General features: G+C 55.4%; 67 protein-coding genes across 67 annotated transcripts; 36 read left to right on the forward strand and 31 right to left on the reverse strand.

Moving 5' to 3' along the window:
- Positions 1-9,872: 9,872 nt before the first annotated feature.
- Positions 9,873-11,475, reverse strand: SLS55_002887 (uncharacterized protein; the record flags this gene model as incomplete). Its single annotated transcript, XM_066774367.1, has 2 exons — positions 9,873-10,979; positions 11,035-11,475. 2 exons carry the CDS (start codon positions 11,473-11,475, stop codon positions 9,873-9,875), a joined length of 1,548 nt encoding a protein of 515 aa, XP_066634486.1.
- A 2,258-nt stretch (positions 11,476-13,733) lies between these two features.
- Positions 13,734-14,477, reverse strand: SLS55_002888 (uncharacterized protein; the record flags this gene model as incomplete). The annotated part of the gene is made up of 1 exon (XM_066774368.1): positions 13,734-14,477. One exon carries the CDS (start codon positions 14,475-14,477, stop codon positions 13,734-13,736), a length of 744 nt encoding a protein of 247 aa, XP_066634487.1.
- Positions 14,478-15,175: 698 nt separating this feature from the next.
- On the reverse strand, positions 15,176-17,208 carry SLS55_002889 (uncharacterized protein; the record flags this gene model as incomplete). Its single annotated transcript, XM_066774369.1, has 2 exons — positions 15,176-17,181; positions 17,205-17,208. The coding sequence occupies 2 exons, from the start codon at positions 17,206-17,208 to the stop codon at positions 15,176-15,178; spliced, it is 2,010 nt and encodes a 669-aa protein (XP_066634488.1).
- Positions 17,209-22,653: 5,445 nt separating this feature from the next.
- On the forward strand, positions 22,654-25,934 carry SLS55_002890 (uncharacterized protein; the record flags this gene model as incomplete). The annotated part of the gene is made up of 6 exons (XM_066774370.1): positions 22,654-23,499; positions 23,558-23,888; positions 24,513-24,531; positions 24,764-25,045; positions 25,106-25,698; positions 25,750-25,934. 6 exons carry the CDS (start codon positions 22,654-22,656, stop codon positions 25,932-25,934), a joined length of 2,256 nt encoding a protein of 751 aa, XP_066634489.1.
- Positions 25,935-26,049: 115 nt separating this feature from the next.
- SLS55_002891 (uncharacterized protein) lies at positions 26,050-26,931 on the forward strand (the record flags this gene model as incomplete). Its single annotated transcript, XM_066774371.1, has 2 exons — positions 26,050-26,054; positions 26,304-26,931. 2 exons carry the CDS (start codon positions 26,050-26,052, stop codon positions 26,929-26,931), a joined length of 633 nt encoding a protein of 210 aa, XP_066634490.1.
- Positions 26,932-26,959: 28 nt separating this feature from the next.
- Positions 26,960-27,816, forward strand: SLS55_002892 (uncharacterized protein; the record flags this gene model as incomplete). The annotated part of the gene is made up of 2 exons (XM_066774372.1): positions 26,960-26,964; positions 27,150-27,816. The coding sequence occupies 2 exons, from the start codon at positions 26,960-26,962 to the stop codon at positions 27,814-27,816; spliced, it is 672 nt and encodes a 223-aa protein (XP_066634491.1).
- A 481-nt stretch (positions 27,817-28,297) lies between these two features.
- On the reverse strand, positions 28,298-31,134 carry SLS55_002893 (uncharacterized protein; the record flags this gene model as incomplete). Its single annotated transcript, XM_066774373.1, has 3 exons — positions 28,298-28,972; positions 29,456-30,560; positions 30,758-31,134. The coding sequence occupies 3 exons, from the start codon at positions 31,132-31,134 to the stop codon at positions 28,298-28,300; spliced, it is 2,157 nt and encodes a 718-aa protein (XP_066634492.1).
- A 1,053-nt stretch (positions 31,135-32,187) lies between these two features.
- Positions 32,188-33,711, reverse strand: SLS55_002894 (uncharacterized protein; the record flags this gene model as incomplete). Its single annotated transcript, XM_066774374.1, has 2 exons — positions 32,188-33,643; positions 33,695-33,711. The coding sequence occupies 2 exons, from the start codon at positions 33,709-33,711 to the stop codon at positions 32,188-32,190; spliced, it is 1,473 nt and encodes a 490-aa protein (XP_066634493.1).
- Positions 33,712-36,307: 2,596 nt separating this feature from the next.
- On the reverse strand, positions 36,308-37,892 carry PRP21 (SF3a splicing factor complex subunit; the record flags this gene model as incomplete). Its single annotated transcript, XM_066774375.1, has 2 exons — positions 36,308-36,609; positions 36,665-37,892. 2 exons carry the CDS (start codon positions 37,890-37,892, stop codon positions 36,308-36,310), a joined length of 1,530 nt encoding a protein of 509 aa, XP_066634494.1.
- Positions 37,893-39,390: 1,498 nt separating this feature from the next.
- On the forward strand, positions 39,391-42,373 carry PMT1 (Dolichyl-phosphate-mannose--protein mannosyltransferase 1; the record flags this gene model as incomplete). Its single annotated transcript, XM_066774376.1, has 5 exons — positions 39,391-39,638; positions 39,701-39,990; positions 40,049-40,332; positions 40,382-41,845; positions 41,897-42,373. The coding sequence occupies 5 exons, from the start codon at positions 39,391-39,393 to the stop codon at positions 42,371-42,373; spliced, it is 2,763 nt and encodes a 920-aa protein (XP_066634495.1).
- An 824-nt stretch (positions 42,374-43,197) lies between these two features.
- SLS55_002897 (uncharacterized protein) lies at positions 43,198-44,614 on the forward strand (the record flags this gene model as incomplete). The annotated part of the gene is made up of 4 exons (XM_066774377.1): positions 43,198-43,530; positions 43,779-43,954; positions 44,041-44,339; positions 44,430-44,614. 4 exons carry the CDS (start codon positions 43,198-43,200, stop codon positions 44,612-44,614), a joined length of 993 nt encoding a protein of 330 aa, XP_066634496.1.
- A 685-nt stretch (positions 44,615-45,299) lies between these two features.
- Positions 45,300-46,765, reverse strand: SLS55_002898 (uncharacterized protein; the record flags this gene model as incomplete). The annotated part of the gene is made up of 4 exons (XM_066774378.1): positions 45,300-45,699; positions 45,749-45,789; positions 45,841-46,381; positions 46,458-46,765. The coding sequence occupies 4 exons, from the start codon at positions 46,763-46,765 to the stop codon at positions 45,300-45,302; spliced, it is 1,290 nt and encodes a 429-aa protein (XP_066634497.1).
- A 721-nt stretch (positions 46,766-47,486) lies between these two features.
- On the forward strand, positions 47,487-50,260 carry SLS55_002899 (uncharacterized protein; the record flags this gene model as incomplete). Its single annotated transcript, XM_066774379.1, has 12 exons — positions 47,487-47,722; positions 47,776-47,902; positions 47,958-48,360; positions 48,414-48,838; positions 48,891-49,055; positions 49,104-49,161; positions 49,266-49,387; positions 49,439-49,503; positions 49,570-49,657; positions 49,710-49,931; positions 49,990-50,172; positions 50,234-50,260. 12 exons carry the CDS (start codon positions 47,487-47,489, stop codon positions 50,258-50,260), a joined length of 2,121 nt encoding a protein of 706 aa, XP_066634498.1.
- Positions 50,261-51,615: 1,355 nt separating this feature from the next.
- SLS55_002900 (uncharacterized protein) lies at positions 51,616-52,983 on the forward strand (the record flags this gene model as incomplete). Its single annotated transcript, XM_066774380.1, has 1 exon — positions 51,616-52,983. One exon carries the CDS (start codon positions 51,616-51,618, stop codon positions 52,981-52,983), a length of 1,368 nt encoding a protein of 455 aa, XP_066634499.1.
- A 750-nt stretch (positions 52,984-53,733) lies between these two features.
- Positions 53,734-55,389, forward strand: SLS55_002901 (uncharacterized protein; the record flags this gene model as incomplete). The annotated part of the gene is made up of 1 exon (XM_066774381.1): positions 53,734-55,389. The coding sequence occupies one exon, from the start codon at positions 53,734-53,736 to the stop codon at positions 55,387-55,389; it is 1,656 nt and encodes a 551-aa protein (XP_066634500.1).
- Positions 55,390-56,057: 668 nt separating this feature from the next.
- Positions 56,058-57,815, forward strand: SLS55_002902 (uncharacterized protein; the record flags this gene model as incomplete). The annotated part of the gene is made up of 2 exons (XM_066774382.1): positions 56,058-56,065; positions 56,177-57,815. The coding sequence occupies 2 exons, from the start codon at positions 56,058-56,060 to the stop codon at positions 57,813-57,815; spliced, it is 1,647 nt and encodes a 548-aa protein (XP_066634501.1).
- Positions 57,816-58,063: 248 nt separating this feature from the next.
- On the reverse strand, positions 58,064-59,885 carry SLS55_002903 (uncharacterized protein; the record flags this gene model as incomplete). Its single annotated transcript, XM_066774383.1, has 3 exons — positions 58,064-58,802; positions 58,863-59,755; positions 59,844-59,885. The coding sequence occupies 3 exons, from the start codon at positions 59,883-59,885 to the stop codon at positions 58,064-58,066; spliced, it is 1,674 nt and encodes a 557-aa protein (XP_066634502.1).
- A 474-nt stretch (positions 59,886-60,359) lies between these two features.
- SLS55_002904 (uncharacterized protein) lies at positions 60,360-61,532 on the forward strand (the record flags this gene model as incomplete). Its single annotated transcript, XM_066774384.1, has 2 exons — positions 60,360-60,727; positions 61,034-61,532. The coding sequence occupies 2 exons, from the start codon at positions 60,360-60,362 to the stop codon at positions 61,530-61,532; spliced, it is 867 nt and encodes a 288-aa protein (XP_066634503.1).
- Positions 61,533-62,593: 1,061 nt separating this feature from the next.
- Positions 62,594-63,406, forward strand: SLS55_002905 (uncharacterized protein; the record flags this gene model as incomplete). Its single annotated transcript, XM_066774385.1, has 1 exon — positions 62,594-63,406. One exon carries the CDS (start codon positions 62,594-62,596, stop codon positions 63,404-63,406), a length of 813 nt encoding a protein of 270 aa, XP_066634504.1.
- A 527-nt stretch (positions 63,407-63,933) lies between these two features.
- On the reverse strand, positions 63,934-65,915 carry SLS55_002906 (uncharacterized protein; the record flags this gene model as incomplete). The annotated part of the gene is made up of 2 exons (XM_066774386.1): positions 63,934-65,697; positions 65,907-65,915. 2 exons carry the CDS (start codon positions 65,913-65,915, stop codon positions 63,934-63,936), a joined length of 1,773 nt encoding a protein of 590 aa, XP_066634505.1.
- Positions 65,916-66,661: 746 nt separating this feature from the next.
- Positions 66,662-67,351, reverse strand: MSRB5 (Peptide methionine sulfoxide reductase B5; the record flags this gene model as incomplete). The annotated part of the gene is made up of 2 exons (XM_066774387.1): positions 66,662-67,029; positions 67,117-67,351. The coding sequence occupies 2 exons, from the start codon at positions 67,349-67,351 to the stop codon at positions 66,662-66,664; spliced, it is 603 nt and encodes a 200-aa protein (XP_066634506.1).
- A 1,741-nt stretch (positions 67,352-69,092) lies between these two features.
- On the forward strand, positions 69,093-69,555 carry SLS55_002908 (uncharacterized protein; the record flags this gene model as incomplete). Its single annotated transcript, XM_066774388.1, has 2 exons — positions 69,093-69,260; positions 69,307-69,555. The coding sequence occupies 2 exons, from the start codon at positions 69,093-69,095 to the stop codon at positions 69,553-69,555; spliced, it is 417 nt and encodes a 138-aa protein (XP_066634507.1).
- A 14-nt stretch (positions 69,556-69,569) lies between these two features.
- Positions 69,570-71,373, reverse strand: SLS55_002909 (uncharacterized protein; the record flags this gene model as incomplete). Its single annotated transcript, XM_066774389.1, has 2 exons — positions 69,570-71,174; positions 71,368-71,373. 2 exons carry the CDS (start codon positions 71,371-71,373, stop codon positions 69,570-69,572), a joined length of 1,611 nt encoding a protein of 536 aa, XP_066634508.1.
- Positions 71,374-76,417: 5,044 nt separating this feature from the next.
- SLS55_002910 (uncharacterized protein) lies at positions 76,418-78,360 on the reverse strand (the record flags this gene model as incomplete). The annotated part of the gene is made up of 2 exons (XM_066774390.1): positions 76,418-78,329; positions 78,356-78,360. The coding sequence occupies 2 exons, from the start codon at positions 78,358-78,360 to the stop codon at positions 76,418-76,420; spliced, it is 1,917 nt and encodes a 638-aa protein (XP_066634509.1).
- A 3,120-nt stretch (positions 78,361-81,480) lies between these two features.
- On the forward strand, positions 81,481-83,155 carry SLS55_002911 (uncharacterized protein; the record flags this gene model as incomplete). Its single annotated transcript, XM_066774391.1, has 2 exons — positions 81,481-81,528; positions 81,734-83,155. The coding sequence occupies 2 exons, from the start codon at positions 81,481-81,483 to the stop codon at positions 83,153-83,155; spliced, it is 1,470 nt and encodes a 489-aa protein (XP_066634510.1).
- Positions 83,156-83,709: 554 nt separating this feature from the next.
- Positions 83,710-85,156, forward strand: OYE32_1 (NADH-dependent flavin oxidoreductase; the record flags this gene model as incomplete). The annotated part of the gene is made up of 3 exons (XM_066774392.1): positions 83,710-83,781; positions 83,870-84,304; positions 84,377-85,156. 3 exons carry the CDS (start codon positions 83,710-83,712, stop codon positions 85,154-85,156), a joined length of 1,287 nt encoding a protein of 428 aa, XP_066634511.1.
- Positions 85,157-85,593: 437 nt separating this feature from the next.
- Positions 85,594-86,390, reverse strand: FMP52 (Protein fmp52, mitochondrial; the record flags this gene model as incomplete). The annotated part of the gene is made up of 2 exons (XM_066774393.1): positions 85,594-86,280; positions 86,346-86,390. 2 exons carry the CDS (start codon positions 86,388-86,390, stop codon positions 85,594-85,596), a joined length of 732 nt encoding a protein of 243 aa, XP_066634512.1.
- Positions 86,391-86,916: 526 nt separating this feature from the next.
- On the forward strand, positions 86,917-88,302 carry SLS55_002914 (uncharacterized protein; the record flags this gene model as incomplete). The annotated part of the gene is made up of 2 exons (XM_066774394.1): positions 86,917-87,501; positions 87,589-88,302. The coding sequence occupies 2 exons, from the start codon at positions 86,917-86,919 to the stop codon at positions 88,300-88,302; spliced, it is 1,299 nt and encodes a 432-aa protein (XP_066634513.1).
- A 4,362-nt stretch (positions 88,303-92,664) lies between these two features.
- On the reverse strand, positions 92,665-94,532 carry SLS55_002915 (uncharacterized protein; the record flags this gene model as incomplete). The annotated part of the gene is made up of 2 exons (XM_066774395.1): positions 92,665-94,285; positions 94,528-94,532. 2 exons carry the CDS (start codon positions 94,530-94,532, stop codon positions 92,665-92,667), a joined length of 1,626 nt encoding a protein of 541 aa, XP_066634514.1.
- A 507-nt stretch (positions 94,533-95,039) lies between these two features.
- On the reverse strand, positions 95,040-96,616 carry SLS55_002916 (uncharacterized protein; the record flags this gene model as incomplete). The annotated part of the gene is made up of 6 exons (XM_066774396.1): positions 95,040-95,312; positions 95,362-95,892; positions 95,950-96,188; positions 96,239-96,298; positions 96,356-96,516; positions 96,588-96,616. The coding sequence occupies 6 exons, from the start codon at positions 96,614-96,616 to the stop codon at positions 95,040-95,042; spliced, it is 1,293 nt and encodes a 430-aa protein (XP_066634515.1).
- Positions 96,617-96,930: 314 nt separating this feature from the next.
- SLS55_002917 (uncharacterized protein) lies at positions 96,931-99,572 on the forward strand (the record flags this gene model as incomplete). Its single annotated transcript, XM_066774397.1, has 6 exons — positions 96,931-97,274; positions 97,348-97,537; positions 97,590-98,450; positions 98,502-98,723; positions 98,781-98,916; positions 98,989-99,572. The coding sequence occupies 6 exons, from the start codon at positions 96,931-96,933 to the stop codon at positions 99,570-99,572; spliced, it is 2,337 nt and encodes a 778-aa protein (XP_066634516.1).
- A 2,348-nt stretch (positions 99,573-101,920) lies between these two features.
- Positions 101,921-103,276, reverse strand: SLS55_002918 (uncharacterized protein; the record flags this gene model as incomplete). The annotated part of the gene is made up of 5 exons (XM_066774398.1): positions 101,921-102,418; positions 102,475-102,531; positions 102,582-102,803; positions 102,852-103,103; positions 103,232-103,276. The coding sequence occupies 5 exons, from the start codon at positions 103,274-103,276 to the stop codon at positions 101,921-101,923; spliced, it is 1,074 nt and encodes a 357-aa protein (XP_066634517.1).
- A 1,119-nt stretch (positions 103,277-104,395) lies between these two features.
- Positions 104,396-105,222, forward strand: MRPL6 (mitochondrial 54S ribosomal protein uL6m; the record flags this gene model as incomplete). The annotated part of the gene is made up of 3 exons (XM_066774399.1): positions 104,396-104,466; positions 104,521-104,789; positions 104,849-105,222. 3 exons carry the CDS (start codon positions 104,396-104,398, stop codon positions 105,220-105,222), a joined length of 714 nt encoding a protein of 237 aa, XP_066634518.1.
- Positions 105,223-105,361: 139 nt separating this feature from the next.
- On the reverse strand, positions 105,362-106,426 carry MET22 (3'(2'),5'-bisphosphate nucleotidase; the record flags this gene model as incomplete). The annotated part of the gene is made up of 1 exon (XM_066774400.1): positions 105,362-106,426. The coding sequence occupies one exon, from the start codon at positions 106,424-106,426 to the stop codon at positions 105,362-105,364; it is 1,065 nt and encodes a 354-aa protein (XP_066634519.1).
- A 504-nt stretch (positions 106,427-106,930) lies between these two features.
- On the forward strand, positions 106,931-108,321 carry SLS55_002921 (uncharacterized protein; the record flags this gene model as incomplete). The annotated part of the gene is made up of 2 exons (XM_066774401.1): positions 106,931-107,627; positions 107,681-108,321. The coding sequence occupies 2 exons, from the start codon at positions 106,931-106,933 to the stop codon at positions 108,319-108,321; spliced, it is 1,338 nt and encodes a 445-aa protein (XP_066634520.1).
- A 917-nt stretch (positions 108,322-109,238) lies between these two features.
- Positions 109,239-111,182, forward strand: SLS55_002922 (uncharacterized protein; the record flags this gene model as incomplete). Its single annotated transcript, XM_066774402.1, has 1 exon — positions 109,239-111,182. One exon carries the CDS (start codon positions 109,239-109,241, stop codon positions 111,180-111,182), a length of 1,944 nt encoding a protein of 647 aa, XP_066634521.1.
- Positions 111,183-119,912: 8,730 nt separating this feature from the next.
- SLS55_002923 (uncharacterized protein) lies at positions 119,913-120,257 on the forward strand (the record flags this gene model as incomplete). Its single annotated transcript, XM_066774403.1, has 1 exon — positions 119,913-120,257. One exon carries the CDS (start codon positions 119,913-119,915, stop codon positions 120,255-120,257), a length of 345 nt encoding a protein of 114 aa, XP_066634522.1.
- A 3,498-nt stretch (positions 120,258-123,755) lies between these two features.
- On the reverse strand, positions 123,756-130,451 carry SLS55_002924 (uncharacterized protein; the record flags this gene model as incomplete). The annotated part of the gene is made up of 4 exons (XM_066774404.1): positions 123,756-129,740; positions 129,791-130,109; positions 130,165-130,366; positions 130,445-130,451. 4 exons carry the CDS (start codon positions 130,449-130,451, stop codon positions 123,756-123,758), a joined length of 6,513 nt encoding a protein of 2,170 aa, XP_066634523.1.
- A 1,119-nt stretch (positions 130,452-131,570) lies between these two features.
- On the forward strand, positions 131,571-132,214 carry SLS55_002925 (uncharacterized protein; the record flags this gene model as incomplete). Its single annotated transcript, XM_066774405.1, has 3 exons — positions 131,571-131,624; positions 131,688-131,851; positions 131,911-132,214. The coding sequence occupies 3 exons, from the start codon at positions 131,571-131,573 to the stop codon at positions 132,212-132,214; spliced, it is 522 nt and encodes a 173-aa protein (XP_066634524.1).
- A 1,581-nt stretch (positions 132,215-133,795) lies between these two features.
- On the forward strand, positions 133,796-137,117 carry SLS55_002926 (uncharacterized protein; the record flags this gene model as incomplete). The annotated part of the gene is made up of 2 exons (XM_066774406.1): positions 133,796-135,819; positions 135,872-137,117. The coding sequence occupies 2 exons, from the start codon at positions 133,796-133,798 to the stop codon at positions 137,115-137,117; spliced, it is 3,270 nt and encodes a 1,089-aa protein (XP_066634525.1).
- A 1,543-nt stretch (positions 137,118-138,660) lies between these two features.
- On the forward strand, positions 138,661-138,866 carry SLS55_002927 (uncharacterized protein; the record flags this gene model as incomplete). Its single annotated transcript, XM_066774407.1, has 1 exon — positions 138,661-138,866. A coding segment is annotated over one exon (206 nt), but the record flags the coding sequence as incomplete, so codon positions are not given.
- A 3,473-nt stretch (positions 138,867-142,339) lies between these two features.
- RSC9 (Chromatin structure-remodeling complex protein rsc9) lies at positions 142,340-145,629 on the forward strand (the record flags this gene model as incomplete). The annotated part of the gene is made up of 6 exons (XM_066774408.1): positions 142,340-142,434; positions 142,487-142,702; positions 142,752-143,008; positions 143,143-143,451; positions 143,511-144,519; positions 144,567-145,629. The coding sequence occupies 6 exons, from the start codon at positions 142,340-142,342 to the stop codon at positions 145,627-145,629; spliced, it is 2,949 nt and encodes a 982-aa protein (XP_066634527.1).
- A 516-nt stretch (positions 145,630-146,145) lies between these two features.
- Positions 146,146-147,505, forward strand: SLS55_002929 (uncharacterized protein; the record flags this gene model as incomplete). Its single annotated transcript, XM_066774409.1, has 2 exons — positions 146,146-146,220; positions 146,276-147,505. The coding sequence occupies 2 exons, from the start codon at positions 146,146-146,148 to the stop codon at positions 147,503-147,505; spliced, it is 1,305 nt and encodes a 434-aa protein (XP_066634528.1).
- Positions 147,506-148,595: 1,090 nt separating this feature from the next.
- SLS55_002930 (uncharacterized protein) lies at positions 148,596-149,887 on the reverse strand (the record flags this gene model as incomplete). Its single annotated transcript, XM_066774410.1, has 2 exons — positions 148,596-149,438; positions 149,537-149,887. The coding sequence occupies 2 exons, from the start codon at positions 149,885-149,887 to the stop codon at positions 148,596-148,598; spliced, it is 1,194 nt and encodes a 397-aa protein (XP_066634529.1).
- Positions 149,888-151,776: 1,889 nt separating this feature from the next.
- Positions 151,777-153,697, reverse strand: SLS55_002931 (uncharacterized protein; the record flags this gene model as incomplete). The annotated part of the gene is made up of 2 exons (XM_066774411.1): positions 151,777-152,454; positions 153,404-153,697. 2 exons carry the CDS (start codon positions 153,695-153,697, stop codon positions 151,777-151,779), a joined length of 972 nt encoding a protein of 323 aa, XP_066634530.1.
- Positions 153,698-154,311: 614 nt separating this feature from the next.
- SLS55_002932 (uncharacterized protein) lies at positions 154,312-155,881 on the forward strand (the record flags this gene model as incomplete). Its single annotated transcript, XM_066774412.1, has 5 exons — positions 154,312-154,725; positions 154,794-155,347; positions 155,409-155,501; positions 155,559-155,615; positions 155,845-155,881. The coding sequence occupies 5 exons, from the start codon at positions 154,312-154,314 to the stop codon at positions 155,879-155,881; spliced, it is 1,155 nt and encodes a 384-aa protein (XP_066634531.1).
- A 1,343-nt stretch (positions 155,882-157,224) lies between these two features.
- Positions 157,225-159,068, reverse strand: SLS55_002933 (uncharacterized protein; the record flags this gene model as incomplete). Its single annotated transcript, XM_066774413.1, has 2 exons — positions 157,225-158,821; positions 158,875-159,068. The coding sequence occupies 2 exons, from the start codon at positions 159,066-159,068 to the stop codon at positions 157,225-157,227; spliced, it is 1,791 nt and encodes a 596-aa protein (XP_066634532.1).
- A 1,460-nt stretch (positions 159,069-160,528) lies between these two features.
- SLS55_002934 (uncharacterized protein) lies at positions 160,529-161,394 on the forward strand (the record flags this gene model as incomplete). The annotated part of the gene is made up of 2 exons (XM_066774414.1): positions 160,529-160,533; positions 160,686-161,394. 2 exons carry the CDS (start codon positions 160,529-160,531, stop codon positions 161,392-161,394), a joined length of 714 nt encoding a protein of 237 aa, XP_066634533.1.
- A 1,608-nt stretch (positions 161,395-163,002) lies between these two features.
- On the forward strand, positions 163,003-163,693 carry SLS55_002935 (uncharacterized protein; the record flags this gene model as incomplete). The annotated part of the gene is made up of 2 exons (XM_066774415.1): positions 163,003-163,414; positions 163,497-163,693. The coding sequence occupies 2 exons, from the start codon at positions 163,003-163,005 to the stop codon at positions 163,691-163,693; spliced, it is 609 nt and encodes a 202-aa protein (XP_066634534.1).
- A 2,341-nt stretch (positions 163,694-166,034) lies between these two features.
- On the reverse strand, positions 166,035-166,535 carry SLS55_002936 (uncharacterized protein; the record flags this gene model as incomplete). Its single annotated transcript, XM_066774416.1, has 1 exon — positions 166,035-166,535. One exon carries the CDS (start codon positions 166,533-166,535, stop codon positions 166,035-166,037), a length of 501 nt encoding a protein of 166 aa, XP_066634535.1.
- A 1,042-nt stretch (positions 166,536-167,577) lies between these two features.
- On the forward strand, positions 167,578-168,702 carry SLS55_002937 (uncharacterized protein; the record flags this gene model as incomplete). Its single annotated transcript, XM_066774417.1, has 5 exons — positions 167,578-167,749; positions 167,807-168,164; positions 168,217-168,263; positions 168,317-168,628; positions 168,683-168,702. The coding sequence occupies 5 exons, from the start codon at positions 167,578-167,580 to the stop codon at positions 168,700-168,702; spliced, it is 909 nt and encodes a 302-aa protein (XP_066634536.1).
- Positions 168,703-169,546: 844 nt separating this feature from the next.
- On the forward strand, positions 169,547-171,693 carry DBF4 (Cdc7p-Dbf4p kinase complex regulatory subunit; the record flags this gene model as incomplete). The annotated part of the gene is made up of 4 exons (XM_066774418.1): positions 169,547-169,987; positions 170,044-170,219; positions 170,354-171,533; positions 171,595-171,693. The coding sequence occupies 4 exons, from the start codon at positions 169,547-169,549 to the stop codon at positions 171,691-171,693; spliced, it is 1,896 nt and encodes a 631-aa protein (XP_066634537.1).
- A 2,364-nt stretch (positions 171,694-174,057) lies between these two features.
- Positions 174,058-175,017, reverse strand: ECM31 (cell wall biogenesis and architecture protein; the record flags this gene model as incomplete). The annotated part of the gene is made up of 2 exons (XM_066774419.1): positions 174,058-174,693; positions 174,751-175,017. 2 exons carry the CDS (start codon positions 175,015-175,017, stop codon positions 174,058-174,060), a joined length of 903 nt encoding a protein of 300 aa, XP_066634538.1.
- Positions 175,018-176,288: 1,271 nt separating this feature from the next.
- On the forward strand, positions 176,289-177,430 carry ubc8 (ubiquitin-conjugating enzyme E2 H; the record flags this gene model as incomplete). The annotated part of the gene is made up of 6 exons (XM_066774420.1): positions 176,289-176,321; positions 176,401-176,408; positions 176,689-176,726; positions 176,814-176,928; positions 177,028-177,209; positions 177,291-177,430. 6 exons carry the CDS (start codon positions 176,289-176,291, stop codon positions 177,428-177,430), a joined length of 516 nt encoding a protein of 171 aa, XP_066634539.1.
- A 2,791-nt stretch (positions 177,431-180,221) lies between these two features.
- Positions 180,222-180,482, reverse strand: SLS55_002941 (uncharacterized protein; the record flags this gene model as incomplete). Its single annotated transcript, XM_066774421.1, has 1 exon — positions 180,222-180,482. One exon carries the CDS (start codon positions 180,480-180,482, stop codon positions 180,222-180,224), a length of 261 nt encoding a protein of 86 aa, XP_066634540.1.
- A 3,168-nt stretch (positions 180,483-183,650) lies between these two features.
- On the forward strand, positions 183,651-185,638 carry PKC1_1 (Serine/threonine kinase; the record flags this gene model as incomplete). Its single annotated transcript, XM_066774422.1, has 6 exons — positions 183,651-183,693; positions 183,797-183,919; positions 183,983-184,094; positions 184,147-184,351; positions 184,407-184,562; positions 184,616-185,638. The coding sequence occupies 6 exons, from the start codon at positions 183,651-183,653 to the stop codon at positions 185,636-185,638; spliced, it is 1,662 nt and encodes a 553-aa protein (XP_066634541.1).
- A 5,790-nt stretch (positions 185,639-191,428) lies between these two features.
- SLS55_002943 (uncharacterized protein) lies at positions 191,429-193,897 on the reverse strand (the record flags this gene model as incomplete). The annotated part of the gene is made up of 1 exon (XM_066774423.1): positions 191,429-193,897. One exon carries the CDS (start codon positions 193,895-193,897, stop codon positions 191,429-191,431), a length of 2,469 nt encoding a protein of 822 aa, XP_066634542.1.
- Positions 193,898-195,670: 1,773 nt separating this feature from the next.
- SLS55_002944 (uncharacterized protein) lies at positions 195,671-199,105 on the forward strand (the record flags this gene model as incomplete). The annotated part of the gene is made up of 4 exons (XM_066774424.1): positions 195,671-196,153; positions 196,294-196,488; positions 196,538-196,753; positions 197,276-199,105. The coding sequence occupies 4 exons, from the start codon at positions 195,671-195,673 to the stop codon at positions 199,103-199,105; spliced, it is 2,724 nt and encodes a 907-aa protein (XP_066634543.1).
- A 1,212-nt stretch (positions 199,106-200,317) lies between these two features.
- PRE9 (Proteasome subunit alpha type-3) lies at positions 200,318-201,263 on the reverse strand (the record flags this gene model as incomplete). Its single annotated transcript, XM_066774425.1, has 4 exons — positions 200,318-200,460; positions 200,523-200,941; positions 200,995-201,197; positions 201,240-201,263. The coding sequence occupies 4 exons, from the start codon at positions 201,261-201,263 to the stop codon at positions 200,318-200,320; spliced, it is 789 nt and encodes a 262-aa protein (XP_066634544.1).
- A 240-nt stretch (positions 201,264-201,503) lies between these two features.
- Positions 201,504-203,276, forward strand: SLS55_002946 (uncharacterized protein; the record flags this gene model as incomplete). The annotated part of the gene is made up of 2 exons (XM_066774426.1): positions 201,504-201,591; positions 201,640-203,276. 2 exons carry the CDS (start codon positions 201,504-201,506, stop codon positions 203,274-203,276), a joined length of 1,725 nt encoding a protein of 574 aa, XP_066634545.1.
- Positions 203,277-203,747: 471 nt separating this feature from the next.
- SLS55_002947 (uncharacterized protein) lies at positions 203,748-205,211 on the forward strand (the record flags this gene model as incomplete). The annotated part of the gene is made up of 1 exon (XM_066774427.1): positions 203,748-205,211. One exon carries the CDS (start codon positions 203,748-203,750, stop codon positions 205,209-205,211), a length of 1,464 nt encoding a protein of 487 aa, XP_066634546.1.
- A 1,091-nt stretch (positions 205,212-206,302) lies between these two features.
- On the reverse strand, positions 206,303-207,980 carry SLS55_002948 (uncharacterized protein; the record flags this gene model as incomplete). The annotated part of the gene is made up of 4 exons (XM_066774428.1): positions 206,303-206,482; positions 206,550-207,701; positions 207,752-207,809; positions 207,862-207,980. The coding sequence occupies 4 exons, from the start codon at positions 207,978-207,980 to the stop codon at positions 206,303-206,305; spliced, it is 1,509 nt and encodes a 502-aa protein (XP_066634547.1).
- Positions 207,981-208,853: 873 nt separating this feature from the next.
- PAN2 (poly(A)-specific ribonuclease) lies at positions 208,854-212,770 on the reverse strand (the record flags this gene model as incomplete). The annotated part of the gene is made up of 5 exons (XM_066774429.1): positions 208,854-210,888; positions 210,939-212,072; positions 212,164-212,339; positions 212,491-212,598; positions 212,750-212,770. 5 exons carry the CDS (start codon positions 212,768-212,770, stop codon positions 208,854-208,856), a joined length of 3,474 nt encoding a protein of 1,157 aa, XP_066634548.1.
- A 1,045-nt stretch (positions 212,771-213,815) lies between these two features.
- On the reverse strand, positions 213,816-216,002 carry PCK1 (Protein kinase C-like 1; the record flags this gene model as incomplete). The annotated part of the gene is made up of 4 exons (XM_066774430.1): positions 213,816-215,156; positions 215,409-215,609; positions 215,670-215,745; positions 215,803-216,002. 4 exons carry the CDS (start codon positions 216,000-216,002, stop codon positions 213,816-213,818), a joined length of 1,818 nt encoding a protein of 605 aa, XP_066634549.1.
- Positions 216,003-217,388: 1,386 nt separating this feature from the next.
- On the reverse strand, positions 217,389-222,768 carry SNQ2_4 (ATP-binding cassette transporter snq2; the record flags this gene model as incomplete). Its single annotated transcript, XM_066774431.1, has 5 exons — positions 217,389-217,558; positions 217,622-217,676; positions 218,093-218,281; positions 218,334-219,760; positions 219,819-222,768. 5 exons carry the CDS (start codon positions 222,766-222,768, stop codon positions 217,389-217,391), a joined length of 4,791 nt encoding a protein of 1,596 aa, XP_066634550.1.
- Positions 222,769-226,209: 3,441 nt separating this feature from the next.
- On the reverse strand, positions 226,210-227,174 carry SLS55_002952 (uncharacterized protein; the record flags this gene model as incomplete). Its single annotated transcript, XM_066774432.1, has 3 exons — positions 226,210-226,295; positions 226,345-227,065; positions 227,121-227,174. The coding sequence occupies 3 exons, from the start codon at positions 227,172-227,174 to the stop codon at positions 226,210-226,212; spliced, it is 861 nt and encodes a 286-aa protein (XP_066634551.1).
- Positions 227,175-228,531: 1,357 nt separating this feature from the next.
- YAP1 (DNA-binding transcription factor yap1) lies at positions 228,532-230,497 on the forward strand (the record flags this gene model as incomplete). Its single annotated transcript, XM_066774433.1, has 3 exons — positions 228,532-229,056; positions 229,101-230,278; positions 230,338-230,497. 3 exons carry the CDS (start codon positions 228,532-228,534, stop codon positions 230,495-230,497), a joined length of 1,863 nt encoding a protein of 620 aa, XP_066634552.1.
- Between the last annotated feature and the right edge of the window lie 19,882 nt (positions 230,498-250,379).

Raw genomic sequence — 250,379 nt, forward strand, 5'->3', positions numbered from 1 at the left:
TTACTAGAATCGAGAGGTAAATAGCCGATCTCTATCTAATATAAGCTCTTCTAGTAACCCGTAATTGTCGAGAATTATTCTAAGAAACGTATAGGCGAGTTCTTTCGTATTTGCCGTTTTAAGATATAATAGATAGTACGCGTATTTAGTAAGCCTATCGACGATAACTAGAATCGAATTATATAGAACGCTAGTTAAAGGTTTCTTTAATTAGAGTAGATCCGTAATAAAGTCTAGCGAGATAGATTACTAGAGTCTTTTTAAGGCTAGTAATAGCTAAAGTAAGCCGTATAGAGCGTATCTAAAGGCCTTACTTCGAATATAGAGGTCGTACTACGAAACTACCCGTTAAACGATTCTTCGTAGGCCCGAAAAGTAGTAATTTCTAGTAATTCTCTCGATTATTTTATCTACTTCTTAGTAATCGTATGCTAGTACTTTGTAGATATTCTTAATAATTTCTTCTCGAAGCCTTACCGAGACGTAGACTAATCTTAAATATAAAATAGTACCGTCTACGTCTTTAGTTAGACGAGAATCGTCTTTTACGTTTTTAAGTTTCTAGGCTATTACGTTATATTCGTAGGCCTCTCGAATCTTCTTTATCTAGTTGTTACTTTCTAAGTAATACGCCGGAGCTAGTAGTCTAATCGAGATAAGCGAGATATTAGGTGCCTTCTTAAGCTATAATTAGATAACTCTAAAAATAGATACGTACGTTCTAGCGGGTATAAGACTATCGTCTTTCTACTTACTTAAAACTATTAGTTATAGTCTTAGCTTTTCTTCTATATAGTTAGCTCTTCTACTTAGCGCGTCTGCGCGAGCGTTCTCGAATTTCTTTCTATAGATAATCTTTATATTATAGAACGCTAGTTCTTTAGTCTATTTAACTTATCGTCGAGTTAGTTTCTTTATAGTAGTAAAGTACGTAAGGTTCTTATAATCGTAGTAAACTATTACTTAGTATTTAGCTTCTTCGAGGTAGTATCTCTATTCTTTAAAAGCCGTAATAATAGCTAATAGCTTCTTATCGTAAATATCGTAGTTAAGCTTCGAGGGCGTTATCTTTCTAAAATAGTACGTAATCGAGTAGAGCTTACCTTACTCGTCTAGTTAGCTAATATAAGCGCCGATAGCGTAGTCTAATACGTTCGTTTCTATAATAACGGGTAGCTCTAGATTATAAATATTTAGAATAGACGCTTCGTAGAATATTCGTTTAAGAGACTCGAATGCCCTCTACTATACTTCTTTCTATTAAAACTCGTACTTTTTACGAGTAAGTCTAGTAAGGGGCTCCGTAACCTTCGTATAGTTTAGAATAAACTTGCGGTAGAAGTTAGTAAACCTAAGAAAGAATTATACTTTCTTAATAATTTGTAGTTCGGGCTATTTTCTAATTACGTCTAGCTTTTTCTCGTCTATACTAATATATCTAGATGTAATAATAAATTCTAGAAATTCTATTTTCTACGTAATTTATTTATACTTCTCGGGTACTATCCGTAGGTCTTTTTCTCTAAGTACGAGTAGTATTTTTCGAATATATTTTTAGTATTCTTCTAAGGTATTCGAGTAGATAATAATATTATCTAGATACGCGGTATAAAATACGTCTAAATACGAGCGTAGAATATTATTTACTAGACTTTAGAATAACGTAGAGGCGTTAGTTAGTCTAAAGAGTATTATCGTATACTCGAAGTATTCTAGCCGCGTTCGAAAGATGGTCTTCTATTCTTCGCCTTCTTTAATACGGACTAAGTAGTATTCTTTACGAAGGTCGAACTTAATAAAGTACTTCGTAGTCTAAAACTTATCTTAGAGTTCGTCGATTCTCGATAATAGATAACGGTTCTTAACCGTAATATCGTTTAGTTAACGATAGTTAATATAGAGGCGAAGCTTACCGTTCTTTTTTAAAACGAATAGAATAGAATAGCCGGCCGATAAAGACGAAGGCCGTATATATCCGCGTTTTAAATTCTTTTTAATATATTTTCTTAAAGCCTCTAACTCGGTACGAGATAGCGAGTATATTAGCTTAAACGTAGACTATATTTCTAAAATAAGGGGTATCTCGTAATTCTAAGATTAGTATTTTAATAAGAATTCTTTTTCTCGTTTCTTATAAAGGTTCGTAAATTTCTAAAATTCTTTTAGTACGAACGCTATTTTAAGTAGTAATAGTCGTTTCTCTAAAGTTATTATCTTTTCTTTAGACCTTATTTTCCCGTCGAGTTTTCTATATATTTTCTCGCTTACTAGGTTATCTATAGGTATCGGCTTTTCTCTAGTTAGATAACCGTATAACGTTACGCTAAGACCGGTATTGTTCGAAAGCCCTCGATTTTCTTAGCTAGAATCTTAATTCTTAGCTTCGTAGACGTACGCGCTATAGCGTAGTGCGTAGAAGAAGAGGTGTTCTAAGTAGTACTAGGCTAGCTAGAACTTTATAGCCTCCTCTACTCTCGAAAACCACTCGAATCCGTATTAAACTTCGCATAGAGGACCGTAAGGCACTAAGAAATCCGTTTTTAAAGTTGCATTGCGATAGCTCTTCTCTACGCCCGGGAATTCTACTCTAAAGCTTACTAGAAGCCTCTTTTCTAGGCCTTACTAAAGAGTTTTGCGTGTATAGATACCTCGACCGGCCCGAGCTTAACGCTAAGGCTTCTCTCGGTCTCTCGAAACCCCCGACGCCCGTATCGGCCCTATCGGCCCCTTCGTTTACTTCTAAGAAGTAAGTAATTAAGAAAAACCCTCGCTTCGGCCTAGGTTTCTTTTGTTTACGGCTTAGTTTAGACGAAACTAAAGCCGGTAATTTATTTTCTAGTCTTTCCCTTCTATTTACACCCCCCTAGCACGTTTTTCTTTAAGAAAGAGCTTAGAAATCTCTATTCGAACCTAGAATAGCTTCTTCGGAGTAGAATTTACCCCCTTCGGACCCTACTATATTACTAGCAACGCAGGTAGAGGACTCCGAGGCTATAAATACGGCTATAGAAAACTTCGAGGAATCTTCGGCTACGCCTACCCCTCTTTCGGCGATAGATACGCTAGAACTTTTAGCCCTCGAACCTACGAAGAACCCGTTTACCCGCGAGAAAATACTTAAACGGCGCGCCTCGATAGTCGTTTCGACTCTTTCGGCTAAGAAGAATAGAGCCCCGCACCTACTATACTCTCGCTTTATCTACGAGGCCTCTATTAAGAAAACCCTCTTTCTCGAAGCCCTAAAGACTGCGTAGAAGGCTATCGACCGATCTCTTAGCCTTCTCGTTACGGCTACGAACCTCTTAAAGACCGGAGAAGAATAAAGATCTATCTTAGATCTAATCGAGATTATACGGAAATATATCGAAATTAGTAAAGCCGTAGATAAGGCCGGCTCGATTCTAGCTACGTAGGTACGGGCCCTCGAAAAGACCGCGGTAGACCTCGTGAAGACGACGAAGATTCTCTCGAAGCCTACTATTATCTCTCTCTCGAAGCAGCCCTTATAGGGGCCTATATACGAGAATACGTAGTCGACCCGCCCTACGTAAAGGCCTACCGTAGTATCGAATTAACCTACGCCTACGTACGCCTCTGCGGCGGCAAGAGCCCCGATAAACGCGGAAGAGTTTACCCTCGTTTTAGAAAAAAAGTAGAAGAACCCCGTATAGAAGAACCCCGCGCCTAAAAAGACTACCCGCTAGGTAGTTCTTTTCCCGACTACGGAAATCGAAGACCTCTCGCCCTACGGCCTACGAAATGCCTTTAATAAGGCGTTTTCGAACTAGCGAAATAAGAACGAGCTCGTAGTTACTACGGTCTCTATTTTCTTAAAAAAGAACCTCGTACTTACCGCGTGCGAGCCCTTCTCGGCCGAATTTCTTCTAAAGAATACGGCTATAATTAATCGGGTTATTTCTACTCGGTTAATTATAGAGAACCGTACGTAGTTTAAAGTAGTAGTATACGGCGTGTTTACGCGGCCCTTCTCTACTCTCTTCCGCGAGAAGTTTAGAGAGACTATTCGATTCGAAGTTACGACCTTTAATCCCGGGTTTAAGGCTATCGGTACCTCTTACTAGCTTACGCCCGAGGCGGTAAGAGAAGAACGATAGAGATTCTCGCTCGTTCTAGCCTTCGAAACCGAAGACGAGGCCTATCGGGCTATTTTAAGGCGCTTCTATCTCGCTAGCGTCTTTTATAAGGTAGAAAAGCTTAAGGGGCCGAGAAATAGCCTAAAGAACTCTATTTAAATTCGTTTTAAATAAGTTCTTTACGAGTTCTGTAAGCTAACTTAAATAGAAGTATTCCGGCAACGGAATCTATTCTAGACATCGCAGTAGAGTTAAAGATAGACCTAGTTCTATACTAAGAATCGTATATCTTACTCTACGAGAACTCGGGCTTTCGGTCGATTAATTATTTCTCGTTCGTCTAAATTCTACCGGTCTATTCTTCCGATCTAAGGCCTCGAATATTAACCTACGTTTCCCGCTTTCTTAGAGAAACGGAGGTAAATTTAGAGGCCGGATTCCGGTAAAGTTCCGATCTAATGGTTTTAAGTATAGAGCAGCGAAAGTCTAAGTTTAAGCTACTTAACTTATATAATTAAAAGGATTAAACGGGCAACGATCCTCGATATACTCTAGAACGCGTTCTATAATGGCAACCCCTTAGAACGTAGGCTATAGTTACCGAGGACTTTAATATTTATTATTTCTAGTAGAATTCGAAATCTCCCTTCTCGTCTAGCGCTAACCGGCTAGTTAAATAGTTCGAAGAAAACGACCTATCTCTCTTAAACGAAGAAGAAGAGGGTATCTTTTACCGCTCTTATCTAGAGAGAGAAACGGTTATCGACCTTACGCTAGCCACACCGATCTTAGCTAATAGAATTACCGACTAGTAAACGATTACGGACTTCGGTTTCGATTATAAGGTAATTCTATTTAGCCTAGAACCGATAGGCTATTCGAGACCTTCTACGGTAGCTACTACCGCTAGATTTAATACGGGAAAGGCCGACTGGCCTAAGTTTTAAGAAATCTTTAAATAGTAGGTAGGGACGGTGGTATTCGAGGCCCTAAAAAGCTTAGAATTAAACCCCCTGCCCGAAGATATCTCTAGAAACTTAATAGAAGATTCGATTCGCTAAATACCCGAGCTAGATGCCCTAGAGGTAAGTCTTAACTAGGCTATATCTACCGCGGCGGACCTTTCTATTTCCTAATTAAAACTAGAAGCTCGATCTAAACCCTAGTAGTCGAACGAGCTTTTAGAAGAACGAAGAAGATTACGAAAAGAGATCGACGCTTTTAAATCTCTACGCACGGAAGAGAATAAGCGGCGGTACTTAAATAGCCGAAATATCTACTTCGAAGCGGTAAAAAGAGCTAAACGCGAGCACTAGAATTCTTTTTTAGAAAAAGAGACCCTCGAGACTATCTTTAAGGCTATAACTTATACTAAGCCTAGAACGCATGCTAGAATCCTCGAGATTAGCCACGAGACGTATGCGGGAAAACGTCTAGAAGATAGTTTTAAGGGAAAGTATTTAGCTCTTAAAAAGAAACTCTTTCCGCCGCCCCCTTCTACCGCCCCTTTTAACTAGCAAAGCTACGTCTCTAAACGCTAGAACTAGCTAGAGCTAAGTTTAAGAGAAGTCGAGAACGCGTACTCTACGCAAATTAAAGAAAAAACGCCGGGACTAGACGCTATTACGCAGAAAATTATTTTCTTCGCGTTTAGAGCGGAGCCCGGCGCCTTTAATAAGATCTTCTCTACGCTATTCGCCTACGGGTATTACCCTATAGGCTGGCGTACGGCTACCGAAGCAATTCTAAGTAAAGAAAAAAAAGATACCGCGGACCCGAAGTTCTATCGAATTATCTCTTTACTTAACTATCTCGAAAAAGTACTAGAACGGATTACGGCTAAAAGGCTAGACTATTTAGCGAAGACCTCCGACCTTCTATACTATATCTAAATCGAGAAAAGGTTAAAGAAATCCGTAATCGATGCCGTAATACTATTATCGAGTAAAGTAGAGAAGAACCGCCGTCTTAAACGTAAGACCTCCGTACTCTTTCTTAATATTAAAAGCGCCTTTAACCACGTAGTTAAAGAATAACTTCTAGCTATAATAGCTCGAATTAGCATGCCGATTAACCTACTCGCGTAGGTAAAGTCGTTTATATCTATACGAACATTAAGCCTCGCGTTTAACGAAGAAGAAGAAGAGTTTAGCCCGATCGAGACGGGTATTTCGTAAGAAAGCCTAGTCTTATCTATTCTCTTCTTAATCTACCTTCGAGAGATATTTCCCGCCTCTAAGGCTTCTTTTCTCTCTTATATCGACGACATTGCGGTTATAGCTAGCTCCGGTAGCTAGAAACGTAATAAGACGATTTTAGAGAAGAAGACGAGTAAACTTTATACGCGAGGTAAGAAAAACCATATCGAATTCGATCTAAAGAAGACGAAGCTTATACACTTTACCCGTTCTTTTAAAAAAGACTCGAAACCCCGTTCTATTTCTATTACGCTTTCTATAGAAGACGTAGTAGAACCGGAAGAATAGATTAAATAGCTAGAAATTTACTTCGACTACGGGTTTACCTTTAAGATATACGTGTTTAAAAGAGTTAGCTAGGCCCGTTCGACCTTCTATCGCCTCTCTAGGCTAGCTAACGTTAAGAGAAGACTCTCTCCCCACGTAGTCCGCTAGTTATACCTAGCCTACGTTACTACGGTTGTAGACTACGGCTCCAAAATCTACTAGAAAAATTAGGGGCAGTTTACACGCTAATTAAAAGTCCTTTAGAATCTTACCCTACGGAAGATTCTAGAGGTTTTTAAGACTACCCCTATAATCCCTCTAGAAATAGAGAGTAGAATCCCACTAGCGGACATTCGTTTAAACGAGCGGTTACGAAAATACGCTCTTAAAACGAATTTACTCGAAGAATTCCACTTTCTTCGAATCGAACTAGAGAAAATTAATCTAGACCGACGGAAAATAGAGAAGCCTACGTAGTTAGAGAAGATTAAACTTCTTCTTAGAGAGTAATCCGCTCTCTTAGAAAAGGTTAAATCCTTCTACTTTTCGCCGTAGTCTATCGACCTTTCCTACTCGGCCACGGTTAGCCCCCTAAATAAAGAGAAATAGGCTAAGGCCTACGTACTCGATATTAAGAGGGCACCCTCTAGTTAAATAGCTATCTACTCCGACGCCTCCGTTCTATCCCCGGGTAGAAACGTAGAGGTCGGTATAGTAGTTTTCGACTTTAGCTAATCTAAAGAGGACCCGGCGCGCTAGATTTATAAGAACCTCGGTTCGAAGAATCTAGTATATAACGGCGAAGTAGAAGGGCTAGTAATAGCCCTAAACTACGCCGTTAGAAATCGGGTCCGCGATAGAGATATAAGAATCTACGCGGATAATTAGGCCGCGATTCTTAGGCTAAAAAAACCCTCTAATACGCCCGAATAAGTACAATAAATTCGGGCTATTAGCCTAGCGAGAACGCTAAGGGTTAGAGAAAATACCGTCTCTCTAGAATAGTACTCTAGCTATAAGAACGTTTTAGGCAACGAGTACGCCGACCGACTAGTAAAAAGAGCTACGAAGTACCTCTTAAGTAGGGCTTCTACTTCTCTTAGCTTCTATCGAAGTAAAGTTAAGCAGAAGACCTACGAAGAGTAAGAAACGAAGCTTAAATCGGCGGTAGACTCGTTCTATAAACGTACCTTCGGTTTAGAGGTAAGGCGGCGGCTTAAATCTTCTATAAAAGTAAGAGAAATAGCCTCCGCCTTTTACTAGTTAAAGATAGAATACGGCTACTTTAAGTCTTATCTTTACCGCCTCGACCACGCCGAAAACGACTAGTATAAGTATAGCCGTACGGCTAGATAAATACCGCGCCATCTACTTTTAGACTACTACTTATATAGAGGCCCTCGGGTCTCTATTAAAAACGGCCTAAAGAAGTATCGACTCGAACTTTCGGATCTCTTCTCGTTAACTCTAGAAGCTAGCCTAACGGCTAGATTCTTAAAATAAATAAAGATTACTACGAGGCGGTAGCAATTAAACGAATTGCCTAACGAGGTTTAAATATATATCGCCGAACGCTTCTTTTACTTTCTTTTATTACTCTTTTCCTACTACACCCGCTTTTAAGCACGCTATTTCTAGTATTCTTCTAGAAAAACCCTCCGACACGCATATATATAAGATATATAGATAGAAGCGGACCCCCTAAAGGGGTCTCGTCTCTAATAGTCTTAGACTCTAGAGGGACGTTAAACTAAATAAATAAATAAATAAATTATAGAGTATTCGTTCTTAATAAACTATAGCCTTATACGTAGATAAAGCGCTCTATCTTATACTATTTATAAAATATTAGATGCGGGCATTTATTATAGACGAAGTAATTAATTAGTATATTTATAATATAGATAATAACTTCGGCCTTAATAAATAATTATTATATATAATATTTATAAATAAGTTATAGCTACTAGTAGCTACTAGCCGCTACTAGTAGTAAGATATATACGTATATTAATATCTTTTCTTCTATTATTCTCTTACTATTTTCGTTTATAATAATTCTTTTTACTTATTATTTATAACGAATACTTCTATTATAGCTTTAGCTATTTCTTTCTTTTAACTTTTAATTTATCTAGCTCTTTTTAGTTTTAAAGTCTAGAATAATACTATTCGCTACTTCGATATAAATTAGTATAGATAAATAAACTTTAACTAGAATAACGTCTTTTAGTAGAAATAGACGTAAGTAAACTTTATTTTTAATAAAAATAATAAACTCGTTACTAACGAAGAATATAGTAATATTATAGCGTATATTACTTACTAGAGCTCTAAGGCCTAGCCTTAGAATTTTACTACTAATATTAAGAACTTCTTAAAATATATCTTCGTATTAAATAAAGTAATAGTATTATTTATTACTAACGAAATTTAAATAGTTTATATTTTAAAGTACTAGCTTCGCTAAGTATTATACTTACTAGGCTAGTAATATTAGTATATCTTCTAGTAATAAAATTACTATCTTTAACTCTTTTAGTAGTTTTAACTTTATACCTTATAATTATAATTAAAAAAAGACCTTTATAAAGGTCTAGTATATTACTATTAATATATAAAGTATACGCTAGAATAGTAATAATTATATTAAGATAAGTTCGCTATATTTAAAGCTTTATTTAATTATTACTAATAAAACTTTAGACTATAGATTATACTAAACGTAGCGCGATATAAGATATTTTTATTTTAGTAATAGATTAGACTTCTATACTAGTAGCTCTTATTATTTATACTACTTCTACTACTTACTATTTTTAATTCGTTACTAACGAACCTTTACTACTTAAAATTAGACTTAAGATTAGTATATAGCCTTTAATATTACTAAATAAATTAATCTACTTAATACTTTCGATACGAACGAATATAATATAATATATATATAGAGCGTAATATAATACTAAGATAGTAGCCGTATAACTCTAGAATATTACGTAAGAACGTATTTTATTATAAGCGAAGCTATATTAATACTCGGCGAAACTATATAACATCGGCGGTACCGCCTAGGGGGGGTAGACTAGAAATGTAGGGGGGGCAAATTAACAACTCCTCTTCCCCCCTTATTCTCCAACCATCCAAGCTTTCTTTCTCCACCGAACCCCACCCTCCCCCGCACGCGAAAGAACAGTCTTTACGGCTTTCCCGCTTCGGCACCCTCGTTACACTTTCAACGGTTTTACATCCTCAAACCTGCCCCGCATTCTTCCTGGCACCCCCGTTACACTTCCAACGGTCTACCACAACCTCAAACCTGGCCCGCATTCTTCCTGACATACGCCTCCACGGCGGCGGGATCGGCGCCAAACGCGTCCACCGGCACCTCCTGCGCGGCCAAGCCGTCGCAGCCCGTCACGAAGCCGCCGTCGACGAACTCGCCGTCGTCGTCCTCCCGTCGGACGTAGGCCCACGTGTTCTCGGCATTGCGGGCCAGGTCGACGGGGGCGCCGTTGAAGGTGCTCTTGATCCTCAGGCCGTCCAGGGTGGAGGAGGAGTTGGCGGCGCCGTTGTCGGCGGGCGAGCAGAGCGTCGCGGGCAGCTGCGGGGTGGACAGGTCGGAGAAGGAGAAGATGCGGGACGAGTCGTCGGCGTGGGCGCCGGACTGGACGAAGGCGTTGGCGGCGACGAGGACGGTCGAGGCGTTGTACACGCCGAGGTTGTACTGGAAGTTGGGCTTGTACGCCGTCGTCGTCGAGTTTGCTGCTGCGGCGGCGGCGGACTTGGCCGTGGTGTTGGAGGAGGAGGAGGACACGCTGTCGTCGTCGAAGAGCGGCGCCTGCTCGGCGTAGTTCTCGAACAGGTTGGCGACGATGTAGAAGGTGCCGAAGCGCATGAGCGGGTTGCGGCTCATGCTGTTGCTGAAGTGGTTGGCGAAGACGGTGAAGCGCATCTTGCCCAGGTCGCGCGAGCCTTCCTTCTCGCCGCCGCCCCACAGCAGCGACTTGTGGTGGTTGGCGACGACGTTGTGGGAGAAGGTCACGCTGTCGGTGCCGTCCTCGGCGTCGAACAGGCCGTCATATCGGTCCACCTTCCATCCCCACAGGAAGTCGTCGGGCGCGACGGCCGTCGGCCCGTCCTCGAAGACGTTGCCGTCGAACCACACCGTGTTCGACGCCACCATGGACACGGCGTCGTAGCGGGCGTTCCAGCTGCTCGGGTACGTCTCGGGCGACGGGAAGCAGTCGCGCGGCGACGAGATGCGGATGTTGCGCATGATGATGTTGGAGCGCGTGTTGAAGTTGAGGTTGACGCCGTGCAGGTAGGCCGACGAGTCCCAGCCGATCAGCGTGAGGTTGCCCGCCGCGTCGATGGACTCCCACGACTTTTGCACGTTTTGCACTTGGCTGCGCCAGCCCTGCGAAAGGAGTCAATTACACGGGCAGAGCAAGAAAGGTGGGTGCTCTACTGACATTCTGGCGCGTGATCAGGTCGAGCAACTCGGTCGCGTTCTGCCCTTCGAACTGGTGGCCGGCGTCGGCGGCGTCCTGGATTAAGCCGGTGTAGGTCTCGTTCATGCCCTGGATGTAGAGAGTGAAGTTGAACTTGGGGTTGTTGCTGCTGTCAATGTAGAACTGGCAGTCGCCGGTCGTGGTCTCGTTGATCTCGCTGCCCTTGATCTCGCCCTTGACGTAGACGGTGCGCGGGGATTCCATTTTCAGGACGGTGCGCAGGTCGGGCATGTTGTCGACCACGTACGTGTTGTTCGCCGTGGGCGTGCCGCCACCAGTAGCGGCCGCGCCGAAGCCGAAAGGCTTGCGGTCGGGGAGAGCAGGCGCCGGGCCATTGTAGGGCTGCAAAGCGTAGGAAAGAGAGGAAAAGGCCGCGAGGGCGAGGGAAAGACTGGACACCATCGCTGCGGCGTGGTGGAGGAAAAGAGCGAGAGACAAGAAAGTAGTGGCCGGCAAACGGAGGGTCGCGCCGGGTGATGGGCCACTCAGCCATGTTATATGAATGTATCCGACAGGAGAAAGATGGAAACACGGGTGGGGATTCAGGCGACCGGGGTAATCAATCTGCGGAGCGGACGCAGGCGAACAGGCGATCATCACCCGCTCTCCAGAATTCATCAAAGCCCGGAGAAACTGCTGGGTGCCTGCATCCGGCGCTGGGCCTTCCTATCTTGACTGCGGCTGGCCTGGCCGACGAGCCTCCATTGCCGGCAGGTGAACAGGCGAAGTGTGGTGCTGGATGGAGCTGATTGAGCGGTGGTGTTGAGCAGAGCGAGAGATCGGCAGAAACGTGTGTTTCATCATCGTTTTTCCGTCCACTGACGCCCTTTCTCCACTGCTCTCGCTTCGCACAACCGCTCAACCCAATCCTACTCTGCTGTCGGTGGCTTTCTGTCAGTGCCGACGCCTTAGCCGCACAGAGCTAATTCCAGCCACAGCACCCTGCTGCTTATCTGCACGTCATTTGTTTCTTGATCTCAGGCCTTCCACCTCTCTTCGCCATCCAACACGCAGATACAAGGCAGCCACTGATCTCTCGAAAAAGTCCAGATGCTAGGTCAGCCGGCTCCGTCAAGACATTGCGCAATATCTTGGTGAAGAGAGCAGTTTCTCGCTAGTCTTCTTTGCGCGTCAAACGCCATCCGAGCGCCACATCCACATTTCCCGCTCATGCTCACTCACACACTATATAGTGCTAGGCTCAAACTTTTCCAATTGTCCAAGCAAAGTAAAGGTCCATTACTATATAAACAGCCCAGCCCGCGCTTTCCTTCGCCACCACTGGCTCGATGGCAGGACACCCTGCTACTTCTGATTCGCTTAGCTCACTCATTCATGCGGCTCTTTAGGCCAGGTGTGGATCCAGGTTTAGCCTACGATTCTAATCACTGGCTTCGCAAACCTTCTAGAAGGCGGACCCTTCGATTTCCATCAACGGCGTTGAGTGGGACTTCATCGCCGGCACGAAGGGATAATCTACTCCAAAAATGGCAAGTACATACAAGAAGCGATGAGGCTGAGCATCCATCTCCCGAGGAAAGGGATGGACACGCTCCAAAACTCCACACCGGGGTTCGGGCAGACGAGGCGGAGCAAAGCGCTAGAAACCTATTTGACATTTCTAGCGCCTTTGACGGTCCCAAGAAAGTACCAGACACCAGCGCCAGAGACACCCAAAGACCTGGTCTTACGGCCCAGAATACTGGAATCCGTACCACTTCTAAAGCGTCGTCCCTTTCCAAGAGCGTCTTTTCGCTCGTGCGAACCCCGGATCTACGCATCGCGGACATTTTCCCGTCCTCGTCCCTATCTTTGCGGCTATTATACACCCTCTTGGCCCTCGACGTAGGGCATGGTAGGCATCGGCTAAACAAACCTTTCGCCGCTAATGCCCGCACTGGCTAGTTACTGGGGATGCCACGATGAACGCCACACTATCGTTTCGATGCGAATTGGAGGCAGGCCTTCTACAATATCCTTTCCATTGACGGTGGACGTATATCTGCGGGATAGAAGACAGTGTCTAACGAGCTTCTGTAGCTGCTCGCCTTGTAGCAGAGCGTTTGGCTCATTTTCTGATCCAATCAAAAATTGCATCAACGCAGCATTGCAGTAGAGCGTCAGGATGACCTTGTGAAGTTTCATAGCGGTTTGACTGCGCCTGGCGATCAATTCTTTCCAATGCATTCATGTACGGTGAGACTATCAAAAGACCAGATCAAATCAGCCAACTTTTTGGTCACCTGGCAACACGCCGGTCATTTCGTAGACCTAGTAGGCATGAAGCAGCACCAGCTCCTATGCAAAGCGTACTTTGACCAGGACGCGAAATTCCCCGCAACTCTCTATCCGTGTGCTCAGACCGGCATCTACCGGGATGGCTGAAACCGCCCCACAATCAGATTCGGTCGCGGCGTCCATCCTCAAGGAGACAAAAAGGAAATAAGAAGCGGGCGTTGACAAGTGAAACCAAGCCGAATATTGAGCCAAGCTTCTGTGAATCTGCGAGGTGATGCGCTAGCTTGCCAGGTGCCGATTTGAGGTAGGCCTGGTACGTGTTGTTGTACATGATGGCCTCCCCAGTCTCGTGGCGGTTGTAGTGCCTCTCGAAGCGCAAGCGTCCAGGTGTCGAATGTCGATGCCGAGAAACCGCGTGTGCATCAATCCTCCCTCATGACCGAATCCTCCCTCGTTCGCTGCTCCTCCGCCTCATCAACAGCCATAGCCTCACCCCCATCCCCATCCACCCTAGCCCGCGACATACCCTCCTCCCTCGCCCGCCGCTGCGACCTCAACTCCTCAATCCACCGCCGTAGGTCCGACCTGCTCAGCCTGTCCTCCTCCTCCCTCTTCTTCTTCTTGGTCACGCCCGCCGCGGCCGTCGTCTTCTTCTTCTGCGTCGTCGAATGCTTAGTGACCTTGGCTCTGTTGGCCTTGGGTCTTGTACTGGAGCGGAGAGTGAGGTAGATGTCCGATGGGTCCAGTGAGGGCAGTGAGGGTATCGGGGGCAACATGGCCTGTGAGCGGGGCCGGAGCTGGGGTGACGGAGGGACGATGGGGTGAACAGCGCTTTGGGCGGTGCTGTTGTCGATGATCATGTTGTCGATGCTCATGTTGTCGATGCTCATGTTCTCGATGCTCATGTTCTCGATGCTCATGTTCTCGATGCTCATGTTGTTGTTGTCGTTGTCTTTGTCGTTGTCGATGTTGAGGGAGCGCGAGAGCTGGACGGAAAGTTTGGAGCGGTCGCAAGAGTGAGGCGACCATGGCTGTGGTGAGCGGTCGAGGCTCAAGTCGTTGAAGCGGTCCTCGAGCGCGGAGAGGTAGGCGGAGGGGGCCGCGTCTGCAGGCGGCCAGGACGCGGACCCGATGGTAGTGGTGTTGGCGTTGCGGATGGTCGACATATTTGCTGGTTCAAAGAGCTGGAATCGCCGTCTGTGTGTGGTGTTTGGATTTGGTTCGAAGTGTGTGTGCCGTTGTGCAGTCAAGACTGCAGGCGACCACGGCACCGGCAACACTACGTCACCGCAGAACCACAGCCTCACCTTTTTTAGAATGGAAAGTATCAGATGGCAGAACAGAGGATATTTTGCTCTGAGATATTGCTAATTTGTTAAAGCGCTGTTTCTCTACACGCTCCGCTCGGCGAATTTTAGGGATGGAAGAGCTCGCTGCCTACTGTCTTACATAGTCCCCATCGGGAGATGCTAAACCTCTCACCTAAACTTTCTTGATCCGCCATTGGGTGAGAGAGGAGTTCCCGAGACTTCTGAACTTCACAGTGCCAAGAAACACTCACGAAGTCATCATCACATGCAGCGCATAGCCTCGTGGTTAACATTATAATACAGTATTGATTTTTTTTCTACGTTTTCTGTTGTCTTTATCTGATACCCATTCCCGTGTCGCCTCTCCCATCTCGAGAGGCGAAGATCTTCAACTATTGCTCAGCATTAGTGTAAGGAGAAAAGTTTGCAAAGGCCTGTTGAAAAGCAAATGACAAGAATGACCACAACAAGAAGCAATTGTGCACCTAAGCTTCCAGCAAGTCAGAGTATCCTCTGGAAAAGTGCCATCGTCAAGACTCGTACCAGCGATATCATCAGAACTTCCGCGTGTAGAAAGGAGACTGCGGATACGCCGAAGAAGGCTGACTACCGCGCATTCCCTGTGGGAAACGCATGGGGGAGTCATCGCGCTGCTCCTCGAACACGGTGAACTTGGGTAGACCAAAGCTGGGCTGGAACCTGGGGTCACGGCCAATGCGACGGGGCGTCTCTCCCCAATCCTCACCAAAGAAGCTCTTGTCTCCATCGCGGCTACGATCAATGGCCCACTCAGGCGGAGGTGCAAACCGTGAGAAGTGGTCCCGACCCTTGGGAGGTTCACCAGGTACACGAACGTACGATGCAAGCGTCTCGTACAGCGGAACCAACAGACGATCGGTGACCTGATAGTCATCCTTGTTGGAGCCTGAGATTGCAGGTCGAGTCAACGTCTTCATGAAGTCATCGTGACGCTGAGTGCGCAAGCCTGACTTCCACCACTCATCCAGCTCATCCTCGCGTGACTTATGAGTGAAGCGGTGTGCCCCAGGATTGTTCTGAGTAGGCATGTCGTCCTGGAAGAAGGGTCCATTCAACTTCTGTGGTGTAGGGCCCCCGAGCCCAAGTGAATTGCAGACATTCAAATTGCGGTTCTCGTAGTTTGCGGGCTCCGGGTCACTTGTACGCAAAGCGCTATGCGAGACCTGCGACCCTGAGGATGTAGGCTTTTCATACGGCACCAGCTGGCCGGCAGTCGTCAGGCTCTTCTTTTCCGAATCAGTGTACGGAAGTACACGAAGATCCTGGGCCGGAGGCAGTGTCAAGAGCTGTTCGTCACCAACTCGGTTGAGGTAATCAAGCATGCGGGCGCGGCTCTCGTTCGGCTGTTCCAATTGCTGAACATGACGCATGCTCAGCGAGCCACTCGGGATATTCGTAGCCGGAGCTACGGAGGTGGCCGGTCTAGAAGACGAAGCGACATTGGTACCGTGGCCGAGACCGGGGAAAGAGGGGCCACGCTCTGAAGAGGGGATCCTGGGTGCGAATTGTGCCATTCCCAACAAAGAAGTCTTGTTTGTCTTAGGCTGAAGCGCATCTGTACTGTTAGAGCGGTCGATGGGCGCGAGGTTCTGACGCATCTTCTCGGCTCGGCTACGCTCCTGCTCGGCGAAGAAAGCCTTACGGTCACTGTCATCAACGTTCGAGGCAGTTTCTCCACGCTGCAGGCCATTAATGCCGGAAGGGAAGCGGAAAGCAAAGTCCATCTTTCCTGGATCGCGTTCCGTAATTGGCTTGCGAAGATTGATAGGCCATAAGGCAGAGGGTACCTCACTCTTGGGTGAGATCTGTGCATCGGCGGCGAAGGGATCATCAGCTGGAGTGCCAAGGCCTTGAGGAGCAGAAGGACCACGAGTGGCAACAGGTCGGGGCACTGCGGCAGGACGATCGCGCAAAGTGAGCGAAGCCAGCGTCGGGAATCGGTTGTCATTGAGAGAGTCAGGGACGGTTGACGGGGAGTCGTAACGAGCCACTTCGGATGCTGGGGCCTGGTGGCCGAAGGTGGGGCGCTGTTGGACAGTATGTGTCGGTTCCATGGATGACAGCGGAGGCACGGTGACTGCTGGGTGGGTTGCATGGAAGCGAGGATAGCCTTTGGAAAGCTCAGTGAAGTAAGCCAGCGAGGTGGCACGTCGACTCTTCATGCCCAGGAACTCGTGGAATTTGTCAGTCGCAATGAGTCCCTCAACAAACTTCCGGGCGTTTGAGTAGAGGCCAATCTGGACCCATTCAAACTGTTCGTCCGACCAGATATGGGCAGTGACATCACGATTGGGGTGCTGGATGAATCGGAGCTCGCCGTCTTGCTTTCCCGTGTTGGCACGTAACCAGACAGGTTCTGCAAGCTTGTGACCGAATTCTTCCATGATCTCATCCTTGCCCTCTTTGGCATTTGAGCCCGCCATATCCATTGGAGGTCCGAGTGGAGCGCGAATGGGCGCCATGACATGAGAGCCGCTCGCGGCCGAACAGGTATCTTCTTCATCTTGGGAAGTCTCCGTCTCTGCCGGGGCCGGGCTTGCGGACGCATCTGATGCTGTGTCAAGTTAGCAAAGAGTGGCCGCGAGCAAGATGAAGTGATGCTCGGCACGCGTCGCAGTGGAGGGGTGGAATAAGCGGAGTCGTACTCTCTGCCTCATTCAAGTCGAAAGGCTTCCAGGTGGATTTGTTCTTTGCCTTTGGCTTGAGCTTCATGAGACCAGCGGCGGCAGCACTGGGTCGCACAGCGAAAGGGTCGTTCTTCTTGGAGCCACCGGTGCGCGCCATGTCTGCGAAGGTGTGACCAGGCGCAACGGCGGAGCTTGAAGACGTGTCTCGCGTGAGGGTAGAGCGGAGGCTGGTGATGTCGGTCTCTGAGCCTGCGCGGCGAAAAGAGGGAGAAGAAACGTCTGTGGTGGGCGCGTCGCTGTGGTCGTCGCGGGGTTGGCGGCGTTCGTCCTCGCGGCGGACGACCTGGATGTGGGCGAAGGACTGTGCGGGATTCTGCCTGCGGTTGCGACCACCGCGACCTAGCGAGGAAGCTGGGTTAACTCAGGGCGCGGCGTCGTCCGGTGAGCAAGAAGATCTACTCACGGCGACGACGATTGCCGCCGGTCCCCGACTGCTGACCTTGCGACGCCAGGTTGAAACAGAGAAGACAGCTGCTGGGCTTGCAATATATGAAATTGAGGCTTTCGGGAGGGCGGTTCGCTGCGCGTAGCCTTGAAGGTGCGGATGTTGCGGGAAGGAGAGACACAGACGCGGCGACATGCGCCGTGAGCCCGCCTGATACTGCCCACGCATGAGGAAGGCGCGCCCTGCTGCCTCCCGCAGCGCACCTGCCTTGCGTGTCAGTACCGCACCAGAGCCGTACAAGTCGCAAAGTACCTGCCAGACACCGCGCTTTTCGCGATGTTGATCCAATGCACCAGCGGGTGCCTGCAGCCGGGATGCACCGCGGCATGCACGAGACAGAGAATTGTATTCACCGTCACCATGCCCCGGACATTGGGAGCAAACGCTAACAGTCTGATAAAGAAAAGGACAAGCGAACCTGGAAACAAAACCAACTTCATTGTCTGTTGGCAGTTTGTTGAACCCGCTTAGGCAATGCTCCTTCTTGCAATCTGAAAAGTGGGCAAAATATTAATCCTGCGGCATAGCGATACTTACTTCCTCTCTTTCCAGGGCGATGTACAGAAGAGAACAACCGTCTGTCTGACATCAATTGGCATGTTATCAGCCGTGGATGCGCCGTTTGATGTTTTCAGGCGGTAAAGGCGCCAAACGGGCGGTGACCGCCGTGCAACCATCGTTTTATCGCAGGGAATAGGGATCAGCCCATTTTCGGCATTAGGTCATTGCCGTGGGATGCGTAGGGCCTAGGGATTAGGGATGCCATAGGGTATGTTATGTCCGGTTCAAGATGATGTTGTTCGATGACGTTGAGTCAAAGTTCGCGCCCGCCTGTCGCCGGTGCAACCTTTTGTTTGTGTTCCGACAAAGCGCTACCCAAGAAAGGCAATGTTCTGGAAGCATGCCTCTCCAAATGCTCCAGCCCGACGTGTTACAGACATTTGAGCCCGTTGCTCCCCGTAGAGGATTCCGCAAGCTTCGTACGTGGATATTCGAATCAGCGTATGAATGAGACAGACGACAGTTCACTCCTCACAATAGATCCATGATGTCTTCAAGCAGTACATTGAGCATTCAAATACTGTGATACCTTTTACCTATGTCGAACTGCAGTCTGCCCTCGGCTCCCATTTATCAGCCAGCTCTCGTTCATATGTCCTGAACGCCTCTTTATTGTCCGCAAAGCCATTGGAATTTGGAATGTAGATCAAGATGGAAAAAAACGCACCTCATGTTCTGGTGCTATGTTGTCAAAGATTTTGTAGGGATCCAATCTCCAAGCCTTCCCCACCGTTGTCCGTCATTTTACTGTTCACTGTAGCGGGTCAAGAAGGGGTCTGCGCTTGGTCAGAAGAAAAAGTTGCAGGTTTCCCTTGGGTGTCGAGGAAAACATGTCTGGTATGGAATGTAGTCTGACAGCCAAGCAAAATGGTCGTACTCAGTAACGCCATTTGGTGAGGCGGGTGATGGAGTCTCAGAGCCTTGGAACTGCTCAAGGCTATGTCTACTCAGCGATGCCTGGAATTAGGCGCAGCTTTGTCTGCCTGAAGCCTTAGAGCTTGTCGATGAGATGGAAACCCACGTGATGGTTTCGGGATCAAAGAGTAGGTTAGCTTGTGAAGGAGTCATGTTCTACTTTCGAAGTCGATCCTCTGTTGCTTTAGCCTTCTATTCTTGTCTTTACCGAAGGCTTTCTCATTCTTTCGGCGACGGTTTCTTGCGCTCATCCATCTGGCCGTCTCTGTGGTTGGCCTGAGGTTCGTGAACTTAAAACCATGTGCCGACTCGAGCTTCTGCTGATGGTACCTTTTTGGCGGTCCATTCTGGGACTTGAGATGCTTAATCTCCTTTGGTCTGCCATCTTTGTGGTGGAAAAGACAGCCGGGCGAGTGCGCACATGTGTGGGGAGGCCGACTGCCGCTGTGGCAGTTCTTCCGATCCTGGTTGATCGAAGCTGGCTCCATGGTGTGATGAGCTGGGTTCACACACCTCCAATTACCGCAAAGATGCGATAAATGCCAGCTCTCATACAGCCAACCGTACTCCTGCTCTGGCGTCATGGCATTCCTGATTATCATCCACCATGCGCCGACTTGTTGTCGGAGTTTGAGATGCCTTCCTCCTTCCCACCCAAGAGAGGTTTCGTCTTCCCACCTGAAGTCTGCTCTGACCGTATATGAATTAATGTTTGCTCCCGCACCTTCGTACAGCCAACAGTGTTCCTTCTGCTCATTCTCCGGAAGTGCTTGGGCGAACATTTTTTCCAGAATGTCCTGCAGCCTTTCCTTGTCTTTACTAGGCATTTGTTGAGCGCTCTGTTTCAGCAAACAGAGTGGAATCTTACTTGGCAAGCCGCCAGTATCGTCAAGTGCATCAGAAGAATCCTGAGAACTAGGAGGAGCTGAATGCTCCATCTCGAGAACGAATTTCTTGAGCTCCTCAATGGAGTTTGTGAGACCGGAATTCTGTCCTGGAAGGATCGGAGTTCCTTTTTCCCGATCAAGACTGTTGAGTGGGATTAAGCGTCTTGCAGCTTGAGTTGGAAATTCCGTATCCTGTGAGCTGAAGATCCCTGCGGATGAAGTTGAGCCTTGCGATGAGGAGGGCATCGGACTGCTGTCCGGTTCGTCTTGACTTGATCCGAAAGGTGCTATGGCGAACTGAGACCGTCGTGCGTGGTGACGGGAGAACTCGTCTCTTCTCTTTTCCTTCAAGCGTTCAATTTCTTCCTCTAATTTGACATGGTCTCTGCTCCATATATCCTGCGGACTCTCTTCAAGAGCACGTAACTGCTTCTCGAGCAGCTTCACCTCAGTGTCAATCTTGTAGGTGCTGAGAGACCAAGGCATTTGCTCCAGAGAGCCAAAAGTAGTATCTTTCGCGGCCATCCTGTTTGTAGTACTTTCACTTCATGCAAGACATGAAAGGCTGTGTGAGCAGAGATGACGGTAGTGAGGTGAGCCCGGAATACTCGTTCAAGTGGCGACGGCAAATGTGTCGAGCGATATGAACACCGAGCCGGTGGTAGCACCTGCTGGTTGTTGGTAACTGCTGTTGCGTGGTACCAGTGTTGAAGACGTCTTGAGTGTTGCGGCGCTCTTGTCAGGTAAGTAGCAGCTGCGAAGAACGTGTTGAAGAAGAGCGTGGGTTTGGTCATGACCGAGGGTTCAGTGAAGCTGTAGAATATGACACCTTGAAGGAATGGTCTCAAAAGGAAGGGGCTGGTCGAATCGAGTAAGAGAGCGACTTTGAGCATCTGCAGCAGGAAGCTGTGGACCAATGTCCGAAAATATCATCTTGTTATTTTCGAAAGTCAAAAATACGAGAAAACGATTGCATCAGTATAGAACTAGAATTTCGGAGCTTTCCGGACGATAAGCCCAGGCGATCTTGTCCAGTTTGCTTCTGATACTCACACCGTAATCCAGTAGTACATGTTGAGCGGCCATGGATTCGTCTAGATATGCCTGAGTCTATGTCCGGGGTCTGCTCGCTTAGTATCGAAATAAGGTGAGTTGAATGCACAACATATCTGCTTCATGATGCTCCAACTGCCCGCCCTTTCGCTTGCAATACTTTGCGAACCACCTTGCCCATGCGCTGAGCACTTCCGATGCCAATCGTGATCACGAAGCAAGTGGTGGCAGGAAGTGCCGCGGGCGGAGTTGCGCTGGTACTTGCCGAGGAAATGCCTGCACGGAGTTCCGTCGGGCTGCAAGGAAGCGAGGCCGCTTAGGGAGATGTAATCGCAACGACCACCGCAAAATCGGTTTGGCGGGAAACATGACTTGCAGGACTTACAGCTGATGCCCATTGGATTGGGCGACCTTTCAGAGCCAGGCGTATCCAGCATCTGAGAGACGGGCTGTCTGGCCGACGGAGGCATCTCCCGCGTCACGCGAGGAAGGAACCACGATCACGACTGCCGGAAGTCGTGGGGGAGGGGAAAGCTTTGGGCACCGGGCCAGATATACGTTTGGAGAAAAGGCGGAGACGGCGGGACTGCGGTCCGAATTCTCGTCGTCGGATGGAGAGTCTCCAGGTCTGGTTCGGTTACAGCGTGGAAGAAGTGAGTGTGCTCATACCACAATGCGTCTGTGTGCCGGTAGAAACCGATGAGTGCTGCTCAGGCTGAGGTGGCAGAGCTCTTTGCACCATGGATGACGGGCTGCGCGCCGACGCGCGGCAGTAGCAGCATCGCGGCAGCTGATGAGGTTGGTCGTGCGGGTGGAGAGACAGCAACGACGAAGATGTAGGAGGCTGCGTTGGCGGGCGCCAAACCAGTCGCTCTCGCGCACGCTTGGCGAAACGGCCGGGGAAGGTTTGGGTGAAACAACGGCGACTGACGCCCAGCCCTCCACAATCCAGCCCATGCCACCCCGCGCCATCACCCCTCATCGTTTCGTTTTGACACCCACGCCCTTGTCCCGTCAAGCCAGCGGTGCCGCCTGTGTGACCTGCAGGTGAGCCGCCTGGAGCCTTGCTGCAATTGGTTCAGCGCTTACCACCGCCTGCTGTGGCCGGCTAAAGACGTGTCATGCGCACCCCGATGCCCTGGCGATCCTTTCTCGGCGCGGCAGCCTGCGCCCGCCAGGTAGCCAACCTTGATGAGTCGCGCCCAAGCGTTCCCGGATGCTGCCATGATAAGTCTTAAGACCGCCCCATTTGACGTCGGTCCTTGCCGTCATTTTCCAAGCCCGTTGCGACGTCGGTCCCTCTTTTCACGCTCAAATCGCGCTCTACGCCGGCCCGTGGAGTACGCTTATTGAGCCTCTGGTCACTCACTGCTATAAATCCCTAGCCCGCCGTTGCTGGCTCTCGTTACTGTAGAGCGCAGGAAAACTTCCCTTCAATTGCCATCATGGTCAACATTCCCTTCCTTCTCTCCGCATCCGCGGCCAGCTGCTCCGCCTCGAACTTGTTCGTGACTTCCTACGGCGGCACTCTCAGTACTGTCACCCTTGACAGCGCCGACGAAGGCTCTTACTCGCTTGATGTGGCTTACTCCAGCACCGGTTGCGGTGCCAGTCCGTCCTGGCTGACTTTGGATTCGGAGCGCGGCATTCTCTACTGCTTGGACGAGGGCCTGACAAGCACCAATGGCACCATCAACTCCCTGCGCGTCGACGACCATGGTGGGCTCACCATGGTGACCTCCCAGCAGTCCATCTCCGGCCCCGTCAGCAGTGTCCTTTACGGCAGCCCCGGCGCACGTCACCTCGCGGTAGCTCACTACTCCGGCAGTGCTGTCTCCACTTGGGGCGCTCCGAAGAACGGCTCTCTTATTGCCGAAGAAAGGTTTCCTTACACTCTGGCCGAGCCTGGCGCGGTTCCTGACCGCCAAGATGCGCCGCACGAGCATGAGGCCATTCTGGACCCGACTGGACAGTTCATCATTGTTCCGGATCTCGGCGCCGATTTGGTGCGCGTCTTCAGCTACGACAGTGCTGGCGCGCTGACCGAGGAGAAGTCTCTTGAGACGGAAGCTGGCACTGGTCCGCGTCACGCTGCCTTCTGGACGGGTCATTCATACTACGGCAACTCTACTTTCTTCTACCTGGTGGGCGAGCTCGACAACTCGGTGACCACCTATGCTGTCACATACCCTGCCGCAGGCGGCATCTCTTTTACGGAAGTTTCCAAGACGACCTCCTTTGGCGATGCTCCGGAACCGGAGGGAGCAGCTGCTGCTGAGATCGAGGTGTCGGTAAGTTTGAGAACGTTCCAATAGAGACGATCAAGACAGTAATGCTAACGCCAATCAGCCCGACAACAGATTCTTGGTCGTCTCGAACCGCAACGATTCGTCATTTGAAATTTCCAGCGCTTACAACGGCACCAAGCAGTACTCAGACTCACTGACGACGTTCTCGATCCAGCCCAACGGCTCGCTTGCGTTCGAGCACCTTGCGCCGGCTGGCGGCTCGTTCCCACGTCACTTCTCGCTCAACGGAGACGGAGATTTGATTGCGGTAGCGCTGCAGTACGACAGCAAGCTGGTGATCAAGAAGCGTGACATTCAGACCGGCGTTATCGGAGACGAGATCGCCAACATCTCAATCCCTGGCAACTTGACCTCGGTCATCTGGGACGAGTGTTAGACTGTTGTCGTTTCTGGTAGTCGGAGTCTGGGAATGCTTTCGAGTAGACGTATTGGAGGACTGCAAAGTGGATCTATAGGCCGAGCGGTTTAGCTCTGAAAATTGAGATGATCTTCAAGACAATCGAGTGAGCTCAGATGCACTATCCAAGAATGTTGAACATTGACGAGGCAACGATCCCTCGGCAATTGCATAAGTAAGGGCCCACAGCTCACGGCTGCCAGCAGGGTGCTTGATCGGAGATTTCTAGGTCCCACGGTTCCCATGCAAAAAATCAGTCATCAACAATGGCCCAGATGAATTGAGGCGATATCGGCGGAGTTAGGAACATCGTCATGGCAGCAGCGTGCACACGCCTCTTGGCGCGCATCAGTGGGGCGCGTCCGTCGGCTGCGTCACAGCAGAGCCTCAGCCAGCACTCCAGCAGCCCACTCCACCCCGAACGCCGTCGACGATATGCAGATGTTCGCCCCGCCCGCACCCGTCCTTGCGAGATGTCTGCGCAGCTCAGCGCCACGTTGGCCCGCCTCTGCTCATCCGCTCGTCTTTGCCCGGCGACGTGAGTGCGTGGGGCAACGCCGGCGTCTCCAGACAACCGCCGCGCCGTCGCGGATACCAGACTTTGCCTTCGCATTCGAGTACGTCAAACATATACAGTTGGGTTGGGAGGAGCGAATCCGGGCAAGACATGCGGTTGTGGAAGTGCTTCGGGAGACAGCTCTCAGGAACGAGGCGCTTTCAGCACCCAGATGCGGAGCTGCCCCGCTTCCCCGACCGACACCTTGACGTCCTGCCGCCTTTTCCTTCAACCCCACGCAAAGCCTCCCCCCTTGAAAAGCGAGAACTTCCATGATAGCTAACAGGTAACAGCATTGATGGCGTTCTCCTCCGCAGCGCCGACCCGATTCCTGGCGCGTCCAAAGCGCTCACCTACCTCCAGAATCAACACATCCCGTTCATCCTCCTCACCAATGGCGGCGGCAAGCATGAGTCGGAGCGCGTGGCCGAGATAAGCGAGAAGCTGTCGCTGCCACTCTCCACTTCCAACTTCTTGCAGAGCCACACACCGTTCGCCGGGATGGACCACTACAAGGACAAGACAGTCTTGGTGTGCGGAGGAGACGGCGCCAAGTGTCGGGACGTCGCTGAGAAGTAAGCCAACGCGTCTCCGACCCAGCGCTACACTTTGCAGACAAGCTAAGCGGGGAACAGGTACGGCTACAAGACCGTCGTCACGCCCGGCGACATCTACGCCGCCTACCCGGAGATCTGGCCCTTCTCCAAGAACTTCCTCGACTACTACCGCTCCTTTGCGCGCCCGCTCCCCCGCCCCATTGACGCCGCGAACCCGTCCGCCTCGCTCAAGATCGACGCGGTCTTCGTGTACAATGATCCCCGCGACTGGGGCCTGGATGCTGCAATCATCCTGGATGTGCTGCTCTCGCATCAAGGCATCATGGGAACAATATCGCCGAAGAATGGCGACAGGAGCCTACCGAACAGGGGGTACTTGCAGGATGGCCAGCCGCCGCTGTACTACAGCAACCCGGACCTGTGGTGGGCGGCCAAGTACCACCTGTCGCGTCTAGGCCAGGGCGGGTTTAGAGAGGCGATGGAGGGTATCTGGGCGGCTGTGACGGGAGGCGATAGGCAGGGCGTGGAGCTGAAGAAGGAGGTGTTTGGAAAGCCGTTCCGTCCGACGTACGAGTATGCGGAGAACCTGCTGAACAGCTACCGGAGTGAGATGTTTGCGGGGGCGAAGCTGGAGCCATTGAAGCGGGTATACATGGTCGGGGACAACCCGGGTATGTACTATGCGATCCGAGTACCCATGGAGTTGGCTAACGTCGTCGCAGAGTCGGATATCCGTGGCGCAAACATGTACGAGAGCCCCCTCGGGACGGACTGGAAGTCGGTCCTTGTCCAGACGGGCGTCTACCAAGCAGGATCAGAACCCGCGTGGAAGCCGACGACCATCGTCAAGGATGTGTATGAGGCGGTCAGGTATGCTGTAGAGGACTCCAAGTGGGGACGATCCTAAATACATTTTTCCTGAGGAGCAGCAATTACAAAGACCTGGAGCCTCAGGGCTCAATTGATCATGCGGTCAGCTCAAGCACGCAGAAAGACAAACCAGGAAGAAGGATCCTGTTGCTATGGGGTGACTCTTTGGTCACAACGAGTGACTTACCGTGAACAGGTGGGACCCTGGAGTGGATCCTTGCCCGTCGGCATTAGACCCCGCAATCCTCCGCCCCCACTTACGTCAAACAGTCATTCTCACGACATCCACTGAGGAGTCATTCACATGGCATTTCTTCTCTTTTCAAGCACCTTTTATTTCCCTTGCTGAACCCAATAATCTCACCCATCCTCTACAGTCTATACTTTTCTTCAATTGACCTAACAGAACATTTTCCGCACCGCCGACAATGTCCAAAATCAGCCAAATAATCACCGCCCACCGGCCCGCCCTCGCGCCGTACGAAGAGCTCTACAAGCACCTGCACCAAACGCCCGAGCTCTCGTTCCAAGAGCGCGAGACGGCCGGCAAGATGCGCGACCACCTCTCGGCCCTCTTCGCGCGCTTCCCGCACCTCAGCACCGCCATCCACACGGACATTGGCGGGCACGGCCTCGCGGCCACGATCCGCAACGCGGCGGACACCCCCATCGTACTACTGCGCGCCGACATGGACGGGCTGCCGGTGAAGGAGGCCACGGAGCTGCCGTACGCGAGCACCAAGACGATGCGGGCGCTGGACACGGGGGCGGAGAAGCCGGTGATGCACGCGTGCGGCCACGACATGCACATGGCGGCGCTGCTGGCGGCGGCGGAGCTGCTGTGCGCGGCCGCCGCCGAGTGGACGGGCACCGTCGTCCTGTGCTTCCAGCCCGCCGAGGAGCTGGGCAAGGGCGCCCAGGCCATGGTCGAGGGCGGGCTGTACGATCGCGTGCCCGTGCCGGATGTGGTTGTGGGTGGGCATATCATGTTTCAGAAGGCTGGTGAGTTCTTGTGTGAGGTTTGTGTGGATTAAGAGGGACGGGGGAGAAGGATGGTTGGTGATGGTGTAGTAGTGGACATGGTGGTGGTTGTTGAGTGGAGAGAAAGCTGACCATCGTACAGGGACGATTGGCACAAGGCGCGGGCTGGTGGCTTCGGCCGCAGACTCATACAAGTACGTACGATGGCCCCCCACTCTCCCTCCTTTCCTTTGACCTACCTTACTGACAATTGCCCCCTCCCCTCCAACAGCCTCACCATCCACGGCCGCGGCGGCCACGCCTCGCAACCGCACCGCACCTGCGACCCCATCGTCACAGCCGCGCACACCATCACGAGGCTTCAGACGATCGCGGCGCGCGAGGTCGACCCGCAAGACGCGGCAGTCGTCTCAGTGGGCTACGTCCGCGCGGGCGATGCCGTCAACATCATCCCCGCCTCGGCCGACCTGGGAATCGACGTGCGCACCTTCCTGCCCGCCACGCGCGCCCGCGTGCTCGCTGCTGTGCGCCGTGTTGTCGATGCTGAGAGCCTGGCCGCCGGCGCCCCGCGCGTCCCCGCCCTCGTCGAGACGCGCACCTTCCCGTTCCTCGTCAACGACGAGATCGCGACGGCCGCCGTCGAGGACGCGTTCGCCGCGCATTTCGGCGCCGATTACGATCCCGACGCCCCGAGGCTGGGCGGCAGCGAGGATTGCGGCATCTTGGCGACGAGCGTGGGGAAGCCCGGCGTGTTCTTCACGTGGGGCGGGACGGATCCGGAGCTGTGGGATCGGTTGGAGAGGGAGGGCGGCGAGGATGCGGTTAGGGAGGGCGTGCCGATTAATCATTCGCCGTTCTTTGCGCCGAAGCTGGAGGCGTTGAGGTATGGGATCGATGGGTATGCGGGTGGTGCGTTGGCGTTTTTGGCGAAGGCGTGATTGGCAGTTCAGTCATCACCGCGTCGTACAAGGAATGAATCCATCATACTTATGTGGGCAGCTGGAGTCTATGTCTGCACGCTTATGAAGAGCCTCGACACTTACATCTGCGTCCGGATACTTGCTCCAACTGGCCATACAGGGGGCTTGGAAAATTACATACGTTCGAATATCTACTTCTACCGCCTACGTTCGTGGACTTCGAATTTTTTGTAATCATTGACACAATTATCTGATCGAGGCCAATGAGAATTAAATCCGTATATAGTATGCACTTATCCGCTTGAGTCATTGTAGAGGTTGCGCCTCGAAATGGTGGTACATATGTCAAGTCACTATTTACCAAAGTCAAAACACACGGCACCCATAGTCTTTCTGTCCATACTGACAGTTCCCTTTCGGAGCCGACGAAGGTTTCAGTTTTGCCTCTGCTTCGGTCGAGGATACTCTTTTTTTTTTTTTTTTTCGTTACGTATAACCTTCATACCAGCCGCACCGACTTGTCCGGCAACGCCAGGAAGTTCCGATACAGCTCCTCCGCGCTCCCCTTCCCGACATCCTCCTCCTTCGAAACAGCGGCAACAGCACCACCACCTCCAGACTGCACCACCCCGCCAATCCCTCCCCACCCCGCCGGCGCCCCAAACGGATCCGCCACCACCCCAGCATACTCGCACGCAAACACGCCGACCCGCTGCCACGAATCCCGCACCCTCGACGTATACGCGCGCTCCACGACCAACCCCTCAACAACCCTCGCATCCCTGCGCATCGGCGAGCACGCGTCGTCCCTCACCCTGTACGCGACCAGCGCCAGGAACATCTTGTCCCCGAACCCGCCGCCACCACCACCGCCACCACCGGCATCGTCGTCGTCGTCGTCGCTGCCGGACCCGTACCCGCTTCCCCCGCCGCCGGAAGCCTCCACGTCGGCGTCCATGTCGACCCGGAGCTCCGTGCGCCGCTGCCGCTTAATACCGCCACCCTGCTCGACGTGCACGAAGTCCCAGCGCCGCCGCCGCCCGCTGGTTGAGGCGCCGGAGCTGGAGGAGGCCCGGCGGTGGCCGGCAAGGTGGTGGGGCCGCTCCATGCCGGCTGTGTGGCGCCAGAAGGAGCGCTCGAGCTTGCCGTGGACGTGGAGGACGGCGTTCGTCGTCTGGGGGGAGGCGGTTTTTTGCGGTGGTTTGGAGACGGCGGCGGCGGTGGTGGTGGCAGCAAGGAAAGTCGCCGCCGCCGCCGCCGGCGCTGTTGTTGTTATTGCTGGTGTGGTTTTGGCGGGGACGGCAGAAGGAGAGGGGGCTGCTTCTGCTGCTATTGCGGCGCGGTAGGTTCCGTTTCTGCTTAATGGCGGCCATGCTGCTGCGCTGTTGCTGCCGCCGATACTGCTGCCGGGATGGACGATCGGCGTGTTTTCTAGACTCGCCCATGACCAGGTGGGCGCGATGGTGGCGTCGGTGTCGCGGAGGGGGTTGGTGGGGGCGGAGCGGGCGCGGCGCCAGAGGAGTTGGTGGTGGGTTGATAGGGGGGTGGGTGGTGGTGTCGTTGCTGCTGCTGCAGAGGAGGAGGGTTGGGAGGGCGGGGTGAAGAAGATGCCGGCGAGGTAGGAGGGTGACGGTGATGGTGGTGGTGCAGAGGAGACGGAGGAAGGCGAGGACGAAAGGGGCGAGGAGGAGGAAGACGGAGACGGAGACGGAGCAGAAGAAGCGTCGAGCAAAGACTGGAAAAGCTGCGCCAAACCAGTCATCGCGTGCAGCTTGTCCGTCCGTTTGGCCAGAGAGAGCGTTGTGTAGTGCGCCACAATGGCTGTCCACTGCGCATGGATCATGGCGACCATGCTGGCGTTCGGTCCGTCGTCGTTCGAGCCAGCCGGCGATATCACCTTGCCATCATCGTGCGGCGGCTGCACCGCCAACGCAGTGTGCTGCCGGCTCTGGTAGAGCAACGACGCGAGCGACATCTTTGCGTCCGTGAGCGGCGTCACCCACGACGGACGGTAGGAGGAGCTGGACAGCTGATCCGCGGTCCGGGGCGCACTCGAACCTTCCCACGTGAAGCAGTGGCCGCAGTCCCAGTAGATACGCTGCCGCCCGAAGTGCAGAGTGCGCGGGGCGAGGAGCCGCTCCTGCAGCGCCCAGGCGCGCGAGGTCAGCGCCGCGGCCGCAAACTCGTCGCCGATGGGGGCGGACGGCGCCGAGAGCTCCATCAACTTCGCGGCCTGCGAGTGGGCGTCGCGCAAGTAGAGCCGCCAGGGCGGCTGGAGCCGCGGGTTCTGCTCGAGGTAGAGCCCGGCGGCGGTGTTGCGGGAGCCGGCCGCGGCGATGTTGCAGTGCGAGGCGCCGTATATCTGGCCCATCCGGGAGACTTCGGTCTGCCAGTCGTGCGGCGAGTCTTGGATGATGCACAGGCTGTCGATCCAGAGGTAGCGCACTTGCAGATGCCGTGCGACCTGGACGGCTTCGAGGAATGTTCTGGGGAGATTGGCGATGCCGGCACGCATGGTAGCGTAGTTTGCTTGCAGTAGTCGGAGCGGGCCATCCATTCTGGTGGCACCCCAGCAATGGCTCAGGGTGACATAGCGGCAAGGAGCGAGGCACTCATGGGACTCTACCAGGCGCACGTAAGGGTCATCGGGCGAGCCCAGGTCCAGTAACCGCGTCGGAATGTACCCGGGAGAGCGGTTGAGGGAACGACATGTCGAGTGCTGGCCATCACATTCATCCAGCCAGGACTTTATCTGCGGTATCCTTTCCGCAAGCCCAATGGCGGAGGGTATTGCCTGCCGTTCAATGCTTGAGCGTTTGCCTGCGAGTTCGTTAATGAGGGTTCGGGCGGCAGAGCCGGGAGAGGCCTACAGTCGGAAGCCCGGAAATCTAGGTTGTATGTCGGCCTATCCGAGACAAACGACGGAGGTGCATTCCGGTTCAGCGGATAGGGAAGGGACCATATCAAGCCTTTGCCCGGATCGTACGACTCGCCCACCCACTCCAGGCGAATCTCCAGCCGGGTCCGATGCACCGAGTAGGTTGAGAAGGGAGCGCCGGGGACGACGGCCTCCAGGATCTCGTCCGGGAAGAACTCGGCTTTCCATGGGATCTTGGCGCAGAGATAGCTACAGATCAGACAAGATGCGTCGGCGGCCTTGAAGAAGCTCCCGGCACATCGGTGATGGACGGAGGCCTTGCAGGTCGAGTCGGACGCAGCGCGGGCGAGCACCTCCTCGCACCTATCACAGAGGTCCTTGGAACCGGCCGGCGTCTGCTCCAAATACCACGAGCTGGCGTCGTCGTCAAAGGCCAGCGGGGAGTCCTGCCGATACATGGCGATGGAGCAGAAAAAGCAAGAACAAGGAGGAGAATGAACCAGAGGGGAAGCGCGCGTCTGCATGTATGCAGTCAATAGTCTCGGCCTTTCTCTCGTCAGCTGAGTTCCACTTTAGTGTTGGCCGCCGTCCCCACTGGCCCAGCAGCCACTCCCCACTTGCGCTGGCAGCGATCCCTGTAGCGGGCGAACAGGTGCAGCCTCGGGTAAAGAGCGCGCGGGAGGGCGGGATCTCCCAACGATCATGCTGCACGACATCCTGCCTGCCATTTACATCCAAGCCCGGCAAGTGACACGACATGCATTGCTTCAGGCGCCCTCACCACCACCCTTATCTGATTCCAGGCCGCCCACGTGATGGCTGCTCAAACACCTCCCGTCAGGGTGGGGGCGGCCATGGCGGGGTTGTCGGCGGCAAACGCGTTAGTCGCCACCTCACTGCTAGACTGCGCTAACACTGCACGCATTAATCACGCTATTCTTAGCATGTTATTCGCTCCGGCTTGTATGCATCACAGCCAAGCATCCCACCTATAGACCTGTTCTTTCCTCAACCGCTGCGTGCGATTGGCTGTGCAGCTTTAAGCTTATAACCGAGGTAGATAGCCGCAAGGCATCATTGGTCAATGACTCTGAGATGGGGGGCTTGACGTGGTCGTGTCTGCTGGCGGGAATGAACAGCATCAATATTAGTAGGGCTGACGTGTTTGAACTCGACTTCCACCATTAGCCTATCTCGGCAATCTAAAGGGCTGCCCATGCTCCGTGCCAATAATGCCAATAAAACTTACCATGGCTGTGGGAGACCATACCGACTCGTCGGCAGGTGGATGCGGGAGAAACCGGGAAATAAGATTGGCTCATTGACAACGTCCTGTACAGAAACCACGAGCCCTTATCTCATCAAAAAGATACGATTAAAACAACATCTGTTTTACACACGGAAACACCTCTTACTTCTACTATAGGAAACCGTACTCAATAGCCCATCCGCATCTCAAAACAATACAATCCACAGGTTACTCGAATTCCACAGGAGTCTCAGAGAGCACCTCAGCTCTTCCCCTCGTTCTCCAACTGTTGCTCCAAACTCCCAAAAATGTCCACCTCGCTCTCGGCCGCTTGATTCTCAGCTGGTGCCGCCGGCTGAGCCTCTGATTGTGTCTCAAGTTGCATCTCAGATTGAGCCTCACGTTGCGCCTCAGGCTGCCCCTCAAGCTTGGTCTCGGGCTGCTCAGCCGTGGTATCGATGTCCATCTGTTCCGGCTCCGGTTGCTGCTCGGTGGATTGCGGCTCGGTAGGCCCCGGCCCTGCCGGTTGTGGAGGTTGTTGTTCCAGTTGCACCTCTTCTTTCTGTTCAGGCGTCTTTTCTTTTGGAGGTTCTTGGGGCTGTTCGGACTTTTCTTCTGGTGCGGCGGCCTCTGGAGCTGAAATCGGCTGATCTGCCTGTTCGGGTTCTTCTTTGGTCTCGGTGGTCTGAGTTGGAGTTGCTGATTTCTTCGCTGGAGGCGTCGGCGTCTTCGTCTTGCGCTGCTCTGAGATCGGACGGCTGTTGTTGCTGTCAGTGGCTCCTGCGAGCGGGAGGTCTGGTGAGGTCGACGCATCCCGCTCATCGGACTCGGCACGTCGTTTCTTGGGAATGACCTGCTCGGGAGCAGCGGGAGGAGCTTCGGTAGTGGCGACCGGTGCCTGCGCTTCCTCAGGCGGGGCAGACGCAGAGGCTGACTTGGTGGGTCCTGTTGCCGGAGCTGGAGTGGCCGATTCTTCGGTCTTTGGCAACGGCGTGTTTACCCCAGGGGTTGGCGACCCTTCACGATTCTCCTCGTTATCGTCCTCGCCTTCAGAGCTATCCGAACCTTCCTCGTCGTCATCTCCTGCCTCCGCCATTGGTGTGTCACCTGGGGCAGGGGTGCCCTCTGTCTTGATGTTCGGATCCCCGCCTTGGGCGCTACCATCGGCTCCGGTTGTTGCGCCGTTGGCACCCTCGCCGGGAGTGAACATGACCTTCTTCCGACCCCTACCGGGCCCCTTCTTGGGCTTTCTACGTGGCGGAGGCGGCCTACGCCTTGGAGGCGTTGGTTGATTTGCTACTACAACACCCTCGGCGTTGACGACACCGACGCCTTCGACCACCGTTCCAGGCTGAGCCTCTTCTGGGGCGGCTTCTTTCATCTCCACATCTTCTTCGGCAACCTCTCCCTCCACCGTTTGCCCTTCAGGAACCAGAACCTTGTAAATGTGCACGTTCCCGTCTGCATCGGTTTTCTTGACTTTGGTTTCTCGCATTGGTCCGCTGGGCACGGAATGCCCGTTGGTGCTCTGCCCCGAAAATGCAGATGGCAAGCCTTTTCTCCTCTTAGCAAGGAACTCCTGCTCCGGTTCTTCCATATGGCGGGGAACCTGGGCCCATTTCTTGGTAGTGTAGCCAGTTTGAGGCTCCTTGGCTTCCTCCTCCTCTTCACCCTTCTCTTTTTCCTCTTCTTCTGGTGGAGTTGGCAGTTTGTAGAGCCTTCCAGCTCGTGCGTGTCGTAGTAATATTTGGCTGTGGTCTGGTAATAACTGCGAGTCGCGTGGCATTGGAGGTTCAGGCCATTCATCCTTCGACAACGGCTGCTGGTGCTGATTGACCGCGGGGCCAATCGTAGTCTCTGCTTGTCGCCACTGGCGGATGGGCAGACCTTCAAAAACATCATGGTCAACTTGGCCACGGCCGGACCGGTTGCTTCGGCCACTAGGACGGAACTGTGAAGCGCATCAGTGTATTTGGGTGATGATGAACGTGGGAAATGAAGAGAACGTGGTGTAGTGTAAGAGGGACGTGTGCTTTCGAGAGATAAGATAGATGTGGTGCAGAAGGGCGGGCTGATCAGCTCCAATATCCAGAATCCTGGGTGTGGTAGATGGGATCGCTCAAGTGGACCAAAAAAAAAATAATGAGGACAAGAGGCAAGAGGACAGCCCTCGTTCATCCAGGGAGTGCAATCCGCAGAACAAGCAAGGCTGGTGTATGGCTGAAGAGGGCAAAGAAAAATGTGATTCGCGGCATGGCTTGTCGCTGGAAATTGGAGAGACGAAGATGAAGCTTTTAGAAAAGGTGACTGTCGACATGTCTGCGATGGGTCTGGCGCGCATGGAGGTCGAATAACCCGGTTCCCCAGGCAGATGCGCCAGCAATCTCTATATGCAAGGCAAATGATGCACAACAGGCCATCTCCGTGAACCAAGAATTGATGGAAAGAAACGGTTGAGCAGATGCCGAAATTGCGCAGCAGACGCGAGGTTATAGGGTGCCCTTCGCACGCATGGGGCGCTGCGCTTAATTGGGGACTATAAAGAGAGACTCGACATGGTGCATCGTGCCCGCAAAATGCATTGAGGTTCCGGTTCGGGGATGTTGCAGGTCCAGATCGCGTCGGGCCAGATCGGGGGTTACGGGGCGGCGCGCGTGCACTTGGGGATGGGTGGAAAGAAGGGAAAGTGAGCGTGAACTTACCGGCGCCATGGTGATCAGGATCGCGCAGGGGCACGAGCGAATGCAGTGTGGAGCAGCGATGGGCGAGTCACCGGCAGTAAGCGCGGCGCGCGTGGATGGGTGAGAGAGCAACAGGCGTCGCGAGTCTTGCGGCGACCAGCACGTGTTGTTTCCCTTCGAGTCCGTGCGCCGGTGAGCTGACTAAGCCAAATCGCGCTGCACGCCTTTGCCGCCTCGAGGCTGCAGTTGGGGGCTTGGGAGAAATAACAAGTGCTTCTGTAATAACGCTGATTTACACACATGACGCCTCCCATCACGATCCTCTAGTTACAGTTCCAGTGGAGATTGATATCGTAAATGCCCCAAGCCCTGGCGAGTGCCCTCCGCGCCCGTGAATTACTGAAATGCCTTTTCCATCATAATCCAACGCAGCTCTAGTCCCAGCTGCATTCACCGCGTTAGCTATGGGCGGTGATGGCTGATGGAAGCAATGTTCGGGTGGAATGTGAACCTACCCTGTGTCCTTCTGCCTGACAATTCCGCCAGCTCCGCCAGTCTGCTTGCCAGTCTTTCCGCCTTCTACTACTAACTTGTCCAGTTGGTAGAATTGGCTGACGACCGTTTGTCTCTGTAATTTCCATTGTCAGCAACGGTAGGTGTTGATATTTGCAGAGCCCGGCCCGACGGCGAGCTCCGCATACTCCGCGTGCTCCGCGGACGAGCAACACCGATACGTGGGTAAAAGCTTTGCAGGTTTACTGGAGCAAACCGTCCAGCTAACATGCCGCTGCATCTTGTCATCGCCTGGTGCACCAATGCGACAAATGCAATCCACGCATTTGTCGGGTATACCAGGCGCGCAAGTGTTGAAGCGTGGCTGACCGCAGAGGCGAAAACACGCACCTTCAGGACCTGCAACTCTTTCAAGCCCTTCTGTATGGCATCTTGTATCTCCCGCGAATCGGTCAGGCGCCTCTGGTCGCGGAAAGCATCTTTCGTCCGGCGTAACGCATACTCGCGGAAGTTGTAGGCGGCGAACTGACGGGCCTGGCGGAGGAGCGAGCGATACTAGGGGGTGGAGAGGATCAGCAAGTGACCAAGACAAAGCAGCGCCTTAGACGCAAGCATGCGCAAGCGATACTCGACCTCGAGGACGAATGCGATTTTGCGGAGGCGCGGAGCTTGAAAAAGAGGCGACGGGGAAACACTGCAACGCGGGCAGTGGCGAGCGACTCACCAATGAACGCGCCTGGTATGCGGAGTCTGCTGCGACCGCGGACATGTTGGCTGAGAGGTGCACGAGTTGATCCGAAGTGGTGGAGAGGGACAGGCGGGCGATGGCGGAGAGGTGTAGCTGGGCGTTTATGTCATGGAAAAGAAGCTCGCTCGCTGGCCGTTCCTCGGTGCGGGAATATCTGCGGGGATAAGGACCCAGCACCTCATCATTTCCAGAAATCGCAACACTACCCGGTGCACCCAAGTGCTCATGGAATTTATCAACTTTTTGCTACACCAGGTGAACTTGTACCGCGCATTGCACCTTTGCGCCAAACTACCAAAATTGGCTCTGTCAGCCTGATATCCTGAAAAGCAAGCCTGAGAAGTCCTTAGCCCCACCAACGCCCAGTGATGCTCCCGTTACTTTGGCCGCCCGCAAACCCATAGCTTCGTGTTTCTGTACAATTCTAGATCCGTGTTGCCTCACTGCTTGAACTTCTGATGGATCTGGCGGATCTGTTCCTGAATGTTCATACCCTGCATCTGAGCCATCTGAGCCGCATCTGCGTTCGTAGGCTGTCCATCGTATCCAGTCGCTGCCCTCTTCCTCCTGGCTTCCTCTTCGGCAGTGATGCGGGCTCCTGTCGTCGGATCGAAGATATCGTCGCGCTGGCTGGCAAGACGCTTGAGATTGTTTGCGACATCTTGCGTCGACAGGTTGCTGGTGGAGAAGCGAGCATCGGCCTTCGCCTTCTGTTCCTTCCACTGAGGATCGAGGAGCTCGACTGTGACATGTATTAGTACTCGGATCGGCTTGCAGAAATATAGATACAAACTTACTCTTCATGTGCTGCTCGAGTTCGTCGACGTCGATCAACTGGCTGCAGTTCGGGCAGGGAACCTGTGTAGTAGCCTTGCGCTTGGCCTGGGCTCTCGGCACGTAGTCGCTCCTGATCTTCATCTGCGGCGGTCCTGCCTTGGCAGCGGCCTGGGCCTGCTGCGCCCTCTCCATGTGTTCCCTCCTCTCGCGAATGATACGTTCCTCCTCTTCCTCTTGTGCCGTGCGCTGGGGGCCGTGACCTGCCGCGTACGTTGCCTGAGGTTGAGGTTGATACGGCAAAACTTGCGGCTGAGGCATCTGGACGGCGGGCGAAGGTTGGGCCCACTGAGCGAGGTCCTCGTCGGGCATTGCTTCCTCAATGCGCATGTTGTGAGGACGAAGGGACATGGCAGCCTTCTGCTCCAGCGAGGCGCTCTGCAGGTCGTTAAGTGAGGTTGGGGGTGGGAGCTCCGTCTGCTCGTCGGCATCGGTGAAGAGCACTGTCTCAACAACCACGAAATCGTGCCAGTCGATCTCAGCGTAGGCGACGCGCTCGTCCTCATCTTTCTGCTCCTTCTCTTGACGTTGTTTCTCTTGGTATTTCGTCCACTCCGCACGCGCCTTGGCCTTCTCCAGCATGTTGAACTTGTTCCTCACATTCTCCTCCAGTTGTGCCTTGCGTTCACTCTCGAATTCGCCCGTCAAAAGTTCCTTGTACTGCTCAACCAGGCGGTTGAAGAACTGGTTCAAGCTGTGCTGCGGGCGAAGGAAGTCAAACTGCGAGTTGCTGGCCTCGCGCTGGGCGAGCTGAGTAGTGAATGCACGTCCGTTCTTCGCAGCGAAGCGAGCGGTTAGTTTGATGACGTCGAGATCCTGCGCGTTGATGTTTGGCATACGTGCAGAGTAGTGGAACTCAGGTGGCTCAGTGGGGCCTGAAGGTTTGGCTTGCTGAATAACGCCATCGGCTCCCACCACTTGTCCCGCGCCGGGTTGAACTCCGCGTCCGCTCCTGTGCTCCTCAATGCGCCACTGGAAATAAGGATGGAATGCGTCTTCCTCGAACACGAACGAGAACTTCGGGTTTGTCCGGTGGTTTGCGCGAAGGCGCTCGATGAAAACCTTGCCGTTGCGGGAAACGTAGCCTGCGGTCTTCTCGATTGTATCGTGGAGCTCCTTAGGAGGGCGGATCATGCCCGTTGGCACCTGGCCGACTGATTCCAGCCCGTTCGTAGGGGTAGGTGTTGCCATCGCGGCAGACTCGGCGCGTTTTCAGTAGCGAACGCGAGCACCGGGGTCGACGTGCGAAGGTTCGGCGTGCGAAGACGATCGGGTGCGGAAGACGTGTGGTTGGTGCAGGATGCTTCGCGTTTGCATGGGCGCGACGAGGAAGCTCGAAGGACGGGCAGAACCAAAAGGCCGCTACCTTGATCCGTTCCGGGCGGAGGGCGGATCGGAAAGCTTGGCGCCTGCTTTTGCGACGCTCTGCCCGCTCCTTCCTGAAGAAGTCCGCCACGCACGCCGGAGTGCTGCCGTGCCTGCTCTACATATAGAAATCTACTCGCAAGCATCAGTTTCAACTTTTAATTTCACTGCTTCAACCTCCGTTATCACTTGCCCTAGGCCCTCTTCTGCCCGCTCGCCGGCATGCAACCGTCATGGGCAACCGGACGCACGGAAGCGGAGCGTAGAGCGGAAAGCTTGGCGCCAGATTTAAGCTCTCTGGATTCCACCGAGAACGCTACGCTCCTCCTACATGCGTGACTGAGTCCAACATATAAACGGATATTTGTACGTTCAAGAGTCACATCTACTTCAACTCCCTACATAAGTATGGTGCAATATCTCCATGAGACAGACGCGGATGGGCTCAATTGTCTTGGAACCTGCTATGCGGCGCCAGCTAAGGCGCACCGGCATATGTGGTATCATTCTCGGTCTAACACACAAATACACCGTGAGAAGTCGGCTACGTGGCGCATTGATGCATTCTTTCGTGTAATCTCCACTACAGCAGTGGCCTACAATGCGATTAGCGGTACGCAATCAAGCGGTTGAATATTCCTTGTCTTGGCCGCCAACTGCCTGATTCCTGTCTTTTGAATGACAAGATGAATCACAAGAGATTGATTGTCCAATCGTAGACAGTCCGGAGACCTTGGACGGATGTGATGTGCGGCGCAGCAAGACTGGAACTCAACGGCGCGCAAACCACTAAGGGGCGACCGCGCGACGCACCGAGCCCGGCCCCAACGAGGTACAGAAACGCGGAGAGGCATGTGGCGGATACGTCCAGAAGTCGGACAGGCGCAGATCATCAGGCAGCTCATATCATTTCACATGCCTCAAGGTGGTTCATGTTGCCGGCACCCCCGCTGCGTTGGACCCTCAGCGGCATTTTCGAGCTATTTCGGGAGCGCAAGCTTGCGCAGGGGCCACAAAGGGCCACATCGACAGTACTACGCGGCAAGGGCGATCTTCCAATCCCCTGTGGCCTTCCAGAACCTCATCATCACCCGTGTCCCACCGCGCGGCCAGGTGTTCTCTTCCGCTCTTCCTGTCGCTCCTTCGCGCATTTCTGACACCTCCACCCCCAACTCCGCCTCGCATCCCATCAATTGCCTCTCGCCGCTCGTACGCGACGCTGCGCCCACCGCCCGCCGTCTTTCTTCAGCCCACGCCAAGCCGTAGCATGCCGGCCGCGAATCAGGCTCAACTCTAAGTCACCGCATATTCCGGCACAACCGCCATGGGCTCGGAAAAGACGCTGCTCGAGCAGCAACCCCCGCCGCGCGGCGGCCGGGGCAAGTCTCCTGCGCGATCCAAAAACCAGAAATCTGTCGTTCGCAGCTACGCCTCCGAGGGCGTAAAGGACAATGACATTTCCAAGCTGCCCGGCTCCGACTGGCAGCTGCTCGGTCTGCTCACGCTGGTCGCTGCTGGTGTGCGCTTGTTCCGCATCTACCAGCCTGGCAGCGTTGTCTTCGATGAGGTCCAGTAAGTTCAGCCGCACCTCCACGAAACACTTTTTTTCCATGCTGACGGCGCGCTTCACGTAGCTTCGGTGGTTTCGCCTCCAAGTACATCAAGGGCAAGTTCTTCATGGACGTCCACCCGCCGCTTGCGAAGCTTCTCATCACGTTGGCTGGATGGCTCGCCGGATTCGATGGCAATTTCGATTTCAAGGATATTGGCAAAGACTACATCGAGCCGAAGGTCCCATACGTGGCTATGCGTCTGCTCCCCGCAATTCTGGGAGTCATGACCATTCCCACCATGTTCCTGACTCTCAAGGCTTATGGCACCCAGACCAACATTGCCGCTCTCGGCGCTGGTCTGCTCATTTTTGGTATGGACTTCAATGGAGCCAATGGACGCTGTGAATACCGTAACTAACAAGAGTATAGAGAACGGTTTTGTCACTCAGTCCCGCCTCATCCTCTTGGACTCTCCTCTGGTCATCTTCACCGCTTTCACCGCGCTCAGCTGGACTCTCTTCACGAATCAGCACGAACAAGGGCCTTCGAAGGCTTTCAAGCCCTCCTGGTGGACCTACCTTGCCCTCACCGGTCTGGGATTGGGAGCTACTGCCAGCGTGAAGTGGGTTGGCTTGTTCACAATTGCTTGGGTGGGAAGCTTGACCATTCTTCAGCTGTGGGTTCTTCTCGGCGACTCGAAGAATGTTACGCCGGTATGTTTTGGCCTTTCTTGTGAGCCATCGGTGTGCTAATACTTTGCAGCGCCTCTGGTTCAAGCACTTCTTCGCCCGCTTCTTCTGCCTCGTGATCATTCCCATCGGCTTCTACGTTGGAATGTTCGCCATCCACTTCCTCTGCTTGGTCAACCCCGGTGAAGGCGATGGTTTCATGTCTTCGGAATTCCAGGCTACTCTGAACAACAAGGGTATGGCTGATGTCGCCGCCGATGTCGCATTTGGCAGCAGAATCACCCTCCGCCACCACGCCACTCAAGGCGGTTACCTGCACTCCCACGCGCACATGTACCCCACCGGCAGCAACCAGCAGCAGATTACTCTGTACCCGCACAAGGATGAGAACAACATCTGGCTGCTTGAGAACCAGACCCAGCCTGTGCTTCCTGACAACACTACCATTCCTGGACCCGCTGCCTGGGATGCTCTGGACCCCAGTTGGATTGAGGATGGCGCTGTCCTCAAGCTTTACCACATTACCACCGACCGCCGTCTCCACTCTCACGATGTTCGTCCCCCGGTCAGCGAGGCGGACTGGCAGAACGAGGTTTCCGCGTATGGTTACGAAGGCTTCGAGGGTGATGCCAACGACTTGTTCAAGGTTGAAATTGTTCCTTGGTTGTCCGAAGGCGAGAAGGCCAAGAAGCGGGTTCGCACGATCCAGACCAAGTTCAAGCTTGTCCACATCATGACCGGCTGTACTCTTTTCTCGCACAAGGTCAAGCTTCCGGACTGGGGCTACGAGCAGCAGGAGGTTACATGTGCCCGCGGCGGCACTCTTCCCAACAGCATCTGGTACATCGAGTCGAACGACCACCCCAAGCTCGGACCCGATGCCGAGAAGGTCAACTACAGGAACCCCGGTTTCTTCGGCAAGTTCTGGGAGCTTCAGAAAGTCATGTGGAGGACGAATGCCGGCCTCACTGAGTCCCACGCGTGGGACTCTCGTCCTCCGTCCTGGCCCATCCTTAAGCGTGGTATCAACTTCTGGGGCCAAAACCACCGCCAGATCTACCTCATCGGCAACCCTCTTGTGTGGTGGTCTTCCACAGTGGCCGTCCTGGCCTACGTGGTGGTCAAGGCTCTCGCAGTTGTTCGCTGGCAGCGTGGATTCAAGGACTACAGCAACGTCACTTTCAAGCGCTTTGACTATGAAGTCGGCATGACCCTTCTCGGATGGTTCTTCCACTACTTCCCCTTCTACCTCATGCAGCGCCAGTTGTTCCTTCACCACTACTTCCCTGCTCTGTATTTTGCCATCATGGGTCTCTGCCAGATCTACGACTTTGCTGTGAACCGCTTCTCTGGCCTTGGCCTGAAGCAGCGTCCCGTTATTGGACAAACTGGCGCCGTTCTTTTCCTCGCCGCGTCCATCACCGTGTTTACCCTCTACGCTCCGCTCACCTACGGCAATGCCTGGACGCAGGATCAGTGCAAGGCTGTCAAGCTGTTCGACAAGTGGGATTGGGACTGCAACACCTTCCATACTTCGGTAAGTCTTCCTTCTGCAGCGCGCAACGAAGTCAACTAACGCCTCCAATAGTATGACCAGTATGGACCGTTGTGGGTGCCGAAGCCCTCCAGCACTCCTGTTGCTGAGGTTCCGGCGGCTCAGCAGGAACAGCCAAAGGAGCAGAAGGTCACGCCGCAGGCTGATGAAGGCAACGTTCTCGCACGCGAGGAGAAGGTCGAGTACCGCGACGAGGCTGGCAACATCCTCGACGAGGAACAAGTCAAGGCGCTCGAGGGCAAGGTCAGCTTCAAGACGCGCTACGAGACGAGGACGCGGGTAGTTGACGCGGCGGGCAACCCGATGGAGGGCGAGGGTGTTGCCCCTCCTCACCCTGATTACGAGGGCCAGAACCCCGAGACGGCGGAGAAGGGCGAAGACGAGGCCAGCGCGCAGCCGCCGGTGGTTTCTGCCAGCGATGACGAGGCAAAGGAGGCAAGTGCCGAGGGCAAGGAGAAGAAGAGTGCACCCAAGCCTGCAAGCGAAGCGAAGGAGGCGACCACGCAGTAACAAGCTCTAATGACACGTGGGGGAAGGAGGCGATAAGCTTTTCTCTTGTTTTCCGGCGCATCGGGTCGCTCCGGCGCGCGTTTCGACGACGAACACGGTCTTCCGTCTTCTTTGGCCCTTGCGGGTTTTTCTTGTGTTGTAAGATTAGTCTGAGTTGGGAGCGGCAGCCAAGGCGTCTATGATTGGGTGGGTCTTCTTGCCCAATGGTCAGTACACTCTCGTCTCCGACGAAAAAGAAAAAATACCGAATAAAACGCAGGGTTGAGCAAGAAGTGCCAGGCCAGCTTCCCCGCGCAGCGAGCTGGCTTTTGCGCGCGGAAGCCGTGAAACATGGGGCTAGATTAGCCGTACCTTTGTCATTTGTGCCTCGCCAACCATGGTCACCGAACCCTATGGTGGCCTCTGCGGCCGAGAAGCGACAGTTGATGCGGCTGCCTCTTTGGGAAAGGTCTCCCCGCCGAGCGCTAGGCGGGACCTGGCATGTCGTCAGGCCCGCAGCGCCTGATTCGCCTCCTCCGATTCGCATCTTTCCCTTTGCCGCCGGCATTTTTTGATTATCCCCGGGTTTTAGTAGGTAATCGCCAACCACCTCCACATGCGCCGGACCTCACCGACGCTGTAGAACCGGGTGCTATCTCTCTATTGCTCCGTGCGCGCCACCCATATCTGCTATCATGCATCTTATGTATATAGGGAGCGCCCCCGATGTCGCCTTCTTTTTGTTTCGTAGCAGCAGCACCACATCTCTCACTTCCCTCCCTCCTCCCTCCCTCCCTCCATCCATACAATCCATCAATTGATCCTCCCTTGCGCCAAAAACAACCATGCCCCGTCTCCGCACCGCCGCCGCCGCCGTCGCGGCAACCCTGCCCTTGCTGCCCACCAGCGTCGGCGCGTGGGGCACGCTCGGGCACGAGACGGTGGCGTTCATCGCGCAGAACTTCGTGACGGCCGAGACGGCGTCGTGGGCGCAGGGCATCCTGGACGTGTCGTCGACGTCGAGCTACCTGGCGTCGGTGGCGACGTGGGCGGACAGCTACCGGTACACGGACGAGGGCGCCTTCTCGGCCGAGTACCACTACATCGACGCCAACGACAGCCCGCCCGACAGCTGCGGCGTGGAGCTGGAGAGGGACTGTCCCGATAGTGGGTGCATCGTTAGCGCGATTGCGAATTATGTGCGTGGTGGTCTCTTTTTTCTCTCTCCCTTCTTTTCTGTGTCTCTGGGAAAAGGTGGTGTGGTGGTTGTAAGGCCGATTGGCGCGATTTTGGAGGCATCGTGGTGGTGGTGGTGGTGTTGGCGTGCGCTGAAGAGTCGAAAACGGGGGTGATACAGCAACACTTTGACGGCGAGAGTGCACGATTTTCTGAAAGAAAATGACTGACATGGCTATTTCCCTTCTAGACTTCCCGCGTCCAGTCCTCCAGCGTCTCCAGCACGGAGAAGCAGAAGGCTCTGAAGTGGATCATCCACTTCCTCGGCGATATCCACCAGCCGCTGCATGACGAGGCCCTCGAGGTCGGCGGCAACGGCATCGACGTGACGTACGACGGCGAGAGCACCAACCTGCACCACATTTGGTAAGTTGTTCAAACAACGCCCTCGCCTCCACACGTCCTCTATATATCCGAGGTGTATGGATATACACTAACCGCAGACATGGCAGGGACTCCAACATGGCCGAGCAGCTCATCGGCGGCTACGCCCTGTCTGACGCCAAGTCGTGGGCGACGACGCTAACTACGGCGATCAAGTCGGGCGCGTACGCGAGCGAGGCCGCAGGCTGGCTCGACGGCATGGACGTCGACGACGCCGAGGCCAGCGCGCTCGTGTGGGCGCAGGACACGAACAAGTACGTGTGCTCGGTCGTGCTGCCCGACGGCGTGAGCGCGGTCGAGAGCGGGGATCTGAGCGGCACGTACTATGACGATTCGATCGATACGATCAAGCTGCAGGTTGCGAAGGGTGAGTGGTTTTTATTTTACTTTCTCCTTCTTTTTTTTTTGGAGGGAAAGAGAGAGAGGGGAAAGAAATGCTGACGTTGTGGGCGCATAGCTGGCTACCGCCTCGCGGCTTGGCTTGATCTCATCGCCACGGGCGAGACTGGTCTCGCGAAGCTGAAGAGGGACGTGTCTGTTAAGCGTGAGGACTATGTCTTCCCGCCGGAGGGCTGGGCGCGTAGGGATAACAGCGCCGAGCGCCAGAAGCATAAGAGACACGCTATTGGCTGCTCTTGCTAAATTACCCGACAAAAGAGCTTGGGATTGAATGGCGGTGTTGGTACCGCTGCGTTGTTGGAAGGGCTCGAATTGTGTTGAAAGAAAAGCGTTGTGGATGACGATAGTGATGATGATGAGGATAATGAGCAACATTTGACTAAAGTCTGTTTTCACGAGGATCACATGGTTCAACCGTGGGAAAACGGGGGCATTCACCCACGCTTTGAGTATCAGATTGCAACGCCGTTTTTACTTTGCCTCGTGCGGTATGTTATCCAATGCGCGGCTGATAGCAGATTGTACTATCCTTATATTCGACAACTACGCCATTCTCTTCCTGGAAAACTCAGCCCTGTCAACTTCCAATTCATGTTCGACTTCCGGTACCCTTGAAGAGACACACTGCAGTCTGCCAGGCTATTATTTCCCTAATTGGACACTTCCGGTGCTTCCGGTCCAATACCGGGTCCGAAAGGTAGCAGCTCTGGAGTCTCACTTAGGCTGAAGCGAGTTACGCAGACCGACTCAAAGCAACCTCACAAAGTTCGTGATCGTGGATAGTAGGTTTGCGATAGCAGTGGTGGTGCGGCTGTTCGCACAAAGGGTGCGAAGCGTGGGTCTCTTATTCTCCTCTGGTTGCCAACCGTTGTTTGGAAAGCGTACGCTTGCTTTAAATCTTGACTCTTATCTCAGATATTCCTGCTGCTCAGAGTTCCAGCAGACGTTGCAGTTTGTGGCGTTCAGAAAGCTCCGATTTGAGCCGCAAGGCGTTGTTCAGGATGTCCCTTCCTTCCTCCAGGGTCTGGCTGTACTGGAAAGCCGTTACGGCGCTGGTCTCGGCTCGTCTGAGGGTCAAAGAGAAGGCCGTCAAGCTCTGTTTGAGCTCGTGGATCCCAACCTCGAAGAGTTTGAGGTCTTCGGTAAGTTTTTCTGTTTGTTGGCGAAGAGAAAAGCACCGTTCCTTGCTCTTCTTGGCTAGATCAATGCCTTCCTCCAAACGTTGCAAGAGTTGTCGTTGTGAATCTTGGGCAATTTTTGCCCGGTTGATTTTGGTTTGGAATCCGTCTCTTCGTCTGCCCCAATCTTCCCTCTCTCCTGCGGCGGTACTGTTTTTTAGTCAGTCAAGGGATTTGACGCAACTAACAGGACACTTACACTGCGAGCGGGATGAATATGAAAGGGAGTATCACGGAGGCCTGGACCTGTCAGCTTTGAGCAAATGGGAAGCAAAGTGTGGATATACCCACAATTGAAAATCCGATTGTCCGGCCGTTCGCTGCCTCGACCTGCTCTCCGGCCTTCTTTTGGGCTTCTTCGTTCAGATCTATCTGCTTTTGCAGCGATTCAATCTGCTCTTCGGTCCGTGCTCTTCTCCTTTGGGTTTCCTGAATCTGGGCTGAAATGCCGTCTTCTGTTTGCTCGACCTCTGTTGTTGCGTCGTGCAGCTGAGTGTGCTGGAACTCCTTGACTCTTTGACTGCTCGAGGCCACGGCATCTTCGACCTTGGTCCATTCGTTGAGGCTCTTGATGAACAGGGTATTTATGAAGATGGCTTGGTGTTGAATTGTATGAGTGATGTCCACACGAGCATCTCTCAAGGCATGCTGGGTATCTTCGATTCCTTGGAAGGCATAAGAAATGGAGGAAAAGGCCGAAGCTGTTCCCTCGGTGATGCTGTTTCGGATGCTTGATTGGAGGTCTCTGGCAGAGGCCTCGCATTTGGCGACCAGCGCTTGCAGCTCTTCAGTGACTCCCTCGGCAAGCGAGGGAAGAAAGACGTCAATCTCGCTGGTGGCGTCAGTGAAGGGTTGCAAAAACAGACACCAGAGGAGCACCTGTGCAGCACGTGACCGGAAAATCTTACAGGCATAATTCGCCGTCTTGGTTGGAGATGAAGGCATCGAGCTCCACGGAGGCTTCTTGCCAGCTGCCATCCCTCTTTCTCAAACATGCTTTCAGGACGCAGCAATCTTCAGTTTGCTCAATCACGGCATCTTTGGCGGTCAAGGAAAAATCGCGGTCTCCGAGCTGAAAGGCGCCATCTTCATTTCCCAAGAAGTCGTTGAGCCTGACGGAAGAGTCCTGCCACTCGCCGCCACAGGTCCGGCATTTTGCAGAGAGGAAGGAATCAGATGACAATGCTATCGTGTGAGACGACTTGGAAAAAGACATGTCGGCGGGCGAGCTTTGCGGCACAAAGCGGGCAGGCGATCGACAATGGGGAAGCGCGGGAAAAGGACTACGGTAGCGAGGAAGTCAGGACGGTGGCAAACACCCGGGCAGTGAGCTGTACATCAGGCCCTGCCAAAACCCCTTTGTACACGTAGGTTATCATGTGGCATGATCGACGACTATTGAAACAGGGGCCCCACAGCCACTGAGGCTCGCACAAGCCCGAATCCAGCCATCAGAGCCTGCCCGGCGTGGCTCAGCCGCAGCGTCCGCCGTGCGATAGAGGTACAGCGCATGTGCTCTGCGCCCTGCCATTGGGCGGGCTCGGCATTTTATTTCCAATCTCTCCGCAAACCGGAGCAAACGTGTTCACTCCGGCTCACCGCCTTTTTTGGAAACTGTGGCTTTGCTCCTGCAAGCAGCCGTGGCGGCGGGCTGCATGGCAAAGCGGAGTGAAGTCACCGCATGGACGCTTTCTAATCGTCCCTCCTGGCAATTGTTTCGGAATTTTTGCAACGACCGCATCATTGGCCGAGAGCCAGGCCAACCCCTCTCCTGCCGAACCTATGACCCGCATGACGTGAAACCGTCACAATCTATTTGAAGAGGCCCTCCAGCCGTCGCGGCAGTGGCCATCTGATTGCTCCTTCCGGCCCCCGTCACGAGGTCGCCCGCCCAGATCAGCACACTCCCGACGAGACACGCCGCAATCTGAAGCAGAATGGCCACGGACGTGGAGAAGTATGAGCAGCTGCGGAACCGGGAGGCCACCCGCACCGCCGCCCAGTTCTCGCAGGAGATATCCGACAGTCTGATCCGCAACCACCATTGGGGGACCTTGCTCAGCGCCGCGCCTCTGGCCCTGAGCTTTGTGGGAGCCTGCCAGGTCGTCGCGTCGTCTCCTGCCGCCTCGGGCCTCAAGCTGAGAAAGCCGCACAATGGCTTTACTCATCTGCAGTGAGCCGAGCACCAGTTGCGTGACGCTGCACGGGAGCTAAAACCAGGCCCAGATACGAATCTTTGCAGGCCAATCTGGTCTACCTGGTCGACATTGGCCGCAAGACCTTCCTCGAGACTGAAACCCGCATGGACAAGCTGGTCATGCATTCCCGCTATCTGTTCTCGGAGACCGGGACTGTGATACGCCCCCTCTCAACGCCTGCGTCATAGGAGTTGACGTGTATTGCAACAGGTCAACAGGATCATCGATGCCCTGAATGATGAGCAAGGTGCTCAGAAGACGCTGCCCGCGTGCATGGTCACATTGAAAAGCACGGTTGGCGAGTGCGAGGGGCACCTGCAGGCCATTGAAGCCAGGTTCGAAACCTGGCTGGACGTGGCCCAGGAACTGAGCCAGGTCGCCACCGAATCCGAGCGTAGGCCGAAACACCTTTCCGTGTCGAATACAGCTGACTTCTTAGACGACACTATCGATAAGCGCCACGAAAACCGAGACCAAGTCCATTCCCAGAAGATCCACAGGGAGTTTGCCGAGAAAGAGATGAAGAGGAAAGATGATGCCGTGAACGAAGCCCAGCGGAGGATGCTCCTTGCCGAAGACGCCTTTAAGCAGGCCTCGAAAAACATACCTTCCGGTGAATCATCCCCATATTGCCAGTCTGGCTGTGGTACTGACCGCTGGATCCAGGCTGGGATGTCGTTGGTATGAGCGTGGTGGACGTGCTCAGCCAGAGTGTCTTCAGTATTGGCGGCGCTCTGGTCACGGCGCTCACACCCCACAAATACGTGGCACTGGGCCATTCTGTCTTTGATACTCTAAAGTCAACTCTAATGAAAGAGCACCACGATGATCACGATCATCCGGAGGCTGCCGAGCCGGGCGTTGGCAGGCACGATGATCCAGCGTGCATGCACTTGGACAATCTACTGACCTACTTGTCACTTCTCTCATCTGTTGTCAACAATGAACTTCCCTCCACACCGCAAAAAGATGCCAACAGCCCTGGTACTATCCGTACTTTCTTGGAGATCATGGATTACGATCTTCCCGATAACGCTGCCCCGGGATCGTATTCGTACGACGCCAAGTATATTGTACACGAGGCGCTTGAGGTACTGACGCTGTTGAGAGTCATCGGAACGGACGTTGCGCTAATTCTTTCAGATAATATACGACACCCAGGCCGCCGCAAAATTGCAACGAGAGATCTCCAGCTCAAGCGTCCCCATACCCCGGGAGGCGTGGCAGAAGAAGGTTGCAGATCTGCAGGCTCGAGCCACTTCGTTGAAAGCACGGAAAGATAACCTGGACGGCATGGCAGCCGGTGCTGTGAGTTGGACACCTTCTGTTGATTCCGCTCAACTGACAGTGAGACAGGCGCCTCCACGCCTCAAAACAAAGTCGAAGAAGCGCTACGAAGCCAGCCAATCAATCGGTATGAACATGATCCTCTTCGCGAGCGAGGTGGTTAGTATCTTACGTCTGCGACAGTTCGAGCGCAGCTTGAAAGGGCCTCGGCAGCCTTCGAATCCACTACAGCAAGTCTCGAGGTCCAAAGAGAGGCGTACGATGCAAGCGTCACAAGACTCAATCAGAATTTGGAGAGAATCTCCGACATCCAGCTCGCAATTGGCAAGCTTAAAGCCGAGAACATAACACTCGTAAGTCCTGGAACTCAATTCTCGCAAGGCTTTGAGACTGACTCGTTGCAGGAAGAGATTGTTCGCATTTTACGAGCTTCGATCAGCGCTTTGTCGGGGCTGAAAGAACAAATCACGTCACTGCTACGCTTTTTTCAGGGAATATCGGCGATGGTGGAGTTTGCTGCTCGCGGCCCGTGTAGAGATCTGCTGGAAACGCTGGAGACAGGCATCGACCGGGACGAGACAGGTGCAATCGCCGGCATTACCTATCGGGACTTCCAGAAACAGGTAAGCGCAACGGACGAAGGAAGCAGAAACGGTCGCATACTCACGGGTACAGGTCCTTCTCAACACGACTCTGATGATCCGGGGCTACTTCAGTGTTGTTTTCGAAGTCTCACGCCTTTACAGTCAAATCTCGCGGGAGTACATCATTCCCGGCATCAACTTGATAGATTCGCTGGGTCTCTCCCAAAACCGAGACATCACAAACCAGCGGAACAAAGAGTTGGAGCACTACAAGAAAAGTGCCGTTCAAGCAATACGCGAACTTGCCGAGAAGGTAATGCTATCCGTCCGACTCCTCTACGTGCCCATGCTGAACATTTTGGTGTGCGCAGAAACAACAAGCGCTGCTTTCCAGAATGGATCAACGCATCGGCTATCTTCAGGAATCTGTCCCTTCCCTACCAAAGTGTCCGGAAAAGAAGGCAATCGAGAAAGTTGCAGAAGAAGAGGCGGCCAGGGCTAGATTCGAGGCCGAACAAGAAGGTGAATTTGTCGATGTGGCAGCCCACATATCCGTATGTCGGCCCTCCCAAGAGATGTGACATTGAGGTTACCTACTGACGATATATTTAGCAGACTGGGCACTACAACGAAGACTTTTGATGATTGTAACGTTCCATCTGTACTACCAAAATTGGAGTAACATTTACTCGAGCGGAAGATTTATCGATGTCCCAAAGATACAAAAGATAGAATTTGTAGTGTGTATTCGACATGTATGCTAGGCTCATAAGGCTTGACTCTCTGAAAAATTATATTTCCCCGGCATCCCAAGCAAAGCCCTTTCGACATCAGGACTTCCGATGCTTAATAAATCTTGAGACGCGGTTGAGAACAGAGTCCGATGTGAACCCGCAACTCTAAAATTATATCCATCGGTTATGTCGCACGATCTTGATCTCAACATGCCGTATTACCGTGTATCACGCGACAAAGTGTAGCTTGGCCCCCAACTTGAAGCCCCACAGGAGACATTGATGTGCAACGCGGGTGCCTGATTTAGAAACAAGGATTCGCAAAATTCTTTAAATAGTGGTCTCTGCGCCCAAGACAAAGCTGACGCCTACTCCCGCAGTTTTCGAGGAAATGGAAAGACCATCAATAGCACTCCAGGACACCTCGTCCAACCGAGGACAGAGCCAACCCCGCAAACAGCCAGACCATGATGAAATAATCCTCGAAAACCCAAAAAGAACCGGTACAATGGCATCTCAGTCCCACGTTCTGCGGTCTTGGTGGATGGAGACCTTCAGCTGCGTATTGGCACTCGTTGCTTTGGCCGCCATCATAGTCACAGTTGGCGTCTACAACGGTCGCCCACTTCCGGAATGGCCACGCCCGATATCCATCAACTCCATGATCTCCATATTCACAGCCATCTTCAAGGCCGCTTTGGTCTTGCCCGTGGCTGAGGGTACTTGGACCCATTCCATAATTCGATTGTCACTTTCTCACAGCCTGACAGGTATAAGCCAGCTCAAATGGTATTGGTTCGGTGGGCCTCGACCACTGATTGATCTCGAACGTTTCGACGCTGCGAGTAGAGGACCTTGGGGTTCTCTGTTTCTCCTTCTGGACCCCCGCAAACAGTACATACCATCCTTGCTCCGTTGCGGGCGGTCGCACTGACAGATAGCAGCTACCTCGCCAGCCTCGGGGCTTTTATCATCGTGGCTGCTCTTGCAGTTGATCCGTTCTCGCAGCAAGTCATCCAATATTATAATTGCATGCAACCTGAATCTGGACTCATCGCAAGCATACCGAGGACAAACAATTACTCGACCGCCGGCATGCATACTGGTGCGCTCTCGGCGACACTCGATGGGCCGGCACAAGTGGCAATCACCATAGGTCTCCTTAGTCCACCCGACAACTCTTCCGCGAGTATATTAGTGGATTGTCCTACCGGAAACTGCACCTTTCCCGCTGATAATGGCGCAACGTTTTCAACCCTGGCAATGTGTTACTCCTGCAGCGACATCTCAGACACCGTTTCCGTGAACGACACCGAGACCCCAACAAACTACACTCTGCCGTCTGGAATCTGGGCCGGCCAGACCGTACTCACCGCCACCGGTACTGGCGCCGACACGAACTACAACGACACTCTCTTTGACTTCGAGGCTCTGATGCTAAACTACGCCAGCAACTGCCATGCGACCGGGGACCAGGCGAGCCCGACAGACGATTGCTCCTACCCACAAACCCCCTTCGCGGTCCGATGCTCCCTCCACCCCTGCCTCCGGACCTACGGCGCCAACGTGACCGGATCGGTATACACCGAAACGCTCGTATCGTCGACCAACCTGCCCCACAGCCGCAGCGAGACCAACGGCTACATGTGGTCCCTCGCAACGGAGCCGGTGCTGCAAGCCGGCGTCTGGCGCAGCTGCAACGCGACCACCTCCCCCACGTCCTCCAACGTCTTCGCGGTCGAGCCAACCAACAACACGCTCGTGCCCAGCCAAAGCAGAGCGTCGACCGACAACCTGACGTACTACCCGGAAGCCTGCATCTGGGCGTACAACTTCGGCGCCGCGCTCTCGCTGCAGGAATACCTGAGCAACATGTTCTCCGGCAACACTTTGCAGTTCTACGCGACGCCGACCGCGCTCGTCGGCGACCTGTGGCTGGAGAACCTGTACCGCAACGGGACCGCCGACGCGGCGTCGGTGCGCGCGTACATGGACGGGCTCACGGCGTCCATGTCCGCCAACATGCGCGCGCGCGGCGACACGCCCCCCGCGGACTACGCCGCCGGCACGCCGCTCGTCGCCAAGACGTGCGTGCGCGTGCGCTGGGCCTGGCTCGCGCTCCCCGCGGCCCTGGCCGCGCTCGCCCTGGGCTTCCTGGCCGCGCTGGTGGCCGCCGTGCGCGCGTGGGAGGTGGACCGCGGCAACCCGCGCGTCGCCGGCTGGAAGTCGTCGGCGCTGGTGCCGCTGTTTCACGGGTTGGACGGCGGGCGGATGCCGATGGTCGAGAGGCATCGCCGCCGCGGTACCGATGATGATGTCGACGCCGGGGGGCTCTCGTCGGCCGTCTCCCGGAGCGAGATGCAGGAGATTGCGCGGCGGACGCGGGTGCGGTTGGATCACGAGGGGCGGGGTTTGAGGTTCGTGGAGACGTCGGTGCCGGCGGCCGACGAGTCCGAAGTCAAGCCTGTTGGAGAGCCGGGGCAATATTCGAGTGCTGGCGACGAGCAGAGATATTCGCTGTTGACGTCGGATGGCGGTGCGCCGGAAGTGAACCCTCGTCCGCGGCCTGTGTCTTGGATGTCACAGAGGTCTGTCTCGCCCATGAGCCATCAGGCAAGAGATGGAGATTAGTTTGATTTCATGGGTCGAATGGATTTGCTCATCTGCCATGTTGGGAGAAAGAATTGACGCTAAGCAAAGGTATCCATTTTTGTCGTCGCTTTTCTCGTGACCAAGACGGATAATTGCAGACGGGAAGTTGTTGCACAGCTGGAGGAGAGAATGTTGTGTGTTGAGGGAGGCTCTCGAACACTGCTGTGTTGGTGGTTGGGGGCCGTGCGCTGAAGGTCACGTGAAATCCGGACTAAGCTTGATCCGCCGACCGGCGCGCTCCGGTCAAGAGATCGCGCCAGCCTCCCCAACTCCGACCGTCGTCATCCACCACCACCAGCATCTCGACATCTCGACAGCCAGGTCGCTTCGACCCATCATCAGCTATCGACACGTCACGGCACGCTTGAGGCTTCCCGTGCGCTGCTTGGCCCGACTGCGTAACAGCGCCCCGTTTTGTGTGGTGGCCAGCGCGAGCTATTCCGGACGCGTAGCAGCACCTCGTGTCTTTCGAGACGCGCTCGCTGCTCCGTCCGCGTAGTAGTGCACCGTGAAGCCACCCGACGCCAGCTGTTCCGGTCGCGTGCCAACGCTTGCCTCGAATCACCTCAAGCCACGGGTGCGGACGTTCGACCATACCGAGTCAGGGCTGCTCCAGTGCATCGCCGCGCGAAAAGCCCGGGCGGGCGGGCATCCCACATATTAGTGGGGGCTCGTTGTCTTCTCTTGACTACTAACTGAAATCTAGTTGTCGACGAGCGCCCGTACGCGATGGAGTCTGGGGAGATCAACAAGATGCTGGGGGTGGACTTGAAGTGGGTTGTCGCCGACAGAGTTGTTGCAGCATGGGAGGACGACACGCCGGATCATGTTCATTCTCTTGGTCGCTTGTCATCTCACAATAAAAAGGCTGATTTCTCACTTTTGCTTGGACACTCGCCAGAGGACCGGAATGCTTGCGTATTGCTCTTTCACCTACCCCTTCGTGTTCGCCCTGGAAGCGCCTCGAAGCCTACCGATTTATTCCTTGTTCTCCCGCCCGACACTTTTAGTTCTCCAACCCCACTTGAAATCACCACGGCCACCACGTCCGAAATCCCCAACCCGCATCTTGATGTTCTCAAGTCCACTGGCCTAAGCGATGCTGTGGGCGCCGTTCGACTCGCATTCAACCTCACGAAGCCGGGCTACGTGTTGATGCCAAGGATCAAACTGAAGCATGAACTGCTTGGAACTCCGCGAGAGCTGCTTCTCAACTTGCGCTCTTTGTCCCAGACCACGAGTTTCGATGTCTATCTCAAGCGCAACACCTATTCACAGGTCGCCCTCGGCGACTTCCGCGCAGCTTTGCTCGAGGGTTCCGCGAGCACGCCCCAACTTCGTCTTAAATTCATGTACCAAGGACGTGGCGCGAAGCAGGATGCCTGGGAGCTTTTTGGCGGCCTGCATGCAAACAACACCGAGCCTGGGAGGGAAAAATCTTTGGTGGCGAGACAGGATGGAAGTGATGGAGAAGGAATTGCTCCGCCTTCGTATAAGGAGGTTGTGAAGGCTTCGCCCCCGCCATCAGAGAAGCCGAGTAAAGGCCCCGATACAGCGGAAAAAGCATCAGGTGTACGTAAAACACCCGATGCGCCTGGCCAGGGTAGCATATCTGTTGTGGAGGAAACGCCACCCGCCCCCACACAACCACTATCACGGAAACGTACATTCGCCGAGGCCGAGAGTCCCACTGCATCAGACAATGAGGTTGAAGCGGAGCTGAGAAAGAAAGGTTCGATGAGTTTGGTGCAACTTCCCTTGTTTGGTTCTCCAATCCCAGGATCGCCTCCTCTGATAGAGAGGCCACACAGCTCGCCTCCAGCATCCAGAAGATTGAGCCTACCACCTTTCATTGCTTCTGCACGATCGATCGGTCTGTCCCAGGATGATTTGACTACTCAGGATCTGCTCCGCGAGATTGCCACCTGGATGCAAGACGGATGGGCCGTCGACACGAACGTCCACCAGAAGCTCCTTGTCCCACTTCTCGCTTTGGGGTATCATGCGCATCAGCGCAACTTGGCTGACTTCGATCTCACGAAAGGCCGTTGCACGTCCCTGCTCTACATCCGCCTCGCTACTCCAAGCACTCAAGGTGTGATCTCTCTTCCGTGTTCTCCAGCTCGAGCGGTCATCGATGTAGAGGAGGACATGGCTCACTTGGTAGCCTGGGCGAATGGTTCCGTCTTTCGCGGCACTGAGAGCGTGCTTCGCGAAGAAACAGCTCTGCTTGGAGCAGCAGCTGCTCGTGCCTATAACGGTGGTCTCAAGGCAATGGAGGAATACGTGCGTCAGAAGGCTCTGTGGGTGGCTAATGTGTTCGTATGTTTTGGCACCATGAAGGATGTCGAAGTGCTTACCAAAGGGAGTTTCGGAGTGCTCTAAGAGCACTGGGACGGTATACCATTCTTACCCTTTTCAATCGATGATTATGAGCTCAATCATTCTGCGCTGTCTGCGTTGCGATCCACGCTGACGCCGTTTCCTGTCGAAAAGCACACTTGTTCCAGATTCGGTTTCATGTGACTGACCGAACACGAAGCTGCTCACATGCCAAGCCTGACCCGAATTACGAGTCCTATTCGCATTTAGGACCAAACCTAAAACAAGCATGTCTGGGCTAACTAAAGGTGCTGTCCTATTAGCTTAGTGCTCCTATTCGATCAGAGCCCAACGATCGACGGCCCCCGGATCTCTACGGGTTGTGGAGTCGGAGGACAACGCACCACCAGCCTACTTCTCCCTCACCTCCTCCACTTACCAACGCAAGGACAGGCACTTGCGTCTCCCTACCGAATCAGTCTCTTAGCATCTTTGCTGGAACGATGAAGCCTGAATGGCCGGAAAAGCCAAGGTGTGCCCGAAGAATCGCTAATACACCGTGCGGGAGCTTAACACGGATGCCAAGCTCTCCTAAGGCCAAGTGCTCAGCCATAGGGCCCATGCTCCTTGCATTGGCTACGCCTACCTACATGATATAACGCAGAGCCCAAGGGACTAGTTTCTACCAGGACTGCCTTCACCTTCGCTCTCTTGCATTTTCTACAAAAGCGATGTATGAGTTTACGTTTGCGGATCCCGGCCATGACCGGGATTACGAGTCGTAAGAAGCCTCTCTCATTCAGACACTGACTTCCACCTCCTAATCCTGTCTTGTCTGATCCAACAGTAGAATATCGTCCCACCAACAAGACCACGAACCAGCGCTGCTGCCGATCATTGAGTCGCCCTTGAAATACGCCCAAGGAGATGACCCGCGTTTCGGGTTGCGCGGGGAGTCGAACAACATCGAGCTGTTCTTCGACCTCTTCCTCATCGCCAACCTCACGACCTTCACCTCCACACACTCGATAACGGACACCAGCACGCTGGTAGCGTACATCGGTCTCTTCGCAATAATATGGTTCACATGGCTTCAAATAACGCTGCACGATGTGCGCTTCGCCATGGACTCCGGCTACGAGCGGGTATGCAAGGTGATCCAGTTCGTCATCTTCGTAGGCTTCGCCCTCGTGGGGTCGTCGTTCAACCCAGGCGGGAAAGAGCACAACAACACCAACTTCCGCATCCTGTGCATCATGCTCTTCATCAGCCGGCTGCTGCTGGGCATCCAGTACTCGGTCGCGCTCTTCTTCATCCGGCGCAAGGTGCGGGGGCTCGCGTGGCCGCTCGGCCTCACCATCGCGTGCTTCATCCTCTGCGGCGGGGCCTTCTACTCGATGGTGCCGGCCTTCTCCGAGACGTCGGGCAACGGGCTGGGCATCTACTACGTGTGGTACATCATCCTCGCCGTCGAGGTGGCCGTCGTCGTCGGCACGGCGTGCGTGTGGCGGCGGCTCAGCTTCAAGAAGACGCACCTGATGGAGCGCATGGGCCTGCTGACGCTCATCATCGTCGGCGAGGGCGCCATCGGCGTGACCAAGACCGTCGCCAAGCTGATGAGCAAGTCCGGCCTGACCTTCGAGGGCTGCTTCCTCGTCGTCTGCATCGTCCTCATCCTGACCTTCCTCTTCCTCCTCTACTTCGACCCCGCCCCCACCCACCACATCGGCTCCATCCGGCAACTCGCCTGGGCGGCCCTGCACTTCCCCTTGCACCTCTCCCTCATCGGCATCGTCGAAGGCTCGCAGCAGATCGCGCTAGCCCGCTACGTCTTCGCCGCGCTGCACCGCTTCCAGCACGCCGCGACCCGCGCCTGCCTGACACAACATCTCTCCGGCGCCTCCCTCGCCGCCGCGCTCGCCGCCGCCGTCGCGCCGTTCAAGCTGGACGAGAAGCTCGAGAGCCGGGACCAGGTGCCCGTGATCATGGCGGGGATCGCGGCGGCGGGGAACGCGACGGGGGTGTGTTCGGCCGAGAACGTTGCGGGGGGTGGCGGGATGCCTGATGTGCTGCGCGCCGTGACGACGGACGTCCTGGGCGGGCTGTTTGAGAGTATCGGCGTGACGCCGCCGAAGGGCGTGGGCGCGTACGAGAGCGCGCGGTCGGCGTACTTTACGCTGTACGTGTACTACTGGGCGAGCTTGCTGATCGCCATGCTGTGCCTCGGCGCCATCCTCTGGGTCGTGGCGACGTCGGCGGCGTCGGCGTCAAAGGGCAAGGGGAGGATGGATGTGTTCGAGAAGCTGGCGTTGGGGTCGAGGGCCGTCGTTGTGGTCGTGGCGGCGGGGCTGGGGGCGGGCGCCGCGAATCGGTTGTTCATTTATAATTTTCTGGGGAGTTTGGCCGTGCTGCCTGTTGTCGCGGGGCTGTTGGGCGCGGTGGTGCTTATTGATAGGCTGGGAAGGTGGCTTGTTCTGCGGAAGTCGTGATGGACGTCCGAGATTGGACACTGGATTGTTTGACAAATTAGTAGACTATCCCTCGATTCAGTCATGCTGATGTTCTGAGAAATAGTGAACTGGCTCAGTGACCTCAAAGGCTATTGTGCTATATACTCTTTGAACATGTCTACGCTCCTTACTTCCAGGAAATTCCTGGCAGTTAAGACCCTTGAGTATATCCAGCACGCTCCATGCACGGCTATAGAAGGGCAAGTACACCAAATTTGAATGGTCTCTCATCTCCTGCTGTTCATCTCGGCGACCACTTCCCTGACTGCCTCCACCACAAGCCTGCCCTCCAACTCATGCGTACCCATCAATCCATCCCAAGCCTCCAACCCCTCCACAGTGACCTTCACGTACTCATCTCTATATCCCAGCTGCACTGATTCCCGCAACTGCCTGACCAAGTCCAGCATCTTGTTCTCCTTCTTCTCCACATCCATCTTCTCATCATCGCCCACCACGATTCGATACTCCACCATGACGTTCCCGAAGAGCTCTTCACAGTAATCCGAGCATATTGCGGTGACAATCAGGCCAATATCGTAGCTCCACACACGATGCCACGACTCCTTCACGACAATGTCCCACGGCATGCCGGCGCGCATGCTTGCAGCCACGCTCTCCATCCACAACTTGCTCTCGATAGCCGGGCGCGAGAGCTGTGACAGCATTTCCATCAGCTGATGGCGGCCACAGGCTTTTGGGGGCACGAAGCAAGTGGCGGGACGTGGAAGCGACGGAGGGGGCGGCGCAGCACAGGCGTCGATGTTGATGGTATTTGCTGGTAAGTAGTAGCCAAGAGAGCGTGCGACAGACCAGATGCGGTGGAAGTCAATGTTCGGGGTTTCGAGGCGGAGAACACGGCGGAGCGGCATCCAGGAAAACTGCGTTGTGGACGTGAGAGCGAGGTGGAAGATGTGGGCGCGAACGCCTGGAGGGAGGCTGAAGAAGTTGAGTGGCTTGCGGGGTCTAAGAAAGACTGTCAGTTGCGAGAGTGGTTTGGTAGGTGGGACTGTATGGGTAGCATACCTGTGCATTTGTAGTGTGCTGCTGAAGTTGTGAATCCGGGGCCACTGTTTGAACTTGGCGAAGTCGTAGACGTAGCTGCCAGGTAAAGTATTACGAAGGACCACCTCCAAGTGCATGTGTTCAAGTTGGCTCATTGGAGCAGTGAAATCGTGATAGACTAGAACAATCAAGGTAAAGAGCATCCGAGGAAAGTGGAGTGGCTCGCGAATGCGCTGTCGGGCGTGGATGAGGTGGACGACGATGTAGATCAACGGTAGACAGTACAGGTAGCGATGGCCGAAAGCCCTCCAATGGTGCAAAAGAGCTTCGCTATAGTTAAAGAGCCGGCTGTCCAGAAACACGATGGTGTTTCGAAGCCGTCCAAGACTAGCAACCAGCCAAGCGCCTGCATTGTTTCCGACGAAGCGTTGGGCGGTCCAGGCTTTGATGGCCAGTACTTTGGCTGCTTTCGTAGACACTACCGCCAGCCGTTCAAGATGGTAGAATGTTCCAATGAGTTGCGTCTGGCTGTAGTACAAGAGTGTACGCAGAGAAAGCCAGAGGCACCAAAGCTTGTTGGTAGCCCATGTCACGTTGTCTACCAAGGCTGTCGTCATCTGGCGTGCAAGAGCCAAAGCTGCGACGGAGAGTTGCGCCAACACGACCGTAGCCTTGGCCGAGCAATCGTCCAAAAAGAGCTTCGATGTAGCGCCCAAAGCTCGGTAATGGCGCGCAAGGCCTTGTGCCGATGATGTGGCCACACGGCTGTAGGTTGTGACAGCCAGGTACTGTTGTGCAGCATACCAGTCTTGGGCGTGGTCGCACCAGGAGACCAGAGTTGTTCGGAGATTGTAAAAGGCCAAGCTTAGCGCGAGAGTGACGAGGGTGACGTAGTGCTTCAGAGTGTCGCCAGCCTATCACGGGTGGTTAGCAGCGGGGCATGAATGCGCAGTGCGCCCGGCCAGGTGCAGGAGGAAAAAGGGCCATGGTCCTCGAGCTTACCGCTGTCACAAAAGGCGTGACTGAGCTGGCAATACCCTCCATGGCGAGGAAGTGAGCGCGGAGGTTGGAGCCAGGCGAACAAAGAAACGTCAGGGTCAAAGGCGTCTGACGGCAGGGCCTGCGCCAAGTCAAGGCAGCATTGTTCTCCGGTGACGGCAAAGTAAAGGTGACGGGGCACGTCGTCGCAAGCGAGTGTGGCGAACCGGTGGTTGCCCTGGGAGCATCGGCGGTCCAGCTTGGGAAGGCGCAACTCAACAACCCGACGTGGCAGGCACACAGCTGCCCCGAACTGGGCCGCGTCGCCGTCAAAGACGTGAGAGAGAAGTCCATTTCTGTGGCGTCGTGCCTGGCCCAAACTCTAAGAACACGTTGCCTCGACTTCGCCGCCTTTGTTCTGCGAAAGTCTCTTTTCCCGCCCGATCTGCCCACCTTTTCTCCAGTTCAAGCCCGACTTCTTCTTCTGCTACACTCCTTGGCCAATTCTACCGCCACTTTTCTGCTTGACATTCTGCAACCATGAAGTCCTTCCTGTTTCCCATCGTCATCACGACATTGCTCTTCCTACTCCACAAGCCCATAAGTATCCACGCGGCTGAAACCTACATGCCTCCAGGCTCATCCTCAGGCCCTGTCAAGAGCCACGTTGCCTCACTGTACAACAAAACACGATCAGAAATACTCTACCTTCTCCCCAGGAAAATCAATTACAACCTGCTCGATAGGATCTACTACCTCCACGTTGACATGATTGAAGAGCTGGACCCTAAGAAGCAGACCCTGATTTGGATCTTCAGCAACATGTACTTCGTCTTCCTCTCCGTATACTTTGCGCTGCTGGCCGCTTTGGTTACTTGGGAAGGGTTTAGCAAGCTGGTAGTGGTCAAGTGCCTTCAAAGGCGAATCCATCGGATTGCGGAGGGTACTCGAAGTTGGAGACGCCATATCGAAGTCGAACCAGGAACAATAAGAGCATTCACGCGGGGAGCTTGGTCGTGGCTTCAAAACCTTTCCGTCTGGCTCTGGAATTCGCCCGTTTCCGACATATTTCGCCGGTACGCAGCTGAATTCGTCTCTGAATCCTCCTATTCCATAACAGACCATACGATACTGCGGTTCTGTCTCTGGATACTGCGGTCCACTCGACAAGTTCTAACATGTACAATGGAACTGTTTTTCTTTCTCAACCCCAGGATAAACAAAACACGTACCTTCATCGTTGCTGCCACTATCTTGTACTTCTGTGTGGCTTGCTCCATCGATCTCTGGAAGATGGCTGAGGCAATCCTTGCCTTGGTGGTCCTTGCCCTGTACGTATTCACGTTGTACGGCCCATACCGGCTCTTGGGAATAACGCCGATGGAAGTGCGAGTCCGACAGCACGCTCTGGTGTTTGAGGACCTGATCCGGCGCTACGGCCTGCACATGGTTGTGCGCATCCTCGGCAGTATGGATACCCGGGCGGAGAGCATCCTGTTGGCGGAGCTATCAGACGTGAATAGAATCCCAAGCCGCCCGTGGCATCTGTATGTCGTTGAGTGGGAGGAGACAGTTGCGTACAGGCTCGGACTGTTGGCTGCTAGGGAGTACGATTCTGCCCATCCAATCATGCTGAACGATCCGTGGACCAGAGATGACAACAAGCTTCTTCCACTGAAGAAGCTGGAAGAGGATTACAGTGGTCACAGGTAACCACACCCAGAGGAGGCGTAGATGGTTATGGAAATGGGTCATGAATCAGCCTATTCCCAATGAATGCAAGACACTGAAGCAAGTGACAATGTGCTGTGATGTCTTGAAGAAATGGTGTGCTCTGCCAGCCGGACAGCGAAGCCGTTGATATTGCTGATGCCTAACGCTGACTCACTGGAGCCTGGTAAGTGTAAGAGTTTTTACAATGCCGTCCGGCGGAGAAGGTCAGTGAATGCTGGTGGCCAATCGGACGTGATAGCCGGTGAGTCAAAGGTTGAACCATGGCAGATGCTGAGCACGTATCATGCTACCAAAAATGATGCACTCGGATAAACTTCGAACGATTTCTCCGCCTGGCGATTGGAGCAGAATCTGCGCGCTGGTCTTTCAGGGGTCGGGAGTACCGGTCAGCGGGGCTTGGGCACCGTTCACACTTCGGGGCCGAGTTAATTCCATGCCAGCAGTCGAGGTGCGATAGCGGCGTCGAGTGGAAGGAAAAGTGCTGTCCCGATTAGGAATATCGCGAGAGCTGGCTGGCGGATGTAGGGGTGCAGTCTTGATCGACAAGTCTGGGGAGGATTTTCCTGGGGTTCTCGGGACGAAGCGCGTCATATGGCGCATGGACACGGGTGGCTTCTGAAGCGTGTTTGAGATCCGGGGGCTGAATCGTCCAAGTGGATCCGGTGACGTCCGCCGCATGATCTAGTACCGGGGGAAAGGCCGAGCGAGACCGTGGGACGACAACTCCATCTCCAGACCTCACACTTCTCCAACTTTCCACCGCCGCTGCCTGCTAACACAGTCCGTGGTACTGGAGCAGCAGAGTTTTTTTTCCGTCTTCGCGCCGCCCACCTACAAAAGCCTACCTCCCCCGCCCCTCGGCCCTTCACCAACGAACCGTCTTCACATCGACTTTCTGCCTCCACCAGCATCAAGTCCACCACCCACAAACACAAGACTTTCTGCCTCCACCAACATCAACTCTACTCTCGGCTTCAACCACACATATCTTCCACCTCAATTCAACCTCCACCTCAATCCAACTTCCACCAACAAACAACATGTCGACCACCACTTCCACCAAGCCTGCCTTCGCCGGCCTTCTCGCCTCCAAGTGGGCTACCAAGCCTTCTGAAAGCGATGCCCGCAAGAGCACTGCTGCTCCCAAGGTCCCTTCCAACACTGGGCTGCACAAGTCCAGATGGTCACCCGAGCCGACCACAGCCTCTCAGCCCACCTCACCAACCGGTCCGGAACCAGCCAAGCCGGAGCAGATTGAAGAGCCAGCCGCGGAGCTGGAAGCCTCTCAACCCACCTCACCAACCGGTCCGGAATCAGCCAAGCCGGAGCAGATTGAAGAGCCAGCCGCGGAGCTGGAAGATGCTCGCGAGCCTCTGCTCGAACTGCTGCCCGCCACCACTCCTCAGCCCTACCAGAAGAAGAGCTGGGCAGACCTCGTCGACGAGGACGACAACGACGTCAGTTTCGACCTGGCCGAGCTCAACAAGGAGAACTTCGCTCCACAACCGGCCACCACCATTGAGGCGACCATCACCAAGCCAAAGGACAGCAAGGAGAACACTCCTCCTCAACTGGAGTCCGACGAGCAGACCATCACCACTGTCGCCACCACTGCCGCCACTGCCACCACCACCAACAACAACAACAACAACAACAACAACAACAACAACACCACCACCACCACCACCACCAAGCATGCGCCAGCCAGCATGCTCTCCTCCCGCTGGTCAGATGCCAGCTACGAAATCCAAGGCGCCCAAACACGCGCCGAGTACCGCGCGACCCACGAGTCCACCAACAACGCGCGACGAACCACCAGGACCTCGGGCAACAGGCGCCGCCGCGCCAACTGAAGAGTCGAGTCTTTCCTCCTCTTCCACTTCTTCCTCCAACAACCGGACAGGTGCAAACCGGCCAGTGATTCGTTCCGCGGTTAAGGATGAATGGTCAACCCTCATGAAGGCATTCAACATCAAGGCCAGGTGCATCCGGTGCTCTTTCCCCCGTTTTTCGAACATCATCACACCCACTTGGGTTTTTATCGGGTTTTAGCGAGGCCGGGGGATCGTGGGTGGGGCCCACTGGGAGTTTTGGATTTTGTACTTTTGTGTGTGTGTACCGATTTTCCAGATCGAGCGGAGGGAAGAGGGTATATGGACCCTTTGACTTGAGATTACCAAATGATACCCCATTGCGTTTGGCTCACACAACTTCCTGACATTGATTGAACGGTGATGATGGTTGATGCTGCCACTGACTCTCGTGATGGTGATGCCACTCCTTTGTGATGACCATGTCTACAGTACGTATCCAACACGACCTCCCAAGCTTCCAACACCCTCCTTCCCCAATACAAACACACACAAGCCCATCACCACCATCACTCTCTCCCCCTCCTCCCCACCACCTCCCTCACCCCTTCCTCTCCCTCCTCCTCCTCCTCCTTCTCCTCCCCCTCCTCCCCCTCCCCCACCACCACACCCCCCACCCCAGCACCCTCCCTCACAAACGCCCCAACCACAGCCCCCCCCACCGCAACCCCCGCCAACCCCCACCACGCCAACCCGACGACCCCCACCCTCAACCCCCACCCAAACACCCACCCGCCCACCACCGGCCCCACCGTCCGCGCCCCACTACTAACACTCTGCGCGACGCCATGCACGGTCCCCAGCACACTCGGATGGGGACACGAATTATTCACCAGGATCGCCGCGGCAGGGAGAGCAAACGTGCGGCCAGCGACGACGAGCAGCAGGGCGGCGGCGATGGCGGGCCACAAGAGGGACGGCGTGGATGGCGGGATGAGGGCGAGGAAGGGGATGGCGGCGTACGCGATGGGGAAGAGGAGGAGGGAGAGGCGGAAGGAGCGGGCGGTGCCGAGGCGCCCGCTGATGCGCGGGTACGCGAGGAGTTGGAGGGTGATGCCGATGGAGCCGAGGATGGCGAGGGCGGCGCCGATGCGGGAGGGGGGCAGGCCGAGGCCGCCGGTGAAGTGGAGGGGGTGGTGGGAGGAGGAATGGGAGGGGGAAGAAGAAGAACGCGGGGTCGAGAGGAAGGTGAACCAGAGGCTGTTGAGGGTCCCGACGTGCAGGGCGAGGATGCCGTGGGCGAGGAAGGTGAGGACGACGTTGCGGGTCCAGATGCGGCGGAAGGGGAGCTTGCGTTTGCGAGGGGGCGCGGGCGCGGGCTTGGCCTTGATGGTGCTGCTGCTGCTGGCGGGCGGCGTGCTCGGGGTGAGGGGCGTGGTGGCCATCTCGATGTCCGTGGGCTGCTGGTCCGGGGTGCGTGGGCGGTCGTCTGTGGGTACGGGTAGGTAGTCGCCCCGCGGACGGCGGTGGCGATGCAGCACGTTGTGTGAAAGCCAGCGCCGCAGGCGGATGCCGAAATCCGGCTTGTCTTGGAGGGCTTCGTGCGTCTCTTCGAGCCCGAACAGGATGGCCATGGACGAGCAGAAGAGGAAGACGGCGCTGACGAGGTTGGGCAGCGCGTATGGCCATTTTGTCATCCAGCCCACGCCGTTTTTGCCGCCGACGAGCGAGCCGGGGCCGAATAGGTACGGATAGTTACCTACTGGGTCGGCGAGGAGGCCGCCGAGAATCGGGCCAATGATGACGCCAATGTTGAATGTCATGGGCAGGAGGAGAAAGGCGCGCGATTGGTATCTTTTCTCCTTGATGATCTCGGCAATCATTGTCCGCATCACTCCAATGTTCCCGTTAAGCACTCCTCCAAGGCACCTGAAGACGACGGCCGTGACGAAGCTTTTCGAAAACCCAAAGCCGAGAGCCGAGATGGTGGTGCCCAAGAGGCCTATGAGGATGACCTTCTTTCGACCAGCCCACTCGGCATCAGCAATCCGGCCCCAGAGGACTGCAGTCACAAACTGGGTGGCGGTGAAAGCGCCTTGTAGGATGCCGGCTTGAGAAGCAATGGTTGAATCGGGCAGCGAGGGGTCGAACGACTTTAGTTGGTAGAACATGTAGGCCTGGAGCGAGGTCTGTGTCAGAGGCTCCGATAACCTCGCCAAAGTCAGGATGACGAGCTGGTCTTTCCGGGGGAGCGAGCTCCATGTCACGGGCTGATCCTTCGTTCTTTCTGCCTGCTCGTCCTCGTCGATGAGAGGCAGCTGGGACACGCCAGGCTGTGTGATGATCCTAGGTGGGAGCGGACGTGAGCTTTGCGTGGGACTTCCTGAAGCTGATGCGGTCTCGAAAGCTTGGCCATCGAGGCTGTCTTGTGGAGAAGAAATCTGGTCTGGAGCATGGATTTGGTCTTTACGCGTGCTCTTGAACGCGGGAAGAAGGTTATCGATGGTCACATCTGTGCCCCCAGAGAGCGGCGTCGAGGCACGTGATTCATTGCTGGATGGCATCTATAAGATAAAGGATAGATAACAGACGCGTCCTGGGTCGTAATGAGGTTGAGGGAGTGAAAGAGAAGAAGGCCGGGAAGCGGAACAGAAGCGGATAAGACAGCTGCCAGTCCATGATGACTAGTGCTATAAACGGCCGATTTTCCCGTAGTGGCTGCAAGTGCAGCGGGAGTGTCGGCGGTTGTTGGAATTCGCGGGTTGTGGTTGGCTGCGGCGGGTGCGGGAATAAAAGTCGAGCCGTGCCCGTTGGTGGCGGCCCGCTCCCACTCGGTCTGTTACTCATCCCACTCTTCACCGGAACCCCAGCCAACTCCGAGGTGATGGTTGCTAAGTCCGAGCGTGTCATTGGTGTGGGTGCCGCCTCCTTCCGCGTCGAAAAACGCAGCTTCCTCCTCACGTTAGCAAGATTGAGACCCTAAAAAACAACCAACAACGCAGGAATGCAGCTGACTCCTTCGCCTGTCTTTTCCGTTACACCGATCATGTCAAAGTAAGTGAAAAGGTCTTGCTACTCTTCCATCATCGTGAAAAGACATTGAACGAGAGCGGACGAACTGGGTACGTGAAGAAATCACCACCATTTGCCGGCGTTTCTCACGCCCTTCCGTTGCTCTCGAAAACACTGAGTTATTCAGTCACTCTTGAATATTCTCCCCTCCAGATTTCACCACTCGTATCAACTCCCTCAAACACCTTGCTCACATCAATTATCTTCCACAACATCTCCCCCACCTCACGCCTTACTCTCCTTCTCCCCCTCGTTCTTGAACTTCAAACTCACACTATTGACACAATGCCTCTCATCCGTCGGGGTCGGGTACCCCTCCCCCTTGAACACATGTCCCAGATGGCCTCCGCAGTTGGCGCACACAATCTCGGTGCGCTCCATGCCGAACGTCTTGTCCGTGTGGCGCACGACGGCGCCGGGGACGGTGTCGAAGAACGCGGGCCAGCCGCAGCCCGACTTGAACTTCTGCTGGGCCGTGTACAGCGGCGCGTCGCAGCCGGCGCAGTTGTAGGTGCCGGTCGACGGCAGGTGCTTGTCGTACTCGCCGCTGTAGGGCGCTTCGGTGCCTTGGGTGCGGAGGACGCGGAATTGTTCTGGGGGAAAGGCGTGTTAGCAGGGGGTTTTCCTCTCCTTCGTTGCGGAGGAGAGAGGGGGAGAGGAGGATGAGATGGTCGACGTACCAGGCGAGAGCACCGCCCGCCATTCCTCGTCGCTCTTCTGCAGGGGGTAGCTCATGTTGTTCCTGGAGCTCGTCGAGAATAGGCTTCCCAAGAATGGGATCGTGGGCATCGACTTGATCGAGTATGGGATGCGCGGGGTGTTGGCGAGACCGTGGACGGACGGGAAGCGGCGCGCTGTGGTGTTGCTGAGGGTGTAAAAGGCGCGGACGACGGTGGGGAAGGATGGGAAACGCATGAGCTAGGGAAGTCGAGCGGCGGAGATGCGAGGTGGATGAGGTCAGATTATATTGCTGAGAGAGCCGTGAGCGATTTGGAATGTGATTTGGAATGGAGAGAGGTCGACGAAAGCTCTCGGGGCGCAGTAAGAAAGTGGCGGCGCCCCGGCTTGTCAAAGATGTCATCATCGCGTGCGCAATCGATAAGCAATGTGGCCCGAGCTCCTGCCCCGCGGTGGCATTGCACGTGAGAGGGCGTGGTCGTGGAGGTTGGCGCAATTGTCACATCACATCTGTCTGAAGGTGTTGTTTCGAACATGAATTTTTTCGCGTGCCCAGCCCGTTAATTATGGTGTTTCCGAAGCTCGTGTCTCTCATATATGTCCGTATCCCGGGTATCAATAGGATCCGCTCGATGTCCCACTGAGATGCCAAATGCAACCAAATGTCCCAAGCCCAAACGCCGTCGCCTGTCTTCTGGCGGGAGTACAAGAAAAGGTATTATGCAAAGTCGTAATATCGTGAAATCCTAAGCCGCCGTGTTGAAGTCGAAGAAAAGAAACCGTGGTGCCGCATGGAATGAATCACGCGCCCTCGGACATTTCGCTTTCGCTCGGCGGGTTGCGTGCGAAACCCATGCGATTTTGTAGGAAGTAGATGAGGTAGGCGACGAGGGCGATGACGATGAAGAGGATCAGGATGATCAGGAAGATGACGATGTTGCGCTTCATGATTGCGGGTGCGGCGAGGAATTGGCCTTGGAATGAAGATCCGGAGTGCGGTGGTGGTGGAAAGGAGTAATGGTGGAGTGGAGTGAGCGACGCCGGGTGTGCTGGCAGTGCGTTGGCAGCAACGATCAAGCGATCAGGCGATCAGCGAGAGTGTGGTTGGCTGGATATTGAGAGATTAGATTTCATCTTCTCTCAGGCTGAATGAAGAAAGGAGAAAACTCACGAGTTGCACTGATTGTTCGACTCGGTGGTATGGAGGCCGACTGGGGAAGCAAACGCGCGGGGTCGATCTGGGCGGCTATCTGCTTGGCTGCACCACCAAAGCAAGCTGCGTTTGTGCGAGTATGGAGGTCGAGTGGAGTAGTAGGTTCTGGAATGCACAATCCGGCCACTTGCAGCGGGAACCGACGTTTTGTAGAATTGCTGTCTGCCACGTCCTTTTCCACAATGTCGCGAGGCTGGAAGCGCGGGGTGGCTGGGGAGATGGCGGGTCGGCTGCGCTAGTTCGCGCCCGCAACACCTCACTGGTCAATCGCCCCGTTCCTGCGCCCCAGCCGGTTTGTCGCCTTTGCTGTGTATGATGCGAGATGGGATCTGCCTGCATCCCCCCGATAACTTGCTGCGCCGGTCTTGACGGGTTGGCGGGTGCCTTGCAGCTGCCCGGCTGATCCAGGCACTGACTCGCGTTACGCAAGAATCAATCATCATCCCGGTTCAACTACCCTGATTCCATTTCGAGTCGAGATGTTAGTATCGCAGTAAGTCGAGCGGACGTGTTGCAAGGGAAAGGAAGAAGGTCGAAAGGTTCGCAACTCACGATTAGTGCGTAGGAAACATTGTCTATAGTGATTCCGCGCTACTCAGTAGCAGGCACCGCGTTACCCGATACGGCATCTGACATCAGCCCGCAACTCCGCTCGTTAACTCCGAGGCCATCTTAACACCACCAATATCCGTAAAGAAGTGGCAAGCCTTCTTTTAAATATCCTCTACGCCAGCTCGAAATCTGGACTTGGGCAACAAGGCAATCATGGCGTCGCAATCTATCCAAACTACGGAGAAGGTCCTCAAGGTGCAGATTCTCCACTACAGAAACCCACTCATGAGCGAAGAAGAATACTACGACTATTGGAGCAAGCACCATGCCAGAATGGCCGCGCCGTGGCTCGCCAGAAACGGTGTGCTGAAGTATGCTATTGTAAGTGTATCCCCATCCACTTCTGGCCGTAACCCACAAACTTCAGTACCACACACCAAAAGAATACCGCGACATGCTTGCTCCCATGGCACAGCAAGCCGGCTGGAAGATCCACGAACATGATGGCTCCGTCGAGCTTTGGGTCCGCAGTCTGGATGACCTGACCCGCGCCACCAAAGACCCAGACTACATCGCCAATATTCACCCCGATGAGCCCAACTTCTTGGACAAGACCAGGACCGAGATCATCATTGGCTGGGAGGAAGTGAGGGTCGAGGATGGAAAAGTTGTTTGATTCGGGAGGCAGCCTCACACCAACTCCCAACTGGAGTCGTCCGCAAACAACGTAGAGAAATCAAACGCATCCATCTGCGGCCAATTACTCCAATCAGCAAACAAATCCCCTCCCAGCAAACCGTCCAGCTCCGCACCCGCCTTCCCCATCCCATCCCCAGCACCATCACCATCACCACCACCTTCCCCACCAGCCCCTACCTCCCCCACCGCCTCAACCGCCGCCGTCGCCTCCCCCTCCTCCCTCCCCCTCCCCCTCCGCCGCCCCTCAACAACAAGCCCCCTCCTCCACCCCCTAACAATCCTCCCCAAACTCCTCACCAGCCTCGCACTCGCCTTACACACGCTGACCCCCTGGGCATCCCCCTCCCCATCCACCTCCATCCCCTCCAACCTCCTCGCGCACTCCTCCAACAGCACCAACTGCGTATCTACCCGCTCGTGCAGCCCGCCATCCCACCCGGCCTTCAGCCTTACTGCGTTGTTCTCGACGACGTTTTTGCAGCGGTGCAGCACCTCGGCGGCGGCGGCGCGGAGCGGGGGGATGAAGGGAACGATGATGTCGTTGTCGTTGTCGTCGTCGTCGTCGTTGGTGTCTGGACCGGTGGAGGCGATGGCGATGAAGTCGGCGAGGGTGCGCTCGAGGTCGTGCATGCGGTGCGAGCCGAAGCGGGTGAGGAAGAGGCGGATATCAATGGGGGTTGGTCGGGGTGGTTGCTGGGGCTGCTGGTGGTGGTAGTGGTGGTGGTCGGTGGATCGGGAGGCGGCCGGGCGGAGGTCTTTGAGGCGAGTTATGATGTGTTCGCCGATGTGGATGGCTTCGGCGGGGTCGAGGCTTTGGTGGTGGGCGTCTTCTTGTTTTTGTTGCTGTTCCTGCTGCTGCTGGGTGGAGGCCGCCATGATGGCGTAGAACATGCAGATGCCGACGAGGTCGGTGTGGCGGGCGTGGATGGCGGCGGTGCAGAGCTGGGAGATGGCAAAGGCGCGCTCGTCCGCGTCTGTCGAGGTGGAAGAGGAGGGGAAGAGCGTTTGGAGGGCCGTGGCGACTTCTTCTCTTTCTTGGACGCAGCGGGCTTCGTGGTCGAGGATGATGTCGGCGAGTTTGTCGAGGCGCTTCCAGTTTTTGGTGCAGGCGCCGACGCCTTGCATCAGTTGCATCGAGGAGGCGAGGCGGTGGTAGAGGAAGTAGGCGCTGCCTGGCATGTATCCGCGGTCGAGGGCGAGTTTGAGCGTTTCCAGCGCGAAGTCGACCGAGGGGCTTGGTTTGTATGAATTCGGGGGGGAGCGGATGGAGGCTTCCTGCTTGGCCTCCAGAATTACAATGTTGCACCATTGGAGCGTGGTCATTAGCATTTGATCGATGTTGGTGTTGTCCCGCGTGTCCACGAGCTCTCTGAGAGACGAGGCTGCGGTGTCCATGTTCAGCTGTAGGGCGATGCGTTTGGCTAATGCGATGTACAGGTTGCCCTTGATTGCAAGTGCAGCGGTATCCCGAGAAGACACCAATGCTAATGGCTGATATCCCGCAATGAGTTCCAAAGCGACAAGAGCATATGAATCCTTGGGGACTTCAAAGAGGATTTCCTGACCGTAGTGGAAGATGGCATTCTTCAACGCAGGCTGCAGGTGCCTGTACGATGCCAAACGTCGAGTGGGAACATGCAGTGCTGCCGAACAAAGGACAGCAAACAGGAGAAAGCTTGATTTGTTGTCATAATGGTCTGCAGACGTACACTGGCTGCGAAGAAGTGGTATGTCAGGGATGTAAGGATAGTAAAGCCTGTGCCAGACAAGACTAGAGTAGTCAGCATACGCTCATGTAGTATTGGTAGTGGGTGAACTCACTGTCGGTCAAGTAGACTGGCAAGATTTGGACTGACCAGCTCCACGATTGATTTTCGCGTCGGCACGGGTGAAAAGCCGGGTAGAGTAGTGGCAAACACCTTGTCCCGCGAGAGTAAGGAGGCAAGTTGTTGATACTGATTCGATAACGCATCCATCATCTCAGAATTGCTCGGTTTCTGACTTTGGCAGCCGGGAACATGGCCATGTGGCGGAGTCGACAGGAGAAAGTCCTCCACATCGCCTGTAACTTGTTGCTGAGAGTCGAACTCATTGGCGGTGGGGACGAGGTTTACTCTAGCACGTTTATATGCTGGGCGCCCGAGAGTGGTATGGTCCACGACACACTCAAGTGCCCTTTGCCGGCAGCGCTCGCACCTTTTGTTGGCTGGCTGCGGCGCACCGGAAGGCTGGATTGTGGCTCCATCTGGAAGGTTGCACTTGATCTTCCTCGATCTGCAGTGCAGGCAAATCAGCTTTGCATAGCTTCCCCTAGCTCTCTTGGATGCTTGCTCGGGCATTTCGTGGAGGCGTGCAATTTCTGGCGGCATGGTTGGGTCGTTGCGCGTTCTTGTAGGAAGCGCGCGCAACGGCGTTCCGAGCGTGGCGCTGCGGCGGAGCGACAACACCATTCGCTTTTAGGCAATCTCAGCATCCTTCAGCTCTGGATCGGAGATCAGCAAGCGTGGACGGAGTACCTTGAAGTTTTCTTCTCATCTTCCTCCTCCTCCAACGACAACAACAGCAACAACACATGGAGCATCCTCTTCGAAGCTCCAGTCCTCAGCCCAGACATCGATCCGGTGTACCGCGTGCAGCATGGCTCTGATCTGGCATACTACTTCCCGGACTTGCCGGGTGCGGTGCACGACCCGTGGCTGAACGCGGGAGGTGCGGTCGTGGATGAGCTGCAGACGTCGCTGGTGAATTTCGTGACGTGGATGGATCCGAATGGAGCAATGGATGAGTCGTCCAACGACGGTGCTGCTGCGTACCGCTGGCCGGTGCTTGCGGATCGGGAGGGTGGGAGGTTGGTGACGCGGTTGAGTGCGCCGGGTGGAACGGGGGCGGTGGAGGTGCCGTGGCGGCTGGGGTTCGATGTCGTGAGGGGGACGCTGAGGCCGGAGAGTTTTGAAAACGCAGAATGGCGTGGTCGTTTTTTGCTGCGATCCATCGATGTTCGGCTGAGACTGGAACCTTTCATACAAGTCAGACGATGGAAGATAAGTAAACAATCATTCCGCGATCTAATTCAGGTGTCTCTTCATGGAGCCAGTTTCGACAAGAGGACTGTTCTGCCACCGCCGATTACATATTACAATACGAGCGATAACCGAGCTTCATTGATGGGTTGAAGTGGGGAACCGACAGGCCATTGTTACACACGCTTAATCTGACAAATGAAGTGATGGTTCCCCGCGCGTCAACGTTGCTGCCTGCTGCGCCAACTTCAGTCAGAACTACCCTTCCGTCGTCGAGCGGAACTCAGCGCCTGGTCCTCCATTTTTTTCTCCGCTTGAAGATCACCAGGAGCCGCGACTGCACCATGTCCTGGCACGATCGTTCCTGCGACGGGATTCAGTTGACCTGGAGTAAAGGCATACCGAGTTGCCTTCGTTGCAAATCTTCAGCGTCGGACTTCGTGTCCGAAGGGACTGAAGCGCCCCCGCCTCCGGCCCCTCCGCTCGCTGTACGACGGTCCGAATTGAAGTGCACTTGGCCGCCCTGTGTTTCATATGATGCCCCGTACTCCGATGAGAAAGACTTTGATGTCACTTCTTTCGTAAATGACAACATCGACCGCTGGACAGGGAACTCCAATGACACTAGCATCCATGAAGCCACCTCCACCTCTTCAGCCATGGCGTCGAAGGCAATCAACTTGTCGAGCGGAAACAATACGGGTCCCAACCTTCCACTCAGACCTTCTGGGGTCCCTGCACCGATAACGCCGAAGGAAGCGGTTCCACAACAGCCACTACAAACAGCGCATCTCTCCAAAGTCTCCCATCAGGACCTTACAGCCTCTACTTTACCCGGAATGTACACGGATCTTCCAAAGCCCGATGGTTTTCGTCTTCTCCGCTTAAACGGTGCCGAATCTACGGATGAACCAATCCAATGCTCGTTCGAGCTCGAGCATCTGGATGATCCCTTGCTTGCGCTTTACGAAGCAGTGTCCTATACCTGGTCAGACTTTGAGGGGGACAACAAGTGCTGCGAGCCGATCTTTATTGGCGTCCACTTTGATGTACTTTTGGTAACGAAGAACTGCATGTCAGCGTTGCAACAGTTCCGGGGCCGGCGCGCAAGGCTTCTCTGGATCGATGCCATTTGCATCAATCAGAGCAATCCCATTGAACGCCAGTCTCAAGTCGAATTAATGCGCAAGATCTATTCCACAGCATCAAGGGTTTTAATATATCTTGGAGAAGCCCGTGACAATTCAGACAAAGCTATGGCTCTGATCAACTCCAATCGAGAGGAAGTCAATGGGGAGAGGGAAGCTCTACTGGTACTTTCGAACAGGCCATACTTCAGGCGAACATGGATCGTTCAAGAGGTTGCGCTAGCATCCAAAGCCAGTGTCACCTGCGGTGGGACGACAGTCCACTGGGCAGATATGTGCTCTGCATTCCGGTCATACAGGATAGATCTCCCTTGGACTCTTCTGTTCTCATCTCTGCAACAAGGCGAGCCTCGTTCCCATAAGCTATTCGACTTGCTTTGGGCTACCAGAGCCTCTTTGTGTTCCGACGCTCGCGACAAATTTTTTGGAATCATCGGCTTGGTCCAGGACGTTGAAGCAGACAAGCTTCCTGCTGATTACTTACTATCAGTCCAGCAACTCTACATTGGCTTAGCAGCATACTGGATGCAACAAACCTCCGATTTCCGCTTCATCAGCCTCGCGTGCAATCAAAAGAAGAGCCTTGCCTATTTACCCTCATGGGTACCGGACTGGAGCAGCCAAGCACTTAACGTCGACTACGTCTCGGCATCGACAATGACGATAAAAGCACTTTGCCACTTCCCGCTCATGTCATTTTTGTACTTGGATCACAGCAGGGACTCCGATGGGAGCTGGGATCCGTGTTCCTATCCGTTCTCGGTACCCTCTCCCGAAAAAGATGAGCAAATATCCTTTTCGGGTCGATCGTTACTGTCCCGTACCGGCACCTTGGTTCTTTTTGGATTCCCCCTCTTTTTGTGCTCACAGGGAATCCTTCGGTCCACTACGACTACCAATCCCACTGGCTTTGGGCATTTTACGGCCTCAGGAAGCGTTCTCTCGCTCACTGACGCAGATGAACTTCTGATATTCCTGGTGCCAGCTTGGAAACGGGCCATCGTGTTGAAGAAGCATGACACCATCGTCTATTCCCTGCGAGGAACTTTTTCCATGCGTCTGGGCTTGCCCTCTTCAATTTCCTCCATCTTATGGTCCAAGACTCCCAAAGAGAGCTGGGACTCCATAAAGCGAAGAATCTTCTCTGAGGAAAATGACTACATCGAGCGATGGCTTGGCATGAGATATTTTCTCATGATTTCTATTGAAGGTTATACCGCTCTTGGAAACCATTCGGGATCTGGTGGAAGATTTACAAGACTGAGGGGTCGTCGATACGTGAAAGAAGCTGTTGAAGCAAAGCAGGAAAGATACAAGACAGGCTCTTCCCACATAACCGAGGCTCAGTTCAAGTCGATACAGAAAATACGGGATAAGATGGAACAAATCATCAGCCGTGAAGATTTTGGCGAGAGGAGGAAGCAACCCCGCCACTTCCACGTCGGGCGTGCCGGACACGCACCTATAAGGTCAGATCCTTATCTCTCGATCCCAGAAACGAACATTTTGAGTTCGGCAGTGTTCGTAGCTTCCCAGCTGTGGGCAGATGATGCAGAAACTCCCGAAAATTGGATTAGAGTCTGGACTCGGAACGTGGCAAACCTGAAGTCATCACTGTTGGAAGTTGGGACCTTCACGGATGCATATTCGGATCTACACCAGGATATGTTCGACCCGAACTGGACAGATGACAGTGCGCGCCAGCCTTCGGCTGGAGGTGTAGCTATCATGGAAGCGTTGCACTGGAAAATGCGACCATTAGAGTCAGAGGACGACATGCATGAGATGACATTGTTATTCGACGCCAGCTGCGCCATCAGAGAGCAAGAACTATCCAAAGACCGCTCATGGGAATGGAACCGAGACAGCTTATTGGTTTGTATCATAACGCTCGAGTTACTTGTCCAGCTACGGAAGCTATTGGTATATCGGGAAATTTGTTCACGTGTCCGTAAGTCAACGGCGAAAATGGAGAGAATTGTGGTCATATAGTTACAGTCATTTTCACATCTTTGTAATTTCATTTGACTCTGTTTCGGAAGTAGCAAAACTATGGTATAGCGAAAGAACAAGTGAATATTCTCTATCTATGGTGCATTGTCACTCAGCAAAAATTGTGCTCCTGATTGTGGTGGCAGATAACATTTGAACTTGAACAGGGACATTCGATGTGGTATTCAAGTACCTGCGTACGAGAGAGGCAGTGGGATATGGGGAGATTATACTTCTTTACGTGGGAACGACAATGTGCCTGTGTTATTGCATACTAACTTGGTACCTAATTTGAATCAATTGCAATCTTCCGAACGGGGGTATCGGCAGTAGGCCATCCACGCCGTGAAAACACGCAGACAGATCCAAAAAGCCAAAATGGGGTATCATCCCACCATTCGCCCCGAGGACACCGCTGATGCAAACAACTAACAAGCAAGCAAGAGTAAGCTTCCCTCCGTGTCCAAATTTCAACAGACCCCGACCACCTCCGCCAGGTGGAGGCAACCAGCAAATAGAGAAGAAAAATTCGCAACAGGAATGAAAGGAATAAGCACACCGACCAACCCATCGTCCTTCAACCATATACACAATCTCAATCCAACTAGAATTCAGAAAGCCCAACCTTGCAACCGCGCAAGGCCCCAGAGCCCCCATCACTTCCAACACATCACGCCTCTCAGTCCTCGTGCTGGCCTTTCCGTCCTCCACTTTCATCATCAAGATCCCCAATGAGGCCTTTCCGCATCCCACGTCCTCCCGACGGCTGCTGCTGCTGCTGGTTGTGGTGGCGGTGGTGGTGATGGTGGTGATGGTGGTGGTTATACAATCTCTCATGCCGTGCCATCAAGCCCTGCTCAAGCTCGAGATGAGCTCTCTGTTCAGCACCATGCTGAGCGCCACCGCTTCTGCCGCCGCCGCCACCATACTGGTCATGTCCACCATTCGAAATATCAAGCAGGCGAGAAAAATTATGGGCATTGTTCCAATGATCCACCGTCGTCATCGTCGGCGTCGTCGTCTGCAGCTGGGCGCCGGCAGACTGCGCGCGACCACGACCGAGAGCGCGACCACGGGGGCGACCAACAGGCGACTGCTCCGGGTAAGGATAATCTTGCGGCGGCTGGTAGGGATGGCGATAGGGGTATTGGTGGGCCGGCAGGTATTGTGGTTGATTGGCATGATGATTATAGGGGACCTGGTAAGCCCGTGTCGCTATCATCGAAGAAGGGTAATTGAAGTTGTTGGGAGAGGTTCCGATGCTACTGCGCTGCAGCTGTGCGTCCGGCGGGCGGTGGAAGGAGGATGGATGGGGTGTAGTGCCTCCGATGCCGCGGCCATGTCCGGCTGGCCTGAGGGGATGGTGGGGAGAGGGGAAGGGGCCGACTGCTTCGATGTTGGAGCTTTGAAGGGAAGGGAAGGTCGTCGCGGCGGGCATGGCCCGGCTGACTTGGGACTGCTGAGATGTCGTGTTGGTAGCATTGTATGCGTTCTGCTGACAATGCTGATCATCGCTCCGTCCGGCAGTCTGACGGCGCTTCGGTCGAGGTAAAGAGCTCTCCGTAGTGTTAGCACCACGACGGCGGCGTTTCTTTGCCTTTGGGATGTCGGCATCTTCCATTTCAATATCGTTGTTGCCCGGGAGCTCGCTGTTGTCCGGCAACTCGTTGAAGTTTTCGGCGAAATATTGAGACAGACGGGCAATGCCTCGTTTTTCCTGAGAACCATCATTGCAAGTGAAAGGTAGCGTGCGGTCGCCACCGCCATGGACACCGGATTGCATCCCAGAACCCAGCGGACTACCAACGTAAGTCGAACGTCCTGGTGCAGTCTTTTTCTTCATGCGAGCAAGCAATGCTGGACTCATGGGAGTAGCTTGAGGCGGAAGTCCATGAAACTCGTATGTGGCACGGCTTTCGGGGTATGGACTGGTGGGAGCGCGTGGAGGAGCAGCGCTTTTGAACCCAGCTTCCTCGTCCACAAGCTCTTCCACACTCACATCCCGGTCGGACATCTCACCTTCATCGTCCTCCTTCCACCGCTGCTCATGCGGGAAGTTACTTTGTGACTCGGGGCTGGAATCGCTTCTTGCCTCGGTCGGAGAACGGTCCAGTCTGCTGAATACTCGTTTAGGATATTCCTTCTGTCTGGTGTAGAAGTGCTTCGGGAGTGGGATAGAACTCAAGTACTTGTTGAAATCGCGCGTCTGCTGGCCGACGCCATTGTATTCGTCCTTGTCCTTTTCCTTTCGCGGTTTCTTGGGAGCATCAGACTGTTTGGCATAGACGGGGGCAGGAAGTGATCTCCTTGGCCTGAGCCGATTAATGCGATCGCTGCGGTCAGCTAAGGAACTGTCAGTCGCCGGGTTCTCTGCCTCCATGTCATGATCCTTACCGGCTTCGATTGCAGCTCTCATCTCCTCATCAAGAGGTACTTCAGGCTTCTCAGTAAAATCATCGTGATAATCTTCATCTTCTTCTTTAGGCATGTTGTGGACATCGCTGGGTTGGCCAACGAACGCGGAATTGGTCAAGTAAGCACCTGGGTTGGCTCCTTCCCGTGAAGCAGTGTCGACCTTCGTGGGCATCGCACTGTCCGTTCCCGGGATGGTGGCTACCCCATCTCCGATTACTGGGCGACTTCTTTGGAAATCCTCTGAAATGACCTGACGAGTCCCGGGCGAAGACTCTTGTTTGATCTGACGCGCATTTGTAATGCTATCCGAACGGTTATCATTCAAGGAAGATTGTACAACAAGACGTTCCAAAGCGACTGAAAGGGCAGGCGTTATCTTCGTTGTCTGCGGGCCAGACGTTGCATCGGGATCTGTTGCTGGAGTGCCGTGAGGTGCACGGTGTCCCACAAGCCTTGGGTATTTGGAGGGGCGAGCTTCTTCTTCAGAATCATCAGAATCGTGGATGGAGACGACTGGAGTAGTAGACGGCTGCTGAGTGGTTGGCGCACGAGCAGAAGCGGCGACCGGAGCCTGGGCAGGTGCAGTAGTCGGCCCTTGGACAAGTCTCGCGGCTTCAATTTCCCTCATCACCTCTCTCGGGGGCATCATAGCAGCGAGATCTCTCTCCGCCTCGGCTGCGGTGAGGCCTTTGGGTCCAGGAGCCCTCCCGGTCAGGCGGCGTTTGGGCCCTTGGATGAGGACAGCGCTTGCAGCAAAATTTGTTGGCGGGGTACGCAGACCGAACAGGTTGGACGTGCGTCTCGGGGACGGCGTGGCTACAGCGCGATTCGCACCGGGAGGGGACGATTCTTCAAGCAGAAACGGGGAGCTTGCAGTGATTTCGGTTTCAGAAGCAGACTCTGCTGCGGCGCCGTCAGCAGTTGTATCCTGAGCATCATCATAGATAACGGAAACGGCAAAAAAACTTACGAGGACTGTCTAGCTCGTTGTAACTTGGGACGGGCGCGCGATTTCTCACGCTACGCCGGGGAATCGACGGAGGAGTGCGTGGGGTGGATGCAGCTGCACGCTCCGCGGACCTGTTGCGCGCGGCGCGTGGAGGCGAATGGTTGAGTGCAATCGGCAAAGCGGCGGTCCCTCGAACGGGTGGTGCGCCGGGGCGCTGAGTAGTAGCCGAAGATGGTGGACGAGGGGGAAATGTCGGGGTGCCGCGGCGGGCAGCTGAGCCACGATGACGAATGGGCGCGATGGGGTTGCGGGTGGGCGTGTTCTGCCGTGTCAACATCGAGGCACGTACGGGTGCCGACATGACGGGTCCCGTGTTGTTGACTCCCGGCGCTGTAGGAGGCGAGCCATGGTTCTCTCTGTCCAAGGCATCGAACATGTCCCGCCGACCGTGAACACCCTCAACACCATTCAATTCCAGCGCGCTATAGCAGCGAGTGCAGAATTGTTCGCCGCATTCCTGGCACTTTTGGAGGGATGTGCGGTTACGCTGGTCGCATACACTGCACTTGGCTGTGTGAACAAGGACCGGTACGAACGGGCCGGTGCACGCGTCCATGGTGGAGAAGCGGAAAGACACACAGGGAATGTGGGGATTTGAATACCGAGAGTGGAACGACGTTCAGATCAGTCGGTGCAGAGGATGCGTCGGTGGAAAGAAGACGGAGAGTAGAAGAGGCGCGGCGAGCAGTCGGATATTATATAATGGCACTTCTCGGTGGTCAACAGCAGACGCACCCCGGATGACTTGACAACCGCCGCGAACAAAGGGTCATTCGACGCACAGCACCCAGCGCTGGCACCTCTTGACCAACTGGATCCCAGCTCTTTCCGACAAGTGCAATCACGCTTGCTGATGATGAGCGAAGGTCAGAGCTTCCAATACCCGATTCGGGAGCCTTCCATCCACGCGGACTTTTGCTCCGCTTAGACTTGTATGTCACTTGAGCTCAAAGGAAATACTTGCCTTCCTGGCGGAGCTGACTGCAGTCAGGTGCCCACTGCACCGAGCACAGCCTGTCGGACCATGACATGTGTTCCAATGGAGCCTTTCTCAGAGGGAGAGGGAGAGAAAGAAATACATCCTTCGCGACGCAGCGCAAAGGAACGAGATGAAAAATATAAGGCCGTCGACCGCTAGATGTCACCTGTGGTATGCTTCGTAGCTTGTGCGATGGCGTGGCACGGCATATTTCGCAACCTGACTTGGTGTTTCTCGGCCTTCCAAAGGAAATATATGAAGAATGAAACACGATAGGTGAGAAAAAAAAGGACCGTATATCTTGACGTCGAGATGTGCTCGTTGTGGAAATTCTTCCACTTTTGTTGGGATGTGCTGAAAGTCCAAGGTTTTTGATGCGCAACGGGTGAGGCTGGTGGTTTGCCCATAGGCCTGAAGAAGTGCTGTAAGAATGGGCAAGAATCGTGTCAAGCAGAGCAAGCAGCTTCATGTTGTTTCCAGGCGGTCGCGTTGAATTGAAAGGGTGCAAGAATTGAAGGAAACCTAGGTGAGGAGGTAGTGACGTTGGGATACGCCAGGAAGGAAGGTGCCGTGGCAAAAGTCGTTGCCGACCATGAGCGTCGTAGCCCGCACGGTGTGTTTCGTTCCAACGTCAGTCGCACACATGCCGGACTGCAGAGTGGGGGACGAGAATACTATGCCCCGTAGTCGCGCCGCGGAATGCAACAACAGCAACGATGCCTATCGAGGATGGAGGGCCCCTCTCGCACTACATGCCGTTTGTGGATGTTGTTGCTGAGTCATCTGCTTTCGTCGACTTGTGAGAGGCGCGCTGCTGGGCCTTGGGCTGGTTGCCGTTTCGGAATCTGGCCTTGATGACAGCCTCGCATGCTGCGCCCCAGGAGGTCGTCACCATGGACCGCACGGCACGGCGAGTAGGAGTAAGAAGCACAGGTGGCGCGACAGGCCTCGCAGGATTCGTCCATCGGGAAGCGGCGCAATTGAACCAGCCGACTCTCGCCGCCTCTCGCACTGTCCACGCCGCTTCGGGAGCGACGCTGCCGCCAAACCGCCTCCCGTTCAAACGCCAGCCAAACAGCTCTCTTACGTCGTCCGTGCACACTGCCTTCTGCGGCAAGCTTTGCGAGACGGCGCCTGTGACGCCGTGACGCTGCACCAGGCTCCAGCCTTACGTCGACACGGAGCGGCCACATATTCGCCCGCTTTCTTCCTGAAACTGCGTATATAGCCCTGTGTTCCCGTCTTAGCCAACGGACTCCGACTCCGAGTCCGTCCATTCGCCTCCGCCCACAATCACCCTTATCTACTCTTCTGCTGCCCTTTCTCCCCACCACCTGAAATGGCGCCAACATCGGCACTGGCGCTGGCCTCTGTCGCTGAGAGCGTGGTATTGGCCCGCTACGCTCCAGCCTACAGCATCACGACCTCCCCCTCTCTCAGAGTCCTGGCCTTGTTCTGGATACAGTTGCTGCTGTGGTATTCATGGTCTGCCGTCATCTATCCGCATTTCTTCAGTCCTCTGAGGCATTTGCCTCAACCGAAGGTATATCACCAGAGCACTGCTGTGTCCGCTAGTACTAAATCCTCGCAAGGGCGGCCACTGGTTGATGGGACATTTCAACAAAATCCGGAAAGAGAACACCGGCCAACCTGCCCGGGAGTGGTCGCAATCCGTCCCTAATGAAGGACTGATCTACTATCGCTTCGCTTTCAACTCCGAGCGAGTGCTCGTGACATCGCCCAAGGGCCTTGCCGAGGTTCTCGTCCACAAGAACTACGAATTCGTCAAGCCTTCGACCATCCGCGATGGTATCGGTAGAATCCTCGGCATTGGCATCCTTCTTGCAGAAGGTGATGAGCACAGGAGACAGAGAAAGCTCCTTATGCCCGCCTTCCATTTCCGCCATGTCAAGGACCTCTACCGTGTTTTCTGGGCCAAAGCTCAAGAAGCTGCTCAAGCAATGGCTGCTGAGGTTCAGCAACCTACGCCCTCTGGAGAGAAGCCGTCTTCTGTGGTAGAAATAGCCAACTGGGCTTCAAGAGCAACCCTGGACATTATCGGCATTGCGGGTATGGGCAAAGACTTCGGGGCCGTTGCGAATCCCAACAGCGAGCTTAATGCTACGTACAGGAGCATCTTCTCGCCCAATGCTGTAGCGCGCTTCCTGCAACTTCTCGGTCTCATCATCCCGTTCTCAGTTCTTCGGAGGCTCCCCATCAAGAGAAATCTCGAGGTTGATGAAGCGGCGCAGACGATCAAGAGGATATCTCGGGACATCATTCAAAGCAAGCGACAGTATTTGGAAAAGAACGAGCGGACGGAAGTCGACATTGTCTCCGTTGCTCTCGAGTCCGGTGGTTTCAGTGATGAGGACCTCGTCAACCAGATGATGACTTTCCTTGCTGCTGGCCACGAAACCACGGCGACGTCGATGACCTGGGCAGCCTACCTCCTCGCAAAGCATCCGGATGCACAGAGGCGCCTTCGTGAGGAGATCCGCGCAAACCTGCCGTCTCCCGACTCTGGCGCGCAGATCACGGCCACGGACATCGATCGCCTGCCGTATCTCAACGCGGTGTGCAACGAGATCCTTCGCTTCTACGCCCCCGTTCCAATGACACTCCGCAATGCGGATAGAGACACAACTATCCTTGGCAAATTCATCCCCAAAGGCACGACCATCGTGCTGGCGCCGTGGGCAATCAACACGAGCAAAGAACTGTGGGGAGACGATGCTCTTGAATTCAACCCTGACCGGTGGATGGGAACTGGTCGTGCCAACACAGGAGGTGCAGACAGCAACTACAGCTTCCTGACTTTCCTGCATGGGCCGAGGAGCTGCATAGGCCAGGCTTTCGCAAAGGCTGAGTTTGCATGCCTAGTGGCAGTATGGATAGGCAAGTTTGAAATGGAGCTGCCAGACCCTGATGTGGAGCTGGAAATTCAGAGTGGCATCACTGCTAGGCCAAAGGGCGGGCTTCCCGTGAAGCTCACGATTGTTGATGGATGGTAGATGCAAAGCGATGCATAAGGGCTGCTTTGTCAGAGCTTACAATGCTCACAAATTCTTGGCAGCCGGGTGTTTCTTGCGTACGTGGTTGAGAAGAATGGCGTCACCTGCAAATCATCCCAGCTTCACACACTTGCACCTCGCAGATACCTGTGCCACGAAGAAATGTCTCAAGATTATTCCATGTTACCCACGACAGTTTCCTGAATGAACCTACGACGCGATAAGTGAGGTTCTACAGTCACGGAGCGTAACCCACCACTTTCTCCGCCCTGTTACTCAGTCCCCGCATATCTAGATTCCGAACGATTGTCGGATTGGTGCGAGCGGTACCTATGGGTTGCGACGCGCCCGGCAGGACTAATGGTGTACCCCTCCTCGCCTGACGCAAAGTGAGAAGTAACGCTTTATCAGCACCACATGCAGCAGCTTGAACCTGTGGTACCTACGTAACTACCCCGAACAATACCTTTATAAAGCCTGCCACTTTCCATTGCAGTCAATTCCGACTTCCACATCCAAAATTACTTCCCGCCCGCCTGATCGACGCCGCCACCATGTCTTCGCACCACGCAATTACGGAGCCGATTTACTGCTACCATGGCCTTCTTAACAAGGCAGCTCCGGGAGTACGTGCATGAACTACCCCGCGCCCATTCCCCGCATAAATCCCACCACCAAAAGCCCGCAGAATAACTCACACATTCCCGTGCACAGATCTCCTACTACACGCCACTGCAGCACCCACCCGCCGGCACGGCACTCGCCCACGATGACAAGCCCATCCCGAAGCTCTTCAAGCCGCTCCAGATCCGGGGCCTCACGCTGCAGAACCGCATCATGCTGTCGCCCATGTGCCAGTACAGCGCGCCGGACGGGCACATGACGGACTGGCACTTTGCGCACCTGGGCGGCATCGTCAAGCGCGGGCCGGGCCTGTCCTTCTGCGAGGCGACGGCGGTGACGCCCGAGGGCCGCATCACGCCCGAGGACGTCGGCCTGTGGCAGGACAGCCAGATCGAGCCGATGCGGCGCATCGTCGAGTTCGTGCACTCGCAGGGCCAGCACATTGGCGTGCAGCTGGGGCATGCGGGCAGGAAGGCGAGCACGGTGGCGCCGTGGTTGAGCAGTGGTGATATCGCGACGGAGGAGGTGCGTTCGATCTTGGCTCTTGAGTGTACCGCAGGAAATACGTTTTGGAACTAACTGGGAGGAAAACTGTAGGTGCATGGCTGGCCCGACAACGTATTTGCGCCCTCGGCCATCGCCTACAACGACCGCCACGCCTCGCCCAAGGAGATGACGAAGACCGACATCCAGAACCTGAAGGACGCTTTCGTCGCGGCCGTCAAGCGCGGCCTCGCCGCCGGCTTCGACGCCGTTGAGATCCACGGCGCGCACGGCTACCTGCTGCACTCATTCGCCTCGCCTGTTAGCAACAAGCGCACCGACGAGTACGGCGGCTCCTTCGAGAATCGCATTAGACTCACGCTCGAGATCGTCGACCTGGTCCGCGCCAACATCCCGGACACGATGCCGCTCTTCCTGCGCGTCAGCTCGACCGACTGGCTCGAACAGGTCGACGAGTTCGGCCCGGAGAAGAGCTGGACCGTCGACGACACGGCCCGCCTGGCTGAGATTGTTGCCGACCGTGGCGTCGACCTGCTGGACGTCTCCTCGGGCGGTATTCATCCGAAGCAGAAGATCATTGGCGGCCCTGCGTACCAGAGCCCCGCTGCGAAGAAGATCAAGGCCAAAATCGGTGACAAGATGCTCATCGGCACCGTCGGCGCCATTCCTGATGCCCAGACGGCCAACAGCCTCCTCGAAGAAGGTGCTCTTGACCTGGCGATTGTGGGACGCGGCTTTCTGAAGGACCCCTTCTTGGTCTGGACGTGGGCGCAGGAATTGGGCGTTGAGGTCAACAATCCGAACCAAATTCGTTGGGGCTTTCACGGCAGAGGACGGCGTACGACGCGGCATCCGAAGGAGGGCGGTGCGTAGTGACTGCCAAGGAGATCACGGAATAGAGTTCAGATGGACGAGGCGGACTGGTCATCTGCTGCAGGTCGAGGCAGGAAATAACCATCGTGCCTTGATGGCACTAAAGCAGCAAAGTTAGTAACAAGCAACTAGCTTCATACATGCCTTGGATGAGATAACTACATCAGTGATGAGTGATTACTCGAACGTGGAAGGAAGAAACAGATAAGCAAAGAGTGAGCACCATCACCCGTATGATACAATCAGATCTCGATCTCGGGTATTACCTTCCTTGCTTGGCGCGGCTGCTTACCTCCATAGGGCTGACATCAGTTGCACGCAGATCAACTACAGTTTAGAACATTCGTTGATTACCGGTTAAATAAGGGAGGGTATATACACACGCATCTTCCTCTCCACATTCCGCACTTCCACCCCACACCCACTCACTCGCCCACTCATTTCTGCTCCTCCTCAACACCCCACTCCGTCCTCCCCAACCTCACAATATCCTTCTGCGCCACCTCCCAAACCCCCTTCTCCCTCTTCCCCTCGGCACACTGCACGCCCGCCGCCACCGCCGCCCGCGCAATCACCTCTGCATCCTGCGCCCAGAAGTCCTTGAGGCCATTACCCACGCACCCCGCGAAACCCGCGACCTTCCGTAGGACGAACTCGGCGGGGCGCGCGTCGGCGCGCTCGCCGACGATCAGGCCCGGGCGCAGGATGACCGTGTGGTCGAAGCCCAGCGCGCGCACCGCCTCCTCCAGCTCGCCCTTCATCTTCGGGTACGCAAACGACGAGCCGCTGCTGGCGCCGGCCGTCGAGACCAGCACGTACGTCGACACGCCGGCATCCTTGGCCGCCCGCGCCAGCGCCAGGTTGAGGTCGTAGTCGATGAGGCGCTGGGCGGCGGCGTTGCCGGCTTGCGCGAGGGTGGTGCCCAAAGCCGAGAGGTACAGCGAAGGCGCGGGCGTGGCGCTGGCGATGAGCGTGGGCCAGAGCGCGGCGGCGTCTTGGTCCGGCGAGGGCGAGGCTGGGAGCGGGGAGAGTTTGTTGGAGGTGTGCGGGAGGGCGCGGCGGGTGAAGGCGGAGGTGTGGGCGATGGAGGGGTGGGAGAGGAGGGTGGTGAGGATGTTGGAGCCCTGTTGGAGGGTTGGGTTAGTGGTGGTTGCGGTGGTGTTGGGGAGGGGATCTGCGGAGGACGTACTACGAGGCCGGTGCTTCCGGCGAGCAAGGTGTTGATGTTGGACATGGTGGCGGTGTCGGTGGTGGAGAGAGGCTGTTGATTGTTTGGTAGGGCGGTGATCAAGTGGAGTGGTGTTTGGAGAGCTTGGGTTGGGTTTTCTGGCGGCTGCTGAAAGAGATAAATGTTCGCCGAGGTCCAGGCATCCCGCCGGTGACGAAAGACTTTCAGCAGATCGCGGACGAATTGTGGCGGAACGTCATTATTGCCGCTTTGGAAAAGCAATGGCGCAATTCCATCCGGTCAAAGGGTCCGCCTGGCCCGGGTTTAGCGCGGACTTTGGGGACAACGCATATCGCTGCCCCTCGATACAAAGGAATTCTCCTCGCAATTGTCGTCCTGCCTTTCTACGTGACGCTCAGGCTCGAAGCGTCTCACTTGCAGCGGCCGGGCTGAGCTGGTCCCTGCATGCGGGAGCTTAGGCCCAGGAGCTTGAACGCTGGCGGCCGCGTCAACGAGGACAACCACACGGCGATGAATACGACATCCTAAACCACCGCGGCGATGGACTGCCTCGTCCCGTCACTACAACACAATGTTACCACGCCGCTACACGCGCATCTCACGCCTGCCACGCACCCTGCTCTTCGACCTGCTCCCGGTCCTCCTGCTCTTCTACTCCCTAGTTGAAGTGCTCTCCGTGCGCCGCGCCCTCCAGGCCGTCGACCAAACCGCCGAACACGAGGCCGAAACCTACGAGAAAGGGGAAAAAATATTCATATCAAGCATACACCTGCATGACGAGCAACTGCTCCGCACACACTGGAACGACGCGCTGCTCTCGCTGGTCGAGGCGCTCGGTCCGTCCAACGTCTACGTGAGCATATACGAGAGCAACAGCCGCGACGACACCAAGGGGGCGCTGCGCGACCTCGACGCCGAGCTGGAACATGCCGGCGTCCGCACGACTGTCGTCCTGGACCCGTCGACCCGCGAGCAGGAACTCGAAGGCGACAAGCATGCCGAAGGCTGGATCACAACGCCGGCGGGCGAGAAGGAGAAGCGGCGCATCCCTTACTTGGCCCGGCTGCGCAACCGCACGCTGAAGCCGCTCGAGGAGCTCGAGAGCAAAGGCGAGCGCTTCGACCGCGTGCTCTTCCTCAATGACGTCGTATTTAACGTACGTCAAAAAAAAAAAAGAAAGCCTGCAAAAAAAGACAAACGAACCCGTATCCCTTAGACTAACCCCCGCAATTCTCCCCCGCAGGCCCGCGACATCCTCGCCCTCCTCCGCACCAACGCCGGCCACTACGCCGCGGCGTGCGCGCTCGACTTCCGGCACGCGCCCGCCTTCTACGACACGTTCGCGACGCGCGACCTCGACGGGCACGCGCCGCTGTCGACGCGGTTCCCGTACTTCCGCGCCGCGTCGTCGCGGCACGCGCTGACGCACCGCGGCCACGACCACAGCACGCACAGCAGCAGCAGCGACGCCGAGGGCACCGGCGTCCTCGCCGACGGCGCCGTGCCCGTCGCCAGCTGCTGGAACGGCGCGCTGGCCATGGACGCCGCGCCCTTCTACACCAAGCTGCGCCGCCTCGCCTTCCGCGCCCTGCCCGACGGCCTCGCCGCCGCCCACCTCGAGGCCAGCGAGTGCTGCCTCGTCCACGCCGACAACCCCTACTCGCCCGGCCGCGGCGTCTTCGTCAACCCCGGCGTGCGCGTCGGTTACACCGCCGAGGCGTACGCGGCCGTGAATCCCGGCGACGGCCGCCTGTGGCTGTCGGCTTGGGACATCTTCTACGGCATGTGGGAGAACCGTGCGCTGCGGTTGATGGCGTGGGGGCTGGACAGGGAGGAGGTGGTGGTCGGGACACGCGTCGGGTTGTGGGAGAAGGATTTCAGGAGGACCGAGCCTGGCGCGTTCTGCGCCGTCGACGAGATGCAGGTTCTGAGGAACGATGGGTGGGCGCATGTCTGATGGGGCTCTCGGACGTGCTGGTTTCTTGTTCAAGTGGTACATATTTCGGAGATTCTGGGCGATGGTTTTGGGGTGCTGAGGGCTGCCGCTGGGTTTGTTGTTCCCGCTCTACACAGTTTGAAGGCTTCCTGCTTGCGTGCGTGTTAGATATTCGGAGTATGCGGAGCTGCTAGTTCGGCTCCTTGAATTACCTACGTGAGAGCGAATAAGGCAATAGCGTATCATTATGACGACCATACTGGAACGCTTGCAATGTTTTGGCCACACACATGATATACAAGCAGTGGAAATCAATGTCTGGATGCATTTGTACAATTTTAAACCTCGCATCCAAGCAATGTCTTCTCGTGGGAACTATCAGTCGCAATTCTTTGCAAAAGATGGCTTGAGTCTCTAACAGGAAGATTTGGAGCTCGACTTTTGTCCGGCACCCCGTCCCAGGGTACCTCCGTCACCAAGCGAGAGCGCCGCCCACTATAAGTAGACTCGACTGCAATTGCCCACCAGACTCTTCAACTCGCAGCTGCCCATCAACGATGGAAACCTCCAGTCAAGTTCGCCGTCCAGGCTCACCTGAGCTAGGCCAGACAACACCACCCCCGCCATCGTATGCACTTGCAACACCGCCCCCGCCGTCATACTCTTTCGGTATGGCGCCCCCACCAAGACGAAACGCTACTCCGCTCAGCATCCTAGACGCACATGGAAAAAATCAAGAAGAGCTACAGCCCAACCGCGATCCCGAGATCCAACGACGTGCGTTACTCTTCTCTAACTTCATCCATTTCTAAGTACTAACTTACTATAGCCCTCGCTCGTTCGCGTCCAACGATCCTTCAAAAAATCACAGTCGCGGCCTGGATGATTGCTCTCTTCACCACCGGTATAGTTTTTATCTCATTCGCCTTCATTAAAATTCCAGGACAACCCCTGTCCAGAGGTGGTCGAATCGCCTATGCCATCCTCGTCGGATGGTCTCACACAGCCCTAACGAATTACATCTATTACATCCTCGAAAGCCACGGTCTCCAGGACTGGTCGCACTTGGTCTACCTTTTTACCGGGCCATGTCTCGCTATATTCTTTTCGAACATGGAAATAGACTATGCCCTCGCCAACGCCTAATCACAGCAAGAGTTCGGGCGTGCTGGTTTCTCATTCAAGGGATACATGTTTAGAGATTCTAGAAAGCAATGTCTTCTCGTGCGAACTATCAGTCGCAACTCTTACCCATTTAAAACTAGTATTTACGTCCAGACCTTGGATTCAACTACCCATGAAAAAATGCACTGATGGATGCGGGCGGCCAATTTATTTTGTCACCCGCTGTGGCATGGCGGGTGATAGAAGATTTGAGCCTACGCATCTATCTTGAAAGATATTCCACACTTTCTACGGAGGTAGTCGAATACAAGATCCAGACGTAAACAAATTTTAATGCGTATATTTACGTCCGGATCTTGTCTTTGACTATCCAAGTAGATGGAACTGCGCTGACATGGCCTCCCTCGGCGGCGTAGTGCAGCAGCGTGGGCTCAAGGTTGCGCTGCAAGACGGACTTCAGCCTCCTCTCCCTCTCCCTCTCCGGCCCGTCGTCCCGCGGCTGCAGCCCACATCTGCCCCGTTCGAAATCTCGGCGCTCAGCCTGGTCCTGACTTTTTGGAGGGACGACATCCCGGTGTTGGTCGTTGAAAGTCCATTTTTAGAGGGATGTGCGCAAAGTGGATTTCACAAGGCGTCCGGCCAAGCTTTTGAACTTTCCCCTCACGATGCATCAACGGAGCAAATTGCCCTTCTGCTGCATCACATGTGACGCTTAGGTAGTGCCTTGTCTACGGTCTCGGATCATCATCAGCCCATCTTGACTCGTTGCTGTGTTTTGATGCGTTGGCGCGTTGAACGACGGCTCCCCCACATGATGGACACTGGAGAGGGCGACTATGGGATAGTTTCAAACTACTAGTGCCCCTTTCCGATACTTCATCCTTGAGCCCCTCTTAGTAATTTGATCTCTCGGAGTAAGATCACCTTGTTGGTCTGGGGAGAGTTCGCAAACCCACAAGGCTTTGCTCGAAATGGCAACAAACGGGCGAACCGGGAAGTTATGAAGCGAACGCAATAGATGGGTATAACATTTGCCTCGGTAAGTTCGTCAGAGGTGTGCTCAGCAATTAATCCCTCCTCCCAGAATTGGTAGTAGCAGTCAAACTTCCCCCCCGCTCGCCGGAGTTAGTGAGCGTCCCTAATGACCGTTCGCCTCCGCAGATAGCCGGCAATCATATAAAAGCAAACCCCAGACCCCCCACAAAAACAACAACAACAACCGCACTCAATCGCTTGCACCCATTCTCCAGTTTTCCAACTTCCATCGTTGGCAGATCCATCGATTTTTGGACCATTGGCGCCGTCTTCCACCTCCTCTCCCTCTCCCTCTCCCTCTCTCTTTCTCTCTTCCTCTACCTTGGCTGCCCCGGCTGCTGTACACCACCCCCGGACGCTGACGAGGCGCCGGTGCTGTAGGCACCGGACCATTTGCCCGCCATGGCCGTCTTCTTCGCCTTGTCGATGTTGTACGCCCGGTAGAACCAGAAGCCGGCGCCGCACAGCGCGACGATGATGACGGCGATGACCACACCGGCAATGATTGCTACGCCCATGGTTTGAAAGTGCAAAGGGTGATCCTTTTTGTTCTTGGTTGTTCGCCTGTTCCCGCGTCAATAAGGGGGGAAGGGCCGTGCTGCAAGGGCACGTTTCGTTCTCTCACCTCTTATTCTCGCGTGGAGTGGAAAAGGAAGAAAATCAACGGAAGGAGGGAGGAACTTCGTCACGAGGATCTTTCGGGACGGTCAAGAGCGTGGGTATCTTTGAGTGTGTTTTGTGGAGAAGGCGGGAATGGTTGCAACTCTCCCTTTTCTTTTTTCTCGCCGACGGCGGAGAGCGCGATTCACATTGGGCGGCAGGTCCCTCGTTTTTGTCCTCTTCACTTGATTGCGTTTGCCGCTTGACTCTCGTGCCGCGTCGGCTTCCCGCCCGTCCACACGTCGCTCCACGAGCACAGCACGCCTTACATGGGCCCGGCCTGGGTAAACAACGGAATGAACGGCAGGGGGGGCCACCATCCCGTCGGCAATCGTGCTCGACGGTTTTCCGCGCGCGCGCCGCGAGTCAGGAGAACGCAATTGGGCGAATGAACGTCGGGCGTTTTTGCGTGCGTGCAGAAGCTTATCAGAAAAGCAGTCAATCCGCACAATATTTCCGACGAGCAGCCTCCCGAAATGAGCAATGAGCCCCGGCCCGCGAGAGCCTGTGCGTCGGGGAAAGGATGGAATCTCGGGGCGAGCCTTTTCATTCGATGATGAGTGAACGTTGGCCCGGAGCATGCCACGAGGCAGACGCGTGCCAACGGGCGCTCCACTGCCACTTTCGTGGGGATCGTCAGGGCCGTGCGGGTGGTTTGGGTTGCAGGGCCAGAAGGCAGCCCTACCCACCGCCTCTCTCCGTCTGGCCGGAGTCGGCACCGGGTCGAAGAGGTATGGCTTGGCGGCATTCCATGCGCGAAAGGGGCGCTATCGGAGGAAAAGTATGAGGAGCTGACCGGTGCAGAGTCGTAGGGGCCCGTCTCCCTCATACGAGGAGCAAGGGGCTGATGACGCTGGTATTTGAGATACTGTAGGAGATGACTCGTGCGAGCCTGGAAATGAGGAGCGGGCCGGCAAAGGAATCAAGCGTACGCGAAAGCATCACGGCAGGAGTGGATGGGTTTGCTGCGAAGGAGGGAGCAGAGGCGCCGATCTGGATGTCACGGTCAAGGGAGGAAAGAATTGCCGGTGTTGATCGAGGACCCTGAAAGAGGCAGTGAGTGGTAAAATGAGGCTGCAACGTTCGCGCCCAAGCCTCGAGCGCCAGCTGAGTTTGCGAGGAGGTGTGGAGATGGAGAGAGGTCGTCGACGAGAAAGAGCCGATGTGCCACTAGTTAGCGCCAGCGACGGCTCCGGCCCGGCCAGCAAACGGCGCGCTGCTGTCGACCCCACCGTGCTGAGATCCGATCCTCCCCGCATTCTTGTGCTGCTGATCAAAGAACCAGACAACCGAGCAAGCTACACGCCATGAGCCGTCTTGGAAGCCGATAAGTTCCTACAGACTTCGGTGTGCTTTCTGGTTTAAAATAAGGACATAATCGTTGCCATTATTCGCTTCATCGCTTCACTTACGAAACCCACCATTAAACAAGATCAATATAGGTAGATAGGATGGAATCTGATTCAGCACGCAGTCGTCTCGGCCACACGAGCACTTACCAAGCCCAGATCTAATCCCCTGAACCTATTTTCAGCAACCCTCAGCCACAAACCCAGCCAACCCTCACGGCCCGGGCTTCAACCCATCCTCATCCGCAAACACCGCCACCCTCTCCCTACCTTCCCCATCCACCCATGCCCTAAACATCCCTCCGCAATTCAAATCATACCCAACCCAACTCCTCACCAACCTCCCCTCTCCACCACCCTCACTAGCCTCCCCCAGTGATCCTTCCGGCCCATCGTCCACCACTAACTCAATCCCAATAATCCCCCCCTGTCCCTCCCCAGTTACACCCCACCGATCCCCCGCACTCCGCTGCAACTCTCCACCGGGTCCCGCTACCCACGCCAAACCGTCGCGTAGAGATTTGGATGATGATGATGATGAGAAACGCGGTATTGCGGCGGCGGTACGCGCTGCACAGACTTGAAGGAAGGAGTCGCCGTTGCCAGTGCCAGACATGCCGACGGCGTGGCGAAGGCGGCGGGGAGGGCGGGGTTTCTCGTCTGTGGGGGAAGGAACATCGCTCATGCTAGATAGGGAAGGAAGGCAATCGGAAAGTAGGCTGGTGACTTCGCCGCGGGAGAGCTTGTCGATGGGCGAGCGTGCAGCGGCAGCGGCGACAGAGGGGTGATAGGACATTCTGGGGGTGATGGCGGAAGACGACTCCTCCACGTCGTCCTCGATCCATTCCTCAGCCCAGTAACCCGCGCCAAATGTCGGCGTGTCGCCGATGCGGCCGGGCAGCTTGTTGGTGAGGCCGCCGGTGGAAGTAGCAGCGCAAATGGTGCCAAAGCGGTCGAGCACGACGGCGCCGACGGTGCCCTGCGGGAGGTACTCTTTGCCGTCCCAGGATGGATCGTTCCCGTCGCCCAAATCCTCATCCGACGCCTCGACGCCGTCCCTCCCCGCCGCCCTCTTCTCGCGTTTCAGTCCCTTGACGTGCTCATCCCACCTCTTCTGCGTAAAGAAGTACTCGGGCTCCACAATCTCCAGACCCCATCCCCGCGCCAACCCCTCCACATACTCCCCGCTCAACTGCACATGCCCCTGCGCCCCACCACCACCACCACGACCAACCCCTCCCTCTCCCCCCTCCCCCGACCGCACCAAAATCTCCTTCGCCAACTTAATCGGATTCTTCACATGACTCAACAACATGCATCCGGCGCCCCTCTTCCGATAAGGACCTCCACCTCTCGACGACGAAGACACCATGACGGACGCCTCCAGCTCGTTCGTGCCGGCGCGGGTGAAGACGGCGCCGCGGCCGGCGTTGAACAGCGGGTCGTCCTCGAACAGCGAGACGGCGTGCACGGCGACGTCGAGGGCGGTGGCGTCGGGCGCGGCCAGCCGCGCGCGGGCGAGCGTCAGGATGCGGCGCAGCGAGGCGCGGTAGCCGGCGTACGAGTCCGCCGGCATGTTGGCCCGCGAGATGTTGCCGGCGCCGCCGTGGATGATGATGCGGGGTGTGATGCCTGACGTGGTGGGTTTTGAGGGTGCCATTTTGGTGGGGAGGGTGGTGGTTTGATGGATGTCTTTGAGAGAGAGAGAGAGAGGGACGGAGGGCTGGAGAAGCGGACGGGATGGATGGGAGGTGTTGAGGAATTTGATGATGTGATGGGGTGGATGGAAGCACTTGACTTCGTAAAGTGGGGGGTGAGCAGTGAACAGCTGTGATCTATTCAAAGACCTTGCCGGCGGAAGAATGTCTTGTTGAAATAGGAGGATGCGGTTAAAGAGAAAAAAAATGGATAAGGCGGTTGTCTGAAGACAGTAGTCAATGGTCGGGTATGTATAGCGATACGCCTATCTCTACCCGGAGTTGTGCGTGAGACGGGCAGACGTGTCGCGGGGCAGGCACGGCACGGGAAAGCGCTCGTCTTTCGCGTCGCACCTTCTCTTCTAACCGCGACAGCAGACGTCATTCCATCCCTCATCATCATCGCATGTCACCAAGGATTACTTACACACCGCGCTGAGGTTTGTATGTCCGCATTAACGCGATACCCAAACAGGCTCGAAATGAACGCAATTGCCGCCAATCGTCGCTTGTTGGCATCTCCGCCTCCCGGGATACACAGCTGCGCATCCACTCGGCAACGAAGAACGACTTGAAGTCACTCATGAGGAGGGAAAGGGAGTGGCAAGCCAGGTGCCGATAACATCCTCTAGCGGAAAGGCCGCAGCTCGCCGTCGGCCAAATTCCTACGCGAGGTGCGGCTACACGAATAATGCGCTGACGCGTTTCATTCTGTCAACACTCGCAGTACGTTCGCCTGTCTCCGCCCCATGCTTCCCCGGCGTTTCGAAGAGTTGAGGGGAAGGATGACCTGGAGCAGGGATTCTCTCTTTCAATTTGTCGTTTTTTATTTTTATCTGGACGATCGAAGAGATACCTTAACACAAAGAACACGCTGACTACTGGGGAACGCTCAAAGCTTAGGCGCAGATCCCTCCCCCAAACCCACTTCTCTCAGGTCCTTAACACGCTCACCAGGCCGGGAATCATCATGACCCCATGGCCGGTTGTGCCATCTCCATTCCGGCTTGAGGCCCCTCTCTTTTCCTTCCAATGCATCAGCAATGTAGCTTCCAATGATTGGGAGGAACTTGAATCCGTGGCCCGAGTCTCCGGTAGCAAGCAAGAATTCCTTGGCTGGGTATTTCGGGTGGTAGTCGAACAGGAAGTGGCGGTCGGCCGTGTCCTGCAAGCCTGTCAGGCGACACACCCGAGTCATGAACAAAGCTACTTACCGTGCACCAGCAGATGGATGCGCCATGGATCTTCCTGCCGGAAAATTGAGGAATCACTGCATCTATCAACTTCTTGATCCCATCCATGGCTTCCTGCGGAATGCCTTCGCCCGGATGCTCGCTGGCATAGTATGGTATCGAGTACTTGATGGTCTTCTTGCCATCATTATACTCGCCAGCACGGTACTGGTATCCCTGGAATTCGTTACAGATCTTGATCCAACGCGTCTCCGGGTCAGGCTCGAAGAAGAAACCAAGCTCTCGATTGTCGACCACCGGGCAGTTCTTGAACTGGGCGAGCTCCTCGTCCGTCACTTCGATGTGGCCAAGCGTCCAGCACTTGGACCAGAGATGCGGTGCCAGTTCGGGAAGTACGCCTGGGGAGGCGGCTCCGGTACAGAGTATGTACTTGGACGCCGTGTGAACCTTGCCGGATGCAACTCTCACGCCCTTTACCTTTCCGTTTTCTTCTTCGATACCGACCATTTGTCCGTCGGGCCCACCAATGAATTTCACACCCATCTTCGTGGCCTTTTAGGAGCGTCAATCAATACGAATCTCGGATGCGGGGTAAGTTGCACGGCTCACCTCACCGCCGACCTTCTCCAGTGCTTTTCTTGCATGGGCCCATCCGGCCTGCGGATTCCAGAAGCCTTTCCACTCATCAATGCCTTTGGCAGCTGCGAGTTGCGGCACGTGCTTCACAATGTCTTTCTTGGTCTCGACGAACTCGACGCCTTTTGCCTGGCCTCGGTCGACGAGATTCTGGTAGGCTTGGCGGAGGCGTTTGGCGGCCTCGGGGTCTCCGCTTGTGGTGACAAGCCAGCCTTGGCGCAAAGCTTAGCAAGACTGCGGATGCTTGGACAGCTGCACTCACCCGTCTCGTGGAAGATGTCGTCGAACAAGGGCTGCCTCCAGGCCTGGATGGCCTCAATGGCTGCCGAACAGGTTAGCGGCGAAGTGCCGGCTGGGGAAGGGTCCGAGCTTGACGCACCCATGTCCGAGTACAGCGGCTCGTCATACTCGGTGCGGATGATCTTGTTCAGATCGTAGGCGGCGCTGTCGACGGAGGGGAAGGGATTCTTGTCGATGCAGGTGACGTTGGAGTAGCCCCTCTTGGCCAAGTGGTAGGCGGTCGAGGCGCCAAAGGTGCCGCTATCAAGCGCAGGTCAGCGCTCAGGGCTCAGGCACGTGCCGGCCGGGGGATTTCTGTGTCACGGATTTACCTGCCGATGATAAGAATGGGAGCGTCCATTATTCGTTGCGGCTGAAAGCGCGCTCGACCGGCGAGGCTGGACTTGCGGACTTCTTATGTGGCGACGAGCGGCGGGCGATGGCACGACATTTGGCGGCTCGCTTGGACCTTCTTCGCGTGGACCTGCACCTGGCCAACCCCACGCGACTCGGCTTCCTCAACTCCAACCCCCGCAATCAATTTAGCCTTTGAGATAACCAGATAGGACTACGAATCCGACGCTCCCCGAATCCTGTCAAGCCGTATATATAAGAGAAGCCCATGGAGCTGCTCCCCTTCCCCCTCATGCAGTTCAAGCCAACCACTGCTGCACCATGACTTCCCACGAGCCAAAGGCCGCCGTGGCTAAGGATATCGAGACCACCAACACCAGTCCGCCGTCTGACGACTACGTCTCCGACACGAAGGAGCCTGAGGTCGGCACCACCACCGTTCTCTCTGGTTCCAACCCCATGACCGACGCCGAATTCGCCACCGCTGGCGCCATAGAAAACATCGACAAGGAGTACACCATCGACTCGGACAACTCGCCCTGCGCCGAGGTTCGCGCAAATGTTCCCAATACCGACGACCACCATTTGCCCATCAACACCCTGCGCATGTGGGTGTTGGGTCTCGTCTTCACCATTGCGAGTCATACCCTTGGTCCCGCCATGACGTGAGTAATGCGCTGACTGTAAGATGCAGGTTGGCTCTGGCATCAACCAATTCTTCTCTATGCGCTACCCGAGTGTGACCATCACCTCTCTCGTCGCCCAACTGGTCTCATACCCGCTGGGCTGCGCCGTGGCCAAGGCTCTCCCCATCAAGACAGTGCGCGTTTTCGGCTACCCGCTTGTCATCAACCCGGATCATCACTTCAACATTAAGGAGCACGCGGTCATTACCATCATGTCCAATCTGAGCTTTGGAACCTCCTGGGTATGTGTACTGCTGAACTGTGTTGATCTGAACTGACCATTTATTGTTACAGGCGACCGACATCATTCAGGCACAGAAGGCCTTCTACCACACCGACGCTGCCGTTGGCTATCAGTTCCTGCTGGGCTTGTCCATGCAGCTGTTTGGTCTCGGTTTGGCTGGTCTTTGCTACCGTTTCATCGTCGAGCCGCCGCAGATGATCTGGCCGTCCACCCTTGCCAACGCCGCGCTCTTCGAGACGTTGCACAGCCGTGCCAACCCCCTCGCTGATGGTTGGACTATCTCCCGGTATCGCTTCTTCCTATATGTCTTTGTCGGAGGATTCTGCTGGTACTGGTTCCCCGGTTTTATCTTTACCGGCCTCAGCACCTTCGCCTTCATCTGTTGGGCCGCACCGAACAACAAGGTCCTGAACAACCTGTTCGGCATGTCCACCGGCCTCGGCTATCTGCCGACTACTTTCGACTGGAGTCAAGTCGCCTACAACGGCTCGCCCTTGGTCGTCCCCTTCTGGGCTCAGGCGAACGTGTTCAGCGGTTGGCTATTCCACTTCGCCCTCGTGGCCCCCATCCTTTACTACACGAACACCTGGTGGACCAGCTATCTGCCACTGTCTGGGTCTGACTCGTACGACAACACTGGCCAGGTCTACAATGTGACCAAGATTGTGGACGCACGGGGCAACTTCCTGCAAGAGCAGTATGAAGCCTATTCGCCCATTTTCATGCCTGCAACTTTCGCCCTGAGCTACGGGCTCTCCTTTGCGGTCATGGCTTGTCTGCCCGTCCACATCTTCCTGTACTTCTGGCGCGACATGTGGAACGCGGTCAGAGGTGACAGAAAGAAAGATGTTCATGCACGGCTGCTCATGAGATACAAGGACGTGCCATGGTGGTGGTTTGGAATCATCACGGTAAGCCCCGGGAGTGTTCAATATATCATGGCATAGACTAATCTGTCCCAGCTTATCGTTCTCGCCGTCAGCATCATTTGCATGGAAGTCTACCACACGGAGATGCCTGTCTGGGGCGTCCTCGTCGCTTTTGGCATGGCCATGGTGTACATCATCCCCGTTGGCACTGTCTACGCCGTTGCAAACCTCAACGCCAACGTCTTGACCGTGCTTGGCGAGATCATCTCGGGCTACTTGCTTCCCGGCAAGCCCATCGTTATGCTTATTTTCAAGGTACATCATCCGAGCTCACCTGGCCGCCCTCACGCACTGACACCCCGTGACCAATAGTTTTACGCCTACACTGCCCTCAGCCAAGCCATGAACTATTGTTCCGACATGAAACTCGGGCTCTACATGAAGATTCCCAAGCGGACTCTCTTCGTCGCGCAGCTAACGGCCTGCATCATGGGCTCTCTCACCCAAAGTTCGTCACCTCCCTCCTTGACTCTCCGCAGCACGAAAAAAAAAAAAAAAAAAAAACTAACAGCCAACGCAGACGCCGTCCTCCTCTGGATGCTCGGCAACATCAAAGGCATCTGCGACTCGGACCAACCCAACGGCTACACCTGCCCGCAAGGCCGCGTCAACTTCACCTCGTCCATCATCTGGGGCGCCATCGGCCCCGCGCGGCTGTACAGCATCGGCAAGATCTACTCGGGGCTCCTGCACTACTTCTGGATCGGCGCCCTCCTCCCCGTCCTGACGTACCTCCTTAAGAAGAAGTTTCCGACCCGCCGCTGGCTCGCCGCCATCCACTGGCCGCTGTTCTTCGCCGGCACCGGCAACCTGCCGCCCGCCACGGGCATCAACTACACCACGGCGTTCGCCGTCAGCTTCGTCTTCAACAAGTGGATCAGGGGCCGCTGGCCGCACTGGTGGGCCAAGTACAATTACGTGCTCAGCGCGGCGCTGGATAGCGGCGTCGCGGTCAGCGCCATCATCATCTTTTTCACCGTCATCTTCCCCGGCGCCGCGTTCGAGTGGTGGGGCAACACGGTGAGTGGGACGACGGTCGATGGCAAGGGGACGCCGTGGAAGGATGTGCCCGCGAGTGGGACGTTCGGGCCGAGTAAGTGGTAGTGATGGGAAGAAGGACGAGGTTGGTGGGAATTTCTGGTGAGGTGGACGTGGCTGCGGTTTTATGTGTATCATGTTTAGCTTATATGCAGGGTGAAGATACCCAGTGTTGATACTTGATGATGGCTTGTGTCTTTGTTCGTTCCTGATGATGCGCGGCTTGCCATATGCGTGTATTGATGAGTGATTTCTGAGGATCCGGCTCACGTATGACAAGGAGCCCCGCAGCGCACGGAGAAAGAGTAAATATTCATGTCGTTGCGTGAACTTTCTCAGGCAAGTGAGCGCCCATCAGCTTCAATTGGCCTCAGACTGGGTGTCGAAGCCCGGAATCACACCGGCGAGCTTTTTATACCGCACCAGTATCTGCCACAAGCACATCTACCCGTGCCCAGCAAAAGGAGTCACACGAACGTAGCACCGACGTCATCATTTGACTTCTTCTTCTCACCCTCCTGCTTCCCTCCGGCGACGCCTATAAACGGACCCCGCCACCACCCTCTTGTCTTCCAACACCAACTCCTCGAGTGAGTGGGAATCAAGCTACGGGATACTTCAAGACCCACTGGCAGCCTTTCCAGCGCTGGAGCGACTATACTTTTCTCTCCTGGGGATTTGCTTCCGATTTGTTACCACCCCCACGACATCTCTTGCGATGGCTTGGGGTTCTTCACTAATACGGACTCGCGGTAGACTGCAGCATTTTTGCACGGTCGTGATTCTCAGCATTCTCGGTCCATGATGAAAGTATCTCTTGTTCCGGGAAAGTCGAGAGACGCCTCGGGAAGTGAGACGCTCGAATGGGCTCGTGACACCCCATACGAAGGGAACTTCCAAAGCCAAATCTCCTCCGCGAGTGTTTCTCATGTAGTCGTCACTAATTCTTATGTGCGAATCCAAACTCAATCACTCATGGTGCTTGAGGAGTTGGAGATGGAACTAAGCGGGCCATGTCGTTGGATTATATATCTTCTGATGACCCGTTCAGTGGCGAAAAGCTGCAGCTGTGTCTGTTGGACCCTTCCACGCTACAGCTGACAAAGGCAGGATTGGTGAGCGTGCTCCTCCACGCCTGACATATTGCACACGCGATAGTGTGTGCAGGCTCACGCATGTGACTGGTGTCTTCTGCCACAGGTAACTGTGACGACAGGGCTTGGGATTATAAAAGGGACACGGTGCACTGAAAACATAGTGAAATGTCTCTATGGCACACTCGAAAATATCTCAGTGTATCATTAGAGAATACCATAAAGGATCACACTTTGTGTGTGAGAGTCTCTCGGAGATAGCACAGGTAATATAGACTCAGCAGGTCACAACCAATGGATACAGTGACAAATGGTGATGATGATCAGCATCATCAAGGCTACAGGATGAAGTCCAATGCTTCGCCCACTTGATACTCTCCAACGCTAACAACAAAAGGTAGTCGAATAGCGAATCCAGAGAATCAAGTCCACGCCATAGATTAGCATACTGCTATCTGTGTTTTCCGAGTATTCCAAGAAGACCGCGCGGCTCAGCTCTCCGGGCTGCTTCGCGGGACTACAAGAAACGAGAGGTCGGCGTGGAATAAGTGGAAGGCTTTTGTATCAACCCGGAAGAGAGGGCCCGTGTTGAACAGAGCCTTTGCGAGACATTTCATGCTATGTTGGCACCACAGCGAGTAGCATCCCACCTGTTCCTGTCATACGGAGATGTTACACCCTATCCATCTTAGTGTCCTATCTGGGAGTGTTCATAAAGATCAAAGGCGCTCTTTCGGATATTTCTTTTGTATCAACGTAAGAAGTGTAGCATCCTCCGTGGGACACCAAAAAAAAAAAAACCTGTTTGGGCAATCAGCCGCACCGCCACTTGCATTCGGAATCATGAAGCTGCTCTCCATAAAGTCTGATCTTTTCACAAACGTGGATTCGTGTGGTCTGATATCCACGACGCAAGCAGACGGGGTCAACGAAATAAGACGCCTTTTGACTTGAAAGATTGACTTGTTGACTAGCAATATCCCCTTCCGATAAATCTTCTGTGCTTTGAAAAGTGCGAATCTTGACCATCATAAACCCCCGCCCTGAGAGAGTTGCAGTCCGTCAAGCTATATGTGTACATGCAAATCTACCTGATTGAACGCCATGCCCGTTGCCAACTCCGTAGAAAATTTTGTCTAGCCTGCCCCGGATATGCCCCGCGCATTGGCGCAGACGCGACTGCGGATCATGAAGAATGAAGCTCAAGGATATTAGTAACCGAGTAACGCCGCGAATGTCGAGCCAGTTGTGACGCTCAGACTGTCGAAATAAAGCAAGTGTGTCAATAAATAGTGAGTTGCGAGGTCGTAAATCGTCTCGTTATACGTTGCAACGCATCGTATTTCCGTAAAGCGCATCATCGGCGTAAGGCGTTGGCTCCCTCTTTACCTCGATCTCGAGCATGGTGCTCGAACCGATGCGGGAGATCATGAAGCTGCGGAGAAGGGAACCGCTGATGATGATGATGTATATGAGAGCAACGGCAGTGGCAATGCCTGTAGCGTAGGTAACCAGATGTAGGGCCCACGGTGTGATGACCAAATGTGTTGAGCTTAGGAAGCTGAAGAGGCTGGTAATAGGCGCAAAGCCTATCATACTAACAACGCCGATGCCCGATGCTGCAGCCGCCGCGAGGATCAAGCTGGCGCGACTGAGAAGAATGACGAAGATTGCGAGACCCACGTAAGTCGCAATGGTATTCCCGAGACCACCAAACGTCATTTCGGCGATCTTGTGGGACTGCTCTTCGATGAGGTCATGCTGACTTGCAAGGTTTGTCTCAATGGTCAGTTGGTTCTTCATAATGCGGCTTTGGGTCTTTCGCAGATTGTCAGTAATACGTCCAAACGTGTAGCACGGGCCGAACAACATACCTCTTGGAATGTCTGCTGGTCTTCTAAAGCCTGCTGTTGTGTGTTCAAGTAATGAACCTAAGCACGTTAGTGTCACTTCTTTGCCCCAACTTCTGTACTAAACGTACCACTGCTGCCTCCACGCCTTGGAGACGCTGCGCAAGAGCGTGGACTGTGACATCTCGGACATTTTCAAGTGAAGCCTGGACGTCCGAGGCAAGAATTTGGTTATCCTTCAACGCAAGGTCCTGCGTTGCGCTTCGTTCTTTATCGCGAAGAACAGTATCCTGATGGAGCTTCTCTAGTGTCGTCAGAGCTCGTTCCAGCTCATCATTGGCGACTTTGATGTTCTGTTTCAAGTTAGTAGCATTCATATGTGGGTAGAGTGAAGGACTTACGCCACTCAGATTTTGAGTTTCCTCGGTCGCGGTCTTCAGTGAACGACTGAAAACAGCAAGCAGTGTTCCAGTAGCGGAGTCAACTTTGCCCACCAACCGGGCAACAAAGCTGTCTGCTTGAGCCAATGCAGCTTCGTTGCGTGCAAATATGTCGCGTTGGAATTGCTGGACTATTTCGGTAAACCTCTGATGCTGTGCAAGACGGTCTTCTGTTTCCTGTACGGCGCGCGAGAGCACTTCGGAGACCTTGGCCTGGGATTGAAAAGCCTGCTGTAGTTTCTGGAGGTGCTCCTCTATTTTCAAATTAGGTACAGATGGGAATCACACAACAAAAGGCAAACCAAAAATAGAATAAAAAATCGACCGTATGCAATACTTACCATTCTCCACGGCTCCACGGCTTGCTTGGCAGATGACAATGGCATTAGTTTGGGCATTGCTGAAGCTCGTCCAACGTTGTGCTTGGTCAAAAAGTGTATCAACGCATTGTCTCAGTTGACGAGGCGTGAACTCCGGGTAACAGGCACGCTTGGGTTCGTCCTGGCTAGGAATGTTCTTCCGGAAGAAACCTTTGGTGTTGATTCTGGGACAGGCCTTACGGGATGGAGCGAATGGTGTGCATTCCCTGGGAATGCCAGACTTGATACCCTGGAGCTCACAAACGGCCAGTCTGGCAGCATACTCCTGCCTCACCTGGTCGAGGGGGTTTTCCAGTGGCCGGGTAGTGTCCTGGTCTGGAACGGAGTTGAACGTGTGGCACGAGTCGAGCAGAGTTGAAGTAGCTAGTTGATGGCAAGCAGGTGCAGATTCCATCTCTCGAATATGTCGCCTGGCCATTTCAAAGACACGAGCCTCATGAAATGGAGCACGGCGGAGCATGGAGCTCAAATCATTGTGAGGGCGGGTGTCCAAGGGCTCATGAAGAGACGCTACTTCAACCTGATACGATGCACCTCCGCGAACGGGGTACGGGAAGATGCCGGAGACCAGGAGGGCATGGGTTAAAATGTTGACCAAGAGATTGCGGAGCATGTTACGTTCCAGTAGGCGGTGATGTCTGAGAGCGACTGCAGTGAGGTGCTGCGAGTAGGTGTGAGGTGAGGCGTCAGATGCAGATTCAACTGGAGTAAGTGGATGAGTAGGACCGCAGCCTTCAATTCGCAAGATGTTGGATCCGGCGTCGAAGCGTGCGAGGCGGTCAATGCCAAAAGAACGCCGCGTCGAGAGCAGCGACGGCGTGTTGTAGCTGTCGTTGGAGCTCGAGCGCGTTGAAGTGCGGTCAATGGTCTTCCATACGTCAATTGGCCTGATGTGAGAGGTGGTCACCTTCACGATCTCGGGCGCGTGCAGCTGCTGGAGTTTTGAGGTCAGATGGACAGAAGTCGCGTACGGAGAAGGAAGGTGCAGACTCGACGCGTCATGGGGTGAACGCGATTGTGGCACGGTGCACGTGATGTCGGCAAAGTGTCGGCCGATCCTCCGATGAGTGGCAGGCAAGAACCAAAGCATCGCAGCGGCGTACGACTACGCGGCAGACACCCGACATGTTCTCCACCGCAAGACGGCGCTGCCTGCAGGGCGCAAGCGCAACCTTCAAGCCCTCCGCCTCAAAACTGTCACTCGTTCACGCCGCCGCACCCTCGCCGTCCCACGCTTGCCGCGCTTTCAGCACCTCGAACGTACGCCAGTCGAAAATCGGTCGCGCACCATTGTCGGTACCTCCGGAAGTCCAATTCGAAATCATTCAGCCACCCAAGACAAGGAGCGGCAAGATATCAAGCCGAAATGTGCAGGGTGCTACTGTTCGTGTGAAGGGTCCGCTGGGGGAGATGTCGTACACCGTCCCGCCATTTGTGGAAATCGTGCGCGAGACGCCTACTGCGCAGCCCATAGTGAAGGTTCTGGATCAGGAGGAAAAACAGCAGCGCGAGATGTGGGGTACGTGCTTCAATGGCATTGCTTGAAGATCGAGTACGGGACTAACAACGCTGACTTAGGCACGGTCCGCGCGTACCTTCAAAATCACATTCTCGGCGTGTCCGAAGGCCACAATGCAATTCTGCGCCTTGTTGGTGTTGGTTACCGTGCCACAATCGAGACGACTGCAACCACTGTTGAGTCCGAATACGAGGGCCAACAATTCGTCAACCTCAAGGTCGGCTTCTCACATCCAGTCGAATTGGGGATTCCGAAGGGCTTGAAGGCAAGCACACCGCAGCCGACCCGCTTATTATTAGAGGGCGTAGACAGAGAGGCCGTTATGTCATTTGCGGCTAAGATCAGGGCATGGAGGGTTCCTGAGCCGTACAAAGGCAAGGGCATCTTCGTCAACGATGAAGACATCAAACTCAAGTCGAAGAAGATCAAATAGACTATGGCGTGGGTGGCACGATTTGTTGGGAGCTGTACAGCAATTGTACTTTTATTTTTACACAGGGCATCTTTGGCACTTCTAGTTTAGCCAAAAAAGCCGGGCTCTATCCTAGCACATATACAAGACTTAAACTTGCTTAAGCAGCCTTCGCCGCAAGAACCTCCTTCACAACGTTCAAAACCTTCTCGTGAACGGCCTTCGGTGCGGCGACGACACCCGAGTTGTCCCTAAGAGTCCTGCCAATGCTGAAGTCGAGTCTCTTGCCATTGGCGTCAGTGACCGAACCGCCGGCCTCCCGAACAATGAGATCACCCGCCGCGTGATCCCAGATCTTCTCCTCGTAACCCTTCTTCACCGGCAGACGGAGGTAGATGTCACCAGCACCGCGGGCAATAGAAGCGTACTTCGCCTGAGAGTCCATGCGGACACTGTCCTTGGTGATGCCAAGCTTCTGAGCAATCTGGGCCTGGTCGCCGTGCGAGGAGTGGCCTGCTTCGACACTTTCGCAGAAAGTGGCCTGAGTGATGTCCGTGATCGGCTTCATGGAGATGGGACGGCTGTGCTGGAGAGAGCCCTCGCTCAGAGGGCGGGAGACTGCGCCCTGGCCCTCAATGGCGCTGAAGAGGACGCCACGACCCTCGCCCTTCTGGTCCTCGCCGATGCCAGCATCAAGGGGGGCCGCGTCATCAACGGGCAGGTTCGGGCAGCCAAGGACACCAACCTTGACCTGGCCGTCGACCATCAGGGCAAGGCAGACAGCGTACTGGCCGCCTCTCAGGAAGCCCTTGGTGCCGTCAATGGGGTCCAATGCCCAGATCCTGCCCTTGGCACCACCGGCGCTCCGACCGAGGTCAATGGAATCGCACATGGCAGTGTCGCTGGTCAGAGGACCGCCCAGCAGCTTCTCGGAAGCGTCGTCACCGAGCTTCGACTTCTGAACCAATTCCCAGATCTGCGAGCGAAGCTCGTTGTTCTCCCTGAGCTCGGTGGCCTCCTCCTCGCCGACAATCTCGTCGTCCGGGAAGTTCGCGTGGATGGCGGAGATGATGAGCGCCTGGGCACCGAAGTCGCCAATGGTGACGGGGGACTTGTCGTCCTTGGAGACGGTGCCCTTGGCCTTCTCCTGGAAGACGCGCTTGGTGAGGAGGACAGCGCGCTGAACGGCGAGCTCAGCGACCTGGAGCTCTTTGGCGTAAGACATGGTGGCGTTGGTGAATGGTGCAGGTTTGAGGATTTGGGTGGTCAGATGGCGGGAGAAAAGAGTGAGGCGTGAAGAGAAGACGGCAAGAGTACTCAGCGCCAGGATGAAAGCAGAGAAGAGGAAAAGGTACGGGTGGTGCAGTCCCCTCATTTACTGGCCGGTTTCTTAGTGGGGCAGATGCTGGAGCTGACGCGGGCAGGCACGCCGCCCCGACCGTGGCCGCCCGCCTTGAAACCGCCGATTCGCCGATCGACGCCGTCAACAAGCCTGCCAGGCACCGTCAGTTGCTGTCATCTTTGCGACAGTAAAACGCTCGAATTCTCTCTGGCAGCCGGTGGTTCTCGCCAAGCCAGCGTCCGGTCGAAGGCGCACGTCCTTTCCCGCCGATATCGACAAAGCGGCGCCTGCGCCCAGTGTCGGCCAGCGTACGGGTCGCCTAGCAACCCGCAACCCTAAGAGGTGCTGCGTAGATCAGCTTCCACCAGCATCCCCCCAGCTCCAGCCATGACCGCGCTCACCACGTCAAAGCGGAAGTTCAACAAAATCTTGGAGAACATCAGCGCCAGCTCCTCCACTACCAGCCTGGCCTCCCTTTCGAAGAAGAATGCTTCAGCCATGTCCGTCGCCGCAGTCCAGAACGAGCCTCCCTCAAAGCGCAACCGCAAGTCCCTGAGCGGCGACTCGCTCACCTCCGTCGAAGGCGACCGGCCCGACACCGCTGCCAGCGCATCCTCTCAATTCAACCCGTCGGCGAGCAGCCTGTCTTTGGCCCAACGCGCGAGGAGCATACGTATGATCAAGAAGGACAAAGAGAAGGAGAGCACCGAGCCCAAGAAGGCCCCCAACTACACACCATGGAGTCACGAGCACTTCGTTGAGCGCATGAAGAGTTTTTCCGATGTGATGCGCTGGGGACCGAAGCCGGACAAACTGAACGAGGTCGAGTGGGCTAAGAGGGGTTGGGTCTGCGAGAACCTCAATACTGTTGCATGCAAGGGAGGCTGCGAAAAGAGGCTTGTCATCAAGTTGGAGCCTAAGGAGAAGGACAATGAGAAGAAAGACACCGAAGGGGGCGGCTTGGAGGACAGGCTGGAAGAGCTGCTGGCCGGAGACTTGGATGAAGCTCTCGTTGACCGGTACGCCAAGCTCATGGTCGAGGGCCACGATGAAGGCTGTTTGTGGCGGAAGGCCGGATGCAAAGGTATGTTGCCCACTAAAATGATGGAAGCTATACTAATTGCCAAACTCCAACAGAGGACATCTACCATGTGCCCATGGCCAGCTACGAGGACCACGTCAAGCCCGGGCTGATCGAGCGTCACAAATCTCTGCTGAACATTCGATACAAATTGCCACCCCTTGAGAATCTCAAGTACCCTGGCACGAACCCTGAGAGGCTCGAGAAGGCGTTGCCGGAAGAGCTCACTCAGCCTCTCTCATCCGAGAACTTCGAGGCTGCAGCACCATCCGACAGCACCGATCAGAAGGACATCGAAAAACGCACCCAGCTTTTTGCTCTCTATGGTTGGTACGGTGAAGACCGTGGAAAGTACTCAATAGCCTTCTGTCATGAGTGTCACCAGCGCGTTGGGCTTTGGATGTATTTGGGTGAAGACCTCAAGCTCGATCTTGTCGAGACCCATCGTGTCCATTGCCCATGGCTCAATCCAGACTCTCAAGGCGGCCGGCCGATTTGGGAACAGCTGCAAAAGCGCTTGCTTAACCGTATCCGGGAGACGGCCAGCTCCATCTACACCACCCAATCGTCCGAACCGCACGATATTGGAGATATTAGACCACCCAGCTCTGCTGCTGATTCCGAGAAAACAGACAAGACGAGGATGAATAGGCTGAAGAAAGCGATGAAATCGTTTGGTGGAAGGAGAAAGAAGTAAGGGTTTGAAGGGTGCCGCCTTACTTCACGTTATCCACACATTTCTGGTTCATCAAAGGTACTTCTTACTCGGGTCTTGTAGTGCCTTCAACCAAGCCGGCAGGGCGAGCATGGCCTCAGAAAGCAATCAATCCGTGTGGAATACTGGGGTTTGACCTTCATGTAATTTATCAAGCGTATGAGATACCCGGGGGGCGCTTAATGAAAATTGTATCGATGCAACGAACAGCCCCGTATCCTTGTGAGTTTCAAAATCCACATGCATCTTGTCGACCTATAGACTGCACCCTTGTGCTGTATGCAGTACGCAGATCACTCGGTATATATGTCACCCGTTTGAAAGGACAGGACCAGTCTAGTAGGAGTTCAAGTGAGTAATCTACCCGGGGAATGAATTTGCGGAAAGTGTTGCTCTGGCTAGAATGATCTACAGGATCCGAGCAGGAACGAACCGCCGGACCGATCTTTACATTTCACAATCGCCCTTACCGTTCCACTGGCCCCTCGTTCGACCCAGCCTACGGAAGATCGTTCAATAATGCCCATACCCGCATGGATCCGACTTGACGGATGGGCCCACTGTCCTGCTTTTCCAATACAGACGATCGTCCTAAATTAAACCGTCCGAGCTCCTTCCTTCAGACCGCGATATCACGTGTTTTAGGCTGCGGGTCATCGAAAGCCCGGACGCGAGCCGCTACTGATTACAACCTTGTTCCCTGCTGCGTCCACGTGCCGGTACAGGGGCCGGTCTGCGGTTGGTTCGGGGGGAAAGAACGTGACACTTCACTGGAACGAAGTGCAGGCTAAACATCACTCGCAGCGTGGGCGGCCTATACTTCGAGAACAACAGCCACTTTGATCGTAGGGCAAGATGATGCGTGCGAAGACCGAAGCGAACTCGACATCATCGCCGAAATGCCGCAGACGCAAGCTCCCTACCGCTACAAACGTTTGACTTCGACGGCCACGACGCGGCTGGTCCAGATCCAGCCGTCCACCGCGTCCGGGGCCGGCCTCGTCGTAGACATCGTCGAGGCGTTCCCGTCCGGCCGCGTCGAGTACGACGCCCTGTCGTACACCTGGGGCACGGCGGCGCCGGACAAGCCCGTCGTCGTGGCCAACAACGTCGACCGGCGGCTGCTGGTCACGGACAACCTGGCCAGGGCGATGCGCCGCTTCCGGCACCCGACGGAGACGGTGTCGCTCTGGATCGACCAGCTCTGCATCGACCAGAGCAACGACCGGGAGCGCAGCCGCCAGGTGGCCATGATGGGCACGATCTACCGGGCCGCGCGCAAGGTCATCGTCTGGCTCGGCGGCGACGACGACGGGTCCCAGTCCCAGCCCGTCAACCTCAGGCCCGGCCTGCGCCTCGCGGGGCAGATCCTCGAGAAGCTGCGCGAGGACCCCGGCCTCAAGTTCGACTGGAGCACGTCGTGCGGCGGGAGCGGCGGCGGCGGCGGCGCTGCCCTGCCACGGGCTGGCAACAAGCCCTGGCAGGCGCTCGCCGCCATCCTCCGGCGTCCGTGGTTCGGCCGCATGTGGGTCATCCAAGAGGTGGTCCTGTCGTCCTGCATAGAGGTCTACTGCGGGAGGGAGATGTTCACGTGGGAAGAGGTGGGGAAGATTGTGGACTATCTGGACTGCGACGAGTACCGGGCGTACAACGTCCGCAACTCGGAGCTGGTGACGGAGCTGCCGTTCTCACGCATCAACCGCATCAAGAAGCAGCACGAGCAGGGCGTCCGGCCTGATCTGTTCGAGCTGATGCTGGCATGTCGGCACTTCGGCGCGACGGATGAGCGGGACAAGATATACGCGTTGCTGGAGCTTGGCGAGCATGATATCACTCCGGACTACAGCATGACTCCGAGAGACGTGTTCGTGGACTTCGCGGCCCGTACGATCCAGATGGCTCAACAGCGGCGACATTGCTGCGAATACGGCGCAGCGAACCCGCACCACTTCAATTGTTGCATTGAGGGCTTGAAAGACCGGGACAAGTACCTCCGCATCATGACCATGTTGTGCTGTGCCGGCGCCACCAATCAGAGGCAGACGCTCCGATGCAGCGAGAGGCTCCCATCATGGGTTCCAGACTGGACGCAGCCCTTGAAAGTGCGGCCGTTTTGCTTCTGGGGCTCAAAGACCTTCGCAGCCGGCGGCAACGAGTACGGCGAGATACGCGTACAGGATGGCGGCTCGCGGCTGTCCGTCCCGGGGAAGCTCTTCGACACAGTGCGAGCCGCGGGCAGCGTGAACCTAAACCTCACCACCATCACCGACGCGAAGGCGGAACGGGAGCTGATCGCGCAGTGGTACGCCGAATGCGACCGAATCGTCGCCCAAAACCACTTCCCGTATCCGGTGACGGGCAAGGCGGCGAGGGTGGTGCTGAAGAAGATACTGGAACGCAACGGCATCAGCCTGACGCCGCCGCCTTCGACGCCGGCGGCAGCGCCAGCACATCAACACCGCCCGCAGCACCAGACAAGGCGCTCGTCGGGCAACCTGATCGACGATCTCGCCAGCCCTCTGTGGGTCCTGCCGGACCAGCACTACGAGTCGACAATGGGGGTCGCCGTCGGCCGCGTGCTCTTCCTGACGACTGCGGGCTACATGGGTCTGGCGCCGCACGGCACCCGCGACGGCGACGTGGTCTTCGTCGTGCTGGGATGCGACATCCCATTCGTCCTGCGGCCGGCCGGCGTCACCGACAGCGATGGTAGTGGCGGCGTCGGCGGCGGCGGCGGCGGGCATGGCTACGTGCTGCTCGGCGAGTGCTTCGTGTACAAGGCCATGGATGGCGAGACGATGCGCGACGACAGCAAAGCGGTCCAGGATGTTACTATCATATGACCCCAAGACCAATGCGGCGTTAGCTTACGGGCGAGAGACCTCAGTTCAACTGCTGCGCCGCATCATCACAACGGGAAGATGGAGAAAACGAAAAAAGGGCAGTAGCGCCATCACTCGGCGGCATGAAGAAAGGGCTCCACTCTCGGGCATCGAATGCCTTTTTCTTTTTTTTTTCTGGCTCCCACGATGCAGGGATTAGTAGGGTTCGACGGTCAGGGTCGCGCTTTCGGAAATGCGCGGCGGCGTGTGCATGTCAAGGATGTGTGATGAGAAATGCCGTATGTCGCGCATGGCCCACGAGGCACATGAGCATTCCCGCATGCTGGGGAGGCAAGACGGAGAAAAAAAGCGTTGAGAAGATCCACAATTGCGGCTCTTGCGCAAACAATTACACACACGCCCTCCGGTCATTTGTCTATCACGATCAGCGGGCGAAATCCCGACAGTGGGATGATATTGGACACCTAGAAAACCTAGAAACCCGTTCATCACTCTGCCTTTTTGATTCGTTCCTCCATCATATCACGCTGCGCAGCCTCAAACGGCTGGACAATTGGGAGCGTGTCAGAGTAGAGCAAGGCTAGACACAGCCGCTCGCTACCGGGGTTGTGCTCATGCCTAGCGGCGCGGCGATGTGACGTGCGAGGTTAGCATCACAGAAAGAACGAGAAGGAGACAGATCCACCCTCCCTTCAATGCTGCCGCGCTCGCGACACGAAACGGCTCGCGAAACCTACGTATACCTGATCCAACACAGATTGGACAAGTCAAAGCAGAAGCGCGATGGTGAAGGACGCCAATTGGTTAGCCAGGGAAAGTGCCGCATATGACAGCAAGATTTACGGATAAGCAGGCGCGCGCCACGGTTAGGATCGCTGGAACGGCTTGTTTGGCGGCTCCGAGATAAGTGTTGTCGCGCAGCTACTAGCTGCTACTGATGACTTTTGCCGTGGCTGGGACAAACGCGCAGGGCGCAGAACCAGCGGTGCTTTGACCCGCTTTCTGCTAGATATCTCCACACAGCGCGCCGGAGGCAATCAGGCAGCAATTGCTCGGGTTTTTTCTGCTACGGGCTTTGATCCTGGAAGGGCGGGATTGACGAGGGGCAATGCAAGGACGAGTCGCGGCGGGCGAGGCAATGAGCACCACTCTATCGCAACAATCACGCCGAGCTCTGGGGATTTTCTGACTGTCCCCCACTACGAGAGAGCTAAGCTGCCACCGTCGGGTAAGAAGGCGGTGGGGGGTTGGTCCTGATCTGTGCTCGGCATCTGCTGGCTCTGCCGTGCGGGTGGAGGGCGAAACTCGTCACACAGCTGGCAATGCTCGCAGCCTTGCTTGCGCTGCGAACAATAGGCTTGCACGACAAGCTGTGGGTTGAGAGGACAGAGAGACTGAGCGGCGTGTCTTGCTCGCCTGCGGCCGTTGATTGCTCAAAGGGCGGCGCCGGAGTCAGCACCGCGTCTGACCGTTCGAACGGCTCACGGCTGCGGCGCGCTCCCAAGCGTTTCGTTGCCGGGCCTGCAAAAGCGGAGATTCTGTCTGAGGAACAGTCCGTTTTAGCCTCGCACGTGACCGTGCCGCGTCTCGCTTGCCGCCGCTCATCGACATGGATCCTGAGTCAGGCCCGTGCAGCGCACTTCTCCATCACGTCGTAGCACCCTAAGCCGCCGCCGCGAACCAGCTCTGCGCTCCGAGATGCCTCCTACTTTGCTCTTTTTAGCCGCGCCTCCTTTCTCGCCTTGGCTCTACCGCAACGGCCAGCGCAGAGCCACGCCGTGCCCGCTGCAGCTCGCGGAGCCGTCTCGCCTTCGCCCGCGCCCTTCAGACGTCCGCCGTGCTCTCTCCTTCTTACACTCGGCGGCTCGATCAATCGACGTCTTGCCACCGACATATGCTGCTGCTGCAGGGTGCCCGACACACCCAGACTTCCCAATGCTTCACCGCCTCGCAATTGCCGCAGCAACGAGGACGAGCGGCGCCATTGTGCGACGAAGCCGGCAACCTTAAAACAGGAAAGCTGCCCACACGACGCATCCGTAAGCTATGGGGACCCTGTGTAAGGGCCCTGACCGGCGGCACTCAAGTGGCGCCGCAGATGCGTGAGTAATGTATGCCGTCAGGCATTCGATCGACGAGAGTGGAGGCAAGTGGAGGGGGAAGGGAAGGGAAGGCGGACGAGCAGATGTGCGGGCAGCGAAGGAACTGAGGCGCGGCACCGGCGGACCATCGAGCCATCGAGCCACGCGCATGAGCCGCCGTCTCACGCTTCCGCCCATGGCAAAGATTCGTGTGTCCTGCCTCGTCGCGTCTCATGCACGGCCGGGCGCTTCGTCCTGCGCTCGCCTGGTGGTGAGACAGTAGACGCCGTCGTTGAGAGTGGGGCTTGCACGCCTCGAAAAGCCGACAAGTCCAGATGCCGGGCCGGGGGCGCGGAGGTGCTCTGGCGCGAGGCAGAGCTCACCCTCGTGGCTGTCACTCACTCGTCGTCGCGAAGCACACGCCAGTCGGAGGGTGGAGGAGCGTGTGCTGGAGCGCTGTGTGTGGTCCATCAATGATCCTCACGATGTGACGAGGCAGCGCACATCCGCCGCTGTGGCGAAGCGCGGGCACCGAACGCTTCGAGGCAGGCACGAGCATAAGCAACCGGCGGGCACGAGCTTCTGGGCCAGGGAGCAAGCGCGGAGCAAGGCGCGGCGCAACAACGCGTTATCCCAAGTGGAGCTCAGTGCTGGGATGAACAAGGCCTAAGCAGACGAGAAAACGCGAGACATGGGCCGGCGCTGCGTCAGAGAGAGCCGATGACGACGGATGGGTCGCCAGCTTGTGCGTTTGTTGGTTGGGGCGGCGCCGCGGCCCAGGCGGATGCTCGATGGGGATCAACGCTGAGTGGTGACGGTGGCAGCTGGCACGGCCGGCGACCTGCTCCTTCGGCTTTTCCGCGTGCGCAAAGGCACTCGCCGGCGCGACGGGGCGCGGACGACGAGCAAAAATCATGTATGTATGGCGAGAACGGACGGCGGACGGGCGTGGTGCGGCGGCGGTGAACACGCGCGCTTCTTGCTGCTCACGGCCAGACACGTGGATGACGAGGAGAATGGGCCGACGGGCGAAGACTGTGCTTTGTGCTGGACTGCTCCCCGGCGAGTCTGCAGGCGGGATCTGCACAGCGCCAATGGTCAATGGCCAGGCACTGTCTCGCCTTACACGATGATCGGGACATGCAGCCCAAGACGAGATGCTGCACCGCTGCTATTTCTCTCTGATACTGTGTACGCTTGCATATAACACCCACCGTTCACGTCACGCAACGCGGTCCGTCCGCCGGCTGCCCCGAGCACCCCAGCGCTCAAGCCAGATGCTGATGACGATGGCCGTAACCCCTCCCCCGCCAAGAGCAGGAGCCACACAGGCGCGCTACGAGAACTGCACGACACCGAGGCCGCTGGACGAAGCTTCAGCGCTCAAGCCGGCCCAGAACCTGACGATCCGCGGCGGACGCGAGTACGCGCCGGGGCAGGCGGCAACAATTTACGCACCGGCGCTGCGAACCGCTCTGCGCCGCTCCGATTGGCTGTGCGACGCGCCTTCCTGCCTTCGACCTGCGACATCAGCGTGAGAGCCGCAGCCAAGCCCCGACCTCGACACGAGCAGACAACGCCCGGGAGGATAACGTGCTTGCAGCGACCGCCCTCTCGTCCATCGCGGCTGCCCTTACGCTCACGCTCCTCAGCGCCGGCGCTCTGGGCACCTACGCGTGCGCGCAACGGCATGCCCGGCCAATCGCACCGGCACCGCCGACTCGCCCAATCCTAGCTGCAGCTGCTCTTGCATGCGAAGCCTGCATTAGACCATGCATGACAAGCGCAGCCACTCAAAGACGACGCCGGCCAGGCCAGCAAGACAGGCCCGAAGAGCCCAGCCCAGAAGCCAGCAAGCAGCAGTGAGCGGGCAAGCCGGGCCCAGCAGCCCAGCGCCAGCTGCCCGCCTGCCACGACCTGATCCCCTCGTCCACCCCTCAGGTCTCTGTCCGCGCCGCCCGATGCGCTGCTGTCATCGCCGCACCCGCGCCCACTCCCGCCTGCCGGTCTCCGTCTGCAACGGCTATCTGCCTGCGTCTTGCCCTCCCTCGCTCCACCGACGCCCGCCGCTCTCCCATGTCCATCAATTTCCCCAGACACCGCTCGCTGCGGGCAATTGGCGCAGCAAGCCGCAATTGATGGCGTCAGCGCCCTTTTTGGGTCCCCGGTAGACGGACACAAGAATCACATTACACAACAGCCACGCAGGCAAGGCTGGCTAGCTCGTCCAGCTAGCCAACAGCACGGAAACGAACGAACAGCACCCCTGCCCCGCTTCCGGGTCCGACCACGATCAGCCCAATCCAAGAAGCCTATCAGCGGCCAGGACACGGGCAGCATAAGGGAATGTCGTGGGCGTGTTTTGCCATCAACTTCGTTTGGGGAAAGGGCGGATCCGCGCCGCTTCTGGAACTCCCGCGTTGGCACATACCCCGGTAAAGGGCCAGCAAGCTGTAGAAGGAGTGAACACGCAACCCGGGCCGCCCCCGATTTTCATCTCAAATTCTGCCTTTTCCACCAGCCCATTTGCCTCAAGCCCTCAACATGTCTTGTACCACCACGGAAAACCTCACATGCCCGGCAAACAGAGACGAAAGACGAGCTGCGGATCCGCGGGCTCCAGAACACGGGTCCCACTTCACCACCATGATCACTCGCCGCGCCGCTTCGCCCGCTGCTCCGCCCGCTGTTCCTGCTGCCTTCTCTTTCCCCACAATCCATCCAATGACCTTCCCGGACAACCCGGTTACTTAGCACAGCAGCATTTCGTCAAGCAAGCAATCTCGCGGGCGATGACCAACAGCATCAGGCAGCAGATGCTGCAGTGGAGCTTCCCGTTTGATCTCGAATGCGAAGCTCGGTTGCTGACCGGCTGCACGCTGTCCATAACGCCACGCATCACAGCAGCCAGAAGAACCAATGTACGTTAAGTATCAGCTACAGCCTAAGCGCGAGGCGACGTGCGAAGAGTGAGGTAAGCAACGCAAGAGAGGCATCAAAAACGGCCAACCGCCCAGCTCATCGGCGGGAGCAATTGAGTGAGGATGTGAAGCTGAGCAGCAACTTCTCGACTCACGAGCAGCAAGCAGCACCACCAGCAGCCGCAGCAGCACAGCCTACAGCTGGTCCGGTAAGTGGAGTACGGGCACTCAACTCACAGAACAGGGATACCAGCAAGGCTGCCGGGCATGGTAAGCCAGCTCCCAGCCCCCCATGCTTCATGCCCGGCTCCTCTCCGCGCGAGCCCGTGCGCTGGGATTTTTTTTCCTCTACCCTCATTCAGTTTTTGGACCGCTTCCCACCGGCATCGCCAGCCTAGTACCCGCTCTATCGGGCTCTCTCGTCTCTCTAGGTTGAGTGGGACTTGGGCTTGGTGGCCGGTGCGCGAGGCGTAGTGGGCACGGCAAAGCAAGCAGCAGCACTTCGGGGCGGCCTTGGTGCGTGCGCAACGACGCCCCGGCCGGCCGGGGTCGAGGGGGACTAAGTGGGCTCGGGCGCGTCGCGGCGGAACCCACCGCGCCTTGTCACTCGCGCAAGGTGACAATCCCGTGCTCACCTCCCACCTGCGGCCCTTGTGGGCGTGTGCGCAATCCAAAGCTCGCTGCAAGCAACCCAGCAGACGATGCCATTCACATGACGGCCGCCGGCACCAGCGAAAACTTCGCCTGCATGTAGTAAATTTCAACGTCGCCCGATCGCCGGCCCCCGTCGCTCGTCACCCGGCGGGCGTTTTGCGACCGTCGATGCCACGACTTTTGCGCGCACTACTCTTTTTCCTTGTCAAACCTCTCGTTCGCTTCACGATGCACGGTTTTTTTTCTTTCTTTCTCGTCTCTCGCGGGTTATTGTTTCTCATTTTCTATTATACTGCGTTCCCGTCGAGCCGATTGGCATGCAGCTACCTGGTAGCTCTGCCTCTTACTTACTCGCTGCACGCTCAGCCACCTCTCACCACGAATACGCAAACTACTTGTTTTTTTTTTTTTCGCGCGCGCATGTGCAAGCCCTTCCTCGGCTGCTCTTGGGTTGGTGGAAAACTAAAGAGGTCGGGGGGGAGGGGAGAGGGAGGGAGAAAAAAAAATCGCCAAGCGAGGCTGAGTGAGCAACGCGAACAACGCATCCCGACCTCATCACTTGCCGATATCTGCCCCCGAATCCGCGCAATTCCCCTTCAATTGCCAGCGTCAGATAGAAGGAAGGGGCGAGGAAGCGGTGAGCACACGCATGTAACCAATTGGGGACGGGAAGAAAAAAGTCAGGCGAGCCGGGCGATTGAGGAGGAGAGCAAAGGCGTGATGATGATGCAGCACGCCGACGAGCTCGCCACCTCAGACGTCAATGCTTTGCGGAAAGACAGCTGCCGTGGTCCATACATGAGACGAGGATGACCATCTGCGGGGTAACGCGGTGCAGCAACTGCTGGTGTCAGGCAAGGAGGAGGGAAAAGGGCCTGATCATCCTTGTTGTGTCGGGGGGGACGGGGAGACGGGGAGGGAAGGGAGAGACGTGATAACGGCATGGAATAGAGAGAGACAGGGCAAAAGCGCGGGTCGGTGACGAGGTAGGGCAGGTTTATCCTAGTCCAGCTCGGACGAGATGCTGCAAGCTCCTCCCAGTGCGTGGTGAAGCCGTGTGTGCAAGGACGGGGGGAAGGCCGTGTGTGAGTTAGGGTAGTATAGCCGTGACCCCTCCCCTCCCATCGCCTCCCCCTCCCATCCAAGGGCAAGGGCTGGGAAAAGGAAAGCGGAGAAAAGCACAAACCAGGCTGAAGCTTTTCCTGGTGCGAGCGTGTGGTGGGCGCGCGGCCGGGCCCTGCAAGAGCTGATTGATTATTTTCCTGCCCTCCCTTCTCTTGCTTTCTCCGATGGCAAAAGAGAATGGATACCCCGGGAAAGGGAAGCCACCTCAAGAGATCAACCAAACCGCGTTCGCCACGTCAGAGGATCTCCGATGGGGCATACTTCGGTCGAGCCTAGCGTTCCTTTCAAACCCAAATGATTTGCTTCCATATGCGATGACGGCCGAGTTGCCGCATAAGTCCCGCGCCAGCTCCGTTACCTAACACCAAAATGCCTGTCAGCATGCATGTACTAACCAGCCCAACAATGCGTGCCCGCACGGTCAGTGCATGGCCGAGCGAAGCGGGAAGACGGTCAGCTGAGGAAAATGGCACCGGCGGCCGGGCTATGCATGATGCACGGGCTTCTGTGTCAATTGGACCGCATTGGCGGTTGCCCATGGTATGACCGCTGGCGCCGTGTCCATGAAAGGCTCCTGCAGGAAGGCGAGATAAGGTGACTGGCTGACGATGCCTGCACCCAGGGTTGCGGTGGGTATGAGACGGCCGGGCGCCGCCAAGCCAGACTGCCGTCCTCGCATAGATGGAAGCACGAGAGATTGATCGGGGGCACCGTGCATGGTCGCTGACTCTGTACGCTGATTAGTTGGTGTGACGTCGAGAAAATCCGGATGCTGGCTGGATCCGTTCAACCCCTTCGTAATGTGTCCGCCCCAGGCGCGGAGTCGACGAGGGCACGAGATTGGACCAGAGGGGGCCAGTCGAGCCGAGCCCATCCGGAGCGTCTGCGAAGGGGCGCCGGGCAAAAGTCTCGGTGGCTCATTCTCCTTTCCCCGTGCTGGGCTCACGGGAAACTAGCCGTTGGACACCCGCCAGGCCCGTAATCCGGTATTCCGCACTAAGCAGGAGACAGCGGACGTCAAGGAGAGCAGTGGCCAATCGTTTACGAGCAGTGGGCGGGCGACGGAAGCCAGCGAATGGCTCGGCATGGAGCGTCAGCCACGTGACGAACGCTCGGCGCAATAATCTCAACCTTCGTCCGGCATCAAATGTGATAGACTTCGACCGCGGGCGTCAATGCCACCTCAACGCGCGCCAACAAACAGCATCGGACCAGGAGCATGAGGCATTTTGTCCGGAGAAGGAGATATTACGCGGAAGAAAAGCCACCTCGGCGAAGATCCTAAGCAAATGTGATATGGGTTTGCATGTCTGGAACGCCCGGCGCGGGCCTAGGGTATCATTGCAGCCGGCCCTCATGGATCCTCTAGCGGCATTAGGGGTGATCCGTGGGATCGTGGCAATATCGTTGGCCGTTGCGAGTGGGGTACGATAATGGAGCGGCGACGGACTGACGGCGGGAGCGGGAGGTTCCTTCGACCAGGAGGGCTGCTGGCCATGGTCTGTCGAGTCGGTGTAGTCGTCCTCCTTGTCCTCGTCCAGCATAAATAGCCCTTCTTGCGACGGCCAGAGTCTCATCTCCAGCATCCTCAGCGCCTGCCTCCTCCTCTATCCCAATTGTCTTTCAAAGATCCCAAGCGCCCTCCTCTTCCGCGACACACAGCTCCACCAAGGAGTGCCTCTATCCCCAAGCCGACCCTCTCGCCCGGGACATTGTTCGAGACTCTCAGGGTCCAGCAAGCCATCCGGACAGGTGAGCTCCGGCGCGTCGAGCGACATCGAGGGTGGTGGTGGTTGACGGATCTCAGGTTCGAGTCAGCCCTGTCCAATCAGTCAGACGCCATATCAACTTTTTGATATCAAAAGGTAAGGGTGGCCCATGCTCTTGCGACGTTGTGGCCCGAGGCTAACGACGACGATCAACCTTAAGTTCCACCAAGCTCTTGAAACATGTGCTTCTTCGACCAGCACCGCTTTGCCTGTGGCGACTGGAAGTGGGGACACTTCCGCCAGCACTGCAACCGCGAGTACCGCATTGGTGAAACGTGCGGCATGAAGCTGATCATGACGACGGTGCCGGTGAGCCAGAAGTGCAAGCTGTGCGAGAAGATCGACACCAAGATGCGCCGGCGCGCAGCCGAGGTGGAACGGATCAACCGGTGGCAGCGCGAGGGCGGCAAGTTCAAGGCGTCAATTGAGAAGTCAATGGACATCATCGGGTCCCTGGACAGGGAGATCTACGACCTCAGCTGCGAGCGCAACAAGCGCCTCCAGGGCATCGGCAGCGGCCACTGAGGCGAGTGACTTTGGCGCCGGGCGGGCGAGCAGTGAGCGTTCATCTCTAGCGTTTCGTTTGTTAGGCGTCTGGATTGTTTCTTCTTGTCTCTGGGATCACACGGGATCCACTCGTTTGTCGGCAGCAGCAAAATTGTCTGGAAGCGCGCGGAGGGTTCGGCTGGCGGGTAGCTCATGAGGCCTCTCAGGGTAGCCGCCTCCCTTCATGTATTACGAGTAGCGGATAGTGGACGAATGCATTCTTTCCTTCAAATGATAGGCAGGGTGTAGCCGCTGAGTGATCAGTTGGGGCTGAGGCGCCGTCCAATCCAGGCGAGTCGCGTAGCCAAAATAGAAGCAGCCGGGAAGCCGTAGACGCCGCGCGCACGGCCGAGGCGGCGCGCCGCACGCGTGGATTGAGGCCGGGAGAGCCCGGCGGCGATGGAATCTGATGAGCCTTCAGACGCCCGCCGAGGGGGGGCGGAGTGTGGGAGGAAGAGGTCGGTCAGAAGGTCGAGGTCGAGTGATGTGGAGAAAAGCGCTCCACGTGACCGGGCGCTAGCCCGCATCGGGCGGCCCCCACCTCGCCCGCGACTTCCGCCGCCGACCTCGACGCCGCCGTCACCATCGCCAGCGCGCTCTCCACGCCCGCGCCCTCGCCCGCACCGCTCTGCGCCGCGCTGCGCCGCCGAAGCCGCCTGTCGCTGTGTACCTGCGCCTCGCGCCGGCCCGCCGCACCGTGCGGCTGCCCGCGCCCACGCACTGGCCGGCGGTGAGCCCGGATCGATCTGGCCTGGCCGTGTGCCGCTGCTGCGGCGGCGGCGGCGTGTCGCGTCCGGGTGGCTCGTTCGGGGCGCCGCTGGGTTCCTGGATGCGAAGTCAGCCGTCAATCTCTCAGTCGGGGCGCGCCAGCTCGCACCTGCCTAGAACCGCATGCCGGGAGGCCGCACTCGAAAGTGGGAGCCCAGCACTGCTCTTTTCAGTCTCGCAGAGTCTCTCCGTCGCAGAGCATCGTTAGTTCAGGTCGAGCCTGCGCCGATGTCGAGCAGCCGTTTAGTGCGCCGTCTACGTGGCGGCCGCTGAGTGGCCCTCGTCCGCCGTTGATCCCCTCGACCCCAGTGCTGCGCCCAATCTGCGTGAATGGGCTGGCAGGATCCCGATCCCTCCCAGGCTCTTTTCGGGGCGTCGATTATCTCGTGTTTTCGTGGTCGTGATGAAAGCGCTGGGCCGTCGTTCCTGCGCGCCTGTCCGGCGGCCGCCTCTCTCTTTATGTGCCCAGCATGTGCAGCAAGACTGTGCCTGCTCCCCGACGTGTCTCTCAGCGCTTAGCACTGCCCCAATCCAGTTGACAGGAGCGCCGCGGCCAGCCATTCATCTGCGTGGGAGGTGCAGGGAAGCTGCCTGAAAAGTACGCGCCGCAGCCAATGAACGCCCGCCGCCGGGGTCCATTCGAGCTCTCGACACCAGACCAGACCATAGACCACGCATAGCACGAGATGACACACACCAGCGTGCGGATGGATATGTGTCAAGTCTCGTGTAACCATCATGCGCGTTCTGCAGTCGTCTACCTCATCCCAGCGGCAAGCCGTTCCATGGGCCCTTCGTAGCCAATACTTCGTGAGTTGACGCTTGACCTCACACTGCTTCTCATTAAACATCTCAAACCACCTCCATCCAATGCTTTTCGAACTGACGTCCCATAGCCAATGCTGGCCCTGTCGGTGGCCGTGCCTCTTGTCCGTGCCACATGCACGTCCGCCTTTCCACCAGACCCCCAACCGACACTTGCCCGCCATACCGTAGCACTTGGGACAATTTTCCACCAGTCTATGGCCTTGAGTCAGTATCGTGCCCACTCTTGTGTGGGGCTATCCAGCTTTGCTGAAGTGACGACTAACAACGGGCCCCTACCTCTATGGAAGACTGAACGTAAACATGGCATCTTGTTGGGCAGGGTTTCCCCGGTAAAAAGCAAACCCGTATACCACTTCCGTGCATTATACGCTATCGAATCTACATCAACTTACCAACCACACTTGCGTCATAACCACACTAGCATTTCACTTGTCCACGTTCACAACATCCCGCCCCCAGCCAATCAATCCCCGGCAGACCCGCTCTCACGTCCCTTACCGGGTGGCCATCGCAAGGGCAAAGTGGACGCTTAGGCGCTCTGCAGCCCTCCACCCACATATGAGATCGCCCAATCGAGCGCGTGCAGGCCCAAAGCGGCACCCACCCCTCTACCTCATTCGCCGATCTGTCGCGCCAGCCGCAGCCACCATCACCTTCCCTCACTTCTCAGCCGCGTGATCGACCCGATCAACACCTAAACCGGAGCGCAGCCTATGGGCTCCTCCCGCCGCTCCCCGACTTTTTCGTCCAACAAGCCGATCCGACCCGTGGCCCCCCCGCCTTTGCGTCCCGCTCCGCCCCCGCCCGTCCTACATTAGTAAGGTACCCGCCGCCGTTGAGCTAACGCAGGCCTCGAGCAGGGGAGAGAGATGAAGAGAAGGAACCCGAGGGAAAGGGCGTGATCGAAGGCCGATCAGATCAGCCCTACCACCTACTTCTTCCCCTGCATAACCCTATCTGGACGTGGGCTGCTCTCCCTTGTGATCGTTTATCGATTACCAACCCAACTTCCCGGGTTTCGGCAAGGGCCGCACGCACACCCTTGATCCCCTCTCTCGGAAGATGCCTTGGAATGTGGTCATGTGCTCGGGACCAGAGACAGCTGCTCTGTACCCCTCACGTTACAGTAGATCCTTGAATGCCAGTGTTTCAGCTCCTTTCCCTCGTGGTCTGCGCGCGTGCACTCGCGCCGGAAGTGGATTTGGAATGACGCGACCCCGACGCCGGAGAGACGCGTTATGCAAGGCACGGGTGTGTTGCTTAGATTAGATCAAGTGGAAATGAGGGTTTGGAGAAAGGCGAGCATTGGTGTAACTTCACGCCTACAACGTACATTCAACTTCCATTGGTTCAGGTTACTCGGGATCGGATGAAGAGAATGATGGACTCCTATTATGCTACCCAGACAAGAGACTAAATTGGCGTTTGAGAAGATTCTGTTTTTTGTAGGTCATTTTCCATCTCGCGTGGACCGTCCAACGCGAAGTAAAAGAAAAGAATAAAAACAAACAAGAGTATTTCTCCAATGTCTGTTTCTCGGATCCTCCTCTTCTGCAACAAAGACAGCAGAAGGCGTTTTCATTTGCTGTTGCCGTTACTGTATGAATGAGCGTTACGAAATACGAACCAAAAGAGCAAATGATGCAAGCGTGTCATGATGATGATGGAGATGTCCGGAATAAAGAGGACAGGAAGAAAAAAAGAAAAAAGAAAAAAGCAAAAGAAAACGAGCGAGGTCAGCCAACAGTAACAACAACAACAACAACAACAACAACAACAACAACAACAACAACAACAACAACATTGCACTCGGGGATCCATCCGTCCCGCATCAAGCAAAGACCATCGCGGGCCCCCCCAAGCAAAAGCATCTCCACCCACTCACACCTTCTTCAACTCCTCCGCCGCCTGCTTGCCACGCTTCCTCTCAAACCTCAACCCCTTGATACTCACCACGCCATCAACGCCCCTGCACGGCCCCACCCTCACCGTCAACGGCGTACCCTCGTGCGCCACGTCCTCCATGACGCCGGGCGTCCAGCCGCCACTAAAAGTGGCCTCCTTCTCGCCGGGCACGGCCTCGACGACGGCGCGGGAGCCGACAAACACCTTGATCTCGCACGCCGCGCGGCCCGAGTCCGCCTGGCTCGCCGACACGTGCGCCGCGTACTCGGCGCCCTGCTGGATCGCGGCGGCTGCGATCGTCTGGCTCAGCTCGAGCACCGCGCCCGGCTCCTGGCTGATGACGTTGACGCCGCCACTGCTGCTACCGCTGTTGCTGCTGCCCGACGCAGGCTGCGGCACCGCGAAGATTAGCGAGTCGTTCTCCGTGCGAGTCTTCCATGCCGTTGGGTCCAAGAGGGCGTTGAAGGCGGTGAATTGGGCGTTGTGCAGGAGGTTCTGTTGTTGTTGTTGTTGCTGGACGTCGCGCTTGGCGTACGGGGGCGGCGGCGGCGCCTCGTAGGTGGGTTGCGCCTCGGCGCTGGTCGAGGTGGTCGTGGTGGCGACGACTACCGAGGTCGATGTCGATGTTGTGGACGGCGGCGGCGCGGCGGTGCTGGACGACTCCTCTGAGAAGCTGCCGAAGCGGTTGGCGTTGCTGGCTGTGCCGGGGGCTTCGGTGCTCTCGGTGTTTGTGGTTGCTGGCAAGACGGCCGTCGCGGTCGAGGACTCGGACGGGGAGGGTACCGTGATGGTGGATGTCTCGGTGGCTGTCTCGGACGAAGTTGATGTCGACGTTAAGGTAGATGTGCTGGAGATGGTTCCTGTCGAGAAGGTAGAGGGTGAGTCGGATGGAGAGACGCAGTCACTGGCACAGACAGATACGGTTGATGCATATTGGGTAACTGTGGCAGTCACTGTGACGGCCGGCAGGGTAACCGTTGTGTCAACGCACGAGGAGCTTGGGGCCGTCGGGAATGCGGACAGGGTGCCGTTGAGAGAAGGGACTGGACTGCCACTGCTCGGTAAAGCTGTTGTGGCTTCACCATTGCGGGCACCTTCTGTACTTGAAGGCGACGTAGTAGCGTTGGCTGATGACGACGGGAAGCCAGTCGATGCACTGGCACCAAGGAGAGCAGTGCCATTGGCTGTGTTCGAAGGAACATTGCTCGGGCCAGTGCCCACGAGGGTGGAAGTAGGGAAGCTTCCCGTGTTCAGACCGGTGTTCGGAATCGGCACCGTGGCGTTGGCAGATGGCGCGGGGAAACCGCTCGTTGCCCCTGTGGCAACCGGGACAGTAGTTGAATTAGCCGAGTTCACAGGCGCACCGCTGCTCGGAGCCGTGCCAAGGAGCGTGGTTGAGAAGTCTCCATTGCGGTCACCCTGCGTGTTCGAGAAAGATTCGGTGGAGTTCGCCGACTGTGTTGGAACGCTTGAAGCACCTGTGCCCACAGGTGCGGTGTAGTTGGCTGAATTAACGGGGGATCCACTGCTGGGGCCAGTGGTTAGGGGGGCAGTAGTAGAGAAAGCTCCATTACGGTCACCCTGGGTATTTGAGAAAGACTCGGTAGAGTTTGCCGACTGTGTTGGAATGCTTGAAGCACCTGTGCCCACAGGTGCAGTGTAGTTAGCCGAGTTAACAGGAGATCCACTGCTGGGACCAGTAGCCAGGGGTGCAGTAGTGGAGAAGGCTCCGTTACGATCGCCCTGGGTATTTGAGAAAGACTCGGTGGCGTTCGCAGACGGTGTAGCAATGCTATTCGAAGGGCCGGTGCCTGCAGGGGCAGTCGAGTTGGCTGAATTGACAGGCGTTCCACTGCTGGGGCCAGTGACCGAGGTCACAGTAGAAGTTTCAGTCGAGTTCGCTGAGGAGCTAGGGATCGATCCGCTAGAAGGTCCAGTGCCAGTGGGCAAGGTGGAGTTTGCAGAGGCATACGTGGCAGCAGTGCCCAGAGACGAGGGTCGCAGACGCGTGTTGGGAATTGGCGCAGTACCTCTCCCGGTTGGCTGAGTTGAGTTTGCTCCAGGGGAGGCCGTGGGAGCAGTTCCAGAGAGAGAGGTTGTGGAGAAGGCTCCGTTGCGGTCACCCTGGGTGCTCGACAAGGAGTCAGTTGCGTTAGCAGGTAAGCTCGACCCTGTTCCCAGAGCAGACGTTCCGTTTGCACTAGCATAGGTAGGAGCAGTTCCTGAAGGAGCCGTGCCAGAGGCAGAAGCAGTCACGTTGGCAGGGGAACCGGGCCCAGTGCCTGAAATTGAGGTAGAGTTTGCGGCGGGCGCAGTTGACGTGACGGATGTGGTGGTGGTTGTGACGTTACCAGTGCGTTGACCCTCAGATGCTGTCCCGGCTGGGATGGTTGAGTTCCCAGGCGCGGACGTGGTTGAAGGGCCGGTACCCAACGGAGCTGTAGTGGTCGCGTTTGCGGATGGCGCTGGGAAGCCGCTGCTTCCGGTTCCAAGCGGAATCGACTCGGAGGCAGTCCCAACTCGCGCGCCTGAGGTACTTGAGAGTGACTCTTCTGGAACACCATACGACGGACCAGCAATAGTTGAGTTGTATGAAGGAGCCGGAGCACCGCTGCTAGCTCCGCTCGTCTCCGTTGTCGTAGTCGTGGTAGAAGCGGCACCGGTTCGAGGGCCTTGAGAGGTAGAGAGAGACGCCGTCGAGTTGAGTCCAGTGGCGTGCGGCAGCAGCGCAGTGGCGCCAGTGCCGACCAAGGTGCCATTCGACGGGCTCGAGGGAAAGCCACTCGAGGGTCCTCCCGTAGTAGCAGCACCCGAACGCGGGCCTGCAGATGTGCTCAAATTCTCAGTGGCTGTCACGGTGCCATTGGACGAGCTCGAGGGGAAGCCACTGGAGGGACCTCCTGTAGTAGCAGCAGCGCCGGAGCGAGGGCCTGCAGATGTACTCAGAGACTCCGATGCTGGAATAGTTCCATTCGCCGAGCCTGTAGGGACCCCACTCGAAGGACCTCCCGTAGTAGCAGCGCCGGAGCGAGGACCTGCAGATGTGCTTAAGGACTCCGATGCTGGAATAGTACCGTTCGAGGAGCCTGTAGGAACCCCACTTGAAGGACCTCCCGTAGTAGCGGCGCCGGAGCGAGGGCCTGCAGAAGTGCTCAGAGACTCCGATGCTGGAACAGTTCCGTTCAACGAGCCTGTGGGAACTCCACTCGAGGGAGGCGGCGCATAGGTTGCCTCGCCAGTAGGTCCACCAGTGGTGCTGCTAAGAGATCCGGTAGCAGTCGTCGCATTGGACGAAGGCCCGGGAAGGCTGCTTGAAGGAGCCGAGAGAGAAGAACCTGCAGTCCCGGTGCGCGGGCCCTCCGTACCACTCAGGGTCTCGGTTGAAGTGGTGGTTCCGTTGGAGGAAAGAACAGGAAGTCCACTGGACGGAGCTGTCAAGCTGGATCCGCCGCTTGTTGTTGCACTGCCAATCCGCGGGCCCTCCGTACTGCTGAGGGACTCACCCGTAGTAGTGCCATTGGAAGACTGCGTAGGGAACCCGCTAGAAGCGGCTGGTGAGCTCACTTCACCGCCTGTTGTGGCAGTGCTGGTCAAAGTCTCAGTCGAGGTGGTGGTCACGTTGGAGGAGAGAGTAAGAAGTCCGCTTGATGCACCGCTTGCTGTAGCAGTGCCGGTCTCTTCACCTCCAGTGCTGGTCACAGTCTCGGTTGAAGTGGTAGTTCCGTTCGAGGACAGAGTTGGGAGGCCACTTGAAGGAGCTGATACGCTTGATTCACCGCTTGTCATTGCCGTGCCCGTCCGAGCGCCTTCAGTGCTGCTCAGCGAGTCCGAACCTGCCGTGGACGTTACATTAGACGACGCTGTTGTGGAAACGGTCGTGGTCGTTGCGTTGGTATCAGGGACAACGCTCGTGTACGTAATGACGGTCGTAAGGGAGCCACTGGTGGAGGTCGTCACGAAGGTTCCAGTCCGAGCCCCAGAGTCTCCGCTGAAAGTAAAGGATCCCGACGCTGAGGCCGGCGCGGATCCCGTGCCGCTGCCAGCCGCGGTCGAGTTAGCGGACACCGCTGTCGTCTCTGAGGCAGGTCCACTGGCAGTGCTACCGCCTGTTGCCGTCGAATTCGAAGGCGACGCGCTGCCAGGAGCCGATTCAGTTGAGCCACCCGTTGCCGTTGCGCTCGATTCGCCGACTCGGCTGGAGACGACAATAAAGGAAGACGAAGTCACGACAGTCTCGCTGGGAACCTCAACAGTCTCTCCGCCAGCGCCAGTAGACGTGGAAGTTGACACATTGGACGTCCCTACGGTGATCGAGGTGCTCACAGTGAGTTGAGTTGCAGAAGCTGGGCCCGACTCGGATGAGCCACCTGTGGCGGTTGAATTGCTCGTAGCACTAGACTCAATCGCACCCGTGCCGGTTCGGTCACCTTGAGTGTTGCTCAGCGATTCCGTAGTGGTTGTAGTCGCTGACTCATTCGGCGCAGATTCGCCAGATCCGCCAGTTGCGGTTGAAGTGATAGTGGAGGACAGCACCGTCGTTACGCCAGAAACAACTGTAGTATCAACGGTCGTTGATGTGATTGTCGAATTGCTCGGCGCAGATTCGCTGGAACCACCAGTCGCGGTAGTCGACCCGCTGGCAGCCAGGTCCGAAGACTCGCCCGTGGCAACTGAAGTGAGCGTAGAGACCACCTCCGTAGTTGAACCGGAGACGACCGTAGTGCCAGTAGTCGTCGTTGTAACCGTCGAGTTGCTTGGCGCAGACGCCTCGGCGCCGCCCGTTGCAGTCGAAGTGAGCGTGGACACCACCTGGGTCGTCTCTCCGGAAATAACCGAAGTGCCGGTCGAAGTCGTTGTGAGCGTGGTCTCAGGGGCAGAGACGCCCGAACCCCCCGTTGCGTTGAAAGTCGAGGTAGCTTCAATGATGGTCACAAGGCTGACTGAGGTAGAACTGTACGTGTACTCCTCAACACGAGTCGTGCCACCCGAAACAATAGTCGAGTTGAACGTTCCTCTAAGGGCCGTGGCGGCCGGGGGGACAAGGATCGTGCGGGAGCGAGTAGAGGTTGCTAGGCCACTTGCGGTAGCCGTTGCGCCGGGAGCGTACACTGTTCCCCCAGAGGCCTCAATGATAACTGATCCAGCCGAGGTAAAGGTTTTGATGTTGGTCACGGTTCCAGTCGTGGTCACGGTGCTCACAATCGTGGTTGCAGGGACGGTAATGAGGTTGGTGTTGGTGTACACTTCAGTGTTGTTGTACGTGCACACTCGCTGGTTTGTCGCGGCGTAAGCATATTGGGACGTCCAAGACATGTGTACAGTACCGCCGGCATCCGTGAACACGGTGGAGGAATACGTCGATGACGCACTTTCGGTGGAGTCACCAGGGCCGCACTGGGGGATTGCAGACGTTGTCGAGAGCGAGACGGACGTGGTCTTAAGCGTTACGTCGGATGGGGCAGACGTGAATGACACACTTTCCGAGTTAGGGAACGCGCCTATGCGGAGCAGTTCGCCGGAAACAGTGCCAGGGGATTCGACGCGTGTGGAGTTGGTGATACTCCTCTTCAAGTAGCAACGATTGTCCCTGAAAACGAATCCCTCGCAAACGGGCGCGTTGGCTCCCTGGCTGTACGTTGAGCAAAGAGCTGCACATTCAGCCGCGTCATCAGCGGGCTGATCAATGACATTGTTATCGGTGAAGTCCAGGCCGCAGTGGATCCGGTAAGCGTAAGTCTGGCTGCCAAGCTTATAGTTTTTAACTGCTTCGGCATCCGCCGGGCAGCTAACACCCTCTCCGATGGGAGCAGAAACGGACCCGGTGGGGGTGGCAGTGGCGGAAGCGCTAGCACCCTCTGAACTGGGCTCTTGGCCAGCTGTGACTGTCACGACCTCCCTGAAGACGATACTGCTGTTTGAAGTCTTCGTTGTCCTTGCAAAAGCAGCGACCGTAACTGTTGACTGCTTTACAATTAGCCTCGCACACGTTTTGAGATGTTCGGGGAACGCACGTTGGGAGGACCAGACAGAGTCTGGGTGGTGGTTCCTGGCGTCGGCAGGCCAAGGCAGTCACAAGCGCTCGACAACCCAGAGCTGATTAGCTGCAAAGCGGTGGCAGTGGAGTCAAACGAGGAGCTCTCCTCGATCTGTCTTATGAACTTGCTGATGGCCTCAGCATTGGCTAGTCGCTTCGCAAGTTCAGGGCCTGGTGTAGGCTCCGGCGCTCTTGCGGCAAGCGAATCTGGCGTAACTGTGCTGGTACTGGTAACAGTGACGCTGACAATGTTATTCACGGTGGCGACACGAGTAGAGGTGGCGTGGGTAACAGTGCTGCCTTGTGGATCAGTCAAGAGGAACACGGCACTGAATTGATTGATTGACGTACGTAACAGGGGTGACAACGACATGGCTGGTCTCGGTGGGCCGTCCAAGCAAAGTTGCACACAGTTCAGGAGCGGATGTGTGGGTGGAGAGAATCTGATAGTAGTCGTTCGACGGTACGCAGAAGTCGTCCTGACGCTTTCCGAAGAGGTTGAGGTAGTCCAGGAAGCCCTTTCTCAGGCCCGCAGGCGCCGGACTCCGCCGGTCTGCAACGGCAGCATCGGTCACAGCAAATGAAAGGCTGACGGCCAAAGCCGCGAGAGGGGAGCGAGCGAACAGCATACTGAGCATTCAAAACGAATGGCGAATGCTCAAGTACGATCAAGGAGCGTCAGTGTCGACGTCGGTGCAGAGGCAACTGGGAGCGGCACCCAAAACGCTTTATACAGACGGCAAGACTAAGACAGCACCAGCTTCAACAGTCGGGAGGCCCTTCATGGTGGAGAAGACTGTGCCTTGCAGAGCCAATGGCCCTGCTCGCCATTTCGTGACTCGCCGCGGTGGTACTCGCGACGCGTGCGCGAGGTATCTACGTAGGGGCGGGATGAGAGCCAGCTGAGACTAGCTCTCAGAAATGGTCATGGTGGTTCAAAGAAAGAGGTGTCGAGCAGGCGTAACGGAGGGTGATCTCCCCATTCTTGGTAACCAGGAGGCGTGTCTGGGAGCAGCGCCCTTGCTTGGTCGACTCCTTCGACCTGCCGCGACCTGGAGAGAACAAGGAGAGGTTGCACTCTGGACCTAGTTTCTCGTATCCTCCACAAAGGGATACGCGACTGCTGCGCGCAAGACGCGTCGAAGGGGAGCCCGGAGGCATGGACATATGCAGGAACAGGAACCGCGCGGAGCAAACGGCGGCGGCGGAACAACGTGAACGCAGCACCGAGCAGCAGTAGACACCACGGCAGAAACACCGGCACCAAGCTTCGGAGCGTTGCGCCGCGGGCTGAGGCGGCGCAGGCAGGCCCGGAGTAGCGCTGTTGGAGGCGCATACCGGAGGCGTTTTCTGCACCACGGGGCGTGCGCCCGGCTGACCCGCAGAGAACCAGGCCGGCGGGGACGGGCGACGGCGGGCGTCTGGGCGGCGAGGAATGCAGCCGTGGTGTAGACGGTGATGGTGGTGGCTGGCGCAGCGGTGCGTCGGCTGGCAGCGGCACGGCCGCCGACGGGCTCCTGCGCGCCCGAAATGTCAAGCGAAACCTCATAATCAAACATTCTGTTCCAACCTCACCTCGCCGTCCAAGCTCCCCCAGCAAGCTCCCTGAACAAGAGCGCGCCCGCAAGCCCGCTGCGATCCTGCGCTCTGCTCCCCGCGGCCGCCGGCCCATGCAAGCCACCCTCACACCAGCTCGCTGAGGCCGCGCTCCCCTTCCACGTCCTCGCAGCCACGCCCCGTCACAGCCCTCATTCCAGATGGGCATCTGCGCTTCGTGCCTAGGCCTTGGCCGCAGGCCTCAACACGATGAGGTAAGAGCGACCCCGTCATCAACCACACCCGCCTGTGCGACTGACCGCCGCCCTTACGCACAGCGCTCCGAAGCCTCGCACCTCCTCGGTCCCGACCAATACCAGCACCAGTACGGCGCCGTTGCCCAACAAGGCCCGCACATGGGCATGAGTGCTCCTCAGCCCGACCCTGAGGAAATCAGGCGCCAGCGGGACGCCCTCGAGCGCATCTGCGCCCAGACATCCGAGTAGGTCCCGCCACCAACTGCTGTCCGCCGCCGCCGCTAACGTTCCTCTCCCTTGGTAGCAAGTTGATTGATGTCTCGCAATCCGCCCATCCCGACGAAGGCCACAAGATGCACAGCGAATACCATCGTCTCTTCATGGAGCGTTTCCCCGCCGTGTCCCACCCTGAAGACAGCCGGCCGTCGTCCTCTGGAACCGCCGTTGACAACGACGAAACTGCCTGGTTGGCCGAGGTCACAAAGGCGCAGGGCGACGAGGGCGACTGGGAGCACGTCAAGGTCATTGACAGCGGCTCCCTCACCATCCAATTCGACGAAGTCCTGGGTCTGGATCGTAGATCTGCTCCCTCGCCTGTCAGGCTGTAAACTCATCCCCCGGATCCGTCAACTCTCCCGAGATCTACGTGCACGCCCGTCCCCTTGCGGACCCTTCGCCCCGCACACTTCGATCAAGACTCTCCTTGGTTAAATCGTTGAATTCGTTCAGAGGCTTCGGATAGATTCCTGTGCTAAAGTTTCCTTTGTGGCATTGTATGGCGCTACGGCGCTTCCTAGGATGATACCTCTGGTAGTTTGGCGCTCCTTGTTCCTTTTCATTTTTGTTTTTCAGCCCTTGCGAAAAGATATACCCAGAGTCCTTGGTTTTATCGCAAACATCCTAATGCATTTCGTTGGTCAGCTCACCGATTTCATAACATCTGCCAAAAGACCGAATTATATTGCTCAGTGCTTGTGCAACGGCCGCCAGGGTTGTCTGATATCCGTAACCTGAAACATACAACATTCTTCGGACAAAGTGCCAAGATTGAGATCGACGCTCGCCTAGTGCACATGGGCATCCGGCGTAAGGGTCTCCCTGTAGTATTACTCTGGTGGTCAAACACCCAATCAAATCAAGCAAGCTCTAACCGCAATGCTCTTCCTTTGCAGCACCATTTTCCCTTTTGGATCCTAGGGTTCCAAGCTCAAGCTGTCGTGGCACGCAGCCTCGAACAGATGAGGTGCAAATTATACCCTACCGTGTTCTCCGCAAAAGGTGGTGCACTTTCTTTTTGTTGTTGCGTCATCTAAACTGCAGTTGATTCTTTCACATGCCTGGCACGAGGTCCAGAAGCATCACCGTTCCATGAGCACACCAAGCGTCCAAAACATTCTCATGAGTCCGCACCGAGCAGACTACGCTTATTTGACTTACATTGTCTGATCAATTGTTCTCCTGTCACCCAACAGGTAAGCAGCAGGAATCTGTTGGTGCGCTTGGTGGCGGTTCAGATAGCAGCAACGTCGACGCCGTTACTGTCTTTCCTTGCCGCCAATCAATTGTTTATTACAGAGTCATGAGGGTCAGCATCAGCCACAGAAACACCGGTATCCTTTTGAATGGGTAAATCCTAATTCAACCCGCCCCCAATGGTTTCTCGGTGGAGTAAAACGAGCCGTAGAATGCTGATTTGGACGTTTCGGTCCTCAAAATAGTAAGGGCTGTCTTTCTCAACTATCTTTATGTTGTCTGAGATAGAGCTATGAGGGGTCGGCAGAAGTGTTAAAAGCTTCTATACCAACGATTCACCTTGAGAAGGGAAAAGCAAATACGGAGAGCTGAGAGGAGTATGGGCTTGGACCATGGACACAGTTTTCTGCCCAGAATATGAGGAAATAAACGAAACAAAGTCAATGACGAATGTATAGTAGCTCCTGTCACCAGAACGCTGAATACTGCCGTATAAGCAGATTTGGACCCCTTGCTCGACGTCAAAAAGAGAAAGGGGCTAGGAAGCTGTGACCAGGGTGGGTGTTGCCTTAGGCAGAAAACGGACTAGCGTTTCCGAGTTAGCGTTTCCGAGATCGAGTGCGTCACAACTGAGATCGACAGCGGCGGGGAGCGCGGAGGCTTTCGAAAAAGTCAGCTCAAGCAGCCACGCACCAGTACCACAAGCTCTCTTCACAATGTCCGCGTCTGCAGGCGCGAGCATGGATTCCGATGCGCCTGCTCGCGGCTCGGACGACCCGGCGACCCCGGAAACCATCGAACAGCGAACGCCCTCACCTTCGCGCGACGGCCCAGCCGACCCGTACACCACGCAATTGCGCCTTCTTCTCCAGCCATGGATCATCCACTTCAAATCCCCCGGTTACATCAAGCACGACATGATGGCGATGCTACAAGATATCTGCAAGAAGACGTTGCGCCGCACCGTCAGAGAACCCGAGGTGCGGCGGGCAATTGGCTCCAACGCAAACTTCTGGCGCGACCTCTCCGACCTGCTCGAGAACGCCGTGCCCTCGCTCGAGCATCGCTCATTTGCGCCCGCCGACCCGCAAGCGCCAGAGTTCGAGGGCGCTTCTGGCACCTTGATCGCCGCCAACTACTCGAACCTCATGAGAGACCTCGAGCGCCTCAACGACCTCGTCTCAATTGCGCGTAATGTTCTCACAATCGGCGAGGCCGCTCAGGACCTAGCGGCCAAAGCGCAGTTCGACCAGGAAATATTCAAGCTCATCAGCGTCTGTGTGAAGGTCACCGCGCGTGGGTTTGACGGTGATGCCGGAACAACGGACGAGCACAAGTGGCAAGAGGTTGTCAACATGTATAAAAAACTCCTCATCACTTGTCTCCAGTTCCTCAACAATCTCGTTGCTCGGAACGAACGCCGAAAGCTCATGCTCTGGGTCGAACTGTTCGACAGCTCCCGCGACACCACCCTGCCACCGACTGAAGAGCTTGCTTCCCTCTCACTGGCCACCGCTCCCAAGTCAGCGGGCGCCTATGGTGGAGAGGTCACATCGTTCAACCCCGGAGCCCACCAGCCCGCATCGTCGCCGTTTCTGCTATACATTGGAAAGGTTGGCATGGAGGTTAAGCGAGAGCTGGTGGCCCGGGGAGACAAGTCCGGCGCAACGGAAATTGCGGCCGAGTGCAAGAAACGATGGCAGGAGATGCCGCAGGAAGCTCGTGACGTATGTGCCCTCCCTCATTTAGCAGAGTCTCGATTGACTGCTATGGTCTCACAGGCAATAACCTTGGTGCAGGAATGGCATACTCTGTACAATGATCTGATTGCAAAGTACCGCCACGACGTTGACTTGCTCAAATCGGTGAAGATGCCGCCTGAACCAAAGGCTATCGACCCCAATGCCACCCAGGAGGAGAACGTAGCTGCTCTTGCTGCCAGCATCAACCAGCTGCAAATGGAAGTGGAGCGCATGAAGAAAGCCATGCTTACACCAGCTTCAAAGACTCCTACTGCTCCGCAAATTCAGCCCCAAGCGTCTGCAAGCGAAATCTTGAAGAATTACCCCCACGTGGCGTCGCGGGCCGACCTACAAGACCTCAAGATGCCCCTTGGCGCTGAGCCTCAAGATCACCCGCCTGCCACCGAGGCTGATTTCCGCATGACCTACAACGCTGCTTATGGCGCCGATATCCTGCAGAACGGCAAGGACGATCTCATGAAACGCCTCGAGACGTTTCCTGAGCGGGTGCCACCTCAAAATGTTTCCGAGGTCTCTCCGTCCTCTCCAGTCATGTCACCTGCATCTCCGAACGCCACTGAGCCTGCCGAGGATATTGGAGACGAAGTCAGCGAGGAGGAAGACAGCGAAGACGAGGACTACGTGGTCCCTGGCGATGATGGGCGGGGCTTGCTGACTGATGTGCCGCTAATCCTGGGTCCTTCGGAAATCGAGGTTCTACCAATGATCATAATGTCCGGTATCGTTCCGCCAGCCGAAGGCGCTCCCGGCTACGGGACAACAGCGGAGGAGATTGCGGCTATCAAGAACATGCATACGGTCCGCTGTCATCTTCTGCTTGCCCAAGACAACGGCAGGAATTTGCTGCGCGAGCTCCTCATTTTCGTTGCCGCATGGGATTTGCGCGAAGAAGAGCTGTACTTCAAGTTCATGGTCAAGATCATGGAAGCTATTCTGACCAATGGGCTGATGCCCTTCTCCTACCATGCCTTTAGAGAGTAAGTGTTCATTCCACACCATTCTTAGGCACTAGCGGCTAACACATTACAGATCCAAAGACATCATCTCTCCCGCACAGGCAGTAATCATGAAGCTGCTCACAAACATCTTCAAGGCCCGCCAAACTCAAGCTCAGAGCGGCGTCGGGAAAGAGGGTGCAGCAGCTTATCCTCTACGTGTGGATGTGCACATGGTTAACTTTTTGTTTACCGAGTTCCGGCGACACATCATTCCTCAGACGTGCGCGCTCATCTTCCTGCAGGGAAAGATCAGGGCGGGGCATGCACACCCGGAGGACTTCCCTCTCAATCTGTGGGACATGGAACGGATGTATGAGGGCGTCTACCAGTATCTGGAGTTTTTTGCCATTCTCACGGAACACGATGTGTGGAAGAAGATGATGGCCGACTGGGAAATTACCAGCGAGCTTGTCACTCTGCTCAAGGAACTCGACGCCGCCATACCCAAAGGGACGCTCTTGGCGCGGAAGCCCCCGGCGATCCCGGATGTTCGCACACCACAAGGCCAGCAGGTTCCGCCGCCAGAATCGGCAAGCGCTGGTCCTGCGCCAGTTGCAGTTGAGCGCCCTTACGACGTCAACGCTCCTTCGATCAGCTCCACTGCAGCAGCCATACCATCGGAGCCGTACGCGCCAGCATCCAACAGCCAGTACGTGGACGAGCCTGGCGAGGAACCGTCTGATTTCGAATGGCGCAACCTTAAGAAACTTACCGTTTTGGTGCTTACGTCGCTTGTATGGAAGTCACGGAAAGTGCAGGACCAAGTCCGGACCCACAAGGGCATCGAGGCCATCCTCTCATGCTGCCAGTACGATGAACACAACCCCTACATCAAGGAACACGCCATCATGTGCCTGAGGTTCCTTCTAGAGGGGAACAAGGAAAACCAGGACCTGATTCGTGAGCTTGAGCCCAAAGGCGCGGTCCCCAACGAGGTTCTCGACCAGCACGGATACGAGACATTCTGGGACCAAAGGGGCCAGGTAGGGCTGCGACGCAAGGACGGCGGAGCAGCTGCAAGCGCAAAGGCCGCAGCGGCGGCTGTGCAGGCGGCTGCTGACGCCGCAGGGATTGGAAACAGCGGCAGCCAGGATGGAGGAGAGAAGAGGAAGCCGCCACAGATCGGGTCGGGCCGCCTTGGTGAGCCGCCAAATCTGGACCTCCTGATGCAGCAGGTGATGCGTGATCTCCCGGCGCAGGTGACGGGAGCGCGCCAGGATGCGGAGAAGGCGGCGGCGCTGGCGAAGCTCGACAAGACGCTCAAGGATGGCAAGTGAGGCTTCCATCTCAGGCATCTTTGCATGTTTGCTTTGCTGGCTCTGGCACCGATTGGCTGGTATGTGTGGAGTTACGGTTTTATCATAAAAGGTTATATGGGACTGGTGGTTCGGGCTGGCGTCATGGTGGAACTGACTGATCTGATGCATGAACGAGATAGAGAGACGAGGGTGGCGAGTGTTGTCTCAGGCGCTCCGTCCGACTGGTACCCTCGTCTGGGAGCCATATAAAGGGCAGAGGCGCGCTCTTCTCTGGCTCGATAGCAGAGTGGTGCCGTCCTCACGGTCCCAAAGGCATGGAACATAATATACAGGTACTTACTTGTAAGTAGCACAAAAAATCAATCCAGGTTTTCTGCAATCTATTTTCCCTGCCGTGCTACACGGCAGATGTTCAGGGCATACCGCTACAGAAGCATGCAGGGACGCGGCCGATGTTGCGGTACACGACGATGCTGGAGCATTCCCGAAAGGGGCAAGGGGCAGGCGGGATGACTCAGCAGCCAGCGAATCGAATCTGCCGTCGGTCGCACCCGTCCCTCCGCTCGCACGAAAACAGCTGCCATCATCATCGCCTGATTGTCGCGCGAACGAAAACGGCCAGGCCGCCGATCATCGCAACCCGCGTTCTCGTCAGACGGTCGGGGGCTGCCGAAAAATGGCGTGTGTGCGCTGTTGGCAGGGCTGAGGAGAGAAGCGCGCGATGGTGGTGTGACTGACGACGCGAGCGCCGCGCCCCGTGTCACCCCATCTGCTCGCCACCGGCCGCCGGCCTGAGCGCCGCGCCCGCCCGCCCGCCACCGCCAATCAGGGATGGAAAAAATGACGGCCTGACGCGAAGGAGCCAGGCGTTCCCGCAAGAAGGAAAAGAGGGTCCGTTCCGCACGCCGTTTTGGGAACCACGGCCTCGGACTCCCCCCAACGTGCAGAACCCGGGTTGGCTCGAGCGGCCATGCTGCGCCTTCCCTGCCTTCCCCGGACTTTGCTTTCCGCGGCTCTGGTTGGCCCCGTTGGGCTGCTGAGCCGCACGCTCGCACGCCGCCTGGACCACCCCCGGGAAGGATTTCGCTTCGTCGGCCGTCAGCTTTGGCCTGGCTGCGGGAGCGAACGGAGCGGAGGGACGCGATGGGGGCCATAGGGCCTCGTTGGGCTCAGGTGATGTTTCCCTTCGCCTTGTGGTGATCTCCGGGGTGTCGTGATGCTTGGGAGTTGGTAGGAGTCAGGATTTTTCGAGAGATGCGCTCGCAGGGCTTTCGTATATATTGAGCGCTGCTGCGCGACGGTAGGTGAAGCTCCATCACACAACAGGTGAACACAGCAGCAAACACCCCAGCTTCTTCTTCCGCTCGGAAACCAAAGCAACCAACCAACCAACCAACCAAATCAACAACCACCTCTCCACTTTTCTCCGTTTTCGGAAATCGAGACTCGAACTCCACAAACACAAACACAAACACAAACACCAAGAGACTACAGTTCCTAGTCTCCAACCAAACAAACCACAACACCTTTTTTTCGCAAACAAACAAACAAACAAACAAAAATGAGCTTCCGCGCCTCGCCCATCCGCGCCTTCCTGCGCAGCGCCCGCAACCTCGTCGCCGAGCCGCACCCGCACGGGCGGTACCCGGTCAACCGGGCGCAGATGCACGCCATCAACTACGGCTTCTACGCCAACAAGTTCATGCGCACCGCCTCGTGGTACGTGCCCGTCGGCACCGCGCTGCTGGGCTGGCCGTTCATGGCCATGTACGTGCTCAAGCGCACCGGCATCTGACTTCTCGTCCCGCTGGTCATCGCCTGCGACGGCATGGGGAGGAGCACGAAGGGCATCAGCGCCGCCTGGGAGGTTGGGGACTGGCAGGACGACGTCGCCAGGCAGAGGAGGATGAAGAGGGTGAATGATGATGCGCTTGAGGTGGTGGAGTTGATGGGGAGGATTGAGGCTTGGGCATGAGGGGGATCTTGCATGGATTTGGCGTTCTTGCTTTCTTTTGTTTTTTTGTGCTTTTGGGTGGCTTAATGTGCCTTGATGAGATATCCCGATAGGGTGTCCCCCTTTTCTGCATTTTTTCTTTGTATATATGACTTGAGAAGTAGTCAGTTTATACCAAACAGTTCAAAACATCCTCGCTTCCAGATGACTCGGTGATTGGCATTGTTTGGCGAGCATATGGAAATGTCTACAAGAAATACTTCAACACTTTGTGGCCTCGCTCCCAAAAGCCAGCCGCATTCGCACCTCACCGAGTAACTTCACAACTTTTGTTCAGCATCTCTTATTTCGTCCTGTCTCTTTCTTCAAATATTTAGGAAGGACAGCATTTGTTAGAGATGATGAACGTCTCCATGATTAGCGATCAAGTCTGAGCTCTTCCAATGGATGTGACCATTACCGTTCTTACCAGCAAAGAAAGGAAGCCCAACCACAACCAGTAGCGACTTCGGCTCTCTCCCGATTCGGTAAGCGCCAACCTTGGCTACTCAGAATCTGGCGGAAATAATCTGCTCTCTAAAGCCTGACAATCTCTCTTTTATCTGTTTCGAAGACCTCCGATCATAGCGTGATGCAGCTGACATGAGCATCCCTCACGTGCACTAATGCATCGTGCCGGCGAAATGCGATTGGACATTTGACAGGGCCGGCTTCATGCAGTCATGCGGCTGCCTCGCACGGGAACAAAGCACTCAACCTACGATCCCAAGTATTCGGTCACCATCAAGCCTACCAAAGGACTCAATCTGAAGAACACTGGCTGCCATAAGACTTGCGTTGATGTAGCTGCGTCTTTGACTCTTTGGCAGCGTGACCGGGAGGGTTGTCGATGTATCGCTTCGCCGGCAGAAGCCTGAAAGGTAGCCAATTCACGACTCAAAAAGATCATCATTGGAACTGCACCGATATTGGAGCATCTGGAGAGAGAAGCGTGTTTGTAACTTCTTTTGCAAGGTTTTGAGAATACAAAGGGTACGTATAAAGCCAAATTGAACAGCACGTCGCGGAGAAGAGTGGAAATTACTGTAATTAAGCTCTACTATTGATCCAGGCCTTTTAACAACGCTCACTGTCAGTACAGCAAAAATGGCGACTGATTATCAACCCTCCGAAAAGAAAATAATGCGATACGGAGACAGACTGAAATTTTGATCTTCATACTTCTGAATCCAGCTTGTTGGAAAGATTGGAATCATCAGCACCTGAGATCTTTGTGATGATGGACGAGCTTCGGTCAATATGCGCAGTCAGTCGTTTGTCTCTTTCAGTGTTCTTCTCAAAACACAACATATCTCTTCCGCCTGAACGCAGTGACACATCAGAAGCACTCTCAGAACCACACATGAAGAGCGACGAATTACTGCAACCCTAGGCCGATGCGGCGCCAGTTGGCGGCCATATCCTCACAGAGTGTGAGAAAAGCATCATCTTCAATGCAACCCACGAAGAATTCATTGAGCATGTCTTCTCTGACATTCTGAGGTTGCGCTGCATACAACTGAAGGCGTCTGGAGGCATCTTGTTGGGTGACATTTCTGACCAGATCAGTTAGTTCTTCATTATCCGCGCAGCCCGATGGCCTGATCCGATCAGCTGCTGCTTCGTCGTTTCCATAGAACAGCCTCTGCCGGTGTGACGGCTCGTTGCTATCAGCGAAGTCAACTAATGGTCTTTTCAGTGGCGACGACCCCGGACGTAGGCCTAGCAAGGTTCCTGAGCTAGGTGTATGAGGTGCTGGAGCCGGTGGTTTGCTAAAGTACTGGCTCGTGGAGGAATGAGAAGAAGGCGGGGGCGGCATGTCAGTGGCAGACTGTTCGTTATGTCTGGTTGTAGTGGAGCGCCCGACATATGTCGGGGCTTTAAGTGGAGGCAAATCAGCAGTAGAGGGACGGCTGCTTGAAGATGGCCGTCTGTCGTTAGCAGCTTGAGGTCTTACAAAGTAATCCCCTGATTTACTGGGGTTGCCGGAGTCTCGGGAGCCTGGCCGCGAGAAGGGGAGTTCGCGCCGGGGAGGTAGCATGTCCAGGAGACCCGAGCTGAAACTAGCAGCTGGCGCTGTTGAGGGTCGCAGATCGCCTTCATCGGATCTGTTGTGTTGACCAAAAATGATCTGGTCGCCCGTATAGTCTCGTAAGGAGTTGTGTAGTGCAAGGCGCCGCATACCAGGCGGAGATGAAGACAAGTCAGAAGCTCCCATGGTAGCAGATTGTGAAGGTGTAATGTTCATCATAGCGCTGCTTGGTCGAGTCTCTGCTGTAACCTGCGAAGACGGTCGAGCTTGAGCGTCTGAAGTTGGCGGTCCAAATGAAGCTTTACTGGTGAACATCTTGACGCCTGAGCGCACAATGAGATCGTAGGCAGCCTTGGCGTCACTCGTAGAGTTGAAAGTGAGCTGCATGCGCCGAATCTGGAAAGTCGGATTAATTCAATAGATGTGGAAGATTGTCGAGGCTCACTTTTCTCGAAGATTTCTTGTACAAAATCCCAAGAGCTGGCTGGTTAGGGCGGGTCATGGCTGAGATAGGCAGATCGTCGTTGCGAAGGGGTGTACCATCTGCCTGCATGGTTGCGAGCTGGGCCTTCGTCTGTTGCACTTTTTGGTGCACGTCCATTGAATCCTGGGAGAAGGGATCGTGTCAGTCAGGTCGCTCAGAAGGGGTCGGACTGACTCGCGAGAGTCAGCCGTACCAACACTTTTTTGCCGATGGTGATTTTCAGATGCGGCGGAGCGAACGTGAGAGTGAGCCCAGGACTCATCTCATGCTCCCACTCGAAAGGCTTCTCAGCCGTGTCAGTGAACGAGTACTTCCTCAGGTTGAAAGATATGTCCATCTCGACAGTCCCTGGCGGACTTGTGGATATCTGCAGCCCAGACGTGAGCAGGATGGCGGGGGGATTTGAACGCTGAAGGCTCCGCTGCGGTGATGATGCGGGCTGTGGTGTTGAGCGAGGCAACAGGAAGGCGGCTGCATGCGATTGGCGCTAGTGCCGGTTTGGGAATCGCTGGCGAACGCGGGCCCTGCGGTTTTTGGGCCGGGCGGACATGGGCGTCGCGAAGCAGCGAGCGAGCTCAGGCGTCTCAGTCGCATCGCCGCGCATCTCCTCCACCGAGCCTTGACGAGCGCGCGCGTCTCGCCCGGTGCCCATCTCCTCCCCACGCGCTACCCTCTCCGCCCCGCGCGCCGGCCGCTCCAATCGCACGAATCAGCTCAGCCCGCCAGTCACCATGGCGCCAGAGAGGCCGCGCGAATCCTCGATCGAGCGCACGCCTGAGTATGACGACTTCATGAACAAGCTTGAAGATTACCACGCAAAAAGAGGGTACACGCTCCGCCCCTCCCTTGCTTGCCGCCTGCCTCTAACCTTGGCCTAGCACCACGCTCGACCGCGAACCGAAAGTCGGTCAGCGGCACCTGAACCTGTTTCAACTGTACCAACGCGTCTGCGAGGAAGGTGGATACGACAAGGTCTCCGATACCAAGAACAACAAACTCGCCTGGCGCCGCATCGCCGCCGACTTCATTCCCCCCGACCAGAATCCTACAACCCAGGCTTTCATCGTCAAGAAGGCCTACTACAAGAACCTTGCGTACGTGCCGTCAGAGCGCCGCATCAACTTCGTTGCTAACGCAACCCAGAGCATACGAGATCAAGCATTTCCACGGCAAGGAGCCTCCGCCAAAGGAGATCCTCGAGCACGTCTCTGCAAAGGGCGGCGACCTTCTTAGGCGCACCAGGGAGAACTTCTCCGCGTCAAACAATCGCGAGCTCGAGAGCCTGACGAACGGCCAAGATAAAGACAGCGACGAATCGGAGGACGAACCCCAGAAAACACCGAAGGAGGACAAGATGGATCTCGATGGCCCCCCCGGTAGTACCGGACGCGTGACTCGAGGTGAGTGGTGTCAAACGCGTGCGCCTTGTTTGGTCACCCATCATTCCTACCCCTCGACCCCAAGTCACCAACTCTGACCCTCAATCTCGCTATGGGCAATCCATCTCCAGAAACGACTAACCCACTCTCTGCAGCTCTTCGACAGGCCCCGCCCCAGCGCGTTCTCTTCCAGCCAGAGGTCTCGTCAAGACAAACGCGCTCTTCAGGCCAGCACAACTCCCCTACCCCAGGATCATACCCGCAGCCCAATGGCTCTTTCAGCGGAGGCGGTAACAGCATGAGCATCATCGCGAACTATGAGCCGAAGCCGGTGGTCCCTTCGAACGTCAAGCCTGTTATGACGCCCAGCAACAACCCAGAGCACTTCCGCAGCCTCCGCAGCAGGATGACGAGCAGGTACGCGAGGCCGCCTCCGCAGAACAAGGGGATGATGCTACCAGGAAGTAAGTAGTCGTGCGCATTTTACTTTGGGTTCAGCGCTAATTGCGCACTCGCTCTGCAGCTGGCTTTACCGGACCAAACATATACATCAGGGCCCTACTTTCCCTCCAATCGGGCAGCGTTGAAGAACAAGCTTACGCTCTGCATCATCTCGTGAAGATTTCACACGAGCGAGGAGACAAATATCGGTTCGACGGCTTCCCCGGCCTCGCTGAAGCTCTAATTGGCCGGCTTCTCGACGTCAGCACGCTCTTTTACGGTTTCCATTGGGAGATTTGCTACACCGAGGACGAGTCTCTGGAAAGAAATGATACGCTCAATGCGATCAGCGGAACGGCGAAGTTGCTCCAGAAAATCCGATCGCACCCGCTGCTGGACTTTACAGACGATGTGCAGACCAGAGAATTCAGCGAGTCGCTTGGCCGCGTCAATGAGGCCGGGCTGGTCATTCGTAACCTTGTGATGCTTGAGGCGAACGCTCACTACGTTGCTCAGTTGCCATTGATTCAGGATTTCATCACCATTGCTCTCAACCTTCCTCCCCGGTCTTCTGTCATTGAGCTGAAGCACTACGCGCTCGAAATCGCCGAGCAGTTGTCCAGATATTGGATCCTTAACTCGGAACATCACCTGTATCAGACGCTGCTTGCCCAGCTGGATTCTAGCGATCGTGGAACCATTATTACTGCGCTACGGGCCTTGTCTCGGATAGCAATGAACGCGAATCCGAGATACGAACTGATCAACGTACCAACCCAGGTCATTCAGCACGTGTGCGAGTGGCTGCTAGTGGAAGATGAGCAGCTACGTGAAGCATGCCTGGACTTCCTTTACCTTTACACCGCCACCACCGAAAATGTGGAGACGTTGGCGCAGCACACTGACGTCGAAGGGCTTGTGAAGCAACTGGTCAGGCTACTGCTCTACAATGCACAGACAATCAGGCTACCAGTCCCGACGAAGGCACCAGGCAAGCCAACCAACACTGCGGCTGAGACGGCACCGAAGCTTGCCACTTCGATCATCGATCAGCTACTATCTCTCGACGAACCTGATCGTAGCTCGCAATGGTTTGTTTCTAACCTCACTGTACCTATATTATCTAACTTTTCTGCAGGCTCAAGACGTGCTTCGAGGAGGATTCCTCGGGAGAAATCACGCAGATCGCCCTCTGGACAGCCTACAACGCGGCTTTCCAGGCACCTATCCAAAAGCTCACAACTCAGCAACAGTCCTCGTCATTGCCTTCGACTCCTGGAAGCACGGCACCACCTGCGACTCCGGCAAAGGCGCCGAAGCCCATGATGGCCGCTAAAGATTTCATCACCAATGTTTCTAACACGTTCCCGTCAGCAGCAGCGCAAGTCATTACTGCCGGAGGCGTGCAAAAATACACCATCAAGGGTATCCGGCCCCGGACTATCCCAGTGGACCTGAGGAACCGACCGTACATCAAGTGCCGATGGGTGTCGCCACCTTCATTTCCCTCAGGTTCGCAAGCTGGCGGAGAGGAGTGTGGTGAGTTTGTAAAAGAGCCGAAGCAAATATGGGAGCATGTCTTGCAGACGCATCTTGGGCTCAGCAAAGATTCGAATGGGAAATGGCAGGTTGAGGAGCCGGCTACCAACGGGATTAGCGAAGGTAGCGACGCAAACGAGAAGCCGAAGAAGCTGGACTGCCGGTGGGCAGGCTGCTTGCACTTTGGCAGGGCAGGCGAGGAGCCCACAGTCTTTGAGGTTGGAAAGCATGTGCAGACGCATCTGCCGGACAGCTCGGAGAAATCGCAAATACGGAACCAACACAACCAGACTGGTAGTTCTGCGCCGGAAGCTCAACAGTATCACGGAGCGTTTGGGTCTCTGCGTGGAAACGTCAGAGGAGATCAGAGCAGCGAGATCAGGTGGCTCAATACAGCTATGGACGAGCGCAGTGTTGCGCAGAGCCTGTCTGGGGCATCCGCAATGGTATTACGGAATCTTGCCAGGCGGCTGAACACGGTGGCGGCGCAAGCGAGCAAGGGGCCGAGCGAGGACACGGACATGGAGGCTGGAGAGGGGGGCTGGGTGAGAAAGGTGTTCGCGCCGGTAAAGGACGATTTGTTCTTCGTCATGGCGCACAACCAATCGCTGAAGGAGGGGATCTTTGATCTCCTGCGGGACATTAGCAGTGCCGGGGCTTGATTCCAGCACTGGCTGTACAATAGATGCACTGGCGTTCTGGATGGCTGGATCATGGGCAAGACGGCGGAACGCAGGCACGGGCGTTTCGATTGGAGCAGCACGCGAGCGGCAGGATTCTGAGTTTACGCACCGGCTCGAGCCAAGCGGCCGGGCGGTGCCTAGCATTAGCAGGCTGGACGCATAGATGGATTTTAGCAGCTAAACATAGGTTCTAAGCAAATGAGCCAAGACTCGGAAGATGGCGGGCGAGGGCGGAGCGTGATAGGGCTGTGCTCGGATCAGCCGGATCCCAGACTTCCGCGCCATTTCAGCGGCCCGTGATTGGTGTGTCGCTTTGACGCGTCGTGAGGCTTAACTTGAGGGGCATCTTAGCTGCGTCGAATAGCGCCTAATTTTAGCTTTGCTGTCTGGAGCCAGGCACCTGCCACTACACGGCGTCCTTGCTGCAACACCTTGATAAACAGAGGCGCGCCCGTCTGCTCCACGGCCGGCCCGACAAGCCTCAACAAACCGACGATGCCTCCCCGGCCGCGCAAGGGTCACCGCAAGTCCAGGACCGGCTGCACCAACTGCAAGCGGCGCAAGGTCAAGGTGAGTGCAAAGCCGCCTCGATCGCACCCCTGCCTGCCCGCTCACGTCCCCGCAGTGCGATGAGGTCAAGCCCGAGTGCGGGAACTGTGTCAAGCACCGCATAAGATGCGATTACCTGGACTCGACGCCGGCGACGACGCCACAGTCGCCCGCAACAAACACCCAAGCATGCGGCTCGACATCGCCGCAGGACACCAGCATGGGCGACGGCGACGGCGACATGCCGCCCATTGACCCGCGCTTCATGATGGGCAGCCCGACGCCGCTGTACCACGACCAGGACCCCGGCTTGGCGCTCAATGTCGTCGACCTGGAGCTGATGTACAACTTCATCACCTCGACGTCGCACACCATGTCGTCCATCCCCGAGATCCGCAACCTGTGGCGGCTCGAGGTGCCGCGCATCGCCTTCCGCCACGACTTCGTGCTGCGCGCGCTGCTGGCCGTGTCGGCGCTGCACATGGCCCAGTTCAAGCAGGAGCCCGAGGCGCGCGACTTCTACGTCGAGCGCGCCTTGGCACAACACCGCCTCAGCCTGCGCGAGCCCATGGAGATGCTGCAGAACCTGACGCCCGAGAACGGGTCGGCCGTGTTCGTCTTCGCGGTGCTGACGGCGGTGCTGTCTCTGGCGACGCCGCGGCGGCCCAACGACTTCCTGATTGTGGGCGGCGACGGCAGCGGCGGCATCACGAACTGGCTGTTCCTGCTGCGGGGAGTCAGCTCCGTGGCCGACACGTCGCGCGAGTGGATCCTCTCCGACAACATCGCCGGCATGGTGCACCGCGCCAACGTGCCGGTGCTGGACTCGGAGCTGGCCGAGGAGGACGGCCCGCCGCCCGAGGACCAGGAGCAGGAGCATCTCAAGACGCTGCGCCGCTTCCTGCAGCGCGATTTCAACGCCGACCCGGATGCCACCGACGCCGACGGCAACGCCGACATTCCCGACGAGCTGCGCGTCTACCTCGAGGCGACGGACAAGCTGTCGCGCGCATACGCCTACTTCTCGCGCCGCTCCGGCTCGCGCGCCACGGACAGCGAGGTCCGGTCCATCTTCATCTGGATCTACCGTGTCTCGGACGAATACCTCGCGCTGCTGACTCAGTTCCGGCCGCACGCCTTGCTCATCTTCGGCTACTACAGCGCGCTGCTGCACCGCCTTGACTCGCTGTGGTGGGTTAAAGGGTGGGGCACCCACCTCATCTCGCTCATCTACGGCCAGCTGGATCCCTATTACCGCGCCTTGCTCAGATGGCCCATCGAGGAGATCGGTTGGGTGCCGTCGTAGTGGCTGAGCGTCAGCTTCGTCTCTTCAAGGACGAGAACGGAGGACGCCGGGTGTTTCGGTTGAATGATGTTGCGAGCGGGTGGTGCGGATCTTCGGCTGTTCTTCATGCTCGCTGCACGTATCCAGCACCCGTGTTGCTTCGTCAGGATTTCTGGATGAGCGTCAGCAATACGGTTCCAAGCCAGCGTGGCCAAGAGCAATCTACCCCAGAGCCAAGGACAACAAACTATGCTGGAAGACATCTGTCTCCAGCCATCTCCGAACGCCGCACCGGGACTCAGTCTTTGCATGTGGGGTTCGTCAAAGATGCAGCGGTAACGGTGGCTGGGGAGGGTTGAATGAATGTTACCAACGTACCCGAATGTACGATCAGATCTACGAAAAAGCATCGGAGGATGAGCTACTACTTCTTGGGCCTTGAGGCCGCTCAGCAAGTGCTGTTATGGCCCCAAACAGAAAGAGAACTGAGGTAAGAGATAGGAACATTGGTGGTTTGATGAATCCGAGCAAGCCGCAGCGGCGCGGCGGTTCCAGGATGGAACAGCTCAGCAGTACAGTTTCGATCTTCAACACGCATTTGCTCTTTGTACAGGAGCTGAGCCTTTCTAAACTTCGGCATAAATACTTTACGGATCAGACAGGATGCGCGCTTTGAAGCGCAGTCTGTAGAAGCCGCACAGTCGGTAACAACTGTGGGCTGGGCCCTTTGTTGGCTCTTAAACTTCAATAACCCACAACTCACCAATGGAATCCAAGCGAAACCATTACCAAACGAATCTGATATTGTCCGCTCATGAGAACGCAATCTATCGAATACTATAAACCTCTCTCTTCTCTGTGTCCAATGCACCAATGGCATCTCTAAACTGCAACTATTCCTTACTCGGTACACCAGTCTATGCTCTTGAACAACAAAATCGAAGGAAAAAAGAATGAGACAAAAGACCAAAGCAAACCGTGCAGTCTTTCACCGACCCCAACCAACCTATGTAGTGGAAGCTCAAACTGTCGCCACCTCATCCCTATTTCCATTTCTCTTTTCAAGCTGCTTCAGATACCAAGTCCTCGCCATATTAAGAGCCCCCTTCTTTCAACTCCCACTGAGCTTCAGCTCGGCAATCTCCTCCTTCTCCTCCACCTGGACATCATCCAGGACCCAAGACAGGAACCTCCCCAGGCCCTTGATGTTCCTCTCGACATGCATTTCCCGCAGGTAGTCCCAGCCCTGCTCGAGCCTACCTCGACAGCAGGCCCGTCGCAAGAAGGCCTCCACGACTCTCTCCTCATGCTCATCTCTAGCCGGAGCCTGCTCCCTCCTCCTCGGCCCGCCCTCAAAGTTCTCCGCCTTCGTCTTCAGCCAGAAGCCGGGCGCGTTCGGCACGTCGAGCTCCCGGTCCCCCCGCGTCGGAGGACCCGCGGGCGTCCACACGATGCCCTCGCCCGGGCCCGAGGCGCCCAGCGAGGCGCCGAACGGGCAGCGCGCGTGCACCGCGGAGGTCAGGCGCCGGGCTGCGGCGAGGAAGGAGGCGACGTCGGCGTCGTCAAGGTCGTAGCCGTGGGTCGTCGTCGTCGTACTCACCTCGAGTTCGAGGTGGAAGAAGCCGCCGCGGCTGATGTTGTAGAGGCGCGCGGGCTCGTCGAAGATGTCGGCGTAGCGCTCGATGGGCTCCCACACGGCGGCGGCCTTGACGCGGCGGTGATGTTCTTCGTCTCCTTCTTCTTCCGGCGGGGCTGCTCCGGCGCCGTTGACGACGACGACGCGGATGCCGCAGAGGACGAAGAGGCGCGGGGAGAGGTTGCGGATGGCCGTGTGCGGCCGCGCTTGGATCCCGTTCCCGATCCACTCGCCGGCGAGGATGACGGTGATGTTTCGGTCGTCGTCGTCGTCGTCGTTCTTTTTCTCCTCCTCCTCCTCCTCCTCCTCCTCCTCGTCCTCCTTCTCGCAGGCGCGACGAGCAGGCCTTTTCCTCCCCCCCCCCCCCCCCCCCCCCGCTCCCGCTCCCGCTCCAACTCACGCCACCGCCCGCGCACCCGCCCCGCCAGCTTCACGATGGCGGGCCGCCGCTCGGCGCAGAACGCGGCGAAGTCGAAGTTGTCCCTGGCCGGCGTGAGGGCCGCGTTGTTGCGCGACTGCGCGACGACGGCGCCGCCGCCCGCGAGGTCGACCCGGATGTCGGCGTGCGTGCCGTGCAGCTTGACCGTGCCCGTCATGCGGATCAGCGGTTTGGCGCCGCTTCTGCGGCCGGTGGCATCGATGCTGCAGATGTGGTGGTCCCTTAGGCTGCGGATGAGGGGGCGGATGTCGTTGGAGATTTTGGGGTAGAGGGTTGCTTTGCTGGGGGCGGCGGTGACGGTGGTGGTGGTGGTGTTGGTGGTGTCCATGGTTGCAGAGGTTGTTGTTGCTGGTCCGGCCATCGGTTGGTTGTGGTGGGTTGGGTTGTGGATGGATGGCGGAAGTGGATGCGTCGTTCCTTCTTGTGGGAAGTTTGGCTTGGTGGCGGGAGACGTTGTCGATGCAGCAAGGACCTGGACTGGTACTTGGGCATAAGAGAAGATTATATAGATGCTGGTTGTTGTATGTACTTCTGACCGCCGCACGGTGGCTGAGTCAGGCGGTGTTAGTCACCGCTGGGCAGAACTACACTCCCCGTGACAGATTTGTCCCTTCGGTGAGTGTCGAATCCACCGAGAAGGTGTACCGTTCAACTGTTCGGGCTCTAGTCAGCAGAGCTTGGTCATCCCTGAACTGGCTGTCTGAATTTGTGGAAGTGTACCAAGGGTCACACCCTTCCGGACTTCCACACTGTTTGACTGTGAAATTTCAACCGTGCAGACAACGAGCACCGCAATAGTGGTGCGCTTAGCGTCAGTGATGGTCATAAGGCCGCAGAGTGTTCTTTCTTGGTTTCTTCAACCATTCCGGAAGATCTTGGATCTATCAATACCAGAACGTTCTTATCTTGTGTACATTGTATTAACTACACTATCGACGCAACTGAACTCAGAATAGTATCACGATCGGTCTTTGCTTTCGCAGTCAGCCCACAACTCAGACTTGTCGGAAGACGTGTGGGCGCATGACAGAGCTCACCAGTAGATATGAGTGACGCCGGTCTTTCGTACTGAGACATAGCAAAAATCCAGAACAGGTAGCCTTCAACAAGTTCCTTAGGCTGAGACTACTCATTTTCAGAAATTCAAAGTCCCTTGTCCCCAAGCTTGGGGCCACATATCATTCCCACACGTACTGGTATGAGTAAGGCATTGATATCACCTATTAGTCATCCTTTCAACGTGATTGAATTATCTCCCGAACATATAAATGCCATCGCATCTTTGATGTAAGCATAAGCTTCACTGCGTTGAGGATGCATTCTGCTTCTGGAATTATGCAGAAGCAGATAACTTTTTTTCTGGAGCCGCGCAGCTGTAGATATGCTTTTCGAAATGAACCAGAAAAGCGAAGGCAAATTCTAAGTCCTATGCTTAACGGTGCTTATGCACTATCCGACTTAACGTTTTCTTTCGAACGATATATCTTTCACGCAGTAAAAAATTCTAAAAGTAATATCCGAGCCGTATAGCATCTGCAAATACTTAACTCCGGCCGCGCATAGCAAAGATGTATGATTATTAAGTTAGTGTAGGCAGTTGAATCCAAGATCCGGACGTAAATGTATACATTTAAAACGTACATTTACGTCCGGATCTTGGATTCAACTGCCTACCCGGTGAGAGATTCCACCAGAAACCCTGCCGCGCGAATCACGTTGAAAGGAAGCACTGGCAGCGTATCACCCGAAACAAAGCACGGCCGAGTCGGCTGCTGGACTAGGGTGTAGCTCTGCTAAACAATCGTGTTCGTTGAATCCAACTTCCTGGAAAGGTGGAAGGTTGTATAAGTAGGTCTTCCGCGACTCGTTCCGCTCGTGACAGCCTCCAGCTAAGGACCGACAATTGAGTATCGTAATTGCCAACAGAGCCTAAGATCATGTGATTAACGCTATAAAGATGCTCCATAACAAAGAAAACTACAGTTTCGCTTCCCCGGTGCTTGACGAAACGGGGTATGGTTTCCTTGCATACAGCAGTGGGCAATCTCTTGAACACTTCCATCCAGCACACATCCGCAACCATCCCCAAAAGCATTTTAAGCAGAAGCCGCCACCTGCCCCGGCCACGTCCCGATTGTAAATTGCGAGTTAGCCCTGCGCGAAAGAAAACAAGTCAGCATGTCCAACAGGAGAAAGAAGAAAAAAGGGGGAAAACACTCACATATTCGTCAACTCCCACGTCTCAGCCATCAACCGGCCATACTGCCCCCTATCCTCCTCATCCCCGGCGGCGCCCGCCACGAACATCAGCGCCATGAAATGGTCATCGGTGCCCTGCGCATCGCGATACTGCGGATGCTTCATCAGGCGGGTCAGCGCGCGCCGCAGCTGGGGCCCGCTGTTGTTCCGGAAGACGTCCTCGACGCTCTGGCGGAAGTCGAGGGCCCAGCTCTCGGGCGGGGTGGGCTGGGCGAAGTTGTCGGAATACTTGACCATGGGCGCCCACTCGTTGCGGTACAGGTTGTGCACGGCGCCGCCGCTGCCGACCAGCAGGTAACCTTCCTTCCGCAGCGGGCGCAGCGCCGCGCCGATCTTGACGTGGTAGTGCGGGTCGAAGCGCGCGTTCATCGAGATGAGCGTCGTCGGCGGGCAGCCGCCCGGGAACATGCGGATCAGGATCAGGTACGTGTCGTGGATCCAGTCGAAGGCCGGGTTGCCTTGGGCTTGGAAGCCCGCGGCGCGCAGCAGCTCGATGCATCGGTTGCCCGTCGCGAGGTCCGGGTTCAGCGCGTAGTGCTGGTATTTGTCCGGGTGCACGTAGGCCACGGGCGATTTGGTGGGCGCCGGGTTCATGGCCACTTCGACCCGGTCGCCGTCGGCGTCCCAGTGCGCGCCCTGGGGGGAGGTGAGTGAGCTTTGTCTGTCTGATTTCTCTCTTTTTTTTTTCTTCTCACCATCATGATGATGCCTTTAATGCCGTGTGCGAGGGCATCGTCGCCGCACTTCTTCCAGTACGTCGCCGCGTCCGACTCCTCGCCCAGCATCATGGTCGAGCCATGGGAGAAGAAGTGCACGGGCGTGATATCGGCAGACATGGTGTATTTCGTCCACAGTCAGCAAGAAAATTAGAAAAGGGTATCACAACTTTGAAGTCTGAGTCGGGAACTTTTCTTATTACAAGGAGTCGTGGCGAGCCGAGCTGTCAGGGCAGAGGAGCTGACGTTTGGGCCGGTAAGCAGCAGCCGCCGCGGGGCAGCCACAAAGCATTGGTGCGATGGTGGTGGTGGCATTGCGTGGGGCCGAAACTCTTGTCCCGCCACTGCCCTTGGCCGTGCCGAGAGCGTCGTTCCCGTAGCGTGCTCCCTTGCTTCCCGCCCCGAGCATGGCTGATTCGTCCGAGCGCGAGTTTGGAGTTATTGACTCGCTTTCAGGATAAAGCCATGTTTACACTGTGCTCGTATCTCAAACGAAAGGACCGCTGAGTTCTCACTGGATCGGGAATGAACATGTCTGTCCTTTAGAAGGGCCCCAACTAAAACTCCGACACCTAGAGTCGGTCCCCAACGGAAATACCCAGTCAAATTGAAATCTAAAGCAAACAATCGCGTTGCATTACGCCTCAAACCCCCCGGTCCTCTTTCTCCCGGCAACGGAACTACTTCTGACAAGCCTTTCTCTCCATCCTCATCCTCAAAACTCACCCCCGATACGATACTGAATATTCCACAACCTCCCGCCCGTCTTTCTCCAAAGTTGCGCTGCGCTCTGTCCGGTTGTAGAATATTAGCACCTTTCCTTCCCTTCTTCCAAAAAGAAATGGTAAAAAGGAACTATGTCCACTCACCCCATTCGCCCACACGCCCACGAACATGACCGTCACAAAGACGCGCTCTGCCGGGTTCAGATAGACCCTCCTCGTGCTCAGGTCCAGGTCGGGCTGGACGGGCCGGTAGTGTGGGATGCGGCGGCGGTCGGTGGGCCAGTTTTCTGGGTTTTGGTCCGCTGCCGCCGGATTCGGGTTGGGGTTGGGTGGAGGCGCGACGTTCGAGGCGGTGGATCGAGAGTGGTGGAGTTCGTAGTCGGCGAGCACGTTGACCGTGTTGTAGTAGGTTTGGTTCGACGTCGTGGTGACAGACATGGTGGTGAGTACGTCTCTTCGGCCGGTGGGGATGTTGCTGGAAGAAGTAAAGAGAAACCCCGGGGTGAGGGTGGCTGTTTTCGCGCTTTGCTTTTGAGTCTTCTTGGTGGTGGAGGTCTGGAAGGTGGGTAGGCGGGTATGCTGCAGCGCGCTGCAAGTGATTGCTCGGGCGGGGAGCTGACGGCAGCTGAGGGCGACCGACAGCAAGATGAAGCCGGAACTCGGCCTCGGCCCTGCACGGAAACGCCAGCAGAAGCCACCAAGAAGCCGGAGTTAGGGAGCCAAGAATGTGTTGGGTGCGTGTCACCCATACCCCACAGTGTCGGGATGTGGGGGGAGCACCGCATACGCGCTGATCCACTCTCCGTCCGGGGCACCCGTTGTGGCGCCCTTGGTGCGGGCCCCCTCCTCTTAGCCCGTACAACATAGTACCCTGCATGTGAGACCAGCAACTCGAAAAATAAGCAGCCATTCCATCTTTCTTTTGAGCCCATTTGCATGCTTACTCGCCGATGATCTGCTCTGCCTCCACATAGCTCTTTTCCATTTCCACTCACTCGCAGCAATCAAGAAAACTGTTGGCACAGAAAGAGCAGGGAAAACAAGAAGTAACAATGACCGACGACACAAACCGGGCCCTCGCCAACGTCCGCTCCACCGCAATCGACGGCCGCCTACACAACGTCTACTGGCGGCAAGACCAGCTGCGCAATCTGCACAGCACCCTGGTATCGCACGAGGCCGCCGTCCTGGAAGCCACGACCAAGGATGCGCGCAACATCACGCTGGCCGAGGCAAAGGCCGAGTTCTACCTGGCCCTCGCCGCCGTCAAGCAGCACTTCCTCTCGCTGAACCCGGAGCGCGAGCTCGAGCACGAATACCGCGTCGCCCACGGCCAGGACGCGGCCGACAGGCGCGACCCCGCGGGCATCGTGTACATCGAGCCGCAGTCGACGCACACGCCCTTCTACTCGACCATGGTGCCCCTGGCCTCGGCCATCACGGCCGGCAACTGCGTTGTTGTGCAGGTAAGAGAACAACAGAGAGCCCGTCCTCTTCTTCTGTTGCGGCTGACCAACCCGACCCCCTGCACCAGCTCGAAACAACACTCCAATCCCTCCCGCCCGTGCTCCGCCAGATCCTCACCGCAGCCCTCGACCCGGACGTCTTCGCCCTCGTCCCCACCCGGCCGCCCCCGTCCTTCTTCGCCGCGCCGCCGACCGTCGTCTCCGTGCTCCAGAACGGCGGCGGTGGCGAGGAGACGACGCCGACCGGCGGCGCTCCCTCTTCTTCCCTGATCTTGTCGCCTGCCTCGTCTCTCGCCGTCGCCGTCGTCGAGCGCAACGCCGACCTGGGCGCCGCGGCCAAGGCGCTCGTGACGGCGCGGTTTGGCTTCGGCGGCCGCTCGCCGTACGCGCCGGATGTGGTTTTGGTGAATGAGTTCGCCAAGGAGGCCTTCCTGAATGCCGTTGTGCAGGAGAGCATTAGGTACATGGCGGCGGGGGAGAAGAGCAACGGGGTGGCGAACGGGAAGCTGGGCGGCGGCGGGAGAAAGGGCGGTCCGAGCGCGGTGGAGGAGCTGAAGAACGAGGCGGGCGTGAGGGTGGTGACTGCGGGGTCGAACGGGGCGATTTTGGACGTGGAGAAGAGGTGAGTAGTAGTAGCCCGAGAGTGAAAGAAGGAGGTGTGGCTGACGAATTCGGGCCACCAGGGACTCGGCCGCATTAGGCAGGAAGATCGGCGAGCGCTGCCTGGTCGTGCATGCTACCACCAGCCTGGACGACGGCATCGACCTGACGAACCGGTAAGCACTAAGCCGCATCAATTCCCCGATGATGCATCTACTAACTCGCAGGACCAGGATTGCCGGCCCCTCGCCCCTCGCGACCTACTTCTTCGCCGACCCGGCCTCCTGCAAGTACATGAGCCAATTCACCGCCGCCCATCTCTCCTTCGCCAACCACTTTCCCCTCGACCTCCTCGGTAGGCAACCCCCCCTCCTTTCACCTACCCCCAGCTGCATCACTAACCTCCCGCAGTCGGTCCCGCCGCACCCACCACCGCACCGCTCGATACAACAGACCGCTTCCCCCCATCCCTCTTTACCGTCGCCCGCCCCCAATACGCCAAACCCTCACCCTTATCAGCGCGTCTCTCCGGAATCTTGCAGGCAGCAGCCTCTAGCAGCGGCAGCGGCAGCGGCAACAGCGAGGCGCTCAAGTCCCTGAAGACGGAAGCGACGAGCGCGCTGCCGCCGAATCGCCCGTACAAGAAGAACATCGGGTTCTTCGAGCAGGGAATCATGCTCGGCCTAGGCATAACGGCCGTGCCGCTGCTGTCTGGGCTGGGTTTGCTGACGTGGTATGGGAGTAGGACATTGTTGACCTATTGGAGGGGTTGAGTTTCGAAACGGGCGTGTGCTTAAACCGTGTTTAGCGAGCCGTGTGTAGTTGGGTTTGGTGTATTGAAATTTCTAGTGGCAGTGGAATCTAATATCTGCATGAACTTGTCCGCGTCCGAGACTAGACTCACATTCGCATCCCGACGTTGGATTCGACTACCTCGTCTCGGGGCTACTATCCTCCTCTGCGGGCGGCAAGCGTGGCCCACGCAGACTGGTGTGAGATGCCTAGTACGTAGTACGAGCAGTAGGGGTAGTTGTAATGAGTGTCGTATTCTATAAGTGGGGTGTTGGTGAATAATCTTGAAGAACCGATCCGGGACATTCTCATGATATTCCAAGGTGAAGTCGAGAAGACTGTTGTATTGCGCTGTCATAAGTCGGAACGACCTCTTATAGAACTCTAATATGTTCTTATCGTCCTTGTCCTTCTTCGCTTGAATTTGTCGCTGCTCATCCACAGATCGCAAGATGTCGGCCTGCCATTCCAGTGTTGAAGTTACAGACCCCAGCAGTTTCTTCCATTGCGGTCCCAACCGAACCATGCCCAGTTGCTCTGGGGTCATCAGATCGTTGGAAAGTGTGTGCAGGATACCCGCCTTCATAGGTAGCTCGCTGAGCTTGGACAAATCGATGTTACCGAAGGCATCCTTAGTTGCTTGCTCCATGGTTGGGGTCTCCTTAAGCTTGCCATCGCGAATGCGCTTTTGTTGCACAAGTCGGGGTACCTTCAGACACTGGGACGTCGTCATAGTGCCTCTCGTCACCCACATAGTCGGGATCATCATTCATTACTCTATCGCGCAATGGACTGCAATGTCCCAACAGAGATTCTATCATGGATCGTGGTGAAGAGCGATGTACCAACACGAAGGGAACTTCATTGCTGCTCCAAAGCACTTCAGGGAGAAGCTTCAAATACATGTTCACCGAACTTCGGTGACGGGAGCACCATCCAGGAGCACCCGCCAATCCCAGCCCCGGAACCTGACACGAGAACATCAGAAGGGAGATCAGCCTGTCCTCTCTTCCAAAACATTCAATTCTCCGACGGTAGCAAAACCCCCTAGTCATCTAACCTCTAATCCCACCACTCACCCAACCAACCCCCTACCACACTCCCTCCTCACGCGCCAAACTTCGGCGGAATGACGGGCAGCGTGACATAATTGCTATACTTCGGGCCGAACACGACATGATTGACGCCCCTCAGCTTCTCCTCGCTGCGATCGACGGGATGCACGTGTTGGAAGATGCCGCAGCCCTGGGTGTCGCCGCTGGCGACCTCGAACACGAGGCGGCCGCCCCTCTCGACGACGACGTTGGTCGGCCACACCTCGACGTCGACGGCGTACACCTCGCCGGGGATGACGGGCCGGCGGTCGGTGCTGAGGTACTCGCGCCACGGCAGGTGCGCGCGGTGCTTGGGGTGCGCCGGGTTGGTCTTGCGCAGCGACACGCGCAGCCACCCTTTGGTGAGCGGGACCGGGTCGCCCGCGGTCCCCGTGTAGAAGACCTCCTTGCCTTCCGGCGAGAGGTGGCGCAGCGTGACGAACAGGTCGATGTCGCTGGGCGTCGGCCCCGACGCGTCGGCGCTGACGGCGACGTGGAGGTGCGCGACAACGTTGCCCGTTATCTCCGTCTCCGCGTCGAACGGCGGCGTCGTGAATTGCACGAGCGCCGGGTTGTCGAGGGTGCCGAGGGCGCGGTAGGACAGCTTCTTGGGCGGCGTGTGCAGCGGCTCCACGCGCGTGAGTTGTTGGTCCGGCGTCAGGTAGAAGTTCGTCCACTTGGTGCGGGCGATGGGCCACTCGTTCTCCGTGCGGCGCGGGTAGGTTTGCTCGGCTTTGGCGTCGTTGAAGCCGACGTCGCCCTTGCGCAGGACGATGTCGACGGGTGGCACTTTGCCCTTGACGGACCAGCCGACGCGGTCGTCGCCCTTGAGGAAAGCATCCAGGAAGCTGCGTTGCACCTCGACCTCCTCGTCGTAGTAGAATGGCAGGTCGTGGCGGCCGGTGATCATGCGGAGGTACTTGAACTCGGAGCCGGCGTGCACGAAGCCTTCGACGTTGCCGCGGAGGTGAAGCAGGATGCCTCCCCAGTTCCCGACGGAGAGGAGTGGCACCTCGATGTCTGCCATGTCGTACTCCTTGGAAGCGTAATATGCATCATCGCGATAAGTGTTCTCCGCATTGTCGATGTTCTGGTCTCGGCGATTCTTGGCCATTTCCTCCTCGCTGAGATCGCCCTCAATGGTATCCGGGCCCCAGTTCCTTGCCGCGCGCCCGGGCCGTCCATATTGATTGGTGATGACTTGGCGGTCCCACCAGAACTTGATGAAGCCGTTCGACAGGATGCCGCCGTGCCTGCAGCGGTCGCGGTAGTAGTCGGACATGCCCTCCCACGGCACAATGGCCGACAAACCCTTGGGCTTGCGAGCTGCCACGCGCCATTGCGAGCCAGCGTAGTACGAGATGCCCAGCAAGCCAACCTTTCCCGACGACCACGGCTGCTCGGCGGCCCATTCGACCACGTCAAAGAAGGCCTCACTTGTGCCGCGCGACATGGTGTCGAGCAGGCCGGGCGATTGTCCCAGACCGCGCTCGTCTGCGCGCACTACGGCATAGCCATGACTGGTCCAGAACTTGGGGTCAGGTGTTTCCCAGGCGGAATGGTCGGAGTGGTGCTCGGGGTTGACTTCGGAGTACGACTTGGCGTGGAAGCTTGGTGTTGTGTGAGCGCTGCCGGTGCCGGGTTGCGGGGTAGCCTGGCTTACTCTTTGTAGTGGATGTCCTTGCCGTACGGGCCGTACGTCACCAGCACCGGGACTTTTTCTGAGCCCTTGGGACGGTAGACGTTTACGCGGCACAGGCCCTCGCTCGACTTCAATTGCACCGTCGCATTCTGCTCGACAATGTACGGGAATGACTTCTCGTCGATTTCGTAGAGGTCCTTGATTTCGTTCGGCATGGTTGCAAGGGCGTCACGGCGGCGGCAATGAGGGAGTGGGAGTCAATGGGAGAATGCAAGACGACGATGCCATTGTTTTGTTATGTACCAAAAATGTCCGGCTTGACCTACGCAATTGCCGCAGAGCTCGTCCGTCGGGTTGCGTGCTTAGCTGCATGTGGCGGCCAAGCGTCTGCTTCGGGATGTGGGGGAATGGTGCGGGAAGGAAGGGGGCCAGCACAGGGCGTAGCGGACCGCCGACCGAGGGGGGGTCCGTGGCCAGTAAGAAGACATGGTCGGCTGGATGCCAACGCTGTCGATGTCCGGACGGAGCGAGCGGGGAGTGAGAGGTGAGGGGAAGAACGCGACCCTGACCCTGCGGCGCTAAGTAAGCATCGGACTTAAGTCATCGCAACGCGTGCACGGACCCGCTGCGACGCGTCGACGCGTCTCGTCCACACCAAAATCACCGTACATACAATCCACCGTATGTGGTCCATCAACCCGAGACTCGTCGGCCCTCGTTTGCGCTCCGTTCTGAAACACGATGCCCGGTCGTGCTCCAAGGCGATCTGCCGCTGGAGGCTCCGCTCGCTCCTCAGGGAGCCCTGCCTCCCTACCCCGGCGACGCGTTGTGTCCCAACCACGGTCTCGCCGACAAACCACACTGACACAGTATGAGAGGGGCGTACCGCTTACTGCGCCCACAATAGAGGATTCGGAGGATGAATTTGATGAGCCACGTCCTAGGAAACGGAGCCGCAGATCTACCCTTCCTGGGAAGACTGAGTCGCAAAATACCCTTACACAAATCGGATGGGTTTCCACCATCCCACCATCAGATAGCGAAGAAGATGGAGGAGAAAATGAAGCAGGTGGCACGGAAGAGCTGAACGACAACTCACAAACAGATGCGGGGGAGGGTGGTGATGCAGCTGGACCGGCTTCAGACGAGGAATTCAACGGATTCTCCGATGGTGAAGAATTCGGACCTGGAGATGCCGAAGATGATGGACATAGGACTAGCCAAAAAGGATCTGGAGTTTGTGAAGAGATGAACATGCATGAAGAACCAGGGGAAAGAGTGCAACCCGAATCTGGGGCTGGACGTGAACAGCACCAGAGCCGACCACCGCATACGCCACGCAAGGTCCGCTTGCTTGAAATTCCATCTTCGCAATCTCCTCCCGTCACTCCGCTGTCAGCTATCCACACACATGAACGACGGAGGCTATTAAGGTCTCCATTACGATCACTCTCCACGAACCCTCAAAGCCTCTTGGATTCTCCCTCAAGGATACAGAGAAACACACCTGGATCGATCCGCCGAAGCATAAGAAAGGTGGTTGCATTCAAGGATCAGCCTTCGGGCTCTACAAATAAACGCCGTCCATATTCACCGGTCTCAAGTGGGGTCGCTGATAGCGAGGATGAATACAACGACGACGAAGACGACGACGACGAAAACGAAGATGTCGCCGATGCTGTGGCTGGAATAGACATTGGTCAAGAAACACAAGCCTACATTCGCCGCATCGACTTTCACTGCGCCTCCGCGAGAGCCACAGCAGAGCCTGGCCATAGCAAAGACAGTACACAGGAGGGAGACCAATCTCCACCGGCCAGCTCCGTCAACAGATCCTTCAACTTCGATGAAGGAGCCCATCAACATCCGCATATGCAACCCGAACTACCAGCACCAGCGTCGTCACAAGAAGCCCCACCAACAAGCCACCCCTCCTCTCCGACCACTCCTCGACCGATCAAACAAGAGCCTGAAAGCCAGCATGAACAGCAGCAGCTCCGGAGCGCCATGCAGGACCAGCAACAACCGCAGCTCTCCTCCCCCGTCCGACCCTCGCAAGCCTCCACCACGTCTGCCACCACCACTCCCACGCAAGCCTCTCGTCGTCCGCCCATCATGTCGGACCCTGCCGAAGTTCCTTCCTCGCCACCGCCACCTCAATCTTCCTACCTGCCCGAGACCTACTGCAGTCACGTCTCCGCCGACGACCAGATCCCGCCCTCGCAGCCCACGCAGTTGCATCTTAAGCAGATACTGCTGCAGCCATCAACGCAGACGCAGACGCAGACGCAGGATGACGACGAGGGCGCGGAAGAGCGCGACAGGGTGCCTGATTCGCAAGAAGGGGGGCAGCACGAGGAGGTTGGTCAGGAGGGGACAGGCGCGCAAGCAGCGAGGGGAGACGGTGTGAAGGGTTTGGTGATGGCAACGCAAATGATGCAGCAGGGGTCGGTGGGGGAAGAGTTCTCGTTGCCCCCGCCGCCGCCGTGGTCGCAGACGCAGACGCAGTCGCAGACGCAAGAGACGATGGATGAGGAATAGGCGCGAGAAAGACGGGCAAAAAAGTGAAACTCGTTTTGACTAACTTGGTCCACTGCCTGGCAGACGTCTTGAATTGGAGAAAGTGGTGAAACGGAAACTCCTATTCAAGAAAAGAATTTGTTAGATATATCAATGTGACACGCGAAGTCATCTGCACCGTAATGCATCTAGACCGGCCCTTCGCATGACGCCAACTTCTCCAAGGAGTGAGTTGCGTGCCCCAAACGGCGATTCAATGACTAAGCAACTGAAGGAATCGGTGAGACATGAATCTTGTGTAGCTGATGAGTAGTTTGGCAGAAACAAGTCACATGCTTCCACTGATGGAAGGTGAGCGGCGCACGGTAAGTCGGCAAGTTCTCCGCTTCCTTCGGAGAAAGTCAGCATCTTTCATGCAGCCGATCAGACTTTCGGGCCCTGTCGATCACTTCAAGTGTTCCACAGGCCCGCGTGCGCGAATGCATGACGATCTGGTGATCATACATCTATCTAAAAGGAGCTATAGATCCGGGCATTGGTAACAGCATCTTGTTGGAGAAGTATAGCAAATTGCCGATATCAAGAATCCAGGTTGCTCCGCGTTGTTGAATGGCCTCGGTGCAATGTTTGTGGACCCAGCTAGACAAGTGCTGATTCCAATTGGGAGAGTGGATACCTGTAGGGGACGTCTTGGTTTAAACCAGTTTGTCATACTTTCCCGAGTTGGCTGCAATGGGAACTTCCGAGCAGGCCGATGACTTGGCTGCGGGAGTGGTACCAAAAACCACAGTTTGCGACTAAGAGCTGAGAGCTGACTTCGGCCGAGGCAGCTTCGGATTCCTCCTGCAATCGTCGCTTGCGTGCAGCCATGAAATGGAAGTTCACTCAGGGAAAAGGAATGAAAGTTTCAATAAAATGTACATGGAGTGTCTCTGAGACTGTAAGCACTACAAGGCATGGGCGCAGTAAGCTGACTTTATGGGATGTTTGAAGCAGAACAGGGATGACATCAGATGTAGCTTGCGGCTGAACAGATTGCGGGGTAACTTTAAAGTTTTGGCGCCTCCAGACACCCTTCAATTTCCCAGATGTGACCTGTAAACTTTGGTTGGATGATGGTTTAGCAAGGCTTGAATCCGCCTCGCCTCAGCCCGGCGATGGCGGAGGGGACCCGTGGATTCCACTCCCGTACGAGCTGCTGGGATCCGGACGCCACAGGCTAGAACATGGCCTAACGGTGACAGGCACCAAACAATCGCGTTCCTGCATCTCGGGTAACTGCATGGGTTCGGAACGAGCAGGTTTGGCAGAAGATCATTACCCACAACTCTATTGCTACTTTCCTAAAGGGGGGGTGGTTCGTCCTTTCCGTGCTGATGCGCTTCCGCGCTACTGGCCGCTTGCAGTAGCTGAACTATGCCACCAACAGCGAGAGTCACTTGCTCTTGCCTGGCAAGAAAGTGTAAGAGTTCTTGCATCATGGTGATGCGGGGTTCTTCCTGCCATGAAAGGGTTAAATAGCTGGTCTATGTCAACATTGATCTCATTCTCCAGGCTCACCTCCCAATATCGAAGACCCCATCTTCTCTCCATATCTCTCCAAGACCAAGCACTCCCCAATTGCCCAGCATGAAGTTTCTCCCTCTTTTGGCTCTCTTCGGCCTCACCATTGCCCGCGCTATTCCTGGCGATTCGAACGATGACGATTGCGAAGAATGCCCAGTCAACGGCACTCTGCCCGACTCGTACGTGTCGGCCTCCGCATTCTACGAGATCAGCGAGAAGAAGCCCAACAAGCACTACCCTCCCTCGCTGAGGGCCAAGGTCACGCCGAACGATCTGTGCTTCATCACCAACCTCGAGCTGCCGCCCTCGGCCTCGGACAAGGTCTGCACGCTCGTGTTCCTGTTCCCGACGCAAGAGCAGGCCGATCAATCGTACACCTTCTCAGGCCCTGGCCACTTCACCTTTACCGGCTACGCCACTGGCGTCGGCGCCAATGAAACCACCACCTACAACAACCAGCCCGAATCGGGCCCCAGTAAGTCCTCATCCAGTCATCTGCTTTTCATAAGATCAAAGAGCCTTGAAGCAAGCGAACTCGGCTGACCATATCTACGCAGGCCCTCCTGCCCCTCCGGAGATGGTGCCCGGCAACGCCTACACCATCTACTCCGGTCCTTGCAGCACCCCCGACGAGGGCACGACGACCGTCAGCGGTAGCCTGTGCAGCGCTGACACCACGCTCAAATTCACGCAGAGCGAGGGCCCCGGTTGCCCGCTGGGCTTCTTCGTTGAGCTTACTGACTTGGACGAGTGATGGGAATGACCAAAAAAATCCGGGCATTGCCGGGCTTCGAGCTCTCTTTTTCTTTGAACGGTAGCACAGCTTAATGGGAAAAAGTCAATCCTTTTACTTTACCGACTTGCTTGCCTTGCATAACCTCCAGTAGTGATGCACCGTACCATCACGTAAGCAATTCCTCCCGGAAATGCGACATGCAGACGGCGTCCGGCCGAACAAACCCGCGCGCGTATTCCCTCATCTGACATTCCCGGCCGGGAGTAGTGACCTCGTCTCATTCCCGTGGCCTTATACCCATGCTATATCCATCCGACGTTCGAGGAAAAGTCACCCTCGACGTCTGGCGGTCCGATTGAGGGTGAGATCCAGGCGCGCCGATCCCCACGATCTGATCCGATGCCACTAAAAACAGCCACCACGTGAAGTAGGTCCGAATCATCCGCGCGCGTATCGTGAGTTTCCGACGTCGCAAAGGGCGGGCGGTTTTCCGATGGCGTGGGCGGAAAAGAAGGAACAAGACACCAAATAGTAGTGAGACTGATTCCGCACTGCCCTCGGGAAATACCTACGCCGGTTCTCGGCCGGCCCCGATTCCCCTTTCCTTGCCCAATACTACTCGATCCGTGCCGCGTGGGACGAAGACAGGTCCTTCATACCGAGGTTTAGGGGTCCCGACGCAGCCGATCGGCCAAGCCTTAAGTGTTCACATCATGTTTTCGAAGTACATTTGACTCTAAGCACTTTTGAGAGAATTAATAGTCTGGTGTGCTGGATCAAGAAAGTGTTCGGAGAGCCGCAGCCGAACCGATCTGAAAAGGGCAGGTCCGAGAAAGCAGTCAGTCACAGCCTCCCTGCAGCGCTCTTCCGTGTCCACTGCGGCAATACTTAACGGACTCCACCAAAACCCATACGCCATGCATGAGAACAATTTAATTTGCACTCACCGCACACCTGTCGTTGAGCTGCTGCCGCCCCCCTTATCCCACGCCGACGCTTCCCCGACGCGGTGGTGTTTCGATTCTTCCCAATGAGGCTTGGACAAGCACTGACGATCGATCCTCCGGCGGCGTCATCAGCGTTGACGCAACAAGGCTGACAGTCCAGCCCTACGCCGTGCCGAACCGTCATTAATTACTGCAGCGCTAGCTTCATGCACGCGCGCGCAAAAGCCAAGCAAAATTTTTCCTTCCCTCTTCCTTTCCATCAATCATCCACCGCTTGCCGCCGGCCGGTCAGATGCACTAACTTTTCAAGCGGCCGGGCGGCCGGGCAGATCGTTTAGCCGCGGGATCAGCAAACCCCAGGATTCTTCTGAAGTGGTTTTGACGTCCATCCATCGGGCGGGCCCGCTCGCGCCTGTCGTCGGCCGTCGGTCGAACCGCCGTTTGATGCCCTTAGTGGTCCATCCATCCGATTAGGGGAACAAGCTCCGCGGAGTACCGAATTGACTGGTGTTGACCGGTCTGTATGGGAAATTTCCTCTCATTCTCGGATCGCAAGCCGTGCGTGCGGTGTGTGATCCCTAACAGATCCGTCGGGAGATGCGTAGCAAACAAATCTTGCTGATCTTCCGAGTGTTCGCCGGGTCGATGCTTGGGTGGGAGGACCGAGCCAAAATCCAGCAGGATTCAGGAAGAAACAACCCTAGAGGATTTGCTCGGCGGCACTGTTCACGAGTCAACACCAATCAGCCACCAGACAATTAATTAGATACTAGAACATTGTCGTCCTACTGGCGCTACTAAACTTTCCTGTGAACGTGTGTCCCTTGTGGAAAGCAGTCTAGTCTTGTCTATCCCTGAGACCTGAATCGCAACCCCTCCATTGTACATGTGGGCTTCAGATCAGGCGGTCAGCGATGACGATTATCGTGGCTTCCCCATCACCGCTAAGTGTTGGCGCATAGTCTATCGATCGATCGAGCTCTGCCTCAAGCTTGTTTGAGCTACACTGTTCTCCTCAATTCCCAGATGAGATCTGGTTCAATTGTAGGTGTTGGACAGAGAGCCTCCGTCCGCCCTTTCGTCGCTGGTCGCCGAAAAGTGTCCGAAAAATGGTTGTCGTGCACCAATGTACCATTGTAGTTCCCAATTGGGAGGATACGAAAACGCCGTCGTCCACTCGTTTCGATTTTTCGATTCAGTCGTCCATGGTAATCTGCTGGTCCAGCAAACCTATTCGTCTTTTCGAATGGTCTGCGTGTACGCGTCTTGAACTCAACACGATGCTGCAAATATTTTCCCTTCCCAATCCTGCAAAGGGACTCCATGTAGGTTCCACTCTGACCATCGTCATCGTACAGCCAATTGACTGAGTGATGGCGCTGGGTCTTCACCCAGCATCTCCATCAGGCCGTCTAGTCCTTCAAGGCGTGCTTCTCCTTCAGCTCTTGCCAATCCGCGCTCCCAATGACCATGTTCATGAAACAGAAGCCCGCATCCTCCGCCTTCACCCAGAAAGCGTCGGGCGTGCACCCCTCCTCTTCCTCGTCCGCATCGAGAGTGACAAATAACACCGCCCCACCAGCCGCCGGGCCAACACCCGAGGCGGCGACGAAGAAGTGGAGCGGGTTGTACTGGTAGCCCTTGGACAGCTCGACGTGATGCCGGATGACCGCTTCCAGCTTCTGGCCGGCGAAGTTCCAGTGGCCCTCGGGGGGTGGCCGAATACACTCGCCGCGGCTATATGTGTCGCACTTGGATTCGCACGCGTCTTGTAGCCGGATGAGTTCTGCGGCGTCCTGGATGGGGGTGAGGGTGTATAGCGCGGCCGGTAGCAAGGAGACGGGTTCATCGCGCCAGTGCTCCACTTCGGGCATCTGCGGCGGCAGGGCGAGGACGTCGGTGTCGAGAGACATTGTTTTGCTTCCTTTTGGAATGGGGTAGAGAGGTGGGAGTGGTCCGACTGCCACGGGTAATGGAGGACTGGTGATGACGACGTTCCAGCAAGAGTGGCAGAATAGGCTTGAAAGGAGTGATAGTAGGGATTCGGGTTGGTTCAGAGGTGGGAGGAGAGAGTAGAAAAGGAAGGGTCGTCGAAAATTTTGAAGGATTTGGTCGCGCTTGAGCAAACAGACAAAGCGCTCGCTTACAAACAGACCATGGCAACAAAGGAAGGAGCAGGTGGTGCGTCAGAAAATGTAAAGGACAGAGGAAATAATGGCAGGAGATAGTGTGAGTTCAGCATTAGCCGATGGAGGCGTCGCAGCCACCGCCTATTTCTCCCTTGGACCGTGAGGTAGCCGCGGAGGCGTGCGTGGCTAGCCATTCCTCGCAGACCGACACAAGGGTGCGGCTTGGAGGCGCAGTACAGGGCGTTTTTGTAGCTGTACGTGCGAGAGTCCCGAGACGAGCACAGCTACCGTGACGCACGCAACGCTAGGCATGAGTGCAATCGGACCGTGGCACTGCCGTGCGATTATCCGCACTCGGTGGGCGCGTGATGGTGTGTTGGTGTCGCCCGGGCTGGGCCAGCTGCCAGCGGCCGGCGCGAAAAACCTCCGCCTCTGCCGCGCCTTGCACGTGCGCACCGCTCTCGCGAAATACCTGGTACTGGTACGCGGTTGGCATTCCTACCCGTCTCGTGTAACGGCGGTATGGCTGCAGCTGTGTTCCTCACGTGTCGCCAAACCTGCCGTCGCGCGACCTGCCTGCCCCCGCGGCGGGTGCGGGCGGGGTGACCCAGTCCGACAACACTGGACCGCTGTTATGTCATCCATCGCGGGGTTGTGGGGTGGCACTGCAGCTTGGGATACCAGTGTTATAGAGGAGGCTGCAGTCCTGAGTCCTGCTTTCCCTTCGCGTTGCATCAGTCCAGCCCTTAAGCCCTACCTCGTCGCGTCGTGCCTCCGCTAACCTCCTGCCCGCCGCCCCGCCGGAAGCATCTCCACCACGCCAAGCATGCCTGACAACATCAACGCCCGCGATGCCCTTGTCAATCGCCAGCTGCCAGAGATGCAGCTATCGGACGGCTCGGCTGCCTCGATGACCGGCCCGCCGCCGCCCGCGCCCCATTACCTTAACGCCGAGGGCCGAGCCCGCTACCGTTTCTCTGTCGAGGGCAACGCCATACGTAAGTGAGGTTACATGTTCCCGGTAGTAGATGCAAAGATGAGCTGATCCCCCGCAGTAACGGGCGGTGCTGGCACGCTCGCGCTAGAAGGCGCTCGCGCCCTTCTCGAACATGGTGCCGCTGGTGTGGCGCTTTTCGACATCAATCCAGCCCACGCCGCTGAGCAGATCCAGAAATTACGCGAGGATTTCCCGGACCAGGAGGTCGTGGCTAAAAAAGTTGATGTGACTGACCCAGAGAGCATCAACGCTGCCGTCAAAGAGACTGCGGAAGAGCTCGGCAGCGTCGACATCCTTGCATGCTACGCTGGCGTCGTGGGATGCACCCACGCTCTGGACATGTCGCTAGACGAATGGCGCCGAGTCATGGACATAAACTCCACTGGTGCTTTCCTGTGTGCGCAAGCCGTTGCCAAGTACGTATCTTGCAATTGGTCAGCTCCAGATCCGTCGCTGACAACGCGATAGGCAAATAGTGGAGCAGAAGACCAAGGGCTCCATTGTTCTGATAGCCTGTAGGTCAGCCGTGCAATCATTCCTCGAAACCGAGTGCTGACTTCTTTGACAGCCATCTCTGCCCACCACGTCAATTTCCCACAGCCGCAGGTAGCGTACAATGTCTCCAAAGCTTCAGTCGTCCACTTGAAGAACTGTCTCGCCGCTGAGTGGGCCGGGTATGGGATTCGCGTGAACACCATTAGCCCGGGCTACATGGACACGATTCTCAACGAAGGACCTGGCATAGAGAAAGCGCGCAACATGTGGGCTGCTCGCAACCCCATGGGACGGATGGGGATTCCTGAGGAGCTCGCCGGGCCTCTCATCCTGCTGACTTCGAATGCGGGTAGCTACATCAATGGCGCTGATCTCCTCGTAGACGGTAAGTCTAGTGGATGGGTGGACTTGAAGTAATGAGAACTAAGTGTCTTCGCAGGTGGTGCCATGGTTCTTTAGTCTGCAATGACAAGAAGGCGGAAAGTTGGTGTCCAAAAGTTCAGCACAAGGTAGAGAGAAGATCCAGAGACGTACGAATGATCCTGTGGGGTTGGCGCTCTTCATGCCTGCCAATGCAGATAGGGAAATTACATCCAGAAAATTGTCTTGGCGGACGGCGAGAAGCGACTTTTGAAGATGCAGCTCATTCAAACCTGCATGATGGCCACCGTCATAGCGGATGGCCCCGCTTCTGTTGTTGTTGTTGTTTACGTCGTTGTTTAGATGGGGGCGAGATCGACCGCCGAAGGGCCGCGGGGCCGGCTGATGGCCTGTGGTGCGCGCGCGATCTGGCCGCTTGAGGGTGGCCGGGCGCATGCTAGGAAATATTTCAAGTTATAGCGCAGAAGCGCAGCATGTGCAGTGCGACAGATCGTGGAATGGCTGGACGCGTGCGGCAGTTGTTGTGAAGATTCATTGACCTAGGGGGCCGTCGCGTTGCCGGGGACGGCTCGCTTCGTCGAAAGTCCGTTCGTGGGCCTAGCGCCTGCATGCTTGACTCTTGACGCAGACCAGCCACAACACAGCTGCGAGTCTGCTCTCCCACCTCCTCCCCCACACCAGGCCAATCTTCGACATTCACTGGCCGCTCGTTCCATCGCCGCCCCCGCTTATAACCCTCGGCACGTCGCCCGACGCCATGTACATCGCCCGCTACTAAGGCGTCTCGACGTGTCGCAGCACCACCCGCGTGAGCTGCTCGCTCTGCCCATCTACCGTCCGCCGCCCGTGAGCTCGTTTGACCGAGCTGTCCTCACGCATGGCAGCAGTCTCCGTGCCTCCATCGCCCCGGCCCTTGTCCAACATGACGTCGTCGCGTCGAGTCCCACTCGCCAACATCCCCAATGCCACCAACTCGCCCTACCGGCCAAACGCGGCAACAGCGACCAAACGACCGCGTTCCCACGCGAGCGAACAAAGAGACGCCGCGTATACCGGCCAGCCGCCTGCTAAGAAGCTGTATCTGGGAGAGAACGACGTGGAAAGCCGTCGTCAGACGCTCTTGAAGAACGCGGGTCACACCCCGGCGTCTGCCGTTCACAAGAAACTGGAGGCAGCACGCGACACCAAGGCCAGCCAGAAGCCGGCCGAAAAATCACAGAAGGTCGTCCAAGATAACTTCGAAACTATTCGCCAATGGCAGAAGCACTACCGCAAGGTCTTCCCGCAATACGTCTTCTACCTTGAGAATATACCCGCCGATGCACGGGCCAGAGCAACAAAACAAATACTGGCCCTAGGAGCTGTACGACCCCACCCCCCACGGTTCATTTCAATATACTGATGTTTTCGTACTACTAGCGCGAAGAGAAGTTCTTCTCCAAGTCGGTCACCCACGTCGTCACGACGCGTCAGATTCCCCCCGAGCAGCCCGCGTCGAGCTCGGTCGATAGCCGAGCCGCGTCCTCCGCCGTCACCACCACCTCGCAGGATGAAACAAGCCAATTGCGAACCATTAATCCTTCGCTCCTCGACCGGTCGGGAGAATCGCAAGGCACACGTACTAGGCTCGCTCTTGAGCTTGCTGCTGCCAGGAAGCCGGCCATGCCCACTTCGCAAGGGCATGTCTTCCATTCTCCAAAGCTATGTTCACCCGCTAATTCAAGTATAGTATCCACCAGGATGCCGAGCCGCGTACGCGGGGTGGCCACAATGGCGACATCCTCGTCAAGGCAAGGGAGATGGGAATGAAAATATGGGCCCTGGAGAAACTCGAGAGGATCCTGAACACCATGTTTAACACGGACACTGGAGAGCAAGCTCCTGCCCACAACACGCGGGGAAGCACGGCGGTCACTGCTTCCAAGGCTCGCGGTGCCGACCTCTCCCAGCTCTTGAAGAATGAGAAGGTCAATGGCCCGGCTGACCGCGACCTCGCTGTTTCCACCAAGGACATGGCCCATTTCCGTGGCTACTATGTCTACATCCACTGTATGAACGAGAAGTACCGCCCGGTCATCATGAGGGACTACCCCAAGGTGTCTGTGAGGGAGGAGGGGAAATGGCCTCAATTCCGTCTCACTGCCCCTGGAAGGTGTCCGTTCGTAGAGGATCCGCAACACCTGAAGAAATGGCATTTGCAGGAACAACAGAAGACGACCCAGCAGAAGGCAGAGCGGCCCGCTGCCGCTCCTCGTACTCGCTCTGCCTCTGCAGCCCTGGAAGCATCTAAGCAGCGTGTTCCCAAGGTGGAGCAGAAGAGACCGCAGACTGCGAACAACAACGTGTCAAGGCGTGGAAGCGTGGCAGAGGAGTCTACTGACACAATTCTGTCCAAGCCTCTTGATCCGCCGAAGCTCATCCCTGCGAAGCGTAGAGAGCCCGATGGCATCCCCCCGCTCTTTGGCAGTGCCCAGGCCAGCTTACGTGCGATGCCCCGCTATGCCGGTGGTGAACCTATTGCTTCTGGTGTGCAACCATCTAACATTACGTCTGCCATCAAGTCTCAAATGATTTCCTCCACGGCTGCTGCCCCCGGTGCTCGTGCTGGCACCAGCAAAGAACTCAACCAGTTGAGCAGGAAAGTCTTGGAAAGGAACAGCGTACCCAACAGCACGAACTCTACGGCCATGACAGATATCAGAGCGGCAATCAATGGTGACCGTGCTGCCCCGCCTCGAGCCGCAAAGAACAAGGCCCGAGCAAACATTACAGGTGTCCCCGACTCAGAAGAGGTTGAGAAACAAAGCGGCCGCAGGGTGATCGTAGATCGTAGGAAGAAGTCCTTTGAGAAGGAGCCCAAGCCTGGATACTGCGAGAACTGCCGTGAGAAGTTTGACGACTTTGATACTGTAAGTTTTTTTTTTTTTTTTTTCCTGCGAGGAACCTTACGCAGACTAACAACGGCGACAGCATACCGTCAGCCGCAAGCACCGCAAATTTGCGACTACCAAGGACAACTGGGAGGACCTCGATAAACTGCTCAGCGAACTGAAGCGACCCTACTTATGACGCAGTCCTGCGAACCACCTTGTACAAAGCCCGTCAAATCGTTCCAAAACGGCAATGCAAGCACCCGGCTTGTCTGATCCAACTTATGATTGGTCCTCAACCGCGTGCCATGCCAATCCGTCCTACCACGACTATTTCCTTTTCGAAACATGACAGCCATACAACGTGGCATTTGGAAGCTTCCGACCATTTGGTCCCCTTCCAAAGTCTTCGTACGTTTCTGCGTGCTTATTCAAGAATACCCCAAAAACAAGCTACTTTATTCGCCTCCGCGGCGGATCAACCCTACTGCATTATATGGCGCATCTCTCTTCGAGCTGGCATTCTCCCTTTCAACCCACAACCGAAATGACGCGCGAAGCTACGGCTCGTGCTTACTGTACATGTAGATTCTTCTGACGGCTAAAAATACCTTGCGTTGATTAAGTTCGCGACCACAGCTTCCGGGGAGGATTTCCGGGTGGGCGAGGACAGCTGCTGGCGTTGGTGCTATGACAATGACGGGGCTGGGACTATTGCTTTTATGCTGGCTTAGCTGCTTGTCGGTGGGAACGGGGATGGTCGAGGAACGACCGATGGCTAATGTCTGAACCGCATCAGTTTGTGTACATACTTTTGGTATATGAACATAAACGGATCCAGGCTTTTTGAATGTACCGTTCGCTTTGCTGGAGTGCAGTGGTGGTGCTGAGGCAGGAACCAGAGCACATAGACAAGCGAGTATGACGTATGATAGACACGACCAACATCATTGATTCCAGAGGGTCTTTGCGACGCGTTCCAGAATCGGACGCGGCTGGGGCATTCCTCTCACTTCAGCCTTATCGGAATGATATCGGGTAGATCCGCGTCCACGAACGGCAGCTCGTCGCAGTTCCCGAGCAGGGGTAGTAGTCGGGTAGGTGCACGGTGGATGGCGGGGACGAGCGCGGCGCCAACGACGTGCGGCCGGCCACTGCGAGTCGCGCACCACGACCTCCCGACCACATCGCTAACCAAAGGGCAGCAAAGCTCTCCCCCTTGGATCCCGGGAAAGCTCATTACTCTCACCAGACCTACCTCTTTACCCCTCGCCCTCACCTTTCCAACGCCCCACGTTCTGCACCACGTTTGGGCTCAAACGACCTCAGTCCAGGCAACCACATCAACCCAGCAACAAGGCCAAACACACGCATCGCATCGGCGATCGACGGGAGGGAGAGCTGCCAAGCCCTCGAAAACCAAACGCCAGCTCCTCCAGACTGCTGTCTGCCATGTCTTCTTCTTCTCCTCCTCCGCCCGGAACCTACCCCGCCGACGTCACCGCATCGGACTCTCCCGCCCCGCAATCCCCGGCTATCCCCGGAGCGACTGGATCCTCACCTTCCACTCCCGACGTCCTTCTGCGCGCCGACGATGGCCACGGAGAAGGAGGGGGGCCAGCAGGCGCCGGTCCGGATCTGCCGATGACGATGCAGGCGTCGGTGATCTTGACGAGCTTGCCTAAGGATGCGAAGAGCGCGCTGGAGGGTGCGGGGGAGGTGGAGGTTGAGAAGGGTGAGTTGCTACTACAGCCTTTTTCTTTCTCTTTCTTTGTCATGTTTCTTTTTTTTTTTCTGAGAATGATGCTTGCATCCTTTCTTATGAGTTTTTCGAGAGGCCCTGAGCCATACTGGTGGTGGCATACCGGTTGGATATCACCTTTTGCACCATGCCTTGGTCTCATGGTCTCTCATTGCATTCCGCTACCCTGTTTCATCATCCGTCTTATCACTCTCCCTCTATCAAGCCAGCTCGGTTACAGCACTGACGCCGTCTTCGTGTTACAGTCAAGATCCGCTTTCGCGCTGTTGGCTCAGCGCCTGGCCTCAACCAACCCGTCAGGAAGCTCTCCTCGACCGCGCGCTTCGAGTCGGTGGTGCGATTCCTGCGCAAGCAGCTCCGTCTTCAGGATCATGAGAGCGTCTTTTGCTATGTCAACAGCGTGTTCGCGCCTGGTTTGGATGAAGGCATCGGGAACTTGTGGAGGGTGAGTGGGCTGCATTTTTCCAGTGACGCTTGCAGCAATACGTCATTTTGCCTGAAAGAAGTAATGTGACTGATACGGCTTTGCAGTGCTTCAAGACCAAAGACGAGCTTGTGGTTGCGTATTCGATAACACCGGCATTTGGGTGAAAAATAGTACGGGTAGTGCAGGTGAGCTAGAAATCTTCTCGTTCCTTCAATTCCATATGGCTGACGACAAAGCAGACACCTCCAGACAACGCATTACACATGCATTTCTAAGGATATAAGAGACAACGACGCCCTCAAGAGGGGTAGCGACAGGGTATATCAAAAGCGCACATGACCATCCATAATCAATGACCATCCATCCCATCATCCTTACGAAGCCTTCCCGTCCACACCAATCTTCTCGGCAATCAACCGCTCGAACTCGGCGAGCTCCTCCTTGGCAACCGGGTACGTGTGTTCAGGCGCGGGATAAGCACGCGACTTGACGTCCTTCTTGTATTCGGTAATGGCGCGTATGCTCTCGGCCCACACGTTGCCGTATTGCTTGACGAACTTGGGGATGAAGCGGCCGGGCGGGAAGTTACCCAGCATGTCGACCTGAACGAGGACCTGACCGGAGCAGCCGTTGCCGGCGCCGATGCTAATGGTCGGAATGCTCAACTTCTTCGTCACCAAAGTTGCGACCTCGGCAGGCACGGCTTCCACTACCATGGCGAAGGCACCCGCTTCCTGGACCGCGAGGGCATCTTGCAGCAGCTTGAGCGCACCAGCGGTGGACTTGCCTTGCACGCGGAAGCCGCCGAGCGCGTTCTGGCGCTGGGGCGTCAATCCGATGTGGGCAAGGACAGGGATGCCGGCGCGAGTGATCTTGGCAATCGTGGGAGCCATTTCGATGCCGCCTTCGAGCTTCACGCCCTGCATACGGCCTTCCTTGACAAAGCGAATGGCAGTCTCGAGTGCTTGCTCGGGTGCGATTTCGTAAGAACCCATAGGCATATCACCAACCTGAGAAGGCAACGTCAGCGTTTATGCATGTTTTCCAAGCAGTGGGGAGCATCATACAGTAAAAGAAGACTTCGTAGCGCGCGCAACAGAGCGGCAATGCACCAGCATGTCTTCCACCGTAACCTCGCTCGTGTCCTCCATGCCCATGGCAACCATGGCGAGACTATCGCCAACAAGAACAATGTCCATGCCGGCATGATCGGCGAGGTGTGCCGAGGGGAAGTCGTGGGCGGTGAGCACGGTGATGGGCTCGTTCTTGCGGTGCAGCGCCTGCAGGGTGTTGATGGTCACCTTCTTGCGCGGCGCCGTAGGAGGTGCGCCCATGGGCGAGTGCGAGCTGTTGCGCGCCTGCATGAGCGGCAGCAGCAGAGGGCGCTCGGCGGCGGCAGGCGACGTGCGCAGCAGGCCGCGGGCAAAAGGGGCCAGGCGGGTCATGGCAGCACGCGACATGGTTTTCGGCCGGAACTCCGCAGTCCAAGTTCTTAATGTGGATGTGAAAGAGGATGGTGGAAAATGGCGGTTCCGATGAAGTTGCGACCGGCGGGATGAGGCGGGAGAGCCATTGTTTGCGCGCGCGCAGGGTTTTTATGAGGGCCGGGTTCGTGATGTTTTCTGCTGCGCAGGCCAGAGTACGTTGGAGTTGTGAGCCCTATCCCTCGGCCCGGCCGGGCTCAGCCAATGCGGCAAGCTCCCCTTCTCAGCCTTCGGAGTTCCGGTCTTTGTCTGGCGGGCTGAGGTGAGCATGGCAGTGCAGCTGTGCCGAGGCTCATGGGGCTGCCTTGCTACCGCTCTTGTGCGGGGGCGTGCGCTTTGTATAGTTTTGTGGGTGTTGTCGCCAAAATGCACCTTGAGGGCTGCTCGACCCTGGCCCACTGCGGCGTCGAGGGTGCTCACTCCGCCCTTATCGATACCGCCGGGTCGAGTCATTCCCCATGCCCCAGCGCCGCCTGTGCAACATCGGCCAGCACAAGCTTGGAAGGCGGCTGAACAGGGACGGCTCAAAGAAGCACTGCATTGTCTGCTTGCACCAATGCGGCACGCCTCGGGCTGCAGCTGGACGAAGCGGGCCCCCTCTGCACACCCAACTCCCCACTGGCCGGCTCGCGTGCCTCATGACTTGGCCTCACGGTCCGGCCGGCGTGACTGCCGCCCGCGCCAATAATGACGAGACCGAGCTGGCCACTGCCCACCTGCCGCAACTCCTCGACCTCATCCACCCACTGTCCCTCCGCCTTCTTACTTTTACAACGCCAACGACCTGTCTCCCGCCGTCCCTCCGTCGGCAAGCTTCCTAGCCCGCAGCCGGACCACCTACGCCACGCTCAAAGCGCCATCCCCCGCCGCTTCCTCCCCCGACAGCCTTCGCCCGCACCATCTACCTCCCGGCTCCCGCCGCCCATTATCCGTCGCGCTACCACAAAGGTTCTCCCCCCTCTTCCGGAACGCCACGGCGACATCGGCCCGGCCGCGGCTTGACCCTCGACTGCTCTGCGCTCGCCTTGCCGTGATTGTTTCCACACCCCGATCCGCTGCCCACACCTGAGGCCCTACCCCGCGAACATCCTCACACACGCGAACGCCAAAGACTCGCCACCATGAGTAGCCCGAAGCGGAGAATCGAGACGGATGTAGGTCATACTTATATTGCGGCTTCAAATGATTAGAGGACTAGGGGCTGACGGAGCACTTCTGGTGCGGCGAACATAGGTCATGAAGTACGTTGCGGATAGTCGATGAAGGACGTCGTGATAAGGGAGGCTGCTGCTAACATTCGGGCAGGATGTATGTTGGAATCGCCACCAACGCGACACTGGACCGTGCTGATGCGCGCGCAGGCTGATGAGCGACTATGAGGTCACTCTAGTCAATGATAACAGTGAGCAGACCTGCGCAGAGCCGATATCGCATTGTTGGTACTGACGTGCTGCGTAGTGTTCGTTCTCACGACACGGGGAGAGGCGCAAACCCCTCTGCAGCAGACTGACGGAATCGCAGGCAAGAGTTCTATGTGCGGTTCAAGGGACCGGAAGAGAGTATGGAACACCTATATAGAATTCTCGCACATTGCTGCGCCCCGCCGTGAGCCCGACTTGGTTAACGCTTCTGTTTTCGACCTGCAGCTCCCTTCGCCGGCGGTCTGTGGAAGATCCACGTCGAGCTGCCCGATCAGTATCCGTACAAGAGCCCCAGCATTGGCTTTGTGAACCGCATCTTCCACCCCAACATCGACGAACTGTAAGTTTGGTTTCTACCCGTGTGTGGCCGCCGGCTGCCCCCAGGCTGCTACAACTATGTCTGCGGGGACACGAATGCTGAGACAGCCGCGCTTTACAGGTCCGGCTCCGTTTGCTTGGACGTCATCAACCAAACATGGTCGCCCATGTACGACATGATCAACATCTTCGAGGTCTTCCTCCCCCAGCTCCTGCGCTACCCGAACCCTACCGATCCGCTGAACGGCGAGGCGGCTGCTCTGCTTATGCGCGAGCCCAAGAGCTATGATGCTAAAGTCAGAGGTGCGTTTACCATCATCTCCAGCTTGATGAGGCTTGGTTTGGAGGAGTCATAGAGCCACAGAGTCTAATTTGTATGCGCAGAGTACGTCAACAAGTTCGCCTCCAAAGAGGCCGCCGATGAGGGCGACGAGGACAGTGACGAGGAGGAAGAGATGAGCTCGGTTGGCAGCTACGAGTCGGGCGATGATGAGGAGCCAGCTGGCAACATGGAGGAGATTTAATCTTGCTCCCTCTTTTTTCGCGCCACCTTTCTCTCGTCATTCCCGCCTTCCCCTTACGCCCAATTGATTAATGTCTCCCTCTCCCTGCATAAGCGAGCATCACCACAACGGATACGGTTCTTCCCCTCTCCCCTTCCCCCCCTCCTGGCTTCTACGGACAGATTGCTTGGCCGAATTGGGTATTTTGGCGCAACAGGGGGGTTTTTCGATCGAAGGCTTTGACCATTGCTTTGTTCTTTTGGAGATACATACCAGTCAGAAACGGGCGCGGTTTCCATGGTTTTTTGCCTCGGTGCGCTTGCAATTTTGCTTTTTCCAATTTTGCCGGCAAGCTGGGCGGTTGAGAATGTAAGGCGTATCCCCGTTCTGCGGGTGCCCGAGTGTCCAGCAGACACGGAAATATCGGGTATAGGCGCAAGAAGGGGCGCTATCGGAGTCGCGGAAAGTGGCGAGGCACCACGTAAAGACTATGGAACTGAGATGATTGGAGGGAAGGGGATGCGAGGGGTTGAAGTAGCGGCCAAACAGCTCGGAAAAGAGGAGTTGTTGCGAGAATGATAACCTGTTCTCTTGTTTTTTATTTTCGGTCCTAACCGATATCCTAGTTTTGGCGTGTCGTGAAAGCTTCGGTGGGTGATGTTGTTGAACGCTGCTTCCTCTTCAGATGGAGGGGACCTTCACATGAGAGCGTTTCCTCTGCACTCAAGTCGAAAATGACTCTTTGCTCATTTTCATAGCTTTATTTCGTCCGAGCGACCGAGATGGTCAACAAGTGGTAGTCCCTCTTCGTCATTCTTGCCGCTGTTGCTTGCTCGACGCTACCCAAATGACGGGGTGAAAGGTACGGAGACAAATAACATTGGGGATGACTGCAACCGTTTTCGCGTCTGCTGTACTAACGTTGGTGTATGCTCGATACGTGTTGTGTGCGCTTTTCACACACATTTTACTACAGGCCGCTGGATGGCAAAGTGGACGCATACGCACATATCCCGGAATGGATATCCTTAATGGAGGTGGAGCTTAGGATGGGGGGAGGGTGGTTCGAACTGCTCGCTCTGCGTTGGAGGGTTCTCCGGCCAGCTCCGCGGATAATGTTTAGTGCTTCTATCCGCCAAATGTCCCAATTTCCCCCCGTCTCTAGAGGTTCTGGCCAATGGCAGTCATTGGAGAGGGGACTGGCGTGCCCAAAATTTGTGGGAGTGAAGGATAATCTCTTGGAAGACATCGACCTGATTATTCGAGAAGCATAACTTCTCTCGAAAACGCCGGAAGAGATCTTGGTCTCCGTGGGAAATGATGTTGTGGATGAATCTTTCAACATCACAAGATGGATAAGACAGGGAGAGGCATCTCTGATGCTGATGAACGTATCTCAAGGTGGGCAATGCCAGATTATCAAGGCCTAAATATCTAGTGCTTTGTCCCACTTGTCCCTCTCCTTTGAATAATACTCTTGAAGTGCTCTCTCCACGTCTTGGGCCATTTCATGAAGTCGTAAGGAAGGCGAAGTTGCCTTGTCGGGATTCAGTTGGAGTTTCCTTTCATCTTTTGAAGAATGTGTAGGACCTTGTCTTCCAGTATCTTGGAGTTGGCTAATAAAGACAGGCCTTGCAGATGTGCCATCGCAGATATCAGCCTTCCATCGAGATTTGGCGTGCTGAAATTTATTTGAAACTGGTAGAACGCGAACATCAATAGAAGCAGATGATGTTCATCTGATAAATCAGCTTTGAGCAGCCGAGATTTTTCGCACTCACCTGTGGGGTTACAGAAGCTTAATCTTCCTTGTCTTGGAAATTTATTCGGCCTCTCGACTATCCCGGTCTCGTCTTCGAAGTACGTATCTAGGCTTGGGGAAAACAACGTGCCGTGTATGACCCACTCGATGAAAGATTAACCATGGTCAAGATCCTTGCATGCATAATGGTAGAAATACCAAGTACGGTAGGCATACCCTCGTTTCGAAAGGCATCTTGTCCTTCAAATGTGTGCTCTATCAAGGCCACCACGGATGTCTCCTTTTGCATTTTGAGGAAAACGACGCATTCAATGGCGATTTTGGAATCTTCAATCAGGCATCGGTCGAATCTATGCATATTTTTTTTTAGTGCAGTTCAGCCCACAGAGAAGCATTGCTTCTTACCTTTGAAACAGAATGTCGCCAAGATCAGTTCTCCAAGCTGGCATGGCAGAAAAAGGTCGAGGTGACAGGGTTGTTGAGTTCCCTAACATTCAGATCTGAAAGTCGCAGTCCTCCATTAAACCAGGATCTTCCGGAGCGGAGAGCTTCGAGTAAGTATCCTTGACACTCTTTATCTTCCATGTTATCGATGGAAAAGTATCATATGCAAGGGAGCCTTACTTGTCCAAGCAGTTGAATTTCGTAACCTCGAGAATCAGTTGAAGGGATCAGGCTTCTTAGAGGATGGTTGGAAACAATGTCTGTAAGAATCCATGAGGCTTTCAAAAAATCAACGTAGGCTTGGCAATGAGCTGGACCATCATCAGCATTTGATGTTTTCGATTGGGCCTGAAGATCAATCAGCGCACCATTATCAATAGCTAAGCACTTGGGTCTACCTTCAAAAGCCACCAACGGCGAGCCCGCAGCCAGTCATCAACTCCAATCGACGCTGATTGACGGCCTCCGGTCTGGGCAGTTAGAAGCAGCCTAGCCTCGATCCACTCAGAAGCTTCCTGACCGTAGCTTGAATTCACAGATGAGTGTGGTGGGACTTGACGTCGAAGCGCCCTTGAGTATCTCGTATTTGTTGGGTAGTTCCTCAATCTATTTCCTAATTTTCTCGGTCTGGCTCAGGATTTGGCCGGCAAGGTTGAGCGTCTCCTGTTCGGACTGGTTGACGACGGAATCCGGAGGGGAACCTCCTGCTGGGAGGAGTTCCATGATCTTGTTCAGGATGCCCATTTCCTCTTCCGAGGCCCTCAGTTCTGCTGGAGCATTGCCCGAGACCTCAACCACATTCCGATACAGCTTCCAACAAAGATCCCCAACGGCGACCACGTCACCGACTGACACACCGAACGACATGTCTCGAATAGAGTCCCGAGGGAGGTGTGGACCTTGTTGGAGTTGTCGAGACTTCAGCCTGATCACGCCGAGGTGTGGCGTAGTCCTGGAAGAAGCTCAGTAAGCATGCAAAGGCTTTTCGATTGGGCAACTGAAGCGCGATGCCTGGTCCCACGTCACGAGGGCTTTCCGCTTACGCGAATTATCCTATCTTTCCAGCTTCGTCGTAGATCATGTTTGTAGGCCTCAGATTGCAGGACAAAGTGGAGAGGCTGAGAGAACCATTCACAATTGGTTCGGATCTCCGACAATCTCTATCCACTGCCGTCGTTGGGTCAAACAGCGAAACGCATAACGTGGACTCCCGGGATAAGTCTTATCGTATACACACAAGGCTAAAGCCGGTTTCCCACATGTTTCAGATGGATTATTGCTCGACGTCCAGACACCCAAGAAAGGGCACCATTGCGGTCGGAGAGAAGCTGTCCCGCGAATCGGGATTTTGTCTAAAATGCCACGAGGCGGAGGAGGCAACGAGGCAACCGAGAATTGGTATCACTGTGATGCAGAAACAAGGCGTGGCGCATGATGACAATAACGAAGGTGCCCATGCGTTCTCTCGTCGGAACTGCTAGAGGACAGCACTGGGTTCTCCGTGTAGGCGCATAGGCAAGCATACCCAGGCCGCGGAAGCGCGGGCCTCAATCCTTCGGCTACTGCTGCAAAGCATATGAGAGATGGGTCATGGCGGGCTGCCAAGACCCGAAGCCTGATTACCTGGGTAGCATTCGTCTAAAAGTGCCGGTGTAAGCTGGGGTGTGGGGGCCGGGCCACGAAAAAGCAAAGGTATGTCAATAGCGCCGTCCGAGGTGAGACGTTGGAACAAGACATTCGCAATCCACTTCGGGGGCAGCTTGTTCGCGTTAGTGGCAACGGGTGCCCGTTCGTCCCGCACGCAACCACGTTCAAGCGCCTGCCCGAAGACCCCCCGGCGCACGCAGCCCAACGGTGATCGACATCATGCTCCAGGGAGAGAAACCGGCGGTCGCGTCCCCTGGCGCACATCTGCTCAGTCTCGAATATCCTCATTGGCCGGGACGATGCGCCGAGCCAAAACGAGGACCAAATATGCAGCCCATCGGCCACGCGAGTCCTGACGCGCAATGTGTTAACACACGTGTGGCAAATGCCGATTCTCCTGCTTGATGATGCAGCGGCCAGGGTGCCAGGAGATCGTGTGGGTGTTGCATGCGTTCATTGGGCCCTGCGCCATGTGGAAAGCTACCAACAAGAGAACATTCCGCTGAGGGCCGTCAGCCGTGGCCTTTCGAGAAACATGGCCCTGAAACAGAAGGGTCGCACAGCGTCCGAAGAAGGCTTTGGGCGCATCGCCCCTCATGGTTGCTTCCGCAGAGCCCGTGTCTGCATTGCGATTCAATGCAGACCTCAGGGACACCGATCCCCGTCCTTGAAACCTACCCTTGCTCTTGCAGTATGCAGTTCACGGACCTGCGTCATTTTGGGGCGGAGACGAAGGGTTCGAGAAAATAAGCGGTGATCGTCAAGCGCGTGGCCTGCGAATAATGTAAATTTGGAAAAGCATGGAGATGTGGAGCCGTGGTGGCAGAGGCAGCACGAGGCCGGACAGGGGCCTGATGACGCGTGGAGCACGTTGTCCAAATGAACGCTGTCGTACAGTGACCGGTCGTGCCGGGGAACGGGGAAAGGAGCATTAGACGACTGGTGCCAGTCCGTGCCAGTGGGATTGGCACAGCCAGCGTTGCAGCTCTCTGGCCCGTGGTCGTGGGGAGCGTTTGCTGGGACTGTCGAATGAGGCGTCGGTGGGAAACCCCGCCATTGATCATCGGCAGCCATTCCGGACATAAAGGAGCACCCAAATATTTCCGGCCTTTGCGCGTGAAACGAATCCGGGGGCTGAAGACTTCCAGAAGAAAAAAGAAAGCAGCGGTGCATTGGACGCGCTCTTTTATTTCGTGCACCCAGCCCAAGGGTTCGCCGGCTGGGCGATCTCGTATTGGCGCGCGAATGAAACAAGAGGGCCTGTCAGAGACACGGTCTCGCGTGACGAGGGCGGAAGGATCGTGAGCGACCGACATAAGCGACGCGTGGTAGTGGGCGAAGGGCGTCTGATGAGCCTCCTGTTCCCAGGCTCCCGGGCCCAGCACATGGCGGAAGATCCACCTGCTCGTTTAGGGGCTCGGAGGTGAAGGACCGAAGGGCGACAGATGACATGGCTGGCACCGCGGCAGAGGCACCAGGGGCGCGCAGAGGGCGTCTGGAGGAGCGGAGTTCCGCCGGCGGAGGGCGACCGGACAGGCGGTGGTCCCCAGCGGCCAGATCGGCGCCACGAGATGAGATGAGTGCACTCAGCCCTGCGGCGGGCGGAGCGTCGACGGGTGGGCCCTTGGCAGGCTCGTCGCGTCGGCCGCGAGATGCGGCACAGCTGGTGGGACGGTGCGGCTCCTGCAGGTGAGTGGCGTCGCCGGGCTGCAGCGAGACGGTTTGGTGCTGGCGGATCGGCGGGCGTTGCTTCTGGAAGAGTGGAAGGCGTGGAGATTGGCCAGCACGGACTGAGGCAGAGCACGCAGCTGACGCCCGGCGCGGGCGGGCGAGCGGTTTCAGGGCCACGCGTGAGAGCGCTGCTGCTGGCTGCTGGCTGCTGGGGCGGCGGCGCTGGTGCTGTGCTGGAGCAGGCGGTGCTGGGCTGGCGGGGGCGAGCGCAGCGGTGCGGCCCCGAATCTTCACGCGGCGTCTCGCCCTTATTACGCGCTGCAGATCCGCAGTCGCGCGCGATCGGAGATATACACGCGCAGGGCAGCGTGCTGGAGCGGCGCCGCGGCTGCGACCATCGCGCGCTGGCCAGAGCTGGGGCCCCCTGCGTCTGCCTCCTAACCTACATAGAGCGCCCTCTCTACAACACTAGGGCCGTCTTTTGGCCATACGCCCTCCGCCCTCCTGCAGGCCACCGCGCCCGTTTCACTCTCGCACCCAGCCCTCACCCTACAAACGTCGCGCCTCCCGCTGTCGCCCGCTCCGACCCATCGCTCGCTCCCTCGCGCGCTGCCTCTCCCTCGCCGGCCCCAGCGACGACGACAACCCCAGGCCCTCGCCCGCCGCTGATGCACCACGCGCCCCGACGCGGATGATTCCCTCGCCTACGCCGTCTCAATGGGCAATTCGAACGGGAAGCCGGTAGTCTTTACCGACGAAGGTGCGTCCCAGACAGACACGGGCACAGGCGCCGCACCCCGCCGCCGCCAGAGCGCGCTGCTGGTCGCCTGCCCTCCCACCGCCAGTCCTGCTGACCCGGCCAGTCAACCTCAACCATTTTCGTCTGCTTCGCGTCGTCGGCAAGGGCGCGTTCGGCAAGGTCCGCATTGTCGAGCGCAAGGACACCGGCTTGACGTTTGCGTTGAAGTACATACGCAAAGATGAAGGTGGGCCAATCCCTCGACCCGCGCTAGACATCCCCCCATGCTGACGCTGACGCTGTGTAACAGTTGTGCGGTCTGAGAGCGTGCGCAACATCATTCGAGAGCGCCGCATGCTGGAGCATCTCAACCACCCCTTCCTTTGCAACCTGAGATACAGCTTCCAGGACATTGAGTACCTGTGCGTCCGACCGCCCCCGTCTGCTGCCTCCGTGCTGACCCCGGCCCCCCAGGTACATTGTAGTAGATTTAATGAATGGCGGCGACCTGCGCTTCCACATCTCGCGCAAAACCTTCACCGAGGACGCCGTCCGCTTCTGGATCGCCGAGCTCGGCTGTGCTCTCCGCTATATCCACAGACAGGGCATCGTGCACAGAGACGTCAAGCCCGACAATGTGTTGCTTGACGGCGAGGGACATGTGCATTTGGCCGACTTTGTGAGTTGCTGCCTTGCCGTTGCTGCGCCGCCCGTCTTTGCTAACAGGAGGATAGAACGTTGCTTCCGATTTCACGCCCCAGAAACCGCTGACGAGCAAGTCGGGCACCCTGGCCTACCTTGCCCCCGAGGTCTATGAGGGCAAGGGTTATTCGTGCGAAGTTGATTGGTGGTCTTTGGGGGTGCTGTTCTACGAATGCATCTACAACAAGGTACGCCATTTCTGGGTAGTTGGGGCTTTTTGAAATTTGCTAAATCTCTGAAGCGGCCCTTTGAAGCTCGCTCGCACGACGAACTCTCGGCGAAGATCCAGAAGGCCGAGGTACCTTACCCTGTCACCAGCCCGCCTGTCTCTATGCCGTGTCTGCACGCCATCAGCTCGCTGCTCGAAAAGAACAGGTCGAAGAGGATCGGGGCCATCAGCTTTGAGTCCTTCACCGACAACCCCTTCTTCCGCCCCCTTGACTTCTACGCCCTCGAACACAAAGAAATCGAACCGGTTTTCACCCCGTCGAGCGACAAGACGAACTTCGACGCCACATATGATTTGGAGGAGTTGTTGTTGGAGGAGGCGCCGCTCGAAGCACGGGCACGGAGACAAAAGCCTCGTGAGGCTCTGAAGGAAGATGCATCAGAGGCTGAAATCCGTGCCGAGGAGCTGCACAAGATGATTGAAACGCTATTCGAACCGTTCAACTACACGACTGTGGCTCCAGAGCGCGCCCCAGTTGTCAACCCGGAAGGTGGCACACCGACTGAAACGCAACAGTCGTCGTCTGCAGAATGGCCACGCCCCAAGTCGTCGAGGGCCTGCGACGACGGGAGCCAACTAACACCCACTACCACTAACCCTGGCCACCATCCCCGGCACCTTACTCAGTCTCGGTCCACGACGCAGTCGCCGAACGGCTCGCCCCCGATTCCTGCGGCCAATCTCGCCACCAGCCACCCGGGTCAGCCGCAAGACCAGTTCGACCCCACGACTGATCCCACGTTGCCAGTATCCTACAGCAGGCCGATCAATCGGCAAAGGGGCAGTACGCGCAGCACCAGCATGGGCGGGGGCGTCCAGGTGGTGCTCAGCGAAACTGGCAGCTGGTCGGAAATGGCCAACCAGAGCTCGTCTATGATCACACCGAAGCCGGACATTAATGATCCCAACGCGCAAAAGCCGACGGGCATGCTCGGATTTCTGAGTCGGAAGAAGGGCAGAGACAGGAGCCCCAAGGCGAAAGAGAAGGGTGTGTTGGGAAAGGAGGGTGCCAGGGTCATCATCAGCCAAGGATGATATGTCCTTGATGTTGTAATGATCGCAAAAGTCATCAGAGATGCGAGCACGAGTTTGGATGTGTCTTCTTCAATTGCTTTTACCTGCAGGGCGTCCAGGCGTAAAACACTTTCGTCAGGGTTTGGTCCGCCACGAGCTTTCCTTTTTTTCTTTTTGCCACGAGGAGGGGTTGCTCAGTTTCATACAAAGTGGAGGGCTTTCCCCTGGTGTTCGCCCTGGGGGGAGTCCGGGGTCTAAACGGTTTGGAGATGGCTCTCCTGTTTGTTTTGCATAGTCTTTGTTTTCACTCCGGGTGACCATACTCATGTTCAACTAAAGAGGAGGGCCGTGAGGATTTCCGCTTCCATGTATTCAACCATTGAGGCGACCAAGACGAGCACCGGCTCACCACCTACTCATACCCCGCCTCGCCAATCCACCACAACACCATAGCTTCCACAGAAAGCTCCTAAATAAAGCTCATGCTCGATACACTAGATACCAAATCAATAAATTGAAAGACCAAACAAAGCTTCTCGGCGGCAAGCACGGTTTGGGGTTGTGATTGGCGTCATGACGCGCTCCGCCTCTCGCTTGCCCCAGCTCCTCGAGCTCGTGTTCTGGCCATCAGCACGGGATGTGTCTCGCTTCACTTTTCCGATGCCCCTAGGTTCCCTCTGCTCAGCATGCGAGAGGGAAAGAAAAAGCAAATCTCCGCTCCGCCAATCTCCCGTCCGCTCCGCGCGCGCTCTCCCTGCTCGCCTTCCTCGCTTCCCCGCAAGATCCCTGAACCCAAGCGCACATCAGCTCTACCTGCACCGCACCAAACATCTGCACCGCCCCTATTCTCTTTGGCCTGCCCCGGAGCCCTGTCAGTGTCACTCCGCTTCACTTCATTCTTTTCTGACACACGGGCCCTCGTCGGCGCATATATGAATGACCGCAGTGGTTCCCGGAGAGCTACACAATATGAATGCAACACACATGCGCCAGCCGCTACCAGGTTGACGAACGAACAAGGCGCCGGCAGGCTAACGCAATAGGGTCCGCATGCCCGAAAGCTACGCATGCAGCCGTTCCCGTCGGAAACGAAAAAAAAAAAAAAAAAAGAGAGAGAGAGACCAGCCCGTCCGTCCCAGGGCGAAGCGAGCCAAGCGCGGCTCGAGAGAGATCAGAGACAAGAGAAAAAAACATGGTCCATGCCACGACGAACCAGCCAGAGCAGGGACATTGGCAAGCACACAGGTGACAGAAGTGACCCTGACTCCGTAGCCACAGCGGAAAGGATCCCGAACAACAACTGCCGTGGGGGGGCATATTTCTCGTTCGGCCCATTCAGCAGGGTCTGGGTGTCTAGGCCTAGGTCATGAGGTGGTGGTCCGTGTTGGCTTCCATTCCTCTCTAATTTTTTTTTTTTGCCCACTGCTTTGCCCCCGTCTCGGGGCGCTTTTTGATATCGGTCGACGGATACTACAATTTGCGTTTTTTCCTCACAACGACGGTAAATCCGACGTCGATGGATGGTGGCTTGCCCTTTGGCTGTGGACATGTGCGCGCGCGCGCGTCCGGCGGCCTTCGTTCCTGCACGGAGGAAGGAGAATGCAAAGATCGCCGGCGGGCTTCATCAATCGTCCCACCACCAGCCTTGTTCCCGGACGTTTCGCACGTAATGATGGTGCAAACGGCCATGCATGTAAAAAGCGTCGTACATGAGGCTTGAAGTGCTCGGGTGGGCTAGGGGACCGTCGGCGAAGGTGATTGCTACTTTCGCCGGCGAGCGGCGTATGTGGACGCAGTAGCAGTATCGGAGGCGTTTGCGAAGCCTTCCTGCCTTCCCTACTACTACTCTTGCCACTCGGGCGGAGCGGAAGACGCGTTTCCCATTGAACCAAACACACGCGTTCTCCGGCCCGCTTGGTTTCCCCGTCGGTACGCCGCCGGCACCTTTCTCGCTCTCTAACGCGCGCCCGGGGGGTCTTGATGATGTCGAGCGAATGTCACAGCCGCAGGCGCGGCAGCAGTGGTAGTCAGTCATCGGTTCTCTTTTCTTTTTCAACTGTCATGCATACCTAGGCCCCGCCGAAACGGATGCGGAGGTGACGCCATGGCGCTTCCGCTCTGCCTACTGGCATCAGACTACCGCCTTTGGTAATAGTGCCAACCGCCGCAGCCGGCCCTTCGGTCGGCTCCGTTTTTCTCCCGCAAAGAAAAAACTGCTGCAGCAGGAACGGAGAGAAGAAGCCGAAGGCCGCACATGGCAAGCGGCGGCGGCGGCGGCGGAGGCGGCGGCCGGCGGCGGCTGCTGCTGCTGAACGGGCATCGCCAGCTTCAAACACGAGCATTGTGATAGGCCCGGAAATCCCATGGATCTGCCGTAGGTAGGTATACGACGAGCTTCTCGTCACTCATCAGATCTCCACCATCTGAGATCAGCAACCTAGCTGGATGCATACATAGGTACGCTATCCCTTGTCGCCGGGAAGGGGCATCTGACGAAAGCAACGACCGAAAAAGCCCATACCACGTACGCAGGGCTGGCTTGCTTGTTGTCGGAGGTTGCTCCGACCAGCTTTCCACCAACCCTCGTCCAAAACCATAAATCGTACGTCGATCTGGGAGGGTGGGGGCTTGCATGTGGTCAAGTGGGAAGGGGGAAGAAAAAAAAACAACGCTCCCCTCCACCAGCCCCAACCGAAGAGTAAACATGGTTAGCCGGAAGGAAGGCGTGGGCATATCGCGCGCCGCGCTGCTGGCGCGCAGCCAGCATAACCAAGATTTGCCTTGCCTACATACTAGCAACTCACATGCGCACGTAGCAAAAGCGGTCAAGCAAAACGGACCATACAACGGCGCGAAGGCGCGGGTGGAATCCTTTCCGATTGCTCGTTCCCGCCTTGTTCTTGCGCCCCTACTAGCCACGACGCCTCCTCGTCCTCTGTTGCGCGCAGATCATCATCCCCGTCGTGTGCCGGCGGGCTTACTTTCGTCCAGCCACGCACGCCCTTGCCTCCCCCCCACGTCCGCGGCGCGAAGGATTGGAAGGGTTTGTCGCAACACCAGGGCGCGGCGAGAACGGCGTTGAGGCGGCGGGTCGAAGACCGAGAAACGCCACGGCCGCATCCTCGAAAAACGAAATGCTCTTCCCTCCCCGACATCCAACGAATGGTGAATAGAGGAATCGAAGGAGTTGGGAAAAAGGGTCTTCCGCCAGGATCGTACGTAGCGCCCCAATCAATCCCGAGCTGCTGGGTTGTGTGGATCTTCTTTGTCGATGCTTTCTCCAGCCGCATGGATCTTCTGATGCTTGAGTTCGCGCATCATCATCATCCTCCGGCGGAAGCCCAGTCCCCCGTCCCCCCCTCTCCAAGGTGAAAGCGAGCTAGAGAGAAAGAGGCTACGAACCGACGGCCCGTGAAGACGGAGGGAAAAAACCGGAGAAACGGCTTCCATCCTTCTCTCCAAAAGAGGAAAGAAGAGAGGAACCATAACGTCAAACGCCTCATTATCCTCGTTCTTGTTACGAGGTGGCGGCGGCGGCGGGACCTTCACATTCTTCTCATCTACGTCCGTACCGTACTGTTGCATTGAGAAGCCTCATTCCCGCCGCCACTTGGGATCATCCGGACCATGCTTTCTTCATCGCTGTCAGCCTGCAGCCCACACGTCAAACGTTCCAAAAGCCACAATCACTAAGCCACCACTCGACGTTAGTGCCCCCCGGCGAAGCCGACGGTTCGGATACAAGCAACAACCAGAAAAGGTGAAAGGGCTGACGACAAGACGTCAACGCCAAGGGTCGAGCAAAGCAACGCAGGCTCGGCTGTTCGTCCTTTTACCACTACGGGTTCGTGGCGGGCACGGGGTTCGCTACACGTTGGGGTTGGGATCATCTCCACCAACTATACTCCTCCTCTCCACAAAGCCCTCTTCCCTCGCGTCTGGAGACCATCTTTCAGCGCGCGAGGGATTTCTCTTGAAACTGCAGCGGAGGTTTGGAGTAGCGTCGGCGAGGGTCCAGTGCCAGGGCGCCGCGGCGTGTCGCGGGAAGAGGGCGAATTGGAGGACGGCGCTAGACGATAAGCGCCGGGTGTGTCGCAAGAGAAAGGAAATTTGCCGGGGTGTCGAGGGCCTTTACTCTTTCTCGTCTAGGCTAGCGAGGGCGAGAGATGGTCGGAGCTGTAATGCGTTTGCCAATTGCGGGCATTGCTACGAGGGCTTTTCCCTTGATCGTGGCTAGGCATTGGTTTGGCCGCGGGAGGGGCGTCCTGTGGCTGTGCTTGTTGGTTTTTCTCCGGCGGCATGTGGGTTTCGTCAAGAGATGGGGCGTGATATGGTGGGCAACGCAGAAGAAGGGTCGATCGCCGTGGTTGAATCTCGGTGTGGAGTGGAAGGCGCCGGCTGGGCTGGTTTGTCGGACAATGGCGTGGCCTGGGCTTAGCTGAAAATCATGCAGGGAAATCAGGATCGAAGACGACATCGAGTTCTTGATGCGAGGAAGGCGTGCGGATGGCCATCTGGCTGGGTTGTTCGATTGGACGTGCTCCCGCCTATCTGGGAGCAGACGGAGCTCGCACATTCGACCAGAGCGGACGCGGGCCAAGGAGCCGCAATTGGACTGTAGGCCTCCCAATGCTCCGGTCCAGGCAGGGGCAAGCAAAAGAAGAAACCAAGGCATGTAGAGCTTGGTGTTGGCGCAGCAGCATGTCGAGCCTTGTGCGAGGTGTTGCAGCTGGCACCAACCAAGCTGCTCGACGTCCAGCAAACGCGGCGCTGTGCAGAATGCCGAGCAGTAGTTTGCTGCCCCGTCCTGCTCTTGCATGCTCCTGCCATCCCATTCGCCTTGTGTCTGGCCGGCCCCGACTTTTCGTCACGCAAGAAGAGCCAACCCGGCGCAGCACCGCAGGCTGCACCTCGCCCATCTCATCGTCCACCCCCTTTCGCGAATCACGAAAATTGCGACCGCCGAGCTGATTCGACGGTCCGCCTCACTCTCCACTCCCGCATCCATCAATCTGGCGCTTTGCCGCGTCCGTCACCCGGCGCGGCGGCGGCCCACGGTTCCTAAATGGCGGCAACCAACCCCACACCCAGACAGGGCCCAAGTGGCGGCGCGTGTGGTGCGACCCATCCCTGCTGCCGTGTGCCTTTCATGCAAAGCATTGGTTCGGCCGCGGAGAGGCCTCCGGATGGAGTATGGGTGCGAATGAGATTGTTGAAGATCCGAATGGAAGTTGCCTTTCGGTCCGTCCGCAGAAAGTGGTAGTGATGGGTGAAGTGACACGACCGTTTGCCGTCTTCCGGGACGAGACAGCCCGCACCCGCGCCCGCGCACGCGCCGTCGCCCGCTCGCCGCCGCCACCGCGCGGGCGGGCACAGAGGGCAGAGCAGGAGGGAGGGCTGATAGTAGTGTTTGATTGGAACGAGATAAACCAAGGAGGCGGCGGTGATGACGGATCGGCAGAGGCAAGAGAGCTGCTGAGACTACGGTACTGCGGTAGGCTTGTCAGTTGTCGGCAGTAGGGCAGGCAACCTACCGACCCGTCCCGAACGCGGGCCCCACCCGGCGACTCGCTCCTGCTGTCAAACGCGGCCGCCCGAGGGAGACCACGGACGGCACCGTATCGACCGGTCAACGCATGCAATGCGCGCGGGCACACCGCCCTAAGCCATGCCGAGTAGCCAATCATAAGCCATGTGGATAAGTTGTACCTACAGAATACGTAGACCAGTTGTGCAGCAATAGAGGAGTGAACGGCATAAGAGAAGGAAACATGAAACACCGAAAACCGCATAGCCAACCGTCGCTCCTACCTAAGCCGTCGTCTCTGTGGCAATTGCCTTCGCTATCGTCCTCTGCCCGCCATGTCTCGTAAATTTCGCAAACCGGAGCGAAAAAGCAATAAGCACGACAGGCAAGACGCTCACAATCTCCCCCAATCCCGCAAACTCAGGCGGGATCCTGAGGCCCGGTCCCTCTTCGCCATGCTTTCCAGGCATTCTGAACCAAACGAAGGCGCCCGTGGCGAGGAGTACTGCGAAGATGTTGTAGATGGCAGCCCATGCGAAGTTGAACCTTATGCGCCTGACCGCGCGTGTCGACACGTCCAGCGCGACGAGCAGACCGCGCAGGTCCGGCCGCGCGAGGACAACACTGGCAGCGCTCTTCGCCACGTCTGTCCCACCCGCAATAGCCACGCCGATTGTCGCCTGCGTGAGCGCCACAGCGTCGTTCGTGCCATCGCCGATGAAGAGCACCACATCCTGCGGGTAAGTCTCTTGAATGTTCGCCACGTACGCTGCTTTGTCTGCGGGCGAGCAGCGATAGGCCGTGTTTTTGGGCGAGATGTTGAGTAGGTTGCCACAGTGCAAGACACTTTGCTTGTCATCGCCGGAGACGAGGTGGATGGAGATGTGGCGGGATTGGAGCGAGGATACGACGGAATCCGCTTCTGGACGAAGCACGTCGCGGAGGGCGAATACAGCGCAGAGCTCCTCGTTGATTGTCATACCAAGAAGGGTGTAGTCGAGGGAATGCTGGTAGATAGGTGATTCCGTAGTCGGTGAAGACAGCGTGCTGATGAAGTTGAGGACCTTATCCGAGGAAGAGATTCCCAGCCAGTCACGGTTACCCAGTCGCACCACCATCTGCTCTCCATTGATTTTGCCTACAACGCCTCCTCCGACTTCCACTTTGGTTGTGTCGAAATGAACAGACTCAAGACTTTCTTTGCTGAGGATCCATTCTGCGATCGCTGATGAAACTGGATGCTTCTGCCCAGATACGAGCCCGAGGAGGTAACGCAAGATAGGTGCCTCGGGCTTGCCCAGGAAATCGCTTTTTTCGACGACCAGCTTGCCTTCCGTCAGCGTCCCTGTTTTGTCGAAAATAACGTGTTTCACGTTCTTCGCCATCTCGATAGCCGTTGCTGCTCGGAAGATGACCCCGTGTTTCGCAGCCACTCCGCTCGAAATGACGATGACCATAGGAACGGCGAGACCGATGGCGCAAGGACACGAGACTATGAGAGTTGCGATAGCGTACGATATAGCAGCAACAACAGCATCGGCCCCGCGCTTCTTCTGGTGGAAAATGCCAACCAGTATCCAAGTGAGGAAGACAGTGACGGAAACAGTGATGATTGCGGGAACAAAGTAGGCCGCCACCCGGTCAGCGAGAGCCTGGATCTTCGGCTTCGTTAGCTCAGCGTTGTCGACAAGAGCACCAATTTGACTGATGCTGTTTTCCCAGGTCATTCGAGTGACGACGATATCGAGTGTACCGGTCCCGTTCATGGTGCCAGCGATCACTTCGGAGCCTATCCCTTTGGCAACTTCACGCGATTCCCCAGTCATCATAGATTCGTCGACCTCTGAGCCTCCGAAGTCCACAATGCCGTCCGTAGGGATTCTGGTGTGTGGTGGCACCCGAAACTTGTCACCAGTTTGTAACAGGCGGACGTCGACATCTCTGGTCTCATCGCGTTGGTTTGTGACAAGTTGAGCAGTAGGTGCTTGCAATGTTCGAATAGACACCGATTCGGTCGCCTTCTGCCTTGCAAGCTCAGCCATATACCGGCCAAGTCTGATGAGTGTGACCAGCAAGGTGCTAGTCTCGAAGAAAGAACCCGTAGACAAAGGACTTCCAGTTCCGTAGAGCGCAAACGCCGTCACGGAGAAGATGTATGCAGTGGTGGTACTGAGTACAATGAGAAGATCCATGTCGGCTAGCTTCGTGTGGTACAGGTTTTTGAAGGCACTGGGATAAAACTCCCAGGCCGAGACCTGAACAGCGGTGGCAAGTAGGAGGCAAGCAATCTGCGTGGTGAACTTCGAAAAAGGCAATGGTGCCCACATGAGAATCAAGACTGGGAGGGTGAAGACCGTAGCGATGATGAAATACACCAATTCTCGTCGGAGGTGCTTTCTCCCGGCAGACACAGAATCAGGGGGTGGAATGGGCGCCAGCTCTGCATTGGCATCGGCCAGTTCCTTCTCCATGAGATCTCGCGGCAGGATGATGCGTGGGTCGTATTTGATTCGAATCTCCGCTTTGCCGTTGTTGTCGGTCCCGGTTTGCTTGCAGCTCTTCACGCCACGCGGAGGAGGCCCTCGGAACAGACGACCAGGATCCGGAGTCAGAATGTACAGAAACTGAGAGCCTTCGTGTGCTTCGTCCACCAGCTTGATTGTGTAACCAGTAGTGCGGCGAAGCTGTATGAGAACTTCGTCGACGGAGATGGTATTGACGTCCATGCAGAAAAGAGCTTGGGCGGTGGCCATGTCGGTGTGAATGTCCTTTACAGAGGGTATTTTTTGTAGTGCTCTCTGCAGCGTCTTCTCGCACCCGGAACACCCCATGCCAGACACGCTGAGCTTGATGGTTCGATGCGACGGAACCTTCCCGTCGAGGTACTCCGAGTCATCTCTCACAAACAGTGGTAGGGGAGAGGGTTCCTCAGAGCCATGGGCCCCACCTACGCAACACCGGAGCGTGCGGTGTCCGCCACCAAGGCTGCCATGGCCATGCTGTTCGTGACGGCCGCTATGTCCAGGACGGCGGCCGGTAAACCAACCGAGGAGGTTGCGGCACCTCGCAACGACTGAACGTGTGGACAAGGTGGAGTCGATCAAGGTGGCTGAGCCGGCTAAGGTGGACGAGTCGGTATCCTCGATGTCGTACGGTCTACCCATGACTTCTTCTTTTTTCCGAGAGCTCACCGCGACTCTGCACTTGGCAGAGCTTGGTGGTGAGATGTGTCGGATTCCGAGAGTCTGATCTGGATCTTTGGGCTGCAATGTGAGCTAAGGCCAACGGCTCGGTGACAGCTCAGTCTCAGCTTACCAGGCTGCTTCGGTTGCTAAGTAATGGGGCGGGTTGTGTGCCGCAAGAAAAGTTTTAGGTCAGGGCAGAAGTAGGGCGGCGAGGTCGGAAGCCGTAGAGAGCCGAGCAGCCAGCACATGAAGGGAAGCAGCAGCAAGCGGGGTGTCACCCGGGATAGGTGCCGGCGGCTGCCAATCCGCTCTTGCCGAACCCGGTAACTTGCAGAGACGTGGCAGAAGTGGACGGACAACTTCGAGGCGCGAAGCCTTGAGCGAATCTTTCATACACGCAGCTGATCACAGGGAATGTGAGCCTGATATAAAGGGCACACGCGGCCAGTTGCTTGCTGGGCGACAATGAAAGGCCAATGTTCCCACGAGGTTGTTGGACGGGGGCACTGACCGTTGGCCACCCCAGGTCGTGGAACCAAAGGTTGGCGTGTTGTTGCGCAAGCCGCATTCAAATACAAACTTACTCGCGATGATGCATGTATTGGCCGGACTATGTTGCTGGGCTGCTCTCCAACCGGCCAGGTTGCCAAGGCGATGCAACATCCCGGCACGCCGGTCGAGTCTCAGCAAGCGCTGTTGGACAAACCCATGAGTCTAGCCATCTCTCACCGTAGAACTCAAGTGCCCGGCCCGGGTGAGAGAGGATGGTCAGTGGCGTATAACAGGAGCATAGCGCGTCCCGATGCTTGCTCCAACGTGACGCGCAGGTAACCGTCTAGTCCAAGTTTTAGTGTAACAGCACTAGTGTTCCCACTGCACCATGATGGATCAAGATGGAGAGAATTGTCATCGCGGTGAACGATTGGGGTTGGAAATGCACGGGTGGGTCGTGTCGGTGACGTGGGTGAAGACGTGAGAAAGAAAGGTGGAATGGCGGGGCTCGGCATCGCCGGGTAGCTTTGCCTGGGACGAATGCGGCACCGTCACATGATGGCGCGGAGCGCGACGCCAACGTCATCGTCGGCCTTTATGCGACCGCGCTCTCTCCTATCGTTCACTCTCTACCTTACCCTCCGAGCTCAATCTTGCCGCATGAACCCCTGTCCCGCGCCCCCCATAATCGCGTATCCTACATCTCGAACGTCTCTCCTCGGACCCTTCACCTACATTCATTGACCGCCTGGCGACGGCTACAAGCCATGTAATCGGCCGGCATCCGCGACGTTTTATCAATCAACTACATACGCGTTCATACACGCTTCCGATGATTCCGGCGCCAACATGGCCAGAGCGAAGGCAAAAGTGGGGAAGACAACCGGGACACCCAGGGCAACTCGAAGGTCAACCAGAAACAAGCAGTTGGGTGATGCGCCAATCGACACCGTCCCTAATGTGTTCCAAGAGATGCTATTGGAGACTGAGGCTGATAGAGCCGAAGATGCTCGTCCTCTGAAGAGACGCAAGGTCGAAGATTCCGCCAACGAGCCCGCCTTGCATTCGGCTACCGCGATTGATCGCGAGAGCAGCAATGGGCTAGAAGAGGATACTCCCAGACTGCAGACCATCATCGATGAGTCCGAGTCTGATGATAGTGACGTGGATTGGGAGGACGTGGACCTAGACCAGCAAGGCGCCGATGCTGTCCTGCCGCCGCTCACGAAAGCCCAGGCAGAAGAGACCCTTCAGATAGAGATAGGCAACGATGGCACAAAGAACAAACCGGCAAGGGCCCGTAGGAAAACTGCTACTGCTGCCGAAAGGGCCGTGAGGCTCCACCTCCACAAAATGCATGTTCTATGCCTGTTGTACAACTCGCATATCCGCAACGCATGGTGCAACGACGACAAGGTCCAGGTATGCGCCCGCTGTACAGGCCGGACGACGGGATTCTAACATGGCTATAGTCTTCATTAAAGAGATTTCGAAGCGCTCAAATCATTGATCGGTTTACACCTGATCCAAACCAATCACAAAACGCCGCCTCGAAATCGTTCACTGACGGTCTCGTTCTTGCGAAGGAAGTGTGGAAGAAATTCAAAATTACATCTGTAGGGCTAAGGCGAGCCAAATGGGCGTACGATCCCAAGGAGCTTGAAGTGGTATGCCAACCAACCAGTCTTGACTGGGATAGCTGTTGACTGCTTGTAGTTCAAAATCCCCGCAAACGCAGACCCGGTCATGGATATCTCAGATTTCCGCAAAGCCGCTGTTGCATTCGAAGGATCGCCAGATACCGGCGCCATGCTTTTTTGCGCTTTCCTCAGGGCTGTTGGAGTGGATGCTCGCTTGATCTGCTCTCTTCAACCGCTTCCATTTGCTGGTGCCCAGCCGACTCCAGCACCCTCCACCAGTGACCAAGGCAAGGTCATATATGCAGATGACCACAGGGATGAAAAAACCACGCCGAGCCCAAAATCTAAGCCTCTTCGGAGGATCACAAGAGTCGGTCGCCCTGGACTAAGTTCTTCAGCCTCTCGCCAAGCGGTTACTCCGTCACCTGTGAAACCAATTAAGACGATCCCCCATCCTCGGTATCCAGTGTTCTGGGTCGAAGTCTTCAATCCTGCGCAACAGAAATGGGTTACAGCTGATCCGATCGTCACCGACACCATCGCCAAACCGTCACGTCTCGAGCCACCATTGAGCGATCCCGATGTCAGCATGACATACGCCGTAGCTTTCGAGGATGATGGCGTAGCAAAAGATGTCACCCGCCGATACGCAAAAGCGTACAATGCAAAGACTAGGAAATCGCGCGTCGAGTCAACTGAGCATGGGAGCCGTTGGTGGAGAAAGGCTATGAGGCTCTTTAGAAGGAAAGCAATATTGGTACCGCTCTATATAATCCGCCACTATGACTTCTGAGAAAATACTTACCCAGGTCAGGACCGAGACCAGGTTGAGGACGCCGAGCTATCCCGTCGCGAGGCCCAGGAGGAAATGCCCAAGAACGTGCAAGACTTCAAAGACCACCCGTACTACGTCCTCGAGCGCCACCTCAAACACAACGAAGTCATCCACCCCAAGCGCGAGTGCGGCCAAGTCAACGTCGGCACCGCCGCCCACACCAACCTCGAACCCATCTACCGCCGCCGCGACGTCCACCAGCTCAAATCCGCCGACAAGTGGTACCGGCTAGGCCGCGAGATCAAGCCGGGCGAACAGCCCCTCAAGCACGCCAAACCGCGCCGTTCAAGACAACAACGCCAACCCTTTGACGATGATGAGGGAAACGAAGAAAGCGACTCCTCCCTCGGCGCCGCCCTCTACGCCCCCTTCCAAACCGCCCTCTACGTGCCCCCGCCCTGCGTCCGCGGCCGCGTCCCCCGCAACGCCTTCGGCAACCTCGACGTCTACGTCCCGTCGATGGTGCCGGCGGGCGGCGTGCACGTGTGCGACGCCCGCGCGCGCCACGCCGCCCGCCTCCTCGGCGTCGACCACGCCGACGCCGTCACCGGCTTCACGTTCCGCGGCCGCCACGGCACCGCCGTCGTCGAGGGCGTCGTCGTGGCCGCGGAATACGAAGACGCGATGCGCGCGGCGCTCGACGGGCTGCGGGATCTCCAGCGGGAGGAGGAGGAGGCGAAGAGGGGGCAGGAGGCGTTGAGGATGTGGAGGAGGTTCTTGCTCGGGTTGAGGGTCGTGGAGCGGGTGGGGGAGTATGCGAGTGCGGAGGAGCGCAAGGAGAAGGAGAAGGAGGTGAGGGAGCGGGTGGAGAGGGAGGAGAGGGAGGAGGAGGAGCGGAGGAGAGAGGAGGAGCAGAGAATGATGGCAGAGGAGATGGCGGGCGGGTTCGTGCTGGCCGAGGGCGCGGGAGAGGCTCCGGCGCAGCCGACGGCGGGGAGGATGATGGCGGCTGCCGGGTATGATGAGGGTGAGGCGGAGTTCTATGATGGTGGCGAAGGCGGCGGCGGCGGCGGCTTCTTGCCTGATGAAGGAGGGGAGGGGGAAGTACCGGAGGCCGTCAACGACGATCTCTCCAGGAGCGGGGTTGTGGACAGTGCGCCTGTACTGCAACTTGGGTCGTCCCGTGGCCTCGCTGGTTCCGGTGATGCTGATGAAGCGCCAGCGGATGGAGGGGGTTTCGTTCCAAAAGACCGAGGCGGACCGGCCTCTGAAGATTGTGGTGGCTTCGTTCCAGAAGATGGTGGAGGCTTCGTTCCTGAATATGGTGGAGGCTTCGTTCCCGAGGATGGCGGAGGCTTCGCTCCTGAAGATGGCGGAGGCTTCATCCCGAACGAAGAGGATGTGGGTGGTGGCTTCGTGAAGGAAGACACGCCTCCTCAGCCAGATACTGGCCACACCTCACCAGAGCAGCAACAAAGCCAGCAGCAACAAGAAGACGGGGCAGGGGCTTCTTCTCCAGTAGGCCCTGTGGTCCCGGATGCAATGGACATCCATGACGACGAAATGAAGCAGCGGCTTGAACCGACTGAAAATCAGAACGAAGCGGCTCAGCCTGTCGGGGCTGTTGCCCAAGAGGTCGCACCAGCGTTGGATACTCTGCCACAACGAGGCGATAACGGTAAGCAGATGGATTCGAGAGACGATGTACAATCGTCAAAGGCTGAAGCACAATCGCCTGAGAAGGTTGTGGGGATGGCGGGGGATCAGAAGGCATCTCGAGACGATGACGAGGATTCATTACCCTCGCACGATCCAGAGGATGAGGATGCGGAACCAGAGTGGTTGGCGGAGGAGGTGGTAAGTGACTGAACGGCTTGCCATTGAGACTCATGTTTGATTTGGAGCATTCCGAATCTTGAATTAGTTTCGTTATTGGAGCATTTTGAATCATGTTACTCGCATTCCAGGCCTTGCCCTATGAACATCAACAACGATCGGTCAAGCATTAAAGTGAAGGAACACATGGAGCCGTCGGTGTGGCGAATGCCTCTTTTCTGTTCTCTGGATCGTTGGCTATCACCTAGCTGACAATTCTGCTCTAGCGCGTTACAAGATCGTTGCGTGTAACCAGCCTTCAAATAATAGATCGTAGTCTAGAAGCACCGCTGCTCCAAGTCAGTAGCTCGCCCCGTGTACCGCTCACAATGATCACCAAAAGCACTAGTAGCGTGACGCCTGCATGTAAGCCATGCATTACCTGCACTTGGGCCGCGCGTTCATCAAGTCTTGCCACATGCCCATGTTTCCGGTCATGCCTATCCTCATCCCAATTACACACCCGTGTCTCTGCACACGTGCTCGTCCGTACGCACGCGTCCTCGTGCTTGAACCCTCGCAGCAAGACATGCGCGTGCCGGTCATTCTCACCACCGCCCGACGAACTCTATATAAATGCATTCGACCAGCTCTACATAACATCCATTCGACCGGCGACCACACTCAAGGCGAAGAAGGACATAAAGAAGAACGCTACTGAGTCGAAACTCTGGATCCTTCCAAACGGCCAGCACCCCCAACAGTAGCCATAAATTTCGCACAGACTGGTGCTTGCTGTGTTTGGGGTGCAGTAAGATCATGGATGGTTACTGTTGTTTTTGCCGTGTGGAAGTATGCATTCATTCCTGTGAAGGGATCCTTTCGACTAATGGGACATGGCAGTATTGTACATCAATGATGAGTACCGGCAACAAGTGGATGATGATCATGAGCTTTGGTGTTATATTAGGCGGGAAAACAGTGATATATTGCTGGTAACTCATCCTTGCTTAAGGCTGCGCTTCATGCTTATCTTGCATCACGAAAATGTCACGATCTCCATATTTCTGTTTTCTACTTTGGATGCATACATCCGAAGAGGAATCACCACAAACTTGGGCATCTATACCTCTATTCAAGTTCCTATCGTTCAAGAATCAGAATCTCATGAAGAGGCAGGTATATTACATTCGTGTAATCCGTCATAGCTCCCGCCAGTGCAAGAAATCCCATCATAAGGCTTTCCAGCCCAGTTTTTCGCTTTCTTTACTCCGCCGCGCCACCCTCGACGTTCTCCGAGTCTGCCTTCGCCAGGCCGTGCTCCTTGAGCAGGGCGTCGATCTCGTCAGCGGCCCACAGGTGGTGGTAGATCTTGCCGGACTTGGTGCGGCCGACGGTAGCGAATTCGACTGGGGACACGTTAGCAAAGTGGACAAACGAGCAGTGGAAACGGGAAGGGTTCAAAACGCACTCTTCTCGCTGCTCAACTTGGTCGAGTCCATGGTCTTGCTGAGCACCTTGACGGCCAGGCCGCAGGCCTCCTTCAGGTCGCAATCCTCCTTGTAGTCCTGCTTCAGCAAGCTCTGGGCGCTGGCGTTGTTGGCGCCGACGCTGGTGGCCTTCCAGCCGCCGTAGTTGCCGGACGGGTTGCTCTGGTACAGCTGGAACTGGCGCTGCGGGTCGTAGCCGGCGTAGATGAAGGACACGCCGAAGGGGCGCAGGCCACCGTGCTGGGTGTAGCCCTGCTTCAGGTCACATAGCCGGCGCACCAGCTGCTCGCACGGGATGTCTTCATTGTAGGTCAGCAGGTAGCGCTGGGCGGCCTGGCGGGCGTAGTTGATGAGGATGTTGGCGTCGGCCGTCATGCCTGCTACTGCGCAGATCATGTTGCTACGTCGGTTAGGCTACGGGCGAGAAGCGGGCACAGATGGGGCTGGACGCACTCATTGAGGATGTACAGCTTCTCGGCGGAGGTGTCCTGCTCCAGCAGCTTGCTGGTGACCTTGCGCTCGGCGGCGAGCACGATGCCGTCCTGTGCGAGGATCCCGAGAGCTGTGCCAGCATGAGAGATGGCCTCGAGCGCGTATTCGACCTGGTACAGGCGGCCCTCGGGCGAGAAGATGGTCGTCTGCGTGTACACGGTGAGCTACTGGTGCCGGGCCAGCGAGGCAAGCTTGGGGCGGCTGACTCTTGAATCGTATCGCCGAGACATGTTGAGCGGCGGCTATGCGGATGTGAACGACAAGCGACGGTGGCGGAATAGATGGAGCGGCGGCGGATGAGGGCGTGGCGGGAGGACGAGTCGTTGTCGGTGGATGGTGGTTGTGGTGATGGGTGAGCTCCAGGCAAGCTCCGACGCGTAGATCCAGCGCCCGCCGCGCCAAGACCGAGAGCATCATCGCCTGCGACCAACTTTCCGCCCACCACCGACACTCAACACGCCCTGCGCGCCATGCTGAAATCCACCTACAAGCCCGCTCCCGCGGCGCCTGCCCCGCCGCCCTTGCTTCCGGGCTGGACGGAGCACAAGGCTCCCACAGGTCCGCAATTGCATCCTCATGCTTCTGCACAGCTAACACTCGTCGCAGGGCACACCTACTACTACAACGCCGAGACCAAGAAGTCGACCTATCAGCGTCCCGTCGCCCTGCCCGAGCCTGTTCAGCCACAGCCTCCCCTTCACCAGCCCTTCGGCCAGAATGCCTTTCCCGGCGCCCCATACCAAGCCGGAATCCCTGCGCAATACCAGCAGCAGTTCCCCGTCCCGCACCATGGCGGCCGAGGCGGCTTCCGCGGCGGCCATGGCTATCAGGACCGTCGTCGTCACCAGCCCGAGGACCGACCCAAGCACAAACATGCCATTCCGGGCTGTACGCCGTGGGTGCTCGTCAAGACGAAGCTGGGCCGGCGGTTCGTGCACAACCCGGAGACGAAGGAGAGTTTGTGGAAATTCCCGTCGGATGTGATGAAAGGCGTTGTGGAGTTCGACCGCAATGAGCGTGAGAAGAAGGAGCGGAAGGAGCGTGGCGAGCCGAGCGATGTCGAGGACGAGCAGGCTGCGGCTGCCGAACTAGCGGCGGCGGATGAGCGTGAGGGAAGTGGTGGACGGCCTTCGGTCACGCCTGCACCGGCAGCAAAGGACTACGACAGCGAGGAGTACGAAGAGGTTGAGGTCACTGATGATGAAGAGGCTGAGGAGGAGGATGGACCCTCGAAGCGGCAGAAAACTGGAGAAGAGGGTGAAGAGGGCGTTGAATTCGACGAGGATGACATCGCATGGCAACTTCAGGCCATGGGCGAAGATTACGGTCTGGATCCGGGCGAGTATGGCGATTTTGACGAGGATCTGCCCGAGGGCGCAGAAGGCTTGCCCTTGACTGAGGACGATGCCAAGGCTCTGTTCAGGGATCTTCTGGACGACCACAACTGCAATCCTTTCTCCACCTGGGACAAAATCCTCGAAGAAGGTCGCATTATTGACGATGACCGATACACTGCTCTTACCACCATGAAGGCCCGGAAGGAGACTTGGGAGGAATGGTCACGCGATAAAGCGCACGCACTGAAGGAACAGCGCGAGAAGGCGGCAAAAGAAGACCCTTCGATTCCCTATCTCGCATTCCTGCACAAGTACGCAACGCCAAAGCTCTACTGGCCTGAATTCCGCCGCAAATATAAAAAAGAGGCCGAGATGAAGAACCCCAAACTGCTCGACAAAGACAGGGAAAAGTGGTACCGCGAACACATCAGTCGCCTTAAGCTTCCCGAGAGTACACGGAAGTCTGATCTGTCGAGCTTACTCAAATCCCTACCCGTCACACAGCTTAATCGCTCGACATCGCTGGCTACTTTGCCGTCGGTGCTCCTGCGCGATCTGCGTTTTATCTCTTTGCCAGTCTCGGTACGAGATCCTATGGTTGAAGCGTACATTTCCACGTTGCCTCCGGCGCCGGAGGCTTCCAATCAGTCATCAGAGGAGCTGGAAGAGGCAGAGCGAAAGAGGCAGGACCGCGAAAGGAGAGAGAAGGCGTTGGCGGACCGTGAGCGGAGGGTGCAGGAGGAGAAGAGGAGACAGCAGAAGGATCTGGCTTATGGAAGGGGCAGGCTCAGGGAGGAGGAGGAGGAACTGAGAAGGGCCATGAAGGTCGGCAAGGAGGGATTGAGGGCACAGTTGGGCGACCTAGAAGAGAAGGGTGGTGAGAAAGAGGGCGAAAAAGCCGAGTAGCAAGAAGATTCACTCTTCCAACTACGAGAAAAACAATGTCTTTACAAACATGTTCAAGTCTTCCAACATCTGCTTCGCAGAAATATTGTGCTCAATTTCCGTGAGTAGCTAAACCTTACACCTGGATATGTTTGTACGATTCTAACCTCGCATCTATCAGCGGATCTGCTTATGGAGGAAGAGTATCTGGCGTAAGTCTGGTGTAGGATCTGGCTCAGTCTGTGGGCCCCAAAGGTCCGAGAAAGGCTAAGCGAAGGGTCCATGATCGACGTTCAGGAAGACACGTCAGAAGGAGACACCAATACAAAACGGCGTGGGCACAGACGTGGGTCCCCATGCAGCCTTCGCTGTCCAACGGGTATGCTGGAGAAGGTAGACGGTGAGGGACAACCATATCTCCGTCCCCCCAGCCCGTCTCTGCGCACAATTCTCCCTGCAGCTCATGTATCCAGACACTCGTACTGCCCAGTTATGCATTCGTCGTCGCCTCCAATCACGTTGCCACAGTTTCCCGAATGGGTCCAGCAGCTGGCCCACATCCTGCCCCTCGCCGTCTTCGTCGAGTTCGTCGACGCCTCGCTGAAGCTGCACGCCTTCCAACTGAACGGACTCACGCCGCTCTGGAACTGGCCCATCACCCCCAAGGATGCGCGGCTCCTGCTCTCCGCCGAGGACACGTCTGCCGCCTGCCACCTCGACCGCGCCACCAGCCCCGGCCACGCGCCGCTGCACTGCATCGACGGCCGCCACGGCGACTGCTACCAGAGCGCCGCGCCGACGACGGTGCGCCTCTGCGCCTCGAGCCTGCGCGTGGCCAAAACGGTCCTCAATCCCAACCGGACGCTGCTCAGCCTCGACCTCGATGGCATTAACGCATCGGCGGCAGCGGCGGCGGACGACGCGGCGGGCGGCACGCAAAAGCTGGACTTTGTGCACGTCTTCCCGGCCACGGCGTCGTCGGCCAGCTCGCGGGTGCACAAGGCGCTGTTCGGGCACCAGCAGGCGTCGATGCGCTACTGTCTCGCGTCCATGCTGGGCTGGCTGCTCTGGGTCGCGCTGACGTGCTTCGCCTTCCTGGCCGGCCTGTACGTCGGCGCCGCGTACCTGCTGCTCATGCCTTTGAGCGGCGTGCTGGCCGTGCTGACCAACGGCGGCGAGCCGCGGGGCCTCTCGACCGCGTCGCCATCTCCCTCCCACCATTCTCCTTCTAGAGGAGGAGGAGGAGGAACGGGAACAGGGGGAGGCGGAGGGGGAGGAGGAGGACCGTTCTCCCGGCTCGTCCTCGCCGCCGACTCGCTCAACGCGACCGAGTGGTGGGGCTTCTACGGCGGCAGCGCCGCGCTCGACGGGCTGCTGCGCCGGCCGCTGCGCCGCGAGGCCGCCGGCGGGCTGCTGCTGCCGGGCCTGTCGCGGCCGGTGCGGCTGGCGCTGCGCGCCTTCGTGCTCGGCCAGTGGGTGCTGGCGCTCGTCGCGTGCGTCGAGCGCGACTGGAACGCCTTCGTCGTCGCCTTCTGGGTCTTCTGGTGCGCTGTGGCCACGGGCGGCGGCGGCGGCGGTGGCGGTGGCAGTGACGACTTTTGCCTGTACTCGCCCGCGCACGGCGTCGAGGACTGGCTCAAGTACTCGTGCAACGTGCGCATGCGCCGCGTGCGCGCCGTCTTCTCGTCGCGCAAGGCCATGCTGGGCGCGCTCGTCTACCTGAATCCCGATACGGTCGGCAGGCGGCTGCAGTGGGTCAATCACTTCTTCGAGGACGGCCCGCAGCGCAGGGAGTGGGAGTCGGCGCTGCTGGACTTCATCGAGACGGGGAGCTGCAATGATGATGACCTCCGGGACCAGCCGTGCTGGGCGTGGATCGAGGAGGGCGTCGAGATGGGGAAGAGGATTGCGGCCGTGTTGAAGCAATCGGAAAAGGGGGGCTGTCTTCCCGCCTGATGAGTGTGCGTGTCGAGAGAGTTTTTCTCGTATTGGAGGGGAAGAGTATTGGTTCTAGGCAAGGAAAAGAGTTCCGGTGGACGGCGTTAAAGGCATTACCATCCGACACTGCGCAACATGTTGTACCGATTACAACAGCCGGACCCGACGGTGATGAGACTGCCTTCCAGTGCGACGACACCATGCATCACCACTGTCGTCCATCGAAGTCCCGGAAGAACGGTTTGCAAATCCAGCAAGGAAATAAATTTGAGAAAGAGAAGCTTTGTTTTCCAAAAGGAAAAGGAGACATACCAGCCTTTAACAGTTCCATAAGCGAGGGGAGAGACGCCAAATCAAAGGATGGGGACATGGACCGGGATAATGGCGACAAGAAGAAGGCTTGCGCCTACCACATGAAGGCAGAGGTACATCTTCGAGCTCCTCAGAGAAAGGTGTAACGTCTCTGTGAGACAGATGTGGGAAGGCTCAGTCTTTGGCGGCCTAACGTGCCCCTAATCGTCGCCACTGACAGAAAGGCTGGCTGATAACTCTTTCTTGTTTCCCGGATGGCGTAACGATTTATATACCACAAGCTACCATAAATTAATGTATAAACAAAGGAGCCAACACAGCTTCTGACTCTGCAATTCATACATCTAGTAGATAATGCCAATTATATCGGCGGCTGTCGTTGCAATTGTGCTTGTGCTAGTAGAGTGAGATGAGCGTGGCAGCGCAGGCAGGAGCATGTTCCGGGAGGTGCAGCGGAGACAAAATGGGCTAAGATTTCGCTTTCGGAAGAAGTGATTCCGCAATTGCATCAACACGATACGAATCCCTCATCGCCATCTTCAATGGCTTTCTCATTTTCCGGAAAGCACCAAATTCAAGCTGAACAGATCTTCATTCCAAACACAGCATCGATTCTGCCTCTCATAATCGTCAGTGTCTCCGCCTTGCATGCAGCGGAAGGAGGATGCTACAAGTCATTCATGGCAATACTGAACTGATCACTTAAGCCTATCTATTTCCGGTAGATGCCCACCATTCCATCACTGCTTTCTTGAGAATGCACCATTCTCACATTCGCCACAACGCCCATGCTCTTTCTACACATCATGCCCGCAAGAGCCCAGATGCCGCTCACCCGCAACCTCCGTCCACGGGAAGCCGCCCAAGCTCTCGCTGGTGAACAGGCGCCTGTCGAGCGAAGCAGTCGCATTCGCCGGCGTCTTCGGGATCAGATCCGTGCCGTTGATAGCCAACGTCGCGAGGACGTGAGCAGCCGCCTGTTGTTCCAAAGTCAGCACGTACACACCGAGAACAGCAAAACACACTTGAAAGTCCAGCCTTTACCTTCGCGTTGACCGTCAGCGTCGTCGGGTTCGCGTTGTCGTACGTATCGCACGCCTGGTGATAGCACGGGTCCTGGTCGACGCCGGTGCCCGTGTGCAGGCCGCCGACGGGCTTGCCCAGCGTGTCCATGAAGGGGGCGTAGTCGCTGCCGCCGGTGAAGGCGGCCGGGGTGACGTTGAGGCCCTGGCGGGCGAGGTGGTCGACGAACAGGGCCTCGATGGCGGCGGAGCCGGGGGCGCCGGCGAGGCCGTGGGCGCTGCCGTCGCCGTCGAAGACGCCGTAGTAGCCGCGCGAGACCATGTCGAAGTTGAGGTAGAGCAGGATGTCGTCCGCGGCGCCGCCGCTTGTACCAGTACTGATGCCGGCCGTGTAGGCGCGCGACCCGACCAGCCCGTTCTCCTCGGCGCCCCACCACGCGAAGCGCACTTTGTTCTTCACTTTGAACTGCGATAGTGCCTTGAAGAGCTCCAGGATCAGCGCCGTGCCCGAGCCGTCGTCGTTGATGCCGGCGCCGGCCTGCACCGAGTCGAGGTGCGCGCCCAGCATGACGACGTTGCGCGCGTCGCCGCCGAGCGTCTCGGCGAAGACGTTCTGCGTCAGCTGCTCCTCGATCGTCTGCGTCTGCTGGAAGCGCGCCGCGAGCGCCTCGCCGGCGAGCAGGCGGGCCCGCAGCGCGTGGCCGTCGGCCTGGTTGATGAAGCCGCTGGAGACGAAGCCGGCCGGGTCGGGCGCCGACAGCGTGCCGCCCGTCACCTTGGACGCCACGTTGTTGTAGACGATGACGTTGCTCGCGCCCGCCGCCGCCGCCGGCCGGATGCGTCCTGCCAGCGTGCCGCCCGTCGGGCAGGTGCCGCGCTCGACGAGCACGATCTTGTCGCGCACGTCGTAGTCGGCGTAGCCTTCGACCGTGCACCCCGCGTCGCCCGTGGGGCCCAGGACGAGTGGGGCGGTGACGCCCTCGGGGGTTGTGGATGGGGAGTACGTCAGGCCGTAGACGTAGTAAGAAGTGTTGTCGACCTGGAAGGTGATGGATTCCACGCGGTTGAACAGGGCCGGGAAGTCCTGGACCCAAGTCTTGGAGGTGCCGTTATACTTTGCTAGCTGCGAAGAGATGTAGTCTACCGATGCGGCGTATCCGGGGAGCCCGAAAGCCTGGCGCAGTGTTAGCAGGCCGGGACGAGTTGGTGCACTGAAATGCGTACTCGGTTTCCGCCATTCTCCGTTGCAATGGTGTCCAAGTTTGCGAGATTCCCCATCAACCTGATATATGTTAAATGCATCTCTAGCCGAAGAATCTCGCATCTCATCTCACCCGTCAGTGGTAATGCCAGCCTGCAGAGCGTCGGAAGTGACCCATGGCTTAGTAGCAAGCGCAACTGGTGCCCAAGAAAGGGCAGCCCCCACAACCAAATTCCCGGGAGCAGATCTCATGGTAGTAAAGAAAATCCGGGAGTGAAATGCTGGTGCGGAGAGCTGCGAACGGCGGAAAGCCCATATATAAGCATTGGCCGTTGCAGGCAAGCTCCCTGGTAGTTATCTTTCGCCATCAGAGAGCCAAGGATCTGGTCAAGGTACAGATGGTTCCACAGCCTTGGTAATCAGGTGAAAAAGACGAGAACGACAGGTCGAAGAGGGTTAATTAGTAGCTAAGGAGGAATGTTTGCAGTGAAGTCTTGCCACCTTCCCCTTACGGTATAACCGCATCTTGGCTGCGGAGTGTGCATAGCGTCTGCCAAGCAATAACACGGGCGAGGCTTTTCAACTCAGCGACGGAAAGACGTCGAAGGCGATAATTGCAGAATCCTCGTGGGGCGGGACTGCCACTCAAGGGCATTGAGGGTTGAAAGAATCGCTCTTAATCATCCGAACCTGACACTTACACTTGTTAGTCGTCTAGAAGAGATGTCATCGAGCCTTAAGGTGGATGACTGACCAAAACGACCGCCTTAGCGATAAGATGAAGGAGGTTGGGACGTCTTTTTCCTGTCCTCTATTCTTCCCCCATCCTATCACCTACCAGCAACTCCGTAATCGTGACTGAAAACCCCCTAACATAGCCATGGATCATCCTCACAGCGGTGACATTTGCAAAAGAACTTGAATTTCGTCTATTTCCACCATCCCTCTCTCTACACACGTTGCGTTTCGCTACCCAAAAAAGCCCCTTCCTACCCACGAATAAGAAGAAGAGAGAACAGCAGAGAAGAAAAAAGGCAAAGAAAAAGAGAATCATCAACAAACCACCGCACATCCTCCACTTACCTCACGACACCCCACCCATCATCCCCTTCCCCCCAACTTCACTTACTTCATCGGACTCGGGCTCCCAAAACTCACGCCCCCAGGCGGCGGTTTCCACCCGCCAGTCCCCGGTCTAACCGGGGTCATGCGTGTCGGCGTCGCCGCGCCACCACCAGCACCAGCACCGCCGGCGGCAACGCCAGCACTCCCAGGCACCTTGAAGCCGACCTCCCAGCCCCTCTTGTAGATATCCCTGACCATCTCCTCGCAGACGCCCCTGCCCTCTGCGGCCTCGACGTCGCGCCAGTGCTTCCACAGCTTCAGCGCGGTGCGGGCGTCCTCGACCGAGTCGTGCGTGTCCTGCTGGATGTCTTCCTCGAGGACGACCCAGGCGAGGAAGCGCAGACTCAACTTGCGCTGGCGCGCGGGGATGAAGTACAGGTCGACCGTGTCGACGACCTGCGCCTTGGGCACGTGGATGTTGATGGTGCGGAAGTCCTTGGGCAGCCCGTGCCCGACGAAGACGCAGCCGAGGTTGAGCAGCAGCCAGAGCTTCTTGTACGCCACCTTGAGCCCCACGAGCGCGTGCCGCGACGTCGACCGGTCCAGGTCGCCCGGCGAGATGCCCGAGAAGAGCGTGAGGTAGTCGACGATGGGCTCCGCGATGGCGATGTAGTCGTCGATGAAGGGTTTGCCTTCGTCGCTGTTGTTGTCGATTTCGTCGCCGTTCTCCGAATCGATATCGCCGCCACTGGTGGTGCTGGAATCGCCGCCCCGCAGCACCGACACGCGCGCCAGACCGAGCCGCGACGGCCGGATCGTCTCGCGCTGGCCGGATGCGCTGATCTCGATTTCCTCCCGCTGCAGCGAGACGAACTCGGCGTCGATGGCGACGGGCCAGCCGGGGCCGGGATGTTCGCTGGGGTGTAGAGGCTTGAAATCCGAGTTGTCGCTCATCTCGCCCGCGGGCCCCCACGTGCGGTACAGCAACGACGTATCCAAGTTCTCCTTCCACGAGTCGTCGATGTGGTGGCTCGCCTTGACGCTCTCGTACGTCAGCACCGACGGCAGCTTCCAGTTCGGCTCGAAGCGCAGCGCCTCTTCCTTCGACACGGGCCGCACGAGGAAGTCGTTGAACAGGTGCCACTTGCCGCTGCCTCCTTCCGCCGCCTCTTCTTCGTTGCGCGACGACGGCGCGACGTTGATCATCGAGACCAGGTGCGACTTCTGGTTCTCGCCGCTGTTGATGTCGGCGACGACGCCGATCAGCTCGTACACCTGGATGTCGTAGAAGTTGCGCCGCAGGTGGTGTTCCAGGTCCTGGCCTTCGTAGCAGAAGAACTGGCCCTGGTTGACGATGATGCCGATCTTCTCGGGCAGCCAGTTCGGCGTTGCCCACAGTTGCTTGGCCTCGTGGCTGTGGATCGCCGCATTGATCATCAAGATGGGAGGGATGTTTTGTATTGTCTTCCGCGCGGCGAGCTGTTGATACCGCTTGCACCTGTCACACCAGCCTCTGTTCTGGTCCTGCCTTTCGACGCTGGCCTTCAGGATCTGTGAGAACGTGGGCCGCGAGGCTCGCATCGGGTTCTTCATCGTGTTTTTCGGCGGGTAGACCAGCTCGTGGACTAGGCTTGCCCCCGGGCGTCTCGTTTCATTATTGCATTGCGCACATCGAATATTGGCCACGGCGTTGGTCGTAAAGGCGTGATCCAGATGGCCAACGCCCTGCGCCATCTGCCTGAAATCGGCCGTGAGCTTATCCAAGAGGAATCGGTTGAGATTTTGAATCATAATTGTTAAAGAGCTGTTTGGAGAGTGCTCCTCCAGCAGGCCCAGAGAAGCAGCATTCGAAAGCCCACTGAACGTCTTCAAAAAATTGGTCGCTTGACAGTTCTGTCCGCAAGCCTTCTCCAGCATGTCGATGAGGAAGCCCAGCTCGCAAAGGAGACAGTTCTCGAACAAGCACGACGTGGCCGCGTGATGCAGAGCCAAGTTCCGCACCAGCGGAGTGAATCTGAACAGTTGAAGAAGAGGGTTTGCGTAGGAATTAGCAATGTGCGTCTCAAGACCCGAGTACTCGGTCTTGTTGTAATACCTGCGGCGTGTGAGCATCAGACCAAAACGAGGGGGTCGCAGCGGACGAACTTGAAGTCGAAGTCATCCACACCAAACTTGCTGTACTTGATTTCCACGTTTCGGTACATGACCGGAACATCCTTTTTCGTTGACCCGTCGAGCATCAAGTCCGTAAGCGCCTCGAGCGTCTCGCTCATTCTCCTCTCTCCGTCTTTACCCGCGTTGCCGTCCCTTGCCTTTTCACTAAGGAACTTAGGTGGCTTGAGCGGGTTATCCTTCTCCAGCATTCGAGTTGCCTGGACCTGGTTCCTGCGTGTCTTCCGGGGATTAGGAGCCCACTGCCCCATCTCGGCCCGTTTCAGGCTGGTTGACACTTGCGAGTCGAGCTTGGGTGGCGGTGCGCCAACCTCAAAGATCATATGGCTTGGCCAGACCGAAAGCAACGTCTCTCTGTAGTAAGGCATGCCGATGGTGCTCAGGGGAGTGTCCATGGACCAATCCAGCTTTGGCGGAGGGATTCCATGATCCGGGAACTCCGTCGGTTGGCTTTGGTCCGTGAACCGAACCTTGGTCGGTGAGCCCCATATCCTCACGGAACACAGCGCATCCGTCAGTGCCAGAGCTTCTCCCGATGGTGCCATTTCTAGGCAGGTCAGGTAAGTCTCGTAGAGGTTTACTTGCCGCACGTTGGCGGTATTGGGATTCATGAGATCAACAACCTGCAGCTGTCCGGATTGCGACGCTACGATACTCGTGGTTGACATGCGTGGATGCATGCGAACGAAGGCGGCTCCGACATGGAACGGGATCGGCGGGAGCGGAAGCAACGTCTTCAGATCATACACGTACGCAAAGGGATCCAGGATGAGGTTGTTCATCTGGCGGCGGGAGAAGCCGCAAGTAACGAGGAAGTCCGACTTGGCGTCCATGTCGTTGATCCACTCCTTGTGCGCCTGCCACGACTTGACGATCTTGAACGAGGACGGGTCGATGATCTGCACCATGCCGGCGGTGGTGGCCGCGCAGATGTACTGGCCTCCCTTCTTCATCATCGTGTAGCTGTTCTCCGCCGGCAGCGTCGCTGTGATGGTCCCCTTCTCGACATCGATCCGGAACATGGAGTCCTGGCAGCCCGCCACCAGCACTTCGTAGACGCCCTTGGAGGTGAAGCTCATGCACCGCAGATCCTTGAAGCCTTCGTTCCTGCATGTCAAAACCGATCCATCAGCCCCGCCATGATCCTGTTACGCTTTGAGACTTGGGGGGTGTCCATTTTTCCGGGGCCTGCCCTTACGTGAGATGCCATTGCGTCACGCCGCGCCTGCTCGCCAGATGCACACTCCGCACCGATATGCTCAGCACGCCCTTGTCGCAGAATAGCAGCTGCTTGACCGCACCCTCGCCGCTCGGGTGCGCGCGATACGATGTGTAGCGCTGGAGCTCCGGACCGAAGAACGAAGACACGCGGCCCTGCGCGAAACACACAGCCACACCATCAGTTTGTTGTCCCTTATCGGTTTGTCTTCCCGGTAGAAGCGTGTAACAATCGGAATCGTATCACAGGCCCCGCGTGAGGTCGGCGGAGCGGAGCGTCGGTGGTAGGTGAGAAGATTGCACTCACATAGTCATTCCCCGACCACAGCAGGTCCTGATGTGTGTCGAAGGCAACGGTCGTGGCCGGCGTGGGCATTGCGTGCGGCCCTGGAGGAGGCAGCGGTATCTGGCTGAGCTACAATGTCCCCAAAGCACCCGTTAGCATGCTGCACTGCCGTTCTTCGTCGGATATGTGTATATGCGAAATCCAGAGTGCAATGCGCGGGGTGAGCGGGCGGATTTGTTTGGCGACTGCGTTGTGGTGGTTGGGGGAAGCTGTTGCGCACCTCGTCCCAGTCGGCCTCCATGGTGGATGGCTGCGTGGTATGCGCTATGTCGGTGGAGGCGGTGGTTTCTTCATCTGCGGGAGGGCGGGGGCGCGCCGACGGCGGGAAGGGCGGGACCGGCAAGGAGGAGGAAGGGAAAGGCGATAAAGTTATGGAGAGTGAGCTGAGCTCTCTCAGGAACGCGGAGGAGAGCAGCAGCGCCGCCCCACCGCGCGCGCGTCGAGTCGGCGAATCGGCGAGTGAGGCGGGAACAATGAACGTCAGGGTCTGTGCTGATCACCTCGCCCGGCCACGAGTCATTACCATCCTTTCAGCCCGATGCACACCTGATAGACAGGTGTTTTCTTCCCAACCACTGACAGGCCCATCCCCTCCGTTCCAGTTTGCTTGACAAGATCATGAATAGTGATCCCAATCACACATAGACACGCAGTTCAGAAATCTAATTCATGTATGAAATAAAAGTTCATTGTCTTTGCTTCAATAAAGACATATCCTGTCTCTCGACTACACTGCCGCTATATGACTATATTACTTCTCCAACTCCTATGCCATCCGCATTTGAACACCGGTACCTACATTCGAATGATCGCCCAGTTTCCGGTCTTCAAGGCACTGCCAACGTTGTCCCACTTAATCACCCAAGCTACTATTTTTGGTCGCTCCACACGCACCGTATCGCATATTCTCAAGTCTTGACCAATGACATAACATTCACATGCAAAGCGCTGCATGCATGCACGACACAAGGTTGTTTTTAGAATATTTTTTATTTTCATTTTCGCCAGCTCCCTCATACTCCGAGACTGCTAGCCATATCTCATCTCTGGGTCTTTGGCCATTGCGAGAGGTCGTTCGGCACGTCTTCCTCTCTCCAAACCAATCCTCCCCTCCTCGGTCCATCTGGACTTGCTCAGCTTCTTCTTCCCCTAGCCAAAAGAAGAGCCCAATTTAAGTGTATAGGAAAAATGATGCATCGGAATCGCCAATTGAATCGAACAAAAAAAGAAAAAGAGAAGATGAAACTCATCGTCTACAACTCGCCCCCGACTTGGTTTTTCTCCCTCTAAACGGCAGGACCAGCCTTGAGCACCTCAGGCGTGGCCTCATCCTGGTACTTCTTGAAGTTCTCGGCGAACAGACCACCGAGCTTGGTGACCTCGCCCTTGAAGTCGGCGGTACCGGTCCAGCTCTTGGCCGGGTTGAGCAGCTCGTCGGGGACGTTGGGGCACGTCTTGGGCACCGACAGGTTGAAGGTGTCGTACGTCTCGTACTCGACCTTGGCAAGCTCGCCGCTGTGGATGGCGTCCAGGATGGCGCGCGTGTACTTGAGCGGGCAGCGCTTGCCACCCGTGGTAGCGCCGGCACCGACCCAGCCGGTGTTGAGCAGCCAAGCGTTGGCGTTGTGGTGCTTGATCTTCTCCGCCAGCATCTTCGCGTAGCGCATCGGGTGCAGCGCCAGGAAAGGCTGTGCGAAACACGACGAGAAAGTGGCCTGCGGCTCCGTGACACCCTGCTCGGTACCCGCCATCTTCGAGGTGTAGCCCGAGATGAAGTGGTACATGGTCTGCTCGGTGTTGAGCTTGGAGATCGGGGGAAGGACACCACGGGCATCGCAGGTGAGGAGGATGATGTTCGTAGGGTGGTTGTTGGAGATGCAAGGAATCAGGGTGTTCTCGATGTACTCGATGGGGTAAGCGCAGCGAGTGTTCTCGGTGAGGGTCGAGTCATCGTAGTCAACCTCGCGAGTATCGGGGTCGAAGACAACGTTCTCAAGGATGGAGCCGAAGCGGATGGCGTTGAAAATATCAGGCTCCTTCTCGGCCGAGAGACCAATGCACTTGGCGTAGCAGCCACCCTCAATGTTGAAGACACCCCTGTCGCTCCAGCAGTGCTCGTCATCACCAATCAGCGCACGCTTAGGGTCCGCCGACAGAGTGGTCTTGCCAGTTCCTGACAGACCGAAGAAAACGGTAACATCGCCCTTCTGGCCCTGGTTTGCCGAAGAGTGCAGGGTAAGGACGTTGTGCTTGACGGGCATCTCGTAGAAGAGCACAGTGAAGATACCCTTCTTCATTTCACCGGCGTACTCGGTACCGAGGATGACCATCTCCTTGTCGGCGAAGTTGATGGAGACGGAGGTGGCAGAGGTCATACCGGAGGTGAACCTGTTGGCAGGGAAAGCACCGGCGTTGTAGATGACATAGTCGGGGTGGAAGTGCTCGAGCTCAGCGCGAGAAGGACGGATGAGCATGTTGCGCATGAACAGGGCGTGGTAGGCGCGAGCACAGACAACGCGGACCTTGATGCGGTAGCGCTCATCCCAACCGGCGAAACCATCGACGACATAGATGCGATTCCTGGTGTTCAGGTAGTCGACGGCACGTTCTCTGTTGATACGCCAGACCTGAAGCAGACGGTTAGCATGTGGAAGAGGCGTGGTTGGGTGGGCACGTGAGCTGCAGCCCAGATCGGACGGCTAGCATGGATGGAGGGAGCGGTCGCGTAGCCGAATGCGGGGAAGGATGCCCAGCTGCGAATCACGCGGGGGAAGGCTCGGCAACGACGCACGAAACCATGACGTGGGCCACGCCTCGCAGTTTGTGGGGTAATACATCGAGTGACACCGCGGCGGGAAGGAGCACATGCATGAACTTACATCGGGGCTCATGGGCTTGTTGACAGGTCCCCACCAGACGTCCTTCTCTGACGACGGCTCCTGGACGATACGCTTGTCCGAGGGCGAGCGACCGGTCTTGGCGCCCGAGTAGGCGGAGAGCGCGCCGGACGCGGTGATGGCAGAGCCGGTCTCGTAGACCAATGCATCTTCGTAGAGAGCAGCGACGGACGGGTTGGCGATCTGGAAGCTGGGGTTAACCTAAAGCGCCGACGTCATGACGGAGCAGGGCGGGAAGCTTACAATGGCGACGCGGTCGTAGTCGATGTGTGCCTTGTCGTGCAGCTCCTCCTCAATCTCGGTGTGCTCCTTCGACGGCCTGGACGGACAGTGTTAGCGCTTTGGGTTGCCTCGGCAGGGCTTAGGGGGTACGTACTGGAGGCCGGCGGGGTGGAGGGCCGTCTTGTTGACGTTTTGCGGGTTGGTAACCATCTTGAGAGAGCTGGAGTGGAAATTGTTCTTTTGCTGCTTCACAACCTGTTGACGAGCGAAGTCTCCGGTGTAGAGAGGGCCGGGTGATGCGGATCGAACAGGCACATCGATGGGGATGCCGGCGCCTTTAGTAGTTCCAGCCATGACTGCGCGTGCTTGTTGCGTATTCACGATCCTGTCTGGCTTTCCGCGGACGCTCAGTTAGCCGCAACGCTGATTGGGCGGCAGGGGTGGTCTGGGAGGCGCAATTACTACCGAAAAAGAGAGCCGTGACCCGATGGTAGCTCTCCGCGTCGTGGGGATTGGGCGTTTGACGAAAACAAGTCGGGCTGGGGGCGGCGTGGGCCTCAGGCGGACGAAAATGAGCCGGCGCAAAGGATCGATAACAGGTACGTCGAGGACAAAGGCGCCCCAGCATGGAGCGGACGAGCCTTTAACCGAGGAGAGAGTAGAGTGCACGCCCAGGGCACCCGCGTGCGATTGCGTCGATGCGGCCGCGTGTGACCTGATTCTTTCGTAGAGCGACGTTTCCAGAGAGCGCGGCAGGCGTGGATGACGAAAGAAGCGGGCGGCGATCGAGGGGCTGCGTTCTGCGGGCTGGGGAGCGCCTAGACTGCCCCGCGTTCACAGGCGCCTCTGCTGACTCCGCAGGCCTGCGACTGGCCATTCCGCCTCGCTGTGACGACAGGCCTGCTGCTCCAGCTCCCCCATGTGCCCATATCCCGTAATCGCCCCAGTGATAATGCCTCATCCACGTCGCCCGCTCCTTGATCGCCCGAATCCCTCCGTCCGCGCGACTGGCCAGCTGCGCGTTGTCATTTGCCGCCGCTGGGGCCGAGGGGGACCGGAGGAGGAAAGGCGCCGCACCGACCCAGCACATTCTGGCCTCGGGCTGTCCAGATGATGCCGCCGCAGCCCGTGTCCGCTACCTGCTGGGTACATACAACATGCTAGCTAGCCTGATGCTTGTCCCTGGCTGCTTGGCTCGCGCGTTCGCCTTCCAAACGATCGACCTCCCCATGGGCCACGCGCCGATGGGAGCCCAGAATAAATTATCGTCGCCCGTGTCTAGCCGTGTGCGGTCCCTGCCCCAGGCGTTGACAGATCAGGTTGTTTCTGATCGGACCAAGGGCACACGCGTCGCCGGCTGTCTGCACAACACAGGAAGGAGCATCGTGCCCCTGCGGAATTTTCAGTTCGTTCACGATGGCTGCGGGACCACAACACCGGTGAGCAGAGCCTGTGCCGCGCTTGCCCTCTGAAACGTCTGGCTTGCGGCAGGGCGTTGGGCTGGCGCGGGAGAGCTCGCAACCTCTGACGTAAGATTGCCCCATCCCCGCTAGCGCGTTCTCCACAAGCTTCGGAAACAGCCCGTGCAGCACATGCCAACCCTCACCCTCTGACACACGCCTCGTCCCGATCGAGCCAAAGGTAAGCGAATCAATTATCGAAGAAAACGCAAGCTCGCCCCGCTGGGGGGCCAGGCAAACGTCAATGGCAACACGGCACTACGGAAGACGCAAAATACCCTCAGACCTGCCCGCCGCCGGTGCTCACGTCCTGCTGCTGCTGCAGCTTCTGCTTCTCCTTTTGCTGTCTGCGCTGCGTCGGACTGAGCGCCTGCTTGATTCTCCGTCCGCCCGACAGGTACAGCCACGAACAGGCGTAGACGACGGCAAAGTTGAAGAGGATGTACGCCCCTGTCGGTTTCCAGATTAGTTATCTGCACAGCCGCCGCTCCCCACCGTTGCGAGAGCACTTACACATGATGCCAAAGTCGCGCCAGACATAACGGTAGAAGACATTGAAGCTCGAGGCCTATGTCGTTGCGTTAGCTTCACCCGGAAGAAAAAAAAAGAAGAACGACACCTGAAACGCAGATGCGGAGAAAACCCGCAGCCCAGGATCCCAGCACACAGGGCGGAAGCGGGAGCGGAAAGGCACATGCGAGGGTTGGGGAAAGATGGGGGTGCCCCCTGGTCGCGCATGCTTGGGGCGGTGGCTGAGCCGCCCACGAATAGCCTGGCCCACCAGCACAGGCAGCCCTCTCGGCGCTTCGCCCATTCCGCACCCGGCCCGTTCCGATACCTGCCCAACTGCTGTCTGGGGGGTGTTCCGATTTCACGCGCGAGCTGCGGGCTGAGCTTTACCGCAGCGAGGCCCATGCCAAGCAAAGGTCGCGGAAAAGGGCGGGGGGATAATGAGAGTTCCGGAAAAAGAGATAAGGCACTCACAAACTGGTCTCCTGTGGCGTACTGGCAGTACCCGCACGTCCCGTCCGAATTGGTCGGCACGCCAGCGTAGCTCTCGCACGTCTGGCCCGGTGGAGCGTTGAACCGAGCTATCTCGCTGCTATCGCACTGCACCCGCTGGTTGTGCGTGAGCAGCCCGAGGAACCCCTCCAGCAGGTAGCGGAACGGCGACTGTCCAACCTATCAGTAGTGCCCGCCAGAAGCCCCGACAGTCGTCACTTACCAAGTGGTACATCCAGGAGCGCCAGAAATACGGCAGCGTCGCATACGGCACCACCACACCGCAGAAGCTCACCACGAACAGGAAAAATATCGGCACCAACAGGGACGCCAGCAGCTCGTTCGGCGAGAACGACGCAATCGCCTGGCCAAATCCGAGGTAGTACAGCTCGAACACCATCACGAACGCCCAAATGCTCACGGATGTGGACGTATCCCTGGGAAAGTTGGGCGGGAAGTACCAACAAGCCCAGTAGATGGTACCAGCAACGAGGCGGTACGGAATCTCCGAGACAATGGCCGCCGTCGTGAAAGCGAACCACGAGTAGATCTTCGAGTTGGACTCGCGCGACTCGAAGATGGACCGCGCCTCCAGGAAGCGGGGCTGCAGCTGCTGGATGAGCGGAGGCGAGATGGTCAGCGTCATGAAGGTCGAGAAGAGACGCGACTGCATGTCGATCTGGCTGTGGCCCACGTTCCAGAAGGTGAAGCCATTGAACAGCCCGGTGAAGATGTGCAGCATCGTCATGCCCATCACGTACTGCGGCGACCGGTACATGGCGACAAAAGACCGCTTGAGTACCGTGAACACTTGAGTCGACAGCGGCATGGCGTACTCCCGGTCATCGCGGACCTTCTCCTTGTTGCCGGCTTGTCTCCGATCCGAGATGATTTGTTGGACCTCTTGGCTGAGTTGCTCGTTCTCGGGCGATCCCTCCCAAACGTCTCCCCAATCCTGGCCCTTGTAGTCGGGATTACCCGCACCGATGGCTTCCAGCATGTATTCGGCAGGATTCATCTTGGATGGGCACTTCTTTGCTCCGTTGCGTTCGAGGTAGTTGATGAGGTTCCTGCTGTCATGGCCGAGCTCACCGAAGTAGACAGTCCGGCCACCACTCTTGAGCAACAAGAGCTGGTCAAAGTTCTCAAACAAGACTGAGCTCGGCTGATGAATCGTACAGAGTATCGCCTGGCCTGCATCTGCCAATTTGCGGAGGAAACGAACAATGTTGAAGGCGGCGCCACTGTCCAGGCCGGAAGTTGGCTCATCCAGGAACATGAGAAGCTCTGGCTTGCTCGCCAGCTCTACGCCGATCGTCAGGCGCTTCCGCTGCTCCTGGTTGAGGCCGACTCCTGGTTTTCCGACAGTTGCTCCTGCGATCTCACGCATCTCCAGGAGATCGATAATCTTTTCGACGTAGTCGTACTTCTCCTGGAGTGGGACTTCTCGGGGCTGGCGCAATTTGGCGGAGAAGCGGAGAGCTTCCCTCACGGTCGAAGTGGCCTCATGAACATCCTGCTGCTCTGCAAAACCAGTGCTACGCTGGAACGATAACGGAAGGGGTCTGCCGTCAACGAGGAAATCGCCAGTCACGACACCGAACCGAATGCGCTGCGCAAGCGTGTTCAAAAGGGTCGTTTTACCGGCTCCTGCTATCTGTTAGCAGCTGCGCAGACTCTTGTCTGTTGTGCGCCCTTGAGGACTTACCAGAAGCACCCATCAACGCAGTCAGTTTCCCCGGCTTGACATAGCCCTGCACGTTCTGCAGCAGCTTCCTCTCCGCACCTTCATACGGAATCGTATAATTGACGTTCTGCCACGTGAAGATCGTGTCGTTCTTCGCCACGCCCTTGGCTTCGGCGTCGCTCTTTTCCGTACCACTGGACGTCTCGCCTTCGGTGGATCCAGCCGCAACACCGTTCTGCCTTCCCTTCTCCTCATCCCCCTTCTCGCTCGAGCTTTCCATCTCTTTCTTCACGGACTCGGGTGCCTGACCGCGCTTATAGATGGTCACGCTCCCACCGCCCTTGTTCGGCTTCTGCAGCTCCATCCCGAGCGCGGTCAAGCAGACGAAGAAGATGAAAAACGCGCAGATGATGCCAAAGTTCCGCCACAGGTGGCTGCGCGAGTAACTGTACGCGACCGAGATATAATCCGCGCCGGCGACGGTCGTGCGGCCGGGCTGGCTGCCCTGCAGCGCGCAAGTCTGGTACTGCGGCCGGGCGCCGGGAACCTGCGGGACCAGGTACGGCGCGACGCACTCGATGTCGAGGTTGTAGAACTCGTTGGCCATCAGCCCCTCGAAGCCGTACTGCACCGGGTTCACCCAGCGCAGCCAGCTGAACCACGGGTGCATCTTGCGCGGCGGGATCAGGTAGCCGGTGTAGACGACGAGGATCTGGATGGCGACGCCGGTGAGGCGGGTGGCGACGTCGAGGCTGTCGACGAGGGCGCCGATGGCGCGGAAGAAGGCGTACATGGTCATGGTGAGGATGAAGAGGAAGAGCAGCGAGATGAAGAACTGCGACGCGGTGCGCTGCAGGTTCGACATGAAGTAGACGACGATGTCGAAGATGGCGACCTGGATGAGCACCAGCGGCACGTCGACGACGGTCTGGGCGAGGGCGTACGCGGCGGGCCGGTAGAAGGAGAAGCTCTTGTGCTTCAGCAGGATGGGCCGCGAGTCGAAGGCCGCCGTCAGCTCGGCGAGCGCGAGCAGCGCGTTGAAGAGGAGCATGAAGAACATGACGCCGCCGCGGGTGAAGACGCCGGCGGCTGTCTTGGGCTGGTCGTAGAACAGGCTTCCGACGATCAGGGCTTGGAACAGGATGCCGCCCCATTTGCCGGCGAGGGACTGCTTGTCTCCGATCATGACGAGGAACTGCCGTTTCGTGCAGGCGATGACCTGCTGGGGGAAGGAGATGGTGTAGTTCTTCGTCTTGGTGGCCTTGCTGGCGGCAGCGCGGCGTTCCTCCTCCTGAAGCCGCGTCTCTTCTTGGAACTCTTCGATCTCCTTGAGGTTCTTCCTGTGCCTCTCGCTCTTAAAGAATGCGTCGGCAAACTGCTCGGCAGATCTGGGCATACGGTTTTCCCATCCCTCCTTGACGTGACGCTCATGAGGGTCAGTTACAGAGGTGAGGAAATCTGCGTTTGTCCACCGAGGAGGCTGCACGAAACCGAGTTCCTTGAAGTACGCAGGAGCCTCATCCGCAGGTCCGAAGTAGCAGCATTTGCCCTCGTCGATGAGCACGACTTTGTCAAACAGATCGTACAGACTCTCTCCAGCCTGGTAGAGCGCAACGGAAGTGGAGACGCGCGCCATGTTGGTGAGCGAACGTAAGCTCTGGACGTATTCTAGTGCAGTCGAAGCATCCAAGCCCTTCGTGCTGTTGTCCCACGCCTGGACGGACGCCTTCGTGATCATGGCTTCGGCGATGCTAACACGCTTCTTCTCACCACCGGAGACGCCGCGCACGAAAGCCGAGCCAACCTTGGTCCCAAGGGTGTGTTCTATCCAGAAGAGCTTGCTGACGACACGCAAAAACTCCCGAACGTACTCCTGCTTCGACTCCCCCTCCTTCCTGGAATCTTGGCCCGGAGTCTTTGTCTTCAGCGCGAAGGTCAAGGTGTTCTTCACGCTGAGCGTCGCGTAGTGGAGATCCTCCTCCGGGTTGTACAGGACCTCGCTCCGATACTTCTTCGCCATGACGTCGGCCGACGTGCCTCCATACGTCACATCGCCCTCGACGCTCTCATATCCGAACCTCTGGTTCCCAACGACCTTCAAGAACGTCGAGCACCCAGCCCCGGGCCGGCCCAGCACCAGCAGCATCTCGCCCGGCTTGACGCATCCGGAGAAGTTGTCGATCAACGTCCTGACCGGCGGCTTCCCCGCCGCCCGCCGCGGGCCCTTGGCGACCAGGTTCCCGACGAAGCGCGCCGGGTTCAAGAAGATGTCACCGGTCGTCGGCTGCAGCGCGGCCCCCACGCCCATGCCCTTCACCGTCAGGTCCTTGAACACCACGCCCGTGTGCCGCGTCCGCTCCTCCTCAGAGTTCTGCTGGCGCGACTGGCCGAACATGCGCGACATCAGCCGGTTGATCTCCTCCTGCTCGGCCGCGTGCTCCGGGTCCTGGTCGCCGGCGGCGGCCGTCGAGGCGGATTGGTTGGTCCGCCGGCGCGAGAGCACGCGGAAGAGGTCGTCCTCGGTCATGGCGCGGCCCGACGCCGTCGTCTTCATGCCGGGCCTTTGTTGCTGTTGGTGTTGGCTCTGCCCCGTCTTGATGGGCATGAAACCGCCGGCCTCGTCATCGTCCTTCTCCTTGTCGCTGTGGTAGTCTTCGATGGACTCGCGCATGTGGCCGTCCTCCTCGCCGTGGCCGCTGACGGGCGTGTATATGCTTTCCTCGTCCTTGGGGCTGGGCACGGCCGTGACCTCGCCGGATGATGATGTCCGTCCGTGGTTGTTGATGAGGGTCGCGACATGCAAGGGGTGTTGCTGGGCGGATCCGGTGCGTCTGACGCTGGGAGATGAGGTCTGCCGGGCAGTCCCAGGATATTCGATCGGCTCATTGGTAGTAGCGGGCGTCTCCAGCCAGCCGCCTGGGATCTCTCCCTCGACGTCTGGCGTGGGCTTCTCGGAATGATCACTGTCCATGGCTGGAGCGATGGGAAGAAGCGTGAGACAACAACTCAAGGCAGCATGGCAACTGGAGGTAAACAAAGGGCGCGAGATACGGCGACTGCCGGAGTTTTGTAGCAGCACTCGAAAGAAGGCTGGACGCAGCGACGATCTCGATAAGTAGGGAACAAACACAGGCTACAAAGATGTCACGCTCCACGGAAGTCGACAAGGCCGAGCCCCGAGCACGCAAAGGACAAAAGATGCGAGCTTGGCGGCGCCGGGGCCATGGCCGCGTTTCTACAGGCTGGCCATGGGGGTTGGCCTGGCTGAAGGATGCAGGCGTAGGCTTCCATTGCGTCACCACCACGACAAGCGGTCGGAGCTTTTTTCAGCCGCCAACCCCGGCCACCGACCCAATCATATCAGCTCCTGAACCACGACGCGCTCCTCAAAATCGATGATGGTGCCCAGCTTGCTAGGCCGCAGACAAGCTCCCATCCCAGCAGCGGCACGTTCATCATCAAATCCCTTCGTGTACTCATGCTCACCGCCTCCGGAGTTTGGCAGAGTCGCGCAAGTTGATTGGCGAGGCCACACGCTCCGATGTAAGAGAAGCGAGCGTTCTGCCTGATTCCACCCCAAATCCGGAATAGCACGACGGAGATAAGAAATTCTGCAGTACACAAAGGGATAGACGCGATCGACGTCGGGATCGCAACGCTTGGCAATTTTCGCTGCAGATCGATGGATTTTTCCCTTTTTGGCTCTAGACACGGCCTGGCTCGCCCCGGCGGACTCCCGTTCCTCCGTGTGGGGACCGGAGCCTGATGACCGCCCCATGCATGGTACATGACGCAAGTTTCTATTTCCCCTTGTTCGATACACCTTCCCTTTACTGACACCTGAAGCAATAATGTGTGGTTTCAATCATGTGCACAAGTATATCCAGACATAGAATCAGCGATCCTCCGGTCGACATCAGTCCACAAGCTGGACCACACTCTATGATTTAGGCAGACAGCGAAGGCAGGCGGCGAAGCGTATGCGGCGAAGATAGCGTCGAGACTTAGAAGGCACGCGAACGCGTCTGCGCAGTACGCCTAAGTCGAGAATCCCCTTCGCCGTAGCCAACGAGAGCGAGTAGGCTTTTCTTTTTTTTTTTTTTTTTACCGAAGCTTAGCAATAATGGCTCCAATCTTGAACTCAATCTTCAGGAGTCTTCCACAGCTCCTCCGTCCTGGCTACGAAAAGCCCTGCTTGCTCTGGTTCCGAGGGAAGGGAGGAGTGACGTTCATGGCTGAGAAGTAACGAAGCGCCTGGCAGCGCCTGGCCGGTATGAACCCAAGGAAAGACCCAAAGCCGGCCTCGCGCTATCTTGAGAGAGCGACAGACCCGCAGCAACTATCTCGCAAGCCTTCTATCCATTGGAATACGCATTGTGCATTTCTGGGCAGATGAACACGGACGCCCAAAAACCGCGAGGCCATGACTCTCGGCACGATAAACATTCGTTACTATATCCTCCCCGAAAGTCTTCCGCTCGATACGCTGCTCATCAGTGACGCACTGAACCCCAAGAAAAAGGCGAGGAAGAAGCAGGCAGACCTTGGTCTCATTGTAGAAGATGAGCAGCTCGCTCGGGACAGCGACGCTCGTCGGCCCCTCTACTTCGCACAACCGCCCGCGCACCCGCTCTATTATTGCTAAAGAAAAGGTCGTGTTCGCAGCCGCCATACTCACCATGGCGCAAGCTAACAAGCAAGGGAAGACGGCAAGTCCATTTCTATGTTCATTAAAACGGCGCCAGCTGACTGTTCAACCATCTTAAAAACATTGGTGAGCTTGTCTCCGCACTACTCACGCTGTACGATTTGTTCAAACCTGTGCAGATCAACTACCGCATGCGCGCTACCCTCAATGACGGGCGCCAAATGGCTGGCCACATGCTTGCCTTCGACAAGGTTCGTAGAAGCTTTCTACACGTGAATGACGTTGACCTCAAGATAGCACATAAACCCAGTCCTCGCCGACACTAAGAAGTTCCGCCGCGTCAGGCGCAAAGGGCAAGACAGAGAGCTCATCGACAATGGAGACCCAGTGAAGCTACCCGCCGCCTCATCGCCGTCACCCTCCACCACAGCCCACCGCAACCACCGCCGACGAGTTGCCCATCATGGGTCTACGCACCCCTCTCCGCCCGCAATTGATATCCATGCTGACTCTCTTAGGGTTTTATGCCCGCCAACCCGCGCTCTATGCTGCTGAACCTGTACGTCCACCCGCGGTGCGCCGCCCAGCCCGCGCTTCCATGCCTCGACGCCTGGCCGCAAGCTGACGCTATCTCTACTCACAGGGTGAGTAAGGAGATCGTGCACGATGCGCGACGGGCGCAGATTCGCAAGAGTCATCTCCGTTGCTTGCTGCCAGTGCCGTCAGGCTGTTCCTGATAGCACAACGGTGGCGGAAGGTCTTCCATGTACGGTAGATGAATGGGGGAAAATGGAGATCCACGAGGACAGAAAGAATAGACAGAAAGAATGGACAGCCAGATGATACGACGGCCGAGGCAGAACTCAATACCATCGGTATTTCAGAGAATTAATGCCACTGTTAGTCTGACGCGATAATCAATCACACTACCATCGCTGGGTTTATTGTCTGATCTTGAAAGTCGTCTTCCGGATTGCGTTTATGTAGAGGTTGGGATGCTTTTGCAAGAACATTTTGAGAAGCACGTATGAGAAACTCATTTCAACCCTTGCTGGTCAGCAAAAGCTAGCAAGATGACTAGGTCGAGAAAATGGTTGACATGGCCCGTACACGACCAATGTAAGAAACTCTCAGTATCGGCATGAGTCTTCTTTCATCAGGCCCGTGGGAGAGATCTCAACAGGGGAAACCCATCAGTTTTTGTGAGTCTCGGTGATTGCCAAGTTCAGCCCCTGATCGATCATTTCTCGCTCAACCCAGCGGTCCCGCTCATAAGGCCGCTCGCAGGGAGAATGAATCTTGCGCACTGGGCCTTGCACACTGGAGTTTCAAGAGCATATGCTTCGAACGAAGCAAAAATCGAATAGACATGTTCAAACAATCAAACAGAGTCCGTAGGCCAATCAAGGGACTTGGGAAGCGATATTCCACGAAGGCACCTAATTGACACAGATGGCGCCCGTCAGAATAACATCCCTGTATGAGCACGACAAAGCTGAACTTAGAGATTGTTTTTTGATTCTGGACATTCGTGGACCATATAGTAACAACCGAACACGCCTGTTGTTCGTGACTGGTCCAAGTCCTTGCGTTGGTGGAATTCACCAGCTGTATACCTATTTGAGGCCAAGGGCACTAAGCCTTGCAGCCGCAGATTAGCATCTGTCCTAGCGCAGCAGTGACGTGGGATACTCGGGAGTGCTTGTGCCCAGCATCGTTCATCCAAACTCCATTCGCCAAACCAACTCCTTATGTCCCGCCCGTTCACTCCTCGTCCTCGTTCGTCTGGTAGATATGGCGGCTGCGTGTGGGGTCCTTGCGCATCTCTTGACCGGAGCCAGTGAATCCAACTACGCAGACATTAGCCATTACTACGCTTTGTGTGGGGTCGACACTCACCTCGAGCGGTAACGCTGGCACCGGTACGGAACATGCTCTCCTTCTTCTTCATGCCCTTGCCCGACGCTGCAAACTGCTGCCACTTGTTCTTGTTCGACTCCAGTTCCTTGTTCGCCTTCACTTTACGGGGGATCTTGGCTGGCTTGGGGGGACCGTCGCTGACTTTGCTGGGTTCCTTCTTCGCTTGGCTAGCAAGGGCAGGGTTGATGTCCGCAGCGGCAGAGATGACGCCAGAAGTGGCGGGAGTGGTGGGTGTAGTCGGAGTGACTGGAGAGCCATCAGCCTTGCGCTTCTTCGAGTCATTCGAGATCGGCTTGATTTCGTGAGCGGCAAGAGTTTCAGTTTCGTTGTACTGGGTGAACTTGATGTGATAGGTCGGAGAGGTCGAGGAGCCCGTGATGCTCAGGATCTTGGCCGGGTAGAAAGACTTGTCGCCAGTCTTCCACTTTGCAAGAACTACATCGTTGACCTTGTAGGCGATGGGGGCGGCGGGTTCGTCGTCGGCTGGCGGCGGGGCAGCTTTCTTGAAGGCGGGATGGTTCTCCTTGGACCATTTCTCCTTGACGACGGGCGGCGAGGGGGCCTTCGGGGCAGGGGCGCGCGTGCGTTCTTCTTCGAGCAGGGCTTGAAATGTGGTGATGCCTGACTCTAGCTCAACCTTGAGCTCGAGGAGGTTGGCATTGTCGGGCTCAACTTCAAGGTTTGCATTCGCTTCCTCGAGCTGCAACAGTGTCAGCGACACGATCAAGCTTAGGGTTCAGTTAAGGGGCGCTGACCTGTGTGGTGAAGTCCCTGAGGGACTCCTCCAGCTCTTGGATGGCGCTACTCATGGTGTTCAGTAGATCTGCAACAAGCGATGCGCAGAGCTTGTCACAGACACACGTTACCGCTTGCGGAGAGGATGCAGGGCGATGTCAGGCTTGGCTGCGGCGGGGGCAGGAGCGGCAGCGCAATGACGACGGAGGAGGTGGAGCGCGTTGGCGGTCAGGTCAGGAACAGAGCGTGACGCGGACGCGGATCCGATCGATAAGCCTGCCGAACGGCCAAGCGGCAGGTCCCCGGCAGATCTTCGGACTGTCACGTGGGCAGGGAGGGACAGCGCGGTGGCGGCGCGGATTATTGGGACGCTTAAGACACCGGCTGGATAATTTAGACACGGGCTGACGGGGTACGGGGTGCACAGGTCGGCGTCCTCCGTGGCCTAAGGCACAACGGCATACGAGATCTGGAGCGTGCGGCTACAATGTCGCTGACTCAAGCTCACCCGGCGACTGCGAAGACGGCGAGGTGATGTCAGACGCTGATGGGCGACGCGCGACTTCGCACGCCGCCGCTGGGCTGCAGCAGAGCGTTTTCGGCCACCGGCTGACGGTGAGGGCGCGCGTTAAAGCAGCGTGGCTGCAGCGGCGCACCCGTTCAGCCTTAGCAAGCTTAGACCCTGCACGCTGCTTTACTGCTGACAAACCAAGCGCCGCCGCCGAGCGCCTTCGCCTTCCATCACCTTCCCGCACTTGTTCCTTGACCAGCCTTCTTATCCACCAATCCAAGCCTGCCAATCGCCCCCGAGCCCCCGCCGCTCCAGCAGAGTCCCCCCGGCGCGCTACTCCTCTTGTGGCCCAGAACAATCTGATCTGACATGCGCCTCTGACCCATCCCCTCCGGTCACCTTCGCCTCGTCTCATCCGCAACATCCGCAAGCTGTCCGGGACTCGCCTTCAGAGACGGGTCGAAGAACGTTTCGTTATCCTGCCGTGGCCGACGCGTGCGTGGTCTGCAGGGTCCCAGGGAAGCCGGAGGTGAGCCCGTCCCAGCAAGCCTCGCCTCGCCCGCCCCGACCTCACCATATGATTTCTATTCCGCTGCTGCCTCGCCATCGCGCGAGGCCGGAGCATGCCCGCACCATCTGTGTCGACTGTATACCACGAGTCGACAGCTTCACGCCGCCGTTTTCTGCTGCGCTGTGTCGTTGTAGCTTGGGATCTCACTAACGCCCGTTCAAGACCGACCCAGCGCACATTTCTACCATCCCGCCACCTTGCCGCCGGTTTCTGACATTACTCGCGCGAATATCGTGTCCTGTCGCCTTCGCATAGCTTCTGGACCGCTTCTGCCTTATATCATTGAATACAACCCCACCGATCACCCCGCTTGATTTCGCCGCTTCCGTTCCGCGGTTTCATCTTCGCCATGGCGGGCACCACGAACAACGACCCACTCAACTCCCACCTCTACCTCTCCCCCAACCAGCAAGATCTCCTTATGGCTGCGCTGAATTCTAACAACCCGAACAACCGTGGCGGTAGGCCGGCTGGCCCCGCAAACGGCCAGTTCAAGAAGCCTTCAGACAGCAACCAATTTTCGCTGGACGGCCTTGATCCCAACTTCTTTCCTCAAGAAGGTACTGGTGCAGGCTTCGACAATTTCAACCTGGACGAAAGCCCCTATGTCGATTTCCTTGATGGAGACCCCGGATTTGAATTCGATCCCAATGATACCAGCGACTTGCTCATCGGCAGTCTGCCCGGAGACCAGGGTCACTCGTCCACGTCGCCAGACCAATCTGGTGCCGACGGCGAAACACAGAACGGCGACAAGCGTAAGAGTCCGGATGACGATGATGAGGAGGAAGAGGGTGGTGGGAAGCGACGGGAGGGCGAGGACAAGACAGCGAAGAAACCAGGCCGGAAGCCCCTGACTTCTGAGCCAACGACCGTGAGTACCTTTGCTCACTTGCGAGGGTTAGCACTGACACGCAGAAGAAACGCAAAGCCCAGAACCGAGCTGCCCAGCGCGCGTTCAGAGAGCGGAAGGAGAAGCACTTGAAAGACCTGGAAACCAAGGTTGGCGAGCTTCAGAAGGCCTCGGACGCAGCAAATCACGAGAATGGCCTCCTCCGTGCCCAGGTGGAGAGACTTCAGATGGAACTGCGTGAGTACCGCAAACGTCTGTCGTCCAACAGCACCGGCGTTTCCAGGCCGTCCGGTTTCCCCTCGCTGCTCTCTCACAACAACTCCCCTCCATCGAGTAACTTCCAATTCGAGTTCCCTCGGTTTGGTGCCCTTCCGGGATCCCAGATCTTCAACAACAACACCGGTGCCCTTTCCAACGGCGACAAGAGCAGCCCGACATCAGCCAAGCCACCAACCCAGAACTCCGTGCCAGGTGTTCTCAACCGCTCAGGCAGTGCTCAACGAAGTGTCAGCCCTACTAGCCAGCAAAATGGCGTGCGCTCACCGGACAAGGCCTCCCCTGCCTCAGGTACTGACTCGTACAACTCTCCTGGCATGAACGGCGTGCCTAGAAAGAGCAGCGGCGGACGTGGCAGCACATCCAGCTCTACTGGCACCCAGCGCGTGTTCCAGTTCAACAGTCACTCCAACTCGTCCACTAATGATTCTCCATCCGCCTCGTCTGTTTCGCAATACGGCGCCAATTCGTCTTGCGGCACGTCACCAGAGCCGAGTCATACCTCGCCTGGAAACGACAGATCTCATGAACACACTTGTGCGGTGACGACCGAAGGTGAGACGACCTTCTGCGAGAAGCTGAACATGGCCTGTGGCAATCCTCGCAATCCAATCCCTCGCGCCTTGTCCGACTCTAACGGCACGCCAGCTGCAAACTCCAACTTGAACGACAGCTTCGGCATTGATTGGCTGGCCTCCCAAAACAACAACCAGTTCAACCCGTCGCTCTTCGGCGATTACCGCGAGCCGCAAGCTGCCGTTGTTGGCGATGGAGACTTTACTGGAGGTTTCTTCAACGAAGCATTCCCGACGGCAGACTTTGGAAGTCCCTTCAACTTTGACAACCAAAGCCCTGGTGTCGCAAAGCCCAACCCCATGGAGAGCATCGACAAGATTCAGGATGGCGATGATGACGAGGTCGTTCCTGGTGACGATCCCAACTCGCTCCTCAGCTGCCACAAGATCTGGTGCGTATCCGCCTTTCTTAGCATCCTAGGGGCAGCCGATACTGACGAACTGACAACAGGGACAAGCTGCAAAATCGACCGGACTTCAAGGATGGCTCAATTGATATCGACGGTCTTTGTACCGAGCTTCGCGCCAAAGCCCGTTGTTCGGAAAGCGGTGTCGTGGTTGACAGCAAAGATGTTGAAGCTGCGCTCAAGAGGCTGCCAGACAAGCCTTAATCGCCGCCAAATTCGAACTGTACCATACCGGAAAGGAACAACTCTTGGGCATCATCTTTAACGGCGCTTCGGCTTATTGGATTCGACGGCATCATATCATCACGGTGATTGATCTGGCGACTGGGGCACACAATACCACGTGGATTCTTCATTTCGAGGGACTGGGGCCAGAGTCACAGGGAAAACGGCGAAAACGTGTTTCGGCGCTAGTGAGGTCTTCATGTCCCCTCTCAGTTTTCATTCAGATCCTCCGATCTTCCTTCATCACGATGTTGACGCTCTGCACAAACACGCTCACTTTTGGCAAGTATTCGAGGGGGTATTTTAGTCTGGTTCTGGCTCTTTCAAATCAAGGTTTTAAGGGAGGGTTTGCTGGCCACTGAACCTCACTTCGGATGATGGTACATGGCAATACGATCGGGAGTGGTATCTCGTTGCTACCACGTTCACTGGTCGCCAGGGCTATCGTATGTAGCTCGAGATACCTGAAAGGGAGAGAAAAGGGTCTCTACATGATCGCTTAGCGTAAGGAAGGATGGTTCTTAATCGGGTTGCATTCCCTTCGCTGCTTTCAAAGCAATAGCTAGTCCTGAATTTCAAATTCAATACCTTAAAGGCATTTGACGAGAAAATGTACGCTGCTGGGGTTAGTTCAGGATCCCTGCAACCAACATACCCAATCAGGTGTACAAACGAAACGGTATCGACTTATGAATCATGCTGGAAGTTATGGCATACACCTCCTAGCTCCATCATTTTTTTTGCAAACGATCGATAGTCGCTGAACAAGCCGACTACCATTCCCACATCAATTCCACGATGCACCTCTAACCACCCATTCCACGCTTCCGACTAGCTCGTCACGACACTCCAAAGAGACCAACAAACCAAACAACCAATCCCCCCTCCCTTTCCCCTAAGAGAATAAAAAAAAAGAAAAACGAAAGAGAAGAAGTAAGGGCCACAACCCGACATCACGCCCGCTCCCCATCCCCCCTATCCTCCTCATACTCGCCGACCTCACCAACCACACCCCTCAGCAGCTCGGGCACGACAACACCAGCATCACCCTGGAAGAACCAGTCGCCGTCGCGCAGGGCGGGCGTCTCCTCGACATTAACGACAGCAACACGGGCACCACGGGCGCGGGCGCGCTCGGCGTAGCCGGCGGCGGGGTAGACGGTGGAGCTGGTGCCGATGACGAGGACGAGGTCGATGCGTTCGTCGGGGCGGGCGACGAAGTCGTCGATGGCGGCGACGGTGGAGCGCGGCAGCATCTCGCCGAACCACACGACGCCCGGCCGCAGCAGGCCGTGCGTGCAGCGCGGGCAGTGCGGGAGGTCGGCGAGGCGGAGTTCCGGGAGCGCGGTGGTGGGGTCGGAGAGGTCGAGTTCGCGTGAGTGGTCGGCTTTTTCGGTGAGGGCGGCGGTGGTGGTGGGGTCGGTGGGGTGGGGGGAGGAGGAGGAGGAGGAGGAGGAGTCGCTGGTGGTGGGGATGGCGAGGGCGGGGACGATGGGGTCGGTGAAGTTGTTGTGTTCGACGTGCGAGCAGAAGAAGGAGCTGCATTTTACGTCGAAGAGGTTGCCGTGGAGGAGGTGGAGTTGGGATGGGGGGTGGCCGGCGCGTTGGGAGAGGCCTAGTGGGAGAGTTAGAGTCGATGGTTTTGATAGAGGGTGGGGGTTTTCTTTTGCTGGGTTTCTCGTGGATGGCCGGGGCTTGGGAAGACGAGGGAGGGGTTGGGATGGGCTGGCAGACTCACCGTCAACGTTCTGGCTTAGGGTCTGGAAGTTTGGCTTCTTCTTTGCCAGCTCGGCCAGGGCGATGTGGGCGCGGTTCGGCTTGGCGTTGAGGGCCATGTGTCTGCGGTACGAGTAGAATTGCCACACAAGCCCCGGATCTATCTCGAAGGCATCCATGGTGGCTAAGCTGGTGGCATCGTGGGTGCGCCAGAGCCCCCCTGCTCCGCGGAAGGTGGGGAGGCCGGATGAAGCCGAGAGGCCTGCTCCCAGCAGTGCGAGGATGCGGTCGGAGGACTGAAGGTGTTTTTGGAAGGACTCGAGGTCGGCGGCAGGGATGCCCGCGGCGGAGGATGCCGCCGTGGAGACCATCCTGACAAAAGGCCTCAAGGGCGGAATGATGGCTGATCTGTTTTGAGCAAGATGGTCGAAATGACTTTATAGCCCCGCGCTGCGAATTGGCAGCGGTCGGCAGTACGTTTGAGCTTGGATCGGCGGCGAAAAAGGGCCACGCAGAAGGATAGCAGGCAGCAATGCGGAGCGCCACGAATGGGTAGTGAGCAAACAGTGCACGGTGGATGCTTTGAGGCTGAGCGGGAGTGAGGAGCCGTGCGGAGGCTGGAACTTACTGAGGAAGGAGCAGCGCAACCGACGTCAGACCCGGCGAATCACTTGCCTTAGAAGCTCAGACCACAACGGGCGTCCGGTGCCCGATCCGGTGCTAATCCGAGAGCGGATACGCGCGTATCGTAGTATCTAATAGAAATACGGCCTTTATCTAGCTATATTAAGTTAAACCGAATTGGGTCGGACGCTTCGTTATAGTCTAAGGGTAATTTAACACCCTTTATATAAGTAAGTAACGAGAATAAGCGTCCGCGAAACTAATCGAAATTTAGTATTACTACTACTATTAGCACCCCGTATCGGACATTATTATTTAATTTCTTAGCGCATCCGACGTAATTAATTAACTTTCTAAATATATTCGCCGAACGTGTATCGCGTTACGGCCTTTAAAGCGGCGCGTAGCAGCCCGTATATATAATACCCTCTTCTACTAACTAGAATAGCTTTATATCGGCCGTTTTAAACGTAAATAACGATCTAGGCGACCCTCGAATCGATCTATAAGCGATCGATTATATACTCGCCCCTTAGTTTACGCGTAACGGTACTAATCGGACGCCCTTAACGTCGTTTAATACCGCCTCTAATACTAGTTTTACGGATACGGTCGACGTATATTAGAACGTTCTAGAGACGTCTAAAGCCCTTATAGCCTTAAGATATAGATTCGATAGACTATATCGGCGGTCGATAAATAGCGGCGCTATATTAGATATAGTTAGTAGTAGTTTTACGTCGACGTTAGTCGATAAAGATATATATCTAATAAAGTTAAATAATATAGGCTCGACTAATATAGAGAACGCTAAGGCTACTAAATATATAGACGACGACTCTTCGAACCCCGTTAATATAGTATTTTATACTATTCGAGTATAATTTCGTACCGTTAGACGGTTTATAGTAGCCTAGCTAATATAGAACGACGGGGCGCGGCATCGAAGTCTAAAGAATAAGTTAGAGGTACTTATTCGTACTCTCTATAAGAACGAAGTTATCTATAATCTACTTATTTACGAGTTTACTAGACGAAATAATATTCGTATCTAAATATATAAGACGATATAGCGCGAACTTAGTATATTATAAGATAAAATCTCTATATTTAAACGTCTATCTATATTACTAGAGCTAAGCTATATATCTTTAAAGAATACGTCTACTTACGTTAAAGAGTACGCCTCGATATTTACGAATATTATTTATTAGTTAAGTATAAGTCGTCGTTAGATAAGATAGTCGATTAAAAGATAAAATAAAGAACGACTCGTAGTAATAGCGTCGATATTAGATTTTATACGAATACGTTAGAACGAAAACGGATTCGCTCGGCTATTAGAGCTATACTATTAAGTAACTAGTATTAAGCGTAGAGTAATATTAACGCTAAAAGAGTACGGTCTTATAAACTCGTATAAGACTATAAACCTTTAAACTAGTATTATTACGAAGAAATAATAGATAAATAAATCGAGTCTATACTAACGCGACCTTCTTCTTATTAATACGTGCTATACTCTTAGAACCTTATTCGAAAGATAGCTATTAGCTAATCGTATTATATTAAGTATAATAACTTCGATTACTCTTATCGAACCCGCTACTAAACTATTAAAAATACTAGTTATTTCGTTTCTTATACAATTAGTAAGATCTTTATAAGTAATATAATTTCTTCTAGTAGACTACTTTAGAGTATATATAATTCGTCGGTTCTAGTATCTCTACTTAGCGTTCTACGATCGAACGGCTTTTAGAAGAATAGTTCTACGCGATAGATATTAAAGTATCTAATACTTTAAGTTTTACGTACTACGTACCTAGAAGCCTTTCGCGAGAGGTTTAATAGTCTTTTTTCTATATTAGTTATCGACCGCTTACTATCTAGATAGACGAAATATATAACGCTCGATTCGATTTCGTTCTACGAGGGTTCTATCGATAGAACTCTATTCGTACTCGAGAATATTAAATCGTAGTTAGCCTTAATAGATAATAATAAGATACGAAGGCTAGTTCTATACTATAGTAACTAGAAAACTATCTCTTATATTCGAAGCGTCTAAGAGATTCGTACGAGTTTCTAGTAATAGCCCGATCGAATATAATATATTTTACTCGTCTTCGGCCTTTAGTATATAAAGTTAAACTATCTATAAAAGATTCTCGAACTATACTTCGAGGGTAAGAGATATTAGTACTAATAGTTATTATTATATCTATATATAAACGTCTTTAAACGCAAGAATATTTCGATTAATAAACTACTATTCGAATATATAAAAGAGCTCTTAATATATAGCTACTAGGCTCGAATCGTTACTATCTTTATTTAATTAGCCTAGACTAAAAACCCTCGTCGATATACCCTACGTAGCGACGCATATTATAACGCTAAGAAGTATATTCGCGGTATAAGTAAAGACAATATAACGGCGTAAATCGACGAGATCTATAATAAGTTATTATTTATTAAGGCTCGTTAGGCCTCTAACGACTTAGACTCTAATTTTACGAGGTATATAGACGATTCGGCGGGGCGAAAGACACGTTAGATAGAAATTTATATAGCGGATAAGGCCGACATTAAATTACGTAACTACGGACGGTATATTTAACTTATAGATCTATATTTAGCGCTAAAATATATAATTAAGTATAGAGACGTTAATTAGATTAAGCGTCTAATATCTTAATTCTATATAGTATTTATCGATACGGGTTCTAAGAATTATACCTCGAAGACTCTATATTTCTAGCGGCTTATATCGTCTAATAAGATATACTATTTAACGCTCTAACGGGCCGTACTTACGAGTAGCGTAGTTAGTCTTTAGAGGCGACCGAATTTATTCTTCGAAGTAAACCGCCTACTAGAGTTATTAAACCTCGAACTAAAGAACTATCTTTAAACTCGTAGAAACTCTACGCTTAACGTTTATTCGTTATTTACGAACGGTATTTCTATTACTTTATTTAATAAGCGTATTCGAGCTAATATTAAGAGAATACTCGATAAGCGTATAAATATAGAGTATACTACTTAGATTATAACGTATAATCTTTATTCTTTAGCCTAGTCTATTCGAGAGATATAGGGCGAGAATCGAATAGTAAGATACTCTAATACTAACGTTATCTCTACTCCGTCTATATAGAGACTCGGCGTCCGTTATCTTTAAAATAAAAAAGTAGATAGGTTTAATCTTAGTATTACTCGAATAGCTATAGAGGTACTATCGAATAATCTAACCGTTACTACTTATCTATCGATTAGAAATATTATTAACTACCTCGCTTTAATTAATAATATACTTAGGGGCGACCGCTTAATAGTTGAGTTAAGCTAAGAAGACGATACCGTAGAGTACGCTTTATTTATAAAGTCTAACGTAGAATACGACTCGAATTACGACGAAACGGGTATAGTAGTATAATATAATAGTAGGCTTCTACTACTAAGCTTCGAAGTCGCTTAGTAGATAGATTAAACCGAAGGATTTACCTTAAAGAGATAAGAGAAAGATAATAATAATTAAATAAAAAGATATTACGTAATTATACGATATATAGTAAGCCTATTACCTCTAAATTAATAAGGTTTAAATTAGAACTTTAAGTTAATTACTAAGGGTTAAGATGCTAGCTAAGAGAGTATATCTATATACTATAGAAAAGCTAGTTATAATCTAATATACTCTTTCTTAAGAGTATTATTATTTAATGCTATTTATTAAGGGTATTATAAGATATATTCTTAGTAGAGGGTACTAGTAGGTCGTACGTAACCTTAGCGCTTCGAATAGCTTTTAAGATTTCGACTTTTAGCTTTTATCGCTACTAAGCGGTCGTAATAACCGTCTTACTTACGTTCGTACCTTCGCGCCTATTTTCTACTTTCTAAATCTCGCATTTCTTACGAGACTATAATTTAACTAGATTATCGAGTCTCTACGGCCCTACTTTTTACGCGGTCTTTTCGTTACGTATAGTCTTCTATTCTTCTTAGATCCCCTATAGGCGTTCTTTCCGTACGGGCTTTAGCTACTATCTAAGCTTAGTTTCGTAGGCGCTAAGTTCTTCTACGCCCGTTCTTCCCGTACGGGATTTTTATCTATACGGCTCTACCGTTCGTAGGGCTTATTAGTTCTTATAGTACTTTTTTTCGTACGGGCTTTTAGTTCTTAGAGTTATAAAGCCCTTATGCCCTAGAATTCGTAATACTACCCCCTATCTTAAGAATCTTTAATCTAAAGATTTACTAGTTATATATATCTTTCGTCGTTCTAGTAGTTTCTTTTCTTTTCGTAAGTCTTCGTTATATCTTCTAAGAAACGTTCTACTTCTAATTTCGCTACTAACTTATAGCCTCGTAAGGTAAACTATATTACCCTTCGCCGTTAAAAGTTATTAGACGAGATTTTTCTTCGTAGAATCGAGATAATTTTCTATGCGAATTACTTATTATACGAGTCTAAGTACGTAGTATTATAGAAGAATTCTTCTATCTATACCGTATATTTAGATACTCGTCGTACTAGCTATAATATAGCTACGCGGGGTATTTTTTATCGTAAGTATCTCTTTAGGTCTTTTTACGTTACTAACTAGTTATAGTAGATTCTTTAGATCGCGAGTAGGCTCGCCTTACTATAGAGAAGAATACTACTTTAGAGAAGCTTCTTCGTTTACGAAAATAGTAGCGCTTTCTTTAGTCTCGTCGTTCTTAAATAATCCGCGAGGATTTCGAGTCTTTAGAGAAACTAAAGCGTATCGAGGCTATCGTATCTTTAAAAAATTCGGTTAACTTTAAGAATACTAAGAAGAAGCGATCGCTAAAGCGTTTACGTAGCGATTTCTTAGCTAATATCGATATAGATTCTACTAGCTCTTTAAATTCTACTACGCCGCCGAAGTCGTTTAAGTCGGTTAACCGAACGCGAGCTATATCTTCGTTTAATTTTAAGGCCTTTCTCTTAAGCGAGGTACCGGTATAGAACGTTTAGAGTTTCGACGGTAGAATTCTATAATAAGTTCTTTATAGCCGTCGTAGTTTTTTAATAGTTTCTAGATATTATTTTAGTTTTCTTTCTATTATAGAAGGTATCTAAACTAACCGTTAATATAGCCGCTATTAAGAATCTTTTCTACGATCTAGTCTTTATTTTCGTCGGCGTCTAGATTTTCTAGTACTATTTCTTCTATTTATTAGACTATTATAGCGTTTTCCGAAGCTGGTTTAAGAAGAGCAATATAAAAAACCGGGTATATCCGCATTATTTCTAGTAGTATAAGGCGGAAATTAACTTTTCTAATTTATTTATTAATTTTAAATAATTCTATCTTCTTAAAGTCTAGTTTATTATTCGAGCGCCTTATTCTAATATTTTTTCTAAGAAGATAAACCTTATTTCTTTCTTTTAGCTTCGGTGCCTTCTAGTGCCGTCTATTATAATAGCGAGATATTAAAAATTCGTTATATTCGATATTAAGACTAAGATATTTATAAAGTATCTTTAGCTAGTCTACTTTAAGAATTTCTTTCTAGATAAGAAATTCGCTTATTTATTTATTTATTTATTTAGTTTAACGTCCCTCTAGAGTCTAAGACTATTAGAGACGGAACCTCTCTAGGGGGTCCGCTTCTATCTATATGTCTTATATATATACGTGTCGGAGGGTTTTTCTAGAAGAGTACTAGAAATAGCGTGCTTAAAAGCGGGTATAGTAGAAAAAGAGTAATAAAAGAAAGTAAAAGAAGCGTTTAGCGGTACGTATTTAAACCTCGTTAGATAATTCGTTTAATTACTACCGCCTCGTAGCAATCTTTATTTATTCTAAGAATCTAGCCGTTAGGCTAGCTCCTAGAGTTAATAAGAAGAGATCCGAAAGTTCGAGTCGATACTTCTTTAGGCCGTCTTTAATAGAGACCCGAGGGCCTCTATATAAGCGGCAGTCTAGAAGTAGATAGCGCGGTATTTATCTAGCCGTATAGCTATACTTATACTAGTCGTTTTCGGCGTGGTTAAGGCGGTAAAGATAAGACTTAAAGTAGCCGTATTCTATCTTTAACTAGTAAAAGGCGGAGGCTATTTCTCTTACTTTCGTAGAAGATTTAAGCCGCCGCCCTACCTCTAAACCGAAGATACGTTTATAGGGCGAGTCTACCGCCGATTTAAGCTTCGTTTTCTACTCTTCGTAGATCTTCTACTTAACTTTGCTTCGATAGAAGCTAAGAGAAGTAAAAGCTCTACTTAAGGGGTACTTCGTAGCTCTTTTTACTAGTCGGTCGGCGTACTCGTTGCCTAAAACGTTCTTATAGCCGAGGCACTATTCTAGAGAGACGGTGTTTTCTCTAACCCTTAGCGTTCTCGCTAGGCTAATAGCCCGAATTTATTATGCTTATTCGGGCGTATTAGAGGGTTTTTTTAGCCTAAGAATCGCGGCCTAATTATCCGCGTAGATTCTTATATCTCTATCGCGGACCCGGTTTCTAACGGCGTAGTTTAGAGCTATTACTAGCCCTTCTACTTCGCCGTTATATACTAGATTCTTCGAACCGAGATTCTTATAAATCTAGCGCGTCGAGTTCTCTTTAGATTAGCTAAAGTCGAAAACTACCACACCGACCCCTACGTTTCTATCCGGGGATAGAACGGAGGCGTCGGAGTAGATAGCTATTCGACTAGAGGGTGCCCCCTTAATATCGAGTACGTAGGCCTTAGCCTATTTCTCTTTATTTAGGGGGCTAACCGTGGCCGAGTAGGAAAGGTCGATAGACTACGGCGAAAAGTAGAAGGGTTTAATCTTTTCTAAGAGAGCGGGTTACTCTCTAAGAAGAAGTTTAATCTTCTCTAACTACGTAGACTTCTCTATTTCCCGTCGGTCTAGGTTAATTTTCTCTAGTTCGATTCGAAGAAAGTAGGATTCTTTAAGTAAATTCGTTCTAAGAGCGTATTTTCGTAACCGCTCGTTTAAACGAATGTCCGCTAGTAGAATTCCACTCTCTATTTCTAGAGGGATTATAGGGGTAGTCTTAAAAACCCCTAGAATCTTCCGTAGGGTAAGATTCTAAAGGACTTTTAATTGGCGTGTAAACTGCCCCTAATTTTTCTAGTAGATTTCGGAGCCGTAGTCTGCAACCGTAGTAACGTAGGCTAGATATAACTAGCGAACTACGTAGGGAAAGAGCCTTCTCTCGACGTTAGCTAGTCTAGAGAGGCGATAGAAGGCCGAACGGGCCTAGCTAACTCTTTTAGACACGTATATCTTAAAGGTAAACCCGTAGTCGAAGTAAATTTCTAGTTATTTAACCTATTCTTTTAGTTCTACTACGTCTTTCGTAGAAAGCGTAATAGAAGTCGAACGGGGTTTCGAATCTTTCTTAAAAGAACGGGCGAAGTATATAAGTTTCGTCTTCTTTAGATCGAATTTAATATAGTTTTTCTTTCCTCGTATATAGAGTTTACCCGCCTTCTTCTCTAAAATCGTCTTATTACGTTTCTAGCTGCCGGAGCTAGCTATAACCGCAATATCGTCGATATAAGAGAGAAAAGAAGCTTTAAAGGCGAAAAATAACTCTCGAAGATAGATTAAGAAGAGAATAGGCGAGACCGGGCTTTCTTATAGAATATCCGTCTCTATTAGGCTAAACTCTTCTTCTTCTTCGTTAAACGCGAGGCTTAATATTCGTATAGATATAAACGATTTTACCTACGCGAGTAGGTTAACCGGCATGCTAATTCGAGCTATTATAGCTAGAAGTTATTCTTTGGCGACGTAGTTAAAGGCGCTTTTAACATCGAGAAAGAGTACAAAGATCTTACGTTTAAGACGGCGGTTCTTCTCTACTTTACTCGATAATAGTATTACGGCATCGATTACGAATTTCTTTAACCTTTCTTTAATTTAGGTGTGGTATAGAAGGTTAGAGATCTTCGCTAGATAGTCTAGTCTTTTAGCCGTAATTCGTTCTAGTACTTTTCTAAGACAGTTAAGTAAAGAGATAATTCGATAGAACTTCGAATCCGCGGTATCTTTTTTTTCTTTACTTAGAATTGCTTCGGTAGCTATACGCTAGCCTATAGAGTAATACCCGTGGGCGAATAGCGTAGAGAAGACCTTATTAAAGGCGCCGAGCTTCGCTCTAAACGCGAAGAAAATAATTTTCTACGTAATAGCGTCTAGTCCCGGCGTTTTTTCTTTAATTTACGTAGAGTACGCGTCCTTAACTTCTTTTAGACTTAGCTCTAGCCAGTTCTAGCGTTTAGAGACGTAGCTCTACCAGTTAAAAGGGGCGGCGAAAGAGAACGGCGGAAAGAGCCCCTTTCTAAGGACTAAATACTTTCTCTTAAAACTATCTTCTAGACGTTTTCCCGCATGCGTCTCGTGGCTAATCTCGGGGATTCTAGCATACGTTCTAGGCTTAGTATAAGCTATAGCCTTAAAGATAGTCTCGGGGGTCTCTTTTTCTAGAAAAGAATTCTAGTGCTCGCGTTTAGCTTTTTTTACCGCTTCGAAGTAGATATTTCGGCTATTTAAGTATCGCCGCTTATTCTCTTCCGTACGTAGAGATTTAAAAGCGTTAGCCTCTCTTCGTAATCTTCTTCGTTCTTCTAAAAGCTCGTCCGATTACTAGGGTTTAGATCGAGCTTCTAGTTTTAATCGGGGAATAGAAAGGTCCGCCGCGGTAGATATAGCCTAGTTAAGACTTGCCCCTAGAATATCTAGCTCGAGTATTTAGCGAATCGAACCTTCTATTAAGTCTTTAGAGATATCTTCGGGCAGGGGGTTTAATTCTAAGCTTTTTAGGGCCTCGAATACTATCGTTTCTACCTACTATCTAAAGATTTCTTAAAACTTAGGCTAGTCGGCCTTTCCCGTATTAAATCTAGCGGTAGTAGCTACCGTAGAAGATCTCGAATAGCCTACCGGTTCTAGGCTAAATAGAATTGCCTTATAATCGGAACCGAAGTCCGTAATCGTTTACTAGTTAGTAATTTTATTAGCTAAGGTCGATATAGCTAGCGTAAGGTCGATAACCGTTTCTCTCTCTAGATAGAGGCGGTAAAAGATATTCTCTTCTTCTTCGTTTAAGAGAGATAGGTCGTTTTCTTCGAACTATTCGACTAGCCGGTTAGCGCTAGACGAGAAAGAAGATTTCGAATCCTACTAGAGATAATAAATGTTAAAGTCCTCGGCAACTATAGCCTGCGTTCTAAGAGGTTACTATTATAGAACGCGTTCTAGAGTATATCGGGGATCGTTGCCCGTTTAATCCTTCTAGTTATATAAGTTAAGTAGCTTAAACTTAGACTTTCGCTACTCTATACTTAAAACCATTAGATCGAGACTTTACCGGGATCCGGCCTCTAAATTTACCTCCGTTTCTCTAAGAAAGCGGGAAACGTAGGTTAATATTCGAGGCCTTAGATCGGAAGAATAGACCGGTAGAATTTAGACGAACGAGAGGTAATTAATCGATCGAAAGCCCGAGTTCTCGTAGGTTAAGATATACGGTTCTTAGTATAGAACTAGATCTATCTTTAACTCTACTGCGATGTCTAGAATAAATTCCGTTGCCGAAATACTTCTATTTAAGTTGGCTTATAGAACTCGTAAAGAACTTATTTAAAACGGATTTAAATAGAGTTCTTTAGGCTATTTCTCGGCCCCTTAAGCTTTTCTACCTTATAGAAGACGCTAGTAAGATAGAAGCGCCTCGAAATAGCCCGACGGGCCTCGTCTTCGGTTTCGAAGACTAGAACGAGCGAGAATCTCTACCGTTCTTCTTTTACCGCCTCGGGCGTAAGCTAGTAAGGGGTGCCGATAATCTTAAACCCGAAATTAAAGATCGTAACTTCGAACCGAATAGTCTCTCTAAACTTCTCGCGAAAGAAGATAGAGAAGGGCCGCGTAGGCACGCCGTATACTACTACTTTAAACCACGTACGGTTCTCCGTAATCGACCGGGCAGAAATAACTTAGTTAATTATAGCCGTATTCTTTAGAAGAAATTCGGCCGAGAAGGGCTCGCACGCGGTAAGTACGAGGTTCTTTTTCGAAGAAATAGAGACCGTAGTAACTACGGGCTCGTTCTTATTTCGCTAGTCCGAAAACGCCTTATTAAAGGCATTTCGTAGGCCGTAGGGCGAGAGGTCTCCGATTTTCGTAGCCGAGAAAAGAACTATCTAATAAGTAGTCTTTTTAGGCGCGGAGTTCTTCTACACGGGGTTCTTCTACTTTTTTTCTAAAACGGGGGTAAACCCTTCCGCGTTTATCGAGGCTCTTGCCGCCGTAGAGGCGTACGTAGGCGTAGATTAATTTAATACTACGATAGGCCTTTACGTAGGGCGGGTCGACTACGTATTCTCGTACGTAGGCCCCTACGAGGGCTACTTCGAGGGGGAGATAACGATAGGCTTCGAGAGAATCTTCGTCGTCTTCGCGAGGTCTACCGCGGTCTTTTTAAGGGCCCGTATCTACGTAGCTAGAATCGAGCCGGCCTTATCTACGGCTTTATCGATTTCGGTATATTTCCGCATAATCTCGATTAGATCTAAGATAGATCTTTATTCTTCTTTAGTCTTTGAGAGGTTCGTAGCCGTAACGAGAAGGCTAAGAGATCGGTTAATAGCCTTCTACGCAGTCTTTAGAGCTTCGAGGAAGGGGGTTTTCTCGATAGAGGCCTCGTAGATAAAGCGAGAGTATAGTAGATACGGGGCTCTATTCTTCTTAGCCGAAGAAGTTAAAACGACTACCGAGGCGCGCCGTTTAAGTATTTTCTCGCGGGTAAACGGGTTCTTCGTAGGTTTAGAAGCTAAAAGTTCTAGCGTGCCTATCGTCGAAAGAGAGGTAGGCGTAGCCGAAGGTTTCTTAAAGTTTTTTATAGCCGTATCTATAGTCTCGAAGTCCTCTACCTACGTTACTAGTGGTATAGTAGAATTCGAAGAAAGTAAATTCTACTTCGAAGAAGCTATTCTAGGTTCGAATAGAAATTTCTAAGCTCTTTCTTAAAGAAAAACGTGCTAGAAGAGTACAAATAGAAGAAAAAGACTAGAAAATAAATTACCGACTTTAGTTTCGTCTAAACTAAGCCGTAAATAAAAGAAACCCGGGTCGAAGCGAGGGTTTTTCTTAATTACTTACTTTCTAGAAGTAAACGAAGGGGCCGATAGAGCCGATACGGGCGTTAAAGGTTTCGGGGAGCTGAGAGAAGCCTTAGCGTTAAGCTTAGGCCGGTCGAGGTATCTATGCACGTAAAACTCTTTAGTAAGGCCTAGAAAAGAGGCTTCTAGCAAGCTTTAGAGTAGAATTCCCGGGCGTAAAGAAGAGCTATCGTAATATAACTTTAGAAACGAATTTCTTAGTGCCTTACGATTCTCTATACGAAGTTTAGTACGGATTCGAGTAGTTTTCGAGAATAGAGAAGGCTACGAAGCCCTAGCTAGTCTAGTACTATCTAGGGCACCTCTTCTTCCACGTACTACGCTATAGCGCGTACGTCTACGAAGCTAAGAATCGAGATTCTAGCTAAGAAAATTAAGGGCTTTTAAACGATATCGGTTTTAGCGTAATTCTCGAGGGTCGAATTCGAAGGTTATAAGATATTCTACCGTAGAGGCGTACGTAGGCGTAGATTAATTCGATACTACGATAGGCCTTTACGTAGGGCGGGTCGACTGCGTATTCTCGTACGTAGGCCCCTACGAGGGCTACTTCGAGAAAAGAGTAATAATAGACTTCGAGAGAATCTTCGTCGTCTTCGCGAGGTCTATCGCGGTCTTTTCGAGGGCCCGTACCTACGTAGCTAGAATCGAGCCGGCCTTATCTACGGCTTTACCGGTTTTAGTATATTTCCGCATAATCTTAATTAGATCTAAGATAGATCTTTATTCTTCTTCGATCTTCGAGAGGTTCGTAGTCGTAACGAGAAGGCTAAGAGACCGATCGATAGTCTTCTACGTAGTCTTTAGGGCTTCGAGAAAGGGGGTTTTCTCGATAGAGGCCTCGTAGATAAAGCGAGAGTATAGTAGGTACGAGGCTCTATTCTTCTTAGTCGGAGAAGTCGAAACGACTATCGAGGCGCGCCGTTTAAGTATTTTCTCGCGGGTAAACGGGTTCTCCGTAGATTCGGAGGCCGAGAGTTCTAGCGTGCCTACCGCTAAAAGAGGGATAGGCGTAGCCGAAGGTTCCTCGAAGTTTTCTATAGCCGTATCTATAGCCTCGAAGTCCTCTACCTACGTTATTTATTTATTTATTTATTTAGTTTAACGTCCCTCTAGAGTCTAAGACTATTAGAGACGGGATCTCTCTAGAAGGTCCGCTTCTATCTATATGTCTTATATATATGCGTGTCGGTAGGTTTTTCTAGAAGGGTACTAGAAATAGCGTGCTTAAAAGCGAGTATAGTAGGAAAAGAGTAATAAAAGAAAGTAAAAGAAGCGTTCGGCGATACGTATTTAAATCTTATTAGGTAATTCGTTTAATTACTACCGCCTCGTAGTAATCTTTATTTATTCTAAGAATCTAGCCGTTAGGCTAGCTTCTAGAGTTAACGAGAAGAGATTCGAAAGTTCGAGTTAATACTTCTTTAGGCCGTCTTTAATAGAGACCCGAGGGTCTCTATATAAGCGGCAGTCTAAAAGTAGATAGCGCGGTGTTTATCTAGCCGTACGACTATATTTATACTAGTCGTTTTCGGCGTGGTCGAGGCGGTAAAGATAAGCCTTAAAGTAGCCGTATTCTATCTTTAACTAGTAAAAGGCGAAGGCTATTTCTCTTACTTTCGTAGAAGATTTAAGCCGCCGCTCTATCTCTAAACCGAAGATATATTTATAGGGCGAGTCCGCCGCCGATTTAAGCTTCGTTTTCTACTCTTCGTAGGTCTTCTGCTTAACTTTGCTTCGATAGAAGCTAAGAGAAGTAGGAGCCCTACTTAAAGAGTACTTCGTAGCTCTTTTTACTAGTCGATCGGCGTACTCGTTGCCTAAAACGTTCTTATAGCCGAGGTACTATTCTAGAGAGACGGTGTTTTCTCTAACCCTTAGCGTTCTCGCTAGGCTAATAGCTCGAATTTATTATGCTTATTCGGGCGTATTAGAGGGTTTTTTTAGCCTAAGAATCGCGGCCTAATTGTCCGCGTAGATTCTTATATCTCTATCGCGGACCCGGCTTCTAACGGCGTAGTTTAGAGCTATTACTAGCTCTTTTACTTCGCCGTTATATACTAGATTCTTCGAACCGAGGTTCTTATAAATCTAGCGCGCCGGGTTCTCTTTAGATTAGCTAAAGTCGAAAACTACTATACCGACCCCTACGTTTTTACCCGGGGATAGAGCGGAGGCGTCGAAGTAAATAGCTATTTAATTAGAAAATACCCTCTTAACATCGAGTATATAGGCCTTAGCCTATTTCTCTTTATTTAGGGGGCTAACCGTAACCGAGTAGAGAAGGTCGATAGACTACGGCGGAAAGTAGAAGGGTTTAACCTTCTCTAAGAGAGTAGGTTACTCTCTAAGAAGAAGTTTAATCTTCTCTAGCTGCGTAGGTTTTTCTATTTCCCGTCGATCTAGGTTGATTTTCTCTAGTTCGATTCGAAGGGGGTAAGATTCTCCGAGTAAATTTATTCTAAGAGCGTATTTTCGTAACCGTTCGTTTAAACGAATGTCCGCTAGTAGGATTTCGCTCTCTATTTCTAGAGAAATTATAGAGGCAGTCTTAAAAACCCCTAGAATCTTTCGTAGGGCAAGATTCTAAAGGACTTTTAATTAGCGGGTAAACTACCCCTAATTTTTCTAGTAGATTTCGGAGCCGTAGTCTACAACCGTAGTAACGTAGGCTAGATATAACTAGCGAACTACGTAAGGGAAGAGCCCCCTCTCGACGTTAGCTAGCCTAGAGAGGCGATAAAAGGCCGAACGGGCCTAGCTAACTCTTTTAGATACGTGTGTCTTAAAGATAAACCCGTAGTCGAAGTAAATTTCTAGCTATTTAACTTATTCTTTTAGTTCTACTACGTCTCCCGTAGAAAGCGTAATAGAAGTCGAACGGGGTTCCGAATCTTTCTTAAAAGAACGGGCGAAGTATATAAGTTCCGTCTTCTTTAGATTAAATTCGATATGGTTTTTCTTTCCTCGCGCATAGAGTTTACCCGCCTTCTTCTCTAAAATCGTTTTATTACGTTTCTAGCTACCGGAGCTAGCTATAACCGCAATATCGTCGATATAAGAGAGAAAAGAAGCTTTAGAGGCGGAAAATAACTCTCGAAGATAGATTAAGAAGAGAATAGGCGAGACCGAGCTTTCTTACGAAATACCCGTCTCTATCGGGCTAAACTCTTCTTCTTCTTCGTTAAACGCGAGGCTTAATATTCGTATAGATATAAACGATTTTACCTACGCGAGTAGATTAACCGGCATACTAATTCGAGCTATTATAGCTAGAAGTTATTCTTCGGCGACGTAGTTAAAGGCGCTTTTAACATCGAGAAAGAGTACGAAAGTCTTACGTTTAAGACGGCGGTTCTTCTCTACTTTACTCGATAATAGTATTACGGCATCGATTGCGGATTTCTTTAACCTTCCCCCAATTTAGATATAATATAGAAGGTCGAAGGTCTTCGCTAGATAGTCTAGTCTTTTAGCCGTAATTCGTTCTAGTACTTTTTCGAGGTAGTTAAGTAAAGAGATAATTCGATAGAACTTCGGGTCCGCGGTATCTTTTTTTCCTTTACTTAGAATTGCTCCGGTAGCTATACGCCAGCCTATAGGGTAATACCCGTAGGCGAATAGCGTAGAGAAGATCTTATTAAAGGCGCCGGGCTTCGCTCTAAACGCGAAGAAAATAATTTCCTACGTAATAGCGTCTAGTCCCGGCGTTTTTTCTTTAATTTACGTAGAGCACGCGTTCTCGACTTCTCTTAGACTTAGCTCTAGCCAGTTCTAGCGTTTAGGAACGTAGCTCTGCCAGTTAAAAGAGGCGGCGGAAGGAGGCGGCGGAAAGAGCTTCTTTCTAAGGGCTAAATACTTTTTCTTAAAACTATCTTCTAGACGTTTTCTCGTATGCGTCTCGTAGCTAATCTCGGGGATTCTAGCATGCGTTCTAGGCTTAGTATAAGCTATAGCCTTAAAGATAGTCTCGAGGGTCTCTTTTTCTAGAAAAGAATTTTAGTGCTCGCGTTTAGCTCTTTTTACCGCTTTAAAGTAGGTATTTCGACTATTTAAGTACCGCCGCTTATTCTCTTCCGTGCGTAGAGATTTAAAAGCGTCGGCCTCTCTTCGTAATCTTCTTCGTTCTTCTAAAAGCTCGTCCGACTACTAGGGTTTAGATTAAGCTTTTAGTTTTAATCGGGGAATAGAAAGGTCCGCCGCGATAGATATAGCCTAGTTAAGACTTGCCTCTAGGGTATCTAGCTCGGGTATTTAGCGGATCGAACCTTCTATTAAGTCTCTAGAGATATCTTTAGATAGAAGGTTTAATTCTAAGCTTTTTAGGGCCTCGAATATCACCGTTTCTACCTACTATCTAAAGATTTCTTAAAACTTAGGCTAGTCGGCCTTTCCCGTATTAAATCTAGCGGTAGTAGCTACCGTAGAAGGTTCCGAATAGCCTATCGGTTCTAGACTAAATAGAATTGCCTTGTAATCGGAACCGAAGTCCGTAATCGTTTACCAGTCGGTAATTCTATTAGCTAAGGTCGGTATAGCTAGCGTAAGGTCGATAACCGTTTCTCTCTCTAGATAGAGGCGGTAAAAGATACCCTTCTCTTCTTCGTTTAAGAGAGATAGGTCGTTTTCTTCGAACCATTCGACTAGTCGGTTAGCGCTAGACGAGGGGGGAGATTTCGGATCCTATTAGAGATAATAAATATTAAAGTCCCCGGCAACTATAGCCTACGTTCTAAGAGGTTACTATTATAGAACGCGTTCTAGAGTATATCGGGAATTATTACCCGTTTAATTCTTCTAGTTATATAAGTTAAGTAGCTTAAACTTAGACTTTCGCTACTCTATACTTAAAACTATTAGATCGAGACTTTACTAGGATCCGGCCTCTAAATTTACCTCCGTTCCTCTAAGAAAGCGGGAAACGTAGGTTAATATTCGAGACCTTAGATCGGAAGAATAGACCGGTAGAATTTAGACGAACGAGAGGTAATTAATCGACCGAAAGCCCGAGTTCTCGTAGGTTAAGATATATAGTTCTTAGTATAGAACTAGGTCTATCTTTAACTCTACTACGATATCTAGAATAGATTTCGTTGCCGAAATACTTCTATTTAAGTTAGCTTGCAGAACTCGTAAAGAACTCATTTAAAACGGATTTAAATAGAGTTCTTTAGGCTATTTCTCGGCCCCTTAAGCTTTTCTACCTTATAGAAGACGCTAGCGAGATAGAAGCGCCTCGAAATAGCCCGACGGGCCTCGTCTTCGGTTTCGAAGACTAGAATAAGCGAGGATCTCTATCGTTCTTCTTTTACCGCCTCGGGCGTAAGCTAGTAAGGGGTGCCGATAATCTTAAACCCGGGGTTAAAGATCGTAACTTTAAACCGAATAGTCTCTCTAAACTCCTCGCGGAAGAAGATAGAGAAGGGCCGCGTAGGCACGCCGTATACTACTACTTTAAACTACGTACGGTTCTTCGTAATCGACCGGGTAGAAATAACCCGGTTAATTATAGTCGTATTCTTTAGAAGAAATTCGGCCGAGAAGGACTCGTACGCGGTAAGTACGAGGTTCTTTTTTAGAAAAATAGAGACCGTAGTAACTACGGGCTCGTTCTTATTCCGCTAGTTCGAAAACGCCTTATTAAAGACATTCTATAGGCCGTAGAATAAGAGGTCTCCGATTTTCGTAGCCGAGAAAAGAACTATCTAGCGGGTAGTCTTTTTAGACGCGGGGTTCTTCTACACGAGGTTCTTCTACTTTTTCTCTAAAACGGGGGTAAACTCTTTCGCGTTTATCGGGGCTCTTACCGTCGTAGAGGCGTACGTAGGCGTAGATTAATTCGATACTACGATAAGTCTTTACGTAGGGCGAGTCGACTACGTATTCTCGTACGTAGGCCTCTACGAGGGCTACTTCGAGAAAAGAATAACGATAGGCTTTAAGAGAATCTTCGTCGTCTTCGCGAGGTCTACCGCGGTCTTTTCGAGGGCTCGTATCTACGTAGCTAGAATTAAGCCGGCCTTATCTACGGCTTTACCGATTTCGGTATATTTCCGTATAATCTCGATTAGATCTAAAATAGACCTTTATTCTTCTTCGGTCTTCGAGAGGTTCGTAGCCGTAACGAGAAGGCTAAGAAATCGGTCGATAGCCTTCTACGTAGTCTTTAAAGCTTCGAGAAAGAAGGTTTTCTCGATAAAGGCCTCGTAGATAAAGCGAGAGTATAGTAGATACGAGGCTTTATTCTTCTTAGCCGAAGAAGTCGGAACGACTATCGAGGCGCGCTATTTAAGTATTCCCTCGCGGGTAAACGGGTTCTCCGTAGGTTCGGAGGCCGAAAGTTCTAGC

This window comes from Diplodia seriata (assembly GCF_021436955.1).
Source record: "Diplodia seriata strain FDS-637 chromosome Unknown scaffold_3, whole genome shotgun sequence".
NCBI lineage: Eukaryota > Fungi > Ascomycota > Dothideomycetes > Botryosphaeriales > Botryosphaeriaceae > Diplodia > Diplodia seriata.